The 288,358-nt window shown below is 38.0% G+C and overlaps 1 non-coding gene across 1 annotated transcript; it reads left to right on the top strand.

Annotated features, from left to right (window-relative positions):
* Window positions 1-247,926: 247,926 nt before the first annotated feature.
* LOC118580988 lies at window positions 247,927-248,089 on the top strand. The gene has a single exon (XR_004944636.1). It is a non-coding gene; the product is annotated as a U1 spliceosomal RNA (small nuclear RNA).
* The last annotated feature ends 40,269 nt before the right edge of the window (window positions 248,090-288,358 follow it).

Below are 288,358 nucleotides of genomic sequence, written 5' to 3'. Positions count from 1 at the left end.
GAGAGAGAGGAAGAGAAAAGAGAGAGAGAGGAAGAGAAAAGAGAGAGAGAGGAAGAGGGAAGAGAGAGAGAGGAAGAGGGAAGAGAGAGAGGTTACATACAACTACTGGCTTTAAATTTTTACTATACTCATCAATTTTGTGCTGTATATTGTAACTGTTCCTCAAGAGTTCACATGTTTAAAAGGCCCTCTTACCTAACCAGATCCTAGGAGGTCTGATTTCATCAATGGCTCATTGTAAGTTAATGGGGCTGAGGGAGGTAAAGCAAACATTAGAAGGTGGGATTTACACGGTTTGAGGAAGCAGGGCATTGGTGACTGTAACCAACAATGGTCTTCACTTCATAATGAGACAATTGGAGATACAGAATAAAGAAAGCTAGGCAGTTTAAGTTAGAACTTTACAAGGTCAGGAGCCACCTAGAATGGCTATGTGCACTAAGGACAGAGAACAGTGTTTAAATTCTCATGCATGATGCTTGCCATTTTAATAATCAGAATTTTACATGCCATCTCATTTTTCCTTGTGTCTCATCTTTTACTCTGTCACTATGCTTCTCTTGGGCATGGAGCTTTCCTACATTTTATATTTGTCCTATTTCAGAGCTTATCAGATGCATGACCTCATAGGCAAGCTTGGCTGTTAGTAATTTTCTACTCTAAATTTCTAGTTGAGTGTGGGGGGTAGGGGTGTTGTGTAGCAGTGCTTGTGGGTGAGTGATAACTAGACCAACAGACACTACCATGTGTTTGGTGTTTCCTCCTCATCTGTAGTGGGAATAGTCATGTGAATTTTGCTTCTTGTTTCTTCTCTGTTCTTGCTTTTTGGTTGTCATGGGGTAAACAGCTTTGCTCAACCATATGCTTCTTGCTATATAAAAGAGGCAGAGACAGATGATCACAAATGGAAACTTCTGAAACCTTGAGCAAAAATTAATCTTTCTTCTTTTTAAGTTGTTTTGGGGGATAGTTTACTTACAACCCCAATCTCTTGGGAATACAAAGAAAATATCTAAATGATTAGTATCTTCAAAAAGTTCATGATTTGACTTTTAAAAAATGGTAAACCACTGACCTTGAATAAAAACGGAGGCATATTTAGATAGGGTTTCTACTACTGTGATGAAACACCACGACCAAAAGCAATTTGGGGAGGAAAGGGTTTATTTGGCTTACACTTCTATAGTACAGTCTATCATTGAAGAAAGCCAGGACAGGAACTTGGAGGCAGGAGCTGATGCAGAGGCCATGGAGGGGTGCTGCTTCCAGGATTCTCCTCATGGTTTGCTCAGACTGCTTTCTTATAGAGCTTAGGTTCACCAGCCGTGGATGGCACCAACTACAATCTGCTCACCTTTCCCACATCAGTCACTAACTAAGAAAATGGCCTATAGACTTGCATATAGTCCCATCTCATGGAGGTATTTTCATAAATGAGGTTCCCCTCCTCTCAAATAACCTTAGCTTGTGTCAAATAGACATAAAGTTATCCAGCACAGAGGGCTTTATTTTAATCTACCAAAATTCCATTTACCCAATAATAGTAAGTTGAGGCTCACAGCAAGAAGAGCTGACAGAAATAACACTGATCCTAGACCCACAGCGCAAAAGGAAGGAACACCTTTATAGGGTCCACAGAGGGAGAGCTCCTATCCAGTGATGGAAAGGTAGAACCACAGGGAAAAGCATAGTACCAAAAAAAAGAAGAGCATGCAGATTTTCCTCAACTCTCTTCCAGTCATTTTATCTGGCACTGCTTCCAGTTAACTGACTAACTAGTTGAATGTGGATCCTGGACAGAGTTAAAGAGACAGCAGAGAGAGAAGCCAACACAGCTCCCATCCCAGGTCCCATAGAAAGGGGCCTTGGTTACTAAAATACTACCAATTTTTCCCTTTGGTTTCAGAAAAATTAATCCTCCCTGTGATCTTGCCCCCAGAATGCAAACTCTCTCCCTCATAGGCCACTGCAGACTTCCCTTTATGAAGCTATATGGCTCCCAACCTGAACAGCCCAATAGTTTGTTGATAGAAGTTAATTTGCTTCATTCAAGGAATCCCAGAGCCAAAATACCAGTTCATTTGTCTCAGCAAGTGCACTATTTTAAATTATAGGATAAAAATAGAATTATGAGTTCAACTTTAAAGAACTCTTCCTACAGGAGTGAATTAAGAGGAATTACTATCTCCCAATGTGTTAAAACTGTCCTACACATGAGGGTTTACCAAATGCCCACTTTACATAATGGTAAACAATTGAACTTTCCACATGAGATGAGATACTTGTATGGTAGAGTGTGTGGACAAAAAGAAAAAAAAAAAGGACACATCCTCTGCACACTCCCGAAAATTGTTACAAAGTAAAAGTACTCCATGTAAATGTGTTACCCCGAGAGTTTTGCTAGACTGCTCTTGAGCAATTAGCGTTTCCTGCCGAGTCTGGATCAATCCAGCACTTCGTATTCTGTGTTGATCAATTAGCTTCGTCAAGTAACTTGAAAAGTGAATAAGTTTAAAAATTGAGGAACTTAAAACTATTTTCCTTCTCTGTATTCTTTATTAAAAATCTAGTCAGAAGTGAGACATCACAATTTAACTGTAATTGGCATATGGGATCAACGTATTGAATTTCAAATCAGAAGAGAGCTGATGGAGATGCCAGGACTAGCACCCCCCCCCCAAAAAAAAGTGAAGATCTAGTGACCTTAACAGCAGAAAGACTTTCATTTCCTAACATATACTTAAGAGTTAAAATAATATGTCATGAGTTCTCTAACTATATGAAAAACATTTTTCTTCTCCTAAAATGTACCTTACTACTTCAGATGCTCTCCTTTCATTAAGAAAAAGCTTTTGCTACTAATATGTTTATACGTGATTTATAAATGAGAGCATGCACAGCTATCATTTGCTGATACCCCAAGGTATCACATCGATTTAGGTTGCCAGTCATCATACATTGATTCTAGTGACTTTGAATTTACATATAAAACAATATGTCCTGTCAATTTTATTTGGGGGTGGAAGTGCAAATGAGTCAAAGCTTAGAAAATTACAATTATTCTCATCTTAATAAGAAGTTAACCAAAAGTTCAAACCACAATTGAATATGTGAGTTGACTTCTTATCATTTTTGTCACTTAATGCCTCTTGCAGTATAATTATCATTCAAGCCTTTATTTCTTTGAGATAAAATTTTTAAGCCACTGGACTGTATCAGGGAAGGTTAATTTACTTAAAATGATACAAGTGATTACATGAGTCGACTTAATCAGACATGCATTAGACTTTAGGTTGTAGTGAAGCCCTGTGAAGTCATTAGAAATATGAATTAGAAATACTAAACCATTCCTTCTAGGAGAAGTTCTGAGTTAGGATGTCATATTTTCATCAACCAGTCAAGGTATAACTGTGTTTTAAATGTGTTTCTGTTTAAATAAATCTTATTTGAATATATATATATTATGGATTCATCAATAGTTATCTCACGACCAAACCACTCTATCTGAGGAAATATCTAACATACATCTTTTCTCTATAAATCTCCTCAAAGCCTTCTTGCACTTAGAAAGACTGACTTCTCATTGGGTGGTATTTGAAAAAAAATCACAATCACCAAAAGTTGGCTTATATTTGAAATCCTCAAAATTTTAACTTGTCCAAATAAACAATGATTTCTTGTTAGAGGCTAAGAGGAACTAACAGGGAATAGGAAATGTTGATCAAATAGGATGAGTATCAGTCAGTCAGAAAGAACAGCTTTGGTATTCTCTTACTGGGCATGATGACTATAATATAAAAAAGTATTCATATTATTACTGTGATGCATATCTGCTAAAAAAGAATTGATTTTAAATCTTTTCATCTCCAAAAACAGTCTGTAAAGTGATAAATGTTGATTATCTTGATTTCACTATTACATATCTGGATGTCTGTTGCAGGTATCTGGAAAATACTAGAAAATTCTCCTTTAATTGTGTGTGTGTGTGGAGACAGCCTTTCTTTGATGAAACTCTTCTACCAGAGACAGAATTGATGTGTAAGCTTGCATATTTTATCCTCTTGCCTTAGTGCTTATAGATAGTGTCTCTCAAATGAAAATATCCTGAATATACATGGTTAGGATAAATTGCAGAGTCTCCCTATTAAGGCTTAGAGGAATATATGGAAAGCTTGGCCTCAGACTCTGAATGCCAACTTCCATAACAAATTCAATTTGAAGAATTAAACAAAGGCGTGTGCATTCTACAATAAACAGACTGCAAAAACACTTCCTTAAAGCATGGAGAAGATTAAAACAAGAAGGCGGAGCGTTGCTTCATTTAACCTCATCTGGCAAAGTATGCAACTGGCAACTAAAATATTTTGCCATTCTGCACATGTATGCAAGTATCTGTAAGCACTAGGAGCTTGGATTTGGGGGTGTCCTATAGAGAAGACTCTGAAACAGAAGATTCTCAAACAGAATGTAATTTTACTTCAGTTTAAAACCCTCTACATTTCTCTGTGTCCTGTTTCAACATGCCACATAAAGAAAGGCCCTTTATAAAGTTTAGACTTTACAAAGTTCTCTTTTCTACCACCCTTATGAAACATGGATACCAACATTTTATACTTCATGTCTATTGTGTTACTGAGGAAAGATAAATTCTGTAGAATGGAGAGTGACAAAGGGAAAGTGTCTAGAGATGCAATGGATTTCATGTAAGTTCATTTTTATATGAAGAATAAGGTTGGTTTCCCATATTTCAAAGAGGAGGATTTTTGGGAGTGATTGGAATAGTATTTTCAAGAATTGATGATACAAGGTGATATACTGGTCAAAGAACGATACCCTGGAGCAGAGTTCTGCAGAGAAGTTTCTGTCATAAACAGAGCCAGGAGACACAAATACCAAAGCAATGGGGGGGGCTGTTTTGGCCTGTTTTGTTTATTCCTGGTGAAACTTGGCTATATTTGAATACTTCCAAAGACAAGCTATTTGGAAGTGCCTGATGTTTAAACTTAGGAATGAGCATCAGCCTTCTGGGCTGACAAGGAGGCCTGGAAAGCTTCCATAATCTTCACTTAGATTAGTAGGAAATAAAGCAAAAGGGGGAAAAACAGTAAGCAAATGATAAATACTGGTTTTCATAATTCATCCCTCATACAATCCTCTGGGGACAATCCATAATAAATTAGCAAGAATTTAAAGCTGATAACTTCTGACAGCCACTGCAGTGGGATTTCATGCTACCATAATTTGTTCCTTAATACCATTTGGTATATGTGTAAGAAACAGAGGAGGTGTCTTGCTATGTGTGATTCAGCAGACTTAGGATATAAACAAGTCTATCAAAGAGAACCTTTTTTGTTAAACACTGAGGAATACCCTTTGATGGATGCTAGGATGAACAGTATTTTTATGGATACAATTAGGCCAACACTTATTATTTCAACAAAAAGAGAGCTATTGGCTGACAGGGGTACACACTAAAAAGAAAATGTTGCAGATCAAAGCTTTGAAGTTCTACCAATGCCTCGGTGTGTCAAACTACAAGGTATTGACAGCAATGAATTTTTAAAACAGGAAACAAAGAAAGTAATTGTTTATGAGGGGAAGAACATGAAGAGAGTATTCTGAACAAAGATGGAAGTGCATGATCCAGGGAGTGATGGAGAAAGGAAGCAGGATTTGAGTGAAGAAAGCAGGGTAGCTCTTTAGGGTGACACCAGTGGTTACAAGGGACCAAAGACAATTGGTGTTTGTGGGAGGATGGTGTGAACAGACAGAAGTGATGGAGCAGGGCACAGGCAGGGGCCACACACAGCTGTGCAACGTGTGCTTGAGGCAGCTGGACATCATTCACTGTGCAGTGACTCCCAGTGGTTCAAAAACTGGTCAGTAGCAATCAGATGGAGGGGTTAAGAGGTTACCATAGGCAACTTTGTGACTTCAGTCTTCAGTGAGAGACCTTCAGTGAACGTGATCAACACTGGAAAGCACTGTTGTCAGAAGCATATTCGGCCTCAGTCTATTTTGCTTAGGGACTTCACATCAGCAGCCCTCTAAGTGAACTAAGGAACAAAGCCAAGGAAACATCAAGGATTAACAAACAGTCACAATTAAATTCCCAAGGTGACTGAGCACTGTGGTGGGGTCACATGTGAATACATTTTCTTGATAGATTACTTCAGGAGAACTTTTTTTTTCATTCTCACAGCTGCATGATGCCAAGTTTTGCAAATTTCCATTACATGACCCTGATCAAAAGTTATGTCCTTGAGACTTAAATGATGCAGAATATGCAAACTTTTACAATATATCAGCCTTAAATGGATCTTAAAAGAAGAACAGTAAGGGGACTCTAATTATAGAGAGGGAGGGAAATAAAGAAAAATGAAGAAGGAATGTAAAACATCAGTAAGGGTGTCTGAAAAAGCCATAAGGATTCCTACTACTGACTATCTGCCTAAAAATACCTGAAGTACATGTAAGTTAATGTATAAATATTCATATACAGTTTAAATGAGATTATCTCATCTGGACTGACAATGCTCTACCCCAGGGCCAAAGACCATCTAACAGAAACCCCAACACCAGGCACAAGAAGCTCTCTTTTGAGTTGTTGGTCAGAGTTGTCCAAGAGACTCCCAAACAGTATAGGTAATTGCTATTATCCCTTTGCTTTCCTCCAGAAGTGGAAGGTAATCTCCATTCCTGAAGAAACTATGCACTGGGCCCAGGGAACCCTGAGCTGGAACTGATCTGAAAGCTACCTCCTAAGAAGTAGCTTTCATAGTACAAGAAGCCATCATGCAGGATTACAAAGAAGGGAAGCAACCACAAATCCTGTGTAGCTATGATTCCTATGAATCATAACAATGACCACCATGGAATGATAAGCCTAAGGGTGTGGTAATGCCACACATATCTTAGCAGTAACCAACAATACTGTAATTGTACTTAATAACAGTTCAATAAGATAAAAATCATGCCAGGTACTGAAACCTAGACAACTACTTAAGAGGTCAATGATCTTGGACGGGAAACTACAACTTCTACTAAACCAGTATATTTCATAACTACATTTAAATATTTGTCCTTATATCCACAGATAAATTTAGTCTTCACCCCTCATCAAGGAAACTTCTCTTTGCAACAGACAGTGACCATTACAGAAAACCACAATCAATCAAACTGCGGAGTTGTGGAGCCCAGTCTCAACTAATCCATCTACAATACAACTCCTGCACCCAAGACTCAGGGATCATTGCAGAAGAGAAAATGGAAAGATTGTAAGAACCAGAAAACCAGGGAGTTTGCTGTTAGATTTTGTCTCCTAAAAAGTCAGAAGCCACACCCATAAAGTCTCACCAACATGACTGCTTAAACATGAGGTGAGCAAGGAAAACAGCAACAGGCATGCTAACATGGATGGGGTAAAGAACTACATGCAACTAAGGAATGCCAAGAGTAGGAGAAATAGTCTTCTACAGGGAAGAGCACTTCAGTTGGTTATCCTATACCAAAGGGTAAGCCCTGAAAATATACATAAAGTACATTATGCAGCTTGAGCAGATTATATTTATGTACTTAGGAATGTGAAGACACACATATGTATGCTACAACAATTAATGGGAAAAAAAGCCATGTACTGAGAGACTTCAAGGAGAGGTGTATGAGATGCTTTGGATGGAGGAAGGGGGAAGAGGAAATTATGTATTTATACTATAATTTCAAAAAATAAAGCAAATATTTCTAAAAAGAATTACTAAAGTTCTCTTTCTGAGTTAGTTTGGAGTTTTCTAATCCTAGGACACTGTGTGTCAAGTAGTTTCAGAAATATTATTAATATGGGTCTCCATGTCCTTATTTGTTTCCTAATACTTATGATCTGAAAAAGTGTATGGACAGCTCATATGCATTTGCATACCTGCTGGAATTTCTCTTAATTTCAAATTCATCTATCCATGCAATCTTCCTGCAGAAAATTAAACTGAAGATCATGTTATTTAGGGAACTAGATATGGGCAGTGTAAGTTTAGCATTCCTTCTCTGCATTTATATTGCAGTTTTTACCCTGGCACCCTCTTTTGCTCATCTCTTTCTTACTTTGCAGAGTCACAATCAAAAAACTAACAAAGGTTTGGAATCAGGGTGTCTCTATCGTGTCCAGTTGAAATGAGTTGACTGGGCTCCAGTTAGTTGTTTTTGTATTTCCAGCCTGAAGGTTGAGAATCAGATATTCAGATATGCATGTAACTAATACTGTTCCCTCATTTCTCAGTTCTCATCAGTGAAGTTTCTTTTCTGTGTAAATGGTGATTAATACAGAGATTCACAATTGATTGACATGCAGAGAATAAGGGACTGTGGGGTGCTGAGATGTAAATGGACAACTATAGCATACCCTGTTGGAGAATATTATTTTAAGATGTGTTACATTTGTTTATGCTGTGGAAATTTTTTTAGTGATGCAAAGATGTGTCACATTCTTTTATGTTGTATTTGTTTAACTCTGTGAAGCTGTGATGCTTTGCCTGTCTAAAATATTCGATGGTCTAATAAAGAACTGAACAGTCAATAGCTAGGCAGGAGAAAGGATAGATGGGGCTGGCAGGCAGAGGGAATAAATAGAAGGAGATTGAGGAGCAGGAAGAAGACTCCAGGGGCCTGCCACCCAGCTTCATAGCAGACATGGACTAAGAAGGAAAGAAAAGATATACAGAAATAGAGAAAGGTAAAAGCCCAGAAGCAAAAGGTAGATGGGATAATTTTGTTATTTAAATTACTCGAATTGCTAAATGGAATTTTAATAAAAACCAGGAGCCATATATTGGGGTAAATGCTGAAAGATCAGAGAGACAAAAGAACAAGTCATAGCCACCTCTCACCACGCAAACTCCACAAAACCTCTAACTGAATTCTTCTGAGTCCTCAGCCAAAAGCTCACTAGTTCCTGCCTCCTCACATCTTATATGCCTTTCTCTGCCCAACCATATTACTTCCTTCTTAGTGCTGGGATCAAAGGCTTGTGACTTCCCAAGCAAAGGCATGAGATCTCAAGTGCTGGGATTAAAGGTGTGTGCCACCACTGCCTGGCTCTGTTTCTGTCCTAGACTGAATCAGTCTCACCTAATCCAATATAGCTTTGAACTCAGAGATCCAGAAGGATCTCAACCTCCCAAGTACTAGGATTAAAGGTGTGTGCCACCACTACCTGGCCTCTATGTTTAATCTAGTGGTTTGTTATGTTCTCCAATCTTCAGGTAAATTTTATTAGGCTACACAATTTATCACCACATAATTTAAGTTAAGAAAAGCTGGATAGAAATAAGCCAAGCTAGGCCAGTCATCATTCATAAGTAAGAATAAGACTCCATGTGTGATTTTTTTTTTTCTGTTCCAATGTGGGACTACAATAAAAATTTAAAACAAACAAACAAACAAACAAACAAACAAAAAAAAACAAAACCAACTGCAATACTCCCTCCCCACAAGATTTGGAGACCATCACATAAGAAGGAGAGGGAAAGCTGTGGAAAACTGTAAAAGCAAGAAGCAACACACATCAACAGTAAAATTGTATTTGCTGGGGAGGACAGGTCTGTACTTCAGGTCACACACATGAACTCACAGTGCTGGTGACTACACTTACATCCTGCGCAAGATCAAGCAGGCAAAATCCCAGCTCAGAGCCCCCACTGTCTGAGGAGCTACCAGCCATAGCTGGTTTTCTTTAGGGATGCAGCCTCCAAGAGGCTGCCCATGCTCCTGTAGATGGTCTTATGCCGATGCACGCAAGCCGAGAGAATGTAAGGTGGATTTGATCAAAACACATTGTTAAGTGTGTATGGAATGCTGAAACAACAAAGCACAACATCTTAGCAATTTCCAAAGGCCATGCTCTGTGTCTGTGATGGCATGGATCTTCGCGTACTTACTTCTTCAGTATTCTGTTTATATAGACTGTAGATTGTTTCCTGTTTTCCTATATTAACATCTAAGTCTGATTTTGGCAATTTTCATGTTTTTAATTGACATTTAATTTTGCTTTTAGGACAGAAAAATTTTAGTTAAATCTATTACATAAAGGGAGATCAGCTTAATGGCACTTCAGCTGCAATAACTATTCTATTTCCCTTAGTAGATATAAGCAATATCTTAAAATGGTCCCCTTTGTCTTAAAGAAGTAGATAAAAGGCTTCTATATATGTAATAAAATATAAATAACCTCTATGGAGACACACTTCTGCTACATACCAGTTTGTGTTTTAATTGAAGAAAACAGCTGACAAACTAAATTGTTGCCAAAAACAATAATGAGAGTAGTGATTTTTCATGAAACTTCATCCGTGTGTGTGTGTGTGTGTGTGTGTGTGTGTGTGTTTGTGTGTCCTTTAGTGTGCTCACCTTCTCCTACTGATATATTCCTCCTGTTCTTCCATAAGATATGAGTGAAGTCCCATATATATCAAATTGGAGTAATAATAGTTACCACTGATTCAATGTTAACAGGTGAGGATCTAATCACCAAATTAGCAAAGGAATTTAAAAACCTTTTCACAACCTACAGTATTGTCTGACATCCTCACTTTATGATATATGTCTCATCAAGGACACCTTTACCTAAATAGCTGAAAGTAAGAGGTTAAGGGTAAAAGTAACACCTTATCCCTAAATTCTCAGAAACCTTATTAGCCTTAGCAGATAATGGCCACCACACTATTGTGACAAGTCTGTTTTAGAATTTTTAAGTTATCTATTTGAAAAGTTAGTAATGATGTGATTCATTTCCAAATTTGCTTATTGTTTCTTGTTTCCAGCCATGATATAATCGCCACTGCACATCACTGCACCACATTGTAGTGGTCTACACATAAAATGACTGGACAATCCTAGGGGTATTGCCAAGATCATTTGTTTCTCCAATTCCTATAAACAGTCTCCAAACAGTAAGGTCTTATTGGACATCCAGTAGAAAGGTGATCTTACAGAAGTACTCTAAAGCTAGATCTTTAACTTCTCTAACTTGCCAGTCAGTGTCCCATTTAAAAACAAATATTTTGTTATATATGTGTGTGTAAATTTTATATATATATATATATATATATATATATATATAATTGTCGATCCTGATCTATATTCAGTCTTGGCAACAGAAAGGGGCTTGAACATTTGTCTATACAATTTTGATCTGGAGCAATTTGTGACCCTTGTAGCTCTCGGGTATTCTGTTCTCTACTAAAGTATAAGCAGTGATGGGGCTTACTAGACTTAGAGAATAAACCTAGGGGAAAGGAAATTGATAAGGTGCATACACATGCTACTATGCTTCCATGTCTCTGGATTTAAACAATATAGTTTAGTTATTTACCAATTTCCAAACATTGTTTACTCAAAGAACTAGATCCTCTTCCTTCTGAACTTCACATCTTTCTTTCCCTAATACTTAATGCATAGACCATGAGCATCTTCAAAAGCAAACAGAACTTGATAAGTACAATGTGACAGGATCAGGATTCAGAATGACTCACTAATATGATACTTAATTCTATGGATTAAGAGCATAATGAATGGCATTTGAATAATATGTATTGAGTTACTTTAAAGTTTATCTATGTCCAAGGAAAACAGAACTGGATGGTAGTTAAGGATTCTATTCAGGAAATATTGCACTATGAGGATATAGAGTGCTATATAGAACTGTTCTTCATTCCAAATACAGCAGGGACAGGTGAAGATGTACAGTTAGAGAACAGAGTAGATGTCACTATATAGAAAATTACTGAGAGAAAAAACATTCTCTCAGTATGTTTGGGGTTAGGATTAATCCAATTTTTCAGAGTTTTAGCTAAGGGCAAATAAGTTAAAATAATAAATCATATATCTTATGAATAAGTAGCTATTATAAACAGGTCTGCAATGAACTCCTATAATACCAAAAGCCAATAAAGATATTGTATTCCTCAAAAAAATGTATTTCTATAACCTCACTGCTACTCACCACCCCTGGGCCCTTATCTAGGGCACTGAATGCTATTCAGCACACTGTCCTGGTCACAAGTTCCAGGGAAGGAGATATTTACCTCTTATTTTTAGGATGACACCAAAGCTAGTTTATTTTGGTTGCCTTTTCTCAGAGCTCAGCATTGTTATGGGATTTGTACACTGTCTGAAGATCTATTGCTGTGACTGGTGTAATAAAACACTGAACAGCCAATAGCTAGGCAGGAGGTATAGGTGGGATTTCCAGGGCGAGAAAGGAAAAGGAAGAGAATCTAAGCACACAAGAGATGCAAGGAGACATGGAGAGGAAATACCACGTGATAGATTATAGCTTAATATAAATGGGTTAACTAAAGTTATAAAACCTAGTTAGGAAGGACAATATGCTATAGGCTGGACTTTCATAATTAACAAGTCCCCACATCATTATTTGTGAGCTGAAATCCCAAAGAAAAATTTTACTATATAGCATACAGAAGAAAAGGCAACTCTTAAAACATCAGACATCCAACTCTTCCTTCTCCAGTGTGCAAGAATTGCTATACATAGATAAATACATATGATCTATATTCAGTCATGGCAACAGAAAGCAGCTTGAAAAGAAAGGGGAAAGATTATAAATTAATGCTGTTTAGGGGTAGGACTAAAGGTACTAAAAATGACACTATTGGGAATGGAATTTCTTTTCAGAGTGATTAAAATTTCTATAATTACATAATGATCTGGTTATACAACATTGTGGCTATAATAAAGGTCACTGAATTGTTTACATCAAAAAGTAAATTATGAATAAAACATTGAAATATACATATATATATACAAATACAATTAAGCTTTAATGTAAACAGCAATGTGCCAGTTAACAGCAGATCTAGGAAATTAGAATGGGTGGCACACTGTGCTTGTATATCTCACAGAACCTCTGGATGAAGGAAGTCTTCCCCAAGATTGACACACTGAGTAGTCTGTGCATTATAACACATCCTTGCAACTTTAAAATCTACTGTCACAAGAAGGGGTGGGAACGTGTGAAAAGTGTATGGCCTTCCAGAGCTGAGCCACTCTGGACCATTCTCCTATGCATGGCCTACACAATATCATTTTTTTGCTTCTAATTCTAAATTCTACTCATACAGGGAAACATTATTTTCTTGCCTTAAGAAAACAATTTTTCTCAAATTGTAAAATATTATCATGAATAGTGTTTGGTTAGATTTATGTTTTCAATTATTTTCTTTTACTTTCTTGTTTTAATTAATTAGTTAATTAATAAATTTTACAGCACTGAGGATTGAACCTAATTGGCAGCCAGAATATTAAAGGGAAACTAATGATATCCTAAGAATATAGAATAATAATAATTCAATTATTTACAATCTTCTCTATGAGAATTATTTACTTCTCTTTAAGAAAAACTATGTGGATTTATAATTTTATGACAGATGAGCTGCCACAACATTGTATCTTCTCCCTATTAGCTTTAATGCACATACACTTACCTAAATTTACAAAACTTTTCAATAAAAGATACAAAAGAAAAGTGAAAAATACTCTTATTCTTATTCTTTTGCCAATTAGTTATCCATGCTCAACGCAAAAGGCTTTTCAGATAATTGCTTAAGAATGCAATAATTTTCAATTTCAGACTAGGCTTTAGAAATCTTAATAAGCATGTGTTTTGGGTTATCCATGAGGTATTGATTCCTAGATCTCCTATAGACATAAAAAAGCCAGAAGATGCTAAATCTATTATGCAAAACTGCATAGTGTATGTACACTAATTGCAGTTGTTAGTATGTACCTATCATGTTATATTATTAAGGTAAGGGACTAATAATATAAAAAGATCTCTACACATTTATACAGATTAAATTTTGTTTTCAAATATTTCTAACCTAGAAGTGGCGAAGCTGCAAATACAGAACCTGTGAATATCAAGAATTGAGTCTACAAAATCCTATGAAAGAGGCTTCTAAAAAAGGAGCTGACTGATAGAAGAATAAAAAGATAGTTTGGGGACTTTATTATTTACTGTAAATATATATGATTTGCCCAGAGAGGAGAGCCATTAAGAAACTGTTAACATTTCCTTGGGTAGCCAAGTGGATTTTGATGCTGGCAAAAGATCCCGGACCCTGTAATTTTGTCAATAGTGCTGCTTTTGGCTTGGAAACTCACTGGACTGAGATGAGATATTCATCTCCATTTTCAGGACTCTTTACTTTAAAGATTATCAAACGCCAAAACCTTTCCTTTGCTTCGTTTAAAAATCAGAGTCCTTAAATATCCAACTGGGTAGTTACGAAAAAGTTAGAGGTTCCCAAACCTTAGTTGCATTTTGCGCTGGACTATACTTTGAGATTAAATAGAGGATTCAAACATTTGGTGTCAGCAGTCCCTAAAAATCACTGATGGGGCTTGTTGAAATATGAGGTCTTAGTTTTTCTGCAAAATTGAAATACAAATTATCATCTTAAACTGATAAGAGCTCCCTGTTTAAAGCATCCTTGGTGTTTTCATTTCTTTAGGCTTATTCCTTTTATTTCATTTGAGGCAGGGTCTCCTTCTATATCCCTAGATGGCCTGGAACTTGCTATGTAAACCAGGTTGTCTGGAATTAAAAAAGATCCACCTGCTTCTGCCTCCTGAGAAGTAGGAATAGAGGCAAAAGGCATGTGTGTATAAACAGACAGACAGGTGTGTGTGTGTGTGTGTGTGTGTGTGTGTGTGTGTGTGTGTGTGTGTGTAATCATGATAATCAAAGAAAGAGAAGCTATCAACTTTGGATGAAGGGCTCAGAGTGGATTACAGGTAGAGGCTGGAGCAAAGAAAGGGAGGGGAAAATGTGATATAATTCTATTTCAGCAATTTTAAAAGAATCCTTAGTGTTATAGTTTGAAGAGTTTACAATAATTATACCACTCAGTTATTTTTAAATAGGAACATTTTCATTTTTTACCTTAAATGTTATTGTATGACTGGATAATAATATATACACATATCCCATTTTAAATGAGAATAATCTAATGTCTGTTAGACTATACAATGGCATATGGAAATTAATTTACTAGATGTTATATTGCTTAAATGTTACTATATGTTATACCCTTCCCCTGTAATAAGAGAAGTCTCTTCTTATAGTACATGGTAATTAACAACTAGACAATGTGAGGACTGTGAGAGATCTTGAGGTACTCAATGCTAAACAGGATGTATATATGACACTCCTCCCTTCAAGACTCAGAAGTCTATGCAGAAGAGTTGTTAGAAAGATTGTAAGCACCAGAGGTGATAGATGACTCCAAGGAAATGTTGTCTTCTAGATACAACAAGGGCGATGCACATATGAACTCACACAGACTATGAAAACATGCACAATCCACATAAATTCTAATCAGGCAAAATGTAGAAGTAGGCACAAAGTCCCATTCCTAAACAGGAAGCTATGCAGTTGATAACTGCTGGGAGAGGGGAAGTTAGTTTCCTCCAAAGGAGTAACACTGGGCATATCAGCCATACTCCATGTGAGGCCTCAAGCTCAGAAGTAGCTGGTCAACACAAAACAGACTCTGTGTTTGTTGTGTAGTTTTGTCCATTATTATTGAGTAATTTTTGTCTTTTTGTTTTGTTGTTTTCTGGGAAAGAAAGGAGGGGGGAGGAGTGAGAGAGAGAACATGAAGTTGTATAGGTATGGAGATAGCAGAGATCTGGGAGGACTTGTGGAAGCAGAAAGAATATGATCAAAATATATCATATGATTTTTTTAAAATAAATGAATGTGTTAATATGTATATAATCACTGTATTCCTCTCAAATAAATTGTACATGCCCTTCAGTTATGTATTCCATGTCTGGGTAGACTCAATGAATAAAGAAAACAATAGGAGAAAAAAATAATCACTCCTAGAGAGATGTCATATCAAAATCAGTAGTCTAGATCTAAGGCCAAAGAACTCTGTAATACACATAGGTAGAGGGACATTGGTGATCACTTCATTTTATGCATAGGGTAGGGCACTCAATTCAAGGAAACTAACACACTCAAGGTCAATAAAATATTTTGTGATTAAACTTGATTATTTAAATAAACAATTTAACCAAATTTAACAAAGCCATTATATATGTCCCAAGGTTTTTATGTTGTATATACACATTGATGTCTGTGGTTATTTTGATTCTACATGTCATTTTCCCTTCTTCCATTTTTAATGAAAATATATACATTTTCAAAGTATGCTTCAGTTAAATAAAACTGTGTTAATATCACAGGGAAATTTATCCAGTTCCTTTGAAGATTTCACTCAATCTGGAATACTGTCTGGGATACAGCAAATACAAGTAAATTCACTGAATAAAGACGCCATATTGTAAGAAATTAAATTGCTCTGACTCTGATAATAAACTACTTCCCATATCTTGAGTGTAATTGAAGAAATTCAATTTAATAATCAATTCTATATAATTATTTTCATTAGTTTAATAAGATTGTCACAGCAGAACAAATCTCTATTTTCAGCCATTTCTAAAGCTACAATTCCATGTGGATATCGTGTTAAAAGACTACACAATTTTAAACTCAGTATGGCTGTGCCAAAGGGATCAGCAACAGAAAAGGATAGTTTTTCTGCAGTCTGCTTCATTAGAGGCAGTTTATAAAGAGTGTACTGTGGAAGTGCCAGTGCCCCAAAGTTCGATTTTCTGTGCATGCCTGAGGGACATGGGATGTGGGAAAAACAGAACTTGGACTTTGGACTTTGCTTTCTCTCCACTCTTTCTGGAGTCAGGTTGTAGTTTGGACAGAGGTTACAACATGTAAATGGTATTTCTTTAAGTAACAAGATGTTTCTTCACTAAAATTACAGGATGTTTGCTAAATTAAAGGAGAGCTATATGAAACTAGTTGCTCATTAAAAGGTCACAAACCTCCTTTGTTGAAGTCACATTCTGCAGGATGGTTTCTGAACATCCCTTAGTTTCCACAGAAAGGAAAGGAAAAGCTACTTTGAGAAATTTCAAGCACTGTGACTAAAACCTATAAAGTTACCAAAATTGTATGTTTTCTAGTGTCTTTTGACAAGGACATTTCTGTTTCACAGTCACACTAGACTACAGAAGTCAGTCATGGAAAACCCAGCAGTGACTTCATTTACATAGGCATTTGCATCTTGATTCATTAGATTCATGAGTCACATCTCAGGGAGCAAGATGGCCTCCCCTGGGGAGCAAGGCCCCTAGAGGATTCTTTAGTCAGATGCCTCTACAAGTTACACCATGGCAGCAAGTCTCCCAAGCCACTAGGCAAACATTATAGCATTAAATTGGAAGTCCCTGTCTGTCAGACAGCTTACAAACACTCCAGACCCACATCTCAGGGAACAGCACAGCAATGACAATGAGACAGAAAATGTCAGTAAAGTAATTTATTTCAGATATTAAGAGGTGAATATCCCGGCTTTTTTCTTTCTTAGGTAGTTGATTATACTAGAACAGGGCAAGACTGGTTAAAAGCAATCATCTCTCATTGCTTTGACTAGTGCAACTGGCTCTACTTCTTTCTCTGTTTCTTAAAAATTCACCTACTTAGGGTGGGGAGAAAAAAAATTCACCTACTTACCTAATAGTTTGCAGATGTTTATTTTTACATAATACAGAAATCTCTGCCTGATGATTTATATTTAAGTGATTACTTTCTTCACTTACTTAGAAGAGACTTTATAATTGAGAGTAGGAAGTGTATTGTCTCTAATAATTATCATGTTGTGTATATAGTATGTTGAACCACCTCTCTAGCCTCCAGTATTTACCTTTTTATTAAAATACTCCATGACTTAAAACTCTTTCTAAAAATCTATTTCAATTTACTACAACTTTGAACAGTGTTATACCTGCTTTATAGCCTTGTTTTTGTCTTAGTTTTATGCTTGGGATGTCTTTCTATAGGCTGTGAATATGTGTGGCTCCCATTGCATAATAAATAAAGCTGTTTTGGTCTATGGCAAGAAAGCCTACAGCCAGGCAGGAAATCCAATCAGAGATACGGAGAGAAGAAAGGTGGAGTCAGGAGAGACGCCAGCCACTGCCCAAGTAACAAGATGCCAACAGACCACTAACACCACGGACATGTGGCAATACATAGATTAATAGGAATGGGTTAATTCAAGCTAAAAGAGCTACCTAGAAAGGAGCTGAAACCATAGGCCCTACAGTTTATAATTAATACAAGGCTCTGAGTGATTGTTTTGGAAGCAGCTGAAGGACCACGGGTGGCAGAGATTCATCCCGACCGTGAAGCTGAGCAGAACAGAGAAACTTTACCCTACAATTTTATCTTACACTTCTACCTTAATAAACTGGGTGATTACTACCAATCATTCTGTTTAATTTTTCCACTGAAATTTCAATAAGCAGAACCTATTTCTCCCTAGTAGCTTGAAATAAACAGAATACCTATAGTATTGCCTGATTATCTGTAGTTACTATATTTTATGAAGCCTTAACATCTTAAGGCTATCTTGACTAAAAATAATCTTTAATTGATTTTATTTCCTTTAATTTCTTAAGTTTCAATATTATGCCTAACAGTAATAGTGAATCATCTTAAACTGAGATATTTTACCAACTATGAACTGAGTCAAGTGAAAGCTACTTCCTGATGAATGCTAAGAGAAAACCTGAGAATTCTGGGCCAGAGATGAAGGCCGTCATTCCACATGACCCAAAAAGTACAAGCAGCAGTCAATTTCATCTCTTCTTCTTGTCCCCAAGACCCACTAGAATAAAGTAAGTAGGCCCAGATGAATGACAAGTCAGAGTAGCTTAGAGTAAATAGTAAAGATACCTTATCTGTGCTTCTAGTGAAAGGTACTAGCTCCATATCTTTATTGATTGAGAATTTCATACATTCATATTCTTTGATAAAATCTACTTCCCCATTCTCTCCTCTCCAAATCCTCATATATCCTTACCATCACTTTTTCCTCCCAAATTAATGTGCCCTCATTTTTGTAACCATGTTACAAAATGTTATGTGCTGATGTTATGTGCCCGAGTATAAGACTACCTAGTGCAGCTTCTTGGGTTAATTCCATAGTGTAAGGCTATTCAATGTACAAAATCCTGACAAAGGCAGTCTGGAAAAATGACAGTTCCTCCCCTGGACAGACATACAGAAGCAAACACAAGGGATCCATGGATGGTTATCTCTCAGTTATGTTGATTTATGTTCTTACCTACTTTTGTTTGTGTCAGGACTCTTCAGAAAGGTCATTGGTGTCAGATTTCTTACATAGTCATCCATAAGAGCTACAACTTCCCAGTATAGCTGAAAGAATAGTTTTCACAAAAAGAGCTCACCAGAGTGATAAAGCTCCTCTCCCACTGTAACATTTAAGAATATTTTCCTGATTTCCCATCTTCCAATGTTATACCACTTGGGGAAATGTCTGGTACACCAAACAGAAAGTACATAACCATGAGAGTTAGAGGTTACTCAGAACTTCTCTTTACTCACTTTCCTGGGTACTCAATACATGCTCAAGACATACCTCACTATGATAAACCAGTAATCCTAGGTCTGGGATTCAGATGACAGGGTGTTTAAAAGCAACTCAGGTTCAATGTTCAACAAGAGTTGATACTGAGTTGCAACCCAACTACCCTGACAAGCAAACTTAAAGACCTTTAAAACACAATATTGTTGTAGAATATTATTTTAAGATGTGTTACATTTGTTTGTGATGTGGAACATTTTTTTTAATAATGCAAAGATGTGTTGCATTCTTTTATGTTACATTTGTTTAACGCTATGGAGGTGTGTTTCTGTGTCTGTCTAAAACACCTGATGGTCTAATAAGTAGCTGAACAGCCAATAGTGAAGCAGGAGAAAGAATAGGCAGGGGGGGGGGGCAGGCAGATAGAATAAATATAGTGAGAAATCTGGGAGGATGGATTAAGAAGCAAGAGAAAGAGGAGAGGAGGATGATAGGGGCCAGCCACCCAGCCACACAGCTAGCCATAGAGGAAGAGTGAAAGTAAGATATACAGAAGGAAAGGAAAAAGCACAGAGGCAAAAGGTAGATGGGATAATTTAAGTTAAAGAAAGCTGGCAAGAAACAAGCCAAGCTAAGGCTGGGCATTTATAAGTAATAAGATTCCATGTTATCTGGGGAGTGATGGTGCACGCCTTTAATCCCAGCACTCAGGAGGCAGAGCCAGGCAGATCTCTGTGAGTTCGAGGCCAGCCTGGTCTACAAAGTGAGTTCCAGGAAAGGAACAAAGCTACACAGAGAAACCCTGTCTCAAACAACAAAACAAAACAAAAAGAAAGATTCCATGTTTAATTTATTAGGTAGCTAGATGGCAAGCCCCCAAAGAGCAAAGAACAAAGAGTGAAAGAGTGAAAAGCAAAAACAACCAAATACACGACACTTATTTTAGGAAAAAAGTTTAATATCTTTTTTTCTCCTCAATATTGAATACTTACCTCAAATGTGTAATGAAAACTGGAGAACAGAAGAATAATTATTTTCTTATCTAAGATATTTTCAGATATCATAGCCAAATCCTTCAGTAGTTTAGCTGGCAGCAGAGATAACAGCATTTAAATGTTCAAAACCAAAATTTTGTGTAGGTGGGGAATAAAGAGATATTTTAAACTCGAAATGAGTATGATTTGTCCTGAAATCCATAGCTATTGCAGAGCACTTAAAATTGTTTCAGACAGTTAATCTATCAGATCACTCGGATGGCTAAACATTCTTCACACTATTATTTTGGGGAAAAGTGGGTATTGCAAAATAGAAAAGTCACAGTGCTTTGCTTTTAGCTCCAAATGAAGAGTTACATTGTTCCCTTTATAAAGAAGAATATTGTTGTTTTCGTATGCTTAAAGCATATCTGACAAGACACTAGCCAAGTCACTTTGGCAGAGATACATGCAGCTAAAATTGCTTCCCTTCTTGCTAATACTTTATAATCAGCATTTTCCTGGTAGGCATCGTCCAGGAAGAAGTGCTTAGATACATAGAGAGCAATTCTGTGAATAAAATATTTAGCGTCCTCAGTGCTTTCAAACAGAGCCTTGACTTACTGACTCTGAAGCTGCTGACTCCCCACAGTTCAAGCCAGTAGGCTTCCCAGATGGCTTTACCTTTAATGATAGTAAAGCACTTAGCTACCCCTAGAAGACCATTACAAACTTCCATAAAAATGTATAAAATGCCTGAGAGGAAGCATAAGCAACTGCTGCAGTACTCACTGAAGAAGTATATCCAGGCAACCAAATTCATTTAAAAGGGCATCAGCAAGGTTGTGAGATGCTTACTCAATGAATGCACAGTGCCATGTCTGGATTGGTGTATTAAGCAGTGTACAAGGTTAACTTAGAAGGCAGAAAGTGAAAAGAAGCTTGTGTTGTATTATATGCCATCCATTCAAACAATTTTTAAACAATTTTTATTTTTAAGATTGTGTCTTAATTACAAAATTTCTATCTTCCATTTTTCCCCACCAAGCCTACCCTGGTCCCTCCACACTCATGGCATCTTTTCCATCAATTGTTTTTGCATGCATATGTAATTGGTATAGACATAAATATTCCCAAATATAACATATCCATAGGAATATCAGAAACTATACTCATAAAGTCTTATCAATGTGGCAACCCAACTGTGAGCTAAATGAGGAGGACACCAATGAGCATGCCAAACTGGATGTGTCCCTATACAAAGAATTCAAAACATCTCACCACACCTTATGAAACCAGGGAAGGGTACATCATTATCAACCTGATATCTAGAGAAAAGTGGTCACAGGAGAGTGATGAATGGTTCCCATGTACTTATACCTAGAGCCATCGAATCAGGTAACTGATTTAACACTGAAGACAAGTAATTTGAAAGAGACTAAATGTAGCATACACAGATTTGTCAGCCAAAACCTGAATGCACATCACCATTGGCATACATGAAAAACATCAGTTAAAAGAAGCTAATAATTCTTTGAACTTTTTATTAGTCCTACTATATGTTCTTACTTGTTGTTAGATTAAGAAAGATCACAAGCAACTACTCAGAAATGGGCTATTATGGAGCAATACTTTGCCTTTATCATTTCTCTGATAGTGCAGACATTTCTGGAACAATGTCTCCATCCCCCCAACTCCATGGATTGCTTCCATCTCAGTGTCCAGCCTGTACACATGTTCTCTAAGTCAGCCTTCATTCTAATGGAATGTACTGATTCATTTCAGGCAAATGCCCAGATTAAACACTGTAAAGCATAAAGAAGCTGCTGTAGGATAATGCTTTTGTACACTGGTTTAATAAAATGCTGATTTTCCAGTAGCCAGATAGGAAGTATAAATGGCATAAGCAGACAAGGAAAATTCTGGGAAGAAGGCTGAGTCAAGAGATACCAGCCTACTGTCTGGGAGCAGCATGTAATGGCACACAGATAAAGCCACAGAAAACATGGTGACATATTGATTAACAAAAATGGGCTGAGTTTAAGTTCAGAGCTAGTCAGTAGTTAGCCTGAGCTAATGGCCAAGCAATGTTAATTAATATAAGCCTCTATGTGTTTACTTGGGTCTGAGTGGCTGTAGACTGGGCAGGGCACATGAAAACTCCAGCTACAAATGGCACCAAAACGTGGGGCAGATGTTTCTATCTAAAACCTGAGAAAACTTACAAAAAAAAAAAAAAAGATTCTAAAACAGAGCTAAAAATAGCTTCCTAGTTGTATCTCTCAGGACACCCATGAGCTATAGTAGGGCAGGTTCGCAGTGGTGTGTGGGCTTGACCTGTGGCATGATGTAGTCCTGTGATACACAGATGTGTCTCCAAGCTGCACATTATGCTGTGTAACGGATTTAGTCTTTGCTAGTATAGAAAAAAAAAAAGGTTTCTGGGCTACATGCTTCTGGATGAAAGCATAGACCCACTGCTTCCCAGAGTTGGCAGTGAGCATGGTTCCCAGAGCTGACAGTAAATGCAGTTTCACCATATTGGGAAGCTGAGGTAGGCAGAGCCAGCAGCCAAAGCTGCCATTTTAGTCCTAGTAATACTGCAGTCTAAAGGAACAGATTCACAATAAGACAAATTCAGATGGAATAATTTACAATGTAAAAAATGTATGTAGGCTTGGAAGAGAGAGTAAAAGGAATATATGTAGTTATATAAAGAAATAGATTTAAAAATAAATTATTTAAAGAGATAGTAAAGGTAATATAAAAATAAGCCATGTAAAGATGGTTATTACACAGAGAGTCTGGATTATATAGTCTTTGGGATTTTTAACTGCAGAAAGACATTTGATTGTAAAGGTTGCTCAGTTAAAACAATATGTATATTTTAAAGGTATCTTGACTTCAAAACTTATGTTTAAGGATATGTTGCTTTGGAAAAGATGTTCTGCTTTTGTTTCCACAGAAGATGAGAACCTGTGGATTGCTTCCAGGCTAATATGGTTTGACTAGCCAAGACACCCTGAAAGATCTCCGATGACACCATAGCCCAGATGATCCAACATCCAGAATGGTTCCAAGGCAATTGGCTCAAACAATGCAGACTCACAGACTACTCTAGTCAGGACTTGACCATAATTCTTAATTTTCTCAGGATCCCTGTAAGATTAACAGTACCCACAACCATCAAGAAGTAGTATGAGAAGCTATGCCCAAATTTCCCAAATATTGTTTATAAATGTTTCTTTTTATTTAAAGGGGGTTGATTATAAAGGCAATCTCTTTCTAAAGAAGAAAAGGGGATAGTATAAATATGATAGGATGAAATGGTAGATTAATGAATCTACTTTTAGAGAGTAACAACTTGTTTGAAATGTTTTACAGTGCTATGGATTTTAGTTTATTAATACAAATTTAAAGTTAATTTTGTTGTACTGTATGTATATTACTACTCTTGTTTAAGATACTATGTTTGTACATAGTTGAGAAATACAGATTAATAATTAGTCATCTATGATAGTCAAACTTATAGTCATGCTAAGTTTTTTAGTTATATAAAGGTATATTTCAGTTAGGTAGGTAATCTTCAAACACTTCAAAGACTTAAAGAATACAGTATTTAAAATGTTTTAAAAACTTAGATTTTCTGGACAGTGAGACATGTCTGCTCCTGGCAGCACCAATCTACTTCAGAGAAGATAATGGACATTTAATGAACTCATTATAGAGTTTGCTTTCTTTGTGGCAAAAGTCAGCCACTGGGCAAAAAAGTGCCATCACATAGACTGCTTGATAATATGTTGTATAATCTGCACATGCAAGACCCACATGAAGGTGACCACTGAACTTTGTAAGACGAGATGGTCCTTTAGGTTCCTGCTTTGTAGAAGAAACTGCCAGACATTTACAGGACATGGGGAAAAAGTGACTGAGAGACTAGTCCTATGGGCTGAAGATAGATACCCCAACACTGCAGAGGAACCTTGGGTGACCGTCCAAGCAGACAGCTGCCCCTGTCATTTCCAGCATTTTAGAAGTTGCTTACAATCTTCTTCCTGATTACTTAAGTAATAATATATTCTTCTGGGGTATTTGATGTAGTTGAAGACTAGTTATAATTATGATTTTCCTTGGTTATGATAAGAGATAAGGTAGATATAAAAACTTAGACTCACAAATATAGGATAAATAAAATATTTTCATTTAATTTGGCAAATATAAAGAGACTAGATATTATAACTGTAATTCTTGCTTGATACTGTTTTGTTTATATATAATTTTACTATGTTAAAGTTAAAACTTTCCTTTTTAATTAAACAAAAAGGGGAAATGCTGTGGGATAATGCTTTTGAACACTGGTTTAATAAAATGGTGATTGGCCAGTATCCAAGCAGGAAGTATAAGCAGAATAAGCAGACAAGAATTCTGGGAAGAGGAAGGCTGAGTCAGGAGATGCCAGACTGCCATCTAGAGAGCAGCATGTAATAGCACACAGGTAAAGCCACAGAACATGTGGCGACATATAGATTAACAAAAATGGCTTGAGTTTAAGTGTAAGAGCTAATCAGTAGTTAGCCTGAGCTAATGGCCAAGCAATGTTAATTAATATAAGCCTCTGTGTGTCCATTTGGGTCTGAGCAGTTGCAGACTGGACAGGACACAGGGAAACTTCAGCTACAAGAAGCAAAAATATTTACTTTATAACACATTAAAATATTTACTATTTTTCTATTAATCAATATGATTTTTATGAGAAATTATTTATATTTCCATTATTTTATATAATAAAATATTAATGCAAATTATTAATTAAATAGAAATAAACTAATATCTGTTCAAGTAAATAGTAGATGTTGAATATTCTTCAAGATTTTATTCCTTTTATTGGGAAGAATAAGGTAAGGTCATACTCCTCATTCTTGCTGGACTAGAATTTGCTATGTAGACTAGGTTGGCCTCAAACCTGTCATGATCCTCCTGTCTCTGCCTCTTGATGTTGAGATTATAAGCATGTGCTAACATGCCTAGCTTTTTAATCTTCCTTTATAAATCATTCTTATGTATTTATTTCACAGAAAATTTTAAATATTTAATAAAAATTTCTTCATGATTTGATATAGGGTTTCATGAAATATCTGTCTATAAGCATACTTGATAACTCTGCAACACTGAGTCACCTCGACTGTGTAGATGTTTACTTGCACCCTATGTCTTTTCCATATATACCACTATTACAAGAATGAGAACTCTTTGTGGGAAAGAATCAAATATCTGGACTAATGATGCATTTTGTAGAACTTTAGTAAATATATTCTGAATGGATAAATTAAACTGTTGTCAAACAGGGTTTTAGAAATTTCACACTTGAAAATATTCAAGGTTGGGGATTTAGCTCAGTGGTAGTGCGCTTGCCTAGCAAGGGTAAGGACCTGGGTTTGATCCTCAGCTCAAAACAAAAAACAAAAGAGAGAGAGAGAAAATATTCAGCTGAGGAGACTACATTAGAATTGATGATACTGGTCCACTGGTTAAGCCATCAAGACAGAGAAGAAAATTAAGATAAATTGAGGTCAAAAGAGTAGGATCCAAATTTAGTAATCTTAGAAGACATGTTTCCAACAACATTTTTCTCTGTACTCTAGAGAGAAAAGATTATTAAACCCAATTCTAGTTCCAATTTCAGCTTTATAATATACATGGCTCAGAAGTTATAAAGTACCTACACACGAAGATGCTCCTAGGGTAAACCAAGAACCAAGCTCCTCTGAGTTCCCTGCTTAATTAACATGTAATCCACCTGACTCCAAACTGGATTTTTCTCAGTTTTGTTATTCAGGCACTAGAACACTGTGATGATATATGTGTACCCTAATAAACTTGCCTGAGATTCAGAGGACAGATCCAGCCACTAGATTAGACATAGAGGTTAGGCAGTGGTGGCACACACCTTTAGTTGTATCATTCAGGAGGCAGAGAACCAGCTGGATCTCAGTGAGTTCAAGGCCACAGTGGGCTACATGAGATTGATCCAATATAGGAGAGAAACAAGCCAAGCAATGGTGGCACATACCTTTAATCCCAGCACTTGAGATCTCATGGCTTTGCTTGGGAAGCACATATGCCTTTAATCCCAGGAAGTAATATGGCAGGGCAGAGAAAGGTATATAAGGCATGAAGAAACAGGAACTCACTTTCTTTAGACTGGAGATTTTGTAGAGGTAAGTATTAGTGGCTGTCCATTCTGCTTCTCTGATCTTTCAGCTTTCACCCTGATATCTGGCTCTGGGTTTTATTAAAAGACCATCTAAGATTCGAACAACAGAACACAGGAAAAGGCACAGCTTGAGAAGAAATTTAGTGTTGCAATCTGTTCAAGAAAGTCTTAAAAACCACTAACTAACACTTCCTTGTTGGATAAGAAATAAGTGACCAGCTTATGAATTTGAAAGAGGCTAGGAACTGTAAATTTACTCTGTGTTGTTTTATGCCTTTATAAACAGAAGTTGATACTACCTCAGAGCAATTGCAGAGTGCACATCGTGGAACAAAGCAATACTATTACAAAAGATATATGGGTCACGTTTACAATCACTTAGTGTCTTCAACAAGAAGAAATACAGTGAGAACAGCAGAAACATGGAGAATAAAAATAAATTGCAAGTGGAAGTGAGTATATTAAATAGAGATAATCATTCAGAAAGCAGTTGTAAATCTTATGTATAATTCATATATCATAGAAGTTTGTGAATATGAAAAACTGTTAGAATAAACTTATGAAAATTAATTTATTACTAGTTTTAACCCAATGACAGACAATTGAACTCAGTAAAGCTATAGCTTTGTAAGAAACAAATGAAGATTGTGAGAATGGCAACATGGTTAACATCATCTGTTGAGTCTGAGGAACATCCTGTATTGGTACTTTGTGATGGAAAACCAATACAGACTTGGGGCAGAGAAGGATTGGCAGAGAAGGAAACAACTTGGAAATCAACCCTGCAACCATCATCATACTTTTGCATTATTCTTCCTGAATTGTCACACAGTTAAAAACACGCTAGGAATGTGAGAACACAGAGCATAATTCCTAGATATCATTCTTGCAGGAGACAGACAATTCTGCAAGAACACTACCAAAGCAATTACACTGCCAGCATGGAGCACCCCAAACCATTTGCAAACCCATTTGCACTGGCCTTACTCTCCTCAGGGACACACAGGGGGCAGAAATGACTTCTTCATCTCTTATTTTCAAGATTGTCGATATGATGATGATTAAAAGCTGAATTGTCCCAAGCTGAATTGTCATTCCATTATACAATTGGAAAAATGTGGACAGCAGGAATATTAAAAATCCTATCTGCATTTACAATCTAATTTCCTGTGAGTAATCTTCCAGATTTGGCTGAAAAGTCTAACACAATGAGCATCACATCTGGTGGATGCAGTACATCAAGTCTCCACCCCCTCTGCACAGGGCTCCTCTGCCAAACACCAGAGTCTCTTATGGCAGAAACAATGAAGAAAACTGTATTCTATTGTTTTATAAACTCACTGGGCAAGGAAATGACAGTCAAGCTGGTTCTACTCTCATCACATCTGATAGCACGGGGCAGGTGATTCATAAGATAATGGCACCTTAGAAATTGATTTCATGGTGATGCAAAATTATAATTTTAATGGTAAATTACATTATGCTACTGTGTCATTTCTTCTTCCTCTTGGATAATGGCATTTTTCAGCCCTCCTATTCTAATTGGGAAGTCAATGCAGTGTAAATAACTGTACTTATTATTATCACCAAGTCCACAGAAGCGAGGATGACTAGACACAATTCTGTCATTTTTGAGTTAATGTGGCACAAGGGTATTTTAGTGTCTGGTAAGTGTCAAAGAAATAAATAAAAGCACCAAATGTATGCCTATTTATTTAGATTTGCTGCTTTTTGAGTAGTATGCAAAAGTTTATGTAAAGTATATCCAATATAGTTTACTAAATATATTATAGGTAATCACTCTGGCTTAGTCTAATAGGAGTATATTCCAAATCAGTCAATTCTACTTGATTGTATTATAAGATATAGTCTCTCTCTCTCTCTCTCTCTCTCTCTCTCTCTCTCTCTCTCTCTCTCTCTCTCCTCCCTTCCTCCTCTCTCTCTTTATTTTCTATAAACAGAGAAAATTTCAGATTTAGTGCTCCCAAATTGCAGAAATAACCTGAGAATCAGTTTCAATATTTGCAATAGGTTTAGGTTTATGTTTCAGTATGATTTGTCAGTATAAATAAAGCATATCCAAATATTATACTCAAAAATAATATTAAGAATTATTTCAAGGGGTCTTTTCACAAACAAGCATGAAGAGTCCCATTAGCTTACTAAGAGATTATTTCTTTTGTTTGTTTGCTTGTTTTGTTTTGTTTGTTTGCCAGTATTTTATTGAGTATTTTTACATCAATGTTCATGAGGGAGATAGGTCTGTAGTTCTCTTTCTTTGTTGCATCTTTGTTTGGTTTAGGAATCGGGGTAATTGTAGCCTCATAGAAGGTGTTTGGTAATATTCCTTCTGCTTCTATTGTGTGGAACAATTTAAAGAGTATTGGTATTAAGTCTTCTTTGAAGATCTGGTAGAATTCTGCAGTGAAACCACCTGGTCCTGGGCTTTTAATGACTGACTCTATTCCACAAAACTGGAAAATCTAAAAGAAATGGATAATTTTCTGGATAGGTACCACATACCTAAGTTAAATCAAGACCAGATAAACTATTTAAATAGTCCAATAACCCCTAAGGAAATAGAATCAGTCATTAAAAGAGATTATTTCTTAATGTTTAAAATATAGGACCAATAACTGGATATGGAAATAGTGATGCATTCCTCTTTAGAGAGCAGAAGGAAAGGGACATCATTTTTAGAAAGCTTTGCAATACTCTCATGAGACTAGTTTGGGATTTATTAAAAGTCTTTGTCACACAAAACTTCTCTTGGTATAATTAGTTAGGGCAAGAATAAATAATATTTCTAAGTTATCATGATTTCCTTTTATTATTATAATAACAGATATGTTCTCATAGGTGATGTGTGAGAAATGGTGACTTATTTTCCTGATAGAAGAAATAGTGTCATATGTCTTAATTTGATTTATGGTCTATAAGAACTATTTACTGCATTTTCATATTATCAATGCATATTATATAATATATAAACATGTATATGATAATCAGCAATATATTTTTAAGAGGTTATTGGTTTATATTAGCTATATACAAAATACTGAGTTCCATTTTGACATTTCAGTTATTGGACTACTTTAGATTTTATTTGACAATGCTTTCTATTTATTTGTAAGATAAACCTAATAGAATAGTTTGAAATTATATTATTCTACTCAGAGAACAGAGATATTTGCTACATGAAACCGTTTAAAGATAGCAAAAGGGGTTTTTTAATTACTATATGTTACAATCCACAATAAAGGTTTGAGTATAGAAAATTAACAAGAGACAAATCTGCCAGTGTATGCACTAATTAAAGCTTTGAAAGAGAAAATCTGATGTTCTTCAACATGCATTTGGGATCTATGCTAGGGAATTGTGTGTTGTTAGAGGAAAAGACAAGATGGTCTGGAAACAGATATCTAGAAAAGACTGAGCTCTATCCTGTGGTCAATAATATCCCTCCAAGATCCCAACAAGTGGCAGTATCTCCATGGGTCTATCTAAATCGATTCAGATGTCTATGTAAGCACATGGGCTTAAGAATGAAATAAGCTTGGGCTTTATTAACTTTTATCAAACAAGGGGCTATAGTTCAGTGGAAGTTATTTCATGGCATGAGGTCTGTGTTTATATCTAAGTTCAAGTGAAAGTGAAAATAAGTTTGCTCTTAACTTCTATTTCCCATGACAATCCCCTGACAGATTCTCACTCTGCTTGCAAAAGTCAAGAGCTCAAGACAAGCCTATGCAAAAGCCCAACACATAAAATATTTACAGGAGTAAGATAAGAGTGGTGAATCTTCATGTTTTGTAGCACAGAAATGGGGCTAAATTAACAGGAACTTGTTGTTACTTCAAGGTAGCTAAAAGAGAGTACCTTAAATGTTCCTAACACAAAATAATAATAAACTTTTGAAGTAGTAACTATATCAAATATTTTGATATGATGGTTACATTTTAATACATTTATCAAAATGCCACAGTATATCTTACAAACATATATGACAATTATGTCAACTAAAGTTTAAACATTTATATAAGAATATATTAATAATAATAATGTTATAAAAATTAATAAAGCATAAGGTACATAAACTAAATGTTTTTCCATTCTGTTTTTGTCACCAATATTATTAAGCTAAATGAATGATTATTAAGCACTTTATCTGTGTAATTATGTGAACTCTGGGAAGAGTCAAACAATATAAAGATAAATGCAGCATAATATAACTTATACCAAGGAAAAGCTGCAGGCAAAGAAAGCTAGCCTAAGATGTACTGTTGTTCTCATTCCTAGAGATTGACTCCACACTAGTGAAGCTGAACTACTGGTACATGAGCTCTGTGCAAGGGAGTGAATGTGAAGACCAGGGGAACTGCTGCTGTCACAGAACAGAACCTGCTGAGTTATGTTTCAATCCATAGCACATTTCCAGATACATGAACAGAGCTCATCTCAAATAGTCTTCTAATTGAATAGAAAATCTTTAGTTCATAGATATGGCTGCACTACACCAATAATAAAAAATTGGTCTCTAAGGCATAACTTTCATTCATTAGAGTCAGTTTTGGAACCAGGTCCATGTAATACAACTTGCAGTAGCCAAGAAGAGGCCAGAGAACTGGTTGACCTAAGCTCAGAGATGGGATGGAGAGGACTCAGGAAATGTGTATCAACTCTGGGAAGGGCAGTCATGGATGACTTTGATAATATTCTACAATGTTTTTCCATGATAGTTCCTGAAAGAAGCAATTTATGAGAGGAAGAATTTATTTGACTTCATAGTTTAAGGTAATATGGACCATTGCATCTGGGAAACCATGGCATCAAAGCCTGCTCATACCAAGGTAGATGAGACAATGGAAGCAAGGCCAAGCTAGTAACTGAAATACTCACCCAGTCTTGACCAACTTCCTCCATGTTCACCTCATTTCCTAAAGGTTCTACAACCAGGAGCAGCACCACCATCTATTTAACAATGATCCAACCTCATGAGACTGTGGGGGACACTTTGCATTCAAATAATTACATGTTCATCTTATTGCATGAAACCCATTTACATATACTTGTTATATATGAAAATACTGCTTCTGCAATTGGAGAGAGATTATGTCCAATGATGATGTATAAGCAGATTAAGCTAGTCCTAGAAATACAATTTTTTTAAAGAAACATGAAATATTGCTTCTAGGATGATTATAAGAAGGGACACTTTGGGATTTAAATGTGTTACATCTGTACTATATCTAACCAAAGTACTATATGGTAACAAAGTTGAGCGTATATACATGAGGGAATCCATAATAAACTGTGCATACCTAACAGAGCAAGATGCCCTCCCCACAAAAGATAGTAAAACATTACATGATGGTTTCAGTTAAAAATGACCCCATAGGTGGGAACTCCATGGGACTGGACTAGGCCCTCTGTATAGGTGAGACATTTGTGTAGCTTGACTGCTTAAGGGCCCCCTTAGTAATGGGATCAGGATCTGTCCCTGGTACATGAGCTGGCTTTTTGGAGCCCAGTGCCTATGTTGGACACTTGCACAGCCTTGATGCAGGGGGGAGGGGCTTGGACATGCCTCAACTGAATGTACCAGGCTCTGCTGACTCCCCATGGGAGGCCTTGCCTTGGAAGAGGTGGAAATGGTGGGTAGGTTGGGGAGGGAAGACTGGGGGATGGGAAGAGGGAGGAGAAGGAGATCTGTGGTTAGTATATAAAATGAATAGAAAATTTCTTAATAATTAAAATAAATGACCCCATAGGCTTATTTGAATATTTGGTCCCCAGTTGGTAGAATTGTTTGGGAAGGATTAGGAAGTGTGGCCTTGTTAGAGAAGGTAGGTCACTAAGGGTGGGCTTTAAGGTTTCCCTGTCAATTCTCTTTCTATCTTCTGATTGTTTTTCAAGGTATACGCTCTCAGCTACTATTTTAAGTGCCACACCTGCCTGCCTATTGCCATGCTCCTTTCCATGATGGTCATGGACTCACTGTCAAAAAATGTAAGCCACTAAACCATAAATCAATTGTTGTCTTTTGTAAGTTGCAATTGTCGTAAAATTTGATCACAGCAACAAAAAAATAAGCAAGACACACTACATTTATAGATTTGTTTTACCTTGTTCAATGATAAGGGTTGTCTTGCAGTCTGTTCCCTAAAGGATTTCTTAAGAATTTCATAAAACACCTTGAGATCATTGACCATGATAAATACCATGAGAAGGTTAGGTATAACTGAATCATCCCATTTTCCAAGTGAAAAGATTTGTAACAGGATATTCTTAATCTAAGAGTCCTAAGGAAAAATTGAGAGATGGATAGTTTGAAAGAAGATTGTGTTGTAAGATATTCATCTAGACCACTAGAAAAGCCAGAAGTCTCCGCCCCCATCCATTTTCCAGTCCTTTATTGCATAGTTTACTGTCAGTGAACCACATTAGTTCTACCGCAGTTACTAAACCACACTGGTAACTGAATTGATGCCATGGTCAGCAGCACTGCTGATCTTAATGAACAAACCGGCTAAAAATGAAATAATGTCCAGCTCTCAGTTTCTTAGACAATACCAAGTTTAAAGCCAACAAAGATATTAATTTACTTTCAGAACTACAAAATATCAGAATGGCTTGGAATTTTGAGTCAACCATAGCAAGATAAATACAATAAAGTTACCTCCAAAGGCCCTGTATCAAACTAGAAAAGAAACCGTCAGCACAATACATTGTAGACTTGTCAATGAAGAACAGTTCCCAAGTGATAAAGAAGTAACAATAAAAATCTGACCATCTGAAGTGAAAACTTTGATGAAGCACTCAAAATACCTAATAATACAAAGAGCTCATTGGGATTCTTTCCTCCCCAATAATCAACAGGAGAAAACCCTTACAGCTTTATCTAAGATTGTGGAAATTATAGTTGGAATCCACAGCCTCAGCACATGTCACAGGCATTGGTTAGGAGCATCCAATAATCATCCACAACGTTGTTGGCACCTTTGTTCCCACAGTAAAATCAGGAAATTCTGAAACAAGAAGTGCACCCAGGAAATAGTGGTTACATATGGACACTAAAAGCACTGCAAAGAAGGGGAACCCTCCTCCAAAGACTCCCAGAATAGCAGAGGTGAAAAATAAGAAATGCCAATTGACATTATCTACAGTTCTTAGGAGCCACAGTTGACTAGCCTCCTGTTGTAGCAACTCCTAGCTAATAAGTGTGGTAGAAAATAGCATCCCATCTCAAGACTATATCAAATAATTAAATTTTAATGTAAGTTTGTATAGATTATTTATTTAATGTTGTAATTTCACCAACCCTTTTATGGTTTAGTGACCATTCACCATCCCTTGATTATAGAGACTCTGTAACATTTTAGTCAGAGAAAGAGAGAGAGGACTAAACACAGGTCTACCAATGCAACTTCATGTACAAGTAAGTGCTCTATGGCTATTTCAAGAATTCTCTACATATCTGGAAAATCAGAAGTTCAATTAAAAAAATATCTATACTTAATTTTAATGAGAAAAAGTTTAAACTCCCATAACAATAAAAATGAGCCTGACCTCTTAGTACGAGTCTATGCAATCACCCATGATTTTATTGGGACTAAACATTTTTCCATGATGATATTAGTTCTGAGATACAAACCCAATGGGAAAAGAAACCTACTCAACAGGGAAACCAGAAAGGTTGAGAGTATTCAAGGTGAAGAAAATAGAGATGACCGAGCTACCTTGACTCCTTGAGTATACTGTGCATTCCTGCCCAGATGGCTGCTGCACACGCTGCTTATTCTTTCAACTGACTCATCTGTGTTGGTATGTAAGACTTGGCTTCCTCATCATTTCTGTCACCCTATTTCCAGACAATGGCAACTTGTCAGGTCAGTATTTTATACCACTTTCATCCTGGCATCTCAGAGACCCTTATGTCCTGCCTGGCCTAGTATTAGTCTTCCTGCATCAATTTTCTGTTTGCTTTTCTCTATCATTCCCCAATCTACAGGATATCAGAACACAAGAACTGTGCCTATTACCTTCATAATTATGTCCCAGCATTTGATACATAGGACAAGCTAAGGCAATAATGTGTGAATGAATATAATTGACATTTATTCACTATCTACATTGAAGATACAGACTGTATAGGGAAAGGAAACTCCAAGATGTCAAATTTCTTTGATACAGTTACTATGGAGCACTTAGAAAAAGAAATTACAAGGTGATTTGTAGATATTTTATCATACCCATTTTTATTGCTTGATAATTCCTCCATAATTAATATCGAGGAGCTAGCTTTCTCCCTTGAACATATATATCAACTGTGCATATATAAATTTAATCTTGCTTCTCTTCATTAGAAAGAAATGACAGATTTATTTGTGGTATGAAGTTTTATTATTAATTCAGTATTTATTGTCACATAATAGTTATAATTCCAAGATCAATGATAATTTAGAGACATTACTAAAATATTTGATTCAGTACTTGTATCATATTGCAAGTATATTTATATTTTTATTTGTAATATATCACTTTTTAAATTGGCTTTCATACTTTATTGGAAATTTCATGATTAAATGGAAGACATTAATATTTAAGTTATAAGAAAAAAATTCTTTAATTATCACATTCCTACTCAGAAGCAGCCCTGAGTGATGTTGATTATAAGTCAGCAATATCAAGTCTCTGTGAGTCACTTTGTAACACTGACAGAATTATTAGTTAAAATTAGACCTTTTATTTTCATATCAGGGGAAACATCAACATTATTTTCTGTATTAAATATAACAGTTATTCCTACATTCTAGGACAAGACAAAGTTTTTTTAAATAGATTTAAGGTGAGAGATGCAGGATTGTCTGAACATTTGCTTAATAGAAATTATTATTATCAGCCAAATTATACTTTTAAAGGTAATCATTTCATCACTGTAACACAAGAACACATTCTCAGCACTATGTAAATTTACTGTGTATATAAAACTATTTTATTGTACTTTTTGTAGTTCTACTGAGTTCCACATTGCTACCTGTCAATTGGCAACCACATCATAATTCAAACTGCTGTAATAATAAAACTACATCTTCTCTTGGTAATCAAAAAACCACACAGCTATCCATGCTGCAGCATGTACACATAGAAACATGAGTGAGAGCAGTTTGTTTACCATCGAAATATGGGATCAGAGGAGAGCAGAGCATTAACAAGAAACCATTTTTACTTCCACTTATAGGCTTTCTAAAGAATATTTGTCTATGGACAAATCCATGGATTTATGGCTGAAGGGATATTTTATTTTCATCATGTAATAGAGAAGCTGGCTGAAGAAGAGCAGAATCATATCCTAAAAAAGCTCCCTCTTTCAGGCTGTTCTGTTCACAGCAGATGTCTGCTCTTTCTCAGGAACTGCATGAACTGATGCCGTCTTCAGTCACCTCACCAAGCATGAGGAGTTACTAACTGCTATCCAGTACAGAGCAATGACAAAAATATCAGAGAACAACTCAAAGGAAGAAAAGATTTTTATTTTTCATTTTGATTCTATAGGTGCCAGGCCTCAGGGTGGTGAGGACATGCTAGAGAGAGTTGTACAAGTCAATTCATACTGGAAGCAGAGATATGTGAATACATGTAGGGTCTTAGGGCAAGAGGAAAGAGCAGGGCACATTCCCAGGGACATACTTCCTCTAGTTCAACAATACCTCCTCCCTTTATCATTTCTCAATAATGTATCTATTATGAATCCATGAAGGAAGCGATTTATTAAGTAGGAAGAAATGCCATCACAAGAATCCCCAGGAGTGTGTTTTTAAAATCTCTTCAGCACTTCTCAATCCAACCAGTTTGACAATACAGACTAACCATCATACCCATTTTTGGAATATGGATTAAGAATCTCTGGCTTAAAAGTGTTGTGACTTTGAAATGAAAGGCAAATATTTTACAAAGGATAGAACAGCAAGAAATCCTTATATCTCCATTGTAGAATCTTTTTGAAGATCAATAGGTCTATTAGGAAGTCTGAATATCAGGGTTGGGGATTTAGCTCAGTGGTAGAGCACTTGCCTAGCAATCGCAAGGCCCTGGGTTCGGTCCTCAACTCTGGCAGGGGAAAACATTCTGAATATCAAGGAAGTTTAGTAGCTACAAAGGAGAGTCTGAGAACATGGATACCCTTATTTAAGGCACCATTCCATCAATTCACACACATATAACTATGAAAAGTTACTTAATTTCTCTTTCTTAGTCTCTCAATCTTTATAGTAGAGATTGTAATGGATCCTATCTCTTCATGTTACTATAAGAACTGAATGTTTTAAAATGCTATTAGAGGAACATTCAGAAAATATTAGATCTTACCTGTGATACATGAACACATTGCTGTTAATTTTTATCACAGATAATACCAAGATACAGAAAACTGCAGGAAAAGAAGAAAATAGTTTTTATTTTTCCTAAGGCATTTGAGAAAAAATTAGCATCCTTATTTCCTCTAATGATCAATACCTAGGTTCCTCAGTATATTTTTACATACCAAATTTTTATTTTAAACAAAACCTAGTTTATCTTCTAGTTTCTGTGTGTCTGCGTTCCTTGAAGAACAAAAGGACAACTTGTGAGAGTCAAGTCTCTCCTATGATGTGGACGCTGACACTTTACTGAAAGTACAGATAATTTCTAGAAGTTTTCTCATGGAATTCTGGGAGCCTCTTATATATAATATCCTATCAGCAGCAAATAGGGATAATTTGGCTTCTTTTCTGTTTCTCTCTCTTTAATTTTCTTCTTTTGGCATCTTGCTCTAGCTAGCACTTTAAACACTGTATTTGAAAATACGTGCAGATAGCACACAGCCCTGTCTCATTAGGTTCTAGCACAAAAACAGGTATGCTGATCAAGGAAACCAAATAGAAGCCCTACATGTGAATGAGCATAGCTACAGCCATCTGATATTTGACAGATGTGTTAAGACAGCAAATATGTCCTTGGGAAACAGGATGTCCAGACTTAGAAGAATGAAATTAGAACAATATCTACTACCGTGAACAAAATTCAACTACAAATGAATCAAAGACCTTAATTAAATGTTATGACTGCTAAGAGAAAACATAGGCAGTATACTACTAGATATAAGCAGAGAAAAGGACTTTCTGAATAGAACTCCAGTCTGCCAGGAATTAGGCCACCTCTTGAGAAATGGGACCTCATAAAACTCAAAACCTTCTGCATGGCAAAGCAAAAGTTAAGCAAATGACTAGAAAGCCCACAAAGTGGGAAAGAATGTTTGACAACTATACATCTGATGGACAACTAATTTCCAGAATATATAAAAGCTCAAGGAACAAATAACCCAATCAATAATTGGATTATGAATCTGAACAGAGAATTCTCAAAAGAAGAAATGCCAGCAGCTAAGAAACACTTTTAAAGTGTTCAGCATCCCTAGAAATCAGGGAAATATAAATTAAAACTACTTTGAGATTTCGTCTAACACCAGTAAGAATGCCAAAGATCAAGACCTCAGCTGACAGCAAATGTGGTGATGATGTGGGAAGAGACACTCGACTGTTGGTGGGATTGCAAGCTGGTCCAGCCACTATGGAAATCAGCATGGAGAAATCTCTAAATGCTAAAATCAGATCTACCATATAACACAACTTTGCCACTCCTTGAAATAAGAACAAAAGTTTTGATATCCTACCCTACAGATAGTTTTCAAACATATCACTGTTGCTCTGTTCACAATAGTTAGGAAATGAAAACAACATAAATGTGGTTTCAATAATGAATGGATAATGAAAATGTGGTAAATATACTAGAGAAAATGAAACCATGAAATTTACAGGAAAATCAATGGAACTAGAAAATATCACTGAGTGGAGTAACCTAGACTCAGAAAGACAAATATGGAATGTAAATAACTTAGATTAGCCACAGAAACCAGGAAAATAAAAAGGAGCTGTGTTGGAGCTGGGTGTAGCTATAGGGGAAGGATAATAGGACATAGTACTATGAAGGCTGAAATAAGAAAAACAAGAGAGAGAAATATATTTTAAAATCTCAAAATTGAAACATATGTCAAAAGGTATGCTTTTGTATGAGTGAAAGTAGGAAAATATCAACAAATAACAGTTAGTTATAATTGACAATGTCTGAATATCTCTTAATTTTTTAATGAATTATTGTTATTGAATCAATAATAAAACATGAGGTATAGTTGCTTATAAATTATGATAATAGATTTCTTCTCTAAAATTTGTATTTCTTTCATTTCAGTAGAATCATTAAGTGAAATATGGTATAACTTATATTTTTAGACATCCTTGGCTTTTTTTGTAGATTATGTCGGTTAGACACACTTCTGCAGCTACTATAATTCTAATATATTTTTCAAGAATGGTAATTTGCAGTCATATCTCAATGCTTAAGAAATACAAACTAAGGCCATAAATAGAATTAATACCAAATAAAGTAGTAATATATAATAAATTTACATACATTATTAAAGTAATACATAGGACTATGGATGATAAATTATAACAATGTTAAAATTATTATGAAGTGTTTTAATTTGATTGCATAATCAGCTATCCAAGAATGATTTTTATTTTGTGCTACTGGCATTAAAACCATGGCCTTGAGCATTCTAAGCAAATGCTCTAGCACAGTATTATCAGCCCCAGAATGTTTTGCAACTTCTTTTAAATTAATATCTTTATCCATAACAGTATCTTTAAACTCTTTCTTCAAGTTTATCAATGCTGGACCATACAGAGAAAACCCAAACACACCTACCAGATTGCTGTATCATTTGTTCAAAGTCTTATCTAAGTCATATCATGATCTAGAATAAGCAGAAATGATCTCAGTGGCATTTAGTTTCTGGTTTATTTGTTCAAAATGTTTGTTGTTACTACTTCACTTGATACTACATTTCTCTTAGACCTACTCTAAATTAAGTATAATAATAACATTCTAACCAAGCACCCAAAAGAGAGTATCATGTCAAATCTGTTACATGATTTGTCAAGACATTCAGTCTTTGAGTTTCAAGGTCGATGTTATCTTTTACTTGGTCCAAAACAGAATATCATTTTTGACCTAATTGAGTCCACATTTTATGAGAATAAATTTACACAGCATTGCCAAACAAGCTCCAATAGTTTTGCAAGTATCTTGACCAAAATTAATGTTTTCCTGACCATCATTATTATAAAATTTGTCTTCATCACCTTTGAGGTCAATGATTAGTAGACAGAATTACTTTTGTAATTGTCTTCTCAAGTCAAAATTTGTACTTTATATAAATGATGCATAAACAATTTAGTAATTACTTTTATTTCTTTGTTTTATTGATAATGAAGCCATGTGCACAATTAAAGTTACACACTAGCAGAGATTGTTTGTTGTATATAGTCTCATGGATGAAATATGTACTTCATGGGTATCGTATCGTTAGTATCTTTCCTCACCTGATTCCCCTACATTAACCGTTTCATTCTGAGTTTTTCACTCTCAATGAGTTTTTATTATGTTTTTAATCCACCTTACACGTTTGCCCTCCTTAGCTTCATATTTTGAAATCACATTTTCTATATCAATTTTTCATTCATTTATGGCTTTAAAAAGATCACTACTCTCAGATAACTATTATATGCACACTTACATCTCAGGAACTTGTTCTAAATGTCCTTTATCAGTGTTCACTGGTCCTTAAGTAATAGTTATTATTTGCTCTTTATTTAATTTTTTCACTGTATAGAAAGGATTCTGCTCCAGATATTTTCTATACATACAGACAACATAGGTGGGTAAACTGACACAAGTCATTTTAGTGACATTATATTTTAAATAAGAATATTAAACTTCAATTTGTTTTGCTAGAAGAGAAACAAGATCTGTGATATATTCTTTTTAAAAATAAATTATGCATATTTAAGATATGATTGTAAAACATGCTTACTACTATAGTGAAAGAAATCCTCATACCTATTACTCAACTCCCCCTCCCATGGAAGGAACAGATATTGTGTACTCTAGCAAAAATCATGACTGCAGTAACTACTCCTGATTAAATTCCTCATGCTATACATAGATCTCTCTTTATAAGTTTTACTTTTTTTTCAAATTCCACAATACATAAAATTATGCAAAATTTTTCTTTCTAGCGATGAGTACATATTGTGGCAAATGTCAGGGACTTTTCCTTTTCAAAGGCTAACTAATATTTTATTGTATTTATCAACAATATTTGTACAACATCTTACATTCAGGATTTATATTTTTAAAATCTCATATAACTCAATGGCAGAACAATACATAATACAATTTTAAAAATTGGAAAAGAACTTGAAAACTTCTCTCTAATAGTGACACAAAATTTTCTACAAGGGAGTGGGTAAATAATTTTACCACCATCTTTGGTAACCTGATTTAGAACCACAAAAGTCATATGTTAGAAGTAGAGAACCTACTATGGAAAGTTATCCTCTGGCCTCCACAGATGTGCTGTGAAATAAGGCCCCAACCCTAAAAAAATAAATAAATGTGAAAAATACTCCTTTTAATTTCTAGTAGACCCATCAAAAGAGACTCAGCATCATTAATCACCAAGGGAACCCAAGTAAAAATAACTGAGGTACTTCACTTCTGCCTTCAAAAAGACAAGACATAATAATTGCTGAGAGAGTATGGCAAATAGAAGTCCTTGCACCCTGGAATACACCATACTATTAAAATTTAAATAGTGCTGTCACAAGACCCACTAAAATCTTTTCTCCAAATATAACCAAAGAAATCTTTGAGGAGATGTCTAGCACGGGAGGGAGATCACGGAAGTCAATAACATAGCAAATTTCAGACAGATAGAAGGAAAGGAAAGATTTTGAAGGATTCACAGTAAAGAAATAATCAGTGTTTTGGAGACAGATGTTTACATGGGATTCCATTACTAAATTTAATTATATATTATATGTATTAAATAAATAACATAAAAAAAAAACATAAGTAAGTATTAACTTGACTCAAGCTATAGTCTTGCAAAAATATGCTCATGCTACAAGAAATTTTAACATCCATTTCCCAGGATCATCTTCCAAGAACCATGTCCATCTAAAAACCTTTAATGAGTAGAACACATACAAATTAGAGTAGTTTTATCTGATTTGCATAAATTATAGGTTTGAATCTAATGAGTTTCATTTCGCTCATTTTCATTGTTTTGATCAGCAATTAACATTCAAAGAGTAGCAGGTCTGGGTTGTTATAATTGCAAATTTTATGTGCTTTAGGCACACCAGCACAAAATCTTCACTTTATTGATTCTAGATTTTAATAAATTACATTAAATTGACTCCTTAAAAATTGGTGGTGCATGCCTTTAATCCCAGCACTCAGGAGGCAGAGGCAGGAGGATTTTTGTGAGTTCGAGACCAGCCTGGTCTCCAAAGTGAGTTCCAGGGAAGGCGCAAAGCTACACAGAGAAACCCTGTCTCAAAAAAAAAAAAAAAAAAAGAAAAAAGAAAAGAAAAGAAAATTTGGTCTTCTTCCTTTCAACTTTATTTCTTTCCTTAATTCTAATTTGCTTTGTTCTTATTAGGTTAATTTATTTGTTCTTTATGAAAGAATTAAAAATTAAGTGCTGTAATGTTCATAGTAAAAAGAATGGTATATTTTTCCCCTAAATATTCACAACAAAAATATACACTCATTTAAAAATCAATAATGTAAATGTAGACAATCATATGAAAATTTCTAGGTATAAAATATCATTTTGCTTTTAAAACATTTAAAATTAAATACTAATATTAAACATACTATAAATTATAATTGAATTTAAATGAAAATTATTTAAATGAAACTAGCACTTAAATTTAGGTTCTAAAATTTTTTAACTAATCTCATTATTTTCAGAAAATATTTTCAATGCTGCAATTTAAAACCCATCTATTGGTCAAAATAAAAAAATCAGTACTGGCTTCTGTCTGCCCCAGAACTCCCATCTGGACCAGAGACCAGAGGAACTCCAATCTGGACAAAAGGAGCTCCCATCTGGAGAAAATAAGGAGACATCAGGGACTTCCCAAGACTCAGAGTCCAGCCCCCCAGCTCCTATCCAGCCAGCACTCTCATCTGGACCAGCACTCCCATCTGGCCCAGAGCTCCCATCTGGACCAGAGATAGGCTCCCTAAATCTGTCAACTCTCTCTGGACCAAGTACACTGATAAGACCAAGAACGAACCCACAAGGAGATGGGCAGATGTCAAGGCAGAAGTACATACAACAAAATAAAGAGCAATACAGCATCACCAGAACCTAGCCCTTCTCCAACAGCTAGACATGAACATCACGGAATGGAAGAAGAAGAAGGAAACAACCTTATAAGTAACATCATGAAGAGGCTAGAGCCTTATATATAAGAAATTAAAAATAAAGTAGAGGAACAGACAAACAAAAAATGGGAAGAACACTATAAAAAACTAGAGGAAATGACAATTAAAGCAGAAGAAAACAATGAATCCTTGAATGAATATCATGAAAAAGCAAGGGAGACAATCCAAGACATGAAGAGGGAAATAGAAAAAATGAAGAAGACAATAGCAGAAGGAATGCTGGAAATAAAAAATCTGAGAAAACAAACAGGAACTTCAGAGGCAAGTATAACGAACAGAATGCAAGAGATGGAAGAGAGGATCTCTGGTGTTGAAGATACGGTATAAGAAATAGATTCATCAATCAAAGAAAGCACTAGAACCAACAAAGTCATGACCCAAAATGTCCAAGAAATTTGGGACACCATGAAAAGACCAAACCTACAAATAAGAGGGATAGAGGAAGGAGAAGAATTCAAACTCAAAGGCACAGAAAATATATTTAACAAGATCATAGAAGAAAACTTTCCCAACTTAAAGAAGGAAATGCCTATGAAGATACAAGAAGCCTATAGAACACCAAACAGACTAGAACCCCCAAAAAAGTCCCCTCGCCACATAATAATTAAACAACTAAATGTACGGAATAAAGAAAGATTATTAAGGGCAGCAAAGGAAAAAGGCCAAGTGACTTATAAAGGGAAACCCATCAGAATAACACCCGATTTCTCGATGGAGACTTTGAAAGCCAGAAGGTCCTGGACAGATATAATGCAGACACTAAGAGACCATGGATGCCAACCTAGACTAATATACCCAGCAAAACTTTCAATCATCATAGATGGAGTGAACAAGACCTTCCAAGGCAAAACCAGATTTAAACAATACTTATCCACAAACCCAGCCCTACAGAAAGCACTAGAAGGAAAATTCCAAACTAAGGAAGGCAGATACACCCATGAAAAAACAGGCAATAGATAACACCACAGCAGTAAACAACAAAGAAGAGAAGTATACACACACTACCACCAAAAAATAACAATAATAACAGGAACGAACAATCACTCGTCATTAATATCCCTTAATATCAATGGACTTAATTCACCTATAAAAAGACACAGACTGACAGAAGGGATATGAAAACAGGACCCATCTTTCTGCTGCATACAAGAAACACATCTCAAATTCAAAGACAGACACCTCCTAAGAATAAAAGGCTGGGAAAAGACTTTCCAATCAAATGGTCTTAAGAAGCAAGCAGGTGTAGCCATCCTAATATCCAGCAAAATAGACTTCAAACTAAAATCAATCAAACGAGATGATGAAGGACATTACATACTCATCACAGGAAGATCCACCAAGATGAAGTTTCAATTCTGAAACATTTATGCCCCAAACACAAGGGCACACACATATGTAAAAGAAACATTACTAAAGCTTAAATCACATATAAAACCCCACACATTAATACTGGGAGACTTCAACACCCCACTTTCACCTCTGGACAGATCGGCCAAATTGAAACTTAACAGAGACATAATGGACTTAACTGATGTTATGGCACAAATGGATTTAATCGATATCTACAGAACATTCCACCCAAACAAAAAAGAATATACCTTCTTCTCAGCACCCCAGGGAACCTCCTCTAAAATCGACCACACACTTGGCCACAAAGCAAATCTCAACAGATACAAAACAATTGGAATAACCCACTGTGTTCTATCAGACCACCATGGTTTAAAGTTAGACTTCAACAACAACAACAAAAAAAAAAAACTACAGAAATCCAACAATTTCATGGAAACTGAACAATGCTAAACTGAATCACCAATGGGTTAAGGAAGAAATTAAAGACTTCCTAGAGATCAATGAAAATGAATACACCACATACCCAAACTTATGGGATACTATGAAAGCAGTGTTAACAGGGAAATTCATAGCACTGAATGCCCACATAAAAAAGCTGGAGAAATCTCACACTAGTTACTTGACAGCACACCTGAAAGCCCTTGAACAGCAAGAAGCAAAGTCTCCCAGGAGTAACAGATGCCAGGAAATTCTCAAATTGAGAGCTGAAATCAATAACATAGAAATAAAGAGAACAATACAAAGGATTAATGAAACAAAGAGTTGGTTCTTTGAGAAGATCAACAAGATAGACAAGCCCTTATCCAAACTAACCAAAAGACAGAGAGAGCGCATCCAAATTAACAAAATCAGAAATGAAAAGGGGGACATAACAACAGACAATGAGGAAATCCAGAGAATCATCATGTCATACTTCAAAAACCTCTACTCCAAAAAACTGGAAAATCTAAAAGAAATGGATAATTTTCTGGATAGATACCACATACCTAAGTTAAATCAAGACCAGATAAACCATTTAAATAGTCCAATAACACCTAAGGAAATAGAATCAGTCATTAAAAGTCTCCCAAACAAAAAAAAAGCCCTGGACCTGATGGTTTCACTGCAGAATTCTACCAGATCTTCAAAGAAGACTTAATACCAATACTCTTTAAATTATTCCACACAATAGAAGAAGAAGGCATATTACCAAACTCCTTCTATGAGGCTACAATTGCCCTGATTGCCAAACCAAACAAAGATGCAACAAAGAAAGAGAACTACAGACCGATCTCATGAACATTGATGCAAAAATACTCAATAAAATTCTGGCAAACAGACTCCAAGTACACATCAAAACAATTATCAACCATGATCAAGTAGGCTTCATCCCAGGGATGCAAGGGTGGTTCAACATACGAAAGTCCGGCAATGTAATGCACCATATGAACAAACTCAAGGAAAAAAACCACATGATCATCTCACTAGATGCAGAAAAGGCATTTGACAAAATCCAACACCCCTTCATGATAAAGGTCTTGGAGCAATCAGGAATACAGGGAACATACCTAAACATAATAAAGGCAACCTACAGCAAGCCAACAGCCAACATCAAATTAAATGGAGAGAAACTCAAAGCAATACCACTAAAATTAGGAACAAGGCAAGGCTGTCCCCTCTCCCCCTACTTATTCAATATAGTACTTGAAGTTCTAGACAGAGCTATAAGACAACATAAAGAGATTAAGGGGATACAAATTGGAAAGGAAGAAGTCAAGCTCTCCCTATTTGCAGATGACATGTTAGTATACATGAGTGACCCCAAAAATTCAACCAAGGAACTGACACAGCTAATAAAAACCTTCAGCAACATTGCAGGATATAAGATCAACTCAAAAAAATCAGAAGCCCTTCTATATACAGTAGACAAACAGGCTGAGAAGGAAATCAGAGATACATCAACCTTTACAATAGCCACAAATTTTATAAAATACCTTGCGGTTACTCTAACTAAGCATGTGAAGGAACTATATGACAAGAACTTTAAGTCCCTGAAAAAAAAATTGAAGAAGATGTCAGAAAATGGAAAGATCTCCCATGCTCATGGATAGGCAGGATTAACATACTAAAAATGGTGATCTTATCAAAAGCAATCTACAGATTCAACACAATTCCCATCAAATTACCAACACAATTCTTCACAGATCTGGAAAGAATAATACTCAACTTCATATGGAAAAACAAAAAACCCAGGATAGCCAAAAGAATCCTGTACAATAAAACAACCTCTGGAGGCATCACAATCCCCGACCTCAAGCTCTACTATAGAGCTACTGTAATAAACACAGCTTGGTACTGGCATAAAAACCGACATGTGGACCAATGGAATCAAATTGAAGACCCTGACATTAACCCGCACACCTATGAACACATAATTTTTGACAAACAAGCCAAAAATGTACAATGGAAAAAAGAAAGCATCTTCAACAAATGGTGCTGGCATAACTGGATGTCAATGTGTAGAAGGCTGCAAATACATCCTTATCTGTCACTGTGCACAAAACTTAAATCCAAGTGGATCAAAGACCTCAACATAAATCCATCTACTCTGAACCTGATAGTAGAGAAAGTAGGAAGTATTCTTGAATGCATTGGCACCAGAGATCATTTTCTAAATATAATACCAGTAGCACAGACACTGAGAGAAACAATCTATCAATGGGACCTGTTGAAACTGAGAAGCTTCTGTGGAGCAAAGGACATGGTCAACAAGACAAAGAGACAGCCTACAGAATGGGAAAAGGTCTTCACCAACCCCACATCTGACAGAGGGCTGATATCCAGAATATATAAAGAACTCAAGAAATTAGACATCAAAATGCCCATCAGTCCAATTAAGAAATGGGCTATAGAACTAAACAGAAAATTCTCCACAGAGGAAGTTCAAATGGCTGAAAGACATTTAAGGAATTGCTCAACATCCCTAATTATCCAGGAAATGCAAATCAAAACAACTCTGAGATACCACCTTACACCTGTCAGAATGGCTAAGATCAAAAGCACAGAAGACAGCTTATGCTGGAGAGGATGTGGAGCAAGGGGAACTCTCCTGCATTACTGGTGGGAATGCAAGCTTGTACAGCCACTTTGGAAATCAATATGGTGCTTCCTTAGAAAACTGGGAATCTATCTCCCCCAAGACCCAGCTATAGCACTCTTGGGCATATACCCAAGGTATGCTCAATCATACCACAGGGGCATTTGCTCAGCTATATTCATATCAGCTTTGTTTGTAATAGCCAGAACCTGGAAACAACCTAGATGCCCTTCAACTGAAGAATGGATAAAGAAACTATGGTACATATACACAATGGAGTACTACTCAGCAGAGAAAAACAATGACATCATGAGGTTTGCAGGCAAATGGATGGATCTAGAAAAAATCATCCTGAGTGAGGTAACCCAGACTCAGAAGGACAAGCACGGTATGTACTCACTCATAGGAGGATACTAGATGTAAAACAAAGATGACTAGACGGCTACACAACTCCAGGGAGGCTACCTAGAAAACGGGACCCTAGGAAAGACCCAAGGATCACCCAATGACAGAGAAATGGATGAGATCTGCATGAACAATCTGATTTACAGTGAGAGTAATGAAGGGCAAGATTTGAGGGAAAGAAAGCTTAGGGGATCAGAAGATCGCAGCTGGATCAAGAACAGAAAGGGAGAATGAGGAATAACAGACCATGATAAATGAAGACCTCATGAGAACAGGAATACGCAGAGTGCTCGAGAGGTCCCCAGAAATCCACAATGATATATCCTCTGTAATCTGCTGGCAATGGTCTAGAGAAAGCCTGATCTGACCTAGTCTGGTGATCAGATGGCCAAACACCCTAACAGTCATCTTGGAACTCTCATCCAATAACTGATGGAAGTGGATGCGGAGATCCTCGGCCAGGCCCCAGGTGGATCTCCAGGTGTCCAACTGTCGAGAAAGAGGAGTGTGCAAGAGTGTGAATTGTTGAATCCAAGATTGCAAAAAGCACAGGGACAAATAGCCAATCGAAGGGAAGCACATGAACTATGAACCAAAGGCTGTGGAGCCCCCAGCTGGATCAGGCCCTCTGGATAAGTGAGACCATTGAATAGCTTGATCTGTTTGGCAGGCATCTAGTGTGTGGGACCAGGATCTGTCCTTAGTGCATGAGCTGGCTGTTTGAAACCTTGGGCTTACACAGGGACACTTTGCTCAGTCTGGAAGAAGGTGACAGGACCTGCCTGTACTGAATCTACCAGGTTTAAATGAATCCCCAGGGGTGCCTTGATCCTGGAGGAGATGGGAATGGAGGGGAGGGGATGGGGGAAATGCGGGGGTGGGGGCGGGAGTGGGAAGGATAGGGGAACCCATGGCTGATGTATAAAATTTAAAACACATAATAATAAAGAAAAAAATTATTTAAAAAAAATCAGTACTTAGATTTTGTATTAGAGATTAATATCCCAAAATATTATCTAAGCACCAGAGAACACGAATGTAATTATCATATTCATTTACCCTTATTTTTTATTGCAACAGAAAAACCAATGAAAGAAAAACATAAAGTGTGCACTCAGCACTATTAGAAATATTTATTTCCGAAAAAAAAAATCTATTATATTTAAGTGAGGATAACAATTAGATATTTACCCAGGATTTGATAGAGGTAGTCATGAAATAATCTCTTGATAACCCTAAATACCTGGCCCAGAATGATGAGCGGTCTTAATTTTCTTTAAATAAATAAATAAATAAATAAATAAAGAAAGAAAGAAAGAAAGAAAGAAAGAAAGAAAGAAAGAAAGAAAGAAAGAAAGAAAAAAAACATGTATTTGGGGTTGTGAAATGTCCATTCAGGGAAGGAGCCCTTTTTCTCTCTAAGGAAAACATAATTCAGTAATATAGGTGATGTAAACAACAGCTAAAAATATCTACTAACACAGAAAGATGATGATAATTTTGTGATCCCTGAGAAAATATATTTGCGAAATATATGTTTAGTGTTGTTTATATGTAAATGGCAGTTTCCCTCTGTCTCTCCCTGTCCCATAGTTGTTTCCAAATAATCGCTCAGAGGCTTATATTAATTATAAATGTTTGGCCCATGGCTCAGGCTTATTACTAATCAGCTCTCACATTTAAGTTAACCCAATTCTATTAATCTTTGTATCACCACATGGCCTGTGGCTTAGCAGTGCTCTGTCATCTTGCTCCTTTAGCAGCTGCTAGTATCTGCCCCAACTCCACTGTTCTTCATCTCCATCTTCAGTTTGATAGTACCACCTAACTTTATTCTGACTCACCATTGGCTAAACAGTTTTATTTATCAACCAATGAGAGCAGCAACACATATTCACAGCATACAGAAACACCATCCCACAGCATTTATACCTAATTTTAGAAAGTGTGTTTGAATATAAGACATAGAGTGACGAACACATGTGAGAAATAAAGATTACCTCTAGTGGGGGTAAGGAAAACTGGTTGGCAACAATAAAAAAAAAAATTGACCTGTATATATAATATATAAGTTTGTATAAGGAGAATGCATTATTCAGTGAAATAATTAACATTCAAAAATTTCTCTTCAAAATAAAATGTGTTATGAAAACCTATGACTTGTAAGTTTGACAATATAAATGTTACCACATGCATAGGTGTGATTTAAACTTTTAGTTGGCAGCCCTTCACACTTCTTTTTGCATTGTTGTCACAACATGATTCACAAAATCAACTTAGGGAAATTGTGACTCAACATTTCAGGAGATGCAGACATCACATGCAAACAGAGCATCACAGAGGAAGGTCGCTGCTACAGCAGGAACGGGAGGCAGCTGTCACTTTATGTCTCCAGTCAGGGAGGGGAAAGAAGTAATGCTGCTGTTGCTCAGCTTCCTTCAACCTCTCTTCCCCAAAGGGCATAAAATACTCAGTCTAGAACCCCAGAACACAGGATGGTGCTATCCAGAGGAATGTCTTCTAGAGGATTCCAAATCCATCCAAGCTGACATGAATGATCACAATACCTGATATTACCTGATATCTAGTTGTCCTTTTAAATTTAGAAACATTCTATAATGATTCTTAATTATGATGTGAGAAAGAGACTTTAAAAGTTATCTGATCATCTTTTTATAATGCATAAATCTATTTTCTCAGAAGAAACATTTTCACAAGCATCCATGCTATGCACCAATGGTTATATTAAATTTTTCTAATTGTTGGTTTCATTTTAGACTGCAGGAAACGTGACTTTTAAAAATGAGTGCACTAGGGATCAAAGAGGGTTACAAACATCAGAAAAAGGACTAGGATAGAAAATGTAAAAGCCGAAGAGCTGAAAAAATCAAGAGTTAATAAAAGAGAATACATTTGAATTGGCAAATGTAAAATCAGGTAACACACAGAGCAAGAGTCCGACAAACTAGCACTGAATTGGGCTGGTTTGAGGAAGACAAAAGCAAGAGGGTAATACTTCTCCACAATGTTTTGGTTGAGCTGGATTCACTCTTCAGGAAAAAACTGAACAAATGTATATTTTATGCACTAACCTAAGTGCTTTCCAAGTTTAACAGAAAATCGTCGCAGATAAGGGTAGCCTTTAAAGAGGAGTAGAGAAAAAAGGCAACATTTCATGCAAGAGAAACAGAGAGGTACATTTGATAAATATTTCACACCTTCTGTGTGGCCAGGAAAAACAACTTTTTGTTGTAGTAGTTGATGTAGCTGTTGCCGCACACACAGCACACCTGGTGTGTAGACCCCACCCTTCCAGCCTCTGTGGATAGGAGCCCCTGGCCACCCACTTTAGCAAAATGCTAGCAGCTTACAGATAAGCTAATAACATGATTCAACATAGCTTCTCAAGTCTCAGAAAACCTTGTTATAATTACAAATAATTCATACAAAAGATATAATCCAAAACTAGTATTTAACTAAGGTCAAAATTTATAGAACATTTCCAATTATTCTAAGAAGTTTCCTAATTACCTAATTCTTACTCACTGGAGTACTTTAGCTTATCTCCCTGCAGAAATGGCTGCTTCTTCCTCATTTCAGTGTCTTTGTCTATATTTCCAGAAACAGTGTGTTATGAATTTGCATGGGGATGGGGGGAGACACCAGCAGGTATTCCATGCCTGCAGGGAAACAGGGCAGACATGCTGGGCAGATGCAGTGGCGGGCAGAACACACCATGCAGTCATGGTGGCGGCAGTGGTGTTGGACATTCATTCACAACCCAGATGCTGCATCTGCGTAGAAATGGCTTATTATAATAGAAAGACAAAGAGAAACATAGGAAAGAGGGACAGAAGAGAGAGAAAAAGAGGGGGCGTTGAGAGTGCACACCTCGTGGGAGGGTTTTTCCTTAAAATTAGGCTTTTATGTGAGGATGCAGGGCTGCACCAAGGGGCAGGTCAGAATACTAATACTGGTTCCCAAGGGGCAGGCCAGAATATTAACTCAGTGTACTGTATCTTTCTTGCTCACTTCAAAGACTGATTTCAAGGTTACTGCAACATCTCTTGTCAGCAATGTGAATTGCAAGCAGCAGCTTTTAGATGCAGTGAAAACAGTAACAAACCTCAAAGAGATGGATGTGAAAAGTGGCCTGAATGCCTTCTAAAAATTGCCACCGTGGATAGCTCTGTGCCAAGTTTTAGAGAGAATTCATAATATATAAACAAATGTTCTCTACATCCCACCACCAATATGATCATAAAAAATGATCCTGTCCCCATGTACGAAGTGAAGTGGAATCAATCTGGGCAAAAAAGAATAGACCACTTGGAAGGGAGAAAGATGGATCATAAGAAATCACTAAACAGATGTTTGAGTAGCTTTGAAGCCTGCAGAGACAGAAAAGCTCAAAAGAAAAAAGGATAGAAGCAGTCTTCCTGCTTCCCAGCAGAGGTCTGGAAGCCAAGACTGATCTACAGGATAAGCCATGTGGCTCAGGTAAAAAGGAGACTACCAGTCGTAGAAACAGACCCTCAAGTGCCTGGGAGGTGTGGTGTGAGGATGGTGACAGGTTACCTCTGAAAAGAAATCTACTTTGTCATTCTCCATATTTAGGGGAGATAGACATAAGCCCTGTGTGAACAAAATGAATGTCTAAGACTATGTCCTCAAAATATTGTTTCTGGCTAACCCAGAGAGTTGAAAAAAGGGAAGAGTCCCAAGCCAGGCAGTCCCAAGTAAGGGTGTGTTTCCATGATCTCTGAGCCAAGGGCAATCTAGAATGCAGTGGCAAAGAGAAGAGCAGATGCCAAAGCCGAGGTTCAGGAGGGCAGGGCGTCAGTTGCTCCACTTTCTGTGACAAGGAAGATCATCTAAGGGTAAAAGCTAATATCAGTGAGCAGTCAGATCTCCAGGGCTCAGGTTGGATTAAAAATAATACCTAATTAATTATTTGTGTCTACAAGAGACAAGTTGGCCAAGACACACATAGGCTGAAAGTAAAATGATGGAGATGGATATACCAAGTCTGTAAACATGGACTTCAAGCCAAACATCAAGGCTAAACATCAAGACAAAATTAGTCAGAAGGAACAGAGATGGTCACTACATGAGGGCATCCCTGCAGGTGTCAGACACGGAAGTAAATTGTGTGAGAATGAAAACCAGTACAGATCGACTTTTTCGATCTGGATCAGACTTCATGGAATCTAATGCCTGGTGGTTCGTTGTAAGCATATTTAAAACACACTACAATTTGGGGAAAAGTTTCCAGGCAACAATCAGTCCAATTCCAGGTGCACAATAAAGCTTAAGGCGTGAGTACATAGAGACTCTTTGACAAAGTACATGTGACTACAAGGTGGGTTCTATGGCTAAAGGGCCTGGAATCTAGTGGGGTCTGACCAATAGCATAGAGGTCAGTAGACCGTAAAGTACTTGTGACATCTACCCTAAGGACCATTACCCTAAGTAATGGTCTGGGGAGGGAGGAGTCTGAGATAGTCATTCTGGGGAATTAGGATGAGGTCTGTCCCTACAGACAACAAAGAGGTCACGAAGTCATTAACAACCTCCACTCTCAGCTTTCTGTATGGAATGCAAGTATTTGATTTTATCTCCTCCTCTGCATGATTAACATTCCTGGTTCTCTTAGTGCTTGTTTATGAGTACAAGGTCCTCAGACCCTCTACAACTGCATATTAATGCATACTCATTGGTTCATGCACTTTAAAAAAAATTATTTATTTATTTATTTATTTATTTATTTATTTATTTATTTAGGTTTTTTGAGATAAGGTTTCTCTGGGTAGCTTTGCGCCTTTCCTGGAATTCACTCTGTACCCCAGGCTGGCCTCGAACTCACAGAGATCCGCCTAGCTCTGCCTCCCAGGTACTGGGATTAAAAGTAGTACATGCACTTTTATAAAACAAACACTACTGGACAAAAAGAAACAGATACATGTAGATACATTAATAGTGATTGAGTTCAACATCCCACTCTTATCAATAGATATATATTGCAGACAAAATTCAACAAAGGAGTTCAGAGTTAAACTGCACCACAGATAAAATAAAGTTAACAGAAATATATCAAATAGTCTATACAGAAATACAGCTGTTTTGTCTACAGATGTTCTTAGTAGCAGTGTACAGAATCTTCATCAAAACAGATCACATTCTATTCCATTTTCTTAGTTAGGGTTTCTATTGCTATGACAAAACAACATGACCAAAAAGCAGTTGGGAAGGAAATGGTTTATTTGGCTTACATACAGCCATCTATCATTGAAGGAAGGTAGGGCAGGAACCCAAACAGAGCAATCATCTGGAGACAGGAGCAGATGCTTAGGCCATTGAGGGCAACTGCTTACTGGCTTGTTCAGTCTGCTTTTTTATAGAACCCAGGACCACCATCCCAGGAATGGTACCATACAAAATGGGCTGGGCCCTCTTCCATCAATCAGTCAGTTCTTTGGGGAGCATTTTCTCAGTTGAGGTTCCCTCCTTTCAGATAACTTTAGTTTGTATGTCAAGTTGACATAAGTCTAGACAGCACAGCCATAAAGTGAGTCTTAACAAAAATAATAACCAGACTTAATTTCTCATATATTATCAGATGATGGTGCATCTGATAAAGCAAACAAGCAATAACAAGGAAATCTGTAAAAATATGCATAGATTTGACACTTTTGATTTTTTTTTGAGCCATTAAAAAATCAAGGATGTTATAAGATGGCTTGAATCAAAGAAAAAATGAAGACATGACCTATCAGAACCTGGAAATACAGCAAAGGTAGTTCTAAGAAGACAGCATATAGCACTAAGTGATTAAATACAATAATTACAAAATCTCAAAAGCATCATTACTTAAGAAAAACCTGAAAAGTTCCAACAGCAGTTGACATTCCTATATAGATGGGGGAAAATCTCATGGAGTCCCACCCCTAAATGAGAGGAATAAGTGATTATGAACTGTTAAGAGTGGGAGAATTGGTCTTCTCCACAATAAGCACCCAGTTTGTTATCCAGTATGGAGTGGTTAGCTATGGAAACATATACATGAAGGTAAAATTGAAGGGACTCAGCAATTGTAGTTATATGTTGATTAGTTTATATGTATATATAATAACAAGGTTAAGAAGAGGAGGTCATAAACTTGGGAGGTTGAGGTGGGATATGGGAAAGGTAAGAGTGATGAGCAGAGGGGAGAATTTCTGTGATTATATTTTGATTAAATAGAAACAAATAGAGAGCATTCCAATAAGAAGCATATAAGATACCACAAGGTCTTAGAAACCCAAGAACATTCCAACCCCAAAATAAGTAAATTGAAGAATATAACAAATGTAAGATAAAAATAAATCAAAACAAAATAAATAAAATTTTTAAAATGACAAGGGGACTTATTAATAGAATGGGGACTAAAATAGTGATGCAAAGAAGTAATGGAACAAACAGTAGGTTTTCAAAAAGATAAGCAAGACAAACTATCCACATCCAAACTCAGCAAAGGGAAGAGAGATGACCTAATTAATAAAAGTGGAGATAGAAAGTGGATATTGCAACAGATTATAGTGAAATGTGGAAATCATTAGCAAATGATTTGGAAAAGTTGTATTTGAAATATCTAGACAATCTAAAAGATCTTAGATACATATGGTTGACAAAAATTAAATCAAGAATATATAAATATGGGACTAAAAGTGTAGAGCAGCTGACAGAGTGTTTGTCTAAATTCAGAAATCCCTAGGTTTGATGCCCATAACAACATAAACCAAAGATGATGTTGCACACCTATAATCCCAGCATTGAGGAAGTAGAGGCTGAAGGATCAGTAGGTGTTCAACATTATCCTCAGCTACACAGGGAATCCAAGCTAGCCTGGGCTACACGAGACCCTGTCTAGAGAAAAAAATGATAGAAAGAAAAGAGAAGAGAACAACTTAAGTAGATCCAAAACAAATCAGAAGGTTGAAACAGTGGTAATTTTTTTCCACTAATAAAGCTTAGAACAAGATAGATTTGTATTCTACACAATTGTATTCTATAAACATTTAAGGAAGAGCTAACACCAGGACTCTTCAAACTAGTCCACAAATTGAAAGAAACACTACCAAACTCATTCTATGATGTCATTTTTACCCTGATATCAAAACTAGGTAAGGATACAGCTTAACAAATGAATGGTGATGAAAAATTCTTAATAAAATACTTTCAAACTACATCCAATAGCACATTAAAAAGATCATAAAGTATGAGCACATTGGTTTCACTCTAGGGATGCAAGAATGGTTTAACATGAACATATCAGCAAGTATAATTCAACCTATAAGTAGACTCAAGGAGAGAAATTACATGATAATCTGAGTCTGTGAAGAAAAGATTTTCAACAAAATTAAATGTCTTCTTTATGAGTTTCCAGAGTCATGGTGTCTGTTCACAGCAATAAAAACCCTAACTAAGATATCCTGAGACAAAGAATCTGCAGAAATGCCATTGAGTTCTTTTTTCTATCGGCCATCTTCTGCTGGGCATGGGGCTTGCCCTTAAGAGTGATTTGTATCCCTGATGAGAGTCTGTTGGAAAAAATTAATTTTTCATTTGCAAGTGGTTATCAATTGGAGATAGCTTTTGAGTAAGGGATGGGGGCCTATGTTGGCTTCTCCTCCCAGTGCTGGTGAAGACCTAGGCAGGCCCTGTATGATATGCCTTCTCTTCTGCACAGCTCCCTAACCCCTGAGGGAGGGGCTTGATGAAAATATCCCATTTAGGACTGAGTGTTTCAAGGTCTCTCACATTGTCTATTGTGGTTCTCTGCATTAGTTCCTATCTCTTGCAGAAGGAACCTTCTCTGGTGATGGCTGAGTGAGACACTGATCCATATGTATAGCAGAATATCATTAGGAGTCATTTTATTGCTATAATCCTATAACAGAAAAAAATGTGTTTGGTTTTCCCCTAGGTCCATGGCCTATCTAGTGCCAGGTTTGTGGCCATCAGGCAGTGTTAGGCCTGGGATCCGTCTCATGTAGAGGGCTTCAAATCCAAAAAGATATTGGTTGGTTATTCCTGACAACATTTGTGCCACTATTTCACAAGAGTATCAGGTCGGCTGGTGCCGCTTTTTGGTTTGTAGCTGCCTTGATTGTTTCGTTTCTTCTCTCATGGCATGTAGAGTACCATCCACTACCATGAACACAAGTCAAGAGGTGTGAACACTATAGTCAGGCTTTTCCATGTTCAATAATACATGTAATTATTGTCTTCAGCCATAGAGCCTTACTATCAGATTCCATAGAGCAAGCAATAGCCATGGAAACAGGCTGATTTGTTTGTGGTTTCCATGGGACCACTTTGATTCTTGAGCAAGGTTTCAAAAACATTGTTTGGACAAACAAAGGTCTTCTCAACAAATGGTACTAAGCAAAATGAAGATAAGTACATGTAGACAAATAGAAGAATCCCATCTATCCACCTATAAAATAATCAATTTAAAATGGACCAAAGGTTTTAATAAATGATGTGAAATCTTGAAACAGCTAGGAGAAAATATTTTAAAATACAGGCACAGACAAGGACTCTCTGAAAAAAGATCCCACCAATTGTGGAAGTAGCAAGAATTAACAAAGGAAATTGCATGAAATTTAAAAGCTTCTTCACAGGAATATAATTTAAACACATATTAAAGCAGACATTAAATCAGAAGGGAGAATATTTGGAGACAGGAAAGACTAACAGGAAGGGGAAGAAGATAGAAGAACCCTGGGAAAAAGTGACACACACATGCATATATATAAGAGAGAAAGAAGCATTAAAATATATGTATGTATAACATGCATACAGAAGTAGGATTATTTGGAGGAATGAAGGAGACTAATGGGGGTGGGAGAGGGATGAATGAATATGAACAAAGTAAAACGATGTATATCAATAAAAATATAATAGAGACATCATCTTAAATGCTAATTTTTAAAAATAATTTATAAAAGATGCAATCCTATATAGTCTTCACATCCACATGATACTTCACTTCTGAAGTCTAGAGACCATGCCTGCTAGAAATTCATACCAACAAAACTGGGTGTTGTGCCTGAGTCCGCCCATGCTGAAGCATAGCTCAGGCAGCAGAACACCATGATGGCAATCAAAAGCAGAGTGGATAGCATCCAGACAATGGTTCAGGCTTTAAAATCAATCAATGATTTATTTAGGACACACAGACTCTAATTCCATTATAAATATAACAAATTCTAAAAAACAAATGAAAATCATCATAGAATATATCTAACGAGTTAGTTTGGATTCAATTTTATCAGATTGCTCTGGGTCATAAATATGATCACAGCTTTCTTATTTTCTTTCATAGAAAATCTTTATAAGAATGCTCCATTATGCCTGTTCAGATAGTTATAAATCTTTAGAAAATTATTTTGGGCACATTTATAACATTTATTAAAGTTTAAAATATTAATGTCTATTTAACTAGTCCTTTGAACTATCTTCCCATAATCCATATTTGGTTCTCCCAGAATTTTAGCCAGAAACAGCTAAGCCTTCATGAGCATATGGCCCAAAAACATAATAAAAGGACAATGTTTGCCATCCATGGATTTCTCACTAGTGATTAGAGCTTGAGCTTACAAGCAAAATCTCCTTTTCACTATATTAAATAGAGCCATTAGTATAATCTGTGTAAAATCAAGCATCATTTATTTAGAGCATCAATCAAATTCACAGGAAAACTCTACCAGTACCATCCTTAAAATGAAAAAGCATTTAAGCACCTAATCATTCATGAAGCTCTCAGTGCTGAGAAAATTAATCGCATAGCTCTAGGCTATTGACCTATAGTAGTTGTACAACTTGAAACAGGATGGAAAAGACCCATGTCCATGTATGTCTAGTGCTCAACAGAAAGGTGATGATAAATGTTAAGATGTTGCTGTTTACATGCAGTGATTTCAGGAAGAAATATTTAGAAGAAGCAACCTAATCTGAGTTATCTTGTTTTCTCGTTCAAGAATGAAGTCATCCTGGTATCAACTGGTTTTACATAGTGAAAACTCTCATTAAGAGCCGGGCGGTGGTGGCACACGCCTTTAATCCCAGCACTCGGGAGGCAGAGCCAGGTGGATCTCTGTGAGTTCGAGGCCAGTCTGGGCTCCCAAGTGAGTTCCAGGAAAGGTACAAAGCTACACAGAGAAACCCTGTCTCCAAAAACAAAACAAAACAAAACAAAACAAAACAAAAAAAAACCCTCTCATTAAATAAGAAAAAAAAAGCTAATAGAAGAAATTACTGAATTAGATGATATTTGATTTTTTTCCTCCAGTGCTCAAAAATCACTTCAAATAGCTGCCTATCTTTTTTTGTTTCCTCAAAAATAATTTCTTCTATCTTGTCTTCAGTAGCTGAGATTCTCTCTCCTATCTCTTGTATTCTGTTGGCCTCTGAGATTCCTGTTTGACATCCTAAATTTTTCATTTCCAGATTTCCCTTAGTTTGGATTTTTAATTCTTTTTCCACTTTCAGGTCTTGAGCTGTTTTATTTATTTCCTTCCACTGTGTGTTTCCACGGATTTCTTTAAGGGTTTTTTTTACTTCCTGCTTAAAGACCTCTATCATCTTCAAAATGGCTATTTTAAGGTCCTTGTGTTGTGCTTAATCTATGTTACATTCCTTGTGAGCAGCTGTGGTAGGGTTGCTGGGCTCTATATCTTAGCTGTTATTGTGTTTTTATGCTGGCACCTAGGCATCTGTGTTTAAGGTATTATAATTCTAGGTGCTGATATCTGGTCTTTTTTTTTTTTTTTTTTTTTTTTTTTTGGTGGGTGTTTTGTGTCTTGGTTTCTGTTGGCCTCTGTGGTACTTAGGAGAGTGTGATGTCTGTGTGTTACCTGGTAGGAAGTGTGTTAATCTCACCAAATAAAAGTACAACTACCAACCAAAATTTTTTGCTCAAATTAAGCAAGGATTGTTTTCTGTCAGACAGGGCCATCTCCCTAAAGCAGGATTTGAGAAAACAGCATTGAACCCAGGAGAAAGTGGAATTCATAAGCTCCAGAACTGCAAGGTGAGGGGGTTGTCAAGCACTGGGGGATTTCAGAGGAATTTTGACTATATAGGAACTTGGAAGAACATCTCAAAATTATTTAGCAGAATGTCTCATCAGGGTAGAGATCAGGTATAGGCTGTGGGACATGTCAAATTCCAGAAAATGGGTCAAGACCTGGTCAAATACAAGTTTTACAGAAAACAGTAATGAAATTATTTTGGCCTTGTAACAAGATGGCTTTAATCCTAAAATGAAGTCATGCTGGTCCATCAAATGCGGTCTGGGATCCTGCCAGGCGTGGCCACTGGGGCTTCCACGTCCAGTTCATTGTGTTTGAGGTATTAGGAACTGACACTTAAGAATGGGGATGAACTACAAGGAGCAGGGTGAAGGAATCCACATGAGGGCAAAAAGCGGAGTGTTTACCATCCTCTGCTTAGTGCCCTGGGAGTGGTGTCAGAAAGTGAGGAGAAGCCGCCTACAGCAGGTTGTCTGCTGAGGAGCTGGTGGTGAGACTAAGACATTGGATTTGGAGAGGAGGAGGGAGAGGGGAAGTCTAAAGTTCACCTACCTCCATATCTGACCTCCTTGCTTCTCTGGCAGGCTTGGCTGGCAGGGGTCGGGATAGGAGTGCTCACAGGGAATTCCTGCTGGAGTTTGGGATAGGACAAAGGAGGAAGGCTGAAGGAGATCTTCAGGAGAGGCTGGACATGAAGGCAGAGAGCAGGGGGAGGCAACAGCAGGCGGTTTGCTACAGAGCTAGAGATGAGACTGGGGACTGGATTTGGAGTCAAGGCGGGAAAGTGAGTATCTGCAGTTGGCCTACCTGCTTCGCTGGCCCGTGCACACTCTGGTCTTGAATAGCCAGCACTTTATTCCCTATTGTAACAGTTGTGACTACAGATAATTTCTTTAACCTTTGTTCGCTTCAGTCTCCTTATCCATATGAGTGAAATAAGCATGTTATCTCACATGGCTGTTTTTAGGCATCTGTACTGGCCTGCCCTTAGGGTCCTGACAGAATATGTCTATCTGTAGGTTCAGCCACTAAGAGCACCCACTGAGTACAATTGCTTACAAAAGCCAGGCTTTGCCCGCCTCCTGTGTCTTTCTCTTTCTCTTCTTTCACTCCCATCCCCAAGGACTGGTCTCTGCCCCCTTCTCTCCCCTCCCTTCAATAAACCTCCCATGTGGGCCCTGTTGTATAGATGGACTCCTTCCTGCCGGTTTTTTGAAATACAACCCCGCGATAAGATTTGAACTGATGACTCACTGGGGACAAACCAACTAAGCAGGACAGGGAACCCTCCACCTCTCCCTCCTCCCCTCCAAGTTCAGTCCTCCAGTCTCACCCCTCGCTGTTGTAGAACACAGCACCAGCTGCAGCCTTCCTCCTGCCTGCCCATATGTCCTGTTCACCCCACACAAACTATCTCACCTCCCCCTCTTTGCTTTACTCCATCTCCCAAACCCAGCAGGCATCCCCTGCTGACCCACAGGCCGCGCCTGCCAATACACCAGGTAGACTGCATGCAGATCCTCTCTTCTCCTTCTGTTCCCTAAACTCCAATCCCTCAGTCTCATCCCCAGCTCTGCAGCAGACCACCCACTGCAGTCTCGTTTCATCTCTGACCCCACCCCCAACTCATACCATTATCCCAGCCTCCAACACCAGCAGGATTCCCTGTGAACACATCAGCTGTGCAGCCCACGGAAACAGCCACCACACTCTCCAGAAAATCCAGAGAGGAAACAGAAACCAAGGAAGAAAACACCCACTCAAAAAAGAGAAACCCAGAAATCAACACCTAGACCCAGAAGTTAGATGCCAGTGTAAAATCACAATCAGTAACAGCCATGGCAACATGTCTCCACTAGAACCCAGCTATCATAGCATAGCAGGGCCTGAATATTCTCACATAGCTGAAGAGCAACAACAATAAAAAGACCTTAAAAACCAACTATGTGAAGATGACAGATCCTTAAAGAGGAAATGAATAAATCCCTTAAGGAAACTCAAGAAAAAAAACAAACAAACAATGGAAGGAAATGAATAAAACTGTTCAAAACCTGTAAGTTCAGTATGGACTCTTTTTTACATTCCTTTAGTGTGTGTGTGTGTGTGTGTGTGTGTGTGTGTGTGTGTGTGTCACAGCACACATACAGAGGTCAGGAGACAAGTTGCAAGGGTCAGTTCTCTCCTTTGACTATAAGGATCACTATGTGGATTCCAGGAATTGAATTCAGATTATCAAATGTGTAAGAACTACTTTATCCAGTAAGTCATTATGCCAGCCCGTGTGTATATTTATGCAAGGAGATTGTTATGATATGTTTTGGAATATTAGTTGAAGATGTGTTACATTTATTTATGCTGTGGAACATTTGTTTAATGATGCAAAGATGTGTTGCATTCTTTTATGTTTCATTTGTTTAACTCTGTAAAGATGTGTTGCTTTGCCTGTCTAAAACACCTGATTGGTCTCATAAAAAGCTTAACGACCAACAGCTAAGCAGAAGAAAGGATATGTGGGGCTGGTAGACATAGAGATAAATAGCAGGAGAAGAGAAGATCAAGGAGTGGGAGAAGGAGGAGAGAAGATATCAGGAGCCAGCCATCCAGCTGCACAGCAAGCCATAGATTAAGAAGTAAAGATGGTATAGAGAAAGATAAAAGCCCAGAGGCAAAAAGTAGATGGGATAATTTAAGTTAAGAAAATCTGGCTAGAAATAAGCCAAGCTAAGGCTGGGCATTTATAAGAAAGAATAAGACTCTGTGTATTTATTTGGGAGCTAAGTGGTGGGGCCCCTCAAAGAGTAAAAATAAAAACTCTAACTACAATTATGTCTAAATTATAACCTGAATTCTCTAACTTTATTATTTCATGCATTCAAGTGTCATTCTTAATCTATGGAGTCAAAATTGGATGTTTATGTATGTGTGTAAATATGTCTATACTAATAATATACATATATAAATTTGACAATTTTTTGAAGTGGATTTTGTTTTATTTTTAGTTATAAGTGCTAATGATTATGTCCTGCTAAATATATAAATGAATAAAATGTTTTATGTTCATTCCATGTAATTCAGAAATTTAACTTCAAATAGCATAAACTAAGAAAATAACTTATAAAAGCTAAAGCAATATGCACGTTAATATTGCCAGCTCAACACTATTTATGAGCATAAAAGGAGTGCAAAAAAGATGTTCAGTCATAAAGGAATGGCTTCATGTTCATGACGGACAAACAGCAAACAGAGCACTGGCAGCGATGACAATCGACCTGGAAAAGCAATAAACCAGCACGCCAGACACATCATGCCCTAACAAGAGAACCAACTAGAGTGAGACACTCTACACTTGATAAGAGATCTATATATCAAAGACAGAGATAATGCAGCAAGTTTAATAATAAAAAGGGAGGGGTTTTATTCACTTTGCCATTTTCAATCTGTTTAGCTTTTCTGACTAAAACATCTTTTATTTCAGCACAGCACAAAGATGAAGGCTTTTTTGTTGTTGTTGTTGAACTTAGAATTTCTCTAACCTAAATACCACTTGAAATTATTGAATGAATATGGTTTTTAAAATTCAAATAGCATTTCATTGCAATAAATTGTCTTGTAAGAAGTTTTACCTTTTCAAATGACAAGTACATTTGTACACATGTATAATCATTTTTTTAATGATTTTGTTCTGTGTGATTTCACACTGAATAGCCACAAATTACAAGCTTTTTAAAAAAAAGATTGATTAATTTATTATGTATACTATGTTCTGTCTGCATGTGTTCCTGCAGGCCAGAAGAAGGTACTAGATCTCATTACAGGTGGTTGTGAGCCAACATGTGGTTGCTGGGAATTGAAATAAGAACCTCTGGAAGAGCAGCCAGTGCTTTTAACCACTAAGCCATCTCTCTAGCCCCACAAACTTTTATTATTTGTTATATCAAGTAGATACTGCCAACATTGAATAATTGTTAAATAAACAGTATCATTGATTGTATGTTATAGGCAAAAAGTGATGAAATGAGATTGTGAAGATCTGACTAGATTTACATTTATATTAGGCCAAAAATACTGTCATATTTTGAATTATTAAACAAATTTACAAAATTAACATTTTCCTTATGATTTTCATATTTCTTCTGAGACAAATACTTTGGTGTGTTTAGATTTTGTAATCTATGGTTTGTTTTTCTTGTGTGATTCAACTTATCAAATCTATTCAGTTTTGTTAGTACAAACACAAGAATCCTGACAGAGACACAATCTTTCCCCTTACTTTTCTTCCATTAAGACAATCCTACTACCATATACCTGTGGTAGTGGAATTCATAACATTGGGTGATTTGTTTTCATGTATTTAACTGGATATAGATCATATTGAGGAAAGTATTTATTCTTTAATTTGCTTTATTTAAATTAATTTATTTTTAATAATCATGTATGTACAAGTATCTGCATGCATGAATGTGTACCATATGCATGCCTGGTGCCCCAGGGGGCCAGAAAATGTTGTCAGATCTAGAACAGGAGTTAAGATGATTGTGAGCTGTGATAGCACACTAGAAACTGAACTTATGCTCTCTGGAAGAGCAGCAAGTGCTCATAACAGGGGAGCCATCTTTCCAGCCACACCCATTTACTTCTTATAGGGCCCTGTGGCTAGACATAGCCTCTTGTCAGTGAATATCAACTCAGTTTTTCTTCCTAAGACACTGGCACAGCTCTCACAAAAGAAAAGTAAAGGAATAAACTTTTCACAAATCTGAGTGAATGTTGATTAAGCAAATAAGTTCATGCATAAAAATATCTGAGGTTTTTATCAATCATATACCAAACTATTATTATCAATACCATAAAGACAGAATTGCCATTGTAACATTGTTTTATAGAAGCAATAAATTGGAAATAGTTTAAATTGCCATCATAATAAAATGATACTAAAAATTATGGGATGCCCTTACTATGGAATATTAAGTGTGCAATAAAAAAGGATGAGTAGCTACACTCTATCGACCTGGAAAGATGTCCATGGTGTATCATTTTTTAAAAGAGTAACCACAAGCCTATATTGTCTGTAAGAGTACATACTAATTAAAATTTTCAAAGAGGAGGCCAGCAATTTGAATGAGATAAATGGCAAAGTAGTATATGGGAGGTCTAGGAGGGAGAAAAAGGAATGAGGAATTGATTTAATTATATTATAATCTCAAAAAATAAAAACTTAAAATTTTTTCATTATATAATATATATACATAGCTGTTATGACAGTGGTGAAATTTGAAAATATTTAATTTCTAGTGTTTAAAATTTTTCAGCACAGTGGACTTACTGACAATTTTTTTTTAATTATATGAATTTTTCTAAAGTAAAATACAGTGTTCACATGGTGAAATAAATATATATTAGGAAAACCTTTAAAATATACAAAAATAAAAATCACATTTCTCTTAAAATAATAACAAAAGTGTACTATAGTGAATAATTTAGTTCACTATTTTCCAATTTCTCTCTCTCTCTCTCTCTCTCTCTCTCTCTCTCTCTCTCTCTCTCTCTCAAAACCATAAGACAAAAAATTCTAAAACAAAACAAAAAGCACCCTCCACAAAAAAAAAAAAAAAAAACATGAATTTTGTGTTAGCCAGTTCCTTCTGTGCCTGTGACTTTGCCTGCAGAATGGTTTAAATACCCCAGGCACTCCATTGAAGAAAAACTGGTTTTTTTCTTTCCCAAAAGGAATCAAATTGCAAATAACTTCTTGCTTAGTGGTGGGACTCTACATCCCACCCCCCATCAATGCTGGGACCTTGTCTAACTGTACATGCATAGAACCTATGCTTGCTGCCACAGTCTCTATGAGTTCATGCACCAATCCTATTATATCTGAAAGGCATTATTTCACTGGAGGCATCCACCATTCTTGCTGATACAGCCTTTTGAGGAGATCCCTGAGCCTGGAAGGGAGGAGTTACACAAAGACATGGCATTTCAGTCTCAGTGCTCCAAAGTGTCTCACTTTCTACACATGGTTCAGTTTTGAATCTCTGTAGTGATTCCCATCTACTGCAAGAAGAGCCCTCTCTGATAGGGTTGAGTGAGACACAGATACGTGCATAGAAACACATCATTTGGAGTCATTTTATGGCTATGCTCCCCTAGCAGAACTATAGTAGTAAGTTTGGGGGAACCACACTTTGAAAGCTGCTATTCGGCACATAAGGAATGTTCTGAATTTTACATTGTGTATCTACTTATCTTAAATCATGATAACACATACACATTATAAATATTTCTTTGTGGCATTAAATTTTGAAACATTTCCCCTTCTCATAAACCCACTTTGAGGAAGTAGAGAATACAACCATTTAGCAGAATCTGGGAAGAGTGGGGAGATGGAAATATGGAAAGACAATGGCAGTGATATTTTGTTTGTGCTCTAACAGATTGCCTGGGGGTCACAGTGCAGAGCTGGCCACTAGAGGCCAGGCAGTGGTGGCGCACACCTTTAATCCCAGCACTTGGGATCTCATGCCTTTGATCCCAGTTCTTGGAAGGAGGAAACAGGAAGTGATATGGATGGGCAGAGAGAGGAAGTGATAAGGCAGGGTGGAGACAGGAGCTCTGTCCCTTTCAGTCTGAGGATTTGGCAGAGGTAAGAAGTCTCACAGTGGCTGGCTGCACGGCTTTTCTGATCTTTCAGCTTTCACCCTGATATCTGACTCCAGGTTTTTAATTATTAAGATCAATTAGAATTGGTGTTACAAGTGTGTGTATACAAGACTTCTGATATCTTGTAGCATAACTACAATTGTAGTGTAACTGTAGTCTAGGAAATTCTGAAGGTTTCCAACACAAAGTAGTGATTACACATGATTATTGTTATACATTATAACGTGTATTGAAATGTTACACCATACCCCATACACACTGTGCACATATATATAATTACTACAATGTCATTTAAAATAAATTACTTTTCATACAATTAAACAGAAATCCAACTTTTTAATTATGTTATTCAAGTTTCCTTTCTATTGCTATGATAAAACACTCTAACGAAAAGAAACTGGGGAAGAGGGGTTTATGACGTGCACTTTCAGATCACAATCCATGATGGAGAAAAGTCAGAGAAGGAGCTCAAGGTTGAATCATATAGGTAGGAGTTGTGATGAAATACCACTTACCAGCTTTCTGATGATGCCACCTGTATGGATTAAACACATTAGTGATTAACTCCAGTTCACCAATAATATATCCACATCATATTAAGGAAAGAACTTATGTGTGACCCTGTGTGTGGCTACCTTTATTGAACTGCACAGAAAATATCACATGGGGAAGTATGAAGGATACTTTAAAGAAATCTGAGTTTTACAAAAGTTTAAGTTACTGATTCTAGCTGACCCCAACTGACCCAGATAACAAACAGTGCTACAAACATCATTGTTTATCAAGCAATATCCGTATGTTGTGTTCAACATTTACAGTGGATATTAACTTAATAAGATTGCTTTTAACTTCTATTTTTGCTGCTTTCAACAAATGATTATTAGAACATTCAAGCATTACTCTGGGTTTTGGTGATAGAAGATTATATAATTTAAGATTATAGCTATGCATTAGCCTAGATTGTAAAAGTTAATTACATGGGAAGCCCAAAGCAAGTAAGATTGTTTATTACACTGTTCTCTCAAGACAGGTTAAACAAACAGGCTGAATACACAGTAAGCTAGCAGCCTTAGGTTTTTAATTGACCTTGGGATATATTATTTACTCTGGCTGTGAGATCCAGCAAAACTTCCAGCCACTTTGAATGTGTGATATATTTATTGCACTGCCCAAACCACCAAGGCACTTCTCAAGAAGATCTGGACATTCCTGAATCAGTCAACGTCAACTATCAAGATATTCCCCCACAGTCATGCTCACAGGTCAATATGATCTAGGTAGTTTCCCAGTTGAGCATTTCCCCTCAGATGACTCTAAGCTGTGTCAAGTTGGCAACCAAGGAAAACCACAACAAATGTATTTCACCTATCTTAATTGTCCCAAATAATTCTGAAGTCACAACCAACATTTCTAATTCTTAAGGTAATTTCAGAAAGCCGAAGTTACTACATCATAGAATATGAATAGTTTTAGGCTCTTGGGGGACAGTGGCTTTCTACCCATCAACAACAGAACTAAATAAGACCATTCACTATCCCACAACCTCACTTGAAGCATCATATATTTTAACTAAAAAAATTCCTAAATTTAAAACATCCAACCCAACAATAGAAATCAAAAGGAATTGGTATCAATTTATGAATGGCTTGTGCTATACTTATCTGGTCTACAAATGAGACATGATCAATATTAATTGTATCAAAGATTAAAGTTACAATAAGTCCTTTTAGGCTGTTGTTACAGAGCTCAAAGAAAGAAAAAGAGCTCATTTGGTACTTGAGAGAAAATATATTACAGAAAATAGAGGAAGCCAGATGTGGTGATGTATGCCTTTTATTATGTCAGCTCCTATTAAGCAAAGGCAGGCAGATCTCTGTGAGTTCAAGGCCAGCCTGGTGTACAGAGTGAGTTTCAGACCTGCAATGGCATCATAATGAGACTTTGTCTCAAAATTAAAAGTAAATAAAATAAAACAAGAAAGCAGAAAAAGCAATCTATAGAGTATGGGAAAAATAAATCTCATTAACATGTTCAGTCTTTCTTTTTCCCTTCCCTATAATTACCACAGTTGAAGGTGATCTTGAAGTGTAGAAAAGTAAACATTGAAAATTTGAACAAATATCACCAAGAATACATCGTTCTGAGACATGCTATATGACTCTAGATACTAAGAGGTTCTCCACTTCTTCTGATTTATATAGATTTTTTTCTGTTTGGGGCTTCTTACAAAGGTTAAGGACCACTTTGGTACATTTCATAAGGTAGGAGTCGCTTAAACATTGTTCATTTGAAACGATTTTAAAAGTACATCACAGTTTTGATCCTGGGTCTCCCTTTATTATCTGACAAATTGGAACAAATCACTATTCACTTCAGTTTCTCAAGGAAAGGTGTGATACTATGTCTTATACCAACTTTTTTTGTCAGAAATGAATAAAGTAACCTGATTAATACAATTACACACTACACATAGTAAGCATCTAACAAATTAAAGGTATATTCTCTTCCATCCACCAGCACTTGTAATATAGTAGGATTTGGTGAATGAATGAATGAATGAATGAATGAATGAATGAATGACATAGGGATGGATTAAGATTAATAACTAAAACAAAACAATCAAAGTTTTAGGACTGCTTCCAAGCACCTCAACTAAGAAAATACACTATGAGACATTTTTTCCCTTGTTGCACACTTACTTGAAATGTTTCTGCTTCTGTCTTTTTCACAGGATACAACAAAACTATCCTGCAAACAGAATCTGGGAAATGAGAAAAAGGTTCCAAAGTGTCAGGGATGAGATCTCCATCAGAAATGCCACCATATTTTCATCAGTCTTTTTTGGGACTCATAGGGTACTTTGTCTTCGTGCCTTTTGATGTGAATTCTGGTATTTCTCTCATAAGTGGCATTTCAGAGATGACAGCGCCAGCTGTCCACTTGTCCTTCTCCAGTGATTTATGCCCAGCAGATGGTGCAAATAGCTTGGCATGTATTCACTGGATCAGTATTGGTGAGAGGCCATGCCAGATGTCTGATGACTCCTTTGAAGTTGTCCATTCTGGTGACAGTGAACAGCTATAGCATGGCCTTGGCCAAACATAAGGATAAGGAGCTGAAGCTTGAACAAATCTAGTATATAGAGCTTCATGTCTTTAATAGTTCCTGAAATTAGTTTTAGCAAAATCTCTTTCATTAATCATACTATTTGTTGGAGGTACATGTCATTTTCTCATTTGAGACTTCTACTGCCTGGAATTAAAGTAAGCCCATTAATACAGCATAAACATCATCAGAATGAATGCAGGGATAGACATCAGTGCATTTTCATTATAATTCCAATTTTGCCTACATTTTTCCAGGAATTATGGACAAAGAATTTCACAAGTAGTGACTTTTAAATCATGAAACTTTTCAGTAAAGATGAAAATATCCTTCTTGCCAATGTCACAGTGATTTTAAAAAACATAAAATAAAAATTCATAAAAGTTATAAAGCAGGTAAGTGTAGTTCAGTAACATAGTACTTGTCTGATGTGTAAGAGGCCGGAAAATTCATAAATATATTATGGGCACCACATTTTGCATATTCCTAAGCTAGCATGGGTTTATATATGTCACCCTCTGGATGACTATGTGAGATCTAGGCCAGGCCTGAAGGACAAACATCTACTTGAACCCAGGACTCTCACAGCTCATATTTACCAACTCTCCATATTTCCTTAAAACTATATTAATTCCACAACCCTAAAAGATTATTTAGTTTTTTTAATCAAAGAAAATTTATATTTTGCAAGTTTTTAATTAGATAGTATTTTTATTCTTTGATAATTTCATGCATATGTATAATAAATTTGGGTCATTTTCACACACCATTATCCCTCACCTGCCACCTCTCCTGCATATCTCTCTCTCTGTCTGTGTGTCTCTGTGTGTGTCTGTGTCTCTCTCTGTCTCTTGTTTTGTTTGTTTGTTTGTTTGTTTGTTCATTTGTTTTTGGAGACAGGGTTTCTCTGTGTAGCTTTGTGCCTTTCCTGCAAATCACTCAGTAGCTCAGGCTGAACTCAAACTCACAGAGATCCACCTGCCTCTGCCTCCCGAGTGCTGGGATTAAAGGCGTGCGCCACCACCGCCCCGACAAAATCTCTGTCTTCATTTCACGTCAATGTGTGTGTGTATGACCCTCTGAGTTTGATTAATGTTGGTTGCACGAGCATGGGTAGAGTTACATGCTGGAGCTTGGTAAAGTTGTCTGTGGCTACATCACAGAAGGAAATGACACTTCTCACCCCAGCAACAATTAGCTGCCAGTGGCCACCAGTGGTTGTCTGGCCTCATGGACCTTTCTTCTATGCACAATGGGATGTAGACAGAGCAGAATTTTGTTCATATCTTCTTCAGGTGAACATAGATGCTTCAAATTCTTCCTTAAATTCTTCAGTGTGAGATAACATCAAATCATAACATCAAGTAATAAATCCTAAACATAATTTCATAAATATTATCCTGGAATCTATTCAGTTAGTTAACACAATCAAAGTCACTAGAAGATTGTTACTCTAACACTGGAGATTTTGACCAATATCAAAGTGTAACTTCAACTCTGGTATAACTTTAGCCTGAAGTGACCAGCTATTGCATAAGGATGTCCAACCCAGAATAATCAATATGGGTAGTCTTATATAAACCAACTTCTAATCGTCCCTGATGGTTTGAGATGCATAGTTCCTGAAATCATTTGTTTTATATTTATCCTAGAAGTTCATCTATACACTTCATTGTAGTATTTAAATTTACAGGATCCAAAAGTGCTTGACTATTTCCCTCTTTTTAAAAAGTCTTAAATCTCTGTTCCTCATGTTTATCAAAATAAGTTCATCAAATAAATTGTACTATATATTTTTATAAAGAATAAGTTGCAGAGTCATAGAATGTCAAAGTCAAATGTCTTATTAACATTTTGCTAATTTTTTTCAGTAATTTAACTCATCCACCCTTTGACTTTTATTTCCATGTGCAAGATAGTGGGGTAAAAACCATCAGTTCAAAGCTGCATTTGTTGAATTCCCTTTCTCTTTAGTATGAATTTCTGTAGTCATACCAAGCTTAGTTGTAGTTTGCATTAGGTAGGTAAAAACAGGCCAAGAGGGCTGGCAAAGCTGGTAAATCTTGCCATGAAATATATGAAATTCCCCAGCAGCAATCTAAAAACCCAGGCACAGCTATGCTCACCTATAACTGAACACCGAGGCAATGGAGAGAGAATTCCTGGAGTTTGGGGACCAGAAAGTCTAGCTGAAACAAAGAATTCAAGGAGAGACCCTATCTCAAAAACATGATGGAAAGCAACTGAGGAAGAGACCAAAATCTGACTTTGGACCTCCTCACAAATGTTCAAATAAATAAATAAACATTATAATGGCTGATTTATTAGGCAGCTATTTGAACTATGAAGACAGCCTTCTAAGTTTGATCAGAAAGATGAGTGGCATGGCAGACATTATTTCAGTCTTTAAGAATATCCAGATTTGGGTATTAGTGTTAAAAGGCCGCCAGGAGTAGTTTTCTTTGTGTGCCTCAGTGTTAGGTACCAAGATTTCAGGAACCAAACATGAACCATGGAAAGTACTAGCTAAACCAGAGAACAAGTCATAAACCCTTCCCCATAGCAGTAACACCTGTTTACTAACCGGAGGCTCCCAAAGATAAGAACATTCCACAGTCAGGTACCATGGCAACTGAATGTAAAGAGCATGTAAAAAACAGAACAAATGGCCCCTAACCAGTGACCTCAGAAGACATCTTGCAGTTGCACGATCTGCACATCTCCCACATCTTGCATGCCTTCCACATCTCTTCCCCTTCCCCGCTACCTGTCCCCTCCCCTCTTATGCTATATAAGCCATGCAGAGGAAAATAAAGATTGGCAGCTTGATCAGAATACTGTCTTGCTGTCAGTCTCTCATGTCCCCTGTCTCTCATTCTCTCCCACAGGTGGGTCACCCCTGTTGAAACCCGGCTGGCCAGGGAATCTGGTGCCCAACGTTGGGGCTCAACCCTCGCCTCATCGAGAGTTGAACATCCTTCTCCAGGAAAGTCTAGACATCTGGTGGAGATTTGAAGTGATGGCCCATGAGACTGCCCGACTCGGCATCCTGGTGAACCCAGGGGAGAGCAGGAAGGACGAGGTGAGTCTGAGCTATAGACTTCACCATGGGACAGGGAACTTCTCAGGACTAGTTCCTAAAGGGCGTTAAAGATGTCCTCCAGACACAAGGGATAAGGGTTTGTAAAAAAAAGGACTTCATAAAATTCTTTAGTCACTTAGAGGACTGTTGTAACTGGTTTCCCCAAGAAGGGAAGATTGATGAAAAATGCTGGAAAAAAGGGAGGGCAGCCAGCAGCTCTGGCAGGGTGTGTGTGTGTGTGTGTGTGTGTGTGTGTGTGTGTGCACATGGTGAGAGGCAGAGGGCAGAGGGAGCTGGGAGGGCAGAGGAATAAGAGCGTGTGGTGCCTCTCTGTGGCTCCTTTACCTGGGCATAAAGAGCCAAGCCTGCCTGAGCACTCCATTAAAACGGTGTGGTGACAGCAGCGGTGGCCGCGTCTGCTCGGTGGTGAAGTGACTCTGCTGAACTCACCCCCTTCTGTTTTTATGTCTGCCCTGGTCATCATCGGCCTCACAAGTTTTTCAACAAATGTGGGGGAACCGGAGAGCTTTTTTGCAAGTCCTGAGAGGCGCTATCATTCTCCCGGTTTATCAACCACTTTGCAATGTCACAGACAACCTAAGTACTTCCCTTAAGTCTGGATATCTTCTTCCTGCCAATGATACTTGGTGGGCCTGTACTGATGGCCTAACACCATGCATTTCTCTTCATTTAAATAATCCCTCTGCCCCCTTATTTTGCATATTGGTTCAGCTTATCCCTAGGCTAACCTATTATTCTCCAGATCAGTTCTCCAGAAGATGGGAAGAGAAGACTCTGGCAGAGACGACTGCCCTCACACTCCCCCATTGCTCAAAAAGGGAGCCTGTGACTGCAGTCACTTTAGCCATCCTCCTGGGGGTGGGGGCTGCAGGAGCCAGTACAGGCATAGCCTCCCTGGTCTTATCTAAGCAACATTATTCAGAGCTGAGAATTTCCATAGATGAAGATGTAGCACAGCTCCAGTGGGGCATTTCTGCCCTTGAATCCTCCCTCACCTCCCTTTCAGAGGTGGTCCTCCAAAACAACCGAGGGCTAGACCTCCTCTTTTTACAGCAAGGAGGCCTCTGTGCTGCTCTTAAGGAAGAGTGTTGCTTCTATACTGATCACACAGGAGTAGCAAGAGATAGCATGACTAAGGTCCATGAAGGCTTAGAGAAGCGCAAAAAGGAAAGGGATCAAGAGCTACGCTAGTTCCAAAATTGGTTCGCCACATCTCCCTGGCTAATCACCCTCCTGCCATCCCTCCTGGGACCCTTGGTTGGCCTCATTCTTGTCTTGACATTCGGCCCTTAGGCTTTGTCTCGACTAACTCAATTTGTCCTCAGTCAGCTGGCTGAACTTCAGGCAAAACAAATTCAGGTTCATTACCATCGCCTAGACCTCCATGAACATGGTCTTGATGAACCAGATACAGACTCCATATCAGCACAGACCCCTCTGCCCAGGGGAGGATGCACCTGTGCCTGGGAGCTGGAGCCCAGTGCTTACGGGATTGAGGGTGCAGCCAGGACTGCAGAAGGCAGGGAGACTAAAAGTGCTCCACCATCCTGGGTGCCTTGGATGACATGCTGTATTGCATGGCGGTTATGCAGACCCTATACTCTTCCCTCCCAGATTAAAACCCGCCCCCTGTAAAAAACTGCATCGTTCCATCTTCCTTCGGGACATGTGGAGACGCCTACATGAACTGACCAATTAACAATGGAACAGAACTTATCAGGGATGGAGCCTCTGTCACCCCTCCCCCATCAAGCAAAAAATTTGGGCCTCTTTTCTTTGTTTTGCTGTATGTCTAGAAGGGGGAGATGTTAGGGACCAAGATTTCAGGAACCAAACATGAACCATGGAAAGTACTAGCTAAGCCAGAGAACAAGTCATAAGCCCATCAACCTTCCCCAGAGCAGTAACACCTGTTTACTAACCCAAGGCTCCCAAAGATAAGGACATTCCACAGTCAGGTGCCATGGCAACTGAATGTAAAGAGCATTCCATGGTCAGGTAGCCTAGCAACAGAACTAATGGCCCCTGACCAGTGACCTTAGAAGACATCTTGCAGTTGCACAACCTGCACGTCTCCCACATCTTGCATGCCTTCCACATCTCTTCCCCTTCCCCCTTCCTGCCCCCTCCCCTCCTATGCTATATAAGCCTTGCAAAGAGAAATAAATATTGCAGCTTGATCAGAATCTTGTCTTGCTGTCAGTCTCTCATGTGCCCTGTCTCTCATTCTCTCCCACAGGTGGGTTACCCCTGTTGAAACCCGGCTGGCTGGGGCACCTCAGCACAGGATGCTGGGAAAGATGCCCCTGCATTGCAGCCTTTCATCCTCCTGTGTTGAAGAGCTTGGTGGCTCAGTGCAGCTCTTCTCCATTTTGCATCTTCATGACAGGCTCAAATTAACAGAATGTAATCAGAATCCTACAAGCCATGGAATGTGGGAACTCCAGTCTTCAGGCCACACTAGGGCCCCTGAAGGTCATGAAATAGAAGATTCCCCTGTCACGTCTTGTCTCCATCAAACCAAAGGAACCTAATGAAAGGCACAGTCAGGTCTGCAGTGAAGGATGATGGACACTGTCTTCTCAGTCACTGGAACCCTTGCAAGAGACTCTGCCAGGGAAGAGTTCCTGAAGGGAAGGTTTATTACCACCAGTAGCAGATGTTAATGCCTGCCCTGCAAGAACCGACAGCATAGTTCCTTCACCAGAGCCTGTGACACTGTGGTAGTCTGAATGTAATTGGCCTTAATAAGCTCATAGAAAATGGCATTATTAGGAGGTGTGGCCTTGTTAGAGTAGGTGTAGCCTTGTTGGAGAAAGTGTGTCACTGTGGGGATGGGTTTTGAGGTCTTCTATGCTCAAGCTCTGCCTACGCTGGTTCATTTCTTTTTGCCTCCAGATCAAGATGTAGAACTCTCAGCTCCTTCTCCAGCACCATGCCTACCTTCATGCCACCATGTTTCCTGCCATGGTGACAGTGGACTAAACCTCTAAAACTCTAAGCCTTCCCATTAAATGTTTTTTCTTTACAAAAGTTGCTGTAGTCATAGTGTCTCTTCATAGCAATTGAAACTCTAAGACAGACACCTTTCTCAGGAACACAGGCTTTCACACATTTTTTAAAATATTGTGATAATTCTGCTAGAGACTTTGCTAAAGATTACTCAAATAAGCCACCATTTTTCTGCTGTATTTATTGTTTACTCTGTTTAACAGCGACTGCAGTTGATATTCAGAGCAACAAAGAGGAAATTGCCCAAATTCTGTAGCTCCCTGCTTCTGTGTATCCTCATTGACTCTAATTCTAGAGCGTGTGCTCCTTCTGCCACACAAATGTGATATGAGGTCGGAGGGTGAAGTTATCCTGAAGAAAATATGGATTAGGGGGTAGGAAGATATCTTGGTAGGTAAAGTATGTAGCAGGAATCTTAACAGATCTTATTAATAAAATCAAACCTAAAGCAGGTATTAGGGTGAAGGTTGGAAGATCAGAGAAGCAAAACAAGCCACAGCCACCTCACCTTGCCAATTCCTCAGCTGATCCTGTTTCCTCAGAATGGAAGCTTCTGAGTTCTCATCCAAATGGATCTCAGCTGAACTGCTTCTCAAAAGCCTGAAGGTTTAACCAGCTTAGTTCCTGATCCTCACACCTTATATACCTTTTTGCTTTCTGCCATCATTTCCTGGGATTAAAGGCATGAGTCACCTTGCCTGGCTGTTTCCAGTGTAGCTTTAAACTCCCAAATGATAGGATTAAAGATGTGTGTGCCAACATTTTCTGGCCTCTGTATCTAGTGGCTTTTCTGTTCTCTGACCCCAGATAAGTTTATTGGAGTGCACAATATTTCAGGGAACCCAATACCACCACAAAAGTACTTTTTAAACAGGAATGAGGATCTGATTTCAAATCCATGGCACTTAAGACAAAAACTTGGGCACAGTGGTATAGGCTGTAAGTCCAGCTCTGGGAGGTGGAAACAAGAAGCCCATGACAGGGCCTTGCTGTCCAGCCAGACCAGGCATCAGTGGGTCCAGGTTCAGGGAGAGACTCACTCTGTCTTGAACAATGCAAGGAGAACAATAGGGGAAGACACCTGAAGTCAGCCTCTGGCATCCGTAAGAGTGAGGGCATGTGCACATGCACCCATAAAGAAGAGGAAGAGGAGGACAAGGAAGAGGAGGAAGAACAGTAAGAACAAGAAAATAACTGCTGAAAGAGGTTAAGACAATGAGCCAAAGGAAATTTCTATTGAATGATCATAATTCCAAACTCTTGTTACAAAAGGGATTAATTCCTCCTCAGATTTTAACTATGGACTTCTGTAGCACAGATTGTTTATGATGTCATCTGGACAAAACAAAGTGGACAATCCAGCATCTTAAAGATTTTCTTTACTGGGGAGAATACTGAAGATATTATTTAATATATATTAAATAGGAAGTTAAAGGTAAAGCAATTCTATCCCAAAGTTTGCCAAATCTTTGAAAGAAGAGATTTTTGAATTTATTTCTAGAAGATTAAAAAGAGGTAACACTGAATTAGTAACTTCAGTGTAATGAATAACATCACTAGGATTCTCTCCCTATACTGTAGGACATTGAACATAAGTCATAAAACACATTCAACCATTTGAAAAATCTTGGACCTAAAATTGAAGCAACATAAGGCCCTTGAAATTATTATCACAAATACTCCTCAACTGGAGATTTTATCTGTCTAAATAGCACACTAGGCTAGCATGGCACTGGAGATAGAGAACAAGATTGAAGTGAAAGAACTTGATTTTAACCAATAAAGGTGCCTTTTCTGGATGACTGAAGTACACAATAACACATAGCATACTCCACTCCTGAAATGATTATTTGTGGGATTTGTGTGTCAGAACTGAATGGTTTCTATATCTCTGATTTTGCTGAAGACTACCAAAATAAAGTTATTTTTGATGTTGATATTTAATTAGTCCATATGTTAGAGAGTTTTTTAATGCAGCTTTGTTTTAAAAATGTTGTTAACTTGGCTAAAATTTAGTCATACTTTCATTTAAATTTGTAACAGTGTGGCTTTATTTTCTTCTTTCCATAGAAACATATGCTTCAGGGACTTTAATACCACCCTTAGGACCAGATGGCATTGGTAAAGAATGCTCTTTCCCTCCTGTCTCAGGTCCAGAACTGATGAAAATTAAAGTACAGGAAATAGATGGAGGTTTAAACGGCAGCTTTATCACTGAAGGCAAAGCAGATGAGCAGATGTGGAGTTAAACCTTCATCCAGAGGCTTTTAGTCACTCCATTCTTCAATCAGATACGAACACACAGTGCAGGCAGAATGTGGGCTTTTCCAACATTCAAGAACCTATCTGAATGCTTGAGAGCAAAGAACGAGGTGAAGGAAGCAGCCTGTGCAAACAAAGGAGAATGAATAGGCTGGTTTTCTCCAAGACCCGTGTTCAGGGTGAAGTAAGTTGATGGGTCAGATAAAAGAGGGAGTGTTACAATGCCAGGAGAAACCCTCCACAGGATAAGGTGCACCAATCTATTCACATTGAGATATGGAATCAATGAGGGCTCAAGTTCTCCTTTTGGTCAGTATTTTTCATCTTTCTTTGTTTATTCATAAGTATGTAAAATGGTAGATAGGCAGACATCATATAAAATAATATGAGTGCTACCTAAATCTGTCCTTATATAGGCAAACACATCCACATACACAAAAATGCATGCATATATTTATACTGGATTTCAAGAGAGGGACTATTACATTTGGCCTAATATTCTTTGGGATATAAAATAACCAAGAAGGCACTTTTTAACAGATACTAACAAAATCAGTAATCAAGTAACTGTACATCCCAATTGTCATGGAAATTTGCACTCTCTCTATTTTTTATGCATTGGGACATATAGCCTTGAAAGCAGACAGTAGTTTTCCAGAACTTGGCAGCTGTGATTCCCTTTGTCTCATCTGATGATGCATTTTTATTGTTATAATTGTGAATAATTGGGCTCACATGAATCTGATATCATAGGAATTTGAGAGTTTTGCATATGTAAACATCTAAAATAGTCATGATTGAATATTTGAAAGAAATTGAACGTAATTTTAAATAACCATTATTGTGATGGGGACAAGTATCTATTTTACCAGTTTTAAGAAATACAAGATGAGTTATACAACATATTATGTATAGCATTTTAAGATGCAAAATTAAATTTTAAATGATTATTCACTAACATAAATATTCATTATAAAATCACTACTTAATCATTGTGCATAGTCATCTAACCCATTTCAGTTCAAATAGATATTAGAAGAAAGGACAAGTCTTGCATTTTAGATTATTATATTCTTCAATGGGCCCCAGGCCATATGTGTTCCCATAAAATTATCAAAGGAAATATAATTGATACTACCATTTCCCCTTTATTTTCCTTAATATTCCTTTTTATATAGAGTACAGACTACCTTTCTCTCTCTTCTTAATGCTGACTTTCCTTTCATGTAGAATTACATGAAATGGCATGTATTATAATTCATTGATACCTTACTCTTAGTAACTGACATCCAGATCCATCACGATTAACAAGAGTAGGTTAGAGCCAGCTGTGGCAGCAAATACCAGGGGGTTCCAGCATTTACTTGGAAGGCTGAGGCGTGAGAGTTAGCAAGAATTCCAGATTATTGTGGGTTACATGGTATATTAAACCAACTAAATAAACAACAACAAAAAAAAACCTACTGAATTACATTATATCCTATCTTTTGAGAGCACTTTACCACTGGCTTAGAAAGTAACATATTTGTGACTATTCCATAAAGTATCACAAGTCCCTTATAACTGTAGACAAATTTCTAAATGGTCTTATTAAATAAAAAACATGGAGCTAAATATAGGGGTGAAACCATAGAAAGGTCAAAGAAATAGGGAGAGCCACCAGCCAACCTTACCTCACCAACTCTGCAGCTTCCAAATGCAAGTTACTTCCTGTCTAACCTGTGCCTTTATTGCCTTGCTGTTCTGATCTCTCATTGGCTCTTAGCGCAGCTACCTCATTTCCTTGCCACTGACTGTCTGTACAGACCTCCAGGTCTTTATGGTTGGTACTGGGATTAAAGGCGTGTGTCACCACACTTGGCTCTGTTCCCTAGTATGGCCTTGAACACACAGAGACCCTGCCTTCTATGTGACTGGATTAAGGGCATGTGCTGCCTGAATTTTTTTACTTAAAATGGCTGGCCTTTTCCCCTAATCTCCAGTCAAGCTTTATTTATCAAAGCACAAATAAAATATCACCATATTTCAGTACAAATAAATTATAATCACATTTCCCCATTTTTGTCTAGTAAAAATTTTAAAAAAAATTAGTTATAATTAATATAAGAAAAACTATATACAATAAGCACAATAACTATATACAATATAAACAAGCAATAAATATATCAAAAATGTCTAGTCCATTTGCATTTGACAAATTCAGAGAAACTATTCCATTATCTATTCTATTTTGGTAAGTCCAAAATGTACCTAATTTACTTTCTACGTTAACTTATATTACCAACCAAAAAGACTATCTTATGATGTCACCTAATACCTTTTAGTTTCTTGTCTGAATTTCTTAACAAAAAAAATTATAACTGCAATTACCTAATCTTTAACTCCCTTAGATATCCGAGAAGGAAATAACATTACCTAGTAAAACAGGAAGTGCAAACAAGTAACTTCCAAAAAAATGTGAGTTGACAGAAACAGCCAGCTGCCTGAACAGACACCCAAGGTTTCTCTGCACATTGGGGCATCATCTTTGGCCTACAGGCTTAGTGGTTCTGACAGCCTAATTTGTTAAGTAGGATGTACACAAGGTCAACAGTTCAATCTCACACTTGCTGAGTATTCCATGTACCAGATGAACTTGAATTCCACCAGTGTCCTGTCATGATTCTGGAAATTGCTGGTGTTTTTGGAATTCAGCTGCCCATTCTTCTAGGCTTGTGTGTGGCTTCATCTCCTGTATTAAATGCCAGTCTACCATTGAGAGGTTAGACTCCACCAACCTAGTTACTCCTTCAAGAATAACTGGTTCAGTTACAGTTCTACTGCACAAGAGAAGGCATCAGTATACTGCCTCTTCATCTGCCTTCAAAGAAAGAGGCACGGTACCTTTGCTGGATGGCAAAGCCACTTCAGCAATGGTGCCATATTGTCCTGGCCTCAGAGAACACCTGTTGCCAAAGCTGCAACCACACTTGTCTTGGTAAGGATCGGTAGTCCTTTGTTTTGTGTCCTGTTTGTCCATTTTGGATAGCATACTGTCAGCATTCTATGTGAGGGCACTTTTTTGCCCAGTGGCTAACTTTTGCCACAATGAAAGTTAACTCCATATGCATTTTCTTCAATGCCCATATCTTCTCTGAAATAGATTGGTGCTGCCAGGAGCTGACATGTCTCATAGTCATAAAAAAAGAAAGAAAAATCTATGTTATTAAAACATTTTAAATGCCATATTCTATAGATCTCTGAAGGGTTTGAAGATGACCTGTCTAGCTAAAATACATCCCTGCTTGACCTTGAAAACATACATAATATGATTACAAGTTTGATTGTAATGTCTAACTACTAACTTTAATTTCTTTATTTCCTAATAATTAGTAATAATAACATTCAAGGATTAGAACATTGCATTACATTGTTAAATGAACTGTATAGGTACAATATCCTGAACAAGATTATAAATATACATATGGCACTTTCTAACAATAGCAATCTCAATATATGTAATTTGTATACAATATATAAAATCCATTCCAATGTATTTAAAACTAGTAGTTGTCCTTTAAATGTAGATTCAATAATCTACCTTTTTATCTATATCTTATCTATGTCCTCTCTTTTTTTCTTTTCAGAGTAGATTTAATAATCTACTCTCTATTCTATCACTTCTATATTTTTTCAGAGTAGATTCAATAATCTACCTATTTACTATATCCTCTATTTACTTAATCAAGCAAGAACCTTAAATCTAATCTCTTTTGTTTAGCCCTTTTCCTGACCATTAACAACTTGCAACCAACCTTCCTAAACAATGACAACTAAACCAAACTCGAAACCCACTGAAAGACCAAAAACCACCCACCCCTGCTCTTGGGAATATGGGTGTCATGTTCTTACAATTACTTCTTGCTGTTTGTGGACAAAGGCATTTTTAGGGGATTCTGAAAAGAAAAATTTTGGGTTAATTGTCAAGTTCTGGAGTGGTAGCTACATCATTTGTTGTCCAGTCTCTGCATAATGAAAAAATGGAGGGCTTATCTCAAGTCCTCGCTAGAAAAGTCTGTGAGGCTGGATCTTCTCAGCTAGCCATCTTGAAATTGTCCTGAGCAGTTTGTAGTCCAAAGCTGATCTTGGTAATGTTTGTCAGCTTAGATAGTGGGATTATTATTGTCCACATGGAATTGTCGTTGTGGGGTCCCATCAAGTTGCTGGAAATTTCAATTTTGCTGTTAGGCCTGGTCATGATTACCTGCAGAAAACTGATAGAGATTCCTACACAAAAAACATATATAGGCAGCTAAATGGAGACTTTTTTCTAGTATTAGAGAGTACTCTCTATGACCATTAATAAGACAAAAGTTTAAAATATATGTATTAATCTTATAAATTTTGATATAAAATTCATACTTTAAGGAAAGTTTAAAGAATCAAAATAGAACCAAAGAATTGAGATTAGTGGCAATAGAATAGTCCCTTAATTTTTTAAATTTCTTCTGTCCCATATTAGAAGATGGTTCTTTCTTCTGACATGATACAGAGATTTTGCATTTCCCTTTTAACAGCATGCTTAGGTTTAGAGAAAGAGAGAGCCATTCTCCAACTTCGAAGCCAGCTTTAATTTTTAGTTGAACTGGGACTACAAAAAGACCATTTGTGTTAAATGTTTGTAGAGAAGAGCAGCAACAAACACTTAGGAAGACTTATGAAATTTTATATGTGATATGCCAATAGGCCAATTTACTCTTTTTCTTATGACATTTTTTTCTAGATGATTTGTCCTTTTTCTTCAGATGTCTCATTTGTCCAGTGTTCTTCAGATTCCTTAGCCTTCATTCTTCTGAAAGACAAAAGCAAAAACCCTTCCCCAAGCCTAACTTTGGGGAGGTTCCGTTTTGGCAAGTTATATCTGATTAAATGAATAGCATTTGTTAGTGGTATAAATTAGTTTAAATTGGATGGTCATGTTGGTTGATGAACTATCACCTCTTCTAATTAAGAGGTCTCTCTTGTTCAAATCAAACCTTTATCAATTTTGATGGTATCCACAGCTTATTTTCTTCTGTAAAAACAAAAGTAAAACCTTGCCCCCAATGTAACACATATCCTGGTTTCCATTCTGAGGTCAGCACATCCTTAAAGTATATAGGCTGATTTAATTCTGTAGTTTTTTCTATTATCCTATGTCTCTCTGCAGCTGGTGTTCCTTTCTCATTAGCACTGAGAAAATTCAAAGTTAATAGAGCATTATGTAATCTATTTCTTGAGATTTTTGTTATCCCTTTCTGTTTATTTAGCATATCCTTTAGAGTTCTGTTTGATCTTTCTATAACTACTTCGCCTGTAGGATTATGTGGTATATCTGTAATATGATTTATATTGTAATAAACAAAAAATTGTTTCATTTTACCAGAGACATATGCTGGAGTATTGTTAGTTTTAATTTGTGCAGGTATACCCATGATGGCCATAACTTCTAGAAAAACTGTAATTACAGAATCAGCTTTTTCAGAACCCAAAGCAGTTGTCCATTAAAATCCTGAATAAGTATCAATGGTATGGTGTACATATTTCAGTTTTCCAAATTCTGCAAAGTAAAAAACATCCATTTGCCAGATTTCATTCCTCTGAGTACCCTTTGGGTTACATCTTGCTGGTAGTGGAGTCTGATTGTAGAAGGAACAAGTAGGACATTTCCTTACAATTTCCTTGGCTTGTTGCCAGGTTATGGAAAAATCCTTTTTTAAACCTTTACTATTGACATGATGTTTCTTATGAAATTCTGAGGTCTCCAGCACATTTCCTATCCATAGATTATTGATCCCATTATTATTTTGTGCTAGAGGGCCTGGTAGACCGGTATGGGATCAGATGTGAGTTAAATACGAAGGAAGATTTCTGTTCCTGATTATGTCTTATAACTGAATAAATAAGAAAGTTAATACTGACTCATCAGGGATATATTCTGCAGTCTCAATATGTAATACCACTCTTTGAGCGTACCAAGAGTCAGTAACTGTGTTGAGAGCTTCAGAAAAATCCATTAATACCAATAGAATAGCATACAATTCTGATTTTTTAACCAAATTATAAGGACTTTGGACCACTTTACTTAAATTTTCTGATTTGTAACCTGCCTTTCCTTATTTGTTTGCATCTGTATAAAATATATGGGCTCCAGATATGGGTGTTTCCCATGCAATGTGAGACAGAATCCAATCATCGCTCTTTATAAGTTGAATTCTATCACTTTTGGGATATTTGCTGTTAATCTCTCCCCAAAAATTACTGCAAGCTTTTTGCCATGGTTCACTTTCTGCCCATAATTTGTCAACGTCATCTTTAGTTAAAGATATGACAATTTCTGCTGTGTCTATTCCTGCTAATTGATGAAGTCTCAATTTTCCTTTTAAAATCAAGTCAGAAATCTTTTCCACATAAGATTTTGAATTTTTTACCCTGTTTATTTGGTAGAAATATCCATTCCAATATAATATCTTCCCTATGCATTAAAATTTCTGTAGGAGAATGCTTAGAGGTTAAAATTACCAAAATGCAATCAAGCTTTGGATCCACATGATCCACATATCCTTTCTTTTCCACCAAGGCCAATTCTCTCTCAGCTTTAGCTGATTCTCTTGGGCTATTTAAGTCCTTGTCACCTTCTAAGTTTTTGAACAAATTACTCAGTTCATCATTCTTTTTATCCCAACAACAGTTCATAGATGGGAAATGTCTCTGAATAATCTTTGAAAGTCATTGAGAGTCCATAATTGATCTCTCCTAATTTGCAGCTTTTGGAGTCTAATTTTTGTAAACTTGTTTTATATCCTAAATAATTAATAGAATCTCTTCTTTGTATCTTTTCAGGAGCTATTTGTAATCCCCAACAAGGTAACATTTTCTTTACTTCCTCAAACACTATTTCCAAATTATCTGCATTTGAATCAGATAGTAAACTATCATCCATGTAATGATAAATTATAGATTTAGAAAATAGTTTATGTATTACTCCAATGGCTGTTGTACAAAGTATTGGCACAGGGTTGGGCTATTAAACATTCCCTGTGGGAGAACCCTCCATTGATATCTCTTAACTGGCTGAGAATTATTATAAGTAGGCACCATGAAAGCAAATCTTTCTCTGTCCTTTTCTTATAAGGGCATTGAAAAGAAACAGTCTTTTAAATCAATAACTATAAGAGGCCATCGTTTAGGTAACAGTGTAGGCAAAGGAATTCCAGATTGTAGAAAGCTCATTGGCTTGAGTTACTTTTTTAATTGCTCTTAGGTCTGTTACCATTCTCCATTTACCAGATTTCTTTTTAATAACAAATACAGGAGAATTGCAAGGGATAGTTGATTCTTCAATATGCTGAGCATTTAACTGCTCTTGTACCGGCTCTTCTAAAGCCTTCAGGTTCTCTGTTGTTAAAGGCCATTGCTGAACTCACACAAGCTTGTCTGTTAACCATTTTAAAGTTAGAACTGTTGGTGTCTTTGGAAGATCATCAGTTTTTGTGCCCTGTTCTTGTATAATCTGGATAGCTGGTTACTGACTGCTCTTTAGAATAATACCTCCTAATATTTCTCTCAGAAACATGTGTTAGTTTATGGTTTGTTTCTGAGATTAGAGGAATGTTAATCTGGGTATTCCATTATTGTAATAGATCATGGCCCCATAAATGCATAGCTATATTAGCCACATAAGGCTTTAATTTTCCTCTCTGTCCTTCTGGACATATACATTTGAGCCATCTTGTGCTCTGTTTTACTTGAGATAATGTTCCAATCCCTAATAGCTGAACATTTACCTTCTGAAAAGGCCAATTTGGATGCCAAAATTCTGGTGCAATTATTGTAACATCCACACCTGTGTCTAATAAACCTTCTAAGAGAATGTCATTTATTTGTATTTTTAATTTTGGTCTTTGTTCATTTATATAAGTTTGCCAAAAAATTTTCTTTATTGTTTCTCCTGAATTCTCTATTCTCTCTGCTACAGCTCTTCTATCACCCTGAGCAGCCTGGTTTATTCCAATGGGCATTTGGTTATTTAATTGCTCTGAGAAGGGGTTACTTTTATGATGGCAGGAAAGATCTGAAGTGAATTTGCTGTGGAGGACTGTATGAGGCCCCTCTGGGAGTTTCCCGAAGTCAGAGGCAAAGGATTATCTTTTCTGTCCCTTGTTGACCTAAATTCTTTGGTCCAATATTTACCCTTACCACACCTTCTGCATAATCCAGAAATGAAGGGCATTCTGTTGCCATTGTTCCTGGAATAAACATTCTTTCTAGGAATGACCTTTTTACACTCCCTTTTCAAATGACCTTGTTTACCACAACCAAAACATCTGACATTATTTTTCCTCAAAACTTTTGAAATGACCTCTCCTGTCCACATCTCATCATGGTCATGAGACTCAATATTAATTGTGTCCCTGATCCAATCCTCCAAGGATACTGATCTTGCCTTTAATGGCCTGATTATTCTTTTGCATGCTGCATTCCTGTTCTCAAAAGTTAAAGATTCAATTATTATCTGTCTAGCTTCTGAATTTGGTATCATTCTATTTACTGCTAAAGACAGCCTTTGTAAGAAATCCGTGAAGGATTCTCTGGGTCCCTGTAACACTTTTGTAAATTATTCAATTTTCTTTCCTGATTCCTCAATTCTGTCACATGCATTCATAGCTGCCATGCAGCATAGAATTAAGGTTTGGTTTTCATGTAAACATTGTCTTTTTATATTAGCATATTCTTCTTCTCCAAGAAGCTGATCTTGGGAAATTTCCACACCTCTAGTCCTACATGGTTGCTCTATTACTTTAGCCTCCTCTTTGAACCATTTACTCCATTGTAACTGTGCCCTGGCTTCTAGGACAGCTATAACTAATTCTTTCCAGTCCTGAGGGTCAATTCTATTACAAGTTGACCACAAGTTTAACATCTACTTTACATTTGAGAATGCATACCATATGAGACTATAGCTTCTTTAAATCTCTTTAAATATAATATTTCCCCTGGAATTCAATTAGCTTGTACATGCCATTGAGTAGTGCCTTTAAGGTTATTGGATAGATTAAGTTCAGTTGTTTGAAAACAGGCTGTCTCTTTATAACTGTACAATTAAATCCTGAAATAATTTTACCTTTAAATTCTTCTGTATGGGTCTGAATTTCTGTATAAGTCATTTTAAACTGGTTTTTGTAAAGTCAATCATGAGTTAGGTTCACCTGTAAATTCTCCTGTCTGGGTCTGAATTTTTCTATGATTCATTCTAACAAGTTTTTCTAAAGCTTGTATCTTGGCTCTTAAGTTGACCAACCTTTTTAATACTGAAATAAAAATGATTAAATAAATAATATTCATAATTGATGTTACATATATCCTATCAACATTAATTATTCTCTCATTTAATTGTTCCATTTTCAGACTGCCCAATGTCTAATAAACAGAGACAAAATTCCTTCCCTTATAAAAATATTTCCTATTTTTTAACATGGGAAAAAATACTCTTTTAATTAATTTCACCCTTTGAGATATTTTAATTGACTTAATCTGTCAACTGCATAGAACAGTAGAAGTCCAAGTGAATTTCAAAGCAACTCCCTAGTGTGGTGGTAATCTGAGATGGAAATCCAGAGAGAGCAAGGGGGGAGCCCACCACCCAACAGGAAAGAGAATGCTAAAGAGATTCAGGCCACATGTTCCAGCCTGAGTCATGCAACCAGGCCTGGGGCCAGGGGCTCTGTAAGCCCACAAGCAGTCCAGCTGTGTGTAGCTCCAGTTACATGCAGCTTCAGCCACTTGCATGCTGCATTCAGCTCCAGTGGAGCTGGGGCCCACAAGGTCACTGGCAAGTGGCTTTTTTTGTGATTTCCTGCCCCACAGTTGGACATCAAAATGTAGACAAATTTCTGAATGGCCTTATTAAATAAAAAAACATGGAGCCAAATTTAGGGATGAATGCCTTAGAAAGATAAGGGAAATAGGGAAAGCCACCAACCAACCTTACCTCATCAACTCTGCAGCTTCCAAATGTGAGCCACTTCCTGATTACCCATGCCTTTTATTGCCTTGCTTTTCTGCCATCTCTTTGGCTCTTAGAGCAGCTACCTTATTTCCTTGTCACTGTCTGTCTGTACAGACCTCCAAGTCTCTATGGTTGGTACTGGGATTAAAAGCATGTGTCACCACACTTGGCTCTGTCCCCTAGTATGGCCTTGAACAAACAGAAACCCTGCCTGCTAAGTGATTGGTTTAAGGGTGTGTGCTGCCTGACATTGTTTACTTAAAAGGGCTGGCCTTTTCCCCCTGATCTCCAGGCAAGCTTTATTTATTAAAGCACAAATAAAATATCACCACATATATTATCTTTCAAAAAAGTCATACTGGATTTACAGCACCTTGAAGGGATTTTCCAATGGAGCATGGAGAATATGAAACCCCTTCCTAGAAGAATGACTGAAAGATAGATAGATAGATAGATAGATAGATAGATATACTAAACAGGAAAATATAGTTATTACCAAAATTTCATCAAAAAAGCAAAAGCATTCTCAAGAAACAACCATGTGAAGCCAGGGGGAAGCAGAATATCAACATTAGAAAGCAATATATAGTGTGAAGTCACATAGTAATAGACAAGATTGTGAGATCCTATGCCAGTAGATTGTGTAAACTGGAAGAAACATTTTTAATTTAATATTTTTATCTCTGAAATTAAAATATAATTATATCATTCTCTATGTACTTCCCATGTACTCTCTGCCCACTTGATCTTTCCCAAAGTCAAATCATGGTTTCTATTTCTTTAGTTGTTTATATATGTATAACCTAAATATGTAACTACAATTTGCTCACTCCATATAATATGTATTGTATGTATGTAATTTTAGGCCTAGATTCATACTAGATAATCCATTGAGTGGCTCTTCCCTGGGGAAAACTGAAGCTGTATCTGACCTGAAAGCCACCTTTCTGGTACCAGAAGGGGCCATGTAAGTATACAAGGAAGGTGTGATAGCTTGAAAGAGAATGGCCCTCCAAGAGAGTGGCACTATTAGGAGGTGTAGCCTTGCTGGAATAGGTATGATCTTTTGGGAAGAACTATGTCAATGTAGAGGTGGGCTTTGAGGTCTCATATATGCTCAAGATACCACCCAGTGTCTCAGACCACTTCCTGCTATGCAAGTCAAGATATAGGACATGTGGCTACTTCTCTGTATGCTACCATGCCACCATGTCACACCATAATGATAATGGACTAAACCCCTGAAAATGTAAGCCACCCCAATTAAATGGGTTTTGTTTCCTTTATAAGAGTTGTCATGGCCATGGTGTCTCTTCTCAGCAATAGAAACCCTAAACAATACAGAAGGTGGTACCAGGAGTAATGTATTACTATGATAGACTTGACCATGCTTTTATTTGAATGAATATTGACCTTGGGACTGTGGATTACAAAAGCCATTGAATGCTTCATGTGCTGTTTAATGGGCCAAATTAATAGAAGCATGGAAAACAGTTGTGCTGGGTGTGACTTGAACTGTGGAGGACTGGCTCAAGAAGTTTCAAGGGAGAAGAATTTTAGTATGATGCCTAGTTATCATTTTTGTGACATCTTAAAGAAGAATGTGGCTTCTATTTTGCCTTTGTCCAAAGAATCTGCATAGGGCTAAAGTGAAAGACATTTGGATTAATTCCATTGTCAGAGGAAAACTCAAAACAGCCTAGCATAGACTATTAGTGCTAACTTTAATAAAGATTTATAATGAAAGAAGGAAGCTGAGCAAGGAGATAAACAGATTAAGAAATGAGATAAAAGGAGTAGTGACCTCAGGGTAGAATCCCACCAAGGTAAATTTCCAATTTGTGGAAAGGATTTAAAGAAAAGCTTAGAGCTGGGTGTGGTGGTGCATACCTTTAATCCCAGAACTCAGAAAGAATTGACTGTCAGATCTCTGAGTTTGAGACCAGCCTGATATATAGAGCAAGTTCCAGAACAGCCAAGCTTAGGCAGTGAAGGAAACCATGAAAAACAGAAAAGCTCATGAAAATGTAATTAAACAAGGGGGCCATGTTCCAGTACCAGCAAGCAGCAGAACTTGGCAGCTTTAGCCATGTAGTTCTGGCTTTAGAGTTAAGGATAGCAGAAACAGGTTATGGAATTTACCTGACTGACTGAAAAAAAAGCCACTGAGGCCAGGCATGTGTGAGAGGTGTCCCAGAATGGAGGTTTATAGAGGTCATTGCATGAAGCTGTGAAGCAGAAAACTGGATTGCCTTGGAGACATCAAGATTTTGGAGATACCAAAGCCATGGGATACATGCCAAAGAAAGCCACTAATGGGAAGTGCAACCAGCCCAAGAGAAAGAAGTGTGTTGTAGTCAACAAAGTTGAAATGATTTTGAGATCTGAAGAGCATTTTGACATCAAACATGAAGACGTAGAGTTTGGAGTTTGCCCAGCTGATTTTAGTCTTGCTTTGGTCCAATATTTCTTCAATATGCTCCCTTCTCTATGTTTTGGAGTGGTGATGTACATCCTGTGCTATTATATGTTGAAAGTTTATGATATGCTTTTTTATTTTTATTTTATAGGGGATTACAGTTAAGAGATTGCATTAATCTCAGAAGAGACTTTGAACTTTTAGTCTATTAAATAAGTTTGAGACTATTATAGACTATGGGGACTTTTGAAGTTGGAATGAATGCATTTTTGCATTATGCTATGGCTACAAGCCTTTGGGGCCAAAGAGTAGAATGTGGAGATTTGAAAGAAAATGGTCCCCAAAGAGGCTTGCAGTATTAGGGGATGTGGCCTTGTTGCAGTAGGTATGGTCTTACTGGAGGAAATGTGCCAATGTAGATGTATACTTTGAAGTCTCATATATGCTCAAGATACTGCTCAATGTCTCAGATCACTTCCTCTTGCCTAAAACAAGATGTAGGACATTTGACTACTTAACCAGCACTATGTCAGTCTGCATACCACCATGTCACACAATGATGATAATGTACTAAACATCTGAAAATGTAAGCCACCTCAATGTAACAAGTCTTTCTCTGTCCCACCTGCCAGCTCCCAAGTAATTACACAGAGACTTCTTATCAATTGTGAATGCTCAAAAATCAAGCTTAGGCTTGATCCTAACTAACTTTCAAAAGTTAAATTAACCCACTTATATTAATCTACATTCTATCATGTAGTGTTACATCTCTTCTATGCACCTCATGTTTCCTCTCTGAGTCTCCTAGCATCTCTTATGTACCTAGATTCTCCTCCTCTATCTTTCTATCCTTGGAAGTCCCATCTATAACTCCTGCCTAGCTATTGGTTATTAAGCTTTTTATTATACCAATCATAGCAATATGTAATTGGAGAGCTTCTCTCCAGGTGCCACCAAGCCCTGTTAGTCCAACAACCTATTTGTAAAATAAACACACAGACATTTATATTATTTAAACTGCTTGGCCATTAGCTCAGGCCTACCATTGTCTAGCTCTTACTCTTGTATTTAGCCCATTTCTATTAACCTATACTTTGCTCATGGCTCATGGCTTACCAGTACCTTATCTCTTTCTTGTCACAGCGGCAGCCGTGGTATCTCCCTGACTCAGCCCTCACTTTCCAGAATTCTCCTCCTCCCAGTCCTGCCTACCCTATCCTTTCTGCCTGGCTACTGGCCAATCAGCACCTTATTTATTTTAACCAATCAGATCAACACACCTGACATACAGAACATCCCACAGCAGCAATACACCTTCACACAGTGTACAAATATCCCACAACACTCTAATTAAATGTTTTTCCTTTATAAGAGTTTCTGTGTAGTGGTGGTTTAAAAGAAAATGGCTCCCAAAGGGAATGGCAGTATTAGAAGATGTGTTCTTGCTGGAGGAAGTGTCTCACTGTGGAGTAAGGCTTTGAGGTTACATATGCACAGGATACAGCCCAGTGAGTCAGTCAACTTTCTGCTGCCTTCTGGTCAAGATTTATTCAGCTCCATGTCTGCCTGCATGCTGGCATTCTCCCCATCATGATGATAATGGACTGGACCTCTGAAACTGAAAGCCACCACCTTAATTAAATGTTTTCTTTATAAGAGTTGCCATGGCCATGGTGTCTTTTCATAGCAGGAAAATCCCTAAAACAGAAGTTGGTACCAGGGACTAGGGTATTGCTGTGATAGACCTGACCATGTTCTTGTATGGAGGAATTTATACTCTGGATACTAGCAGTAACTCTAATGAAGATTTATAATTAAAAAGATCAACCTGAGTGGGTAAACTACAAGAAGTAAATTTTGAGAAGAAAAAGAGCCCCAGGATAAGAAATAAATCTAAATTATGTGTTTAAGGAGATAAACAGATTAAGAACTGGAATAAAGGGAGTGGTGACCTCAGGGCAAGATCCCACCCAGCTAAATTTCTAACTTATGGAAAGGAATTAAAAGTTTAGAGCCAAGTGTCCCTGTGTAAACCCAAGGTTCCAAACAGCCAGCTCATGCACTAAGGACAGGTCCAGGTCCCATTGCCTGGGTGCCTCCCAAACAGTTCAAGCTATTCAATTGTCTCACTTATCCAGAGGGTCTGATCCAGTTGGGGGCTCCACAGCTTTTGGTTCATAATTCATGTGTTTCCATTAGTTTGGATATTTGTCCCTGTGCTTTTCCAATCTTGGTCTCAGCAATTCACACTTTTACAGTTCGCTCAGCCTGGAAGGAGGGGACTGGACCTGCCTGTACTGAATCTACCATGTTGAGCTGAATCCCCAGAGGAGTCTTGGCCCTGGAGGAGATGGGAATGGAGGGGAGGGACTGTGGGGAAGGTGGGGACAGGGAGGGAGGGGGGAGGACAGGGGAACCCATGGCTGATATGTATAATTAAAACACACATATAATAAAATAATAATAATAATGAAAAAAGAAAGAAAAAGTTTAGAGACAGGTGTGGTGGTATATGTCTTTAATCCCAGCACTGAGAAGGCAGAGGATGGCAGATTTGAGTTGGAGGCTAGCCTGGTCTACATATCAAATTCAAGAACAGCCAAGCTTAAAGCAGTAAAGGAATACAGAAAGTTGCTAAAGATATAATTAACCAACAGGGCCATGGTCTATCACCAGGAAAAAAAAAGTGGTTCTGGCTTTAGAGTTAAAAATAGAAGAAATGTGTTATAGGAGTTGCCCCCATGCTTAAGGACAGCCATTGAGACCAGGCATTGGTCAGAGGTGTCCCTGAATAGAGGCCTGAGGTATTGCCACTCTGTAAACCTTAGAAGTTGCAGCTTGGATTGCCTTGGAGAATCCAAGATGTTAGGAATGCCAGAGTGTAGGATACCTAGAGGAGAGCTGCTAACAGAGAGTAGAACCAGCCCAAAAGAAAGAAGTATGTTACAGTCAACAAAGTTGAGTGGGATTAATGATATGGAAGAGTGTTTTGAAATCAGATATAAAGATGCAGAGTTTGGAGTTTGTCCAGCTAGTTTTCAGTCTTGCTTTGATCCAGCATTTCCTCATTATGCTCACTTCCCTGTGTTTTGGAATGGTAATGTATATCTTTTGCCATTATATGTTGGAAGTATGTGATCTGCTTTTTTATTTTGATTTTTTACAGAGGAATTACAGTTAAGAGACTGAATCTACCATGTTTAAATGAATCCCCAGGGGTGCCTTGATCCTGGAGGACATGGCAATGGAGGGGAGGGGCTGGGAGGGAGGTGGGGATGGGGGTGGGAGGGGGGAGGGCAGGGGAACCCATGGCTGATGTATAAAATTTAAAACACATAATAATAAAGAAAAAAAATATATATATATATATACCTTGTTAGAGTTAGAGGTATACCTATGTGGTAGAGTGCATACATAATATGAACAAAGCTTTATATTCAATCCCTAGCACCAGAAAAGTAAAGAAGATAAAAATAAAACAACATTAAATAAAAAAAAAGAGATTGTCATGCATCTCAGAAGAGACTTAGAATTTTGGACTTTTAAATACTGTTGAGGATGTAATAGACTATAGGGACTTTTGAAGTTGGACTAAATGCACTTTGCATTATGATATGGCTATAAGCCTTTGGGGGCCAGGGAGTGGAACATGTTGGTTTGAAAAAAATGACCCCCAAGAGGTCATCAAGAGGTATGTCCTTCTTGGAGGAAGTGTGTCACTGTGGAGGTGGGCTTTGAGGTTTCATATGTTCAGTATACTGCCCAGTGAGACATTTGACTTCCTACTGCCTTCTGGTCAAGATATAGCCAGCTCCATGTCTGCCTGCATGCTGCCATGCTCCCTGTCTTGATGATAATGGACTGAACCTCTAAAACTGTAAGTCACCACCTCAATAAATATTTTCCTTGTAAGAGCTGTCATGCCTATAGGGAAAAGGGGCTGGATAAAGAAACCCACTCTGACCCTGGGCCCCAGAATTTGGGAAAGATGGCTCAGATAAAGCCAGTGAGAGAAACATAGTTTAGCTCAGATCAGAGCCATTTCTGCCCCTGTCCAACTGACTTGTGAAACCAACCAGTCACAGAGCAGGACAGAAGAATCCTGGCCATAGGGCTCAGGACCAGGGAAAGAAACACAGCCTGTGTTTGGGACGTGAGCCAGAGAAAAGAATACTTTATCCCCAAACTCAGAACCCAGGAAATATGCCCTGACTTTGAAACTGGTACCAAAATAACACTCTTGGCCATTAGAATCAGAGTCAGTGAAAGAAATGTACCCTGACCTTAGAGGTAGTGTCAAAAAACTAAGCAAGGCCAGTAAAAGAAATACAGTTTGGCACTGAAATCAGGGCCATCTCTGCCCCTTGCCCACAAAACTGGTCAATCCCTGGGCAGAAGATAAACTAACCAATCACAGTTGACTCTGCCCCTTAAATATCCTATATAAACCACCCTGCCAAGTCAGTTGTGAGCTGTTCTCTCCACTCTGGTAGAGGCAGCTGCTCTCCCGGACTCCTCCTTCCCATATAAACCTCTTTTTCAAAGGAGTTTTTGGTGAAGACTTTCATTCACTGGTGAACAGAAGAACCTTGCTGGGATGTCCCATAGTGGACTGAGCAAGGGGAAGATGAACAGAAGAACCTTGTTAAGATGTCCCATAGTGGACTGAGCAAGGAGGGAGCTGAACAGAAGAACCTTGTTGGGACATCCCATAGTGGACTGAGCAAGGGGGAGTTGAACAGAAGAACCTTGTTAAGACGTCCCATAGTGGACTGAGCAAGAGAGAGCTGGTAACACTGTGCCAGAGATTGTAGCTCTCCAAGAGAGGAGCAGGATTGCTGTGTCCTGCAGGGAGACCATCCCCCATAACACAAGATATATCCTGACTTTCTTGAAGAGTCAGGATACCCCTCCTTGCTGAAGCAATTCCAGGCCTGACTCTCCTGAGAAGTCAGAAAACCTCCCTTTCCAAGGTTGGGCTGTTTCTTTGCAGTCCCATCAGAGCTGTGCTAAACAGCTTCAGGTGTTCAGGACACCTTCAGGGCAGAGCTCTTGCTCTGAGTAGCTCGAGGTGTCCATAGTACCTCACCCTCTAGGGCTGAACTGTCTCCTTGCAGTTTCAGCCATCAATTTACTAACATTTTGGTGCTTAAGCCTGGGACACCAAACCCAGAGTTTTTGCAGCTTACTTACAATGCCCATAGTGTCTTATCACAGCAATAAAAACCCTACATAAGACATTGTGATCATAGAGTCACCTAATAGCAATAGAAACCCTAACTAGGACAGGAGGAAAGCAGTGAAGAGTGCTACCCAGATATGGTGCCTATGAGCTACAACTGGCATGGCAAAATTATCCTAAATATGAAGTAGTGGCACACATATTTTGGTGGTAACCAACAGATCTATTTGGACTTAAGGTATGCTGAAGAGGAGGGAAATCATGTGTGATACTGAAAACCCATCCAACTATCTGGAGCTAGTGAGGTCATGGAACTTGGAAAAGGACACATAATTTCCACTTTACTAAACCAGCATAATTTATAACTGTGTTCTAAATCTTAATCCTTATACAAAAAGACAAATGTATTTCTCACCCCTCAACAAAGAAACTTGTCATTGCAGCTGACAGAGACTGTTACAGAAAGAGCCACAATCAAAATGCAGATAACAAGTGACCATGAGATGCCCAGCTCTAACTGATACATCTACAAAGCAACATCTATGCCTACAGCTCAAGGAATATGACAGAAGATAGGGCAGAAAAAGCATTAGAGCCAAAGGAAAAGGAAGTCTTCTGTGAGTCTGCATTTCCTAGAAACACCAGGACAGCTACACTCATGAATTCTCATCATTATGACTGCCCATCCAAAACTTGAACAAGTACAATACCAGCACACATGTTAATGTGGAAGGAAGAAATCTCATGAGGCTCCAGTCCTTGAAAAAAAAACAAAAACAAACAAAGAAAAACTACAAGCATGTAAGGAACAATGGGAGTGGAGTAAATTTCTTAATTTCTCCAGATTTCAATTTTGTCTCCTGAAAATCCAGCAGTAAAAGCTGCATGAGTGTGGTAACCAAAATCCTCCACTTCTTGATGCATTGTGACAGAAATGTCAAAATTCCTTTGGAAACACTCCTGCTACTGTGTTGTTTCTGTCATGTAGTTGTTTCTAAGCATGCATATAGAAATGAATCAGCTTCTGTTTCTTAAATAGCAACATGATAACTCTGCAGCCTTGCAAGTCAACATAATGAAGGATAAAGAAGACAATAACCTACCAAAATGTTAGAGATGGGAATGTGCTCAAATTCTCACACTCATGTTGTGCTCTACCTACTGTCTAATCCTGAATTGTTCTCCTTTAAAGATAGTCTGTTTCTTGTAGGCTTTATATGGTCACCTCTTAAGGTAAGGAGCACTTCATCATTAACATAGTTTATAATTTCCCATCTATGGTAACTTTTAAAACTTGGAGAATAAACTGGCTTTTAGTCACTCTAAGATCCACATAGACTGTACGCTCCTTTGTTACCCATGTTAACTAGAAGATTCCTTCACCTTTCCTGTCCTTCAATCCACCACTGCTCATCATGAGTCCCAGAGAACACAAGCTACTACCCAATGTCACATGTTCTTGTTTTTATTTCATATCATGACACTGTTTTCATATCATTTCCCTTTTAATTTTTTTAATTATGTGCTCAAATATGGTCCCTACATAATTTTCCTTTAAAATCTAAATGGACACAAAATCTACTCACCTTCAAGGGTCTTCCATAAAAAGTAGCAACAAGTCAAGTGTATATACAAGTCTATAACTCGGCAGGGTTGTTATTACTACTCTTTCTGCCATTTTATCAATATTTCTAGTCTGTGTCTCTATCTTTATAGAGTCTGTTGACATTTTTTAATGAAGAAAATATTTATTTGTAATATAAAAACAGAATAGAGCTCTATTTTGATTCCTAACTCTTCCCAAAAGAGAGATACATGAATACATAGGTGATAGAGATAAAGGTTACATAGGTAGATTGATAGATAGTAAATAGCTAGCTAGATGATAGATAGATAGATAGATAGATAGATAGATAGATAAGTAGGTGGGTAGATAGATAAATAGATAATACACACACAGACAGACAGACAGATGATAGAGAGAGTTATAGATATATTGATATCTAAAGGCAACTAGGAGAGTAATGTTTTTATCTCATCTTACACTTTATAGTCCATCAGGAGGGAAGGCCAAGGCAGTAACTCAAGTGATGAACTTTGAGGTTGAAACTGAAGGAGAGACCATGGACAGCTCCTTTTAGTGTCTTGATTTCATGGCTTGCTCATCTACCTTTCTTATACAGTCCAGGCCCACATCCCCAGATATGGCATTGCCCACAGTGGACTAGGAGCTCCCACATCAATTAGTAATCAAGAAAATACCCAAGAGATGTAGTGGATTTTTTTCTTTAGGTTGCCAGTAGAAAAATAATGACATGGAGACTTATTATTAATTATGAAAGCTTGGCTTTAACTTAGGCTTGTTCTCAACTAGCTCTTATGATTTTAATTAAAACACTTGTAGGTGGAATTTTCTGTCCTACCAGCCAATTCCCAAATAACCACACAGAGACTTCTTACTTATTATAAAAGCTCAGCCAATAGCTTGGACTTGTTACTAAATAGCTCTTACAACTTAAATCAACCCATTTTTATCAATCTATATGCTACCACATACTCATAGCATTTACTTGTCCTCTTGTATGTCTTGCTTTCTCTCTATTTTGCTGGAAACTGCTCTTCTTCTTCCCAGAGTTCTCTCTGGCTGGCTTTCCCCCAAATACCTCTTCCTGCAAATCTTATAAGCCATCTACCTCTTTATTAAACCAATAAGAGCAACACAACTTAACAATAAAAAATATTGTTACAAAACATATTTATGTTAATCTACATTCTGCCACATGGCTCGTTACCTCATCTCCACAATGCTAATCATTCTTCCACTAAGTCTTGCTAGTGACTTCGCCTTTCTTCTTCACCCCAAGTCCTCTCTGTCCTGAGAAGTCCTGCCTAACCTCTTCCTGCCTGGCTATTGGCCTTTCAGCTCTATATTATATTGGTAAGAAGGCCCTTTGGTGAAGACACAATTTCATAGTATAAACAAATATTCTGAAACACAGAGAAATGTCCACAAATTGGTCTGATGGGAGCAATTCTTCAGTTACTGTTCCTTCTTCCTAGGTGACTCTAGTTTGAATAAAGATGAGAAAAACTACCCAGCATAATTAGTAATATCTTTCTGCCTCCCACCATATCCATACAGTCATTCTCCAATAAAACTATAGGAAGTAAGAGCTTTCATTCATTATATTATTTAATAATCTATGTTAATAGGACTGGAGAAATGGCCCACTATTATTGGTGCATAACACTCTTACAGAGGGTGTAAATTTGGTTCCCAGCACTCAAGTAGGGTGTCTCACAACCATGTGTAAGTCCAGATCTAGGGCAATCAGATGAACTCTACAGGAACCTGCACTCATGTGCAAGTGCATACACACACACACACACACACACACACACACACACACACACATATATACACACACACACAAACACATAGAAAAATAAACAATAAATTTTTAAAATCAAAAAGCTTGCCCTCTGTCTACCTCCTAAGAAAGCAAACTGGTAAGACTAGAACACTGGTGCATTCTCCACTTCTACCACACACAAGGTACCCTTCCATGCCTAAACATAAGATACAGAGTTAAGCTTGAATAAGAAGTTTTCCCGGGCAAACATTTTGCTTTTATCAAAAAAGATATTACTCAATCGTTTTTCCCTTCATCTTTTTGGCCACTGAGAAACCCCATAGCAACCAATTTCGAGCCAAGTAATAAGTTTTATAATAGATATTAACACTTTCCAGAACTGCATTCCCTTTAATAATTGTGCTATAAAACAGATCAAACCTTAACTGGTGTAACATGTAAACCATAAGATGAAGTTTACAATTTAAGGTTTAAAAGGTTGAAAATGTGTTTGCTTCAACAGAAACACCTTCCTACAAATGACTCTATCCATATGTTCTTTTCAGAAAAGCATGCATGTATACCACATATTTCTGCTCAGAGCAGGCTCGCGGTATATCAAAGATTATTTATTTAGTGGAAACAGAACGTAGATTTAATAAAATTTAGATGAGAAATTTTAGTCATAAATAAATGTGAAAAGTCTGATAAGGTCATTTGCAATGCTCATTTTAAACTCAATTTAAAGTCTGCTAATGGCTTAACTAACTGAAGTCTCTACAGGGGCTGAGGAAATGGCTCATTGGATAAAGCACTCGCTGTACATGTTTGATGATTATAGTGCAGATACCTAGAACCCACATAAAGGCTGGACAGGAATGGTGGCTATGTGTAACCCCAGTACTTAGAAGGTAGAGTCAGAGGATACCCTGAGTAATCAGGCAGTCTAAACTACCCTGTGACAGAGCTCTGGGTTCAACTGAGAGGACCTGCCCTAGTAAATCAAGTGAAGAGGGATCTAGGGAGACACACAACAGCAGCTTCAAGACTCCACACACATGTGTGCACATGTGAGAACATTACACACACATACAATATGAAAATAAAATTAATGGTTCTACAGTAATAATAAAAATACAATATAATAATACAACCACCAAATGATTAAATATTGAAATCCCACAAGTAAAAATGTTTCTTTAAACTGTTAAAAGATAAAGCTCAAAGGAATGGGAATAAAACATTTTTGGAAGCATCAGTAAAAGATGTTCTTACTAGAAAGTACAGCTATTTACTTAGGAGATTCCTAGAGACAGACTCTGTGCCTACAAATCCAGAATGTCAGGCAAACTACCTGACCAGGAGGAGAGGGAGCACTAGAGAGGCCATATATAATTTGAAATAATGTCTCTTCCAGGTAAGTAATTTGGATGCAATCCAGACTAATGGTGATGGAAAATCATTATCGCTGAATGGTGGATTCTTTACACCAGTACAGGTGAGATAAAGATAGTTCAGGCCTGGACTTGGTAGCTAATGTTTTCATCCCATAGATGCTCATGCTCCATCCAAAGCTGCCAGAACAAACAGTTTCATCTCATTTCAATTACCTTTACTGATGGTTTGTTTGTTTTTTTTAAATAGAAGACAATCATCTTCTTCATTTGAAATAAAATGTGAGTGTCTAAAGGAAACTAAATTAGCATGATAAGCATTAGAATTCAAATTTTTCCTAGATAATAAAATTTTTTTGGCATTTCAGTAGATTGTTAGGCAAGAGCAAATTCTCTAATGCAAACTTTATGTATGCTCTTGGTTGATTCTCTATGAAAAGAATTCATCAGAAAGAATGATTAATCCTCTCAACATCACTGGTACCGTAGATTACTAATCACCAGCTTTTCCTAGCTGTATTTAGGCTAATTAACAAACTTGTTATGTTTATGATACTATTTTCTCAGCTAAATTCTAATAAGATTCCACAACTCAGGAAATGAGGCCAACAATTGACAATGAGAACTCACAAAATCAAAAAGCTTCTGCACAGTAAAGCAAACAGTTAACTAAGTGAAGGGACAGTCTACACAATGGGAGGAAAATCATGGCCAGCTACTGATAAAGGAGTGATATCTAGAATATACAAAGAGCTCAAAAAAAGTAAATAAGAATTCAACACAGTCAAATAATGGAACTCAGAAGTTGTTCTCAAAAGAGATACAAATGGCCAATAAATTTACTTTTAAATTGTTCAACATCCTTAGCCACCAGGGAAATGCAAATTAAAACTTTTTTTTTAATTCTTCATACCCCAATCAAAATGACGACCATCCTGAAAATATATGACAAACAATGCTGGTGAAAATGTGAGAAATAAACAATCTTTTTCTCTGTTAGTAGGCACATAAATTAGTCTACCCACTAGGAAAATCATTTTGGAAGTTTCCCAAAAGACTGAATATAGAATTACCATAAGATCCTTCTAAGCAACTCCTGAGCACACACCCAAAAGACTCCACACCCTATCACACAATTACTTGGATATTCATGTTTATTGCTGCTGGTAAAAATCAGTCTAGATATACATCAATTTATGAATGGATAAGGAAAACATTGTATATTTACAATATGGAATTATACTTATAGAAAATGGAAATTGTAAAATTTTCAAAAAATGAGATGAATTGGAAAATATTAAGTGAGGTAACCTTAGCTCAGAAAGACAAACACCACATTTTCTCTTTCATATATAGGTCCCAGATTCTAATTTTTGTGCATATACTCAGCCACAAAGCAAGTCTCAAAACATACAAGAAAATTTAAATAGCCCCCTGTATCTTATCAGACCACAATGAATTAAAGCTGGATTTTGAAAACAACATAAAGCTTACAAACTCATGGAAACTGAACAACTCTCTACTGAGTTACTTCTAGGTCAAGGAAGAAGCAAAGACAGAAGTTTAAAACTTCCTAGAATTCAATGAAAAGGAATACACAACATACCCAAAGTTATGGGACACAATGAAAGTGGTTCTAAGAGGAAACTTTACAACACTAAGTGCCTACATGAAGAATTTGGAGAGATCTCATACTACCAACTTAACACAACATCTGAAAACTCTAGAACAAAAAGAAAAAGACACAATAAAAAGCAGTAGATGGCAGGAAATAATCAAACAGAGGGCTGAAATCAATAAAATACAAACGAAGAGAACAATAAAAAAAATCAATGAAGCAAAGACTTGGTTCTTGGAGAAAATCTACAAGATAAACAAATCCTTATCCAAACTAAATAAAAGGCAGAGGGAGAATATCCAAATTAATAAAATCAGAGATGAAAAGGGGGACATAACAATAGACTCTGAAGAAATACAGAAAATTATTAGTTCAAACTTCAAAAACATGTATTACACAAAATTGGAAAATCTAAAAGAAATGAACAAATTTCTTGATAGATTCCACTTACCAAAGTTGAATCAAGGTTGGATAGACAATTTGAATATACTGATAACCCCTAATGAAATACAATCAGTAATCAAAATCTCCCAAGCAAAAAAAAAATGCCCAGAACCAGATGATTTTAACACATAATTCTAACAGACTTTCAAAGAAGAGCTAACACCAATTATCTTCAAATTATTCTACAATATAGAAACAGAAGGACATTGCTAAATTGTTTTTATGAGGCCATAATCATCCTGATACACAAAACACACAAAGACTTCACAAAGAAAGAAAATTACAGACCAATTTCCCTCATGAACATTGATGCAAAAATACTCAACAAACTGGCAAACTGAATTCAAGAACACATCAAAAAGATTATCCACCATGACCAAGTAGGCTTCATCCCAGAGATGAAGGGATGGTTCAACATATGAAAATCTGTCAACATAATCCACCATATAAACAAAATGAAAGAAAAAAAGCACCACATGATTCTCTCATTAGATGCTGAAAAAGCCTTTGCAAAATCCAACACTTCTTCATGATAAATGTCTTGGAGAGATCAAGGATATGAGAGACATACCTAAACACAATAAAAGCAATATACAGCATGCCAATTGCCAACAGCAAATTAAATGAAGAGAAACTCAAAGCAATTCTACTAAAATCAGGAACAAGGCAAGGCTGTCCACTCTCTCCATATCTATTCAATATAGTTCTAGCTAGAGCAATAAAACAACATAAGGAAATCAAGGGAAAACAAATTGGAAATGAAGAAGTCAAAGTATCATTATTCATAAATTATGATAGTATACATAAATGACCCTAAAAACTACCAGGCAACTCCTTCAGATGATAAACACTTAGTCAAGTGTATGGATACAAGATTAACTCAAAAAAAGTCAGTAGACCTCCTATATATAAATAAATGGACTGAGAAAGAAATCAGATAATCAACACCCTTTACAATAGCCTGAAATAATATAAAATATCTTGGTGTAACTTTAACCAAGCAAGTGAAAGACCTGTATTATAATAACTTCAAGTCTTTGAAAAAAGAAATTGAAGAGGATATCAAAAGATGGAAAGATCTTCCATGTTCATGGCTTGACGTAGTAAAAATGGCAATCTTACCAAAAGCTATATACAGATTCAATGAAATCCTCATTAAAATCCCAAAACAATTCTTTACAAACCTTGAAAGAACAATATGCAACTTCATATGGAAAAGGAAAAAAAAGGATAACAAAAACAATCCTGTACAATAAAAGGACTTCCAGAGGTATTGCCATCCCTGATTTCAAGTTGTACTACAGAGCCATACTAATAAAAACCACATGGTATTGGCATAAAAAGAGACAGGTGGATAAATGGAATTGAATCAAAGACACAGACATAAATCCATATACCTATGGACACCTGTTTTGGACAAGGAAACCTAAATTATACAATGGAAAAAAAGAAAGCATCTTCAACAAATGGTTCTGATCTAACTGAATTTTGGCATGTATAAGAATGTAAATAAATCCATATCTAACACCCTGCATAAAACTCAAGTCCAAGTGAATAAAAAACCTCAATATAAATCCAGATACACTGAACTTGACTGAAGAGAAAATGGGAAATGTTCTTGAATGCATTAGCACAGGAGACAACTTCCTGAACAGGACACCAATAGTACAGGCACTAAGACTGACAATTGATAAATGGGATCTCATGAAGTTGAAAAGCCTGTAAGGCAAAGGACACTGTCAATAAGACAACAGCAGCCTGCAGAGTGGAAAAGAACTTCACCAATCCCTCATACAACAGAGGGCTGATTGTGGGAGTCCAGCTACAACTTGCTCCCACCTTCTGAAGTGTTCCTGGGTTGAGGAGAGAGGAATGAGGAAATATTAAGTAGAACAGTAGCCCTAGATGATGAGAGACACGGGATAGCTTTGGGAGGGCCTGGGTCAATATCCAGCTGTAGCCCGGAGCTTTATTCAAAAGGGCTTTTTATAATATGCTAAGGGGAGAGGCAAAAGACCTTCCCCTTGCAAGATCAAAGCATACTGTACAGTCAAGTATAGACTCTTTCCAAACACCTGGTAAACATGCCCATGGCCAAATCATCCCTTTATGCAGCCTTTCTGGGTAAAGCAAGTCAGATTCTCTGACCCTGAGTCATTTGGACTTCCACAGCTGATTTCCAAAATACATAAAGAACTCAAGACACTAGATATCAACAAAACAAGAAATTCAATTTAAAAAATTGGGTACAGATCTAAACAGAGAATTCTCAACAGAAGAAGCTTAAATGGCTCAGAAACATTTAAGGAGATGTTCAACATCCTTAGCCATCAGAAAAGTAAAGATCAAAATGACTCTGAGATTTCATCTTGCACCTGTCAGAGTGGATAAGATAAAAAACACAAGTGACAGCTCTCATGCTAGAGAGGATGTGGATCAAGGTGAACACTCCTCCATTGCTGGTAGGAGTGCAAACTTGCACAACCACTTTGGAAGTCAGTGTGGTGGTTTCTCAGAAAACTAGGAATCAATCTACCATGAGATCCAGCTATACTACTCTTGAGCATATACCCAAAGGATGGTCAATCATACCACAAAGACACTTGATCAACTACCTTCATAGCATCTTTATTTGTAATAGCCATGACCTGGAAAAAAACTTAGATGTCCCTCAACAAAGGAATGGATAAAGAAAATGTGGTATGTTTACACAATGGAGTATTACTCAGATGTAATCAAGCTCAATAAGGAAACTAGGAAATTTGAATGCAAACGAATGGAAGTAGAAAAAAAATCATCCTAAGTAAGGTAACCCAGGCCCAGAAAGAAAAACATGGTATGTACTCACCCATAAATGGATATTAAGTGTAAAATAAAAGGTAATTATGATATACAGTCCATAGATCCAGAGAGACCAGGTAATAAGGAGGGTCCATGGGAGGACGCCAGGATCTTCCTGGGAAGGGAGTACAGATTTGTGAGTGGCAAGAGGAAAGGTGGGCATGAGAACATGAGCAATCAGTTTGGAGGGAGGCAGAAAGGGAGAGTACTGAAAAACACTCCTGAAAAGGAGGTACATTTCAGGATCAGGAAAAATCCTGGTGCAAGGGAATCTCTCAGGAATCTACAAGGATGACCCCCACCTAATAATCCTAGCAATAGCAGATATGTAGCCTGAACTGGCTGTCTCCTGTGACCAGATTGTTGCTCAGCCCAATAGTCATCAGTGAGGCATCATCCAGCAACTGATGGAAACAGATGCAAACCCATAGCCAAACATTAGGCGGAATTCAGGAATCCTGCAGAAGAGGAGGAAAAAAGATTGTAGGAGCCAGAGGGGTCAAGGACACAAGAAAATTCACAGAATCAACTAACCTGGGCTCATAGCAGCTCACAGAGACTGAACCAACAATCAGGGAGTTTGCATGGGACTGACCTAGGCCCTCAGCACATATGTTGCAGTTGTGTAGCTTGGTCCTCTTGTGGAACTCCTAACAGTGGGATCAGGGGCTGTCTCTGACTCTTTTACTGGATTTTGGGACCTACCCCTCATATTGGCTTGTCCAGCTTTAATATGTGGGGAGGTGATTAGTTTTACTGAAACTTGGTAGGCCATGTTTTATTGATACTCATGGGAGACCTGTCCTTTCCTAACCAAAAAGGAGGAGGAATGGATTGGGGGATAGGGACAAAGGGTGAGAGGGAGACGTGGGCTGGAAGGAAAGGAGGAAGGGAAAACTTCCACTGGGATGTAAAATAAATAAATAAATTTATTTTTAAAAAGAAATTTTTTTTAGAATTGAAAATGAAAAGAGAGCATACCCAAACTATAGTACACAAGAAAGACAGTTCTAAAGGGCAAGGCCATAGCACTAAGTGCCTACAGCAAGATATTGGGAAGATTTCACATTACTGAGGGACAAACTAACTAAACGCTCTAGAAAAACAAGAAGAAATAATATCCAAAAGAGTAAATGGCAAGAAATAATCAAAATTAGGGTTGAAATCAATTAAATAGAAACAAATAAAAACAATACAATGAATCAATGAAATGAAGAATTGTTTGTTAAAAAAAAATTCAACAAGATTGATAAACTCTTATCTAAATTAACCAGAAGATGAAGGAAGGTGATGCAAATTATTAAAATTAAAAGAAAAAAAAAGACATCATAATAGAGACTGGAAAAATTCTGAGAATCATAAGAACATACTATTAAAAAAATCCCTATTCCACCAAACTAGAAAACCTAAAATAAATGTGTCGATTTCTTGATATAAATGATGCACCATAAATAAATGAAAATGAAATAAACAATGTAAACAGACATATAACCCCTAATGAAATAGAAACAGTAATTAAAAATTTCTCAACCTAAAGAACAGAAAGATCCAACAAAAAGAGAAAATTATAAAACAATAGCTCTTATGAACGTAGGGGGTAAAAATGCTAATAAAATTTTTACAAACTGAATTCAACAGCAAAACTAAAAGATAATTTATCATGACAAAATAAGCCTCATTCCAGAGGTCCAATCAGAGATGGTTCAACATATGTAAACCAATAAACATCATCTACCATATAAATAAACTGAAAGGCAAAAATGCAAGTTCATCTCAGTAAATACAGAAAAGGCCTTTGACAGAATTCAAAACTCCTTAATGACAAGAGTTATGGAGAAGTTGTAGATACAAGGAACATACTTCAGTATAATAAAAGCAATCTACAGACTCAATGCAATCCTCATCAAAATTCCAACACAATTCTTTACAGAAATTAAAAAAAAATAACCTTCAACTTCATATGTAAACACAATAAATGGGACAGGTTAAAAATTCTTATAAATAAAAGAACTGCTGGGGTTATCACCATGCTAGATTTCAAACTATATTACAGAGCAATAGTAACAAAAGCAGGGTGATATTGGCATAAAACAGATACATGGATCAATGGAATCAAACTAAAGTCCTAGACATAGTTCCACACACCTACAGACACCCAATTTTTTACAAAGCACCTACAGGAAAACAGAAAAGAAACACACACACACACACACACACACACACACACACACACACACACACAACACATGCACTTATTGAAGCATCTTCAAATAATGGTGCCAGTCAAACTGGATAGCTGTATATAAAAAATAAAAGAAGATCCATATGTCAGCTCCAAATGGATAAAGAATCTCAACATAAGACCAGATACCCTGAATCTGATAGAAGAGAGAATAGGGAATATGCTTGAATTCATCAACATGGGAAGGGATTTTCTGAAAGACAACAACAGCACAGGTATTAAGACCAACAATTAAAAAATGGGACCTCGGGATACTAAAAATTTCCTCTACAGCAGAGAACAATATTGTTCAGGCAAATCAGAAGGTTACAGAATGGGAAAAGATTTTTACTAATATATATCAGATAAAGGATTAATATGTGGAATATATAAGGGACTGGACCTGCTTGTACTGAATCCACCAGGTTTAAATGAATCCCCAGGGGAGTCTTAGCCCTGGAGGAGATGTGAATGGAGGGAAGGGGATGGGGGGTAGGTGGGGGTGGAGGCAGGGGCGGGAGGGGGGAGGACAGGGGAACCCATGGCTGATGTGTAAAATTATAACACAAATATAATAATAATAATAATAATAATAATAATAATGAAGATTTTTAAAAGAACTAAAACAATGAGCATCAAAGAAATTAATGGTCCAACTAAAATTAGGGTATAGAACTACACAGAGAGTTCTCAAAAGAGGAAACACAAATAGCTAAGAATCACTTTTTTAAATGTTCAACACCCTTAGCTATCAGGAAAATGTAAACTAAAACTATTTTAAGATTTATATTTTACCCTTGTCAGAATGACCAAAATCAATAAAACAAATAGCAGCACATGTTGATGGGGTGCTGGTGGGAGTGCAAATTGGTGAAACCACTGTGGAAATCAGTGTGGCAGTTATTTCAAAAGTTGAAAATTGATCTACCTCAAGCTCCAGCTATACCACTCCTGAGCATATACCCAAAGGACTCTACACCTTGGTATGGAGATATTTTCATTGCCGCACTATTCATAATAACTAGAATTTGGAAACAACCCACATGTCCATCAACTGGTGAATGAATAATGAAAATGTGGTGCATTTACACCATGAAATCTTATTCAGCTCTTATGAATAATGAAACTGTGAAATTTGCAGACAAATGGATAAAACTAGAAAATTTTCAGACACTGCCAATGAGCAGGTAAGTTTCGATGGCCTCTTAGGAAAATTTGGCGTTACGTGGTAAAGTGGAATGTATGCAAAATCTGCAATTCAGAAATGCTACTTTCATATAAAAGTAAAGAATATCAACATAGCTCTGTTCCCAGAACACTGAAATTAACAAGTGACAGAGTTAGCTTCATGCACTATGCAACTAGGTTGTCAAGGCAAATATCATGCGTTACATTTTTTTTTTAATCTCACCAATTTAATAGCATTTTATGCTCCAGTTTCCTTATCTACAAGTTGGTAATAACAATAATACCTACCACACAGTCTTGTATTCATACCCAAGTGAGTCAAAACATACTACCTAATATATAAAAAAATTATACACATGCATACATCATGCTTAGAATAGTGCCTAGTATGTAAGCATTCTAGATTTAGCTCATTTAGTTTATTTGTATTATTATTTACAAAAGTAATTTTAACCATATAACAAACATGGAAGTGTAGATATTTCTTGCTGGTATGTGTGTATATGAAACAATGAGAATATATACAAATGTATATTCACATTTGACACCCATAACCATGATGGGATATTATACCAGGCAAAAAAAAAAAACAGGTTACATAATTAACCAGAGTCAACAAAATTAATGCACAGAGAGATACATACACTGTAATTTTACTTCTGTGATTTGTTTAGAGGCAAAATAAATGCAATGTTTAAGGAGATATTCCACTTGATAAAGCTAAAGAAGAAAGAAAGTATTATTAACATATTTGATGACTACACACAAAAAAATGGAGGATGGAAGCTTGGAGAGTCACTCAGGCAGTGTTCTGTGGTGCTAAAATCATGTTTCCTCTTATAGTTCAAAGGGAAAATGGGCATCTGTTTGCTTTCCAAGCTGTACATAGTTTATGCTTTATATTCTCTCAACACCATTATTGTATAAAGAACTCCATCAACTTGAAGCATAAATGCAGTTGCTTTACTTTCAAGTTTAAATTAATTACTTGAGTAATTTCCGGCCTCACTAATAAAAATAAACACCTCCACTACCCTCTCGAACATCACTTCCCTTACAAATTTCCCCAGACATCAGTTTCTCCCAGACATAAGGAAGATTCAGGAGTCCTGAAAATTGTCTCTCACATTCCCACCGCTTCTCCAATTGGACAGTAATGTTAGAAACTGAAACGATGATGATGCACTCAACCTTGTCCAGATAGTTCCTATGCCAAACATCTCTTCTTATCAATGGCGATTTTTAAGATGAGGCTGTTGTACAAAGGCAGAAAAAAGAAAGAATGAAAGTATGATGATTAGATAAAGATTTATTCTCATGTAAAACTGAGACAAGCAAAACCTTCCATGAATCATAAAATATTAAGAAAATAAACCATAGTTCCTATGACAAAAAAATGAGCCCTGGTAACACAGAGACTTAAGTATTTATTGGGGATTTGCTATTTTCTTCATGTGGTGCTCTATGTCTCATCTGGGAGGGAGCCACCTGCACACGGCTGCTTAGGATCAAAGTAAGTCACTGGACCAGGAGTTTCTAACAGAGAGAATCAGAATAAAAATGAGGGGAAAATAGGAGAATGACATCTTTGAAATGCTTATTAGATATAGCATAAAAGATGTATTCCAAAGCCAACATTACAAAGATTCTACTCATAATTCCAAAATGAAAAATGTTAAGCATGGCTACACAAAAATGATAAGGCACTGATTTATGTATGGAGTTGGGAAAACAATTTTTGTTAGACTGTTCTATAATACATTATAAAATGACTTTTCCCTTTACTGTTTATTTCAACAAATCTTCTTGTCTATTAATCTGTAAATTACTAGTTCAAACTACAGACCATGATTTCCTCACTGAAATGAAGTTTATGGGAAGCAATATGAAGCAAAAATCCTATATCAAGCACACAATCTTCCTGTCTTCTACAGGCCTAATGGGGGAAGATTTGACTATTTAATTACCAATATATGCTAGAGATATTTCCATTCATGTTTAAAGGATTTACAGCCTCCCTTGGATCCCAACATCTTTTAAAATACTTTTGTTTTGTTTTGTTTTGTTTTGTTTTGTTTTGTTTTGTTTTGTTTTGTTTTGTTTTTAACTGTAAAAGTTTTTATTTGTACCAGCAGTGGAAGAATGTTCCCCTTGCTCCACATCCTTGTCAACTTGAAATGTCGCTTGTGTGTGTATGTGTGTGTGTGTTTTGTTTTGTTTTGTTTTTTAATTTTTTTCTTTATTATTATGTGTTTTAAATTTTATACATCAGCCATGGGTTCCCCTGTCCTCCCTCCTCCCGCACCCACCCCCACCTTCCCCCCAGCCCCTCCCCTCCATTCTCATGTCCTCCAGGATCAAGGAACCCCTGGGGATTCATTTAAACCTGGTGGATTCAGTACAGGCAGCTCCAGTCCCCTCCTTCCAGACTGAGCAAAGTGTCCCTGTGTAAACCCAAGGTTTCAAACAGCCAGCTCATGCACTAAGGACAGATTCTGGTCCCACAGACTGGGTGCTTCCCAAACAGATCAAGCTATTCAATTGTCTCACTTATCCAGAGGGCCTGATCCAGCTGAGGGCTCCACAGCCTTTGGTTCATAATTCATGTGCTTCCATTCATTTGGCTATTTGTCCCTGTGCTTTTTGCAATCTTGGATTCAACAATTCACGCTCTTGCAGACCCTCCACTTTCTCGACAGTTGGACACCTGGAGCTCCACCTGGGGCTTGGCTGAGGATCTCTGCATCCACTTCCATCAGTTATTGGATGAGAGTTCCAAGACGACTGTTAGGGTGTTTAGTCATCTGATCACCAGACTAGGTCAGATCAGGCTTTCTCTTGACCATTGCCAGCAGACTACAAAGGATATATCATTGTGGATTTCTGGAGACCTCTCGAGCACTCTGCCTATTCCTGTTCTCATGTGGTCTTCATTTATCATGGTCTGTTATTCCTCATTCTTCCTTTCTGTTCATGATCCAGCTGGTCCTGCTCCCCTAAGCTTTCTTTCCCTCAAATCTTGTCCTTCATTACTCCCACACTGTCATCCAGGTTGTTCATATAGATCTCATCCATTTCTCTGTCAATGGGTGATCCTTGGGTCTTGTATAAGAGTGTGTGTGTTTGTGTGTGTGTGTGTGTGTGTGTGTGTGTGTGTGTGTGTGTGTGTGTGTGCAAATGGGTATAGGTGCCCACTGAGTCCAGTAGAGGGTATTCAGCTGCAGATGTGTGTGCTGGGACCAGAACTCTGATCCTCTGCAGAAAATTATGTGCTCTTGACCACAGACCCATACCTCTAAATCCTTCAAAATCTTTTAAATAGTGTTCATATTTCAACTAGTTATCGTCCAAATAAGGAAAAATCTAAGAAGAATGAGAAAATTAAATATTAAAAATAAATTGGGGTTGGGGATTTAGCTCAGTGGTAGAGTGCTTGCCTTGCAAGCACAAGGTCCTGGGTTCGGTTGTCAGCTCCAGAAAATAAAAATTAAAAATAAAAATAAATTGTCCAGATTTATATTATCATGATAAATATTGCTCTATTTTATGTTTCAAGAGAGAACAATGAATATTCACTAAATAGTAAGTGATGAAGAAAGGTTGGAATAATGTGTTCTAATGTTCAAAATTCACAATGGTTGCCACACCAATAAGAAAGCAGACTATTTTGAAACAAATCCTTCCAAAGCAAGAAATAAGAGATTAATATTAAAGTAATACCTTTAAGAGTCAAAAATTTGTAGATCTCTGAAGGGTTTGAAGATGACCTGTCTATCTAAAATATATCTGTTTGATCTTGAAAACACACCTAATATGACTACAAGTTCAATTGTAATGTCTAACCACTAACTTTCATTTCTATGTATCCTAATAGTTGGTAATACTAACATTCAAGGATTAGCAAATTGCATTACATTGTTAAATGAATGGTATAAATACAATATCTCGAGCAAGTTTAGAAATATGTGTATGACATATTTTAACAATCTCAATCTCAATAATAATAATAATTGTATACAATATAAAACAATCCAATCCAATATAAAGTATTTAAAACTAGTAATTGTCTTTTTCTTTTTTATTTTTTTTAAACAAGCACCTTTTGCCTAGCCCTTTTCCTAACCCTTAACAGCAACTTGTAACCAACCCTCCTAAACAATGAAAACTATCCCAGATCCACAACCCATAAAAGGACCAAAAAACTACCCACCCCACACCACCCCTTTGGCAATGTGGGCATCGTATTCTTAAAATTGCTTCCTGCTGGGTATGGGCGAAGTTATCTTTATTCTGAAAAGAAAAATTTTGGGTTAATTGACAAATTCTAGGAAAGGTAACTCTATTCTTTGTTATCCATAATGTCAAAGTTCAGGGTTTATCTCAAGTACTTATTCAAGTAGTCTTTGAAACTGGATCATCTCAGCTACAGAATATGGCATTTAAAATGTTTTAATAACTTAGAAATTTTTCTTTTTTGCTATGACTATGAGACATGACGGCTCCTGGCAGTACCAATCTACTTCAGAGAAAATATGGTCATTGAAGAAACTGCATATGGAGTTAACTTTCATTGTGGCAAACATTAGCCACTGAACAACAAAGTATCCTCGAATCAACTGCTGACAAACAGGACAGACAGGACATGAAACAAAGGACCACCAATTCTTGACAAAACAAGTGTGCTTGTGGCTTTAACAAAATGCATCTTCTGAAGTCAGGACAATAGGGCACCATCCCTGAAGTGAGTGGCCTTTGCAATCTGTAAAAGGTAATGTGCCCTTTTCTTCGAAGGCAGCTGAACAGGGAGTGGGCCAATGGCTTCTGATGTGCAATGGAACAGCAGAGGAAACAGTTATTCTTGAAGAATAACTAAGCTCACCTCTCTCAATAGTAGACTGGCATTTAATAGAGGGATGTAGAGAAGAACGGGATGCTGAGATGAAGCCACCTATACACAGCCAAGAAAAATGGACAGCTGAATTGAAGAAAAAACATCAATAATTTCCAGAATTTAAAATCCTGAATCATGACATGACACTAACGGTCAGGTGTTTCTGGTACATGGATTGCTCTCACCAAGTGTGAGGTCAAACTGTTGACCTTGTATACATCCTAGTTCACAAAAGAGTCTGTCAGATACGCTAAGCCTATAGGCTGAAGATGATGCCCCAAAACTGTGGAGAAACCTCAGGTGACTGTCCAGACAGCTGGCTGTTTCTGTCAACTCACATTTTTTTTTTTTTTTTGGAAGCTGCTTGCATGCACTTCCTGTTTTTATTTTTTATTAGGTAGTATTATTTCCTTCTTGGGTCTCTGAGGGAGTTGAAGATCAGTTAGTTATAGTTATAATTATCTTTGTTAAGGATTTCAGAAAAACTCATTAAGAGCTGTAAGTGTATAAATTTGAAAGACATGGATTAGCATTATAAGTTAGGATAGAAAGTGAATCAGATACATTTTGGACTTACCAAAATAGGATAGATAATGGAATTATTTTCTCTGAATTTGTTAAATGTAAATGGACTAGACATTGTTTAGGTATTTATTGTTTGTATATATGGTATATATAGTTATTGTACTTTTGTAAAAATAAATAAATAAATAAAATTTTTAAAAAAGAGTCAAAAATTTGAAATTATCAACCTCAGCACTTACAACTATATATACTAATGTTAAAAGAGTGAACTTGGGCAGATGTGAGGGTGATCCAGCTGAGGCATCTGTTGCCCCCGTTGATAGCCAGGGTTGATTTGGGTGATCTGGCTGGCAAGGCAGGTGTCCCCTTCCCCTATCACTACTCCATGTGCGTCCCTCCCAAGGCTGTGCACTTGGTGGAAGAGGACAAACTTCCCCCAACAGAGGAGGACAGGTCTTCCATCAAGGGTACATAATTAGCTAGACACCTCTGTTCGATCCTGCAAACAAGCTCTCAAGAATCAAACTGGTGTCCCATCATAGGTAGTGGGCTCCAAAAAGCCCACTCATGCACCCGGTATGGATTCTGATCCTCCTGCCAGAGGGCTCGTCATGCAGAGGACCCAGTCTAGTCCCATGCAGGCTCCACAGCCATTGATTCAACTGTCATGAGTTCCCACTAGTTTGGTTTGGTCTTTTCTGCAGGTTTCCCCATCATGATCCTGATGAACTTGCTCATGGAAACCCTCTTTTCTCTCTTTGACTGGACTCCTGGAGCTTGGCCTGGTGTTTGGCTGTGGATCTCTGCAAATGCTTCCAACAGTCATTGGAGAATAGCTCATGCAGCCTTGAGTCAGGGGGAAGGGTTTGAACTTGCCTCTACTGGATGTGCCTCCCCAAGAAGTTGTTGGGGGGGGTGGAGGTGGGTTGGAAAGGGGAGGCTGGGGGGAGCAAGGGAGGAGGGAAGAGGATGATCTTTGATTGGTATGTAAAATGAATGAAAAAAATTCTTAATTGAAATAATAATCAAATTGAACAATGACAAAGATAAGCTAAATTTAAGAAACTATTAGGGATACATTTTTAAAAATTGAAAACAAATGATGAAATCAGTGTCTAGAAGTACAGGAAAGATACAGTAAAAATTAGAATTGGTAAGCTAAATGATACACAAAATCAGCATACTCAAATGAAACAAGAGATAAAGAAAAATATGAAAACTAGAAGACACATTTCATAGGGTTGTTGTTGAAGTTTTGTGCAATTTTTCTTTTAGTAAAAATAATTTTTTCATACAATATATGCTGACCATGGTTTCCATTCCCTTAATTCCTCTGAAATCCTCCCATAACCCCTCCCATCTGAATCTACATCCTGTCTCTCTTTAACAATCTTAATATTTTATAAAATTAATATACATGGAAAACCATGAAAGTAAATCATTTAGAATGTTGGATCAGTTTTTTCCAAAAACAATCCAGTAGGGAATACTAAAAAAAGGGAGGGTATGCAAAAGTCAGTGTTGGGGGAAAAAGAGCAACAAGAAAAATTACAAACAAAAACAAAGAGATAGCGGGAGACAGGTGGCACATACCTTTAATCCCAGCACTTGGGAGGCATAGGCAAGCCAAGCAAATCTCTATGAGTCCCAGGCAAGCTTGGCCTACAGAGCAAGTTCCAGGACAGGCTCCAACACTACAAAGAGAAAACTTGTCTTGAAACCACTCCCCACCCCACTCCCCAAAAAATCAAAAACACAAAGAGATAGAAATAAGTTACATAGTAAAAACAAGTCAAAATATATCAAAGCCCATATAAATGTAAATGGACTGAACTCTGTATTGGTAGAACTTGTCAGAATACCCTGAATACATTAATTCATATCAGTTTATTACTTAGTTTTCTCACTGGCTGTCTAAAACCTTCTCATGTTCAACCAAGAGCCTCTTCAGTGCAGTCCTGAATTTCTGACATTGCCACTAAAACCCTTGCTAGCTTTCTTATTCTGTTTTTTCATCTTTCCAGGGTGTTTTGATCTGTCTTTCGGGCAGATAAGACAGGGAAATGTGTCTTCTTTCTTCATTCCTTTTCTTCCTTTCTTTCTAAGGAAGAAACTAGAGTTTACCAAGAAAAGGACAGTAGTCCACACCAAACGGATGAGTGTGGGCCTTTGAAGAGAGAGTCTCATTGCTAGGTTTTTGTATGGTACATTTTATGGGCAAACCTTAATGAAAGGAAGGAGTACTCACATGTGTACCTAAGAGTTTTTGAATCAACTAGACACAAGCTGGATTCATTTGAGAGGAGAGAACCTCAATTTAGAAAATGGCTCTATAAGATCTGGCTGTAGGGCAGCCTGTTAGACATTTTCTTCACAAGTGATTTATATGGGAGTGACCAGCCCATTGTGAGTGGAGACACCCTGGGCTGGTAGTCCTGGGTTCTATAAGGACGCAGATAGAGCACACCATGAAAAGCAAGCCAGTAAGCAGCACTCCTCCATGGCCTCTGCATCGCTCCTGCCTCCAGGTTCCTGTGAGTTTGAGTTCCTGCCTTGGCTTCAGTAAATGGACTGTGATTAAGGATATGTAAGATATGTAAGCAATATTAACCCTTTCCTCCCCGGGTTGCCTTTGGTCATGTTGTTCCATTACAGCAGTAGAGATCCTAACTAAAATACCATGTAAGGGGAGATGGGTAGAAAAACAGTTTCAAGGAATATGTCAGAGTTTCCCAGATTGTCATCTACTCACTGTTGTTGTGCTTATATAAAGTTTTCTAAGTGTTATTCATCAGAATGAAGTAGACAAAAATTTACAAGGTGATGATATGCAAGTGGCAATACAATGAACCAAAGGACAATTAATAGTGATATCTGTATATATTGTTGGTTCTGGCTGTTTGGGGTAATGTTGCTATAGTTGCTCTACACTGCATAGCCACTTAAGTTTGGCTCTTTTCCATAGACCTAGAGTCAACCTATATATTTTGAAAATATCTTGACTTCAAAATTTAAGTCAAAAGATATGTCACTTTGGAGGAGAGGTTTTGTTTTTATTTTCACAGAAAATGAGAGGCTGTGGATTCATCCCAGGTTAAAGAAAATCAGGTTTGATCGAGGAAGATCCCCAGAAAAATCTCCAATGGGAACAGATGGCCCAGATGATCCAGTGTCTCAGAGCATCTCTGTTGCAGTTTCTTTCAAGTTCTGCATCCAGAACAGCTTCAAAGCTGCTGGCTGAGATGATCCAGCCTCATAGACTACTCCAGTCAGGACTTGACCATAATTCTAAATTTTCTTTGGGTCCCTGTAAGATTACCAACATCCCCATCAGCAAGAAGTAGTCTAGAGAACTACACCCATATCCAAAAAAACAGATTATGGGTATTTGTCTTTGTTTATGTGGTAGCTACAAGTTGTAATGGATAATGGTCAGGAAAAAAGCTAAACAAAAGAGTTAAATTCAAATATCTTTTTCTAAAAGAAAAGAAATGGGGATATGATATAGAAATTATGAGAAAAAAGATAGATTATTGAATCTACTTTGATCCAAAAAACAACCATTGATCTCAAAATCTTTACATTGATATGGATTTGGTTTATGCATACAAATTTAAGGTCAATTTTGTTATATTGTATGTATATTTCTACTCTTATTTAAGGTATTATTTTTATGGAACTCATTTAAAATTATAATGTATAATTGAGAAATAAAGATTAATAATTAGTCATCTATGATAAATTTATAGTCATGTTAGTTAAGTTTTCTAGCTATACCAAGATATTTTAATTAGGTAGTTAATCTTCAAATGCTTCAAAGACCTATAGAACATAGAATTTTAAATGTTTTAATAACTTTTCTGGACAGTGAGAGTCATTTGCTCCTGGCAGAACCAATTACTTCAAAAAGGATGATGGGCATCGAAGAATCTCATTATGGAGTTTGCTTACAATGTGGAAAAGGCTAGCCATTTGGTGCTAGAAACTGCTCTTGCCTGGACTGCTTGACAATATGTTGTATAAACTGGACATGAAGGACCCATAGGAAGGTGACCCCCAAACTTTGCCAAAACAAGGTGAGATGGTCCTTCAGGTTCCTATTTCACAGAAGAAACTGCCAGACATTCTGCAGGACACAGAGAAAAGTGACTGATGAACTTTTCCATTAGGCAAAACAGTCCTTCAAATTTCCTGCTTCACTGAAAAGTCTGCCAGATACTCTAAGCCTACAGACTGAAGATTGATGCCCCACAATTAGAAAAAACATTGGGTAACTGTCCCAGAAGCCAACTGTCTCTATCATTTCTTGCATTTTTTGGAAGTTGCTTACAATGCACTTCCTGTTTACTTAGGCAATATTATATACTTTTGGGGTCTTTGATGGAGTTGAAGACTAGATAGTTATAGTTTTCCTTAGTTATGATAAAAGGTATATTTCAATATAAAACTTTAGACTCCCAAAAATAAGATAGATGATAGAGTATTTTCTTTTAATTTGCCGAATACAAATGGACTAGATACTGTAACTGTAATTCTTGATTGATAACTGTTTTGTTATATGTAATTTTACTATATTAAAATGAAAACCTTCCTTTTTGACTAGACAGAAAAGGGGAAGTGCTGTGGGATGGTCTTTCTGTATGCCGTGAATATATGCTGCTACCACTGTTTAATAAGAAGCTGCTATGGCCTATGGCAAGGTAGAATAGAGCTAGGTGGGAATTCTAAGCAAAGATACAGGCAGAAGGAAAGCAGAATTGGATGAGACGCTTAGCGCTGCCAGAGGAGTGAGATGTGATGGAACACAGGTAATACCATGAAGCCATGTGGCAACACATAGATTAATAGAAATGGGTTAAATTAAGTTGTAAGAACTAGTTTGTGATAAGCCTGATCCATAATCCAAACAGTTTGTAATTAATATAAACCTCTGTGTGTTTACTTGGGACCAAGTGGCTCATGGGGCACAGAAAACTTCTGGCTACACCTATCTATCTTCCTCATTATCTTACTCAGTGATTTCCAACCATAATGTTACAGTGTTGAAAAAGGGTGAAGTTCATGGAAAATATATTTCCTAAGAAAGAAAACACATAGTAAGGCAAGAGTCTGTATCAACAATTTCTTTTCAATTTTAAGTTCTTTTCATCTTTGGCATGCTGAGATAAATTTTGGTCCCCATTGATATCAAGATAAATCTTAGCTCTTTTATATTTCTACTGAGAATAGCAACAACATTACAATTACAATATTATTTTGAAAATTTAAGTATATGATTTTATCTTTAAAGAATAACTCACTAGGTATTTGGGGCAGATTTACTGTAATTTAAAGTCACCATTTATCATATATAACAGAGATAAATTAAAGCTAAACTCTCCATCTACACTTACATGTGTTAATTCCTAACTTTGTGTTTGTTGTACTAACTTTTAAATATATAGAAACATAAATTTCATAGTTCAAAATTTAGTATATTCATGGCAATTTGGCTTTTACTTATATCCCCTATGTATTAATTACATTCTCATGAATAACCTCATGTATTCAACCTATTATCATATAAATATATTCATATATAATTAGATATTTAAAAACAGTGGTATTCTGGAATATTTTCCTTGACTGATGATTTGACACTGTGGCAATACATAATTTCCTCATTCTGTCATGGAACAGAATTGGATTTTGTAAATATTATGATCTTTACATAGTCCCAAATACAACTACCCTGAAATGAAAAGTCCTATATAAATAGCTTTTTTTATAGTTTTCCTAAAATCACTTGAAACAGACTTCTATCAAGGGAATACCTGGGTCAAAACAATAAAGACAGAGATGAATAATTTTCTAGAATGTGTAAAGAATCCCTTCATAACATTTTCCTCATTGTGTATTCCCACTAGTAACATATGATTGCACCTGCTTCCCCTCAGGCTTGACCAAAGAGAATGCTGTTGAATCAGAATGCTTGCCAATCTAACAGAAATGAAATCTCAGTGTAGCATCAATTTACATTTTACTTATTGAGAACAAAATTGAGAAACATTTCATATAGTTCAGGTCATTTGCTACTTCTCTGTCTGTGGCTTGCTCTCAGTTCCCTAAAGTTTTAATTTCTCTTTGCTATTTTTAGTATTACTGTATCATATAACCATTTATAAAATGAATTATAACTATTTTTCTGTCTTATCATTTGGCCTGACTTTGTGCTTCTTTCCCCATTCAACAAGTTATAGTGGTCAAATGTATTAGTCACAGCAGCATGTGACAGCATGCCTGTGCATCCATGGCTCAGGAGGTAAGGTTTGAAGTCATATGGTCTGCAGATTGAGTTCCAGACCAGCTAAGGCTATGTAGCAGGACCTTTCCCAAATCCAAATGCTGTCCTGAATGCCTCCTTATTTCAATTATGGCTAGTTTCCTCTGCACACAGGTGTGACACATTCAGCTTTCTTTTTAGTACTTGTACTTTCCTTTTTACATTTTTTATTCATTTACAATTTGTTTTCACAATGATATAAGCATTGATGTAATTTTATTTATAAATTGACCTTTCCCTAGCAAGTTATTCCAAGATTACTTAGTTTTCAAACTGCTTTATTTAGCCATGAGTGACTTGTAAAATCTAAAGACATTTAGTATATACACATATGAATGATTTTGAGGATAAATATGTACCTGTGAAGCTATCACACCACCAAGGTCATGAATACACCCCTCATCTCTCAATGCTTCCTCCCATCTTTATAGTAGTAGTAGTAGCAGTAGTAGTAGTAGTAGTAGTAGTAGTAGTAGTAGTAGTAGTTGGAGTAGTTGGAGTAGTAGTAGTAGTATAACAACAGACTTGCTCACAGCCAGTTAAAGAATCACTAACAGGGAAAGATTGCAATTCCACTGATACAGCATTAGGCCTATTTACTAATTTAAAATATTAACATATAAAGCTGGGATGGTAGCTCAGTCACAAAAGTGCTTGCTTCACAAGCATGAGGACTTAAATTCAGACCTTCAGCACCACATAAAAAGCTGAACATGGTGATACATGCTTCAGTCTTAGCTCTAGGGAGGTAGATACAGTGGGGTTCCTAGAATTAGGAGGCAAGCTAGTCTCACTGAATCAGTGAGTTCTGGGTTCAGAACTTATCTCAAAAAATTAAGTGAGCAATACCCAATGTTTACTTCTTTACTCCACAGGCAAGTTCACACACAACATGTACATGTAAGTACAAACAGATATCCACATTTACACCACACTCATGAAGAAAATATTAACATCTATACAATACGAATTCTTTCTATGAAAGAACATGGTAGATTAAACACACAACAGAAACCAATCTAGAAGGTGTAAGGAAAGAGAAATTGCCCAGTTATGATACTTGGTGTTTATATACAACCTTATGACAAAATCTGTAAGAGGCTCACCAGGGACATAGGAGCAGAGCATGCTGTCCTCAGGGACACAGAGGGAAAGACATGCTGTACTATTGCATATATGATTCAGTATCATATCAATGGCCACCACTGCCTAGATATATACTAGACCTTCATGTTTCTAGTCTGTGTGTACACACACACACACACACACACACACACACACACACACACGCACGCACATGCACATTCTAGAATTTCAAGTTTCTAGTCTGAATGTTAGAACCAGGCAATGTAAACTCCTCAACAACTTTGCTAATAAACATTGGAGTGATTTGAGGAAAGAGCATGAATCCTGCTTATCATCTGAAATCTTTCATTTGACATTTTCTAAAAATAATGTGAAAACATCAATGTCAAAACTGAGTGGGCATCAAAGGCTTGAAAGAACATCCGAGAACCTACAGTAGAGCACCCTTTAAAGAAATGCCAGATCATTAACACTACTGACAATGCAGACTGGGGTGTTTTTATGAGACAGACAGACATCAAAAACCTGACTCTAAAGAACTGAACTCTATACAGAAAGACTAATTTAAAATACCTCAACACAGAAGTATTAAAGGATCAAAAAATCTTCTGAAGATTTGTAAATTCAGAACTTGTTTGTTGCTGTTGTCGTTGTGGTTGTTGTTATTGCTGCTGTTGCTTGGTGGTATGGGGGGCGCAATGTGAGGCGGACATATGTAGTATATGTTAGTGTTAGCATGGGAGTGTAGAGTGTGAATATGGCTGTATGTGTATGTATGTGTATATGCATGCTTATGGAAGTCAGAGAATGATGCTGTGTGTCTGAGCCACAATCTTCGAATGAGCCTGAAGCTTGGTGAGTCAACTAAACCAATGGCTAATGAGTTTCAGGAATCCATATTCCTCCACCACACTACCTCTGCCCCCAGACACCGTGTTACAGGCTTGACTCTTTATGTATAGCGTTTTGTCTTAATATGGGCTCTGGGGATCTGAACTCAGGTCCTCATGCTTACATGGCAGCACTTTAATGATGGAACCTGCTCCCTAGCCCCAAAACACGTTTTTTCAAATGTGTTCTTTGCATTCTTTCATGAGCTTGACATTAGACAATTGATTCAAGAACATTTGTGAGTACAATTGCTGGCACATTAAGCATAGCAGATGGGGACCATTAACCATTCTATATAGAGTACAGAAAAACAAAAGTAAAGACAAAATTCAGTTAAGATATTCTTGATGAAGCAGTGGGAATTATTAATATTAAATTTGAGTTTGTTAGGAACAAAGGATTCCATATAATTAAACAGACGCTACAGTGCTTTGCTATTTACCAGAAGAGAATTCTGACCAGAGCAGACATGAATGCAATTTTGAACATGAATAATATTTTCACTTGAAAGAGGGACAAACAAGCAAATCAGATTCATTCCAAGTTTGGTATACGGTGGGAAACACCCTAATGATGAGCATAGGAAGTCTGCCACTCCAAGAGAAAGGATCGGCTAGATTTGTACACCGCATAAAGGTAGAACTTCAAGACAAAAGTAGGGATTTTGAAATTTTTTCGTCTGGCACATTCATTTCCCCAGTGTTTTAGTCTCTTCTTATGAATTTATGTTGTCATTAGTTAAAATTCTGATACTCATGAGCAAAATGTGATAATATTTGGAAGATCTCCATACTATGTTGGGTCAAGACATTCTAAATAACAACTCATAATGTTAGAAAATTTTTCATAAGGAAAGAACCCACCCAGAATACAAAATAAAATAACAAGTTCTAATATAATTCAGAGAAATAAGAGCATCACTAGATGCAATGCGTTGATTAGTACTTGTAAATGACATGTCCAAGTCTGAAATCCAGAGCACGAGCATGGATTAACCTAACATGATGGGGGGGGGGGGTATATCACAGCAACAACAATTAAAAAATGTGATTAAGAATTTGAGGGACTGGAGTTTAAAGGGTAAAAATGATAGCTGCAAAGTCTAACCACCAAGATCCATCTCTAGAACCCACTCTGAAATCTAGAAGCTGTGGTGACTCCAGTAATCCTAGAACTCACAACGAAATGGCAGGCCAGCCGTACAGGCTACATACTGAGACTGTATCGCATACCGAGAAGGAGAAGGAGGGGGAAGAGGAAGAGTTTATTATTATTGTTATTTGAAGGTGGGGCAGATAGCTCAGTAAGTTAAAAAATGCATGCTACATATCTATAATACCAGAGTTTTAGTGGTGGAGACAGGAGGATTACTGGGGTTTGCTGGTCAGCAGTTTAGCTTTAGGTTCAATGAAAGACCATGTCCCAGGGAACAAGAGAAAGAACAATAGAGCAGAAAACCCAGGTCCTCCTCTGGTCTCTATATCGCAGAAGTGTATGCACTTACATAGATGGGGGAGGGGGAAGGAAGAGTTGAGAATTTGAAAGGAAATTTTGAGATTTCTAAAAGTACCCTTAGAAAACATTAAATTTGTTTTCAGTTACATTCAGTAAAAGTCAAGAGCTTCTTAACAGAAAGAATAAGATCCTTTCACAGGCAGGAAACAGGGAGAAGGAAACAGGAAAAGACAGGAGAGGATGCAGAACTTAGGGGAAAACATCTTTCTAGACACAGGTGTGCTCATTTATTCCAACTCCTAAAAATTTTCTACTTACAAAGACAGCTATATCTTCCTTCTTGCCTAGTGTCCTCCAAAACTTCTTCCCAGAATGACAATCTCTCTAGTTTTACGACTCTTTCCTGTCCTCTAGGTTCTTCATCTCAAATTAAAGCTCAGAGTATACTTCGTTGAACCATCCTCAAAAACTGGAAGAAGAAAAGAAATTCAATGGCAAAATCATAATCAAATTTTAAAAGTGAACATAATGTGACAAGGAGACTCTTTAAATATTAATGAGCTATGGGTAACTGAAGAAAGCTGGAAACCAGAGAGGTGGTCTTCCCCAGGGAGGAACACACCAATTTGGTGTCCAGTGCAAAGTGATCAGCACCAAAAATATGCATACAAGTAACATTATATGGACTTAGTAGGTTACATTAGAAATATATATATGTATATACAGATACATATGTATGCAATAAAAAATAGTTTAAAAAAAGAGTCCATGGATTTTAAGGAGGGTGTTACAAGGTTGATTGGTAAAGATTTGAAGGAAGATAAGGAAAGAGAGAACAGAGAGATGTTGTAATTATATTATCTCAAATTTTTTAAAAAAATTAATTACTCTTGTCTGTTGCCTGGGCTACTTTACTTAATCATTGCATTATAAGTAGTGATTTTCTTTCAAATGTTGTTATCAATTGTATTTTCAAAACATAAATCCTATTTGTAATAATTTCTTGTATTATATATTTACAATGTAAAGAAAATTACTTAAACAAAAATTCAATTGAAAATAGATTAAAGACTTAATGATAAGTCAACTCGTAGAAGAAAAGAGTGGAGAAGATCCTTGACTTGTTGCTGACAAGGATTTTCTGACTAGCATACCAGAAGCCCAAGGACCAGGAACAAAATCAACAAGCAGTGCTGCATTAAATATAAAATATTCTGCACAGCAAAGGAAATGATCAAGAAAACGTAAAGACAGTGCAGGGAATGGGAAAGAAAATCTGCAAATCATGTGTTAGAAAAAGTAAGGCAAAAATAAGTCAGATGACAACAGCATAATAATAATGAAGGTGATGCTGCAGATACTCACAAACCAATTAGAAAGGATAAAGGATCTGAACAGGTATTTTTCCAAAAACAGCAGAAAAATAACCAACATTTATATGGGAAAAAATTACTTGTCACTAATTACCTTGGAAATGCAAATCACACCACCATTGAGATATTATTCCAGGCAAAATAACAAACATTAGAATGATACAGAACCACAGCATCCCCAAATGCTGATTGTATAATGCTGTGGGCACACAGCCACTAAAAATTATGGACGGTTCTCAAAAAGTGAAAATAAAATTATTTTGTGATTAAGCAACCCCTTCTCTGGACATATAAGTGAATTAAATCAATAGTTTTTAGAGAAATATATACATTAATATTCACTACATCATCATTCATAATAGTTAAGATGTAAAAATAACCTGTGTCCACAAATTGATGAATGGTTAAAAAATTGTGGCACTAATATTTATATGGACATATATTTACATATATTCACTTAATTATGTATGTATATATATATATATATATATACATACACACACAAACCCATAGAAACATACGTAAAATAAACACTATTCATAAAATGAAGGCAACCTCATCATTTGTAACAACACAGATACACTTTGAGGACCCTATGCTATGTGAAGCAAGTCAAAAAGAAAGGAAAATTTAGCAGAAAATTAAATATTCAGTAATGAACAGTAGGCTTGTGGTTACCAGATCTCTTGTTTAGAGGATCAAGGGAGCTTCTGGTCAACCAGTACAAAGTTACAGTTGGATGTTGCAGTTGGGTAAGATGTAGAAACCAAATAAATGTACAACATGGAGACTAGAGTTAGTGTAGTTAAATACTAAAAGTTTGTAAAGAGCTGCATTCAAATGTTATTATCATGAAAGAAAAAGGTAATTAAATTATATATATATACATGTTTTAATTGATTATGATAATCATTTTAGCTATGTCTATGTATATCAAATCACATATACTTTGAATGTAAACTACAAAAATTAGTAGAGTATACATGGAAGACTAATCAAGCTATTATAAAGGAACTAGACAAAAATCAAGACAATTGTTACTTAATTCTGAGATGAAATATAGTAAAATCATGGCATACAATGGAGACTTGATTCGTCTTAGGCACTGTTCTGTTGCTGTGAAGAGACATCATGAGCAAGGCAACTCTTATAATAGAAAGCATTTAATTGGGGCAGACTTACAGTTTCAGAAATTTAGTCCATTATAGTCATGGCAGGGAGCATGGTGGCATGCTGGCAGACATGGTGCTGGAGAGGTAGCTGAGAATTCTATATCCTGATCCACTGGAAGCAAGAAAAGAGAAACTGGGCTTGGCTTGAGCTTCTGAAACCTCAAAGACCACCCCTAGTGACACACGTCCTCCAATAAGGCTGCATCCCCTAATGCTTCTAGTCATTTCAAAAGTTCTACTCCCTGGTGACTGAGCATTCAAATATATGAGCCTATGGAGACGTTCTTATTCAACCACCACAGGGTTAAACAATTAGATATGTAGATCCCTGGAATGATGGGCCAGCTCTCTTTGCAATCTGATCAGGTATTACCATGAGCATGTGAAAGGACATGCCGAAGCCACAACATTCTGATGACCTAGTCTCCTAAGTCACACCATGGTTTTTAAATATAATATTTATATCACAAATCAACGTAATTCCATGTGAAATAAAATCATATACTTGAGGTATGAATTCAGGAGACAAATATCAATGGCACCAATTCAGAGGCCAATTGTAACCTTGTTAATTTATTCCTGTCCATCTATTCTACTTATTAGCAAATATCCTTCTCTGGTTTTGATACCAAGCTCTTTAATTATTTGAGCTACAATTTTCATCTCCAATTCCTTATAATCTCATTTACCATCTACTACAGGGCATATTACTCCATATGCATTATTTTTGAAGGATACAAATGATCTGCTCCTGATAAATTCATGGCTTTGAACTTCCTCCAGGCTTATTCTTCCTCATGTATACAGTCTGCTACTATGAGCTACCTCCTCATGCCATCCTTTTATCCTTTAGCATGCTCAGCATCTTTCTAACACCATTTCTCCCCATCTCCACTATTGTCCTAATTGTAAGGTATTCTTTGAGTTAACCACTCTGTCTTTCTTACTATAGTGTGAATGGTTGACGTGTATTCTCTGCTTCAGCTCCAACATGTGTCATCTCACCACCAATGAGTCTGTGTTCTTTTCTATCAACCAGAGTACTTCTTTTTCTGGGTTCCTATGGAGAGATATAACCATTCTCTAATCTCTAAGCAAGTCTCGGTTGCTTTTTTCTTCAATGCCTTTTGGAAGAATTTACCTTATCTCATTCATTTCAAATATCATATCCCTGCTCTAAGCCCTTCCTGCTTCCCAACTAGCTTTTAAATCCATTTATCTCCAACATGGCTCTTGCTTCTTTGATCCAACTGTCTTGTATTTTCATGTTACATATTACTCAGAGATTTCTTTTATCTTTTAATTTCCAGAACAGATCAACTGTTATCATCTGCCACTTTCAAATATGAACTCTTTCACATTTGCTTTCGGGATATTTGATGTTTTGCTATTTGGCTGCCATGCTAAAGTTCTTATATTCTTTATTTTCCGTGCCTTGTTTTCCGTTCAAGAGGGGTAAGTGCCTCAGTGTCATCAAATTCACACAGAAAATTCAATATTTACCTTTATAAATATTAATTTCCCCATAAACATGTCCCCATTTATCTTTACTGTTTTGTCAGTTTAGTAGGCCAAATTCCACAACCCCTCGGAAGCCTTTTCCAACAATCACAGTTCTCACTAAGCTTTCAGTTGTTGAGTTCCTAATGTTTAATTAGGCATCTGCAGCCTGGATTCTACATATGCTACACTTCCTTCCACAATAACACTTCAAAGTAAGTTTTAAACATTTTAATTTTAATTGTATGAGTGTTTTGCCTGCATGCATACTTGTGCACCCCTTGCCTGCCTGGTACCCGCCCACAAAGGCCAAAAGCAGATGTCAGGCCCCCTAAGAACTGGAATTAAGGATGGTTTTAAGTTGCTTTGTGGATGCTGGGAATTGAACCTCTCACTCTGGAACAGCAGCCAATACTCCTAATTGCCGAGCCCTCCCTCCAGCCCCAGCATTAATATTTCTTATTTTGTGTCTTTTAAAACATCTAAAATGTCTGCAGATAACATGCCAGGCATATAATAGACCATGAATAAATATTTATTGGTTAACTAAGGAAAATAATTAGAAATTTTCCATTTAGTAGAATGACTACAGGCAAAGAACTCCTGAAAATATATTATTTAAAAGTGCCTTTTGTCTACATGTCAAGGAAGAAAAAAGACTGTCTCCTAGCATAGCCACATTTAACTCTTAAGACATAGGTAACATCCAAAAGACAGAGCTTCTAAGGTATAGTATTTAAATAAAACAACAGACATACAAAGTAATTGCTTCATTTAGCAAGCTCAGAAAAAAAAAAAAAATCACATCGCATTCCAAAAGTAATTTGATAATTTCAACAGCTGGAACACAATTGCAGGAAAAAATTAAGCAATAAACTGTGCTGGCAGTTATTAAAAGGAAGAAATTCTTTCAAACCAGAAATGTAGGAGAAAAACTTACAGGATATGTGAATAATAGGAAAAAATCAGTGTGGGTAATTGTACCACTGAAATAACATGGTTTTCCTAATCCAAGTATATTAAAGATTAGCATGACTATGAATAGCTCTGACTGTCTTAGGGAGAGGACACCTGTGGTCCCCCAAAGCCTCACAGCTTGAGGAACCCTACTTAGAGGTAGTATTATGTCTTGAAACAGCAAGAAGTACCACAGTGGGAGTTGCATTCTGACTGAGTGACCTTAGGCAAGGGGCTAACCTCAGGAAATTTACCAACCTCATGGGGCTACGGCACAAATTAAATGAGATTACAGAACCTAAAGAGCCTGGCTTGAAATCTGGTGCCTGCTGGCCCATACATCTCAGTCTCTTTCCATTCTGCCTGGAAGGATCAAGGGAGACTAAGGAGGGGAATGAAAGGGTTGGCCAGAGGAGCTAGCAATGACTGCTGCTGCTTGGGGACTGTTTACACTAGGCAAGCTGAGAGATAGTTTCCCTTACCCTTTTCTCCTCCCCCCCCCACCCCCATGTCACTTTGCTGGTAAAATTCCTGAGTAATATCAGCAGCCAGAGAAGTATAGTTTTTGGTTATTATTTATCTGTGATTAAAATGTAATTCCATAATTGTCCCCTTCCCTTTCCTCCCTCTGACTCCCACGCACACGCCCTTCCCTGCCCCCGTGTCCTGATTGGATTTTTGTCAGCTACACCTAAACCAGAGCTATCAGGGAAGAGCAACTTCAGTTGAGTAACGCTTCTGTTAGATTGCAGCATTTCCTTGATTAATGATTGATGTGGGAGGTCCTAGCCACTGGATATGCAGTCCTAAATTCTTTAAGAAAACAAGCTGAGTAAGCCATGAGGAGCAAGCCAGTAAGTAGCACTCCTACATGACTTTCCCTTCAGTCCCCACCTCCAGTTCCTGCTTTGATTTCCTTCAGAGGAAATAAACCTCCCAAGTTGTTTTTGTTCATGTTTATCACAGCAAGAGAAACCGAAGACACTGTCTCGCTTCTTGTCAAAATCATGGCCTTTTTTTTTTAGTTGTTATTGTTATGCATATACACATGTGCACACATACATGCATGTGTGTCCACACGTTGTATATATGATGTCATTTCTTTGGTTATCAATGCTATAGTGACTTCATGGAGGTTTTTTTTTCTTCTTTTCAAATTTTAGGAAAAAAAGTAGGAAATATTCCTGGATTTATAATTGTCGAATCACTCCTTCACAGTAATGTATCCAATTTTTATATGGTAACAAAATATTCATTTATGGTAGATGTACAATCTTTATTTTGGGTGTTACTGGTAAATTATGGGAAGCCTTTTGGCATCAATATCCTCCTAAACCACCTACAAAGACAGTATGATGCACTCAGAGCAGGGCAAAGACATGTGTTTGGGAGTGTAATTACCACCATTTTTTTTTTAAGTGAAACAAACATTAGCCTGTTATGCTTTCTAGAGTGCTGTTTCTAGAACAGAACACTCCATTACTATAAGAATTTCCTCTGAATCCTGGCAGCTCCAGAACTCATAGGAGAGAGCTCCAAAGACAGGGCAGTGTCCAGTCCACAAAGCCATGACAACACCTTGTGCTTTTTTTCCAGGTTCTGAAAAGGATTTCAAAAATTTGTTAAAAGCTATATAAAACTTCTGCTGTGGGATATTCTGTATGTCAAATGTGCTGCTCTGATTGGTTAATAAATAAAACACTGATTGGCCAGTAGCCAGGCAGGAAGTATAGGCAGGACAAGCAGAGAAGAGAATTCAAGGAACTGGAGAGAGACCTGCCAGCCGCCGTCATGACAAGCAAGATGTAAGGTACAGGTAAGCCATGAGCCATGTGGCAAGTTACAGATTAAAAGAAATGGGTTAATTTAAGATAGAAAAAGTAGATAACAAGAAGCCTGCCACAGCCATATAGTTTATAAGTAATATAAGCATCTGAGTAATTATTTTATATGTGGGTTGTGGGACTGTGGGGGCTTGGTGGGACCTGGAGATAAGCTCTCCAGCTACAAACTTCCATTCCAAGGTGATCTGATTAAAATGAACATAGAACCACAAATTATATATTTACAGGCTTTGCAGCTAGCCTAGAAGAGATAGCGCATCTTTTAGTCAGGCTTACGAATGAACTAACTTGACCACAATCTGAAATCTTACTGGCTGCCCTCATAGCTGCCACTTCTCATTTCACCACTTGGTGAAATGCAATAAGGTACATCAGGGATAAAAATTATTCCAAATCATTTGAACGATCATGTCCTTAGAACAGGCTGGCAACTAAGAATACACACAGTTTGAAGGCAGCCAATGTACAGCTATTCAAAAAACAGGAAGGAAATAAAGTTCTAAGGTAGGAGAAGACACTATTATTTATCAACCCATTATAGAAAATTTACAGGCCCAGGGAATTGTGTCGCAGTAAATAGAGGCCTTACTTCTATAAAATTTTACTGTGTGTCCGCTCCAGTACCCTTCATCCAACCTCACTGAAGTCTATCATACACCCCCCTGCCTCCTAAGTATCCCCACATATATTCTGGTCACGCATTTGGCAAAATAAACTGCCAAATAATAAAAGCATGGTGAAATTGTGTTGTGAGGAATTACTTTGTGATGAAAATCTAAGACACATAAAATGTTAACTTACAGCGAAGTTTGTATTATTTACAACAGAGAAAACAGCAATGCTGGTCTATTTAGATACACGAAATTGGCCACACTAGTGACTAGACTACACTGGGGATTAGGGACAGTTTGGGATGGCTATGCTCAGGCAGTGTGACACTTTTCAAGACAAAAAAGGTTTTGGCTAGAAAATGATTCAATTTTTCCAGCAAATAAGCAGAGCAAATGATTATTTTTATGTTCTTTCTGTATTTGAACATCAAAATTCTTTTTCTGGATACTCTGTGATTTCCTTTAACTCAATGATTTGACACTTCTGTGTCTATTGAATTTTCAGTTTTGATTTTTTTATATATAATAAACAAAATGCAAAATGTTAAATGTTCAGCTTGATGATTGGGGGTGATTACATACTATTTTCTGGCTGATATTCAAAGAAAACTATACACGGTGGAGTTACCATTCAAGCACGTTTACAGAACACAAATGAGCTGTTAATTCTAGTTGGTCCACCTTCCCCACAGTTACTCCCAAACTCCGGTCACCTTTGCCTGTAGTTCAATTTCATTGGATAATCTCACAGCATTGATTCTTGTGTGTATAATGTCTCTGACTTAATATGATATAAATTACTGCCTGTTATTCTATATACCAGTAGTTTTTAAATTGCTAAGTAACATTCTGCAATTTGTTTACCAATTCTAGCATCATACTTTTGGGTTATTTCTGTTTTAATTATTATGATAATTCTTGATGAATACCTTGCTACAAGTCATAGTAAGTCTCTGTTAGAATAAATTTTATTTTGTAAGAAACTGTCAATAACTTTTCCTTAGGATTTTTCTTATCACTGGATTAGCAATGTATGAGAGTTCCTCTCACTCCATGTCCTTAACAACATTGCATGTTTTCAGTCCTTTTTACATCAGTCATTGCAGTGGTCATTTGGTGGCATCTCCTTGTTTTAATTTGCACAGGCTTACAATGATGAGTGGAACTTTCTGCAGTGCTTACTGTTCATTCACAAATAATCTTTTATAAATGTGAAATGTACACATTGCACTCTTTATTTCTTGAGAAAGCCTTTTGCTCTAAAGCACAGATTGCCTCTGATTCACAACCCTCCTGCCTCAGCCTCTTGGGTGTTTCAATTATAAGTGTGTGGGACCATACCCAGGGTTTTGCATATATTTCAAATGGGTTGCCATTTCATAATTTATTTTACTTTACTCTGCATAATTTATTTTATTTTACTGTACATGAAAGTCTATTTTAGATATTTGTAGATGAATTGCTAAATGGTCTTATTAAATAAAAAACATGGAGCCAGATATAAGGGTAAAAAACTGAGAGATCAGGGAAATAGGAAAAGCCACAAGCTAACCTTACCTCACCGACACCTCAGTCTCCAAAGAGAACTACTTCCTGTCTACCCACACCAATATGCCTTTCTGTTCTATTCTCTAATTGGCTCCCTCAGTCCAGCTACATCACTTCCTCTTCCTGCCCAGCTCTGTCACTTCCTGTCTGTCTATACAGACCTACAGACCTCTATTGTTAGTGCTGGGTTTAAAGGTTTATGTCACTACACTTCTGGTCCCTATTGTGGCCTTGAACTCACTCACAGAGATCCAGACAGATCCCTGCCTCCCAACTGATAGGATTAAAGGTGTGTGCTACCATTGCCTGACTTCTACATAGTGGCTGGCTTTTTCCTTTGATCTCTAAGAAAGTTTTATTGGGGGACAACAATACCTCACCACAGATATTGTAGAAGATTTTACTACACACTTTGTGGCTTATTTATTCATTTGAATGGGAACTTGATGAATAGAATTTTAAATTTTGCCTAAATCCCACAATTAATTTTATATATTTATTGCTGGATGACTTCTGTGTCCTGTATAATAAATCTTTTCCTATTCTGAGGTCATGAATTTATGTTTATATTTTGTTCTAGAACATTTATGAGTCTGTTTCTGCTTTTGTGCCCATGACCCAGCCAAATTCGTGTCTTATAAGCAGAAGAGCCATGTCATAATATCTACCTGATATGTATCCAGTTGTGTCAAAACAGTTTTTGAAAAGACTTCCCTAAAGAAGTATGCTGTGGCCACTCAAATGAAACTCTTTTGACTAGATATATGTGGGTCTGCTATGGTTTCATCATTGTGTTTGCCTACATTTGTGTCTGTTTCACAGTGCTCAGATTATTATATAATGATGTAAATTTTGAAATCAAATAGTCTATATTCTCTAATCTTGTCCTTCTTAGTTCTATATATGTCATTTACTTTAAACTTCGAACAATGCTCCAAAGTAGGTGCATCTTCATTTTATAGACAAATAAAGTGAAATGGGAGATTTTTAACTGATTAATTTTTTTCTATAAAGCACAATATTAGGTAGACTTGGGATTTGCACTAAAAATATTTCATTTCATTTTTAATGTATTTACTATTGTTAGTGTGTGTGTGTGTGTGTGTGTGTGTGTGTGTGTGTGTGTGTGTTCGAGATGAGTGTGAGTGATTGCAGATGTATACATACCACAGTGTGGGTACCAGAGTGCCTGTGCAGAAGTCAGAGGACAACCTCTGAAAGTCAGTTCCCTCCCTCAGTCATGGGTTACAGGACAAACGCAGGTCATCAGGCTTACTATATCTCCATCATTATCAGAGTAATTGTGGTCCCCGATGTACCTGGTATTTTGACCTAACAGTATACGTAGTTTGCTAAGCACTCACATTGAATGAGATGCTATGTGATAGTAGTTTTGCATATGGAATTAACAAACAATACAGAGATTCTTAAAGATAATGACATTATCCTTATTCTACTGGACAGGTCAATGACCCCAAAAAACAATAAGAATTTCATTTGCTTATACAGCTAGTGAATGAGTGAATACATGCTTACCTATCTTGAGTCCCAAATTTATGCTCATTTTAGCACTGCATGAATCTTTCAAGAATGACTGTCCATGTGTTATCCCAAAGTCATTATCATCACCTTCTGTCTTCACTTGTTCTTAGCTGCTCTAATGAGAGGCTTTCTTTTATTTTTATTTTATAAGTTAATTTAATTTTACATATCAGCCATGGATTCCCCTGTCCTCCCCCATCCCACCCTCCCTCACCTTCCCCCCAGGTCACCTCCCATCCCCATCTCCTCCAGGACAAAGACTCCTCTGGGGATTCAGCTCAACCTGGTAGATTCAGTCCAGGCAGGTCCAGTCCTCTCCTTCCAGGCTGAGCAAAGTGTCCCCACATAAGCCCCAGGTTCCAAACAGCCAGCTCATGCACTAAGGACAGGTCCCAGTCCCACAGCCTGGATGTCTCCCAAACAGTTCAAGCTAATCAACTGTCTCACTTATCCAGAGGGCCTGATCCAGCTGGGGGCTCCTCAGCTATTGGTTCACAGTTCATGTGTTTCCATTAGTTTGGCTATTTGTCCCTGTGCTTTTTCCAATCTTGGTCTCAACAATTCTCACTCATACAATCTCTCCTCTTTCCTGCCAATTGGACTCCTGGAGCTCCACTTGGGGCCTGGCTGTGTGGATCTTTGCATCTGCTTCCCTCAGTCATTGGATGAGATTTCTAGCATGACAGTTAGGGTGTTTGGCCATCTGATCACAGAGTAGGTCAGTTTGGGCTTTCTCTCGACCACTGCCAGTAGTCTATTGTGGAGGTATCTTTCTGGATTTCTGGGGAGAGAGGCTTTCTTAAAAGTAGTGTTTTGTATAATGCGATTACTTCATTTTTCCTTTTGATATTATAAATCCATCTATTTGAAGTTAAAGTCTCTGAGGTGAAACTGGAGTCTCCTTTCTTGGCTATTTAAGAAATTAGACAAAGAGTATCTTACAGAAATAATCATTGGTGGAAAAGAATAAAAGAAGTTGATCAAGCAAGCAACATTTCTGATGTGAGCAGTGGGTGAGGCCAAGGGTCTCAAGCTGAACCTACTTCTCTCCTCTGGGAACTGTGAGAAACAATGCAAAATCCACTGGTATCCAAGAAGATATGAGTTCATTAGCATAACCATCTCCTTTGAAGTAACTCCTCTTACTTACCCTTTATCTACTTCAAAATACAATATGCCATTAGTACCTATTTTAATTTGAATGCCACAGAAGAAGGACCCCATACTCCTCAGAATTGACTCTGAAACTCACACTACACTGCTATTCCTGTCAGGGAAAAAATTCCTATTTTAGCTTTAGAAATCAAAAAGTGTGATGCATCATTTCCATAGTTATTTCTTGGATCATTTAAATGAGATCAGCAAAAGTATATAATAAATGCCATCAGTCAAAGGACTGCCCCTTGATCTGCTCATGCTCATTTTAGAGTAGGTCTTACATGAAAAAAATCTGTAATCCATGATTTCAAGCCATTTCTAAAATTAAATGGCACTTTAAAAAATTCAAGGAGGCTGAATACTTGTCTTCACACTCAATACAAAAACTCTTCAGAGAAAAGCCTAGGCTTGTCCCTTAGGACTGAATCTCATTTCAGATCCATGTTCCTCTCCAGAGCCCATGTGTAATTATTTAAATGTCATGAAATCCTCCAAATGTGTGTGAAAAAGTAATTGAAATTAATTCGGGTAATTTATTTTACTTTCCATGATGGAAATGTGTGAACATAAACGCAACTGCAGAGCTAAACCCTAGTGAGTGGCAGTTGAATTTTCTTTCTGAAGGTTTCTAGACAGGCGACATTTTACCTTACAAATGTAAATTTTCTCTCTTTCAGCACATGTGTGGAAGGAGACACTGATGAGTTCTTCTCATGAATAAGAGATTCTCTCATTCAAACCTCCAGCTCCAGAGTTCAGGCCAGGTCCACACAGAGGTGAAGTTCCTGATTGAATGTGATCCTTACAATGCTTTCACTGAGCCCTGTACAAATGCTTCTTTCATACCAAGGCTGCAGGAGCAAAGACAGCACCGTTAGGAAACTGATTTTTGTCTTCCTGGAAAATATGCGGGACGTGGTCACCTGTGGTGCACTCGTGCTGCCATAGGCAAAATGAGGCGGCATCTCACCCAAAATAGTTTGTGCACAATTCTGTGCTCCAAGAGCTCACTTCACACATTTCTCTACAGATTCATCCAGGAGAATCCAATATGCCCTGCTGCCTACCTCCTGAATTACTGGCAGAAAGTTGAATGATCCAAAGCATGTGTGTTACTTAATTAAGGAGATACTTCTATAAGAGCGTATTACATGTGATTTGAGACACCACCAGAGCAAGCAAAGATTAAATTCTTCAGTGCACACTTGGAATAAAACATTGGATAAGATGCAGAGGACAATAATCCAGGATTGATCCAGACAAAGATTTCTCTAAAACTGATTAGACAGCAGTGTTAATGGAATACTCCTGGAAAGACTTAAAGAAGAAAGGGTGTGAACTATTTCTGCAGTGTACTACTAGGATTTTAAAAAGAAAGGGTGTGAACTATTTCTGCAGTGTACTACTAGGATTTAGAAAAGAAAGGGTGTGAACTATTTCTGCAGTGTACTACCAGGATTTAGAAAAGAAAGGGTGTGAACTATTTCTGCAGTGTACTACTAGGATTTAGAAAAGAAAGGGTGTGAACTATTCCTTTAGTGTACTACTAGGATTTTAAAAAGAAAGGGTGTGAACTATTCCTTTAGTGTACTACTAGGATTTAGAAAAGAAAGGGTGTGAACTATTTCTGCAGTGCACTACTAGGATTTTAAAAAGAAAGGGTGTGAACTATTTCTATAATGTACTACTAGGATTTAGAAAAGAAAGGGTGTGAACTATTTCTGCAGTGTACAACTAGGAGGAAAGTCATTTTTCTTCTGATTTCAGAATCATTGGCAGTGAATCTGACTAATTACTTTTGGTTACTTGGCTTGTCTATTTAGTTTTGAAGAAAAATGACTCGTCCATCAAATTGAATATGAAGATACTTAATTCTACTGCTTCCTATTCTTACCAAAGGAATTGATTTTTGTAATATCACAAATCTAAAAACATCTCAATGGATTAATATCTAAACCAGAAAAAATCTAAATTAGGAAAAACATAAATGAAAACCCACATTTACTCAAAAATATTAAAAAAAAACAACACGTGTTTGGAGATATAATGATAGCAACTGGGTAAACTTCTCTAAGGATTGCCTCCCCTAAAGAAATGCCAATTTAAACAGCTATTTACATTGCAAAGATCCACTGAAGAAGATACAGGAAGGTTGGAAGAATGAACTATTTGTCTCATTCCCTCCCCCACCTCCAAAAAGCCCAGTGGAGGGAAAGTCCTCCAGCTTTGAAGAGGGAGAAAAAAATAGTCCAGGGTTTTTGCATGAAATCCAGCACCAAAACCTTTTGCATGAAACCCAGGCTTTGGAAAAGTCTCAAGACCCTTGTCTTAAGTTAACAACAATAGGCTGAGCTGCTGGCATTGTGTTCACAAGTAGCCAAGGTACCAACCTCAGAGTGTGGAGCAGGAGGCAAGGCTCTACTCTCCAGGGAGCAGAGCCCCAAATCTATCATAAGACTTTGCTCCTGGAACTCAGTGTGGCATCTATCACTGTGAGGTCTAAAACAAAAAGAGTACGAAGGACCCTTTACCTAAGCCAGAGCACAGAAATGGAGCCTATTGACAAACCTCAGCAAGGAGTGTGGGAACAGCTCAGGTTGTAACCTATGTCACTGACATCCAAAATTATACAGTTCTCTAATGACATTAAACTCAACTATAACCCAGTGAGCATCAGTCTCAGTAGCCAAGGCACTGCCTTCATAAACCATTACTTAGTCTCTGGCAGAATTATTTATAGAGCAGGCCTCACAGGTAGAGCCCTAAATCTTACCAGTGTCAGGCAAAGGACTTTATCATGGCAGAATGGTTTTATGTTTCTACTGTATCACTGCCAGCTACACCATAAGTCTGTTACCCCTCAGAATATTCATGTCTATTTGTCCATGGGCATACCCCACCACCACCACCAGACCATCCCAATCTCTTACTGGTATTCTGAAACAATTTCCTCTAAACAAAGCATTCTCTCCTAGAGGAAAGTGTGAGGATCATATGATTCCAGAAGAAAGTGAACCTTACAAATCTCAGAAAGCTATAACATAAATTTGTGAGGTCTCTCCCCAAGATTATACATGCAGTAAACACTTGCTGGTGAGAATAGATTCCCATGGTCAGTCATGCAGAGACCCTCAGGATGGCAGCTTTCATGAGTTGTCACCCATGCTGGAGTGGCTTTTCAGCGAGCATTACCCTGATATCAAAACAGGCATAGAAACTAAACCATAGGCCATAACTTCTACGGATGTAGATTTAAAAGTCTTCAATAAAATACTAGCAAACCAAATCCAAAAATGCATTAAAACTATTGTTAATATCATAAAAAAAAGTGGCGTTCATTCTAGCAAGGCAAGGATAGCTTAACATATGGAAATAGATAAACATGATACAGCACATAAACAGGATAAATCACAGATACTATATGATCATGTTAATGGATACAGAATAACCATTTAACAAAATGAAATATCCCTTCATAAGAAAAATCCTGCAAAAAATGGTCCAAAAGAAATGTATCTTAGCATAATCATGGCCATGGATAATTACAGAGTGGGTAAAGCTGAAAGTTTCCTCTCCAATGTCTGAAAAATATTTTCAAAAGTCCAGTTTCACCACTTTTATTCCACATAGCATAGGAAGTCCTAACCAGAGCATTCAGGCAAAAGAAAGAAATGAATGGCATCCAAACTGAAAAGGAGAAAGTCAAACTACAGATGTATGCAGGGGACATTATCTTATTCACAAAAAAAACTTAAATATGGTGTTGTGGAACATTAGTTTAAGCTGTGTTACATTCATTTATGTTATGGAATATTTGTTTAATGATTCAGAGATGTGTTCCATTCTTTTATGTTGCATTTGTTTAACTCTGTAAAGCTGTGTTACATTGTCTACCTATAAAAAACTGATTGATCTAATAAGGGCTGAACAGCCAATAGCTAGGCAGGAGAGAGAAATAGGTCAGAATGGCATGCAAAGAAAAAAGTAGAAGGAGAAATCTAGAAGAGAGAATAGGGGAGAGGAGTGAGAAAAGGAGGAGAAGAGGACACCAGAAGCCAGTCACACAGCCACATAGCCAGGCATGAAGTATGAAAGACAGAAAGATATATAGAATAAAGAAAGGCAAAAAGCCCAGAGGCAAAATGTATTTAAAAAGAAATAGGATAGTTTAAGTTAGAAAGCTAGCTAGAAACAAGCCAAGCTAAGGCCAGGCATTCAAATGTAAGAATAAGTCTCTGTATTTCTTTGGGAGCTGGGTAGCAGACCCCAAAGAGAAAAAGCTTTAAAAACAACAACAACTATAATCTGGCACAGAGAAACTATTGAAACAATGAATTCAGCAAAGTTGCACAAAATAACTGATACACATGGGAAAAGATCATTACTAACCCCACATCTGACAGAGGGCTGATATCCAGAATATATAAAGAACTCAAGAAATTAGACATCAAAATAACCAACAGTCCAAATAAAAAATGGCTATACAGAGAATTCTCAATGGAGGAAGCTCAAATGGCTTAAAGACATTTAAGACCCTGAGATACCATCTTATACCCCTAAGAATGGCTAAGATCAAAAACACTGAAGACAGCTTATGTTGGAGAGGATGTGGAGCACGGGGAGCACTCCTACACTGTTAGTGGGAATGCAAACTTGTACAGCCACTTTGGAAATCAATATGGTGCTTTCTTAGAAAATTGGTAATCAACCTCCCTCAAGACCCAGCTATACCACTCTTGGGTATATACCCAAGGAATGCTCAAACATACCACAAGGACACATGCTCAACTATGTTCATAGCAGCATTATTTGTAATAGCCAGAACCTGGAAACAACCTAGATGCCCTTCAGCTGAAGAATGGATAAAGAAAATGTGGTACATATACACAATGGAGTACTACTCAGCAGAGAAAAACAATGACATCATGAAGTTTGCAGGCAAATGGATGGAACTAGAAAATATCATTCTAGTGAGGTAACCCAGACTCAGAAAGACAAACATGATATGTACTCACTCATAAGTGCATACTAGATGTAAAGCAAAGGACAACCAGACTGCTACTCACAACTCCAGGGAGCCTACCTAGTAAAGAGGACCCTAAGAAAGACACAGGGATTGCCCAATGACCGAGAAATGGATAAGATCTACATGAGTAAAGTATGGTTGGGGGTGTGTGATGGAAGGCAAGGGTTGGGGGAAAGAGAGCTTAGGGGAGCAGGAGATCACAGCTGGATCAGGAACAGAGTGGGAGAACAAGGAAAGAGATAGCATGATAAATGAAGACTCCATGGGAATAGGAAGAAGCAGAGTGCTACAGAGGTCCCCAGAAATCCACAAAGATGACTCCACAATAGACTACTGGCAATGGTCAAGAGAGTGCCTGAGCTGACCTACTCTGGTGATCAGATGGCTGAACACCCTAACTGTCATGATAGAACTCTCATCCAGTGACTAATGGAAGCAGATGCAGAGATCCATGGCCAAGCCCCAGGTGGAGTTCCTGGAGTCCAATTGGCAAGAGAGAGGAGGGATTATATAAGCAAGAGATATTGAGACCATGATTGGAAAAAGCACAGGGACAAATAGCCAAACTAGTGGAAACACATGAACTGTGAACCAATAGCTGAGGAAACCCCATGGAACTGGGCCAGGCCCTCTGTATAAGTGAGACAGTTGATTAGGTTGAACTGTTTAGGAGGCCCCCAGGCAGTGGGACTGGGACCTGTCCTTGGTGCATGATCTGGCTTTTTGGAACCCAGGGCCTATGCTGAGACATTTTGCTCAGGCTTGGTGTAGGGAGGAAGGGACTGGATCTGCCTCAAATGAATCTACCAGGCTGAGCTGAATCCCCAAGGGAGACCTTGCCTTGGAGGAGGTGGGAATGGGGGGTGAAGTCGGAGGGTGGGAGGAGGGAAGACAGGCAAACACATGGCTGATATATAAAATTAAATTAATTATAAAATAAAAATATATAAAAATAATAATAACTGATACACAAACTCAGTAGCATTGCTTTGTACCAACAGTGGGTTATATGAAATAGAATCCAAAAGGAAAATCCCATTTATAAAAAGTCTAAAAATAAAATGCCTTGGAATAAATTTCACTGAATAAATGAATGAGAATAAACCTTACAATGTAAGCTATAAAATATCAGTGAAATAAACTGAAGAGAAAAAGTGGAAAGATAGCTCATGTTTACGGATCAGAAAAATCAACACTATTAAACTGTCTACACTACCAAATGTGTTCTAAAAATTCAATACAATTTGTACAGGATCACAAAAAGGGAGGCCTGAATAGCCAAAGTTATTTTGAGTAAAAAGAAAAAAGTAAGAGGCATTATACTATGTGACATTAAAATATGCTACAAGGAAGTAATTTTCAAAACAGCGTAGTGTGGCACATACTTAGAATGTAGCGAAATGGAAGACTCGCATGGACTGGTGCATTCATAAATGCTGGAAGGTGCTCACTACCAGAGGAGAAAAGTAATCATTCATCTCACTTCACTGTGAACACTGCAAACTATGATGACCTACATATCAGATATGCCTCCTGGTGCAGCAGTGGCACAAATGTCAGGTGTAGTGGGTAGCCATCCCAGCATTGGCCTGGAAGTTCCAACCCCCATTGAGGCTTTGGTAATGGTCACGCCCACAAGGCAGGGCGGAGGAGGAAGCAGAAGACCAAGGATCGAGAGGAGGTCTCTCTCTTGGTTCCAGGACCCTGGACGCTGGAGGTAGGCCTAGCAGAGTTCTCCAGAGAACACCGCCGGACTGCGCTATACCTTTGCCAGACCCTGCAACCTACCCCTTCATTTGTAAGTTACCCCACAAAATAAACCTCCCTTTTAACTACCTGGAGTGGCCTTAATAATTTCACCAATATCTGGCACTCATGTGGGTCAAATTCCAAAGACCTAGGCGGCTCCCTCCCTCAGCCTCCTCCCCGGCTGGTGGGTACCTAAATCTGCCTGCAAAGTTCCATTTAACCAGAGGACGCCTACATGGTTCCATTCCCGAAAAAGGGAGCAGCTAGTCCGGTCTCAGTTACCTAGTTTAGCCGCTGTGAGTGAGGCGTTCCCACTCCTCCCTGTGTGCCAGCTCCCCGCCATCTTGGCTCCTGCCTTCAGCTGCTACCAGCCAAGGTCACCAGCAGGCCTTGCTTTGGAGCTATACCAACGCCTCCTGCTGGCTGAAAAGTGCTACTGCACCACCCAAAACCACGGAAAGGTAAGCTTCTTTCAAGTAAAAGTACTTAATAATTTTACACCTTAAAACTGACTAAAAAATTTTGAGTAATTCTTGTAATATGGCTGACAACATTACCTCACAAGAATTTAAAAACCTTTTTGCCTGTATGATGAATGACATTTTCCTGGAAATATACGACCTCCCTAAGACATATCTGGCCTGTACCATTTTGACATTCATTGTAATAATTCACACAGTGTTCAAACACTGGTTTAATAATAAGAACAAAGATGAGTCATTATTGGGACTGATACAGACTTTAAAAGATAGCAATGAAGGCTTACAGAAATAGATTCTGTCTATGGAATCTGCTGACCAGGACTTACATAAAAAGATTCTCTTTCTGGAATCTACTAACCAGGAATTACAGGTTTTAAAAGATAGCAATGAAGGCTTAAATAAAAAGATTCTCTCTCTGGAATCTGCTAACCAGGAATTACAGGTTTTAAAAGATAGCAATGAAGGCTTAAATAAAAAGATTCCCTCTCTGGAATCTGCTAACCAGGATTTACAGGTTTTAAGAGATAGCAATGAAGGCTTACAGAAAAAGATTCTTTCTCTGGAATCTGCTGGCCAGGACTTACATAAAAAGATTCTCTCTCTAGAATCTGCTAACCAGAATTTACAAAACAAGCTTGTACCCAAAATTGCTTTTATTGATAATAAATATGAGTATTTAATGGATAGAACACTAACTCTCCAGAGTGAAGTTGTAGCTACTCAGACAATATATAAGGAAGAAAAATTATCATTACTTGATAAGATAAGGTCCATGGAATCATGTGTTTCAGAAGAACATAAAAACTTCCATGATTCCATGAAAAATCTGGAATCCCTTACAAGAGAGGAGGTTTACTCCCTGGAACAGAACCTAGGTGCTCGTTTACAAGCCCTGGAGGAAACTCTCAATAAACATGACAAGGGACCTAATAAGCAGAAGGGCAAGACCATACAGGTTGTAACATCTCCAAATGGCTCTCATACAATGGCTTATCCTGTTATCATCCATGAGAAGCCAGCAGATGACACACACCCTGAGCCATATACAACATATACATTACAACCAATTTCAACAAGGGACTTTAAAAATATAAAGGAAGCTGTATGGGATACACTCCACATATGTAAAACAGATGTTAAATTCGTGGTCTACCTCACATAGAATCATTCCAGATGACTGGCATCAGTTAATTTCAGCTGTTCTAGAATATAGCCAGCAGTTACAGTGGAAAAGCTGGTTGAGAGAAGAGGCAAGAAATTTAGAACAACAAGGTAAAGTCAGAGGTTTTGAGATCTCCCAAGATCAAATATTTGGTGAGGGATATTTCACTGACAGGAATGTACAAGCCATTTATAATGAGCATACAATATCCCTATGCCATACAGCAGCTCTAAATGCTTGGGAAAAAATTCCAGAACCTGGAAAAGCAACTGAGGTATACACAAAGATATTTCAGGGACCACATGAACCCTTCACTGATTTTTTACAAAGGCTGAACACAGCTATAACAAAAGCTGTATCAGATAAAGAATTAAGAAAAGTATTAACTGAGTCCTTGGCATTCGACAATGCTAATGCAGAATGCAAAAGGAGATGTAGTGGATAGCCATCCCAGCATTGGCCTGGAAGTTCCAACCTCCATTGAGGCTTCGGTAATGGTCACGCCCACAAGGCAGGGCAGAGGAAGAAGCAGAAGACCAAGGATCGGGAAGAGGTCTCTCTCTTGGTTCCCGGACTCTGGATGCTGGAGGTAGACCAAGCAGAGTTCTCCAGAGAAAACCGCTGGACTGCGCTATACCTTTGCCAGACCCTGCAACCTACCCCTTCATTTGTAAGTTACCCCACAAAATAAACCTCCCTTTTAACTACCTGGAGTGGCCTTAATAATTTCACCAATATCTGGTGCTCATGTGGGGCAAATTCCAAAGGCCTAGGCGGCTCCCTCCCTCAGCCTCCTCCCTGGCTGTTGGGTACCTAAACCTGCCTGCAAAGTTCCATTTAACCAGGGGATGCCATATTCTCTAGGTCCATGAAGTGTTTGAAGATTACCTGTCCATCTGACCTATGTGTTTATAAATCTGGATAACCTAACTAACATAATTATAGAAATGACAAGCATAGGTGACAATAACTATGTAAGTCTTATCTACCTAAACAACCTAAGGACTAAGCCTCCTATAAATAAGGCAAACAGTCTGTAAGCAAATGTACAGTAAAAGGACAATGACTTTAAATTGTGACAATACACAAAATATCTTTAACGAATGTTAGGTGTAGTGGATAGCCATCCCAGCATTGGCCTGGAAGTTCCAACCCCCATTGAGGCTTCAGTAATGGTCACGCCCACAAGGCAGGGTAGAGGAGGAAGCAGAAGACCAAGGATCGAGAGGAGGTCTCTCTCTTGGTTCCAGGACCCTGGACGCTGGAGGTAGACCGAGCAGAGTTCTCCAGAGAACACCGCCGGACTGCGCTATACCTTTTCCAGACCCTGCAACCTACCCCTTCATTTATAAGTTACCCCACAAAACAAACCTCCCTTTTAACTACGTGGAGTGGCCTTAATAATTTCACCAATAGTTAGGATATCAACCAACTGCTTTCCTATTGGACTTCAGTCCTGCTCTACAAGATGGATCCCGTACTGACAGTTGATGAGTCCAAGAACATGAAACTAGAGGTCATTTTCCTAGGGGAAAATATACTACCATTATTTTGCTAAATGAGCATACCAATAAAGTTACTCCTAATGACATTGCTATACCCACAGGTCAGAACACCCCTCAAACCTGGTTAGAGAAACTTCTTCTTGCAGTAGATGATGATTAGCACTTAGATTCAAAAGAGAATGTGCAGAGAGTGAGAGATACCCAGTCCTACATGGGATGTCTAGCCATATTCCTCCCACCAAGGCTCAGGAATCTATGCAAAAAAAAAAAAAAAAGTGGGGGAGATCATAAGAGACAAAAGTGGTGAATGACTTCAAGGAAAGTACATTTTCCTTAAAGCACAACAAGGCAGATGCACATTGGAACTCTCAGAGACTAAGACAATATGCTGGGACTTGTACTACCCCAAGCCAGACAAAAATCCCAGCACAGAGGATAAAAATAAGATACAAATTTCTACCCTTGGACAGGAAGCTATTTGAAATTGATGGTTTATGGGAGAGGGAATCAATTTTCTCAATGGAGAGACACTGGGTATATCAACCACACTCCAGGACAGGTCCCTCAATCAGGAGAAGCTGTTTAAGACAAATTGGACTCCATGTTTTATTGTGTTGATTTTAAGACAGGGAAAGAATAAGAAGTTAGATGAATAGGGAGGTTGGGAAGACCTGGAAGAAGTTGAGGGATGGGAAAGAACATGATAAAAATGTATTAAGGAACAATAAAAACATTTAAAAAACCAGTATATTTATGCACAATGCCAGATATGCAGCACTGCTAGAGGGGAAAGAACCAAGAGGTAGAGTCAGCCAACAGCAGCCAACTCATTTTCTACATCAATACTGTGAGTATATATTTCAAAGCAACAGTTTTTTTAAAAAATAGTTTTGGAGAACTTAGATATTAAGATGCCCAATAATAAAGTTACAAATTCCAAATGGATTAAAAAAATTAAATGTAAGAATAGGAGAGACATAGATAAGCAGCTAAGATCATTGAGTACTCTTCCAGGGAACCTGGATTTAATTCCTACCAACATCATGCCAGCCTACAATTTTCCATAACTCTAGTTCCAGAGGTTTCCAATGCCCTCTTCTTGATACCAGGGCATCATGCACACTAAAGATACATGAACATATATGCAGACAAACACCCATACTCATAATATAAAATTAAAACATGTAACAATAATTGTAACTGTTAAAGCACTATTGATAGGACAAAATGTCTGGAAAACAGCTGAAAATACTGGAATGAATCAGACTTTTTTGGATAAGATCTCAAAAGCATAGAAGGCAAAAATGAAAGCTACACATTTGGTATTAAATCCAACTAAAAAGTTCTGTTCAGCAAAATAAAAACTCAGCATGTAAAGAATAATAAAGAGTGGAAAAACTTGAGAGTTTACAAACCTGGCTAACTGTGTGTGAATTTTGACATTGCATTGCCCAGTAGAATGTCTGTAGATAGTAACAGCGTAGTTCACTTTGAACTTCAGACTAGAGTTACTTAACCTTTAAAGCAATAAGTAAGAAGACAAATGCTGACAATGATTTGAGATTCATTTTAGTCAGACTATTTAGATAGGAGAGCCACTGGGCTGCAGTGGGACCTCAAACATCTACTCTTTTCTCTCCATATAGGGAAGGTAAGGAACCTGAGAAACAAAGAATCCAAGAAGTTGAAACTTCAGAATTAACTAAGAGGTCCCTATCAATGGATGAAGCTTGTGTGTTCCATCTTGGAACTGGAACACACACGTAAAATCTAAGTAAGATACCTCAGACTCTATGACTCCAAAGGAAATTGGTGGGAGAGCACTAAATCCATGGGCCACATGTCTGCTTTGTGAAAACCTAAGCATTCCAAGAATTTCTAACTACATTCTTGTCTACATGTACTTCATTACATGTTCATATTCATCAAGGCAAGAGAATAATATATATTTTATAATTATTTTTTCCAGTTTGATTTATAGATTTTAAATAGTTAGCTGTATAGTATACTAGTTAGTATTTTAATTGCTAGGGTGAGGACTTCCAAATGAAAGTCAGCATCAGACTTACCTCTGAATAAAGACCTGTTTCTCTAAACATAACTTTATATTTCATCTTCACTACAGACTGACTAGATCATAGTCTCTAAAAGCATAAATGAAACTAACTGCTTATACATAATACATCAAGAGAGCCACAATATGCATGCAAAAAGTAAACATGCCGCATACATACATTATCAGATAAAATACAGCAAAGAACATAAATGTATTATTCATGACAAGAAATTCAATGATTAATGTCTCCAAAACCACATTGTTTCTTACCCACGGACATGAAATGATTAATTTTTTTAAAATACACGGAGTGTGACTTTATAAGCTTTACTAAATAAATTTTAAATACTTCAACAAAATCCATGAAAAACAACAGACTATAAAATAAAACAGTTTTCTCAATTAAAAAATAATCATGTTTTTCTATCTGCTTATTACAAATGTTACAAATTCAAATGATATATAGAGAAAAGTGACATATGAATGTAACTCCGGGAAGCATGCTGAAAGAAAAGAAGTTTGTCATTTATGTCTTTGTCACAGTACGCTTCTCTCAAAATGCAAAGAAATTCAAATGGACTATGGTAGACTAATAACACAGGCAGTAGCTGTTTGTATTAATGCATAAAATGTATCAAGAGCCTAAATTGTTACTTTGTAAGCATGGCTGCATGAGATTTCACATCTACAAAAATTTGCTTTAATTCAAACGACTGAGAAACACAATGTTGATGAAAATTAAACATTCTTTTTAGTTTGTATCCAAAGTACTAGGCCCAAAAGGCTCACTAAAGTAACACGAGAATAATAATTTAAAATAGAATACTTGGTGAGTTAGAGAAGCCATTAAAATTTTGTTGGGCTTGAATTTTATAGTAATGAAAAGTAATTTTGCTTCAAACAACATAATTCAGCATATTCCACATATTTTTATTATTTCTAAAAGAATCAAATAACCAAAGTTAATAAAAATCCTCTTTCCCTAATATGAAGAATTATTTTTGAGCAATGTCCATCTCTGAACATACTTCTGTACCTTGTAAAGAGGGCAGAATACAACGTTCCAGTTGGTTAAGCCTGAGTCATGTACACATGCTAGGGCTGCAGGAGGTCAATAGCCTCCATCTGAATCGTAAGAAGTGTTTCTCATTAAGATATTGTTGCCATAAAATTAAGAAAAGGTCTAGGAAGCAAGAGAGTTCATGATATAAATTCCACAGATGTACAAACCATGTGTTTTTAAATTGCCCCATTATGGTAATCTATTGAACTATCATATAATCATTTGAAACCACTGAAATTTTAAAAATAATTTGTGCAAAACCTATAGACCTATATTGTTAACTTTTATGATGATCATTTAACTAGAATGAACAAAATTTACATAAACTGACATTAATTGTCTTAAATTTCTAAAATTGGTGCATTGATACTAATTAATGAAAATCACAATGAGTTTTCTCTGAATGATTTCTTCTTATATTTTTATTTTATAAGATGCTTGTTAATACAAAAACAGAATATTGATAATGTAGAATTTGCTAGTATAGCCATACTTTTCAAGAAAAGCACACAAATACTCAAGGTATACTTCCAATAAGAGAATTATGACCAATACTCAACAATGATTTTGCAAAGCCTACATTAATGGCAAAACATATTCTTTGTATAATTTAAACATTTCTCTGTGACATATTTTGTTATCTGTATAAATAACATAAGAAATCAAATTAAAAACTATGAGGAATAAAATAACAATAAAAAATAAAATAATATCCAATTGAAACCAGAATGAAAGAATGTAGGGGATATGAAAAATCAGATTCCAATGTAAGAAGATGTAATTATAATAAGAAATAAAATAATATCCAAATAAAACCAGAGTGAAAGAATGTAGGATATATGGGAAAGGATTTGGTGAAGAATTTTCAAATTCCTTGAAATTTATCTAAGAGATTGAAAAGACAGTGTCTACTAGAGTCAAGTATGCTCTGCATTCTACTGACATGGTAACATTGGGAAGAATTTTAGCTGCAGAAAAATAGTTTACCTTAGATCATACCTTGAGGAACAACTAGAACACAGAAGCCTTGGAAGGAGAAGATTATGAACATTATTCCACGAATTTTTGCTTTGAATACATTTCTAACTTCCTTTTCTGATTCTGTAGATGATCCATTCTGACTTAAGGTGAACCTTATGTAGTCATTAAAAGTTAGCAGCATACACTACACACTGTCAAGTTAGGATGCATTACTTTACTAACACAGACACTATTACACAATCATTTACTAGACAATTCATCATCATTTCACTTTAACTCTGGATTAATTTTCCTTCCTGATGGGATGTTTTATAAAGAGCCAGTGTACTGTTTCAAGGATAACTACACAGATTTTCCTTTTCATCCATCACTCAAATGATAGAGAATATTTTACTCATATTGAAAAAGAACTAGCTGAAATCCCCAAATATAAAGTGTTGTTGATTTCATTTTTTCTTGGAATTTCTTTTCAGCAAGATTGTTTCATTATTGCTTAGAGAGTCTTTATTTGGCAAACACACAGGAAGTGCACAAGACAAATGCCATAAAGGGAAATCATCTAAAACTAATGATACATACTAAAATAAAAAGGGAAAATATTCTCATTTTACTAATTCTATTCCTGGGTGTCAACTGTGCTTGTGTAAGTAGTTTAGTGCTGTGGGATGTTCTGTTTGTCAAATGTGTTGCTCTGATTGGTTAAAATAAATAAAATACTTATTGGCCAGTAGCCAGGCAGGAAGGATAGGGTAGGCAGGACAAGGAGGAGGAGAATTGTGGGAAGCAGAAGGCTGGGAGAGAGACTGCCAGCCGCCACCATGACTAGGAAGATGTAAGTGGGCTGCAGGACTGCAGGGTTTTTTCAGGACCCGGAGAGAAACCCTTCAGCTACAAATGGCGCCCAACGTGTTGGCAAGAGTTTCCACCTAAAACCTGAGAAAAAAGATTCTAAGACGGAGCTAAAAACAGCTTCCTAGTTGTCTCTCTCAAGTTAGCGGCAGCCTGCCAGTTTGAGCTACTATGGAGGGTTCCTGGCATGTGTGCCTGACCTGCAGTGTGGCAGGAATGAGGCATTAGCAAGCAGCACATTACTCTGCGTGGTAGATTTAGCCTTTGCTAGTAAAAAAAAAAAAAAAAAAAAAAAAAAAAAAAAAAAAAAAAAAAAAAAAAAAAACTTTCTGGGCTATAGGCTATGCACTGCTTTGATAGAACTGCTTCTGATAGTTGATGGTACACATGGCTCTAGTCCCAGAGCTGGTGGTAAACTGTACCACCACCATGTTGGGAAGCTGAGGTGGGCAGAGCCAGCAGCCACAGTGGCGTTTCAGTCTTACAAAATGGATATTACACAGAGAATCTGGTTTATGTTGTCTTTGGGATTTTTAACTACAGAAAAAGATTTGATTGTAAAAGCTGCTGAGTTAAAGAAATATGTAAACTTTAAAGGTAACTTGACTTCAAAATTTGGATATAAGGATATGTTGCTTTGGAAAAGAGTCTCTGCTTTTGTTTCCACAGAAAGCCAGAGGCTGTGGATTTGTTCCAGATTAAGATACATCAGGTTTGACCAGCCAAGACCACCTGAAAGGTCTCCAATGACACAATGGCACAGAAGATCCAACATCCAGAATGGTTTCAAGGCAACTGGTTCAGAGGTTCACCCTCACAGACTACTCCAAAATCCAAAAATTTTCTTTGTGTCCCCATAAGATACAGCGCCCCCCTCCAGCAGGAAGTAGTAAGAGAAACTACACCCACATTCCCAAAATTATCAAGCTGGCTTTGGAGATGGAATTGGCTCACTCCTTCTCTAAACCCAGACATATTGCTAAAAGAAAAGGTTAAGAGATTTTTGTGTCCCAAATCAGAAGAGCCCTCTGGTGTGGGACAGAGAAAAACCAACATTTTTATTTAAAACAGGTTGATTATAAATGTGATCTCTTTCTAAAGAAAAAAAGGGGATATGATATAGATATAATAGGACGAAAGGATAGATTAATGAACTTACTTCAAAGAGCAACAACTCATTTAAAATGTTTTACATTGGTATAGATTTTAGTCTATTGATACAAACTTAAAGTTAATTTTGTTATACTGTGTGTATATTTCTACTCTTGTTTAAGGTATTATGTTTGTATAGCTCATTTTAAATTGTAATAGATAATTTAAAATAGATTAATTTAGTCATCTATGATAATCATACTCATAGCCATGTTAGTTTAAGTCTTCTAGGTCTAAACAGAGATACTTCAGATAGATAGGTAATCTTCAAATACTTCAAAGACCTACAGAATATGGCATTTAAAATACTTTTAAAATTTAGACTTTCTGGACAGTGAGACATGCCTGCTCCTGGCAGCACCAATTTACTTCAGAGAGGAAGATGGGCATTGAAGACACTTCATATGGAATTTATCTTCACCTTGGCAAAAATAGCCATTTGGGCAAAAAACTGTTCTTGCCTGGACTGCTTGATCGACTGGATGTGCAGGACCCATAGAAAGGTGACCACTAAACTTTGCTTGACAAAATGGTCCTTCAGGTTCCTGCTTTACAGAGGAAACTGCCAGACATTCTACAGGACACTGAGAGAAGTGACTGAGAGACTCTAGCCCTGTGGGCTGAAGACAAATGCCCCAACTTTACAAAGGAACATTAGGTGACTGTCCAGGCTGCCAGCTGTCTCTGTCTACCTTATAAGACTCCCAAAACTGCATCCTTCTCCCAGTTCTCAGGTAATAATATATCCTTCTGAGGTCTTTGATGTGGTTGAAGACTAGATAGTATAATTTCCTCAGTTATGATAAAAGATAATTTAGATATAAAACCTTAGACTCACAAATATAAGACAGATAGGATATCTTCTTTAATATTGTAATTAATTCTTGCTTGATAATTGTTTTGTTATCTAAAATTTTACTATATAAAAGTTAAAACCTTACTTTTTGAAAAAAAGAGAAGGGGAAGTGCTGTGGGATGTTCTGTTTGTCAAATGTGTTGCTCTGATTGGTTAAAATAAATAAAGTGCTGATTGGCCAGTAGCCAAGCAGGAAGGATAGGGTAGGTGGGACAAGGAAGAGGAGAATTGTGGGAAGCAGAAGGCTGGGAGAGAGACTGCCAGCCACCACCATGACTAGGAAGATGTAAGTGGACTGCAGGACTGCAGGGGTTTTTCGGGCCCTGGAGAGAAACCCTTCAGCTACAGTTTAGATATGTATTATCTAGACTCATAAATCAAGCAAATGTACAAGAAGCAGAAAAGAGCATTAACTACACAGCCTGGTAGCAGTTATGTAAGCATATTACTTGCAGGTATCTAGAGAACTGTTTAAAGAGAATTGTTTAGTGGTTATCTGCAGGATTGAGAAGATGGGCAAAAACTCGACCATAAAAGTATCCTTGAAGGGAAGGAAGCTAGAAAGTACATTTATTGAGGACCACACAAGCCAAACACAATAAAACTAAACCATCTCGTGTTGTACTCAGATTCATTTTTGTGTTGCAGATATTTTGCATGTGTTTGTATATGTATGACTTACTTGTATTAGGGATGATAGAAGGCTTGCCAAAGTGGAGAAAATGAGTTCTCCTTTGTTTCACTACTTTGCCAAGTGTCTTCATCAGTGTTCTATTGCTATGAAGAGACACCATGACCACAGCAACTTTTACCAAAGTAAGCATGTAATTGGGACTTGCTTGCAGTTTCAGAGAGTCTGTTATTGTAGTGACAGGGAGTACAGTGGCTGGAAAAGCAACTGAGAGTTCTACATCATGGACAGCATGAAGGGAAAGCTACTGGGTGGCCTTTTGAAGTCTCAGAGCTACTCTCAGTGACATATTTCCTCCAAGAACACACCTAGTCCAACAAGGCCACACCTGTGAATCCCTCCCAAGTTACGGCACTCCCTGGTACCTAAGCATTCACACATAGGACCCTATGGGGCCTTCTTATTCTAGCTATCACATCAAGGAATGTACAACTGTACCACTCAAAATGTAACTTAAATGATAAATTTTTATGAGAAAACATTGAGGAAATAGACATTTTTCACATATTGTTACTTTCTCCCTATAAAATTTATCCTTAATAACATTGAAACGATTAAACTAAGAATCATTTTTCTTAGTTTATTCCCTCCTCAGTTTGCTCTTAACTGTGAAACTCTGGCTTTATACAATGCTTTTGCTTGATTTTCAGATCGCTCAGGTGTAGAACTATTACATTAAGCATCTATTACATTACATATCCCTCAGGGATGCAGCCAATATGTCCTTGCTGATGCTCCCACGTGACCCTGTGCAGGTGTGAGTATAGATTTAAGTTGTCTTTTGTCTTTCCCTTGGCAACGTAATTCTATCCTCCATTGCTTTACATTAATGCAGGTTGCAGATTATTTATTTTTGTTGCTGCTTGTAGCACCACTGTGGGAAAGAATTGTGTATCAAACCATCTTTTCGTCTTCTTCTATCTGTATCTCACTTTGTAGGCATTTCTGTGCTGTCATTTGGTACCACCTCTACTTTACTGTTACTGCGTGTGACTGTAGCAATAGCCTTTTAAAGGGAAATTAGAGTAATGAATGTCTATATCTAGAAACAGCGTCTCAGGTACTAGGAGTGAAAGTGGGTCCACAGTTATGGTAAGTGAAATGGACCAAGTACATTTCTAAATATAAATGAAACAACATATGTTTGGGCTATTTAAAAAAAAAAAAGAATAACAAAGTTACTTAGTTGTGGATCTCTGCATTTGCTTCCATCAGCTACTGGAAGGAGGCTCTATGATGACAGTTAGGATATTCACCAATCTGATTCCAGGTAGGCCAGTTCAGGCATTCTCACCACTATGGCTAGTAGTCTAATCCTGGGTCATCTTTGTGGATTCCTGGAAATTTCCCTAGCACCAGGCTTCTCCCTTACCCCAAGCAGAGCTCCAGGAGTCCAGTAGAAGAGAGGGAAGAGAGATTACATGAGGGGGGGCAAGATCATGATGGGGATATCTACAGAGACAACTGAACTAAGCTCATAGGAACTCATGAACTTCAGACGGACAGCTGTGGACCCTCTGCATATGGGAGACAGTTGTGTAGCTGGGTCTGTTTGAGGGTCCCCTGGCAATGTGATCAGGATCTATCCCAGGTGCATGAGCTGGTTTTCTGGATCCCATTAAGTTTGGTCAGACACCTTGCTCACTCTTGAGGCAGCAGAGAGGGGCTGGGACCTACCTCAACTGAATGTACTAGGCTTTGCTGTCCTCGCATGGGAGAACTTACCCTTTTGGAGGAAGGGATGAGGTATGGGTCAGGCAGAGGGGGCCAGTTAGGCAGGGGAGAGGGAGTGGGGGAGGTATTAGAGGGGATCTGTGGTTGGTATGCAAAATGAATTTTTAAAATTTAAATAAAAAAAGAATAACCAAGTTAGAGAAATCTTCAGCAAGTTTAAGTGAAAACCTGGTGAGACCATTTGCTGAGAAGTGCCATTTCAGTGCAGCCAGCCTGGGGAAGCCATTCAACCTGGAGGCCGAAGGAGCCAGAAATTGGCAGGATGGATATATGCTGCACCTACAAATGGAAGAAAAGTGCTGTGGTCATTGTTCCTGCGCACAGACTGAATCAAATGCTAGCTAGCCCCTGCCAACATTTGTGAATATTAAAAGGAACTGGTTCTGACTCATAAAGTCTACAAACTGCTAAATTGCTGTTCTGAAAAACTGGCAAAGGATGGAAGATTTCATTTAAGATGCTGTTGAAAGTACATCACTTATATGCCATTTCAAGGGGCAAAGAAACTATTTGAAGATATACACTAGTAAACCAGAACATGACTAAAATAACCCATAAATGACAAATCTGCTATTGACCATTTATATATTCAATATTAAGTGTATTATATAGCAAGTACTGTACTGATTTGGAGAAATCTAAGTACAGAATATAAATTATAGAGATGCAAGAAAGTGGAAGATTTCTAAGTCTTCAAAGAAGTCGATAGTGATTTAAACTTGAACACAGTAAATCAGAATCTAGGAAGTTTTTAAATTCTTAAAATCAATCTCTAGTAATTTGATGGTATCATAGATTACAAAAGGGAAAATATCAAAGAAACTTGAGCCACAAAAGAAAACAAAGCACAGAGATAAGGGGTATAAAAAGCAGGTGTAGTATCAGTAAGAGACTAATTTGAATTTAAGGTAAAAGCTTCAAAGGAGCAAAGAATGCTTCTTTTGTGGATAAAAGGATGCTGTTCAAAGGCTGTAACTGTCATCAACTCGTAAGAATCAAATAAAGTATAAAACACGAAATAAAAGAGGGTGGAAATAAAACTTGACATTAGCAGAAATATAATAACACAGGAAGAGCTCAATGAACAGACTCTGTCTATTAATTGACAATGTCTATTCCTCTTGAAAATATACTGACGGACTCAAAGTCATTTAAGCAGTAACCATTAATGGATGTCTCTTTCACACCTATGGAGTTGTACACTTACCAGCATGTTATTTTTTCATAACTTATTCCAATATTATATTTGTGATCCATCTATTATACTTGAGATCTATATGTTAGATAACTTATCACATCCTAAAAATATGTACATGCAAAAAGTTGATTCTTAATTAAAACTAAAGCAAACACTTTTTAAAGCCTCAATGTAACTCATTAAAAAGAAATGTCTGAGCTTTTTAGCCTCAGACCTGGCCATTCACTTCTCTTTTTTAATAAAAGCTTCCCATTTCTATCACAAGAAAAGAATCATTATGAATTACATGTAGTTAAGACAAATGTGGAGTATCAGGAGATGAAACATTAACTCTTAGAATTTAATTTTGTTAATCCACACTCAGATAACTTTGCGTGTCATTGAATTTTTACTCCACTTTATAAATCTATAATCAAATAAAACAATCTTTTCATAAAGCAAGTGCTATAAGTCCGACAAAGGTAGAATTCTGGTTCTGGATGCCATACTGAAGAAGGCTTTGCTCCTGCATCAAGGATAACCACATAAATAAACACTCATATAGTTTAAGCCAAAATAAAGTTTTCACCACCTCTACATTATTCTATTCATCCTTTGCCTTAACAAATATTATTAATTGGTTAATTCAGTGCAGTTTTAACATGTTAGAAAAAAGGACTTCTAATGGTGGGAAGTTTTTAACACTCAGTGTTGACAAGTTGATTGCTCAAAGATAAATGGTGTGGAGATCATAACTAATAGTAAATAGTATATTTAATACTACTTGTTTCAGAGCTGAATACCTAAAGCTATTCCATACAAAGAGATAATATCATGCTCTAAATGACTCTGAACCATTTATAAAGCTGGACACATGTTAAAAATTGTTATAAAAACTTACTTGCATTAGTAAATAATATCAACTGTGGTATGAAAATCATAAATTTGATGTACAGCTTCTCTATTTGAGGCACAAGGGCTTGGAATGACTGATGTGGGATGGCCTTGTCGGCCAAATGAGGATTTAGGCTTGAATTTTAGAGCACATGACAATCTGGCAGATTCGCAGGTAATAGGAGAAAAGAGTCAGGAAGGTAAATAATAGCACTAGTTGGGAGGCTGTTGTGCAAATAAGAACTGATATGAACCCTGAACCCGTATTGGGGAGGAGTCTATTTGAAATTCCTGGCTTTGATAGGCAGTTATTAGTCATGGTAGGCCATGACATTCTCTAGAATCTAGATGTTGTTGAAAGAGAAAAGGTGTGTTCAAGAATAAAATTTATATTAAAGTAACAAAGAAAAAGGTAGTGTTAATTTTTAAGGTAGAATGACTGAAGGGTGTGAGCAGACTATTTCATTGAGACCATTGGTCAGCTCTGTTCCAGCAGCAACTCCCAAATAACCACATGGAGACTTCTTATTAATTATGAAAGACCAGACAATTGCTTAGGTTTTTTTTTTTAAAATAGATCTTATAACTTAAATTAACTGACTTCTATTAACCTATGTGCTGCCTCCAGGCTCATTTACCTCATGTATGTATTTTCCATCCTGCTAACTCTGCATCTCATGGAGTCTCGTTGTGACTCCTCCAACTCCATCCTTCTTCCCAACATCCTCCTAGTCTGGGTCTCCTACTCAAACTCTTCCTGACTAACTACAGGCCATTCAGCCCTTTGTTAACCAATGTAAGTAATACGTATTTACAGTATATAAAAATATTGTTCCATAGCAGAAGAGATTCAGGTTGAGACATAATTCTAAACTTTCTGTAAAACATATAAATCATGAACTGGTATTTTGATGTATGATTATGGAGAAAAGTAAAAGTTCCTAGTTCAAGATATACAGTTGAAGGCTGTTAGTTAAATGGTATTTAAAGCATGAGGTAAGATAATATTACTAAGTGATTGTGGATGGATATCAATCATATTGGCTCTAGGGTTTAAAAAGTTTGGGGAGATTAAGAGGAAACAGAAAATTATTTAAAAACAACAGCTATAAAGAGAACAAAGTCATCACGCTTTGGGTACAATAATAATCTTGATGAAAATAGTTACTATATCAAAGTCTATATTTATCCCTACTGGATAAGGTGTGAGTAAAAACAGCTACCAGATTAACCAACGTGGACATTATTTGGCAGCCATTCTCTTCCTGCAGACACTCCAAAGTATGCTGGATATAAAACCTAATCATAGTGGGGTTTGTCCTGAAAGAAAAAAGAATGGGAGTTCCTACACTCAGTCAAATGCTTCTGAATAGTATTGCTATAAAAGAAAATGGAGAAAAACAAGAAAAGGGTAGATATAGTTTGGCAGATTTAGTTTTTGAAGGAAAAATTATTCATGCTAATGCAAATGTTTAATGGAGAAGAACTAATAGAATTTCAATAGTGAAGAGAAAGGAACAGAGAATAAGACTTGTGTACAAATAGGGGGGTTTCCTTTCCAAAGAGTTTAGAGAATTCATCCATAAAGAAATGAATACATGATGTGGATATTTATGTGTTCTTGGTTACTCAGGCAGGTAGAGAGCTAATGCCAAATACATAGGTGAATTCTTTTATGACTTCTTTAATCTTAACATCAGCAACAGGGAATGAAAATAAAATAGGAGGTGATAGAAATTTTTGATCACAGGAAAGAGGTCTGAAAATTTATCTAAAGATTGAATGCAGTAGGTAAGTGTAATATGGGCCACACTTTAGATGAGCCATCACAATTTCAAAGTTTGCCCAGTCATCATTTTTCCAGACATGTTCATCTTAGTATGCATAGACACAGGGTACACAGACATGTAGATTTAATTAAGTTGTGATTGGATTTCTAGACAATTTAATAAAATGAAAGAGAGAAAACTAAATTGTAGTTTTGTTGTAAAGGAGTGAGTATAAGAAGAGCATGGAATTTTCACTGAATAGTAACAATGTCATCATGTGCTGACAAAGGAGAAGGAAAGGGTAGATGGTTGAATCTCAGGTCATTGTGTGTCAAAGGATCTCTGGAGTTGAAGTGTTGGCAGAAGTCATCTGGAAGGACAGGAAGCACTATCTGGAGAATGGGAAGCTAGGAAGAAAAATTATAGAAAGAATACAGTTAACTCTCAATAACAAAGTCTAGGTTACAAATGAGTTAGTAGAAGAAATTGGATCTATATAATTGAGGATAAAAGATCAATAGAGAGTACTGGGTAGATAGCCCAGAGTTAAGAGCACTGGATGCTCTTCAGAGGACCCAGGTTTAAGTCCCCGCACCCATGTGGAAGCTCACAACAATCTGTAACTCTAATTCCAAGTTGTCTATCTGATGCCCTCTTTTGGCCTCCTCAGGTACAAGGTACACACAGGGTCCACAGACATACATGCAAACGAAGCACCCATATACATAAAATCAATGAATTAAATAATTAATTAAATGTCAATGAAGTTAAGAGTTTGAGATATTGAATGGGATCCCTGGTAGGCCATGACGTTCTCTAGATGTGTGACACTAATAGTGCTTTGGAAATAATGATACAAGAGCTAGGTTTTCAGGAAATGAAGATAAATAAAACACAGGCAAAGGAAGACTACAATTCATAGTAGTGGGTGGAAGAGTGTGCAAATAGGACATTCCAAACTCAGGATTTCTTTCTTTCATGTAAAAGGGGAAAACAGACTTTCATCAAGAAGAAGCTAAAGAAAGTAGTACTAGCCCATTCTCAGTAGTCTGAGAAGTTTTTCCCCCAATTGGACTTTGACACTTGGGGAGAAGCCTTACAATCTAGTATTTCAGAGGGAAATCAGTGGTATAGAGGACTGGGAAGAGGGAAGCTATCACAGCAAAGTTCTCATACGCCCTATGGAGGGTTACTATGCAAGGTAATTAAGGGGGTGGTATAACTGAGGGTTACTGTCTAAGGCAGGCTTAAGAGCAAAAGGAAAACACAGACCTTAGTGACAGCCATTTTACTTGACAGAGCTAAGGGGTTGAGGCAAGAGTACCTAGGAAGTCTTGTCCAAGACAAGAGACTACATGTTCTTTGGCACCAACATACACCAGAAAGAGCTAATGAACCAGGCTATGACAGGATAATAACAATAATACATTGTGTCAGAACTCATTTGGGATCCAAGGAGCATCACAAGGACCCAGAAAGCCAAAAACCCTTCTCTGAAGCCAGGGAGACACTTAACTCTACTGAACACGCAGACTCCATCTCAAGAAGACAGATAGGAAGGGGTAGAGTTCCAGAAATTTAGCATGTTGCTAAGAGGAAATTCTTAGTCCAGGCCATGGTTTATGACAAAGATTTGATCATCTGTAAGAAAGAATAACCCATTTTACATGTTCTCAAATACAGTGACCCCGGAAATAAACACCTTGTGAGGTAAGCAGAAACAAAAGTGAAAAGGTCTATCTTTTCAGATAGTTATCCAATCTTCTATAGATGGATAGGTTAGCCTCAATGAGTGATAAAATCAGTACAAAATCATGGATTTTATAAAAACTGAGTTCTGACTGTACAATGTTTTGAAGAAAATGTAAGTCATAGGTATGAAACAGACTAAATCACTCACAGTAATGAAGACAGAACATGAAGTGGTCACAGGGACCACTTGGCACCACTTGAAATGGCAAGATTATAGTGGCAAGGTCCCTTCTTCTTTCTGGAACTTAGGTTCAGGATGAGCCAAGTGTCCAGGCTCTCACAGGTTTAACACAAAACTCAGCTTGAACCTTGCACAGGGACAGAGCAAGTGCATTGCCCCATATCCCAATGCATCCTACAAACCCCGGGTCCCACAGACTAATCCTTCCTAAACAGGTTGACAGAACGAACAGATAATCCTTTTTCACATGCAGGTATCTTACTATCCCTGAACATAAGCTTTAATGTGGCATGGAAAAAAAAAAGAGCCATACTTGTGTATGAAAAGAAGAAAATCAAGACTAAGAATAACCATTCAATCTTTCTGAGATGTTTATGGGATAAAGTGGAAAACTGATGCAATTTCAATCAACCCATCTTAGAATTAGTAAATATTTTATCATATTTTAAAGCAAGTTCTGACTTAGCCAGTCTTTTTTATCTTTTAATTTTTTATTTATTTTTAATTTATGTTACGTATGAGTGTTTGCATGTGTGAAGTACACCACATACATGCCTGGTATCCATAAAAATCAGAAAAGGGCATCAGATTCCCTGCTACTGGAGTTACAGATGGTTGTCAGTCACCATGCAAGTGCTAGTAACTGAACCGCCATCATCTGCAATAGCAGCAAACACTCTTGCCCACTGGGCCATCTCTCTGGCCCCTTTATTCCTTTTCTGTTTTCTTTGCTAATACAACTAATGACCCTAACTATTAACAGTATAGCTAATGTCTATTTGTGCTTAACACTTTATAGCACTTAGCTACAACATGTGCATATGCTATGTTCTGCAGTTCTTACTATGACCCGGTTGGGAAGGCATGAGTCTTCTAAGCCACATACTCAATGGACTTGAGTAGTGTGCAGAAAGACACACTCTGAAACTTCAACCCAAGAGTCTTCACTTCAGTGTTTGAATCACAAGTGATCATTGTCTGTGTGGTTATTACCTGCACAGACTCTAAGTTTACAAGCATGCAAACATCACCTCATTATGGCTGAAAACAAGTCTGAGAATTATGGAATAGGATTTTTTTCTCAGTTTTTCAGGGTAGACAATGAAGGTACAATGAAGAACTACACTCAAAGTTTATTTTTAGCTATAAAACAATGGGACATAAAGTTTGGAGAGAAAATATGTTGGTATGAGGACACTCATGTTTTATTAAGGATTTTTTGTGTATAATTTTACTGAACAAAAAGTAACAAATTTATGGAACTAGTAATTAAATCAACCTCCAAACATAGTCAAATTCTCATCTCATATAGTTATGGCACAGATTCTTTCTCTTCAAATGAGTAAGTCAGTATCTGAACACACATGTTATTTAGATAGTGTATGGGTGGTGGGTGTCTAACTGGCCATAAAATCTGTCTTCCAAGGGTGTTGTTGGTAAACTGGAATAGTCTGTTTAAAGACCATCCCCAGTTACCCAGAAAGGCGGCTTTTAGTATCAAGTAGCTCAGAGGCTCTAGAGAAAGAAGAAAGAAGATATGTTTCATGGGATGAATAATACAATTAATTGCTCAGATATAGCACAGTTTAAATTTTCCAGCCTAGTGGTCTGACCTAGTTTCTTCAAGGTAAGAGTATGGTAATCCTAAAGCAGAGAGAGATTACCTATAGGTAGAATTCCCACTTGGGAATATTGTTAGCCACATCCTTATCGGCTTCTTAGAAAGGGTTAATTTTTTTTTTTAAATAAGAGCAGCTGGGCGGTGGTGGCGCACACCTTTAATCCCAGCACCCAGGAGGCAGAGCCAGGCAGATCTCTGTGAGTTCGAGGCCAACCTGGGCTACCAAGTGAACTCCAGAAAAGGTGCAAAGCTACACAGAGAAACCCTGTCTCGAAAAAAAAAAAGAGCAAAGTGCTTTCTACTATTTTTCAATTCTATGTGAAAAGGAAAATCCATTTACTTATTCCTTTAAAAACACACTACCTGCTAAGTCAATGTTAACTAAGCTACAATCTGTAGAACCAAGGAGTTTAGGTATAGAGTAAGGGACAAGAAAAGTGAAATAGAATAGATAGTTATGGATGGATGGAGGTGAAGGGACTGGAATGGGAAGATCAAGTAGAGAAGGGAAGACAAGCAGAGGATGCAGAAGGGAATATGGGGAGAGACAGCTAAAATTAAGGGTCAGTTAGGGGATAGCCTCCTAAAATATGTACATATATGAAGAATATCTAGATGATGGGAGAAGACAAATAATGGGACAAATAATGAGAGAAGACACAGTCCTAACTGGACATCTCTTGTCATCAACAAGTGAAGCTTCCAGTCCTGGGATTTGGTTACACATCTGAGTTCTTGGCTAAAAGGAAACCCCCAAGCAACCCAGGCTGCTGCCAAGACTGTGGGTTGCTTTCCACAAACTGACAGCAGAAGAAAACACCTGTACAACTCATTGAACATGGGGAAGCTGATACGATGCCTACACAGAGCCTTCCCTCCTCTGTGATAATGTCCTTGGTATAGGAAAGTACTCCGCACAATTCTAAAGGAGAAATGAACACCAAGCCACCTACATACCCCTCAACCTATAATGCTGTCCTACCTATAAGACACACTAGCGCAGTGGTAGCACCAAGTCTGTGTGAATAATCAACCAATACTTGATTTGAGATAAAGCGTACTCTGTAAGATGGAACCCATACTCAACACTGCTTGAGTGACTAGCAACCTGAGGCTAGCTATCCCAGGGACCTTGGGTAAAACCAAATACTACTGTTCTACTAAAAGAATATAGCAATAAATATCCTAATACTATCCTAACATAAACCTCATAAACCGGTGGCTTGTTCAGCCATCATCAGAGAGGCTTCTTCCTGCAACAGATGGGAACAAACACAGACATACAGGCAGAGAACATGCAGATAGTGAGAGTCCTTCGAACATTCAGCCCTAAGTAGGGTGTCTCATCAGATCCTTCCTCTCAGGGCTCTGAGAACTCTGTGGAAGAGGAGGACAAAAGAGTCAGAAGGGATGGAGGACACCAGAAAAACAAATCAACAGGATCAGTGCATCTATGGTCTCACCAAGACTGAGGCAGCATGCACAGGGTCAACACGAGTCTGTATCAAATAGGGTCTTAGAGCTGAAAGGAGAGGTGGACATGTGCCCATCCCGAACCTAGAAGTCATCTCCAACTATAACCACTTGCAAATGAAATTTAGTTTTCTCCGAAGGGGTCTCAACAGGGAATCATGCTATTCTCAAGGGTAGGCTGCATGCCCAGCAGTAGATGGTCAACAGAAAATGAACTCAGCATCTTTGGAGGTTCCTTGTCACATAGTGCCAAGTCAGAGCTTTTAACTTTTTTATTTTATCTTATTTATATTTTCTCTCTCTTTTTACCCTACAGGTCCTTTGAGTACATATTATGGCACACAATTTAGAGTTTTTAATGGGTTTCCTAAGTGTGCAAATGAGTGTGTCTCTGCAACCATATCTGCTTCTTATGCCTTTTCTTGGGCTCTTTTCCTTTTGTTTTTTTCCTATTCCAATGTGTTAGTTTTTGTTTCGCTGTTTACTTATTTTATTTTATTACTATCCCTTAGAAGCCCCTTTGTTTCCCAATGAGAAACAGAAAGGGGTGCATCCATATGAGAGGGGGATTGGGAGAATTAGAAGGAGTTGAATTGGGAGGATGGGAACATGTAATCAGGATATATTATGTGAGAAAAAATATTTTCAATAAAAGAAAAACAAAAATTAAAATAACAAAAAACCCACTGCCTATCCTAAAAAGTATGTGTTGATGTGGAAGGCAGTTGTAATCTTCTATTTCTCATTTGATTCAGGTGGCCTACAGAGGCCTGCACCAGGATACTAGAGCAGGTACAGAGAGAAAGCATGGTAGAAGCTATATCATTGCAGGATGTAGCCCTCATTGCTGGTGCTTTCCAAATCCTTCTCTCTTCTCTATGATGTTGCATTGGTTCAAAGCAAAAATCAGAACTGTACAGATGAGCATGACTTTTACTGAAGAAATTTAGAATTCACTCTGTCTAATGTACACTGAATATGCAGAAGATGTGATACTGAATTCTCAAAATGCTTTGTTTCCTTCTTTTTAAACTTTAAATGATTATAAATGATTCATGTAGAATGGATTTTTGGATTTTTAAAACTTCTGTTCATCCTTCCCCTGTGACACCTGGTAGATTATAGGAAAGATAAAATGCTCATTTTTACTGATTTATTGTCAGAGTTGGAGGTTTTTGCCTTTATTCTCAATAAATATATGCAAAGTCTTCATTAAATGGGAGTAAGAACTTTTTTTGAAGCTGGTGACATGCAGCAGGGTGACAACAAGAGAGTAATTTTCCAAGTTTTTCATCTCAAAATTCAGTATTTGAAGTGATAAATGTGTTAATTAGCTTGATTCATTATTTCACATCTTAATACCACTTGTTGACCCATTAAATATGTCCAAGTTTGAAGAAACTCATGGCACAGGTGTTCTAGCGAATTGTCCCCATACCATACATAGGAAGCTAACGGAAACGGGGTCACTGCTGGAGTGCATGATTTTGTTTTGCAGTGGTAAAAATGTGGAATATTTCCAGACTGGGTTTATGCACTGAAAAACAATGAATGGATTTTTTGATGAATTATGTGATATGTGGATTATATATAGTACAGCTTTCATTTTCTAGAAAGCTATCAGAATAATTAGTATACTATGGTAGGTTAGAGGAAGCTACACAGGTCTTACTCTTACTAGATAAAGTCTATTTCCCTCACTCACGTGATTGAGAGAGCTTATCAATATTTTGACTATTACAGTGAGCATAAGGGATACTATACCAAGCCTTTTTCTGACAGTGTCTGTAAGAAAGCCAGCTGTTATTGTCTTCATCACTTGGTGATATCAGCAGCTGTCTAAGAACTCAATCACCATTAACCACTCTAGTCTATAGAAGACCAATTTAACCATGTACAGATGTTGTGGGATGTTCTGTACGTGTTGCTCTGATTGGTTAAAATAAACAAAGTGCTGATTGGCCAGTAGCTAGGCAGGAAGGATAGGGTAGGCGGGACAAGGAAAAGAGAATTCTGGGAAGTGAAGGCTGGGGCAGGGGAGACTGCCAGCCACTGCCATAACAAGATGCAAGGTGCTGGTAAGCCACGAGGCACGTGGCAAAGTATAGATTAATAGAAATGGGCTAAATATAAGAGTAAGAGCTAGACAATGGTAGGCCTGAGCTAATGGCCAAGCAGTTTAAATAACGTAAGTGTCCGTATGATTATTTTATACATGGGTTGTGGGACCATGGGGGCTTGGTGGCACCTGGAGAGAAGCTCTCCAACTACATACAGATTTTAAAAAAATAAATAAAAAGATAACCCCTCATATGCTCCATCTGTCAATCATTTAAGATTTTTCATCTGGAGTTTCAACATTATAAAATGGAGACAAGACACCCAGATTACTCCATATACAAACATACAACTTCATGAGACAATAATGTATTATTTCAAGTCAATATATTCAGGGTATATTTGTTAAACTTCAATAAACAGAACACACTGATAAATAAGCACATAGGTCCCCGTAGAAGAACAAGTGAATTTGGAACAGAGACAGTAGCAAGATCTCAGGAAGAATAGCAGTTATTCAGGAATAAGTAAAGGGAAAGCAAAGAAAGATCTAACAGATTCTAAAAGGCAAGAAACCCAGCAGTTACCAAGATGTATATATTCCTGAAAAAGATGGATGAGATTCAAAAGGCCAAACTACAGACAGGCACCGCTGCTGCGCAGCTTCCCAGGTTCTAGGGTATAGATAGGGGCAAGTGGATTGGGAAAGGTCTGAGGGTGGTGAGGCACGCTGGACTCTCTGTAGTATCAAAATACACAAAGCTCCAAATTGAAGAGAAATAGCTCAAAATAGAACGCCCCTCTAGCAGTGTTAAAAATCTCAGACATCAAAGAGAAAGGCAGTTTAGATCCTAGTGAAAGAGAACATGGGAGATGGGTCTCAGAAACCATCCAGTACAGAGACAGCCAAAACTCTCTTATTTTCTCAAAAATCACAGTGAGACCTACAAAGTGTGGAGTTGGTAAGCTAGACAACAATTTAACTTTCATCTCTGCTCATCAGGCAATGTCTCCTTAGGCACAGGAGACTTGGACTTTAAAATGAACAATTCTTCAGGGAAATTGATCTATAGTTTTCTGGGGGTTTTGTATTTTTCTGGTTTGGGATTTAGAATAGTATTAGCTTCATACAATTAACTGAGAACTATTCCTTCAAATACAAATGAAAAGTCTACAGTAAAAAATAAGCACATGTGATTCAGCAATATATGAACTATGGAATTATCAGATGCTGAAGGTCTTCTTAGCAATGGAAAAGAACCAACTATAGAAACCAACCCCCAGCTCTCATCAGGCCTAGAGGTGAGTGACTCTGTTCATACCCAGTGAGTCCTGCCCCTAGGACCCATCCCTGGGTCCCAGGCATTCCCCTGGGATATCCACCCAACTCGGCCCCATTTGCCAGCCAGGAGGTAGGGCTCCTGCAGGAAGGCACCTCACTCACCAAGCCCCCCCCAGCAGACCCTGCAATCTACACACCCTCCCCCCGTACCCATCCACCTGAGACCCCAGCCACTTCCAAGGCTTGGAAACCAACCCCCAGCTATCATCAGGCCTAGAGAGAGAGCTCTCATTGGACAAAGAGCTGTCATTGGACCAAGACTAACCTCAGGAGACAGGGAATCTGCTAGCCCTCATTAGACCAGGAGTGACTTTCTGAGAAATAGAATATGGTACCTCTCATTGGACAAAGAGAGGCTTCCTGAAACACAGAGTCTGTCAGCTCTGACTAGACCAAGAGCCCTGGTAAGACCAAGAGCAGATCAGTGAGTCACAGAATCAACTAGCTTGGGTTGCCCAAGAGCAGCTCCCTGAGACACAGAAGCTGCCTGCTCCAATTAGACCAAGAGGACTCAGATAGGACTCAGACCAGCCCTCTGAGACACAGACACAACAAGCACAGAGTGGACCAACAGCAACTTGCTCAGACACAGGCACCCCTTATACCCATTAGATGAGGAGATGGGCAGATGTCAAGGCAGAGTACATACAACAACATAAAGAGCAATACAGCATCACCAGAACCTATCCTTTCTCCAACAGCAAGACCTGAACATCACAAGGTAGAGGAAGAAGAAGAAAGTGACCTTAAGAATAGCATCGTGAAGATGCTAGAGGCCTTTCAATAAAAATAAAAAAGGAAATTGAGGGAAAAGTTGAACAAAAAAGTGGAGGAAATCAATAAAGAAATTCAGAAAAAGACAAACAAAAATTTGGAAGAAATCTATAAAGAGAGGAAAAGACAAATAAAAAATTGGAATAAATCAATAAATCCCTTAAAGAAAATAATGAAAAAGCAATTAAACAGGTGAGGGAAATAGCTCAAGACCTGAAAAGAGAAATAGAAGCAATGAAGAAGACACAAACAGAGGGAATGCTCAAAATAGAAAATCTGAGTAAATTAACAGGAAACACAGATGCAAGCATAACCAACAGAATACAAGAGATGGAAAAGAGAATCTCGGGTGTAGAGGATACAGTAGAGGAAATAGATTCATCAGTCAAAAATAAAAATACCAAAGGCAAAAAAGTCATAACACAAAATGTCCAAGAAATCTGGGACACCATAAAAATACCAAACCTATGAATAATAGGGATAAGGGAAGGAGAAGAATACCAACTCAAATGCACAGAAAATATATTTAACAAGATCATAGAAGAAAACTTTCCCAATGTAAGGTAGGAAGTGCCTATGAAGATATAAGAAGCCTATAGAACACCAAAAGACTAGACCACCCCAAAAAAGTCTCCTCACCACATAATTAAATAACAAAACCTACAGAATAAAGAAAGCATATTAAGAACAGTAAAGGAAAAAGGTCAAGTGACTTATAAAGGCAAACCCATCAAAATAACACTGATTTCTCAATGGAGACTTTGAAAGCCAGAAAGACCTGGACAGATGTAATGCAGACTCTAAGAGATCATGGATGCCAGCCTAGACTAATATACCCAGCAAAACTTTCAAGCATCATACATGAAGTGAACAAAACATTTCAAGACAAAACCAGATTTAAACAATACCTAACCACAAATCCAGCCCTACTGAAAGCACTAGAAGGAAAATTCCAACCTAAGGAAGTCAGATACACCCTCAAAAACACAGGCAATAGATAACTCCACAGAAGTAAACCCCAAAGAAGAGAAGTACACACATACTACCACCAAAAGATAACAGGAACTAACAATCACTGGTCATTAATATCCCTTAATATCAATGGAGTTAATCCACCTATTAAAAAGACACAGGCTAACAGAATGAATATGAAAGCAGGACCCATCTTTCTTCTGCATACAAGAAACACACCTCAAATTCAAAGGTAGGCACTATCTCAGAATAAAAGGCTAGGTAAAGTCTTTCCAATCGAATGGTCTTAAGAAGCAATCTGCTGTCTAAGTTCTTGAGTTCTTTATATGTTCTGGATATCAACCCTCTGTCAGATGTGGGGTTGGTGAAGATCTTCTCCTATACTATAGGCTGTCATTTTGTCTTGTTGACTATGTCCTTTGCCCTACAAAAGCTTCTTAGTTTCAATAGGTCCAATTTATTAATTGTTTCTCTCAGTGTCTGTGCTACTGGTGTTATATTTAGGAAGTGATCTTCAGTGCCATGCATTCAAGACTACTTCCTACTTTCTCTTCTATCAGGTTTAGAGTAACTGGATTTATGTTGAGGCCTTTGATCCACATGGACTTAAGTTTTGTGCACGGTGACAGATATGGACCTATCTGCAGTCTTCTCATATGTTCATAGGTGTGTAGATTAATGTCAAGGTTGGGGGGGGTAATGGAGGGCAAGGGTTGGGGGAAAGAGAGCTTAGGGGAGCAGGAGGTCACAGCTGGATCAGGAACAGAGTGGGAGAACAAGGAAAGAGATACCATGATAAATGAAGACCACATGAGAATAGGAAGAAGCAGAGTGCTAGAGAGGTCCCCAGAAATCCACAATGATACCTCCACAATAGACTACTGGCAATGGTCAACAGAGTGCCTGAGCTGACCTACTCTGGTGATGAGATGGCCAAACACCCTAAACTGCTGTGATAGAACTCTCATCCAGTGACTGATGGAAGCAGATGCAGAGATCCACGGCCAAGCTCCAGGAGTCCAAATGGTGAGAGAGAAGAGGAATTATATGAGCAAGAGATATTGAGACCATGTTTGGAAAAGCACAGGGACAAATAGCCAAACTAGTAGAAACACATGAACTGTGAACCAATAGCTGAGGAGCTCCCATGGAACTGGATCAGGCCCTCTGGATAAGTGAGACAGTCAATTAGCTTGAATTGTTTAAAAGACCCCCAGGCAATAGGACTGGGACCTGTCCTTGGTGCATGAGCTGACATTTTGGAACCTAGGGCCTATGCTGGGACCCTTTGCTCAGCCTTGGTGTAGGGAGGAGGGCTGGACCTACCTCAACTGAATCTACCAGGCTGGGTTGACTCCCCAGAGAGACCTTGCCTTGGAGGAGGTGGGTATGGGAGGTAGGTTGGGGGGGAAGACTGGAGGGTGAGAGGAGGGAGGACAGGGGAATCTGTGGCTGATATGTAAAGTTAAATTAATTATAAAATAAAAATATTTATAAAAAAAGATTTAAAAAAAGAAAAGAAAGAATCAACTATAGAAACATGCAACTGTCTGGTGACTCACTAGAGACCCTATTAACAAAATACATTCTCAAAATATTACATTATTGAAATATTTCATTTCTGCAGTATTTCTAAATGACAAACATAGAGTACAATTATTGATTTCTAGTAGGTAAGAAGATGGTGTGGGACAGGGAGGAAACACGGGTGTGACTGTAAAAGGACATCTGGGACATGCTTGTGAAGCAGGAAATATTCAAATTCAAAGTCTGGATCATGTTGTACTCTTTCTTTTACTAGATGCTCCCACTGGAAGGAACTGACTAAAGATTATACGATAGAACTGGAAAGAAGGCACAGCAGTTAAGAATATGTATTGTTCCTTGAATCAGAACACAATTCAGTTCAGGAACGTACATCAGGGGCTTGCAGTTGCCAGTAACTCCAGTTCTAGAGGATACCTCTGACCTCCTCAGGCCCGGGCACCCCCCCCCACGCCCCCACACACACAGGTACACTAAACAAATAATAGCAAAAATATTTTAAAAGAACACACAAAAATCACTAAAAATAGGCCGGGTGGTGGTGGTGGTGGCAGCGGCGGCGGTTTAATTCTATACTTCTATTTTTCTTTAATATTAGAATTATAGGTATTTTACTGTGAAACAGTTGTAAAAATTAAGTCACATGTGATGGTATTAATATAACTAAGAACCATAATTTTTAGTTATAACATAAAAAAAGCTAAATAGAAACTATAATCTTTCTATTGTCAATATTAGCATGACCTGACAGTTTATTTTCTTTTAATGGCGTGTAGTTCCTATCTCTACCCGCCAGCAGGAACCAGAAGCAAGTCTATCCCATGTCTCAAACCCTGATTCTCATCTTGGAAGAGTGGAGTTTCTTAGAGAAATGAGTGGCTCTAGGTTTGGGGCAAGAGATGAACATGACAATCCTGCTATCTTGCTGTACTTTAAAGCAAGAAGTCTAGACAACATTTCTCAAAACATATCAAAAGGCTGACAGGCTCTGTGAGTGGTCGGACAGACCAAACCTGGAGATGTTTGAATATCAGAAAGAACACTGATTGCAATTGAGCAAAACATGTCAAGCTGCTGATTAAAACAATCACCTTGAAATAATACTAGATCAACAATATAGGAGGCATATAGGCCTTTGTGTTACAGATACCCACCAGGGAAAACAGGAATGTTAAACACACAGGGTTGTATCTTCAAAAGCAGAGATATACAGCCTGTTTTATTCTCTAGAGCCTGGGAGCAAATGTGGTTAATAGTCCGATAACCTCTGTACTATCTGTATGGCCAGGCCACACTGGATCCATAGGCCCTTATTATGAGTGTTGTTTGCCTTGAGACAGCTTTCTCAAACAATCTATAGAACCTACCTATCTGTTTTTGTTTGTTTTTCGAGACAGGGTTTCTTTGTAGCTTTGCACCTTTTTCCTGGATCTCACTCTGTAGACCAGGCTGGCCTCGAACTCACAGAGATCCGCCTGGCTCTGCCTCCCGAGTGCTGGGATTAAAGGTGTGTGTCACCACCGCCTGGCTAGAACCTACCTATCTTAATGGAAGACATCACTTGTACTTTAAAGAGTTTCAATGTAATCATGTCTTAAGCTTTGTTTTGTACATGGGACCGAATTAATTATCACAAGAAAACTTTTTTTTCCAAATTGTGCTATGCTTAAATATGCCTAAAATAAATTACCCAGACTCTCAAAGTTTGAACCAACACTAGCTACTGTGTTGAATTGAATTTCTTTCTTGACTCCTTTGGATCAATACTCCATTGGATATGGTGTTTACAGAAACCCCACATACACCAAGCCATCACATTAAACCTTTACAAAGAGAAGAATAAGCTGTTTATCCTTTCTTTTATGAAGTATACTCAGAGGTAACTAAATAGTTAAAAGATTCTTCATACAAATAAAATCACTGCTAATATGTGCCCAAAAAGTGGAATGAGGAAAAAAAATCACTATTTTATAACTCCTGGAGAAAGGATGACTCAAGACAAAGGTCATAAAAATATTACACAAGAGGCTCTTGAAAAGATTTGAAAATGTCTAAATGAGGTTTAAACACCTTAAAGTTCACTGATAAACCTTATCAAAGAGAATAGTCAGACATTCCATTCCTACTTAAACAATGTGTTTGGAAGTATATACTAGAGTTTGTAGTTTCTCATTGGAAAAATTTAATCAACCTCTAAAGCAACTTTAATGAAACAAAAGAAGTTGAGCATTTTGAAAAATAGCATAAAATTCAAACCACCCATATTCCTAAATTATAGGAAATTTTATTTAAAATGACTTACCTTATAAAAATAATAATCAATGGTAAAGAAGATATGCCATTTAAAATTAAAAGTTTTGAGACAAACTTTTATGAGAGGACATTAATATACATAATTTAATAACTCAAAGAGCTTATGGAAACAACTGAAATCATTTAAAAATATAATGGATCTTTGATAATAGAAATAAATTTTATTCACTGTCATTGTGTTTAAAATAATGCCTTTTAGAAGAATATATACTAATACATTTATGAATCAAAATGTAATATCTGATATTTGTTTAAAATACTATATGAAAGGGCTGAGAAAATAAAATCACTTTGTAAATGTGGTAGCCTTGAAAGTATAAGGCCTGAGTCCATCCCCAGGACTCACGTAAAGCAGTTGGAGTTGGTGTATGGGCTTGTTATCTCAGTGATGGAGAGGAGGAGACAAGTAGATACTTTGTGTTTGTTGATCAGTTAGCCTAGCCTAATTGCTAGTCAGTTCCAGACCAGTGAGATACCATCTCAACATACATGCATCTAACAACAATTAACAAAAAAAGAGGCTAGAGATACAAAAGAACAAGAAGGGCTAAATGAAAGGGTTGGAGGAAGGAAAGGGAAAGTGATGTAATTACAGTATTATCTAAAATAAATAATCTTTTAAATGACAGACAATTTCTTGAGGAATAATACTTGAGGTTGTCCTCAGGCATCCATATGTACACACACACACACACACACACACACACACACACACACACACACAAACATGTATAAACAAAAATACACTATCAAAAACACAAGAATTAGAGTATGGAACTTCATTCACAGTGTATGGTAATTCCTTGCATTAGCACCTCTAGTTTTATACATATTTGAAACTTTCTATGGTAAAAGCCTTTTCACAGTTCATATAAGTCTGTACATTATTCATTCATTCATTTACTCAACAAATTAAGTGTCTACTATGCATAGAACAAAATATATAAAATTAAATTCTCTTTTCAAATAAACTCATAGTCTAATAGTGGGGAGAAAGAAAGTTTCACAAAGTCTTATATATGCTCCATTAAATGCTATGTTGGAAGCACATGCAATGGAAAAAGCTCGTGGGGATGTGAGTCAAAGACTCTAAACAGAGGGCAATAGTAAACCTGTCTTTAAGAATGTATAGAAGCTCATTCCACTAACACAGAAGCAAAGCATCCTGAGTGACAGTGTGGATCATGTCTATATAGCACTTCCTATGCTTCAGACACACTTACAATCACTTGCTATTATCCTCAAAATAAACATGTGAATTAAAAATTCTTCATAGTAAATATCCCCACTCACATGAAAATCAACTGAGCCATAGGATAGTTAAATAATATGGACAGTATTACATATTTTACACATATTACATATATTACTGACACCAAGTTTAGGTATCAAACTAAATCACCTAAACAGACTGTGTCACTAGTGATAGACCTGTGAGTACAGAGATAGAGTATATAATAACTAATGCTTACAACATCTAGTGTAAAGTAAAATAATACCAGGAGTGTATGACAGGAAACACAGGAAGATGGATGGATAGTATGCAGGCAAATTATGAAAAAATGCAACTAAGGGAATTTACACCATCTCTATAAGTACAAATTAGCCAAGGGTTTTAATTAATGACGTGACATGTATTGATTAATTCACTACACAAATAACCTGCACATGGTGAGCTAAACAGACAGGCAGAGAATCAATGTAGGAGGAGGAAATATTGGGTTTAGAAGAAAGTGTACTGGTCTAAGAAAGAGACTGTGCACATCAGAGGGACAGAGCTATTGACAGATATATTGATGAAAGACCACAGCTTCAAAGGAGATTGAGGAGGAAGAGCCTCCAGAGTGTGGAAATTGTCCTAAATGACCTAGTATTCACTTTCACCCAGAATTTCCTTCTGTCTTCTCTGGCCCTGCCCTAAGCACACCATGAATAAAAGAAAGGAAGTGGATGGTCTATAATGGAGAGAATGAGTTCTCATTTTCCCAAATGGCACTGTGAACATACTGATGGTCACTGAATGACCTTGAGTCACAAGAGAACAAAAATCTCAGAAACAGATGGGATTTACCCAAGAACTCTGTGAACTGTAATGGGCAAAAGTAAAACAAAAGACCAGTGTTGTCTTTTCTCCTTTGTTATTATTTTATTTTTTGATAGTTACCATTTATTTTATTACTGGGAATTTTACACACACATGTGTTTTGGTCAAATCCACATCCCATTCTGTCTCCTACATTCCCTCCTTTACGGCCATCACGACTTTTCCCTCCCAACTTTATGTGCTGGGTTTTTTTGCTTGTTTGTTTTTTAAACTACTGGATCTCTTAGTGCTGTCTATATATGTATTAATTTAGAGCCATATTATGGGGCATAAGTAACTTCTTGTGGCTTCATTTCTGAAGAAAACTGACTCTTCTTCCCCAGGCAGTCATCAACTACCATATCTCCACGGCTAGGGGTAGGGTTTCATGAGCCCACCTCCCCTCCGTGTTGGCTTGATCCTGCACAGTTTCTGTGCATGCTATCCCTTCCACTCTGAGCTCATATATATCTGGCAACCAACGTTTATTGTAGTCATCATCCACCACCTGTGGTTCTCAACAATCTTTCTGGCCCCTCTTTCACAATGATCCCTGAGCCTTGGGATGAGGGAATATGGTATAATGTACCATTACAGCTGGTCACTCCACAGTCTCAGCGTGTCTCTGTATTAACGACCAACTACTGCAAAAAAATAAAGAGTAGAAATAAAAACAAAACTCTCTGATAAGAAATATAGTGATATTTTATTTGTATTGAAATGTGATTTTATTTGTATGTCAATAAAGTTGCCTTGAGGTCAGAGCAAGCCAGTGCAGAAGCCGAGCAGTAGTGGGGCACACCTTTAATCCCAGCACTTGGGAGGCAGAGCTAGGTGGATCTCTGTGTGTTCAAGGACACAGCCAGCATGGCAGACACACGCCTTTAATCTCAATACCAACCATAGACGACCTGGAGGTCTGTACAAACAGGCAGTGACGAGGAGATCATGTGGCTGGTTTACAACCAATGAGAAAACAGAACAGAAAGTCTTTAAATAGACAGGACGCACAGAAGTAGGTCTCTGGCGGAGAGGAAGAACAGCAGAAGCAGTGAAGGGTAAGGTTTTCCGCTTTTGCTCTGACCTTGTGGTTTTTAACTCTGCAATCGGTTCTGTGTTTCTTATTTAACAAGCTGGTTACATCTACAAAGAAACACACAAACTGAGGCATCTATCAAGGAAAGGTGAGATGGATCCAAGTCCAAAAGGAGCCACATGTACTAAGGTGTCAAAAACTGAAGAGGCAAAGCTTTCAAGCTCATTTGAGCCCATATGATGCTATTCCAAGGCTGACCCCAGACAGAAAGAGAGAACCCTTTCTGTTGTTTTTGGTGGTGGTGGTGGTGGTGGCTGTGGCGGTGGTATTGTGGGCTCACTGTTAAGTGACTGCAAAAGTTTGGGGTGGAAAATGAGCTTTGAACTTTTGAATGGTGTTCAAACTATTAAGGGACTCCTATGAACTAAATTCATTTGCAGTATGAGAGGTCCATAAGCCGAGGGCCGTGCACTGAATATTGTGATTTATTTAAAATGAGGGTTTGGGTGTCAAGATAAGAAGTGGATTTGTAGTGGTTAATTTTCAATATTTAATGTACCAGATTTGAAATCACATAAAGGACACACTTCTGAGTTTGTCTATGAGGATGTTTCCACACAGGTTTAACTAAGTTGGGAAGACCCACACTAAATGTGGTAGCAACATTCCATGGACTGTTATCTCTGGCTGACTGAAGATGGAAACATGAAGTTAGCATTTTCTCCCTGTTTCTTAACTGTAGGTACAGTGTGAGTGTTCACTCCGTGTTTCCACCACGAGGACTCCTAAACTCACCTTTTCTTACACTGATTGCTTTGACAGGTATTTTATCACAACAATGAGACGTGTAATTAAAATGGGCTTCCAATCATAAGTCAGAAGCCTGGTCAGCATAAGGCAAAGTAAGAGGCTACAGATGTGGTGATACATGCCTTTAATTGCAATATTGGGAGGCAAAGACAAAGAATCAGGACCAGCTATACAGCAAGACTCTTACTCAAAGAAAAAGAAAGACAAGATTTAGTAGTGGTAGATAATGAAAAGTTTTAAATAAATAAAATTGAATAAAATTGAAGTCTTGACTTACTGTGATTCCACACAACTCTGAATTATATTTGGATAAAAAGTGTCAACCCTATATTATTAAAATCATTACATAGACTCTGCAATGAGTAAGTACTTACATAAAATATACTATCACCATTTATTGATTCTTTACTATTCCAAAAGATGATAGATTGTCTTCCATTGTAACAGCTCTGTATACCTAACTCACTTAGCATGGTGGAAATGAGTGATTTCTATTTGTAAAGTGTAATCAACATATAATACTTGGAAAAAATTTATTTATCAAATCTAGAGGGCTTCATTTGCATGTTTTTCTTCTCTGGTAAAATGATATTTTTCAACTTTTCCTCATTGTCAAATCCGTCAAAACTTATGTATCATGTGTTAAGTTTCCCAAATATATACAATTTCCCTTCAACTGTATTTCCAAAACTCCCTTAGGAATAGTGCTATGTGTAGCATATAAAGAGAGTTATAACTTTTTAGAAACCACAGTTTTCATCCTAAATAGACCTCAGTATTTTTAAACTTGACTCTAAACAACAAGATCTTCAAGTTAACAATATAAGACGGACAACCAATGGACAGGAATAGAGAAGCTATAATTCTACAAAAACTGAGTCTTCTAAATGTCTAAACTTACATTTCAGGCTTGAAGCACAAACTTAGAAAATTACTTTCATAAAGATGAGTACTGTACACAGTCAACAGGGAATAACAATTTTTGTTCCACCTTACTCTAGCAAGGCTAAGAGTAGAGACAGCATTTGCACTCAAGTGAAAATACAATGTTGACTCCAATACACAGCAGGATTTCTGAAAACTTGAGAGACAAATACATTTCATAGCATTTTTTTCAGAGTAAAGACAAGAGAAAAGAGTACAAATTTAGTGTGTTTCTGGGTGATAAAGATTATAGGAATACAGGGTCCACTACTCTCCAGAGTAGTTATTTAAAAATAGTTGTCAGAACGCAAAGGAAAGGAGCAGGGAGCGATTCATTCCAAACTTTGACATGTAGCTACCTGTGTGTTATTTCCCCACTGCTGCCTCTCATGTAATGAATTCATTTTCAATGCTTTCTTCACTCTGTGTGTACGTGCACATGCACACACCCTAACTAGTACACATATGGAGATTAGGCAACAACTTAGAGGAGTCAGGTCTCTCTTCCCACTGTGTAGATCATAGAAATCAAGTTCAGGTCAACAGGTTCAACAATTAGTTCCTTTACCCACTGAGCCATCTCACCAGACCCTGCTAATAAACTCAATTATGGCCCATAGATCAAAGGCAGTTTGTTGTCTGCATTTGTAAGTAGCATTTTATTTAATAAACCCCCCTCATACATTTATGTTGTAGAGTTTGATCACTGCAACAGAGAGACCACAGTCTCCAAAGCCTGGTCCAGCTGGTGCTCTAAAACATTACCCAGTCTCATTCCCTACAATTTTTTTTATGACTTTCTTTAGTACTATAACTATAGTCCAGCATTTTCTCACCAACAGAGAAGTATGTATTATTCTCGAGGTACTATCACAGTGAGTTATAGACTTAGATGTGAATTAGTGATTTGTCTTCTCCTTGGACTTAAGCTTTTGAAGAATGGATATCCCATTGTCTGTGATTAGACAATACCTAGGGAATTCTTTCATGAATTAAGTGCCCATGTTACATGATAAGAATCTTGGCAGCAGGAAAACATTAATTCCTTCAAGCTCTACTCTGACCTCCACATGTGCTTCTACTGTGTCAGGTGTATGCACATGTGTACATGCACACACACACAGATATACATGTGTGCACACACACACACACACAAATAAGGAAAGAAAGAAGTGTAAAAATAAAACTGAAAAACTAAAATAAGAAATATATACAACTGTCCCAAATACATCAAGAATCATCTCACCTGTTCCAAACTCTTAATAATTTGCCATTTTCCTGATCTGACCTAGTCTGGTGATCAGATGACTAAACACCCTAACAGTCGTCTTGGAACTCTCATCCAATAACTGATGGAAGTGGATGCAGAGATCCTCAGCCAGGCCCCAGGTGGATCTCAAGGTGTCCAACTGTAGAGAAAGAGGAGGGACTTTAAGAGCATGAATTGTTGAATCCAAGATCTCAAAAAGCACAGGGACAAATAGCCAATCGAATGGAAGCACATGAATTATGAACCAATGGCTGAGGAGCCCCCAGCTAGATCAGGCCCTCTGGATAAGTGAGACAATTGAATAGCTTGATCTGTTTGGGAGGCACCCAGTCTGTGGGACTGGGACCTGTCCTTAGTGCATGAGCTGGCTGTTTGGAACCTTGGGCTTACACAGGGACACTTTGCTCAGTCTGGAAGGAGGGACAGGACCTGCCTGTACTAAATCCACCAGGTTTAAATGAATCCCCAGGGGTGTCTTGGTCCTGGAGGACATGGGAATGGAGGGGAGGGGCTAGGGGGAAGGTGGGAGTGGAGGCGGGATGGGGGAGGACAGGGGAACCCATGGCTGATGTATAAAATTAAAACACATAATAATAATAAAATAAATTTTAAAAAATAATAATTTGCCATTTTCCTTCAGATTTCTGATTATTAGGTGTTGGCTTCCTTTGCCAGCAAGAGAATTTTTAAATATGTAAAGAATACTGCAAAAAAAAAGAAAAGAAGAGGAAAAACCATCACATACATTTAAATACACAAATAAATATATAATAAAAGGATATAAGCTAAGCACAAAAAGAAAAATAAGAAACTAGGAAAAGTAGTTACATGCCAAATCAAATTCTATATAAATGACTAATTCACTTAATAATAAAGCATGTGAGGTGAACAAGGATGGCAGCGAGGTGGCCAGTGAAAGTGGTTGGTATGTATTGTATACACATAACTAAAAAAGAAATAATTAAATTATTGGTATAGCAGAACATCATTAGGAGTCATTTTATTGTGATTGTCCTTTGTCAAAACAATAGTATTTGGTTACTTCCCAGGCCAATAGCCTGTCTAATCTCAAGTGCTTGGCTCGCAGAGCAGTGTCAGACATGGGCTCCATCTCATGGAGTGGTTCCTAAATCCAGAAAATGGTCACTCCCACAATTTTTGTGCCACTGTTATATCACTGTATCTACAAGCAGGTCACCATTGTAGATCCAAGGGTTTGTGCCTGAGTTGGTTACCTCTCTCCTCTGGTAACATGCATACTACCTCCTAGTATCATGAACACTAGTCAGTATGGATAAAGTCTCTAGTTGAGCACCAGCTCAACTTCTCTGTGTTCAAGGAGATATATAAGTGCTGTCTTCAGTAATAATACCTCACCCTCAGTTAGTGTAAAGCACCCAACAGTCTTGGTAATAGCCAAAACGTCTGGGAATTTCCATGTGGCCCCTTTGGCCAATAACTCAAGGAGATATAACTCATTCCTGGAACTATGATGCTTCACTTGGTGGTGAAAGATGTCTAAGTGGGCATTAATAAAAAATAATCATTATCTTCTTTTAAAAATTCAGGCTATTTCCAACATTAAATAAAAGATATTTCTGTGTTCTGGTGAGTCATCCTCAGACTGTGGATGAAAAATGTCCTCAGAACTAGTTGGCATGACATTCCCTTCTAATCCTCTTCGACAAGTGGCTGTCCCAGTCTGGCTTCCAGAAGCATACTTGGAGGAGAGTTCAGTGTACAGAAAGTATAGGGGAGTGTTTCAGGTAAATATCACCTGTGACAGAATGAGGACAGCAGCCCAAGAGGATGGCTTGCAATACAATTGCCACAAAGGCCTCAACCAGTTCCATACACAATTTCAGAGCTCAGATGCTCTTCAGAGTTTTCCAGGACCGAGGCAAAAGAATGAGCCTTTGTATCCCCTCTTAGGTCACTGAACTAGTGCCTTGAGAAAGACTAATGTGATGGAAGCAGTTCCCTCTGCTGAGGTGGTCAAGGACAACTATCTTAGAGAGGAACCCAGCTGGGATCTCTCTGTGTCTATCACTCTGCAGATGACCACGCTGTCTCAAGAAGACATTTCAACAGCCACAACAGCAGCCAAAACCATAAAGTAGAGGTGCTCAGCAGCCCCAAAATTTAGAGTCTATGGAAATACTATACAAACAAACCTGAATCTCTAGCTCTGATATTTCTACTATAGGCTAAGCATCCCAAAAGCATTGGCAAAGTCTAAGTCTATTTAATCCAGTCCCCATCCTCCATGGCTACCAGTCTGTCATAGTCTGTCACTTCAGTCACTTAAAATAAAATTACTACAGACAAGGAAAATTGCCATTGAACTATGGGAAACCATAATCAGTCTCATAGGCCAAATTGTGAGATTTCTTAAAACTAGCAGAGCCTAAAGCTGATTGGTCCAGTTAGATTAGGAGGCATAGCAGAAATGATCAAAAAGTATCTATTCAGAAAGTTCGCAGACTCTGCCATGTGGTCGGATCTGATAATTAAACAGTCAAGGAAACTCCTGCTGGAGACTCCTCAGGGACAATTCTGCTGAGGCTGACACTTAGCATTTGTAACTTCAGTGGAGGAATAAGAATGATGTATGACAGGCACTGTGTGCCAGGTACCCTCACACCATGCTCTTCTCCAGCTACTCCCCTCTCATACCAGAGAACTAGAGAGACACGGCAATATGTTAATGCCCCTCAATGAGAAAGAGCACGGAAGACACAAGCCTTTAGGAAAATAAAGACAAGGAGCAAATGCAGCAGCAACATGGTTGCATTCAACAGTGGTCAACAGTCTCCTCTCTCCAGCTAAGAACATCAACATCATTTTTCAAACATCCCAGACACTTTCCTGCATGCAAGAGTTTCTAACCCACTTTTCCAATTAAGCACACCCCTGAAACTTGGATCCTCTTTCACTTTGCTTTGAAAGAGTGTCAGCAGTTTTAATATGTGCCACATTTTAAACACCATAGGTTTGGGATCCCCACAGAACCAAACTACAAATATAAGCTAAAGAGAATTAAGAAAGAGAAAGCATACTCTGCTAGGGTGTTAACTTCACAGATGTAGGCTTGGAGGGAGAGAAAGGCTGCTGAAGAGATCATTGCTTAGAGAAAAAAAAAATCAATGAGACTCACCAAGGAATCCCAACCATAATTCAGACAAGAGCTTCAAGTCCCACATCCTTTATTAGATACAACTGGAAGACATCTATCACCCTACACTAATGACAGCATCCAGGGAGCAGGGTGTGGAGGAGCCTCCCTGGGTTTTTCTTGTCATAGCAGATTTTACCTAAGACATTAAGGATGGACTACTAGCAAGATCACCTGTGGAACAGGTGGATTTGACAGATCTTAGGTGAAAACCTGCATCATAGACAGTATTCACGGTCTCCCTATTGAAAGTTACCCAGTGAGAGCTGAGCAACCAGGGTCCAGAAAGAATCGGCCACTTACAGCTCTCTTCCTAAACTTGGCTCCTGATTGGAAGACCCCTCAGGTGTAATTTTAGGAGTCTGGCTGCAGCAAGCCATCAGCAGCAGAGCTGTGGAGTTTTTAAATTAAATCCTCTTTACCCCATGTATTTGTTTAATATGTCTTTTCTTTGTTATCATGCTAATAACTTATTCTACAGACGAAGTTTATCATGTATGTGACAGCCCTGACTTAAGCCAGTGGTTCTCAATTAGGTGGTGATTCTGTACCCAGGACATGTTTTACATTAGATAGCATAACTGGTACACTGGTGTGAACTTGGCATAAAAGGCTTCATTAAGTAGAGACCAAGGATGCTGCTAGCCACCCAATAATACATAAGTCACACATTCATGGGAAACTGGCAAACTCCCCCAAACCTTCCTTGAGGTTCAGAGGGATGGCAAAGCCTTCCTCTGGTCTGAGTATGAAGGCTGAGAGTGTATATGAAAAACACCCACCATAGTTTTCTCCCCTTAGATATATAGGCAGAAGACTACTCAGCAGAAAGCTCCTACCAAGGTTAACTAAGCCAGTTTCTTATTCAGCTATACACAATAGCCCTGGTTCCCTGCTCAACTCTATATAATAAACATACTGAGCTTCCAGGGTGCTGTGACTTTTCCATCTGTCGAGACCACGCAATCCTTGCTCTTCTGTGTCTGTGAGTGTCCTTTTTTCACTCCCTCATCACCCCAGTCAGGGTTTCAGGCCCAAGTTTATGAGTGGGGTTTGTGTGTGTGTGTGTGTGTGTGTGTGTGTGTGTGTGTGTGTGTGTGGAGAGGGGGGATAGGGAGAAAGAGAGAGACTGTGGGAAGAGACAGAAAGTGGTGTAAAGGTGGAGAGCAATTATAATTCTGTCTGTCCACAGGCTCAGGGATTGCCAGGACCCATCAGAAACTAGGAGTGAGGCAAGGGAGGATTTATTTTCAGAGTCTCAGACAAAAACAAACCTTCCAAAAATCTTGGTAGGGAACTTCTTTCAGCCATTTTTAGCCATCTAGTGTGTGGAATGTTCTACAGCATCTTTAAGAAACTATTACACCTGTCTGTGAGAAGCTATATCGTGTGGTCTTCCAGCTTCAGGGAGCATAACCGTCCAAAGATTCCAGCCAGTATGCTCTGGTATCCACAGCAGGACTTGTAGGAAGCACAGCTTAGAGTAAGAATTGGAGAAAGCAGGATTGTCAGTCACATGGGTCTATTTTCTTCAAAGGAAGGAAATGAATGATCCCTGGTTAATCTGGAACGTCAGAGTAAAAGGATCCTTTGCTATTTATTAGGAGCCAGCCTTTACATGAATCCCCCCGCCCCATGTAACATGGATCTTAGAAGTTCTTATTAATAAAACAAACCTGGAGCCAGGTATTGGAGTGAATGCTGGAAGATCAGAGAAGCAGAACAAGCCATAGCTACCTCACCTAGCCTGTTTCCTCAGGCTGGAAGCCTCTGAGTCCTCATCCAAATGAATCTCAGCTAAACTGCTTCTCAAAAGCCTGAAAGCTTAATCAGCCAAATGCTTCTAGTTTCTTGGCTTCAAGCCTTATATACCTTTCTGCTTTCTACCATCACTCCCTGGGATTAAAGGCTCACTTTCTGGGATTAAAGGCGTGAGTCTCCATGCTTGCCTGTATCCTTGAACAGATGGATTTCTGCCTCTGGAATGCTAGGATTAAAGGCGTGTGCTACCACTGCCTATCCTCTATGTTTAATATTGTGGCTGTTCTGTCTTTGACCCCAGATAAGTTTATTAGGATGCACAATATTTGGAGAAACACAATACTACCACACCCCCAATATCACGAACATTGTTTAAGCCCTAATTCTAAGCTTTGTCTCTCAGTGAATAGAACCCATTTCTATGAAAGAGGCCTTATGTACTTTGCATCCTCCACCAATAGAACCTATCCTTATGCTTTTCACTGATCCTTCCTCTAGGCCAGTGGTTGTCAACCTTCCTAATACTGTGTATGACTCTTTAACACAGTTGCTCATGTTGTGGTGACCCCCAACCATAAAATTATTTTTGTTGCTACCTCATTAAATAACAGCTGTTACTTCATAACTGTGATTTTGCTACTGTTATGAATCATAATATAAATTCTGTGTTTTCCAATGGTCTTGAGCAACTCCTGTGAAAGGGTCCTTTGACCTCCAAAAGGTCACAATCCAAAGGTTGAGAACCACTGATATGGAGGATTGTTTCTTCCCCTGCTCAACTAATAAATGTTTAGAGTGCTTAACTTTCATGGTAAGAGCAAAATTTTAAATTTTGGGTCATATCATTGGGTATGCTTTCATCTACTTATCACTACTAGGGATTTGGCTCTGTTCTTTAAGTTGCTTTCTGAAAATTCTCAGTTAAATTCTGTGGAAATGTAACACCTAAAACAAAGCAAGTTATTAGCTTATTAGATAATGCTGCTGCAAAGGCTGTAACTCATAGAAATAATCCCTTACTGATAAAGAGCCTAAAAAAATTACTATTCCACTAAATAAGATGCAGCTTGATTATTTGTTCTACACTGTTAATAACTGACAGATTACATTAGCATGTTACTCAAGATCTATAAATAATCACTATCCAAAAGATCTTTCAGATTTCTTAAAATATCCCATGGGTGTTGCCTAAAGTTACAACTTAAAATCCTATAACAATTGCTTTTAATGCTTTTATAGATGGCTCTTCTAAAGGAAAAGGAACATATATTTTATATACAAGTTCCACATGCTCACAAAAAAAGATTTCACCTATCCTGGGTTGTAGAGCTCAAAAGTCTAAGCTCACTACAACCAATTAGCATTCATTAGCTATTTCTCATGTAACAAATGGCTGCTTTTTGTATCAATATATAGGTAATTTTAATTTCCTACAATATACTACACATGTGATTCAACTCTTGTTTAGAAAAATAGGTCTACTACATCATACTGTATTACATAGATGTTTCTAATGGCAGCCACGTGGCTTGCTTCAGTCTTGGCTGATACCTCATCAGGATGAGTAGGACCATGTGGTGGCAGCCATCTTTACTCAGGTTAAAAAGTACATGCTATGCAACTCCATACTATCTTTGTCAAAAATGATGCATGGCATAAAGCCTTCTGGTTATTATTACATCTTCTTTTTAGACTAGAGAGGGCACAACAGATCTCCAAGATATTTGAATTAGGATGGACTTTTACATGATGATAAATTCCTAAGGTTATAAAAGTATAGTCAGGTTAACAAAAGCTGACATAGAGATATTATGTCTAACTACTTTTATCTTTGCTAACACCAGGATTCTAGAATATTTTAAATAAGTAACAGCATATGTTTAATAAATAAGGTCTACATTCCTAAGGTCCATCCATACAAATGAAAACTAACTTAAAGATATATATATATATAAAACCTCTTTGCGTTTGTGACTGTATTTTTGCTTTAAAGTTTTATTTTAAGTTAATTTATTTAATTAAATTGAAGATTTTAATTTTAAGGCTCAAAACTAATAGGGATAAAAGTATAAAATCCTAATCTTACAAAAGCTAATAATCTGTTGTAAACTGTCAAAACTAATTCAGGCATACAAGCTAGTGATCAAATGATCAAACTCTTTAATGTGCTCAAAACTATGTTTATAATCATAATAAGTACAAGATTTTTTTTAACCTTCTGTATATCTTTTCAAGGTAATACCTAAAGCAAGTAACTAAAAACCAGTAAAATTTGTTTAAAATTGGGTATACTTAATAGATGGTCCTCAAACTATTCAGTGATCTACTGAAAACATTTAAAATGTTTAACAAAAGGTTTCCTGTACCATTTGGAGTACACTTTCTGCTTTAGTCTGTCCTTCTCAGATATCTGATGATTTTAATGGCTAACTGCAACTCTTATCAGCTTAACAGCAACATTAACACAATTTTATCACCTCTTTTGTTACTAAAACTTCATTATTTAATGTATGTTTTTATACAGCATAACAAATAATTTTAAAAAATAAATATTTCTTCCAAGTAATGTGATGGCTAAAAAATACAAACATAATTACATGTTTCTGAAATTTCTTTGGAGACCAAAAAGGTTAAGCCAAAACTACACTCACTAAATCTAAATTATTTAAAAGTTTTCACCCAAAATTATATTTGGTACAGCCTAAAAAAATCTGTTGCATCAAACTGTGTTGTCTACAAAATAATAAAAATTAAAGCCTTCCAACAAGTTTTTCCTCTAAGGGACTGTTATACTTTGATATTGTTCACATTTTTGATTCATTTACTTTATTGGCTGAATATAAACTTTCATGCTTCCATGGAAAAACTAAACTGTTTTATCCTTCAGGATTTTCTATGATTATTTCCCAGATACTTTCAAGTATCCTTTAACCTAAAAGATCTTCTTGAATTCAAAATTAAAATTGTCCTAAATATTAAAGACCCCAAATCTTAAATTAATAAAACTTTAGTTTTAAAGGATACCCCACAGGAATGACCCTGAAATCATGTTTCCCATAAGAGTACTCTTAGCCTCTGACCCCCTTCAGCAGGCAGACAAGGCTGACCAACTTTGACTTAAAGACTTTTAACCACAAAACAGTACTGTCCTTAAACTGAACACCATGAGAAATACTGACATCCAACTTTTTCCCACCTCCTCTGGGGTTTTTTTGAGACAGGGTTTCTCTTGTAACAACTCTGGCTGTCCTGGAACTTACTTTATAAACCAGGTTGGCCTTGAAGACAGAGATCTGCCTGCCTCTGCCTCCCAAGTTCTGGGATTAAAGGCCTGCATCACAGCCGCCTGACCCATCTCCCCTTTTGACATTAGCCTTATGTTCTTGTCTGATGATCTGCTATGTGCTCGATTCTTCTCCTAAGTATTTCCCTATAAATTCCATACACATTTAAATATACATTGACATTTACCTCTTAGAGTAATGAAGAAAAAGAGTAATAGCATTTATGATATTCAATTTACAGATGCTCAATACAATCTCAATACTTAAGTTTTACATGTAAAACAACAGAAATAAATGCTTATAACAATTACCCTGGTAATTTATCACTTAATAAAAGAAATATTTCTTAAGAAAATGTTACACATTTCAAATCTATATGAAATCTACAAGCATGAGTTCATAAGTTAAAATTAACAGCCAAGTCTGTGTGGTCAGCATTTGTATACAAGAACACTTGGAATGACACAGGGCTGCCATTTGGAAGCAACCCCAGAGCAAGGAAGCATCAGGCATCACCTATGACCATGAACTCTGCTTCCATTCTCCTGATGTACCTGCTGTCCTTTGGTAGTATGAGGACCCATCCAAAGCTACATTTCCCTGACACACAAATGTCTTGGGTGTGGTTATTTACTGTAATCAAGTGTTTATGCACACAGAAGATAACACAAAAACACACTGGCCATGGACAAGAGGACATGCATATCAAAGAGAGGAAAAATAAAACAGAACATGCTGGGATATAAATACCTGTCTTAATAGTAATACCAAGGAGAGCAGAGCTTTCTGGCCAAGGTTTAAGATGGCAGTGGGGGCCATCTACACATGGCAGAAGAGTAAATCTTCAGGATATGCAAAAGGTCCATTCTTGTTTTCAGTATGTGTAATAAGGGAGGAGGTTTCCACTCTCTGGACCCCCAGGTGCAATTGAGCTGTCAACAGTCAGAATAATACACCATCTGACCCTGAAAGCGCCCTGCTCTCTGTACCCTGAGCAGGCATTTTTCAAAGTATAAATTATTTACAATGGTCTCCAAAGCCTCTGGAATGTTAGTGTATATCCTTACTAAGAAAATAAAAGAAATTCTGAAATAAATATTATAGAAAACAGAGACTGAGCAGAGGCATATCATGAATAGTAAAGGTTGTCCTGATTAGAAGATACACACATATACATGTGTTCTTACCAGGACCAAATTAAATATCAGATTCTAATTATTCAGTTATTTATTCCTCTCTTGTCCCTCTCAAGACATGAATACTGTAACAGGACACCAGACTTAGTAAGACCCAGACCTCAGCACGACTGACTCCATGATGAAAGTAACATTCAGGCTGTAAAACTCAGCAGTAGACAGCACCACCTAAACTAAAACGAAGACCTAATCTATCGAAGTCTGTAGTTAGGGGAAAGTCTTTGAATATACTAACCAGGCTTTTTAGCTTCTATAGTTCTGATTCTGGGCTTCAGTTCTTGTTAACTGAAGCATGTCAACCCAGGACGTGATTTTTATGCTTAAAAGCTTACCCTGAGAAAGGCTCGGGGCTACACTAGGATCCCAACTAATAGATGTTCTATTGGCTTAAACCCATATCTGAGAAGTCTTCTCTGGTGAATGCCCCATAAAAAATAACAACATTTATGTGTAAGCACCAAAGAGGCAGTGACTTAAGGCACCATCATCCAAAAGTATGTCAGAGAGTGATAACAGATACCTAAGAAATGCATTTGAGGATGACTTCATATGGATTCTGTCTTCTAAGGAATTAAAAACACTAAAACATGTTAGTAGATAAGAATATTGCCACTTAAACTCTTCAGTGAATCTCCAGCATGAAACTGCACCCTGGCAATACTGACATCTGGTTTATGGGAGAAAGAAAAAGATTTAAGAAAACTAATAATCTGTATTAGCACTGGATCAATAGCCACACTGCTTTACACAGCAAGGAACAAAATTCCTGATCATTTGGGGCAGAAGTGATAACTTTCTTCCATTTCCTCATGTGACAGAAATTTAAAGTCACAGTACTAGCTAGAGTCAGTTTAGGAGTGCAACTGGGCCATTCCTGCAGGTCTGTGAGACACTTGCTTAGTTGTCTCTTGCCTCAAGCCCTGTGATCCACTAAAAGCAGAGTAAGCACTTTGGAAACAACAGTTTCCAAAGCAAAGAACAGAAAACACCTTCTGTCTGTCTTAATGAAAGGGCAATTATCTTCTGAATACCTTCCCAAGGCTTCCCATTTGTGAAACTCCAATCACAGGCACACACAGTGTCAACTAATCAATGGTGGAGGGCTGGGATTGCACTCCTGAATTAGATAAACCGGTTTCTCATCCTGGGGCTGGGTAGTTGAGCTAAGAATGAAAGCAGAATATCATTAACAAAGAAGGAAAAATCTTTGTAGGCAACAAAAAGGGTGTACTACAACTATACTTCTTACACTAGAGGGCAAAACATTTGGCTCTATTGGAACATTGCCCAAAAAGTAACTTCTGTTTCCTGCCCAAGTAATGCAGTTTCGATTGTACAAATGTGAACCGAGACTCACTGGCTGACCTTGATGCTGGCACAATAAAGCTCAGGGAGATCGCTGCCTGTGCACTTTCAAGGTGTTCAGAGCCTGAGTCATGAAACTCTGCAGACTGCTGCCAGCATTGTGGATGAACTTCCCCCACAAGGGAATAAGCCTTTACTTCCGTCTCCAGAACTGAGTTATGGTAGAAAATACAGCTAAATGGAGTAAATGCGTATTACAGGTTCCCACTTGGAAGCAGCTTTCCAGCACTAAGCACAATTCATTGCACTAATTTCATCAAAAGGCTAGCTGTAAAGAATTTCTAGGCAGGCAAGTTAAACATTGATTGCTCCCAAAAATAGATTGGCCAGTTTAGATTATATCAAAAAACTAATAAACATCATCTTGAGTTTAAAACTAATGGGGAAATAACTCAGCCTAGATTGAAGCAATTTACTTTGCCTTTGGTTTCCTTCTACTTTCTTAGAATTTCCCTTGGATGGTTACTATAAATAGTATTATTAGAATCCAGGGTTATTTCCAGTCCATCTTGAAGTTGTAAATCTGTAAGCAGAATTCTTTTGCTTCTATATTGTGAGCTAATTATCCATAGTTCTTGACCCAGAGCCAAACATTCTAAGTACCTAAAACAAGAAATAAATGAAAGGGTCTTCACAGCCTGTAGGGAACACAGAATTGTACCCAATGACAAGGGTATGTAGAGAAGGAAGCAGCTTGGAAAGAAAATACGCAGTACAGTGTGACAGAAAGCTGCAGCATGTGCCTGCACAGGCTCTGGCAACAGACAGGGGGATGCAGAAATGGCCAGGGCCACCTTCGAGCTATGAAAGAGATGACTCCGCTTTACTTCTCAAAGACACACACACACACACACACACACACACACACACACACACACACACTCACACGCACGCACACACGCACACATACACACATACACACACACAAAAAGGTGGTTTTGACTACCAGGGATACATCTGAGGACTTGAAGAAAATAAAAGCTGTGAAGGGTGTAGCACAGTCCCCCACAGAGAAGTAAATGTTCTTTCCTGTCACTTTTTTGTTCCCTCCCCAGGGTGAGATGACGTCACATTTGCCATAAAGGGCAGAAAGCTGCAGAATGGATGCTGTGGACTTAGACTCAACTGCCAGAGGCCTCTGCTTCAATTTTCCTTAAGTAAATTCAACTAATATCAAAAGAAAGAGGTGGGGATATGCAGCTCCTCCTTTACTCTTGTCTTCATAATTACTACATTCATGTATAATTGGATTACAGTCTTAATTAAGGTATCAATATACAAGGAGCTAAACTGCATGCAATTTACATACATCATCTCTCAGGTTTGGGCATATGCAAGCATCTATGATGTCATTAACAGGCAAGGAATTGATAGAGCTACCTCTCCCAATGTATCTTTTGTCCCATTTTTGTGTATTTGAGTGGTGAGGAGATGTTTGTTTTTTTATAAGAACATTTAATATGAAATCTGTCCCTTAACAAGATTTGAAAGTCCAGCATGGTGGTGCATGCCTTTAATCCCAGCACTCAGGAGGCAGAGGCAGATGAATCTCTCCAGCCTGGTCTCCAAAGCAAGTTCCAGGACAACCTGGGGTGTTACACAGAGAAATCCTGTCTTGAAAGACCAAAAAAATAAATAAATAAATAAATAAATAAATAAATAAGCAAAAAGCAACAACAAAAAAATAAAAAAATACTTGAAGTGAACAAAACCATATTTGCTTAATCTAAGCACCGTTGTATAGCAGAACTTTAGAACTTAGTTATCTGGTATACCTGAAATTTTACAGCCATTTCTCCTACCCTCTAACCTGAGGGAAATATCACTATATTTTCTACTTCTATGAGTTTATTTTTAATACCATATGTAAGTAGAATTATGCAGTATTTATCTTTGTGAAAATGAGGGGTCTTTTGTTTTTGTTTTTTTGTTTGTTTGTTTGTTTTTTGTTTAAAATGTTTAGTAAAATAACCTCCAGGTTTCACAACAACCATGTTTCCAGGAATGCCAAGGTTTTTTATGAGGCTGATTAGTATTCCATTGTATATGTTTAACATATCTTTTTTTATTCATCTTTTGATCAGCACTCAGGTTGTATATAGGTCTTAAATATAAATAATAGTACTGGAATAAACAAGAGATTATATGTATACTTGAGATCCTAATTCCAATTTTTTGGATACAAACTCACAAGAACTATCACAACAGAAGTTCCATGTTAACTTGAAGAATCTCCATACTATTTTCTATACCACAGTGCTATTTAATGTTCCCATCCGTGAGGTCCACGGTTTTGACTTTTCTATATCTCACCAACACTTGCCTCTTATTTCTTCATTTTATTTTTATTATACCCTTATAGATACAAGGTTGTGTTTCTTTAGAGTTTTAGTTTGTTTCACTGGTGACCAGTGAGTTTGTATATTTTTTAATATGTTTTGAGTCATTTGTATTTTTTCTTTGGAGAAATCTATTAGCAAGTCATTGGTCCATTATTTAACCATGCTATGTGAAGTGCTTGCTATTGAATTATAGGTGTTTATTTTGGAAATTAATTTATTATCAGATAGACACCAGGTTTATGAATACTTTCTCCCATTCTATAATTGCCTTTTTGTTCTGATGTTTCCTTTGAACTGCTCCCCTCCCTATCATTGCCTTTGTTGTAAATAAAATAATAATAATAATAATAGTAATAATAATAGTAATATAATTAAGAAAGAAAGGGGAAAAATAAACAAGAAAATTTTCCTCTACATTGTCTTCTGAAGTTTACCATTCCAGCAAGTCTTATGTTTAAAACTAAGTAATTAATATACTTTGAGTTAATATTGTAGAAGAGGTAAACTTGAGTCCATGACCTGGTCACATGTACATTTCCAACTTTCCAAACATCATTTGAGAAAGTATATATGTTCAGTTATGTGTTCTTAAAATCCTTTTCAGAAATTGACTGACTATATGTTTATATTCATACCAATATTATTTTAATATTTTATTTATTTTGCATCCTGATCACAGTTTCCATTCCCTCCTCTCCTGCTACCTCCCCTCTGCACCCCCATCCACTCTTCTGTTTCTGTCCAGAAAGGGGCAGGCCTCCTACAGAGAACAACAAAGCATGGCATATCAAGTTGCAGTAGGACTAAGCTCCTCCCCTTGAATTAAGGTGGGACAAGGCAACCCAGCATGAGAATAGTGCCCCAAAAGCCAGCCCAAACATTAGGGATAGTCCCTGTTCCCATTGTCAGGAGTCCCACAAGTAGACCAAGCTACTCAACTGTCACATATATGTAGAGGCCTTAGGTCAGTCCCATGAAGGCTCCCTGGTTGTCTGTTCAGACTCTATGAGCCCCTATGAGCCCGGGTTAGTTGATGCTGTGAGTTTTCTTGTGATGTCCTTGACCCTTCTGACCTGTACAGCCCTTCCTCCCTCTCTTCAGCAGGATTCCCCAAGCTCAGTCTAATGTTTGTTTGGCTATGGGTCTCTGCATCTGTTTCCATCAGTTAATGGATGAAGTAATGACTGATTGAATGGGGTATGCACCAATCAATGAGTATAGCAGAATATCATTAGACATCATTATGTTGACATTTTTTTTTAATCTCCAATAGTTTTTGGTTTTATCCTAGGGCTCTGGGCCATCCAGCCTCTGGGTCCTGACCCTCCACACAGTGTCAGGGATGGGCTCACTCTAGTGGTATGGGACTCAGGCTGGACCAGTCTTTAGTTGGTCACTACCACAATATCAGTTCCATCCTTACCCCCAGAACATCCCATAGGCAGGAAAGACAGTAGGTTGAAGGTTATGTGGCTGGGTTGATGTCCAACCCCTCCATTGAAAGTCTTGCCTGGTTACAGGAAATGGCCAGTTCAAGTTAATTATCTGCTATTGCCAGGAGTCCTAGCTAGGGTAATCTTTGTAGATTCCTGAAAGTTTTCCTTGTACCAGGATTCTACCTGACCTCTAGATGCACACCTTTCAAGTCATCTCTTTCAGTACTCTCCCCATTCATCCAGTGCCCAACCTGATCCCTCATATTTTCACCCACACCCACTCCCAGGCCACCCACGAGATATCTTCTTTTTTCCCTTCCCAGAGAGATCCAAACATCCTGCCTTGATCCCTACTTGTTACTTAGCCTCTCTGGGTCTATGGATTGTAGCATGGTTATTTTTTACTTTATACTAATATCTACTTATAAGTGAGTACATACCATATGTGTCTTTCTGAGTCTGAGTTACCTCACTTGGGATGATCTTTTCTAGTTCCATCCATTTGCCCACAAATTTCATGATGTCCCTGTTTTTAACAGCTGAGCCATACTTCATTGTGTAAATGTACCACATTTTCTTTATTCATTCTTCAGTTGAGGGGCATATAGGCCATTTCTAGGTTCTGACTATTACAAATAAAACTGCTATGAGCATAGTTGAGCAAATATCCTTGTGATATGATGGAGTACCCTTTCAGTATATGCCCAAGAGTGGTAATGCTGGGTCTTGAGGTAGATTGACTTCATCTAGATTTCCAAAATGACTGTACAAATTTGTACTCCCACCAGCAATGGAGGAGTGTTCCCCTTGCTCTACATCCTCTCTAGCATGAGCTGTCACTTGTGTTTTTGATCTTATCCATTCTGATATGTGTAAGATAGAATCTCAGAGTTGTTTTGATTTGCATTTTCTTAATGGCTAAGGATGTTGAATATCTTTAAGTGTTTTTCAGCCATTTGAGATTCTTCTATTAAGAATACTCTATTTAGATCTGTACCCCCATCTTTTAATTGGATTATTTAGTTTTTGGTGTCTACTTTCTTAAGTTATTAGTATATTTTGGTATTCAACCTCCTTTTAGATGTGGGGTTGGTGAAGATATTTTCCCATTCTGTAGGCTGCTGTTTTGTCCTATTGATGGTGTTCTTTGCCTTACAGGAGCTTTTCAGTTTCATGAGGTGCTCTTTAATTATTGATCTTAGTGTCTGGGCTACTGATGTTCTATTCAGGAAGTGATATCTTCCAATGTATTCAGTGCTATTTCCTACTTTCTCTTCCATTTCATTCAAAGTAACTGGATTTATGTTGAGGTCTTTTATCAACTTGGACTTGAGTTTTGTGCAGAGTGACAAGTATAGATCTATTTACATTCTTCTACATGCCAACATAGTTATGCCAGCACCATTTGTTCACGATGCTTTCTTTTTTCCATTGTATAATTTTGGTTTCTTTATCAAAAACATGGTGTCCATAGGTGTGTGGATTTATGTATGAATTTTCCATTTAATTCCATTGATCCACTTGTTATTTTTATGTCAATATCATGCAGCTTTTTATTACTATAACTCTGTAGTACAGCTTAAAATTAGGGATGGTGATACCTCTGGCAGTTATTTTATGGTACAAGATTATACTGGGTTAATTTTTTTTCCTTAACAAGTTGAGTATTGTTCTTTCAAGATCTTTTAAGAGTTGTGTTAGGATTTTAATGAGGATTGTGTTGAATCTGTAGATTGCTTTTGGTTAAGTTGGCCATTTTTACTATGTTAATCATACCTATCCATGAGCATGGGAGATCTTTCCATCTTCTGATATCTTCTCCAATTTCTTTGTTCAAAGACTTGAAGTTCTTATCATACAGGACTTTCACTTGCTTGATTATAGTTACCTTAAGATATTTTATATTACTTGTTACTATTGTGAAGGTTGTTGTTTCCCTAATTTCTTTATCAATTGTATATAAGAGGGATACTGATTTTTGTTTCTTTAATCTTGTATCCAGGCAGATTACTGAAGGTGACTATCAGCTGAAGGAGTTCTCTGATCCTTTGACTTCTTTCCTATCTGTATCCCCTTGATCTCCTTTAGTTGTCTTCTTGCTCTAGCTACAACTTCAAGTACTATATTAAATACATATGGAGAGAGTGGACAGCCTTGTTTTGTACTTGATTTTAGTAGAATTGCTTTGAGTTTCTCTCCAGTTAATTTGATGTTGGCTGTTGGCTGTTGGCTTGCTGTATATTGCTTTTATTATGTTTAGGTATGTTCCTTGCAGCCTTGATATTTCCAAGACTTATATCATGGAGGGGTATTAAATTTTGTCAAAGGCTTTTTCAACATCTAATGAGATGATCATGTATTTTTGTTTTTGTTTATTTTTCTTTCATTTTGTTTATATGATGGATTACATAGACAGATTTTTGTATGTTGAACCATACCTGAATCTCTGGGATGAAGCCTAATTGATCATGCTGGATGATTTTTCCTTCTGTGTTATTGAATTGTGTTTGCCAGTATTTTGTTGGGTATTTTTGCATCAATGTTCATGAGGGAAATTGGTCTGTAATACCCTTTCTTCACGGAAATTTTGCGTGGTTTGGGTGTCAAGGTGACTGTGGCCTTGTAAAAAGAATTTGGCCGTGTCCCTTCTGTTTCTATTGTGTGGAATAATGTTGGGAGCATTGGTGTTAGCTCTTCTGTGAAAGTCTGGTAGACTTCTGCAATAAAACCATCTGGCCCTGGGCTTTTTTTTCATTGGGAGACTTTAAGTGATTGCTTCTATTTCCTTTGGAACTATAGGTCTATTTATCTGGTCTTGATTTAATTTTGTCATACCAATATATTTCCTTCTGCAATTTCATAATATATTTTGAAGTAAGAATGTATAATGCTTCTACTTTCCTTAAAGTCACTTTGGCTATTTCTGGGTCCTTTGTAGATAGATCCATGTGAATTTTAGTCACATGACCTTTAATGCTTTTCCTACTGATATCAAATTCAAATAGATTATCACCATAACTGGAGTCCCATCCACTTTCAGCTTTAAACTTAATAAAGAATTGACAGCTGGTTTTTCTCCACTTTCAAAGCCCTATTCTTTAATTAACTGAAAAAATAGCATACAGTCTGAAATTCAGTCTTTATATTATGCTGAAGTTTTCACATTAGTTGTTTATTTTTTCATCAACTTCATAGTAGTGTGTTTGCCAGAAAATAAAGTGCTCTTATTTGAAAAGTGTAGAGTAATGGGGTTTGCAAGACTTACATAGATCAGTGTAACTGGTGCAACTATGGAGCAATGAAGCTTTTCATTACCCCTAATGATTCCCTAATGCTTTTCTCCTCCACCCTCAACCTCACCCCAAGCACGAACAGATCTGACTGTTATCCATATACATTAATTTTATCTCTTCCAGAACAGCATGTAAATGGAATCATTACATACTTAGGTGTTTTGTGCTGACACTTCATTGAGCTTAATGTCATTGAGACTCATTTGTGTTATCTATTATCAATAATTCATGTCTTCTTGGTGCTGGGCAGTTTTCTATGCATGGATATTACAGTTTGTCAAATCACCTCATAAGAGACATTTGGGTTGTTTGTAGTTCAGGGGACTATGAATAAATTTCTCTGGGAATTTTTATATAACTTCTTACATAAGCATTTGTTCTCAGACCACTTTATAACTAGAACTTCTAAATGATCTGATGAAATTTATATAACTTTAAACTGCTTACATAGTTCTCCAAAGTGTCTGCAACATATATTCCCACTAGTAATGCATACAATATCCAGTAGCTTTCTCTCTTAACCAGAACTTGGTGCTTATTTTTAGGGATTTATGTGTTTGATGCTTGCCATTTTTGTGGGAATTAGTTCTTATTACTGTTTTAAATTTTATTCCTTGATAAATTGGTAAACATCTTTTTAAATATGTATTGGCTATTTTTATTATCTTTGGCAAAGTGTCTTATAGTGTTGTCTTCTAAAGATGGACAGTAAAATATCTGTTTTCTCTATAGAAATCTGTGGTCAAATATTTGTATTGGTAACACTGTCTTCCTAGTAGTGACTTTTCTTTTATTTCATTATTTTATTTCAAGGTTTACCTTTTAATCTTCTCAATAGCTTATAGTGTTGAGGCAAATATTGGGCTGGACATTTGAGACAGTAAAGATGACTTTCTTTAAGAGTATTATATATATATATATATATATATATATATATATATATATATATATATATGACAGAAAATCAAATATAATCTGAAGGCAGCCCTGCTGAAATCAAGATTTTTAAAGCTAATGAGAAAACCACGAGCCATCTGTGTTTGCTAATTGGTCTTATCCTAGTGAAAAGTAAGTGTTCTCATCATACATTTGGGACAAGAGGTGGTTTTGCAATAAAGTCAGTCCCCATGCCACCCCTACTCTGATGCAGAGAATGGCAAACATGTGACTACTACCTTAATGATTACACTTGAAGAGATGAATCCCAGGTTCCTAAGACTGCCCTCCATTGTAAAACTGAAATGGGTGTTTTTAAGAGTTTTCATCCCAAAGGTAGAGAATTTGGAGGGGAAAAGAGGAAGGGTAGAAATGATGAAACATAATCCTCATTCATGAAAGTCTCAAAAAACTGATTTAGTTTTTAAAAGAATTTGACACAAAATGCAATCTAAAGCAAATGCTCTACAGAAAAGAAGGGGAGGCCACTACTTGCAGACCTTCAGAATTCAGTCAGGGTCAGGAAGAAAGGCCATGAGCTGGGGAGGAAGAAGCCCCTGGGAAGTTTCAAGCTGAGGAAAGCATTAAGTCCCCTCTCTTGGCTATCAAAAGGCAGAGTTGTTTGATTTTCATGAATTCAGAGTTATCAATAATAATTCTTCATGCATTCTGTATTGTCAAATACACAGAAACAAAAAACTTTATACTACAGAGCTTACAGTTAAAACTTTTTATAGGCAGACGGTAGTGGCGCACACCTTTAATCCCAGCACTCAGGAAGCAGAGGCACGCAAATCTGTGAGTTCAAGGCCAGCCTGGGCTACAGAGGGAGTTCCAGGAAAGGCTCAAAAAAAGAAAACTTTTTATATTTTTCTCTAATCTATTTGTAGTTTTTTTTTAATTAATTACATGGATAAAAGTTAAATTATCTGGCCATCCTAATGTGTCCAGGTGATTTATTAAAAACTACCTTTCCCATTCAACTACAATTTTTAACAATAGATCAATTGTCCACATACTTTCTACTATTACCATCATTACTCTATTCCATTAATAATAAGAAGCTACTTCAATTGTCATAAACTTAAATATACTAAATTTGTTTTGTACATAAATAATGTCATATACTATAGTTGTACCATTGTTTTTTCTGTCCTTAAAAGCATGCTATTGTTATATTATATTTCTGATATTTCAGCATAAGTTTATTGATTTCTACAAATAAGAAAACTGATTCTTTAAACCTTTTTAAATATTTATTTATTTTTATGTGTATGGGTGCTTTGCATGTATGCATATATGTATATGCACTACATGCATGCCTGATGTCCTTGGAGGTCAGAAGAGGGTGTCAGATCCCTGGGACTCAAGTTATAGATGGTTGTGATCAGTGATATGGGGGCTGGGAAAAGAACTTGAGTCCTCTGGAAAGGTAATCTGTTCTTTTAACCGGTGAGCCATCACTCCAGCCCCCAACTGTTAGAAATTTTATTGGGATGAAATTGAATCTACAAAATTGGAGGCAAGTTGATATCTTACAAAATTTTAATTTTCCAATCAAAGAGCATGGTATATCTTTCCATCTACTTACACCTCCTTTAACTTCTCTCAGGAAAGGTTAATAAATTCTGATTTACGTATTTGATATTGAATTAAGGTTATAATCTTCCAATTGTTTTTTATTAGCAAATGCTGCTATAGTTAGACCTTCATAATGGCCACTTTGGGTTGCATAGTATCTTTTAAAAAACTTTTTTACCGCACAACTTTGGAAGATGACTTACTTGGAATGGGAGCTTTTACAGATAAGATCAATAGGAACTTTTCTTGGATGTGAGATGGGCCCTGAATATAAAATCTGGTGTCCTGTAAGGAAACAAGGACACAGAAAGATGCTCATAGTCCATGAGAAGACAGAAATTGAGAGTAATGTGATGCCCAAGGCCAATGGATATGCACTAGTTATGAGTTTATTGCCTCCTACCTCCAAATCCACATCTGTTTGTCCTACATTTTAAACAAAACTGGAGCTTATCAACATTTCTCTTTTGTTAACTGCACAATTCTGGGCTTTAGCAATAGTAATGTCATCTCAATCCATACGGCAAGAAAGATGTACCTTATACCCAGGGTGGCTGTGTTAGATCAAGCATCCATATACATAATCAGCAATGCTTCAGAAGAAAGAACATCACTTCAGAGTCTTTGGTGTGTTTAACCCCAAATTCACTGCAACCTGTGATCCATCAAGAACTTGAATGGAAAACAATATTTATGGTAAGCATCTCCAAACATGAGGCATCTGTTCTCTCCTCTAGGAGTTTTAAAATTTATCACTGAGTTAAAGTGGGCCATCCAAGGGTGCAGTCTGCCTATACAACATCACTGTGGCCTCTACAAATTGATGAGACAGAATTGCTTTTAGAGACCTATAGGTTACACAGGTGATAAGAAAAAACATCAATGAAACTCAGTGATTTTGTCAAGAGCATTGCTCACTTTGGCACACAGTGTCTTTCTTCTTTCTCAACATAATATGCAGTGTGCCTCCCTGGTCAACATTCATGACCAGAAAGCAAGACTGACCTTATTGTTATATATTTTTCATTCAGTGCTAGAGATATTAAAGACAAGCCTAGTGCAGCATCAGCCACGGTGTGCTTAGGGTTTAAGAGCGGTTCTGACTCTGGTCATGCATGGGCCACCCTACTGCAAGTCACTTCATTTATTCCTTTGCTCTCACACATCACATTTGCCTGACTCTCATTAACTCAATCAATCATGCTGCTTTATACTATACCATTTCAGAAAACCTAAAGTATAAATAAATTCAAAGTCTGCACATCTGTGTATCAGTGATTGGCTTCACTGTAAGCTAAATACAGAAAAGGTAAGCTTTGTGCTCTAGCTGGGCAGTTAAATATTAAGAAGACAGGAAAGAATACAAGTGACAGCTGCTTTTGGATACACTTTAATATCTCTCAAGAGAATTGCTAACAAATTCATCAACTTCAAAAATAAATACAGGTATTTTCATTAAAGTCTTTCTGTTAATCCAGGGTAAAACCAACTTGGTGGTTATTCTTTCTGTCAAAAGTAGAAGTAGAAACTCACTGATACATGATGAGTCAGTGAAAGAAAATAAAGTGGAAAGATATCGTGGAACACACAGGAAACAGTTTAGTAACTTTTCTATTAGTTTGAAATTTTCTGTAAGACAGCACTAACTTACTACAAACATATAATACAAAAACCAGGTAGATGGGAAAGTTGTGTCTTCTCATTGACATTTCTTTTCTAATAGCATACCTCTGAATACAGATAGACATTCTGAACATACAGCATGCTATACCCCTTGTTATGGCCAGCAGGACTAAAACAAACAAAACACATTGTATCACTATTATCCCATGTTTTGTACATCCTTGTATGTAGTAGCAATGTCATAACAATGCTAAGATTTGCTCTCCAACTTATGTTTTAGTTAGTCTGAAAGCTCTCTTGGAGCTTATTAGTGACACCATCATTAAGTACTTTCATTTGATTAAAAATTGTAGCAAACCTACAAACCATTCTAAATAAGCCAAAACAAGAATCAGTAATCTAAACAATCATGATAAAGTATTTTTCTTAACACATTTCAAACCACTCATGAGTTTTCTTGTGTTTTGCATGCCAAGACACACTTAAAGAATTGTTTGAATCCTTAGCCATCAGGGAAATGCAAATCAACATGACTCTATTTTACTCCTGTCAGAATGGCTAAGATCAAAAATACTAATGACACCTTATGTTGGAGAGGACGTGAAGTAAGGGCAACACTCCTCCACTGCAAACTTGTCGGAGTGCAAACGTGTACAGCCACTTTGGAAGTTGCTATGGTTGTTTCTCAGAAAACTGGGAATCAATCTACCTCAAGACCGAGCTATACCACTCTTGGGCATATACCCGAAGGATGCTCAACCATACCACAGGATAACTGCTGAATTATGTTCATAAGAGTGTTATTTGTAATATCCAGGGTCTGAAAACAACCTAGATGACCCTTAACTGAAGAATGGATAAAGAAAATGTGGTACATTTACACAATGGAGTATTACCCAGTTGTAAAACACACACACACACACACACACACACACACTGACATCATGAAATTTGCTGGCAAATAGATGGAACTAGAAAAATTCATTCCGAGTGAGATAATCCAGACCTAGAAAGACAAACATGGTATGTATTCACTCATAACTGGATATTATCTGTAAAGTAAAGGATAACCAGGTTACAATCTAGAGCCCCAGAGAGGCTAGGTAATAAAGAGGGCCAAAAGAGGAATTCATGGATTTCCCTGGGAAGAGGAAATAGAAGAGATCTCCTGTGTTAACAGTGCAGGGGAGATGAGAACATGAAGGATTAGGTTTGGTGGGTTGGAGGTAGAACAGAGGGGGAGAGTAATGAAAGAGATGTCTTGATGGGGGCTGCTTTTGGGGGGTCAGAGAAATACCAGGGTGTAGTTAGAGTTTTCCTGCCTGGCCCACAATCAGGACAAATCTCTCTCACCAGCCAGGCCCATAGATGCTCAGAACCAACCAAGTAAACACACAGAAACTTATATTGTTTAGAAACTGTATGGCTGTGGCAGACTTCTTGTTATCTAATTCTTCTATCTTAAATTAATCCATTTCTATTAGTCTATACTTTGCCATGGGGCTTGTGGCTTACCTGTACCTCACATTTTCCTTGTCATGGCCATGGCTGGCAGCATCTCTCTCCAGCTTTCCACTTACTCCAATTCTCTTCCTCCTTGTCCCGCCTACCCTATCCTTCCTGCCTGGCTACTGGCCAATCAGCACTTTATTTGTTTTAACCAATCAGAGCAACACATTTGACATACAGAACATCCCACAGCACTTCCCCTTTTCTTTTTTTTTCAAAAAGCAAGGTTTTAACTTTTATATACTAAAATTATAGACAACATAACAATTATCAAGCAAGAATTACAGTTACAATATTAAAGAACATATCTCATCTATCTTATATTTGTGAGTCTAAGGTTTTATAACTAACTTATTTTTTATTATAACTGAGGAAATTATAACTATCTAGTCTTCAACCACATCTGTAGCTAGAGTTTTCCTGCCTGGCCCAGTCAGGACAAATCTCTCTTACCCGCCAGTCCCACAGTCGCTCAGACCCAACCAAGAAAGCACACAGAAACTTACATGGTTTACAAATTGTATGGCTGTGGCAGGCTTCTTGTTATCTACTATTTCTATCTTAAATTAACCCATTTATGCTTATCTATACTTTGCCACATGGCTTGTGGCTTACCAGTGTGTTTACATGTTGCTTCTCATGGCGGCGGCTGGCAGTGTCTCCCTCCAGTCTTCTTCTCAGAATTCTCTTCTCTCTTGTCCCGCCTATACTTCCTGCCTGGCCACTGGCCAATCAGAACTTTATTTGCACAGAGCAATATCCACAGCACTTCCCCTTTTCTTTTTTTTTTTTAAGGAAGGTTTTAACTTTTATATAGTACAATTACATATAACAAAACAATTATCAAGCAAGAATTACAGTTACATTATTAAAGAAGATATCCTATCTATCTTATATTTGTGAGTCTAAGGTTTTATATATAACTTATCTTTTATCATAACTGAGGAAATTATAACTATCTAGTCTTCAACCACATCAAAGACCTCAGAAGGATATAATATTACCTGAGAAGTGGGAGAAGGATATAAGCATTTTTCGGGAGTCTTGCAAGAGTAGACAGAGACAGCTGGCAGCCTGGACAGTCACCTAATGTTCCTTTGTAAAGTTGGGGCATTTGTCTTCAGCCCACAGGGCTAGAGTCTCTCGATCACTTTTCTCAGTGTCCTGTAGAATGTCTGGCAGTTTCCTCTGCGAAGCAGGAACCTGAAGGACCATTTTGTCAAGCAAAGTTTAGTGGTCACCTTTCTATGGGTCCTGCATGTCCAGTCGATCAAGCAGTCCAGGCAAGAACAGTTTCTTGCCCAAATGGCTATTTTTGCAAAGGTGAAGATAAGATATGAAGTGTCTTCAATGCCCATCCTCCTCTCTGAAGTAAATTGGTCACTGTCCAGAAAGTCTAAATTTTAAAAGTATTTTAAATGCCATATTCTGTAGACCTCTGAAGTGTTTGAAGAGTACCTGTCTATCTGAAATATCTCTGTGTATACCTAGAAGACTTAACTAACATGGCTCTGAGTATGATTATCACAGATGACCAGTTATTAATCTATTTTTAATTATCCATTACAATTTTAAATGAGCTATATAAACATAATACCTTAAACAAGAGTAGAAATATACACACAATATAACAAAATTAACTAAGTTTGTATCAATAGACTAAAATCTAAACCAATGTAAAACATTTTAAACAAGTTGTTGCTCTTTAGAAGTTCCCTAATCTATCTTTTCATCCTATTATATCTATATCATATTCACCTTTCTTCTTTAGAAAGAGATCTCATTTATAATCAATCTGCTTTAAAGAAAATATTGTTTTTTTCTCTGTCCCACACCAGAGGGCCCTTCTGATTTGGGACACAAGAATCTCTTAACCTTTTTTTTTAGCAATATATCTGGGTTTAGAGAAGGAGTGAGCCAATTCCATCTCCAAAGCCAGCTTGATAATTTTGGGAATGTGGGCATAGTTTTTCTTACTACTTCTTGCTGGAGGGGGGCGCTGTATCTTATGGGGACATAAAGAAAAATTTAGGATTATGGAGTAGTCCATTAGGGTGAACCTCTGAGCCAGTTGCCTTGAAAGCATTCTGGATGTTGGATCATCTGGGCCATGGTGTCATCAGAGACCTTTCAGGTGGTCTTGGCTGGTCAAACCTGATGTATCTTAATCTGGAACAAATCCATAGCCTCTGGCTTTCTGTGGAAACAAAAGCAGAGACTCTTTTTCAAAGCAACATATCCTTATATCCAAATTTTGAAGTCAAGGTACCTTTAAAATTTACATATTTGTTTAACTCAACAGCCTTTATGATCAAATCTTTTTCTGTAGTTAAAAGTACCAAAGACAAGACAAACGAGATTCTCTCTGTAATATCCATCTTTGTAAGACTGAAATGCCACTGTGGCTGCTGGCTCCACCCACCTCAGTTTCCCAACATGGCGGTGGTACAGTTTACCGCCAGCTCTGGGTCTGGAGCCATGTGTACCATCAACTATCAGAAGCAGTTCTATCAAAGCAGTGCATAGCCCAGAAACTTTTTTTTTTTATATTAGCAAAGGCTAAATCTACCCCGCAGCAGAGTAAAGTGCCGCTTGTAGATTCCTCATTCCCGCCACACTGCAGGTCAGACGCACATGCCAGGAACCCGCCATAATAGCTCAAACCAGCAGGCTGCCGCTAACTTGAGAGAAACAATTAGGAAGCTGTTTTTAGCTACGTCTTAGAATCTTTTTTTTTTTAGGTTTTAGGTGGAAATTTTTGCCCCACGTTGGGTGCCATTTGTAGCTAGAGTTTTCCTGCCTGGCCCAGTCAGGACAAATCTCTCTTACCCGCCAGTCCCACAGTCGCTCAGACCCAACCAAGAAAGCACACAGAAACTTACATTGTTTACAAACTGTATGGCTGTGGCAGGCTTCTTGTTATCTACTTTTTCTATCTTAAATTAACCCATTTATGCTTATCTATACTTTGCCACATGGCTTGTGGCTTACCAGTGTGTTTACATGTTGCTTCTCATGGCGGCGGCTGGCAGTGTCTCCCTCCAGTCTTCTTCTCAGAATTCTCTTCTCTCTTGTCCCACCTATACTTCCTGCCTGGCCACTGGCCAATCAGAACTTTATTTGCACAGAGCGATATCCACAGCACACATCAAAGACCTCAGAAGGATATATTGTTACCTGAGAACTGGGAGAAGGATGCAAGCAACTTTCGGGAGTCTTGCAGGGTAGACAGAGACAGCTGGCAGCATGGACAGTCACCTAGTGTTCCTTTGTAAAGTTGGGGCATTTGTCTTCAGCCCACAGGGCTAGAGTCTCTTGGTCACTTTTCTCAATGTCCTGTAGAATGTCTGGCAGTTTCCTCTGCAAAGCAAGAACCTGAAGGACCATTTTGTCAAGCAAAGTTTAGTGGTCACCTTTCTATGGGTCCTGCATGTCCAGTCAATCAAGCAGTCCAGGCAAGAACAGTTTCTTGCCCAAATGGCTATTTTTGCCAAGGTGAAGATAAACTCTATATGAAGTGTCTTCAATGCCCATCCTCCTCTCTGAAGTAAATTGGTGCTGCCAGGAGCAGACATGTCTCACTGTCCAGAAAGTCTAAATTTTAAAAATATTTTAAATGCCATATTCTGTAGACCTTTGAAGTGCTTGAATATTACCTGTCTATCTGAAATATCTCTGTGTATACCTAGAAGACCTAACTAACATGGCTATGAGTATGATTATCATAGATGATGAGTTATTAATCTATTTTAAATTATCCATTACAATTTTAAATGAGCTGAACAAACATAATATCTTAAACAAGACTAGAAATATACACACAGCATAACAAAATTAACTTTAAGTTTGTATCAATAGACTAAAATCTATACCAATGTAAAACATTTTAAACAAGTTGTTGCTCTTTAGAAGTTCATTAATCTATCCTTTCATCCTATCATATCTATATCATATCCCCTTTTTATCTTTAGAAAGAGATTGTACTTATAATCAACCTGTTTTAAATAAAATAGTGGTTTTTCTCTGTCCCACACCAGAGGGCTCTTCTGATTTGGGACACAAGATTCTCTTAACCTTTTCTTTTAACAATATGCTTGGGTTTAGAGAAGGAGTGATCCAATTCCATCTCCAAAGCCAGCTTGATAATTTTGGGAACTTGGGCGTAGTTTTTCTTACTACTTCTTGCTGGAGGGGAGGCGCTGTATATTATGGGGACACAAAGAAAATTTTAGGATTATGGAGTAGTCCATGAGTGTAAACCTCTGAGCCAGTTGCCTTGAAACCATTCTAGATGTTGGATCATCTGGGCCATGGTGTCATCAGAGACCTTTCAGGTGGTCTTGGCTGATCAAACCTGATGTATCTTAATCTGGAACAAATCCATAGCTTCTGGCTTTCTGTGGAAACAAAAGCAGAGACTCTTTTCCAAAGCAACATACCCTTATATCCAAATTTTGAAGTCAAGGTTGTAGTATGAATCTTAAAGAGTCTTATTAATGAAACTCAACCCGAGGCCAGTTATTGGGGTGATTGCTGGAAGATCAGAGACACAGAACAAGCCACAGCTATCTCACCTTGCTAGTTCCTCAGGTGATCCTTTTTCCTCAGGCTGGAAGCTTCTGAGTCCTCATCCCAATGGCTCTCAACTGAACTGTGTTGCTCCAAAGCCTGAACACTTAACCAACCAAATGCTTAACTAACTACATGCTTTTTTTCTTTAGTTCCTGGCCCTCACGCCTTATATACCTTTCTCTTTCTGCCCCCCACTCCCTGGGGTTAAAGGTTATGTTTCTGGGATTAAAGGCTTGAGTCACCATGCTTAGCTGTTTCTAAAGTGGCCTTGAACTCAGAGATCCAGCTAGCTCTGCCTCCCAAGTGCTGGGATTAAAGGTGTGTACCACCACTGCCCAACTTCTGTGATGGTTTACTCTTCCCATTTTCTAGCCACCATTTCTGGCTCTGTTCTAGTGGCTGTCTGTTCTCTGACCCCAGATATGTTTATTTCGGGGAACACACAATATTTCAGGGAACACAATACCCACCACACAAGGTACCTTTAAAATTTACATATGTGTTTAACTCAACAGCTTTTACGACCAAATCTTTTTCTGTAGTTAAAAATCCCAAAGATAACACAATACAGATTCTCTGTGTAATATCCATCTTTGTAAGACTGAAAAACTGCTGTGCCTGCTGGCTCCGCCCACCTCAGCTTCCCAACATGGTGGTGGTACAGTTTACCACCAGCTCTGGGTCTGGAGCCATGTGTACCATCAACTATCAGAAGCAGTTCTATCAAAGTAGTGCATAGCCCAGAAACTTTTTTTTTAACTACCAAAGGCTAAATCTACCATGCAGCAGAGTAAAGTGCTGCTTGTAGACTCCTCATTCCCGCCGCACTACAGGTCAGATGCACACACCAGGAACCCGCCATAGTAGCTCAAACTGGCAGGCTGCTGCTAACTTGAGAGAGACAACTAGGAAGCTGTTTTTAGCTCCTTTTTAGAATCTTTTTTTCTCAGGTTTTAGGTGGAAACTCTTGCAAAAACTTTGGGTGCCATATGTAGTTAGAGTTTTCCTGCCTGGCCCACAGTGAGGACAAATCTCTCTCACCAGCCAGGCCCATAGACACTCAGACCCAACCAAGTAAACACACAGAAACTTATATTGTTTAGAAACTCTATGGCTGTGGCAGGCTTCTTGTTATCTAGTTCTTCTATCTTAAATTAATCCATTTCTATTAGTCTATACTTTGCCACGTGGCTCATGGCTTACCTGTACCTCACATTTTCCTTGTCATGGCCATGGCTGGCAGCATCTCTCTCCAGCCTTCCACTTCCTCCAGTTCTCCTCCTCCTTGTCCCACCTACCCTATCCTTCCTGCCTGGCTACTAGCCAATCAGCACTTTATTTATTTTAGCCAATCAGAGCAACACAATTGACATTCAGGACATCCCACAGCACCAGGGAAACTCCCAGGAAACCACAAATGATGCCGGCTATATCTGCAATATGAAGATACACACTGCTGAAGGAAAGAAACTGTTCTTCAGTCCTTGGACCCTATCCTGACACATGGCACCATATTTACCAGAATAATTATTACAATGTTACATCTACTGCTGAATTCCTGCTATAGAACAAAATTAGCGTCTGTGGGACTAGTAGGAACAGCAGAGGTTATCGCCAAATCTGAAAATGAAAACATTAAGAATGAAGAAAGTTGACATAATATTTACCAGAAAAGGAAAATATCGTCTTCTCCTAGCATGTAAAGACAAGCAGGTTGTCCCAGTGATATCAACAATCCATGACACTTCTGTTTCACCAACAGGAAAAAATAATAGAAAAACAGGAGAGACTATTGTAACCCTACCTGCATCAAGGAATACAGTGCCCACATGAAAGGCGTTGGCTGAGTGGATGAATTCCTGTCATGTTGTTCTGTTCTAAGGAAAATGATGAAATGGACAAAAAACATGGTGCTGTACCTTATAAGCCGTGAACTTTTCAGTTCATTTAGAGTGTACGTCTTCAGTTCACAAGCAAAAGTGAAGAATGAACAGTTTGTGCTATTGGTGGTGAGAGACTAATAACAGAGGCCAATAATGAAGGGTCTCCGGAACCAGAGACAATCTGTCCAGCCTTCCCCTGGGGCTGCAAGGAGAGCACCTCATAAAGATCCACCCAAAGGGCTGTCAGGGCATACGAAGCAGCATGAACCTATGTTATTGCAGAGTGTGGAAAGAAAACATTTCCTGAGAGCCTGCAGTTCGTGCTGCCCGGGAAGAGGGGTGAGTCTAGATACCCATGTAAATCGTTTGGTCCTCCTCATAGAGGAAAACGTTCTATGCAGTCCTATATATTAAAAAAATACTAGGGCCGCACAGCGGTGGCACACACTATTTCCCAGCACTCAAAAGGCAGAGGCAGGCAGATCTCTGTGAGTTCGAGACCAGCATGGTCTACAGAGCAAGAGCCAGGACAGGTGCCAAAACTACACAGAGAAACCCTGTCTTGGGGGAAAAATGTACTAGGAACTTTAATTGTTTCATTAGTTCTTTAATTGGTTTTTTTTAATAAAAATGTTACAATTATTGAAAAACAACACCTAAAGTGTATTATGATCTGTAATTATGATGATTTAAATAACCTGCAGTGTGCCCAAAAAACGTGTGGTTCCTGGCATATGTCTTAGAGATTTCTATGTGGTACCAAATGTGTTAATTTAGTATAGAAAAAGTCTTTCTTACTCCTTTTGTATACGTGATTTTTATTTTTTTCATGAAGAGAAGCCATCTTTATTATATATGCTATGTAAGCATGGTGTATGTATGTGTGGTGTATGTGCACATATGTGTGCATGTGAGTCCATGTGAGTGGGACAGAAGAGGATGCTGAATGCCCTGCTCTAACCTTTCCCACTGTATTCCTTTGGGACAGAGTCTCTCCCTTATTGGTGAAATTATTAAGGCCACTCCACATAGTTAAAAGGGAGGTTTATTTTGTGGGGTAACTTACAAATGAAGGGATAGGTTGTAGGGTCTGGCAAAGGTATGGCCAGTCTAGCGGTGTTTTCTGGAGAACTCTGCTCAGTCTACCTCCAGCATCCAGTGTCCCAGAACAAGAGAGAGACCTCTGCTCTAGATCCTGGGTCTTCCGCTTTCTCCTCCATCCACCTTGTGGGTGTGACCATTACTGAAGCCTCAATGGGGGTTGGAACTTCCAAGCCAATGCTGGGATGGCTATCCACTACACTCCCTAAACATGGAGTTGAGCTGACAGTCAGGAAGGCCCTGCAAGCTTCCTGTCTCCACCTTCCACAGCACCAGGGTCACAGGTGCATGTGTGGCTGTGAGTTCTGGGATCTGAATGCAGGCTTTTGTGTTCCTGTATCAAGCACTTTAAAACTCTCAGTCCCCAACCCATGAAACACAGTGTCTAACATAACTTATTATTGCAAAACACACTACAAACCATATACTAACACCCAATTTTACCTATATCATTGAACCTTGACCCACAAGCGGCATTTGAACTCTAACATCATAAACAGCTCCCACTGGTATCCTTTTATATTTCCAGAATACTTGTGTAGATTCTTAACAGTTCATTTTTGAATCCATAGATGGACTTCTTTACACCTTGAAGTTATTTGAATCTTAAAGAGGATGCAATAAACTCATACTATATCAGATCCATACTATCTCGGATTTAATTTTATTATATTCAGGAAAACCACTATCAGTGGAGAGTCTTAAGACTTCTTTTAAAAAAAAGTGGGGAGGGGACTGTGGGTGTAGGTGTGAGTGTGTGTATGTACACAGCACACACATGTATATGAAACAAAGAAAAACCATGTGTAAAACAGCTGTTACAATAAATTGGCTTATTTTTAAAGAGAGAGAAAGTAACTTTTGGAATACTAATGCAACTTAAAAGAATACAAACATTAGAACTGAAGTGGAGAGAAAAGGTAACTTTAGTTTTCCATTCATCGTTTCTGAAAGCCTAGCACAGAGCTATGTTTTCACGGTCCTATAGATCCTAGATATGATAAAGCCCTTCATCTGCAATTTAAAAAATGGTATTTACCAGATTAATGAAATGCATTTTATCACAAAACTTCTTTTTTATATTTCCAGCAATGTATAACCTTACCCTTCCCCATAAAGGCTTCATTCTACCCAGAACACCCTGACAGCCAGCCAAAAGGACACAATGGGCTGCCTGACTGATTATACCCTGGGAATATTTATGTAACTTGTGATGGCAGCAAAATACTTAAAATAGGATACAGAAGATAAAGTAATGGAAGGCAGCCTGCCTTAAGCCACGTGCAATCCTTGGCATCTCCTAAATCATAGGGTAAGATTAGTCAGTGATAAAAATTCTTCAGCCGTTGGCAGCTGTCTGAAGACTGCATTATCCTCTTAAGTGAACTGTCAAATTTAGAAACTTTACGGCTTGACCTATCAAATATATTATATTTAAGTCCTTCACCACTTAATAAACATCAGTGACCACTATTATGGTTTTATTTTATGTTTATTGTTCTCAGCTGAGTTACATGTCAGACAGGTGCTCATGGTAAATGGTTAATTGAAAGCAACATTAAATGATAGGTTCAGCATCTCAAGCCAAAGTTCAAGCAAGCAATGCCCCTCTCCCATCCTTCTGTCTTTTGATTGGCTCCAATTTCAAATGTGAAAAGAACACATTTTCCTTTTGGAAAAAATAAAGCAATTTCTGACTTCTTAAGAATGGTCTCCATTTTATCTTTAAAGAAACAAGTAATTCTCCGTGTTTGTCTGTATATTAAGACTATATTACAAAAAAACCTGACACAACATGAAACTTTCTTTAATTTTACATTTCAGATGAACAGGAAAGGTCCACATGCATAGTCAGAGAGCATAGAGCATCTGTGCAAATGCATTATCATAATACTCATTTCAACACAACGTTGGTCCTCATCAGGATCCCAGCATTGAAACATTTACTTGGTACCTTCTGTGTAGCTCATTCTTGTATTGCAGAGTAATGCACAGGCACTAATCTTAAGTCCGAAATCAATTCTGCTATCATGAATCTTCCTGGAAGTCTCCTTCCAGATCCCAATTGGTACTTTTTCATTAAATTTCTTCCAAGATGTGTGACCAAGTAGAGAGCGTTACTCACTAGCAAATGTAATAATCCTGGAATGTGACACTGTAAACCTACCATAGGAAAACTGTACAGAAACTCTCCCTCTTCATTTTTATCTCTAATGTGTGGTCCATAGCCTAACAAAGATACTATGCTGTAGGCATAATGAAAATACACATAATGAAAGTTCTCAGAAGCATAACTAAAGTTTAAAATGTTAGTAGCAGTTCAAATACAAAACTCGCCACAACAGAGCTGGCATTTTCTCCCCAAAAGCCTGAAGTATCAGACTGTTAGTGTCAATCCTCAAAAAACATGCACAGAAGATACGGTTTCACCCAAAAGTCAGCAGCATGGCTAAAAAAAGAAAATTACGGCCACAGCTGAAGAAGAGTTAGAGAGAAAAAGCCTATTTCTGTTTTGAATTTTGTTCAGGATTGTGCTTTGGCTTAGCAGATAAGGAATGAAAATAGTAACAAGCCAAGCTAAGTCTCTTGGTAATAAATGCTGAATGTTTTATTGGCCCAAGGATATTTTGCTCAATTTAAACCAATATTTTGACATAACACTTAAAATATGTTTAAATTTTTCTTTATTTTTGAAATTTTCATACATGCATACAATGAAATGTGATCATATCTATTACCATTTTTTCCCTCCAACTCTCCCCATATTCTCCCATCATACCTCCTCCCTGTAACATGCCTTTTAAAAAACCTAACCTACTACATCTAGTTAGTGTTGACCATACGTGCATGGGCATCATTCTTTAGGGCATGAGAAACCTACCAGCTGCCATATCCTCAATAGAGAACAATCCTCCTCCAGAAGCTGCCTGCTGCCAATAGCTGCTCAGTATATGATGGACCTAGAGATCATCTACCCATCTATGCCAGGATTTGGTAACCCCAGCTGCTGTGGCTTCATGACTGTGACAGTCATACCATATTGGAGGACAGCATTGCTCCTTCCCATTTTCCGACTCTTACATTCTTTTCACTTCATTATTCTGATGTTCCCTGAGACTTTGTGAGGCAGAGTAGTTAATATAGGTACCCTGTTTAGTGCTAGCACCCATTCTCAACACTTAGACTAAATATTCACCTCTCTATTGACTGCTTTTCACTGCAAAAAGAAGTTTCTTTGACCAAGGTGAGAGTAGCCTGGCTCTGTGGGTACAAAAATCATGTGTGAAGAAGATTTGGCAGCATGTCCATTTCACAAAATAACCATACCAGGTTCTACATAGGATCTCATGACCTCACAGCCATGGACTTTCGCCCAGAACTTTCTCCTGTGAAGTAGCCCTAAAATCCAGTCAGCAAGTAGTTTCTCCATAACACTTGCATGCCAGTTAAGGCATTAAGCATGTCTTGCCTGGAAAGTCAGTATAGCAGCATATCATTTCAGACTTCAGATAGAGAAAAATCTAAAAAGTAAGTGACCCTGACATTATAGAAATGTCCGTATTAATGTAAAGGGACTTGTTTAACTTTCCCTATCAGCCACATTGCATTCACATATCCACCACAAAATTTAAAATAAAAAAGTATAACAGAGTTGAGACTAAGGGGGAAAATATAACAGTTAATAATTAAGATGAGCAGTATTTGAAGAGCCAGAAATTGCTATTGATTAAGACATTTATGTTAGCAAGAAAACTTTGCCCACTGTGTGAGACAACAGAGTAGTGAAGTCTAAAAGAAAAGACTTTAAAAATTGGATCCATCAAATAAGAAAGAGCCCGACAAGGAAATCTATTGACGGCGATTGACTCCTCATCTGTAAGTCCAATGCCACTGTGAGTCAGTCAGTGGGGCCCATGATGTGGAGAAGAAAAGCTCAATAGAGAAAGAGGTGGAACAAGACAAACTGGAACCTGCAAAGTTAAATCAATGTGACACTGAAATATCCAACTGTCATCACACTAGTGACCTGCAGGTAAAGCTACCCCACCCCCACATCACAGAACTGCATGCTGTCCTGGCTTGGGACTCAGAAGCTTTTTAAAAGGCAATCTACACAAGCCAACAAGCTCATGTGGTCTTCCTTCCTTCTGTGATGCTCTATAGCATAAATTAGGTAGCAAAAGAATGGAAGAAGGAATGGGAAATAATTTATATATGTGATTAAATTCATATCAAAATAAGAAATTAGGGTATGGGCTACATCAAAGGTGCCACCAACTACTGCTACCACCATTGAGGCACAACCACTGTGGCAACCTTGCTGATCAGCATTAACTGTCTGTCCAAGTGAATAGCCATTACCAAAGTGTGTAAGAGAAATGTGGACTTCTGACACTCAGCCAGAGAAAATGATTCCCCAAACTTTGCCTCTTGGGGGACAAGATACAAGCTATTTTTTGTTACACAGGAGCTCCTGGAAGTGTGCTGGGGAACCCAGTGCAGTGCTCATTGGGAACACAGCCCTACGCACAGGGGTGTGAATCTTCCCTATCACTCCATTCCTTGAGTTATAGAAGAACCTGTCTCTGAGAAAGTTCAATTCCTAATTCACTAGGGGCAATACTGTAACTTGTGTGGAGAGGGAGAGCAGGGAAGGTTCTGAATGGTTAGTTGGGACAGAAAATAATCTAAACTCACAGAAATCTTTCTCATTCAAAGGGAACACTGACTTAACTTGTCTAAAGTATCCAGACTAGCAGTCCGCTGGGCACCTGTGGAGACTGATAAAAATGATAACACAAGAGGAGATAGAAATGACATCACCCCAGGAAGGAAGGGAGGTAGGACTAAGAGCAAACTAACACTTTCTATTTTGTGCTATTGCTTATTTTATTAAATACTTTAGTTGTTTTTCTGTATTTTTAATTTTTGATTATTGAACTTTTACTTCAATAGTTAAGCTGCTGTGTTTTACACTTTTATCTGACCATGGAGTCCCTTCTTTTCTACACCTACAAATACTTCTTTTCTATATTTCTACATTTACCACAGTCTCCACTGCCTCTTACATCTCCAGTTGTATAGTTTCCTTCTCATACATCTCTGGCCCTTCTTACACCTTCTCCATTCCTTCCTCAATTTTACATTTAAATATCAATGCCTTAGCTCTTAAAAATGTTAAAAGTACACTTTCCCCATTCAGTATCCCAACACAACTATCTCTGAAACTTACCAGGACAGTGCATTTCACACACATCTTTGACCAAGTCAATGCTGAAACTGCTGGGATGAGTCACTGGGGCAGGCGGCATGAAACGGCCTTCTCTAAATAGTAGTAGAAAACACAAGCCTCACAAACACAATCCTCCAAGTGGATTCATAAAACAAAACAAAGGTGAGTAACTGGAAGACATAGCCATCTCCACAGATGCACAGAACACAATGCAGTAATGGAAAGAATACAATGCAACCTGCCATGACATGGTCACAAACACACAACTTCCTGGCAACAGAAACTTAATACACTAAAGTGGCTGAAAGGTTAGAGAAAAAATTCAGAGTTATACTTTTAAAAAGGATAAATAATCATGTAGAGGACTCAAAAGAAGATGGATGAGTTAAGACATCAATTCAGGACCTAGACTAGAAAGTTATCAAACTGAATATAATAGTCAGTAATTTAGAGAAGAAATGAAAAACTTGGAGAAAAACTTCAGTAAGGAAATTGAGACAATAAAAAATAACCAAATAGAAATTTTGAAAATGAAAGTAGTCGGGTCCACACTCTACTCTTATTCAGTATGGTGCTCAAAGTCATATTGAGAGCAAGACAAGAAAAATACATAAAAGGGGTACAGATAGAAAAAAAAGAAGAGGTCAAATCATCCCTATTTGCAGACAACACGGTTTTATACTTTATATGGACACCACCAGAAAACTTTTAGCTTTGATAAGCATTTTCAGTAACACAAAAATCAGTAGCTTTTATACATACCAATAACAAACTTGCTGAGAAAGAAATTGGGGAAATATCTCATCCTAATAGCTCCAAAAATTACCCAGGAATAACCCTAAGCAAGGAGGTAAGAGGATCTCTACAAAGAAAAGCTTAAACTCTATAAAAAGAAACTGAAGAGGACAACAGACATTGACATGAACTCCTGTGCTGCTGAACTGGCAGAATTAATGTTGTGACTGAGGGGTCACAATGGCTTTTAAGCGTCAATTACGAGACTGCTTTCCAATAATTTTGCTAAAACACTGTTTCTATTTTTTAAATTTACTATTCTGCTAAAACATGAATAGATTCCTTTGAAGGATGCCAAGATTTTTAGGATAAAATACTAGCTGTGTTAAGGTCTTTCTTCAAGGGAATAAGGTCTCACATTCATACAAGGGACTCTAGGTCTAGACACCAACTCTAGTTTGGCAATTTAGAGGACATAACTTCATTGTGATGATTCAAATAAGATTCTTGTTCTAAGACCTAGAGATGTCTACTTAAAAGGAAGTATGACTACAAAAGGCAGAATAAATATTTCAGTCTTACACATTCCATAATGATCAAGGATCTCTTTCTACAGGTCAAAATCTGATGACTGCTTTGCTCCACTGTCCAGTAAGAGAAATACATTCATCTTATTCCTGTCAATTAACTGACACCTTTGGTCCCTGCAGCCCTGGGATCATGTCATCCCTTCCTCTGAATTTAAGATTGTCCAATTTGATGGCAGCTTTACAACCCTGACCTATAAGGAAGAACTTCCAGGCCTCTGCAAGATTCGGGACTCATTTATAACATTTCTTGCAGCTTCAGTAAGGGAGTGTTCTCATTTCCTACAACTTTGGGGAAGAATTTCTAGTCCCTTCTGGGAGATAAAGTTCAGTATTGCACACACAAATTTTACATCACAAATCTACCCTTACATTCAATCTCCCCTAGCCATCAGATACTACCTTTTTCTGCTGAACATCTAAGATTTCTGCTTCAGTTACTGTACATCATTTGAGGACCCAAGTTTTAATAAACTCAGAGACATTCTAGCTGATATAGTAAACCATTGGATCCAGAATCCCTGCTTAGTCCAATTGCATCAAGCACAACCTAGTGTTTCACTTTCCCTACACTGTTCCAATTATTTTAAGGATCCATTTCTATAGATTGTGCTCCAGGATTCTGTCAATATAAATTGAACAAAAAATACAGCTATCTTACAATGTGCAGGACAGTTTTATGTGTTATGTTTGCTACCTGGCCTGCATGCATAGCTCATGGATTTTAGTCTAGTTATGTATCTGAAAAATAATAGATGAAGATGGATGCCAAGCAACCATGTAGTTCCTTGTGAGGCTTTTCTCTTAGAATGGGTTTGATAGTCTTCAGATACAAGGAGACTAAGCCTAGAGATAATAAGGAAGTGCTTACTCTGATAGACAGTCAGCAAAGCTTTTAAAGTCCAATGTCCCAAGTTCTGTCAGGGTCTTTCTACAAGGTCCATATCAATTGGTTTTAGTTTCTACTATGTCTAAATCTATGGGACGCTTTTAACACATGAAACTCTGCAAAGCTGTAAATTTAGTTTGCTTTAAAATAAAAATTAATTTAGGACTTAGATATAGTTTTCAGAAATCTACTGACCTTGTGAGCTCAGTACAAAAGTTATTAGGGGGCAGCCAAAGGAGTCTAGATCATTCCCTGCATCCTGAGACTTGAAGTCATAATGTTCATATCTTTACTTCTTCTGTTTGAAAGAAGAACACTGTGCAAAAGGATTATATCCAGTGTTACAACAAGGGTAGCAAGATTTTTTTCAATGATAGCAAGAATTTGGCCACCCAAATCCTTGTTTTTTCATGGACACTTAATATAATTATCCAAAGATGATCATTAGACTTACTATATTGTGACAAATGTCAGACTGTATGGGCTGCCAGTATACACTCTTACCATTGGAAACTCTGTTATTGATGCTTCTAAATTTCATAAGATCACAAACTAACTTCAAGATTATCCCAAACACAGAGGTTCTATTCTCCAAGTTCTGTTCCTATAGAAAAAAACAAACAAACAAACAAATAATCCTGCTTTTGGTTACATTTTATATAAATTAAAGCAAAACATCCTGCATTTGTTTTTAATTCATTTAGAATCCTCTATATAACTGGCAAGGTAAAGGGTTAATGAATTCAAAACTTTTAAAATTCAAAATTATAGATACAAATCACATTCCTAGAGCCTACCAAATCCTATTCAAATAAACGAAATATAAACAGTCCTCAAAAGCCTACATTGTTCTCTATATTTGCATTTCACTATTAAAAAAAACAAAAAATTAACAGTATTTTTTAATATATTAAATGTTAGTGTTACTAATTAGCCTGGGTGCCTAGAATAAATCCTAGAAAGAAAGTGAAAAATGGCAACACTAACTTTGTTAGGGAAAACAATTTCAACAAGGGTAATGCATTTGATTAAGCAGAGCATATGGTCTAGAAGGCAATTAATACAAGCCCTGTGGTATAATTCTTGCCTAAATGTGTGTGGCAAAACATCTTTGTTAACAATGTCCAGTTACAGTAAGATGCATTTGTGAGCCTAGAAAAGACAGTGATTGGGATCTTTGTACCCATTGAGTGGAAAGAGGTCTCCACACATTCCTTTCTCTCAAGCTTTTGGGGACAATCTGTTGCGGAGGAAGACAACAGAAAAGTAATCCTGTCTAAGACTGCTCTTCAGTTCATTAGCTGACACTTAATAATTTGATAATCATAGAGCATTAGAAGGTAAGTAGAGGTCCTAAACACCTCTACATTCAAAAACAACATTTAAATTATTTAAATTGAAAAAAGAGCTGAATCTATTTATCTAAAAGATGTCTTCCTTAGCATCACAGACATTATTAGCATCCCACTTGCCCCTCCAAGTATCCTTTTCTGAATGCCAAGCAAATGTTGGCAGGCCCTGCAAAGTGTGCTCTTTCTAGGTATAGATCAATGAAATAGTGGCAATACACTCACTGAGACTTGGTTCCTTAGAATTGCTATCTTTAAATGCATTACATTTTTTAACAAATGAATGTTACAGTGAGTCACTCATGTCTGGTAAGTCAACTCCTTTCTACAAGGTATGAATCTTATGTATCATTTTTGTTTGTAAGTGTAAACCTTACCTTAGTCTACACACAGACACAAATAACAATAATAATTTCAAAAAAGTCCATCATACTAGTGGATTCTAAAAGGTATTCCAATTCCTGGTTGAGTTTTCAGGTCTATCGGTCTTCTCAAATATTAACTTTCACTGAACTCCCTCCCTGGCACTACAGACTCACATTTTAAGACTTCAGGGTTAGTAGAGTGTAAGATCACATTATGAGGTCTATAATAAAGACTGAAAAGATCACCAAATCGCTGATTCATCTCCTCTTTTAGTGACTTTATACTTGTCCCCTTCTTCCTTCTTACCAAGTATGATAGTTTAAATGAGAATGGCTCCCATAGGCTAACGTGTTTGAATGTTTGATTCTCAGTTGGTGGACAGTTTAGGAAGAAATAGGAGGTGTGGCCTTTTGGAAGAGATGTGTCACCAGTGGTGGGCTTTGAGATTTCAAAAGCCCAAGCCAGAACCCAGTTGAGATCTCTCTGCCTACCACTTGTGGATCAGATGTGAGAGCTCTCAACTACTGCTCCAGCACCTTGTCTATCTGCTGCCTTACTCCCCACCACGATGATCATGAACTAACCCTCTGAAACTGTTAAGCAAACCCTAGTCAAATGCTTCCTTTTATAAATTACCTTGGTCATGTTGTGTCTTCACAGCAATAGTGACTAAGACACCAAGTGAAAGGTCTACTTCACTTGCATAAGGACCTCAACCCCATTATGTCCAACACTAACATGGAGAAATTGACATTTGTTTCAGTTTTTACAAGTTCATCTTTATGGTGGAGATCAACAAAGGTCTTTGTTGATACAAACAGATGGAGCTCTTGGGGGCTGGAAAGCCATAAGATATAAATGCCCCAATCACCTGCACCATCTGGCAACTAGTGAATAAGAGACACGAGTCAGCAAGGCACCTGAAGTTTTAAGTACTTTTAGTCTATTTCACTCGGGAGTGGGTGTTTATCTAGTTAATGTTGAAATATAAATTGCAAACTGACAAGTGATGATGTCATGAATATATGCCTTTATGGAGCCTTGCAGCTTTTAAAACTCTATTGTCACCTGTAACAAAAGAGGACATTACAAGAATCTTTCACTGTTTACTATTTCCCCTTATTTTAAACCACCACAACTATGTTAATGATCAAGGAGTCTGGACAGAGTAGTTCACATGCCTGGCTGGTGAGTTATATAACCAGCTTATTTCAGAGAAGCATGCAGAACAGGGTATGTAACCTATTCATCACAGAGTATAAAATACACCCAGCTAGTTCTATCCCTCTTGCTGGCCTAGATGGCTATCATTTTTGCCTAGAGTTTTGCCACTACTGTAACTTCTGCTCTTTTCCCTCTTCAGAAAATCCACTGAGTATTAGCTAGAGGGAACTTTTTAAAATGAGCATCCCATTATACTGTTTAAAGCATATATTTCTACTACTTACAGTGGGGTCTCAATATGGCTGCCTATGATGTCTTCCAAAAACACCAGTGACTGGGGATACCCATCATTTAGTAACCTGGGGAATGCCTTAAGCTCTGTAGGTGAATCAATATATAGCTCTCCATTACCTCAAGACCCAACACAGACCATGTTACCACTGACTTCATCTCTTGCAGTGAATCCTCATGCATACTACCCCAAATGCACTGGCATGTTCTGTGTTCCTTGAAGACAATAGTCAAAGCCCCACTTCTTGGTCATTATACTACCTGTTCTATTTCCTTTGATAGCTGCTCTTGACATACCTACTGTTTGGCTTATTTTTCTTATAACAAAACAAACGAGGAAAAAAAAAAGAAGAAGAACCTTACAAAGGCTTAGCCTAAGAAAGAAAAGGTCTACTCAGACTCACAAATGAAAGGCTATAGTCTATCATGGTGAGAAGAAATGGTGGCATAATTAGGAGTCAACTGATCATATTGACTCTGTGTTCAGGAAGCAGAGAGAGACAAATGCTGGTATTCAGCTCACTTTCTCCTTTTTATTCAGTCAGCAACCCCCCATGGAATGGTACCGCTCATATGTAGAGTGAGTCTTTCCACGCCATTGGAATCTCTCTAGAAATACCCTTAAAGACATACACAGAGTTTTATCTTCTAAATGAGTATAATCTTGTCAACTGGTGAAGCCATCTGCTTAACTTTCTTTGCTTCTTTACTATAAAACCTGTGTTTCAGTTAGTGTCCACCTGACATTTTATACCTGTTCTTCCCAATTTGTATATCTTTTTCTCTTTTGTTCCAGGAGTTCAGGCCTTCTGTCTTAAAAAAAAAATTTATATCTATCATTTATTAGTAAAATTTATTTATTCTATGTGTTTTTTAATCTTAATTTCTTGATCCCATTCATCTTCTGTCCCTTTGCCTCTGCCCTCTACCCCTTGCATGTCCCCACAATAAAACAAAATTCAAGAGAAAAAAATGAGAAAACTAGAAAAAGGGAAAGAATTAAAAATCTTGTCATGGAAGCTACAGTGCAACCCAACAAGTCATGCTGTATACACCTAGGTCCATACATCTCTACTTTCAAGTGTTCATTGCAAAGAATCATTGGTCTGGTTCAAGGCCCCTGGTCTCCACTACACATTTAATGCTAGGCCCCAACCAGGACTCTTCCTGAACATCCTGCTGCTGCTCTGTGTTGTGGAGATCCTGCAGCTTTGGATCTATGGGTCAGGTCCCTTCACATGTTCCAGCAGATCATAGATGGAGTGGATGTTGGAGCTGGGCAAGTCATAACCCTGGGTCTGGGCCTGGGCAGCTGTATTATTGGTCTTCCAGATGGGAAATGGGAGCAGCTCTCCCATGGTCACAATTTCGAAGCTGGCTCACCTACACCAGCACTAACCATGTTGGCGCTACTGTACTGCCCTGGCAAGGTGCAGGGCCTGTTCTCCTGAGTGTTGTAGCTGGTGGAGGTCAGGGATGGCTCTCCCACTCTTATGACCATGGGCCTTCTATATTTTTATTTAATGCAAAGCCCTCAGCACAGATAAGTACCTGTCATGTAGCCAGAGCTCATGTTTATTAAAAGAACAGATGACTTTAACAAGCAATGAAAACCCATTTAAGGAGTTTGGAGTATCTATAAGCTGATAATGAGACATCAGTTGTAATCACAAGTATTATGCACATTCAAACCAAAAGTTGCTTTATGAAACAACTCAGAGAAGTTATAATTTACAGCAAAACAGCAATAGGCTATCTATGCTTCAAGCCTCAGGAAAAGGAACTCCTTGGAGAAGAGGCTATGTCTTTGTATACAGAACATTGAGAACTGCCAGCTATCTAAAAGCCTCCAGGATTTTTAAAGAAAGAAATGAGAAATGGGGAACAGATTGTCTTTAACCTCTCTTGCATATATATCTTTTCATATTCTCTTTGCAATTCACTCATCTTGAGTCCTAGAAATTGCTTTAGACATCATTATTGAGTTGCACTCATTTCCTGTGATTGCTTTTAAGCTCATGACATGGCATCTGCCCCTACTCTCATCCATTCTCCACATTCCCAGACATCTCAAAAGACTTCCCTGATGAAAGTAACACTCCCTACAAGTCTTTTATTTTTTTCTCCCAAGACATACATCTTGAAATAAAAGTTGCTGAACTTTCTTTGTCTAAACTTTTAGGCTAAAGTATTTTTTGAAGAACCAAGCTGATCAGAGGACAGAGGGAAAAAAAGAAAGACTCTCACCACAGATAAAGCATGGGTCAGCAAATCCAGGACTATGTCCAGCTGTACCTGTAAGTAGTGCTAATGAAAACTAAACCATGGCTCACTGGGCTGAAGCCTTCTATGCTAACAGGAACTAACCCACTGTGTGCTGCCCCTCCCTCTGAGATGGTGAGCTTCCTGTGGCTTATAGTTGGTAAAAAATAATAATAATAATAATAATAATAATAATAATAATAATAATTATAAGACTTCCTTGGTACTTCTCTTTCTTTATTGCTCTAACTCTTCATAATGCAAATCAAACTTTGATCCTTTGTGCCTCTGATGTCCAAACTGATATTCAATCCATTTATTTGAATATTATAGAATTCCTTGGAGTTTTGAAAATATTTGATAAGTAATTAAATGCCCATACCTCTGAATTCTTTTCTGCTTCCTGCCCATTCAACACCATAGGAGAATTTCTGATTAAAGAAATAGTAGAAGAAGAAGCTCCTAAAACTCAGATTTATATTTAAGTTCTGTTCTGGTGACATTCCATTCTGCTATGCTATAAACCAAGAAGATAAACCAGACAATTCATTTTGCTTTATTTTTCTCTTTTCATGCTTCCATCTGTAGAACTAAAATAACACCCAAGGCAACAACAGTAAACCCTATTTTCTAGCATTCATCCAGTTAAACTTAGCTAATAAATAATATTTATTTTTTATCAGACTAACAGACTAGAAGGCATAGAAAAAGAATCAAATATTTGTCAATAAACCAGAAAGCTAGTTTTCTCATTAAAAAAAATTAGCTCAATACTATTTACTTTACTCATGTTTCTGGTTAAAAAAAAACAAATACATACAAATCCCTGACTTTATACAGATTTCCATGTAAAGAAGAGAAATAGTTATGACATAAACATATCTATCTGTTATGCTTACACTGTAGACTAGAAGGCAGTAAAATATTCAGCAAAATGTTCATGATCAATAGTGTCTAATGAGGAAGATAAACACTAAACAAAGTCATCTACATGGTAAGTTTCATATTACTAACAAGGATGCATAACAGAGAAGAAAACTTTCTCAGGAAGCAATGGGTCAGAGGGTCTTTAAAATGTGATGGGTTGAGCCAAGAATAGTCTAAGAACACAGGAATATTTGTGCAAAGGCCCAGGGCTACTTTCCAGTTTGAAAAACACTGTAAAGTAAGTATTAATGATAGAGGAATATTTAAAATAACACAAGTATAAATTAGATCATAATTGATACAACACATTTTAAGAATATACAATTTCATCAAAACTATTAAATATGATATATAGCAGAAATTTATGCTTAATTCATTAATGCACTACTTCATAAAATGTCTTGTATGGACCATCATTTTCATTTTAAACAGTTGCATAGCCTAGTGCATGTTAAATAACAGCAAAAACTGAATTAAACCACTTACTTATATAGAGAACTTATCATATACAATGTTCAATTATAAATATTCATACATTTAAAAAGAGGTGTGATTTAACTAACATTACTTATGGTACTCTTCTGCAAATGATTTCAGTTGACTATTGGGTGAAGAGAGAATGCATTTAGATTATAATGTAATAAACCATATTCACTCAAAAAGTAGTCATTGAGGATTTACCACAGTGCAATTGCTTTTCTTATTTCTAAAAACATGCTGACATTACAAAGAGTACTGTCCTAAAGAAGCAGAATAAATGGTAAAGAAGAAATATAGTCAGAAACCATACAACTGGACTTGTAAATACTTAGATACATCAATACAAAGAAGGGACATCTACTACATTGTCAGTTTAAGGCACATGTCACATGTAGTTCCCATTCTAACCAATAGGCTTGAGAAACAGGAGAGGCAACTTTTCTTCTTAGCAGCCAGAATGCCAAAGGCAAAGGAGAGCCTGAGGCTTGAAGTGAGGCTGGAATCCAGATACAGCATAAGCAGTTGGGCAGAAGGGCATCTCCCATACCAAATGCAGGCTTCATCACTATGTTCTAGTTGGGTCTTTAACTATTTAGAGGAGGCATGCCTAAATTAGATAAGGCAATCTGCTTTACTCTGTCACTTTGAATGTGAATCTCTTCCAAAACACTCTTACAGACCTGTGCAGAATATTTGCCCAAGTGTTAGAGAGCCCTATGGCTGAGTCAAGCTGACACAAATGTACCCTCACATGCCCACCCTCTTCTTCACTTGGGACCCATAAACATTTTCTTAAACCATACCTAATCTCCCAATGAAGAAAATGAAAAACTTGTAACACATGAACCTTTCCTCAAAGATGATAGAAATCCTTAAATGATACTTATTTTTCTACTGCTCCCATAAAGGACATGCCATGGTGTAAAATAAACAGAACTTAAAATCTGTGACCTAAAGCCATTGTATTTTATGATAAATGATAAATGCATAGGCGTAAAAGCAAACAAAGATTTACAAACAAATAATTAAATCAAGTAGGAAATATTCATGACAATTCAAGTGCTGTTTTTTTAAAAATAATAAAGTGTGTCCACTTTATGTTACTTTAACAAAATACTTGAAGCCATGTATCATTTTTAATATATTTATTTTATTTTTATGTGAATATTTGTGTTTTAATTTTACATATCAGCCATGGGTTCCCCTGTCCTCCCCCCTCCTACCCCACCACACTCCTCCCCCCCTCATTCCCATCTCCTTCAGGGCAAAGACTCCCCTGGGGATTCAGCTCAACCTGGTAGATTCAGTACAGGCAGACCCAGTCCCCTCCAACCAGGCTGAGCAAAGAGCCAGGTACCGAACAGGCAACACATGCACTAAGAAGAGGTCCAGGTCTCAATGCCTGGGTGCCAAACAGTTCAAGTTATTCAATTGTCTCACTTTATCCAGAGGGCCTGATCCAGCTGGGGGCTCCACAGCCTTTGGTTCATAATTCATGTGCTTCCATTCATTTAGCTATTTGTCCCTGTGCTTTTTCCAATCTTGGATTCAACAATTCACACTCTTACAGTCCCTCCTCTTTCTACACAATTGGACTCCTGGAGCTCCACCTGGGGCCAGGCAGAGGATCTCTGCATCTACTTCCATTGGATGAGATTCTAGCACGACAGTTAGGGTGTTTGGCCATCAGATCAACAGACTAGGTCAGTTCGGGCTTTGTCTCGACCATTGCCAGTAGTCTACAGTGGAGGTATCATGGTGGGTTTCTAAGGACCTCTCTAGCACTCTATTTCTTCCTGTTCTCATGTGGTCTTTATTTATCATGGTCTGTTATTCCTTGTTCTCCCTTTCTGTTCTTGATCCAGCAGGGATCTCCTACTCCCCTAAGCTCTCCGTCCCTCAAACCTTGCCCTTCATTACTCCCACTGTCATCCAGGTTGTTCATGTAGATCTCATCCATTTCTCTGTCATTGGGTGATCCTTGTGTCTTTCTTAAGGTCCTGTTTTCTAGGTAGCCTCCCTGGAGCTGTGAGTAGCAGTCTAGTCATCTTTGCTTTACATCTAGTATCCTACTGTGAATGAGTACATACCATGTTTGTCCTTCTGAGTCTGGGTTACCTCACTCAGGATGATTCTTTTCTAGATCCATCCATTTGCCTGCAAACCTCATGATGTCATTGTTTTTCTCTGCTGAGTAGTACTCCATTGTGTATATGTACCACATTTTCTTTATCCATTCTTCAGTTGAAGGGAATCTAGGTGGTTTCCAGGTTCTGGCTATTACAAGCAATGCTAATATGAACATAGCTGAGCAAATGCCCTTGTGGTATGATTGAGCATTCCTTGGGTGCTACAGCTGGGTCTTGGGGAGATTTATTCTCAATTTTCTAAGGAAGCACCATATTGATTTGCAAAGTGGCTGTACAAGCTTTCATTCCCACCAGCAGTGAAGGAGAGTTCCCCTTGCATCACATCCTCTCCAGCATAAGCTGTCTTCTGTGTTTTTGATCTTAGCCATTCTGACAGGTGTAAGGTGGTATCTCAGAGTCATTTTGATTTGCATTTCCCAGATAATTAGGTATGTTGGGCAATTCCTTAAATGTCTTTCAGCCATTTGAGCTTCAACTATTTAGAATTCTCTGTTTAGTTCTATAGCCCATTTCTTAATTGGACTGTTGGGCATTTTGATGTCTAATTTCTTGAGTTCTTTATATATTATGGATATCAGCCCTCTCTCAGATGTGGGGTTGGTGAAGACCTTTTCCCATTCTGTAGGCTGTTGCTTTGTCTTGTTGACCATGTTCTTTGCTCTACAAAAGCTGCTAAGTTTCAACAGGTGCCATTGATTGATTGTTTCTCTCAGTGTCTGTGCAACTGATGTTATATTTAGAAAGTGATCTCCAGTGCCAATGCATTCAAGACTACTTCCTACTTTCTCTTCTATCAGGTTCAGAGTAACTGGATTTATGTTGAGGTCTTTGATCCACTTGGAATTAAGTTTTGTGCACGGTGACAGATATGAATCTATTTGCAGCCTTCTACACATTGACAACCAGTTATGCCAGCACCATTTGTTGAAGATGCTTTCTTTTTTGCATTGTACATTTTTGGCTTCTTTGTCAAAAATTATATGTTCATAGGTGTGCAGATTAATGTCAGGGTCTTTAATTCATTTCCATTGGTCCACATGTAGGTTTTTATGCCAGTTCCAAGCTGTTTTTATTACTGTAGCTCTATAGTAGAGCTTGAGGTCGGGGATTGTGATGCCTCCAGAGGTTGTTTTATTGTACAGGATTCTTTTGGCTTTCCTGGGTTTTTTGTTTTTCTATATGAAGTTGCGTATTATTCTTTCCAGGTCTGCAAAGAATTGTGTTGGTATTTTGATGGGGATTGCACTGAATCTGTAGATTCCTTTTGGTAAAATTGTCATTTTTACTATGTTAATCCTGCCTATCCATGAGCATGGGAGACCTTTCCATTTTCTGACATCTTCTTCAATTTCTTTTTTCAGGGACTTAAAGTTCTTGTCATATAGGTCCTTCACATGCTTAGTTAGAGTAACCCCAAGGTATTTTATGTCATTTGTGGCTATTGTAAAGGGTGATGTATCTCTGATTTCCTTCTCAGCCTGTTTGTCTATTGTATATAGGAGGGCTACTGATTTTTTTTTTTGAGTTGATCTTGTATCCTGCTATGTTGCTGAAGGTGTTTATTAGCTGTATCAGTTTCTTGGTTGAATTTTTGGGGTCACTCATGTATACTATCATGTCATCTGCAAATAGGGAGAGCTTGACTTCTTCCTTTCCAATTTGTATCCCCTTAATCTCTTTATGTTGTCTTATAGCTCTGGCTAGAACTTCAAGTACTATATTGAATAAGTATGGGGAGAGGGGACAGCCTTGCCTTGTTCCTGATTTTAGTGGTATTGCTTTGAGTTTCTCTCCATTTAATTTGATGTTGGCTGTTGGCTTGCTGTAGATTGCCTTTATTATGTTTAGGTATGTTCCCTGTATTCCTGATCACTCTAAGACCTTTATCATGAAGGGGTGTTGGATTTTGTCAAATGGCTTTTCTGAGTCTAGTGAGATGATCATGTGGTTTTTTGTTTGAGTTTGTTTATATGGTGTATTACATTGATGGACTTTCGTATGTTGAACCACCCTTGCATCCCTGGGATGAAGCCTACTTGATCATGGTGGATAATTGTTTTGATGTGTTCTTGGAGTCTGTTTGCCAGAATTTCATTGAGTATTTTTGCATCAATGTTCATGAGGGAGATCAGTCTGTAGTTCTCTTTCTTTGTTGCATTTTTGTTTGATTTAGGAATCAGGGTAATTATAGCCTCATAGAAGGAGTTTGGTAATATTCCTTCTGCTTCTATTGTGTGGAACAATTTAAAGAGTATTGGTATTAAGTCTTCTTTGAAGATCTGGTAGAATTCTGCACTGAAACCATCTGGTTTTTTTGGTTTTGAGACTTTTAATGACTGATTCTATTTTTCCTTAGCGGTTATTGGACTATTTAAATGGTTTATCTGGTCTTGATTTAACTGAGGTATGTGGTACCTATCCAGAAAATTATCCATTTCTTTTAGATTTTCCAGTTTTGTGGAGTAGAGGCTTTTGAAGTATGACCTGATGATTCTCTGGATTTCCTCATTGTCTATTGTTATGTCCCCCTTTCATTTCTGATTTTGTTAATTTGGATGCTCTCTCTCTGTCTTTTGGTTAGTTTGGATAAGGGCTTGTCTATCTTGTTGATTTTCTCAAAGAACCAACTCTCTGTTTCATTAATTTTTTTGTATTGTTCTCTTTGATTCTATTTTATTGATTTCAGCTCTCAATTTGATAATTTCCTGGCATCTGTTCTTCCTGGGAGACTTTGCTTTTTCTTTTCTAGAGCTTTCAGGTATGCTGTTAAGTCACTAGTGTGAGATTTCTCCAACTTCTTTATGTGGGCATTTGGTGCTATGAATTTCCCTCTTAGCACTGCTTTCATAGTGTCCCATAAGTTTGGGTATGTGGTGTATTCATTGTCATTGATCTCTAGGAAGTCTTTCATTTATTTCTTTATTTCTTCCTTAACCCATTGGTGATTCAGTTAAGCATTATTCAGCTTCCATGAGATTGTAAGTTTTCTGTAGTTTTATTTTTGTTGAAATCTAATTTTAAACCATGGTGGTCTCTTAGAAAGCAGGAGGTTATTCCAATTGTTTTGTATCTGTTGAGATTTGCTTTGTGGCCAAGTATGTGGTCGATTTTAGACAAGGTTCCATGGGGTACTGAGAAGAAGGTATATTCTTTTTTGTTTGGATGAAATGTTCAGTAGATATGGATTAAGTCCATTTGAGTCATAACATCAGTTGAGTCCTTTATTTCTCTGTTAAGTTTCAATTTGGCCAATCTGTCCAGAGGTGAAAGTGGGGTGTTGAAGTTTCCCACTATTAATGTGTGGAGTTTTATATGTGATTTAAGCTTTAGTAATATTTCTTTTACATATGTGGGTGCCCTTGTGTCTGGGGCATAAATGTTCAGAACTGAGACTTCATCTTGGTAGATCTTTCCTGTGATGGGTATGTAATGTCCTTCATCATCTCTTCTGATTGATTTTAGTTTGAAGTCTATTTTGCTGGATATTAGGATGGCTACACCAGCTTGCTTCTTAAGACCATTTCATTTGAAATTTTTTTTCCTAGCCTTTTATTCTTAGGAAGTGTCTATCTTTGGATTTGAGGTGTGTTTCTTGTATGCAGCAGAAAGATGGGTCGTGCTTTTGTATCCATTCTGTTAGTCTGTGTCTTTTTATAGGTGAATTAAGTCCATTGATATTAAGGGATATTAATGACCAGTGATTGTTCGTTCCTGTTATTACTTTTATTTTTTGGTGATAGTGTGTGTATACTTCTCTTCTTTGGGGTTTACTGCTATGGTATTATCTATTGTCTGTGTTTTCAAGGGTATATCTGACTTCCTTAGGTTGGAATTTTCCTTCTAGTGCTTTCTGTAGGGCTGGGTTTGTGGATAAGTATTGTTTAAATCTGGTTTTGTCTTGGAATGTCTTGTTCACTCCATCTATGATGATTGAAAGTTTTGCTGGGTATATTAGTCTAGGCTGGCATACATGGTCTCTTAGTGTCTGCATTATATCTGTCCAGGTCCTTCTGGCTTTCAAAGTCTCCATTGAAAAATCGGGTGTTTTTCTGATGGGTTTGCCTTTATAAGTCACTAGGCCTTTTTCCTTTGCTGCCCTTAATATTCTTTCTTTATTCTGTACATTTAGTTTTTAATTATTATGTGGCAAGGGTACTTTTTTGGGGGGGCCAGGGGGATCTAGTCTATTTGGTGTTCTATAGGCTTCTTGTATCTTCATAGGTATTTCCTTCTTTAAGTTGGGAAAGTGTTCTTCTATGATGTTGTTAAATATATTTTCTGAGCCTTTGAGTTGGTATTCTTCTCCTTCCTCTATCCCTATTATTCATAGGTTTGGTCTTTTCATGGTGTCCCAAATTTCTTGGACATTTTGGGTCATGACTTTGTTGGTTTTAGTGTTTTCTGTGACTGATGAATCTATTTCTTCTACCGTATCTTCAACACTAGAGATCCTCTCTTCCATCTCTTGCATTCTTTTGGTTATACTTGCATCTGAAGTTGCTGTTCATTTACTCAGATTTTCTATATCCAGCATTCCTTCTGCTAGTGTCTTCTTCATTTTTTCTATTTCCCTCTTCAGGTCTTGGACTGTTTCCCTCATCTGTTTCATTGCTTTTTCATGATTTTCTTTCAGTGACTTGTTGTTTTCTTCTGCTTTATTTGTCCTTTCCTCTAGTTTTTTATAACGTTCTTCCCATTTTTTTTGTTTGTCTGCTCCTCTACTTTATTTTTGATTTCTTCTATATAAGGCTCTAGCCTCTTCATGATGTTATTTATAAGGTTGTTTTCCTCTGCTTCTTCCATTCTGTGTTGTTCAGGTCTAGCTGTTGGAGGAGGGCTAGGTTCTGGTGATGTTGTATTGCTTTTTATTTTATTGTATGTACTTCTGCCTTGGTGTCTGCCCATCTCCATGTGGATTCGTTTTTGATCTTTTCAGTGCACTTGGTCCAGACAGAGCACACAGATTTAGGGAGCCTCTCTCTGGTCCAGATGGAAGCTCTGGCCTGGATAGGAGCTGAGAGCTGCTCTCTGAGTCTCAAGAAGTGGCTGGGGTCTCCCACTGATGGGTGTGGGGGTAGGGTGTGGAGATTACAGGGTCTGCCTGCAGTCTTGGAAAAGGGGAACCTTTCCTCAGGGCCTGCAGAATGGCCAGAAACTGGGGCCAAGTTTGTCAGGTCTTCCCAGGATGGCTGGTGCCCAGGGGTGGGACCTAGAAGTGGGGCCTCTCTAGCTATGACCCCAGGCACTCACCTCTGGTCCAGATGGAAGTTCCTGGGCAGGATGAAGCTGGGGACTGGTTTCTAAGTCTCAGGAAGTGGCTGTGGTCTCCAGCTGATGGGTGTGGAGATAGGGCATGGAGATTTTAAGGTTTGCCTGGGGTCTTGGAGAAGGGGAACCTTCCTGGTAGGGTTGGGGGTTCCTGCCCTATGGCCGGAACCTGGGCAGGTCTTTCCTGGAATGGCTGGTGTCCAGAGCTGGGACCTAGGTGCGGCGACCTCTCTGGGTATGATCCCAGGCACTCACCTCTGGTCCAGATGGGAGTTCCAGGCCAGGCCATGTATCTTAAGGAGAACACTATGTATTTGTTTGGTTGTTTAGGTTTTCAGGCTAAAATTCTAAGAGTGGGCAATCTTGTATGTTTGGCCTCTGTTGGAGGGCACTGGCTGAATAATAACTTGACAAAGGATCAGAAAGGGAAATGGCCATGTGCAGTAGATTCCAGGCATATGGGTTTGCCTTGCTTTACAACCACTCTTGTAAGACCAAACTGGTATGGATTCACAACATGCCCCAAGGTTGGCATGGTCCTGCATGCCCAGCGGGACCTAGTCACTTCCACCTAGTCATATCTGGGTCAAAATGTCTCATGTGACCAGGACCCCATGGCTTTGCATGGTTGTGTAAGTATGCAGCAGGACTGTGTGATCTACGCACATGTGTGGAATAGCCACATGGGCCTGTGTGCACAGGCACGACCTAGCCTTGTTAAGCTGGCACCATTATTCCTGGTCCCACTTCACTCACGTGTCTTTCCACAGGCCTGTGAACATCTGTCCCTCTCCCTTATCTTAATAAAACTCTTATTAGTGGATTCTGTTGCTTTTTGTGACGTTTCCTCACAGGGTAAGAGTGCCGCAAAAAAACAACACAAACTCATTCAACAGGCTCAGTGTTGATCATTTATGGAGATGACAGCTCAGTGACCTGTTAAGCTCCCGTGAGGCTTGATTTCTTAAAGTGCCGTCTTCCTTCAACATTACCACACTGGCAGAGCTTCAAATTCTGAGATGCCTTAAATGATGTATTGTATCCCATAACATGGTCTTCATTACCTTCCTTGTTGAATAGAATTCAACTTCATTTTGATATTCAGGAACAACTACCCAGCCAGTGAGCTTGACATTCTTGTTTACTGACTCAGTTATAATGAAGTATTTTGGTGGCTGTGTTAACATTAGGTCTAGTAGAGCAACTTGCATATCTCTGGTAGAAGCATTCTTTTGTTTAAAACCAAGATGTCTAGGCCAAAAAAGAGTAAAAGATCCTAGGAACGAACTTTTGTTGGTAGGTTACTAATGCTGAGTAGTAACTTTTCCGTTCATATCCCTGGAGTCCTGGTCCTATGAATTCTAAATACAGGAGAGATAGCATCACACATTGAAGATGAATTCAGTGAATGCTCAGCCTTATAGAGAATGCACCCTAATGTTTCAAGATATTGTCACTTACATGTCATTGTAACTACAACTTAAAAATGTCATTCCATTTGTCTATCAAACTAGCTACCTCTGGAGAGCAGTGATCATGATATGGTGATTGAATTCCATGAGAACTGTCTCACTGCTCTGCTTTTTTTCTTATAAAGTGAGATTTCTGGTCAGATGTAATGTCTTATATATGATGCTTATATATGATGTCTTATATATAAAGCATTCTGTAAGTCTGTGGGTGGTAGTCTTGATAAAAAAAAAAGGACTATGTAAAGAAAAGACAAGTATGTATCCAGAATAAGTGTCTAATATAATAAGGACAAAATATTTCAATTTCTGTGATGAAACTGATCCAATCTTGTCAATCTGCCACCATGTAGGCAGCTGGCTGAACTCTCTGGAGAACGATGCTTTAGTAGAGATTCTGTGCTTACACTGCTAGCAGATAAGTCACTCACTCAGTGGTAGCTGGAGCTATACTGGCTATGGTAAGTTGAGTCCTCTATAACCTCCATCCCTGGTAATGTATCCGTTTCGCAAAATCCCCAGAGACCACCAAGGAGCCAGTTTCCGAATCAAGTACATAAGGGTCCTTTCATTCAGGTTCAACCTGGGCTGCCACATGGCAGATGGAAGGAAATGTGGTGGTGGCCACGAGCCCAGGTGTAGAGAGTTTTTATAGGGAAAAACTACAAGCCAGGAATTGGCAACTTGGAATTGGGTAGAAGGGCAAGGTGATTTTTTTGAAACTATTGGTCTAGACTTTTGTCATGGAACCACAACCTGCTAAACAGGATTATCTGGACTGCTCAGCAGGATTATCTAGATATCTCCAAGGGCCATAGGGCCATAAACCACAGATAGGATTCTGTTAAGCTTTCCTTTCCTGTATTAACAGCAGACAGGATGTCTGCAGAAGTATCTGGATCCTGCTAGGCTTTCCTTTAAACAGCAGACAGGATATCTACCCGAGGATACTGCTCTGTATCCATTCGAGTTATCCTGGCATATTCCTGAGCCTGTAAAGTTAAGTCTAGGCCTTCACAGTACCATGATCACATTGTTCATGAACACACTGGGTAGTGGTAAGGTAGCTGTGGAAAGAAGCTGACTTGAATCTACAAAATTGGTTACCCTCTCCAGATCACTATTAAGCTACCTTTCTGCTAAGAGCACCATTTGGTAAGCATTCATGTGAGACACAAATATGTTTGTAGTTTTGTTCACCCAAGCAGATCTACCCATAAATCTCTTCTCCCATTTTCCTTGTCACAAATTTTCAAATAATTTTACCCCAAAGTTTCTGATTATCAAGCCAAATGATTTGCTACAGTCCATGAACTACTAGATAATCACATATCTTATCCTTCCTCTTTACAAGCACAGTGGATGACCAGGATCACTGCTTAAAGCTCTGCTCATTAGAAGATTTTTCTGTGTCACTGACCTTCAGGGACATCCCTAAAGATAACAGAATTTTCCCAAAGCCATCCTTGAGAAAATTCCTCCCAGAGTCCTGGGAAAAATGCTATGTCCAGCGTGGGGTTATCTGAGGGAAAGGAACCTACTTACACCATGCTTTTTTGTCTGTTTACATTATTCCTCTATGACAATATATAGCTTCAGTTCCATCCTCACATCCAGTTCCTCTCTGTGCCCACTTTTCCTGTCCTCATAGTTTTAGTAAGTTACTATGCTTCTGAGCTCATCTTCATCCTCTGTCCCTGCATCCTCCATCTCACTATCCTAGCTCCTTACTCCTGGCTCTCAGAAAACTCTCCTATAGAGCTACTTTACTCTCTACAAAATCTCTGTCTTCCTCTCTTCTCTCTGACCACATGGTTCTGTGTCTGTCTCTGGAATTCCACTCCAGTTCTTACTGCACCTTGTTATACAAAAAGCCCTATTATCTTCAGTCAATCTCTCTGGAAGCCGTAGGCCTAAAGGAAGGGGATGGTCTGAGCTTCATTTGCACAAGAAACAAAGCTATGCATCTACAGCCTGCTTGTCTCCTAAGCTGGGGGGTTGGGGAAGAGGTTAGTTACCTAGAGGTCAGTAGATCTGAGAAGCTGAACTGTTTGCCAAATGGTCTAGTAATATATGGGCCCACAAGAAATTCATAGCAAGGTGCAGCTGAATATTTAGGCTGTATAACACCAAATATTCCATGATAAATGGCTTCCCATTTGATGGACCCTTGGTCAGTCAAAGTGTAGTTTTAATACACAGCTGAATCTCTATAATATGTTCTTGTAACCCACAAAAATTCCCCAAGGCTGAAGAGCTTCTGCTGTTCACTTTAAGGTGGTGCCTTTATATCTTGCAAAACACTATAAACCAAGTTCAAGTCTTCTCCTTCTCTGTCAACTTCTTTTGCAGGCATGGTGGAGAGTGGGACAGAGAAGGCAATGTAGCCACAGTGGTGACCATGGACCACTTTCTCATGTAGCTCATCTGAACATTTAAGACCTGCTCCAACATGATCTTGTGTGCACTGCTTTTGCACTTGATATTATTCCTGCCATTCATGCCAATTTTATGGTATGGCGGTTTTCTTCACTACTATAAATGAAGTCATTAGCATCTTTAAATATAATTAGACTAGAGATCTCATTAGAATCCCAGAACCAATTCAGGAAACATATCCTTAAATTCCTTGAGAGTAACTCTCAGTACCCAGATCTGAAGATTAGCAAGGGATTTCCAGAGAAATAAAGCCAACAGTACGTGTGTGTGTTTACACTATGTGTACATGTCTCTCTCTCTCTCTCTCTCTCTCTCTCTCTCTCTCTCTCTCTCTCTCTCTGTGTGTGTGTGTGTGTGTGTGTGTGTGTGTGTGTGTGTAAGTACTGACTTATGATTACAGAGCTAAGACTCAAGATACTCAGCTAGCAAGCTAGAGAGCCAGGTGAGTCAACAGCAAAGTTTCAATCTGTCTAAAGCCTGAGAATCAAGGCAGCTGATGGTATACATTCTAGTCAGAAAGTTAATGAGCTCAAAACAGAAGAGAAATTTTCAGCAAAGTTGGAATGAAGGAAAAGTGATGCCTGAGCTCACACAGACAGGCAGGAGACATTTTCTTATTTAGGAGTAAAGCTTTCTTTTCTCCTTCAGGTCTTTGGCTAGCTGGATGAGGCCTACTCACTTTAAGGGATGCAATTACATAATCAATTGATCTAAAAATTAATAATTTCCAGAGATACATTCAGAGATGCAGCCAAAATAACGTTTGACCAAATGGTTGGGTACTTCATAGCCTACTCAAGTAGTATTAACAATTGACAGGTAGCATTACCCATCACTTCACTTTAAGTGATGGAGTTGAACCATTCACACCAGAACCGAAATTCTCCGTGCAGCTGAGGAGTGATAATAAATTTAGGAGCCTTTTGTTTCTATGTATATATTACCAAATTCAATAAATATTTGCACTGGCATTTCCTAATTTGTAAAGAAAGAAGATATAGAAAGATGGTGGGTTTGTAGAAAAAGAAAATACTATTACTGCATCAAATAATTGCTTAATTTGGGCATAGTAGAAAGGAGTTTTGATGTTATATAAGCCCAAATTCAAAGCCTGCCTATATTGGAAAAGGAAGTTTGTAGCAGGAATCTTAAAAGATCTTATTAGTAAAATCAAACCTGAGGCCAGTTATTGGGGTAAATGCTGGAAGATCAGAGAGACAGAATAAGCCACAGCTTCCTCACCTCGCCAGTTCCTCAGCTGGTCTTATTTCCTTAGACTGCAAGCTTCTGAGTCCTCATCTACATGAATCTCAGCTGAACTGTGCTGCTCCAAAGTCTGAATGCTTAACCAGGCAAATGCTGCTAGTTTCTGGTCTTCACGCCTTATACATCTTTCTCTTTCTACTGTCACTCCCTGGGATTAAAGGCATGTGTCTCCATGCTGGCTGTATCCTTGAACACACAGAGATCCGCCTAGCTCTGCCTCCCAAGTGCTAGGATTAAAGGCATGCACCACCACCGCCCAGCTTCTGCTATGGCTTGCTCTGACCCATTTTCTAGCCACCATTTTTGGCTCTGTATCTAGTGGCTGGCTATTCTCTGACCCCAGATGAATATATTAGGGTGCACAATATTTTGGGAACACAATACCACCACAGAAGTTGATTATCAAACATCCTTAAAAACTAAATGAACACAAGAAACTATAAGAAGATATCTGCTTAACTAGTCAACAGACAGAAAATAATTTACATTTTGTAAAGACCTGCTATTACCCTTAGATACATGGAAACCACAGTATCTGTATTTCAGAGTTTTATGCCTCCCTTTAAAGGCTAATTCTTTTTTAAATATGCCTTTTTCCTTATTTATTTTATCTTGTGTATCTGAACATTTTGCCTACATGTATGCCTGTACACCACATACATCCCTAGTGACCACAGTGTCAGGACACAATGACTACCACCTACAGAATTCAAATAAGACATGGCTGGAAGGTGTATACCTCTAGACGTACTCTATAAAGTTTTAAAAGATAAATTTAGCATGACTAAAAAATATATTGTGTGTGATTCATATTTTCCTGCACACAGGTCATTATTATGGAAGCACAGAAACAGTCATTAGCATCTTGGGAAGCCAGCATTCATTGAGAAATGATGAGTGACACAGCATCATGAGCAATGGTGTAACCAAAGTCAAATAAATGACAATAGGAAACAGCAGAGGCGATAAGACCTACAATGTTTCAATGCAAACAGCCATGAGACTGTGAGCAGATACAGCTTTGCTACCTGTGTGTCCCATTGAGATATGAAATCACCAAGGAACATTGCATTCTACCTGAAGAGACAGTTTGGAAAATATTTGCCTAGTTTATTAATCATCTCCTTGCATCACCACAACAAAATATCACACTGTGTGTTGTAATCAACTGAAGTTTATTTCTCCTTGTCCTGGAGTCTAGAGACCAAGATCAAGATACCTGAAAAGATATTGCGAGCACCTCTTTGCTTAGTTTTTAGATGGCTGCCTTCTAGCTGTACTCTTACATCCCATACAGGCCTCGTATGGCTCATCCCTTAATAAAATACATGAGTCATAATGGATTAGGACATTACTCACATGACTCTTTAACCTTAATTATACCTTTATAAGCTAATCTGCAATGACAGCCACACTGGAGGTTAGGTCCTCAGCATGAATTGAGAGATAAAACAATTCAGTCTATAATACTTATGATTGGAACTGAAAATTTAAAACAAAATTACAGGGAAATGAAGGGAAGGAGTGAAAAGAAATTGTCTTTGGGTAGTTTCTTAAAATGTTGTAACATGTTTTTATACATCTTAAACATTTTTAAATTAGTAATAAAAAGACACATGAGCCCAAATATAAAAATAAAAACAATAGGCTAGGCATTGGCAGTGCACACCTTTAATCCCAGCACTTGGGCGGCAGAAGCAGATCTTTGTGAGTTTGAGGCCAGCTTGGTCTACAAAGCAAATTATAACACAGCCAGGACTACACAGAGAAACCCTGTCTTGAAAAACCAAAATAAATAAAAATGAATACATAGGATCCTTGCTAGCACCTAAATTCTCTATAAATTTGTGCTTGTAATATTGGTTAATCTATTTTTTTCTGTATCATTGGATCACTACATCTTGAAAGACTCTATTCAACATGAAATTTGTAGACTACAAGAAGATTGGTCAGATTAAGAATTTTATAAGGGATGTTGAGCAATTCCTTAAATGTCTTTCAGCCATTTGAACTTCCTCTGTGGAGAATTCTCTGTTTAGTTCTATAGCCCATTTCTTAATTGGACTGTTGGGCATTTTGATGTCTAATTTCTTGAGTTCTTTATATATTATGGATATCAGCCCTCTCTCAGATGTGGGGTTGGTGAAGACCTTTTCCCATTCTGTAGGCTGTCACTTTGTCTTGTTGACCGTGTCCTTTGCTCTACAAAAGCTTCTCAGTTTCAACAGGACCCATTGATTGATTGTTTCTCTCAGTGTCTGGTTACTGGTGTTATATTTAGAAAGTGATCTCCAGTGCCAATGCATTCAAGAGTACTTCCTACTTTCTCTTCTATCAGGTTCAGAGTAACTGGATTTATGTTGAGGTCTTTGATCCATCTGAGATACCACCTTACCCCTGTCTGAGTGGCTAAGATCAAAAACACAGAAGACAGCTTATGCTGGAGAGGATGTGGAGCAAGGGGAACTCTCCTCCACTGCTGGTGGGAATGAAAGCTTGTACAGCCACTTTGGAAATCAATATGGTGCCTCCTTAGAAAATTGGGAATCCATCTCCCCCAAGACCCAGCTATAGCACTCTTGGGCATATACACAAAGAATGTTCAATCATACCACAAGGGCATTTGCTCAGCTATGTTCATATTAGCATTGTTTGTAATAGCCAGAACCTGGAAACAACCTAGATGCCCTTCAACTGAAGAATGGATAAAGAAAATATGGTACATATACACAATGGAGTACTACTCAGCAGAGAAAAACAATGACATCATGAGGTTTGCAAGCAAATGGATGGATCTAGAAAAAATCATCCTGACTGAGGGAACCCAGACTCAGAAGGACAAACATGGTATGTACTCATTCACAGTAGGATACTAGATGTAAAGCAAAGATGACTAGACTGCTACACAACTCCAGGGATGCTACCTAGAAAATGGGACCCTAGGAAAGACCCAGGGATCACCTAATGACAGAGAAATGGATGAGATCTACATGAACAACCTGGACGACAGTGGGAGTAATGAAGGGTAAGGTTCGAGGGAAAGAGAGCTTAGGGGAGCAGGATATCCCAGCTAGATCAAAAACAGAAAGGGAGAATGAGGAATAACAGACCATGATAAATGAAGACCACATGAGAACAGGAATAGGCAGAGTGCTCGAGAGGTCCCCAGATATCCGCAATGATACATCCTCTGTAGACTGCTGGCAATTGTCGAGAGAAAGCCTGATCTGACCTAGTCTGGTGATCAGATGACTAAATACACTAACAGTCGTCTTGGAACTCTCATCCAATAACTAATGGAAGTGGATGCAGAGATCCTAGGCCACGCCCCAGGCAGAGCTCCAGGAGTCCAACTGTAGAGAAGGAGGAGGGACTGCAAGAGCGTGAATTGTTGAATCCAAGATCTCAAAAAGTACAGGGACAAATAGCTAAATGAATGGAAGCACATGAATTATGAACCAAAGGCTGTGGAGCCCCCAGCTGGATCAGGCCCTCTGGATAAGTGAGACAATTGAATAGCTTGAACTGTTTGGGAGGCATCCAGGCAGTGGGACTGGGACCTGTCCTTAGTGCATGAGCTGGCTGTTTGGAACCTTGGGCTTACACAGGGACACTTTGCTCAGCCTGGAAGGAGGGGACTGGACCTGCCTGTACTGAATCCACTAGGTTTAAATGAATCCTCAGGGATGTCTTGGTCCTGGAGGACATGGGAATGGAGGGGAGGGCATGGAGGGAAGGTTAGGGTGGGGCAGGGGGGGAGAACAGGGGAACCCATGGCTGATGTATAAAATTAAAACACGTAATAATTTTTTAAAAAAGGGAAAAAAAGAATTTTATGAAGTTATTATTGATCGAAAAAGTTTTATATTAAAGCTGATCTTCAGACTTCTGGTTTGTCAAACTATCTATTATTCACTGAATAATATCTTTATTTCCTGATAAATTCTATTACAAATTATTTATAGAAAATATTAAAATTACTATAAAACCACAACTGGTCAAAAATAAAATTAAGAAAGACACTGTATCCAATTTCCACTGCTGTTATAAAATACAGTAGAAAAACCATTTAAAGAAGAACATTCTTTGGCTTATGCTCTCAGTGGTCTTAGTCTGCTGTCAGTTAGTTCTCCTGGGTTCTGACCTGTGGTGAGGAGTATCATCACAGAGGGAGCACACAACAGAGGGGTCTGCTCAACTCACGGAAGCCAGAAAGCAAAACAGAAGCAAGGGATGGGTAAGATTCCAATATCCTTTGAAGGGCATGGTTCCAATGATCTACTTTCTAAGTAGGTCTCATCTCCTAAATGTCCATAGCACAAAGCCTCGCAACCAAACCTTTAGCAGGTGAGTTTTGGGGACATTCTGCATCTACACCATAGAAACAACATTACATAACTCGTGGATATCTGGTCAAAAGAAGACATGATGTGCTTTACCATGAGTGTTGAATATTTACCATGATCCTTAAGGTGAATAATGCGTTATAGATTATAAAAAAGAAACATGGTTTTTATCCAAATAATTATCTAGTTGTTTATCTGAAGAAATCATATACAATGAGACACACTGAGCAGGTCAGTAGGATAGTTAAGTCTTATGACCATAACACATAGTTATCTTTGCATTTTCAAATAAATAAATGAAAGTTCAATTTGAAAATGTAAGCAACTACTATAATTTAATGCAGACCACTGAAAACATATGCCAAAAAATGCATCTATAAAGTAGATTATATTCTAGCTCTGTTTCCATGGATACCTCTCATCTCCTGTCCTCTGTTCCTAAAAAGAACAAAACCTTTATGAGTACTGCACTTTTTATTTTTTATTAATTATTATCTTAATTCTACATATAGGATGTCATGTGATAATTATATGTAAAAACAAATCAGATACTTATAATTTCTCCTTGATCCTTATTTTAATTTTTTAATATATAGCAATGTACATATTCATTAAATACAGTGTAATGTCTTCCTTTTTCTTCTTTGCTTTCTCCTTTCTTTTCTGCTTTTTAAATTTTTCTTTCCCTTTGGTTGAGTTAAGGTCTCATTTATTCCAGGTTTGACTCACCATGTTATTTAGTTGAGGATGACTTTGAATTTCTCATATTTGGTTAATTTTTTAGACTTATTTACTTTATGTGTATGTTTTGTCTGCATATACATATGTGTTCCTTGTGCCTGTGAAGATCAGAGAAAGGCACTGGATCCCCTGGAAATTGAGGTACAGATGGTTGTAAGCTACCATGTAAGTTCTATGAAGTGAACCTATGTCCTCTGCAAGAGCAGCAAGTGCTCTTAATTGCTGAGTCTTCTCTCCAGCCAAACCTTGAATTTCTGATCCTCCTGATTCCATCTCCCTAGTACTAGAATTAAAGGTATGTGCCATCATGCCCAATTTATATTATGCCAGATATTAAACCAAGGGCCTCATGAATGCTTGGCAAGCATTCTCACAATTGAGCTACATCCCTAACCCATAACGTGATATTTTCAATACTTAGTATTCATTTCACATCTGTGTAAGTTAAGATTCTCCAGTGAAATAAAGCCAATAGAAACAAAGAAATGGGTAGGGAGGGAGGTAGCTAGATGAGCTTTAGATGAGTCCCCACTTAAAGAAGTGCTTCACTGGGGGAGATACCATAAAGATTAAGGCCCGGCCTGACTTCATCTGACCTCTCTGCTTCTTGATCTGTCAAGAGCAAGATATGAGCAAGCTTCCATCACTATGGGTTTACCTGTCATGCCATCAATTGTAAGGTAAAGAGAAGCATATGGAGGAGACATTGATTATTGGTAATTGACCCATATGGTGGTGTGGCCTGCAAAATAACACATTCTACAGCTGGCCAGCTGGAGAACGAGGGCAATCAGTGGGTAGTGCAGCATAAAGCCACCAGGTTGAGATTCACAGACACTGAAGTCTAGTTCTTCTGAAGAAAGGAAAGAGTGGCAGCTCAGCTCAAGTAGCCAAGTGAAGGAGCTCCTTTGCACTCAGCCTCCGCATGACGTAGGACTTGAGTTCATTAGATGAGGCTCCCATTGGCCAGATACCAACATTACTCTCATCAAAAAGTCCCCCTCAAAAGCACACCCAGAATGTTGCTATCCAAACACCAGCCCAGTGAGATTGACAGTTAATACTGACCATCTAGTATCTTCCCATGTACTTATATATGACATTTTAATTTTAGGGAACACACCGTCTCAATATTTTTCTTGTGTTAGAAAGGCATAAAAACAAGGTCAATTTTGTAATTAATGGAGAGAGTATAGGAATATAGCACTAAGAAAAAAATTTTGGAAAAATAAACCTTTAAATCTTATATTCAGCAACAATTTATTTTTATAGTAAAGTTAGTTGATGAAAGAGAGGCTATTTTGAAAGAATAAAGCAAACAAACTGTCTTGCAATTCTTTGTCCAAAAGGAATCAAGGCCAAGAGCAGCTAAGAATGCTATGAACTTGCAAAAATAGAACAGTAAATAATCTAGCTAAGACCAAAGTCCCTTTTGAAATGATGTTATCTAAGACCTGAAGTATTTCAATTTAAGCCCAATAATTATCTATCAAGAAGATAATTTTTAATTTCCTTTTACCATTAAAATCATATTTTATTCTTAAAATTGTACCTATGGCTAGCATGGTGACACATGTCTTCAATCCCAGCACCAAAATGCACAGAGGTATGAGGATCTCTGTAAGTTTGAGATCAGCCTGGGCTACATACTAAGTTCAAGGACAGTCAGGGCTAAGCAGGAAGACCCTGTATCAAATAAAAAGCCTAACTATTTTTAATCAAATTTCTAGTATATTTAGTACTGTTAACCATGGTCGCACTGTTGTATACTGTATTTCCATTTTGCTCTCTGTCTCCACAAAATTATATTTTAAATTCCATATTTAAGTGAACACATATCTGGCAGATGTTCCTCAGCATAATTCACTGCAGACTGATCTAAGAACTTGTGAACTTATTTTTAAATGCTCGATGATATTCCAGGGTATTTGTTTGTGTGTGTGTGTGTGTGTGCGTGTCTTCATTAATCTTTATCCATCCATCCACCACAGGCAATTAGGCTGTCTGTTATAGCTGTTGTTGTCAGTGCTGAAATGAACAGGAGAGTCCAGGTATCTTCCTGAGATTCCGATTTTGTTTGTAGACGTACACTCTCAGAGGTGGGACTGGTAAGTCACTTAACAGTTCTAGTTACGATTGTTTTCAGAAACGTTCATTGTATCCTCCAAGAATTCACAGTGGGAGAAGAACAGTTTCATCAATAAATGGTGTTAGAGAAATCACCTCATCCTCTACAGGAGAATAAAATTAGGACCTTAACTCAAGCCCTGCACGAAAATCAATTCAAAATGGATTAAAGAAAGACCTGAACTCACCGGTCTACAAAGGGAAAGCAGGGGTGTTTTTTGACACTAGTTTGGGCAATGATTGTTTGACTATGACACAAAAAGCACAAGAAACAGCAGTGAAAACAGATGCCAGTGGGGTTGCACTGAGCTGAAATGCTTCTGCACAGCGAGGAAATATCAACGGAGTGGAGACACTCCAGAGAAGGAAGGAAGTGTTTGCAAGCCGCCCTGCATCTCATAGGGAATCACCACAATAGTTAAGTGGCCAGAGGATTTCAATAGACATTTCTCTAAAAAGACTTCAGAAAGCCAACAGTTTTAAACCAGTTGTCGACATCGTTAGCATTAGATCAATGCACTTGAAACCTACAATGAGATATCAGCAACCTGTTCCCAAAGAGACAAGACATAAGGAGTGCTAGCTAGGGTTGAAGACAAAAATCTTGATCCATTATTGGTAAGAATGGAAATTTGACAAACTTTCTGCTACTTTCTTGTTTAGGGTCTTCATTCACTCCTCAAGGCACCTGTTTCAAATATTTCCATTATCTTCAGACTCCCTCTGCTCCTCCATAAGCCGGTAAATTGCTTTCATTACATATCTAGAGAAAAATATACCCTTCCAATGGACACAACTCACAGTTTGAAACCCTGCCTATTTTTTCTTTTCTTCCTGTCACAGGAAAAGCTGTCAGAATCCCAATACTCATGCCTCCCTCAGTTCTGGGATACCATCCACAACTGCCTCCTTTGCCCCCCCCCCCCCCCCCCCCCACGCTGCTTATCCATTCTCTGTTTTCTCCTGTTAGCTTTATTTTCTTCTGTTATACTCTTCATCCAAGGGAAATTCAAATGTGCAGAGACTATCTCAAAATGAAAATGGCCCCATCTCTCCTTCATGGGTGTTTTATATCTCATTCACTTACGTGACTAAGCATGTGCTCCACAGAAGCAGACTGTCCATTTTTCTATGTCTAGTTTCTCACTTGCCACTCTTAAGTGCACATTTATCCAGGTTGCCACCTTTAGTTGACCAATGCAGCTTTAGCTGGAAGACATGATGTCCTCCAGTTTGCTAAATCCTGTAGATTCTGCACTTCTGATCCTAGTTAGCATCTGTGTGGCTGCAGCAGGAAAGGAACACTGTCCTAATGACTGACCACTCTTCTGTGCAGTTCCGATTGCCTGAGATAAAGGCAGGGCCACAGTTTTTGATAGCTTCAGCCAGTCCTTACTAAGAGAATGGGCCTCTTCTGTTTAGGTTTAAAAGATACCATCTTAACCTTTTCTCTTTCAGAGTATAAATTCCTCCCTAAACAATTTACTTATTTCTATGGCCTCAATCACCATCACTAGGTGACTATCTTCTTGGATTTCAGGAAAATATACACAGCTTTAAGATAATTAAGCCCGCAAATAGGTCACTTGTAATTTGTAGGGAAATAACCAATAGATTCTCCCACAAATGTGTTCCTTTTCTGTGTTTCCTATCCCTGTGAAAAGCAGCAAATTTTGACTTGTAAATCTCTTCAGTGTTCCCCATCTGAGCAAGAAGCACCAAAAGTCTTATAATGCTCCTGTTTGCCAACACAGAAATTCCTTCTAGCTGATCAGGCTAAAACCTTGACACTTCCATCAGCCTGTGTTGCTCCCTGCCCATCCAGATGCCATCATCTTCTTTGGTGGTCACTCCAACAGCCTCCTGAATGATCACTCCACTGTCTGACTTCACTTCACTTCCACACTCAGCCTAGTGACCTTTGAAAAGTATGTATCCAATTACATCAGCCTCTTGTTTGAAATCTCTCACAGCTGATCACTGGTCCTTGAAAAGTGTCAAACGCCACTGAACGGGTAAAAAGAACTGAGAAATTTACACAGATGAAGAATTTTCCAATTGCAATCCTGTAGGTTGGTTTTAAGAAATATTTAGGAATATAAAACTTGAAATTATTTTATTTGTCTGCAAATAAGAATATTAAACATTTGCATATAACTTTTACTAATAAATCATGATAGTTCTATTATTTTCATTCATGACTTCCAAATTTCAAGTCTTAAAGTAAGAATTGTTTCCCCCATTTTATTAATAAGAAAATAGAGAATGAATATAAGGATAAGTGACTAACCAAGCCCAATTATCCACTAAGTTCTATGATTGATACTCAAATTTAATCAAAACTAAATCATCCCATAAACTGAAATTAAGAGATTAAAGTTGAAATCAGAACAGTCTCATGTTAAATTTTATAAAATAGGAAAAAAAAGTGTGACAGAAGATAGATGGGTAGATAACAGACAGGTAGATGATATATAGATAGATGATAGATAGATAGATGATAGATAGATAGATGATTGATAGATAGATAGATAGATAGATAAGATGGAATTTTCATACAACTATCTCAGTGCAAAATTAAATAACTTTAAAGATAGATATTATATTTAGAGAAAATGTTATTCTCAAAAAGAATAGTACCATTTATGTTTTCAAAAACTACATATAATACTAAATTTATTGTATGTAAATAAACCCAGATAATATAGGGATTTAACTAGTTACAATTATATCTTATTTATTTCAATACCAGAGTTCACTTTCAAAAAAAAAAAAAAAGCCAAACAACACTCCCACCATAAAATGATGTAATTGCCACTAAATAAATGTGAAACATTTGTCAGCCTGAAGTGAAGGGTATCTGAAGGGTAGCTGAGCAGATAAAGAGGTAGAGTTGGCATTGTCATCACAGAAGATTCAGGCACTCAACCACAACTCCACATGGGGAACTCAGCCAAGAACAAAATGAATGCCTACCATCAGCACATACTGACAGGGCCATCCGGGAGCCAGTGTGAATAAAAGACAGAGAACAGGGCCAATTCAGGTCAACCAGGCGTAATGAAGCCTAGATGAACCAGGAGATAGATGCAGACCAAGTGCAAATGCCTGTCCAGATAACAGCTAGTGAGAGAGAGAGTCCACCAAAACTAAGGAGGAGAGAAAGCTGCTTTCAGAGGCCAACCCTCCCAGTGATTACAGTGCAAACGCCCTCCTTGAAAGAGCCTGCTCCAAATGTAGAAAATCCAAATGAAACTTTCACTGTACCACAATATGTAGAGACAAAAGCAACTCTGAAATTCAATTTGGTTTAAGAGGAAATCTCTTTATACTCCACTGGTTCCTGAATTTAATGAAAATTTTGTGGAGGAATAGCCACGATGAGAATTACTGTTTTTTTTCCAATAATTAAATAAAACATGCAAATACAATAAAAAATAGTAATAAAAGTCAAAGGCAAGAAAGCACCCAGGAGAAACAGAAGAACAGCATCAGGACTGTGAGACCATTCAGAATCCGACCTCCACTGCAGAAAGATGCAATCAACAGAGCCCAGTTTGAGAACACAGTATGCCGAACTGGAAATAACAAGTAAAACACAGGTTAAAATGGGTATTTGTGACACCTTTTTTATTTCATAGCTTTGGCAAGTAGCTTTTTTCTGATTGTGCAAAACATTGGCAAGAAAAGACCAGAAAACATATAAAGTATTAATAGCTACAGTAATCCATTATTTCTTTTACAGAAGATGTCTGAGGAAAATAATGAAGAAAAATAAATAATTAAAAATCATAACAGATACTAACCTGCCAAGGGAGATGACATCATCAGAAAGGTAGTTTTCCCAGGGCAAGGCTTATCAACTCTTCTCTGAATGTGTTGGCCCCTGCAATTTCCTCAAACGTGGGAAATGCCACTCCATAACTTGTGACAGTGAGAAACTGAGTTCACACTTTCCTCTGGAAGAAAAATCATAACAACCATCAGGAAACCTTTGCCTGAGACTAACCAAAGGCAAGTAGGGTCTGTCTGGCGGTTCCGAGTAGGCAAATTGCCATGAGCCACTAAATCTAGCTAACTCAAGTTCATATACATTACTTAACTGATCTCAAGGATAAACTGTTTAATTCAGGCTTCAAATCCTCTAGGCAGTCTAAATTCCCATGTAAATAAAGGATAAAAGTAATATTATTTTCATTTCCAATCATTTACTTTGTTATAAAAGTTTTTCCAAGCAGATCACCCTGGCCCAAGATTGTTACCATAAATAATGAGAAACTAATTGTGGGCCAAAAGCTGCTTTGGGTTTTAAAAGTGTGAGGAAGGGGTTACTGTGGGACAATACTGAAGCAGTGATTGTAAACAGGATTATAAACTTGGACTAATCTATCACACAACAAATTGTTAAATTATCTACATTTCAAAGCCCCCCACCTTTGACCTAGCAATTCAGTCTCTGGGTATTTATTTAATGCATATCCTCGATAAATTTTTATGTGGATATTTGAGGCAACATTATTTATAGTCACAGAAATAAAATCACATTACACTTCAACAAAGACAGTGATAAATTTTGATCCATTCATACAATGAAAATATAGACAGTCATTGAAAAGACTGAACTAGAGCTGTGTTCTTACTAAGAAAACCTTCCAATCAAACTGAATTTAAAATCAATGTTCTATCCTGTGATAGTTCCTTTCATGAGTAATTTTTAGATCATATCTTCCTGTTGATACATAAGGATATCTTCATATGCATAAGTTCATACATACAATGTTTTATATAGCAAGTAAAATTTTAAAGGCTAAACTCCAGCTGTAGATGAAACTATGAGCAGAAGATTATTTCTTTAATTTTCATTGCACATCTAACTTACCACACACCTATTCTAACTATGAACATTACACAATAGTTTCCAAAGTTTCTGTGGGACTTACTTATCATCTCAGGTGAGACTTGAGGCCACTTTAATTGGCTTTGTTTAATTTCTTGATCAAAGTTGTTTCTTTAAAGCAGTAGAAACTAAGTGTGGGAGGGTCAGGTTAGCCATGGCTGGATATCCTTTGCCTACCCACCCTGAGCATAAACAACTGCTTATAATTGACCCATACTATATTTACAGCAATGGCTCATGTGATCTTATACTTGTCTTCCCTCCAGAGCAAGTAGGTTCAATGAGGCACTAGTGTTTAATTAAGTACAATTTTAAAAAGCTGGATCAGGCCTCACTAGACATATAAATGCAATATACTTTGTACCATAAAGTTGGCTAATAATACACATCCATAAGGTAAAATGACTCTTATAGCAGAATATTAAGTTAGCCAGAATCCATTTTGTGAAAAAATCCTGTATACTCTCATTGGTGAGCAATAATGCATTTCAGTTTCATCCTGACACAAAAATCTCTCAGGTTCCTTTATGTTCTTTTATGTAAGTACCATAAACCATTAATAGAAGTGCTCTCCTAGGTCTCAATTCAAATGTGGCTTGATTTGTAGATTTCATTAGCAAATATCAAGAATATTTTCTTTTGCTGGTAATACAAAGTGGGACAAAGCTGCTAATGCTTGCTTTGTGAAAACTTGCATAATGGTGTATAAAAGCTACTTTGTCTGGGGACCTTGTCAAAATTAGAAATAATCCTGTCTCAGGATAGGGAGACTTTGATTATTTTTAATGCACAATTGATGGATATTTCTGCACAACAGGAAATATAAATTAGGCAAAGGAATACTCTGCTCTGCTATCATTTCTTCCCCCGGGGACAATGCTTTCAAAATTCCAACTGTGATACATCTCACAGTGCATTTCAATCCTCTGCTGATAAGAGAAAATTTTGAGCTTTCTAGGACCTTCCATTCCTAACCCCTGAGCTGAAATGCCTCTTAGCCTTGACAGTGGAAACTTGGGAGGCATTCCTACAACCTGAATCTCCTCTGAGTATAAAAGCAAAACACTTCCCAGGAGGAAGAGACCTGTGATCACTTTATTGCACACTCCATAGCAGAACTAGGAACAATAGCAATAACCAGCCAAAACTCATCTGCTCACCAAGGCAGGTGCAGGGGACAAGCCTTCCTCTTCTAATAGAAATATTAAACAACAAAAAAGGCCTACCTTCCCGAAAACACTTCTCACAAAAATGCATAAGCACTGTTTATATATTTTTCATATGATGACTGCTGTACCTGGAGAAAAATGAACACTGAGAACTGTTTGGTTATGAGACTTGATTATGAACAACTGAAACATGTTCCAATCCAATAACATAATTCTCTGTTTACTTAGTTTGGGCAGGTTTGCGGTCAATGAAATGCAATTTGAGTAAGTGTCTCTCAGAACAACACAACTGGAGTCACTGTGGAATATGTCACCATTGTCTCTGGACAGAAATTCAGATCCTCACATGTCACATTGACCTTTTAATCAGTCAGCCTCTAGAAAATGTCAACTGTTTGAGGAGCAGCTCTCAAATTACATGACAAATGGCTGGCAGTTCTTTATTCTGAAGCCCTGAGAAATGGTAGTGATCAAAAAAGAATGGTACATACACTGCACAAAATCTTGTACTTCTATGATATATCATGGCTGATTAATAGACATATCATTTATCAGTTGTTTATCAAAAAAATATTTAGACACCGTACGCTGTCTACAGACAAGGTATTTTGTCAATGTTCTAAAAGCTCCTTCAGCTTTTATATAATATGAATTCTGTATGCTTTGTGGTACATATTCATAAACATTATTTCTTGTGAGATCACAAACAGTCACATAGTATAGCATTTAATATAGAAAAGAGCCTCAGAAAGATTAATTTATTACAATTGTGTATAAGTTCAAAACTGCTGTGGGATGTTCTGTATGTCAAATGTGTTGCTCTGATTGGGTAAAATAAATAAAGTGCTGATTGGCCAGTAGCCAGGCAGGAAGGATAGGGTAGGCGGGACAAGGAGGAGGAGAATTCTGGGAAGTGAAGGCTGGGGCAGGGAGATACTGCCAGCCGCCGCCATGACAAGGAAGATGTAAGGTACTAGTAAGCCACGAGCCATGTGGCAACTTATACACTAATAGAAATGGGTTAATTTAAGATAGAAGAAGTAGATAACAAGAAGCCTGTCGCAGCCATACAGTTTATAAATAATATAAGCATCTGAATGACTACTTTATATGTGGGTTATGGTACTGTGGGGGCTTGGTGGCACCTGGAGGGAAGCTCTCCAACTACACAAAACTAGAATCACACAGTATATTCTTCCCCTGAGTCCTGTGGCTTTGTAAAGTACCTTATTTATATTCACTTTACAGAAGTATTAGAAATGCCATGGTTGCTATATGTGTGTATACATATATACATATGCACATAATTGAGCTATAAATACAATATATACATTATATATAAAGATATATACTACGTACACTAGTCAATTATCTAAAACTGTCTTTAAAGATCAATGTGACAATTCCAGTGCCAGGTATGGTAGCATCCACTTGCATTTCTAGCTAAGGCAGGATTATTGTGAGTTCAAGACCAGCCAGTGCTACCCAGTGAGATCTCTATAAAAACAAAGGACAGTTCCAGTTACTAACAGTTGCTAAGAAAATTTATTACAATACTGTAGCACACTTGCAGAGTGGCTGCTTTACGAAGGGAAAGTCAGAGAAGACTTGTCTGGAAAAAGTGCCATTTGCAGAGAGATTCATAATTGAAGGAAAGTAAATATCCCTGTCTACAGCTGAGTTGGAGGTGAGCTCAAGCAGAGGAGTACCAAGGTTCTCATTTTCTGAACTTATGAGTAGAAAGATTAGCAGAGGATTATATAAGGCCTGATCATATAACTTTGACAACTAAGCTGTATGCCTTATACATGAGGCACACTGATATGAACCGGTTGGGATAGAAGCTGGTTCCACAGAAACAATAAAGAACCCTGTCTCCTTCAACTTATGGAATATCTTTAATACATAGCCTCCAACATCACCTCACAACACAAAAGGAGACCAGGAAAAAACTTCATGAGCCAGGACTACAGTGATGGCTGCCATTTCCACCTACATCCCTTTGCTCCAATCAAGGTTGAAGTAGGGGCACAGGGTATGTTTACCTATGTAATGAGGAAGAAAGGAAAAGAAGTTGTTGAGAAATGTTAGCATTCAAGGAAGAAAAGAAAAGAGATTATTGAGAAATGTTAGCATTCTTCACAACAGGCCTTTTAAAGGGGCCTTTTGTGTACAATGAGAAGTCACTGGGGTTCCAAGCAGAAGAGAAATGGGGTTGGCTATTATTTAGAATGATTATTTTGCCTAATGTAGAAGCCCAAATGTCATGGGTGAGAGCACAGTTGGAGTCTACGGTAGAACCTGGGCAAAATTATGTCTGGACTGGTTTGAAATAAAGAAAATAAAAAGTGGTCAGATTTGCAAAAAATAGTTTTGGTGCAAGGGCAAGAACTTGTTGACAGATGAAACACTTAGAGTCAAAATAACGTCTTGATCTCTTTTCTCATTTTGACTAGCTGGTGAAATTTATTGAGATATAGCGGCTTGGAAGAGGTTATATTTGGGATTGGGTAGAGAACAGTTTATCGTTATATTTAGGAGTCTTAAGTTTAAAATGTCTATTATGCCTTCAAAGAATAAATTGATGTATGAATCTGGAGTCCAAGAGAGTAATTTAGTTTGGAGATAAAATTTGATATCATTGAATAGATAGAACACAAGAGGTTAGAAATGTCATTTCATGATATGTACAAGGGACTAGAGACAATGTTTAAGCACAAATATATCTTTTGGGCATATTTATAAAAGAGAAAAATAAGTGAAAATCCTTCACTTTCAAGGAAATCATTATTTTGGAAAGTAAAAAATTAAATGCTATAAATTTACATTGTGATATGAATAAAAATTCTTATTTGCAAATAATGCAACATGGTGCTTCCAGCTGTATGGATAAGATAGCTTTTCTCTACCTCTTAAACAGAGGTAGATGGCATTGCACAGGCACACAATCTGTCTTTGGATTTTAGCTCAGAAACAAAAACAGCCATGGCTCAAAATTTAAAATGACATAAATAAAAGTAGACTTTGATACTGGCATAAATATTAGGCATCAATAGAACCAGGCCTGGATAAAGTAGAAAGAGTGTTTGATCGCCATGTCATGACATTTACTCCAAATGGGAAGTTTGATTATGAATGAATTCTACTGAATCAAGTGTGTGTGTGTGTGTGTGTGTGTGTGTGTGTGTGTGTGTGTGTGTGTTTCGGTTTGTAAGGGCCCCCTTGCATGTTTCTACATGTTTTCTTCTGTGTAAGTAATTGTAAAGGGTTCAGAATCTAACAGCTTTTTTAAAACTGCATCAAAATATTTCCAGAGTATATTTCCAGTGCGAATTCAATGTAGCTCAAAACCGTTCACATCCTGTGGACTGCCTACTCCTCCCCTCACACTGGGCCTTGCCAGAGTCTTGGATTCATGCTGAGTTGTATTACTAGTTCCCAAGTGAACCTAAAGCCAAGAGAATTGTGCTTTTGTTTCTTTTCTAGAAAGAATTTAATCCTTCCTTCCTCACAGAAGACAAAAGGCAAAAATGGAGAATGAAAGTGGAAAAGAAACAGAAGGCCTCTTTGATTTTTAAATATCAGTTTTTCTTGTGAGAGGTTATATAGTCCATTATACCTAGGTTAGGCCCTCGTGTCAATCTAGTAGCTGATTTTCATGATTTGTTTTAAAGAATAAGTCTTTAAAGTGATTAGTTGGCCAATAAAAAACTTTAGCGCACGCACGCGTGTGTGTGTGTGTGTGTGTGTGTGTGTGTGTGTGTGTGTAATAAAACTAGTGCAAAATCATCTTTCAAATATATTAAAAATTATAAAACTCTTTCCTATGAAGTCAAATTGTGTAATCAATAATTCTGAACTATCTCCTTTGTAAATATACAAACTCTCTCCAATTAAAATCTCAGAAAGAGATCTTTACAGCACAGCTGAACTCTTCTCTAAAGACTGATTTTCAGGGTGGACATTTCAAACAGAAACAGGGCTTTGAATTAAATGAACATCAAGGTAACCCACTCTCTCCACTGAGGAGCATATGAGCAGATGCTCCCTGGGACTTCATCCTCAAAAGCAACTTAATCAACATCAGCCTCTTATGTAGGAAGCCTACACTCTGATTCCAACTTTCCCTCACTAAGTTCATAATTGCATTGAATCCTTGCATTACTGAATTATTGCACTGCTCTTCACAATCAAACCAAGTCTCTCATTGTGGGAAATCATCTTTAGGGTGTCATCTTTGGCTTCAAAGGCCATCCTTGATGTCTACTGCCTATCTCTACTTATCCCCTACACACTCACTGAACATAGTTTGTAGCAATTCTTCTTCCCCAGCTATGGCTTTTTCTGCATCTTATTCCAATACTTAATAGTTTCCAAATTTTACACACACTAAGAAGATATATTTTCACAGTCACTAATGGTCTCAAGGTTGTACAAGGCTTTTAAAGCATGTCTTACTATAATGAGGTTTCTTATGAAGGTCCTAGAAAATTGTAGATTTATTGCTAGAAATGGAACAAGGCCATGCTTAGGCCTTAAGTATGATTCATTGTTATTTTGACATTCTTATTTGAAACACCTCTATAAAAATAGAGTAATTTTTCCATGTACCAAATTTCAACACATGTTAATTGTCTTGGAAGTCTTGACTCTCATCTGGTGAGATACCTCAGTCAGATGTGTTGCCTTTATTGTTCTATAATGCTCTTTCTACCATCCAAGACCATCCTGTCCCACTTGACTCAAAAGTGTTGAGAGATAGATTGAAAAGTTTAGCTTAATGATGAAGGCAGAGATATGGATCACAAGAAAATGACACTTAAACACCTATTACTAAGAAAAGAAACTAAAGAGAACATGAGCTCAAATTAAAAGTGTTGTCATGGAGAAATCTATACTCCTTGGTATATATGGTTTTGTAGCACAGTCAAGGTACTGACATTCATAATAATGATCCCTCATAAACAATAGCTCCAAGCATGTTCTGAATTCTTCATTTAATTAGGCAGATATGCTCACATAACTAGACAGAAGTATTTTATAAAAAAAAATAATAAGAAGAAGAATAAAAGGTTCCAATGCATTCATTATGGGAAAGTTTACTCATAAGAAAAATCATCTGTAATAACAATATAAATAATGTTGTACTAATTAAAACATCTTACATAATTTTCTGCAAATGTCTATGCACTTAAAGAGAGTTCAGACACTCCTGGGGTTGTCAGAGAAGATTTCCAAAGCTGCTGGTGATTAAATTCTTCTTGGAAGAAATGAAAAGATGAAAACAGTATTTCTGGACAAACATTATATCTGGGAAGGGATGGATTTACAGGGCATGTTCATAAAACAATAAGAGATCACACAGAAGAAAAAGTGTTAGAAAGCTAACAATGTAGCTAGACTATAGACAGGCTTAGAGTCAACCTGAGAAATGTATCCATAACAGAATGTGAAAGGAAGCCACAAAAGCTCCCAGTTAATGTTGGGGATTTAGCTCAGTGGTAGAGCGCTTGCCTAGCAAGCACAAGGCCCTGGGTTCAATCCTCAGCTCAAAAACAACAACAAAAACAGAAAAACAAAAAAGCTCCCAGTTAGAAGCCATCTGATGAAACACAGCTGTGTTTGCTGCTTTTGATTCTGTGTTGTCTGTTTGTTCTTAAGGAAAAGATATATTAGTGACACTAGAGGCCAGTAAGCTAGCAGTCCGAGCTCTTGAGGCAACCATCCATCAAGCTTTAGAGGAGACCATAGGAAAAGTACCTTTCCTTCCTTCAAGTCTGCATCAATACATGACACATGCCTCTGATGAGAATGTTCTCATAGAACTCCGGAGGCAGAGGCAGGGGAATCTCTGAATTTGACTCCAGCCTGGTCTACAAAGTGAGTTCCAGGACAGCAAAGGCTACACAGAGAAACCCTGTCTTGAAAATCAACAACAAAAGAATATTCTCATCTGGACAGCATTATATATGAAGGCACAAAATAAGTACTGTTATGTCAGTGTTCCAGCCCGTCACTCCTCTGTTTCCTGAAGAGAATTCTAGAACAATCCATCCTGTGCCTTTCATATCCACCAAAATGGCTTGGAAGGATTCATTTAGGACTTTTCAAATGGAAAACAAATAGAATTTTAAGTCCAAGCCCTGCAGCAAAGAGGCTACTGTGGGTTAAAAGAAGGTAAATTTAATAAAGCATAGGAGTCGATGCAGAAAATGGATCGAACACAGCCTGACATGTAAAGACATCTTCACTCCCAATGTCCTCTAAAAGGAGGTGAGTTTTGTTTCATCCTGAGTTCAAGGCTGCTGCAACAAATCCAGAAGAGTTCTCAGAACTAGGGGTCTGGAAAGCGTCTTAGACCATACCATGTATTTTCCAATTCACCTCAACCCAAGTAACCTTCCTGTGTCTCCACAGCTGGAGATGATAGAACAACTTAAGATGGTGTCCACCAGTCAGGCTCCTACCTTCCCACAAACCTGGAACAGAAGGCATTCCTCTTTGAGGAGTGTCTATCAAAGGGAGGACCCCAGTTCCCAGAGAAGAACATCCCGAACTATAAATCCAGGAGGAAGCATTTTTAAAAGACACCTGAAAGAAGCAGAAAAATAGCATATACTTACAAAGGTTTTGTTGATGGTGTTGTTTTAAGTAAATGCTTTAGAATTCAAGGTCCAAGACCTAATGGTCTGAAGAAGTCTATTTAATCATTTGGTCAAGGTGAGGGAGAGACTAAGGTTGGCTTGTTCTGAAGCAATTACTTTACATAAGAAAAAAAAGTTATGACCAGGAACACAATAATTGCCCTTCATGGTATCTGAGAAATACTTGAGGAAAGACATGAGTTTGAAAATATTCTTTGGTTATAGTATTTTGTTCCAAATACTATGAGCCTAAATTTTAAGGATTTTTATTCAGTAGTATACAATAGTATTAACTTAAGTTCCCTGAAGTAATCCTAACCAAAAGCCACTTTATTTATTTATTTTATATACAGGCCACAGTTTCCCCTTCCTCCTCTTTTCCCAGTCCCTCCCTGACATCACTCCCTGCTCCCACCCCCCTAATCCACTCCGTTTGTGGTCAGAAAAGGGCAGGTCTCCCATGGATATCAACAAAGTATGGCATATCAAGTTTCCGTAAAACTAAGCGCCTCCCAACTTATTAAGGCTGGACAAGGAGACCCAGTATGAGGAGTAGGGTCCCAAAAGCCAGCAAAAGAGTCAGACAGCCCCTGTTCCCACTGTTAGGAGTCCAAAAAGAGGACCAAGCTGCACAACTGTAACCTATGTGCAGAGTGTCTAGGTCAGTCCCATGCAGGCTCCCTGGTTGTCCGTTTAGTCTCTGTGAACCCCTATGAGGCCAGGTGAGTTGATTTTGTAGGTTTTCCTGTGGTGTCCTTGATCTCTATGTCTTTTCTCCCCCTCTTCTACAGGATTCCCCTAATATTTGGCTATGGATAACTCTAGATTTTTCTCTTCTCAGAATTTCCCCTAACTCTGCCTAATGTTTGACTATGGATCTGAATGTTTCCATCAGTTGATGGATGAAACCTCTCTGATGACAGTTGGGCTAGGCACCAATCTAGGAGTATAGCAAAATATCATTAGGCATCATTACATTGACAATTTTTTCCTCCAGGCAAATTTGGCTCTATCCTAGGTCTCTGGGTCATCCAGCCTGTGGATCTTGGTGCTCCAGGCAGGGTTAGGGGTAGGCTCACTCTCCTGGCATGGGTTTTAGTCAAGACCAGTCATTGGTTGGCTACTCCCTCAATCTGTAGGCCACCCTTACCCCAGCACATCCCATAGGCAGGACAGAGTATAAGTCAAAGGTTATGTGGCTGGGTTTGTGGTTTTCCCATTCCCTCTACTTAAAGTCTTACCTAGTCATAGGAGACATGGCCAGTTCAGGCTACATGTCCGCTATTGCTAGGAGTCTTAGTGGGGTCATCCTTGAAGATTCCTATGAGCCAGGTTTTTACCTGACCACAAAATGACCCCCAGACCCAGAAAGACAAATATGGTATATACTCACTCATAAGTGGATATTAGCTGTAAAGTAAAGGATAATCATGCTACAATCATAGACCCAGAGAGATTAGGTAACAAGGAGGGCTCAAGTTGGGACTACATGGATCATCTCCCTGAGAAAGGGGAAATAAAAGAGATTTCTTGAGAGCTGTGGTGGGGTGGGAGGGATTACTTAAAAAGACTACTAAAAAGCTACTTTCTAAAGAAAGAAAAATGACCTGATCTGAGATATCTTGGCAAAGAAGTAACAAACTGAGATTTTCTGTAACACAAATTCCTAAATTGTCTTAATAAAGAACCCAGAACCTGATATTGGGGTAAATCCTGAAAGATCAGAGAGACAAAGGAACAAGCCGCTGCCATGTCTCACCTCTAGGACTCCTCAGCCTGGAAAGCCTCAGCCGACAGACCTCTAGCCAAATGAGTTTTCTCAGTCAAAAAAGCTTCAGTCAAAAAAGCCTCTAGCTGAAAAGGATGCTTCTGCCAAAAAGCCTTTAGATCTTGTCTCCTCAAGCCTTATATACCTTTCTCCACCCATACATCACTTCCTGAGATAAAGGCGCGTGCTTCCTAGTACTGGGATTAAATAAAAATAGATAGAATATTTTCTTTAATTTTGCCAAATACAAATAGACTAGATATAATAACTGTAATTCTTTCTAGATAATTGTTTTATTATATGTAATTTTACCATGCTGAAGTTAAAAACCTTCCTTTTAAATAGAAAGAAAGTGGGAAATGATGGGTGATGCTATTCTGTATGCTGTGAAAATGTGTTGCTCTGATTGGTTGATAAATAAAACTGTTTGGCCAATGGTGATGCAGAATAAGGTTAGGTGGGACATTTGAACTAGAGAGAGAGGATGAAGAAAGACAGAGCAGGCAGACACTGCTATGAGAAACAAGATGTAAAGGTAAGCCACACGCCACGTGGCAAAGTATAGATTTATAGAAATAGGTTAATTTAAGATGTAAGGACTAGCTAATGAGAAGCCTGAGACATCAGGCCATATCATTTGTAAACAATATAAGCTGCCGTGTGTTTACTTGGGGTTGCAGGACCAAGTGGGACACAGGAATTTTATAAGTGACTATGGTGCTGGGTGAGCAAAGGAAAACTTCTAGCTATGTATCTTGATTGCTGTCCTTTTTTTTAAAGTAAGAATTTTAGACAGTGAGCATGAAGATAAGCCTTTTAACACATTTATTTCCTCCTTCTAGTGCATCAATCCCTCCACCCCACCCCCATACACACATGCAGACACACACACACACACACACACACACACACACACACACACACACACACTCCCCTCAGAGGAAACTGACTGACATGAGAACCTACAGCAGGCTGCACAGCATGTGATAATCTAGCCTCTGCACTGCTTCCTCTGATGCTCCTGTCAAGGTCGCTGATGTGCTAAAGTATGGGGAAGGGAGGAGTCTGTGGGAAGAGGTGCCCTGAAGCCCTGGAGCATCTAAAGTCTCTGTAAGACCCTCCCCTGTAAACCACATCTCCCTCAACAGAGTCACTGACCATCTTCTGGTGTGACGGGCTACCACTGAAAACTAGCTTATCTTAATTGCACCTCTGTGTACTGTTTTTCAGGAAAAACAAATAGCAAACTGATTCTCCGATTTACCAATTTCCCCACTGATGCTTTCCTAAGCAACTCTTCATTAAACCTCAGACACTGGCTTGTCAAATCAATAACACAGAATAAATGTCCTAACTTCCCTATTTCCCTAACTCCTACTTTCTACTGTAATTTAGGTCACTAGAAAACACGGGGATTCTTCTAAAACCAATTACACAAACTGAAAAAAATTCCTTGAAGTTGCTCCCCCACAATATCAAAAGGAAAATAAACCCAGGGATCTTTGTCTTTTTCCTCACAATAAAAAAGGAATGTAAAAGAGGAGGGCTGTTTCATCTCCCCTTTTAAGGAGGGATCTTAGAAAAAAATCAGAGCAAAATGTATTTATGCTAATGGTGCTGACATTATAATCTCCCCCACTTTGAGAAGAACCAAAAGGCTCCATCTATCCACTCAATTTGATTTGTCAAATATTCATGAGTGTCTGGAATGATTTAAATAATCGGACACTGACATATTTGCTTCTGTCCTAATTGTAGAAATGAGGCATGTTTACAAATGATTTTATTTCAAGATTGAATGTGTAATGAAAGTCATCTAAAAAGCCTGATGGCCTGAATTCCACCTTTGGCTCTCACCTCATGGAAGGAGAGAATAATACATATAAGTTGTCCTTTGATCTCTCTATATATGCTATGGGACTTGAATACACACACACACACACACACACACACACACACACACACACAAAGGGGATTTATTAGAATGATTTACAGGCTGTGATCCAGCAAATCCAACAATGGCTATCTACCAAAGGATGTCCCAGGAATCCAGTAGTTGTTTAGTCCACAAGGCTGGATGTCTCAACTGGTCTTCAGCATGTGCCAGAATCTTGAAGAAGTAGGCTTTAATGCCAGTGAAGGACTGGACTTTGCTAGTAAGATCGAGAGTGAGTAGGCAGAGAGAAAGAGCAAGCTTCCTTGTTCCATGCCCTTATATAGGCTGACAGAAGAAGGTATGGCCTAGATTAAAGGTGGACCTTCCCATTTCAAAGGATCTATATTAAAGGTGCATCTTCTTACCTCAAAGATCCAGATTAGAAGTGGGTATCCCCACTCTAAATGATTCATTTAAGAAAAAGCCCTCATGGATAAACCTAGTCACTTGAGTTTTAGTTACCTTCAGATGTAGTCAAGTTGTCAACCAAGAATAGCCATCACATCATATCGCTGCAATTCTGTAATCAGACATATGACTTCAGACCAGCATCTTTAAATAGAAACATCAGTTTCAAAAAGAAGTGCATATGGATTGTTAGTGGTCAGTTTATCAGTTGGAAGCAAATTGAGAAGCTGAATCAAATAGTAGGCAAGTTTTCATACTGCTATAAATGGAAAAAATTTAATATACAAAGGAATTTAAAGTGATCATAGTAAGCCTTGAATAAGGTGGGGTTTGGAAGATTGAAACTGGGCCTTACCCAGAATCTCACCAAGAAGTGAGGAAGTCACAAGAAAAGAAAAGGCTAGAGAAATCTTGGATAGCCTGGGTTACCCATGGGTCTTTTTTTTACTATGCAAGTACCTGCCTTGGTCAAGCTTTAGCATATCACCTCAAAATGTTGATTGGAATAGTGCTGCTGACATAAAGGAAGTACTTGTCATAAAACATCTGTTTTATATTTGAGGATTTTCATTGTTGGTGTGATATTTTCCAGGAATTCATGCCTCATGAAGTTATACATTCCCAAGTCCTTTAACATAAGCAGACCAGCAGCATATACCACAAGCAACCCAATATACAAGAATTTTCCCAGTGACCAGCAGGTGATCATCCCATAGAACACTGACAAGATTCTAGGATAGATCTTTCCTTCCCCAGCACAATCCTGAAGGAAGAATGATGTGTAACTATATAGCTAACATTTCTTTTCCATTCTCCACTCTGATATTGGCTGATACCTATTTAATATACATATTCCAAGAATAATTTTCATTACTTGTCTTTTCAACATTTTATTTTTTATTTTTTTTATTTTATTTTATTTATTTATTTATTTATTTTGGTTTTTCGAGACAGGGTTTCTCTGTGTAGCTTTGTGCCTCTCCTAGGACTCACTTGGTAGCCCAGGCTGGCCTCAAACTCACAGAGATCCGCCTGGCTCTGCCTCCCGAGTGCTGGGATTAAAGGCGTGTGCCACCACCGCCCAGCTTCAACATTTTATATAAAACATTAAGTCTACAAATATCCTGATAGTGGTTGTAATTTGAAATACCCAATTGGGACAATGCATTTATTCTAAATAAAACATGTTGATTGCAACCATGTCCTCTTTGAGGGTCTCTTTGATATTTGCTTACAGTTTATTGCTCTTTTTCTCTACCACCTATGTTTGTATGAACCTTCAGAGGTTGAATGTGTGTGTTCAATCTTTCCAGATTAATCCTGGTATTCTTCCTTTTCCTCCTTCAAGTATGTGACACACTACAACAAATCATTTAGTAGACAGGCATATGTCCCCCATGGGTAGTTATAGATGGAAGTTTCTCTGTGTCCTGCCTGGCCCTGTGGCCACTTGGTCCCAAATAAACACACAAAGGCTGATATTAATTACATACTACATGGCCTATGGCTCAAGCTCATCATTAACTAGCTCTTATAATTTACTTCAACCCATTTCTATTAGTCTATGTTTTGCCATGTGGCTTCATGGCATTACCTGTTCTTTGACATGTTGCTTCTCCTGGCAGTGGTTCACAGCTTCTGCCTCACTCCACCCTTCTTCATCTCCATCTTCAATTCAGTTTGAATGTACCACCTAACCTTATTGTGCCTCACCATTGGCCAAGCAGCTTTATTTATCAACCAATGAGAGCAACATATATTCACAGTGTACAGAAAGATATCACACAGCAGGTAGGAAAACAGAAGAATAAAATATTGGACAGAATTGTCCAGGAACACAAAACTTGACACTGATAAAACTGGGTAAGAAAAAGAGTTCTGGACATTCAGAGTGATCTGGTTTTCTCTCTCCAGTGGTATAGTAGAGACATCTCCAGAGAATCACACCAATTAGGGTATCTACCTGTCTACCTATCTTCTATCTGTCTAGATTTGGACCATTTATATGTGTTAAAGAAAACATTTAATTGTTTAATTATTTCTAAAACTAGGCCAAAACCATTCTTATTTCTGGCTACTTAGCTTCTGTACGTTTCATTTGTGATCTTCAAATTAAGCTCCCTAAATATTCTCTAATCATGATCTAATTCTGTCAACTAATAAGCCATTTGTTCATTTACATAGCTGTGACAGAAAGATTAAAGTAACACTTAACACACCATAAAATTAGTTAAAATTATGGTGACATCCTTCATTCCTCCTCAACAGAAATGACATTTTTGCCCCAAGTGCTACATATGTCCAATTATGTAGATGTTACCATTTAGGAATTTATAGGTTCCTTCTGGTTTTTCATATATGGCTATATCTCAGCTACAGTATACATGCATTTACAGCTACATATTTCTATGTATCATATCATCCCTCCTATCTTCCATAGGCATGACATGGTGTGTTCTTTATCTGTTCTATTCAGACAATTTTACTCTATATCAATAGAACCTAACTCACTAGAAAACAGTGATATAAGCTTCACTATCCAGAGATAGCCAATCAGAATTTAGAATTAGCATAGTATATCTTCCCAGTCTGGTTTTGAATGCTCTTAGCCACTGGCCTTTGAAAACACCAGATTCAGCAGCAATTAGAATATCTGACAACCTTTGCTAGATGAGAGTACAATATCTCTCCAGAATTGCCAGTAATTATAGTGTTCTCATAGAATGACTATCCAATTAATTAATCTACTTATAGATTTATTAGGCTCACAGTGGTTTCAGAAGCCAGTTGTCTGTGGGGAAAAAACCACCCTCTAGTCCAAATGAGGGCTAATGATCCTTTCCCTCATGACCAGAGGATATTTTATACTGACTCAAGAACAAAATGTGATCTCTGAAAGTTTCCATAGAGCATCTGGTATGGAAGTGCCATTGCAAATAAAGCTACCACGTGCATTGAACATGTTTAATAAGCATGGCATGTGAAAAAATAGTCTGCAATGAAAACCACCATGTGCTCCATGACATTGTCAACTGGGTATAGTGTACTTTTAGGTGCATCTGAGTAAACCATAATTATTACCCAGAAAAAATTCTTGAGGACCTCAAAACAGGACCTACTGGTAATATTGAATGACTGGGTTCCATATCAGCTTTTAAAGCAATGTGTCATCTCCATGATCATATTTGATGTACTTAACAGGTTGTAATACTCTTAGGAATGGCAATGGTCTTTTCCCTCAGTCCCTGGTGTCAACCCTTAAAATCTCTCCTAATCAGTGGAAATTACTTGTCACAAATAATTCATCTTAACTAGCATGCTCAAGGCCCGAGGGTCAATCTCACACACACCAAAGAATGCATTTTAAGAGTCCACAATAACAATAGACAAGCTAAAGTGGAAGTGAGAAAGCCTACTAGGCCTCAGCCCTACACAAAAAACTATGGGTAACTAAGGAATGCTGGCAGCAGAAGAAGTGTCTTCCCCAAGGAAGAGCACATCAATTAGTTACCCAATACCAAGTGGTCAGCCCTGAAAACACACATACAAGTAACATTATTCAAACTGAGCACGGTGTATTTATGTATTTAGGAGTCTATATGTATGCATATGTATGTTACATATGTGTGTGTGTGTGTGTGTGTATTGTGTAACAACAATTAATAAAGAAGAGGACATGAATTTAAAAGAAAGCAAAGGGAGTATTATGTAGGAAGGTTTGAAGGGAGGAAAAAAAGAAGGGAAGTGATGTAATAATATTATAATCTCAAAAATTAAGAGAAGCATTTCAAATTTAAAAAAGGATCATAACAATAACAGGTGTGTTACAGGTGGCTGTTTACACTTCCCTCAAACTGTCTAAGAGAAGTTAAATGGGACCAAAAGGACAGTGACTGAAACAAGAGCGAGAAGAGCAGATAGAAGTTCTAGGTTTCCACCTGTCTCAGTTTTACTCAGAGTCAAACTCAATTAAAATAATGTCTCAATGAATTTTGCTCAACATTTATAAACTGTCTTTTCTTAAATGACTTTTCATTGATGGTTTAATAAGTATTTTCATTTAAAGAAGTAAAGATAAAAGAAATGATCTTTCCTAATGTTAGAGAGCAGATGTGTGTACTCTCCAAGAATATGAAGTTAGAATCATAAACCCTTCCTGTGCATGTGCACACCACAGCTCCCTCGACTTCTCCCAGCTCCCTATTCCAACATTTGATTCATTTTGTTTAACTAGCCTTTTGTCTAAAACATCTTTATTTTCACAATCTAATATTCTACACAGAAATTCCTAGAGGCTAGTCAAAGCCTGTTCATCAGGGGTTGCTGCAGACCTCAGAAATATATCATAAGAACTCAGCTGATTATGGCAAAGCCACTACCTGGAGGGATCAGGGAATTCCTCCACAGGAAGCCAAATTCCAAGGAACTTTTGGTGTTACTTGGCTTGTTATATATCAGCTGTATTCTGTTATGAAAATCACGTGTGCCTTCATACTTTTCCCTATTGACTTTTCCCTAGACTGATCACTTTCTAGACATACATATTCCAGGTATTTGGAGAACAGCATTAGGAAAGGCTTCCTCTGGAATCAGATATCGCCCTTAGCAACTTTCAAGGACTAGCAGTAGTAACAGTCCACATGCAAGTCTCCCGATTCAAGGTAAATTCCACAAGGAGACACCGCCTAGGTCAGGTGGCCCTTAAGTAATAGCTTTACACAATTTAGCTCAGACCCTCCTTTCTTACAGCCTTACTAACTTTACAGACCTCTAACTCCTTACCTAATCACTTCTAGGAATATTTAGATAACTTTCTGTGCTGACAGCTATGCTCAGCCAAAACCCCAGTTCAAGCCTCCCTGTAATTATCATCATTGGAAGCATCCGGCCAGGTCCATCCCCAGAAGGAGGAAAGCACCTTATCAGAGACACCTCTGTACCTTCTAAGAACAGTCTTAAGCATCCAGGCTACCTGTTTGAGAAGGCCTGGCGGATGTTCCAATTAAGCTTTACTTCCTCGTTTCCCAAATCTTACCTCTAGTTCCAGATCTCCCTTTAACTATCACCAGAGGCATCTAGCTGTACACAGTTTGCCTAGCAACTGAGCACACTTTTCCCCACCATGCAGAAAATTGGCAGATAGCTTGGACAGATAGGAGCCACGGGGAAAAAAGAAGACAGTTTTATTTTCTCCCATTGACCTAGCAACTCATAGATTCTACATTTTCTACCAATCACGTTTAAGATTATAGTTGAGCACATAAGAGCCCTCTTCTTAGATATTACCCGAATTTAGCCTTTAGTTAATTCATTTCCCCATTGGTCACTTCCCTTTGGGGTAGCAAATGATAATTAATGGTTATTGCCTTTCTATGTGATTCTTATCACCCCTCCATTTGACCCTGGAAGACTGGCTTTACACTGCCAAGGGAATACTGCTTGTAAATACACACACATACATACATACATACATACATACATACACACACACACACACACACACACACACACACACACATATATATATATATATATATATATATATATATATATATCAGGTCTTCCAGGGCATGGGACAGAGATGAGAAAAGAGAATGGAAGAACCAGACGGGTAAGAACTTGAGAGGAACAAACTGAGATGGGGAAGAACTAGATTGAAGGGCTAGAAGAGAGTACTAGAGGGATGAAATGGAAGATGAGGAGGAGCCAGATGGGGAAGAACTAGCTGGGTAAGAACAAGCTGAAAAGGACCTAGATGAGGCAGAATTAAGACAAGAGAATTAAGATAGAACTTCAATGGAGTAATAGATAAAGAAATCAGGCAAGAAAGGAACTAGGCACAAGAACAGAACTGAAGCTGTATATATAGGATGTTATGACAGAGGAATTAAAGCAAGTGGAGAGCTCAGTGTGCTGAGATTCTATTTCCCGAAAATAGTCCTCGCCGTTAGTAGTTCTCTCTCCTGAGCCCCTGGGATGTATAATATTAAGTCTGGTCCCACTAATATTATACAATAAAGGGTCACTCCCCAATCTTCCCAAGAAATCTTCCCATCTCAGTAAGTGCGGCTTCAACCATTGGTGACTACAGGTAAATGTCTTATTCATATTTCACTCTCAAGGCTCAGAAGTGATTGATAAGCAAGTCTCTGTAGTTATCTCTTCCAAAATATACCTCAAATTCTACACTTCTTCCCATGCCAGTTTGGCATACTCATCTCCCACACAGGCTGTCCCCACTGGGCTTCTGTACCTAGCTTTCAATGCGTTAGCCAGTTGCTACTCCTGGAAGATGCAGCCCCATCTCTCATCTCACTGAATTTTCCTCTGCCAGTGCTCAGGCCAGGATGCTCTTCAAATATTTGGAGGAATCAGTCATCTGTTTCAGGTCTTTGCTTTCGTGGTAATTTTCACAGGCATTCCTAAACACACTATTTAAAATTTTGTATTGGATCACGCCATAAAATTCTGTGTCATCTTTCTTGGTTTGTTTCCCACAGCATGCTGGCAGAGTTTGATGTACAATATGGTTTCCAGTTGATCATCCATCTCTTTCCATCAGAATGCAAGCCTCAAAAAGCCAAGAACCTTTGCCAATTTGTTCCATGGCAGTAACTCAGTACCCGGAGCATAACTCAGAAGTAGGTAAGTTTCTCATCTCCTTCTCTGTGTAAATCTGAATCTGCTCTTCCAAATCCTTACTTAACATCTCTAGATTCCAAACCTTCCTTCAGAATTCATCACTTTAAGAAATCCATTAAAATCAAGGAAAAACTAACTCAAACTTGGCATGCTACCCAAGCCTCATTATGGGCTCTTCTTCACTACACAATTAGCCATAAAAATGGTATTAAGCTTTTGGGGCTTTATAATGAGGTTTCTGTATTAAGAGACATAAAAGTGGTTGATTTTAAGTATTTAAATCAATGTGGAAATATATGGTGCATTTTAATGACTCTAAGTAGATGAAACTACTTGTTTATATTTACAAACTTACTATTTGAGGCATAGTCTCTCTCCTATAATCTACAACTGCAACTCTCTTTTTGCTGTTTTTAAGTGAATATTATAAAACAATATTAGTAACATAAAAAGTACTCAATCAAACCAATGGCTCGTTCCCTGTCTGCTGAGGTTACTTTTAAAAGTTTCAGTTAGCAAGAAGGTCACTTTTCTGCTAGCTGGGCGTAGACAGCCACTGGATCTGAATAAAGAGCTATTCACAAGCTAGACGAAGCCTGAAGTAGGCAAATGTAAGTTAACTCTTTTAAGAAGCAGAGTTTTTGCCATGTGCTGAAAAGTCCATTCAGTTAAATAATTTGGTGTCATTAATGGCTCACTCCTTATTACAGGAAATCTCAGTCATTGACCACGATTTCATCCACATTCAATTTACCTTGGCTCCATTCTTCCCTAGCCAACCCATGGGACCCAAGTCTGAAAATAAGTAGGTAAATAAAATTTCCTCTTACAAAACAATGGAACTATAGAAAGTTGCCAAATATCAACATTTGGTTTCTACATTAATATCTCAAGGCCTTTTATTAGTAGAAATTATTAAATATTTATTAAAGATAAAATGAAATGTTAATTCAGAAACCACCATATAAGACTTTATTTAAATAGTTGGTTGAAAGTTGATAGGTAGGTAGGTAGATTCTAGAATTTTCCTGATATTGGGCAATTCGGATTGCTTCAAACATTCCAAAAGTCTTATGGTTTTCACCAAGAAAACAACAAAAGTTCTTGAGAGCTTCACATACATATTGTCCCAATACATAAGAATAATTCCCTGTAGCTGGGCAGTGGTGGCTTATGCTTTTAATTCCAGCACTCAGGAGGCAGAGCCAGGTTGATCTCTGTGAGTTCAAGGCCAGCCTGGGTTACAAAGTGAGTTCTAGAAAAGGCATAAAACTACACAGAGAAACCCTGTCTCTGGAAAAAAAAATAGAAGAAGAAGAATTCTCCATACATTCAAAATAAAACCAGAACATCAATTTAATTAGAGAGAGTCAATTGTACAGTGGGATAAGTTAATACAGTCAATGTTTCTTTCAGAATGCTGTCTGGAACACAACAGGCACTGAATAAAGGTTGGCCACATGGTTTGGGGCAACAAGAGTAGAACTATCAGAAACCAGAGAGAGTACCACACAGAGATTAATACTCTAAAACAAATTTGCAAAGCTACAGGGCAAAGCTTTATGGAACAGAAGTTTTCCTAGCAGCAAATACATAAAATATTTCAAACTATTTATTTAACTATCAATAACCATATACAGTTGAATACATTCAAATGAATATTTGAAGTCAGTGAGCAGCTAAAGAAATTTTCACACTCAGGGGAGAAATCTTTGGACTGGATTTGTGATCCCAGCTTGACTTCTTCCTCATCAGAATATTTTGGAGGTGAAGTCTTTGACAAGAGTGCTTTGTGAAAGAGCCATGTATGCCTTCTCACTTCTGTGCACCAAGTGAACTCCCAACACTTTGTTCTAGCTCATATTTCAAGGGCTAGCATGGTTTCTAACTAACAGAAAGGCCTTCTGGCTTAGACACTGTGAAGCTGAGGTAATTCTTGTACGTATGCTCTCTCCTCATTTCACTTCAAACTTTGTGAGATCAAGACCAATTAATTCCTACTTGGAAACCCCTAAAATGAAGCTGCTTTTTAATACATGATTAATAACAGCACTGGGAAGTACCAAATAGGATGTATTTGCATGTAGATGAGACTATTAGAAAAATGGAAATCAAAATGATGATTCTTGGTTTGTTTAAGAAGTTCCATAGGGATATGCCCACCCTGCAGCAACTGGGAACAGGTAAGGCCCATTCCCCCCTACACACACACACTGGTCAGCCCAGTTCTCTAGCTCCTAGGCCCTGGAGGCACATTCCCATGCCCCTCTTCCAAGCCATTGGAGCCCCAGAGACCAGACAGCAGCTTCCTCTACCCCCCAATCCCTATCCAAGCCAACCACCCCCTGAAGCACCAACAACCACTGGAGCCATATGCCCCCTCCTGGACCAATTGGGAAGAAGAGCAATGACAGGAGCCAGAGGCCCCACCTGCACCAGTTGGAAGAAGAGCCACCTGGAGTTCCACTTGTTCAGATTAAATGGGTAGACAACAGTGTAAGAATACATTAAACAACATAAAGAGCAATACAAGACCATCAGAACCTAGTGATCCCACAAAAAGACCTGAACATCCCAAAGCAGATGATCCAGAAGAAAATGACCTGAAAAACAACTTTATGAAGATGACAGAGGCCCTAAAAGAGGAAATAAAAAATTCACTTAATGCAATGGAGGAAAAGACAAACAAAACATTGGAGAAAATCAAGAAATCTCTTAAAGAAGGTCAAGAAACCCAAGGGGGGAAAAAAAACAATCAAACAGGCATAGAAAACAGTTCAAGACTTAAAAATTGAAATAGAGGCAATAAAGAAAACGCAAATAGAGGGAAATCAGGAAAAGGAAAATCTGAGTAAATGGATAGAAACTACAGGAGCAAGCACAACCAAGAAAATACAAGAAATGGAAGAGAGAATCTCAGGCATTGAGGATACAATAGAGGAAATAGATTCATCAGTCAAAGAAAATGTTAAATCCAGAAGTTTTTTAACACAAAACATCCAGGAAAAGACCAAACCTAAGAATAATAGGGATAGAAGGAGAAGAATTCCAGCTCAAAAGCACAGAAAATATATTCAACAAAATTATAGAAGAAAATTTTCTCATGCTCATGAAGATACAAGAAGCTTACTGAACACCAAATAGACTGGACCACAAAAAAAGTCCTCTCACCACATAAAAGTCAAAACACTAAACATACGGAGTAACGAATGAATGTTAAGAGCAGCAAAGAAAAAGGGTCAAGTAACATATAAGGCAGGACTATCAGAATTACATCCAACTTCTCAATGGAAATTCTTAAAGCCAGAAGGTCCTGGACATTCTACAGATACTAAGAGACCATGGATACCAGACAGACTACTATACCCAGCAAAGCTTTCAATCGCCATAGATGGAGAAAAAAAGATATTCCATGACAAAACCAAATTTAAACATTACATATTCACAAATCCAGCCATACAGAAAGTAACTAGAAGGAAAATTCTAACCCAAGGAAGTTAGCTGCAACTACCAAAACACAGGAAATAGATAACCTCACACCAGCGAATCTCAAAGAAGGGAAACACACACACACTATCACCAAAATAAGACAGTAATTAACTATCACAGGTCATTACTATCCCTTAATATCAATAGACTCAATTTGCCTATAAAATGATACAGGCTAAGAGAATGGATATGAAAACAGGATCCGCCCTTCTGCTGCATACAAGAAACATACCTCAACCTCAGAGATAGACATTACCTCAGAGTAAAGGTTTGGAAAAAACTTTCCAATCAAAGGGACCTAAGAAACAAGCTGGTGTAGCTATCCTAATGTCTAACAAAATGGACTTCAAACTAAAATCAATCAAAAGAGATAAAGAAGGGCATTTCATATTCTTCACAGGAAATATGTATCAAGATGAAGTCTCAATTCTGTACATTTATGCCCCAAATATAAGGGCACCTACAATTGTAAAAGAAATATTACTAATGCTTAAATCACACAGCAGACCCATATACTAATAGTGGAATGCCATGGCCAGTGGGGTATCAACAGGCGGGGCGACCCACCTGCCGGAGAGAATGAAAGGGATGAGAGACACAAAGGAGGACAGCAAGACAGGATTCTGATCAAGCTGCAAATTTTATTTTCCTCAGCAAGGCTTATATAGCACAGGAGGGGGAGGGGGCAGGAAGGGAGGAAGGAGGGAAGGGGGAAGAGACATGCAGAACATGGAAGGGGTGCAGGACATGGGAGATGTGCAAAACATGCAACTGTAGGATGTTGGCTAAGGTCAGGGCCCATTTGTTCTGTTGCTAGGCTACCTGACCTTGGAATGTTCTTTACTTTCAATTGTCATGGCAGCTGGCTATGGAATGTTCTCTTATCTTTGGGGGCCTCTGGTTAATAAACAGGTGTTACTGCTCTGGGAAAGGGCAGTGGGCATATGACTTGTTCTCTGGCCTAGCTAGTACTTTTCCATGGTTCATGTTTAGTCTCTGACATCTGCCCCTTCTATACATATATCAAAACAAAGAAATGCAACCCAAATGTTTTGCTGTGATGGGGGAGGGGTGACAGAGGCTCTATCCCTGATAGGTTCCATTGGTAATCAGTCAGTTCATGTAGGCATCCCCACATGTCCCAAGGGAAGTTGGAATGATGCAGTTTTTTAAAGGAGGCAGGTTTTAATCTGGGATGGAAGAGTATAGGGTCTGCATAACCACCGTGCAATAGAGCATGTTATCCAAGGCACCCAGGATGGTGGAGCACTTTTAGTCTCCCTGCCTTCTGCAATCCCAGTCACACCCTCAATCCCCTATGCAGTGGGCTCCAGCTCCCAGGCACAGGTGCATCCTCCCCTGGGCAGAGGGGTCTGTGCTGATACGGAGTCTTTATCTGGTTCATTGAGACCACGTTCATGGAGGTCGAGGCATTGGTAATGAACCTGAATTTGTTTTGCCTGAAGTTCAGCCAGCTGACCGAGGACAAATTGAGTTAGTTGAGACAAAGCCCAAGGGCCGAATGTCAAGACAAGAATGAGGCCAACCAAGGGTCCCAGGAGGGATGGCAGGAGGGTGGTTAACCAGGGAGATGCAGAGAAACAATTTTGGAACCAGCCTAGCTCTTGATCTCTTTCTTTTTTGTGCTTCTCTAAGCCTTCACAGACCTTGGCTACGCTATACCAGGGAGTTTTAGGTATGGTTGAAGCCATTGAATGTCCTCAAGAAGTTTTCAAAAATCATTAAGGGTGGTAAGGTTATCTGTGTGCAGCTGGATGCGCAGGACCAAGACTTGTATGTAATTCAAGACCCAGATAACTAAAGGGTGTAGAGCACTGGATCTTATCAGGGGTGAGTGAGCTGTAAGCCAGCAGCACAAAGGGCCTGTGACAGAGCTTGAAAGGTTGCTTCTAGGATGGAGGAGGTAGGGGCAGCCAAAAGAAGGTCATCCATGTAATGTAAGATATGAGTAGAGGGCCATTTTTGGCGTATGGGGTCAACCACCTGGGACACGAACTTTTGGCAGAGAGTCAGGCTATTTGCCTTTCCCTGGGGTAAGACGCGCCAATGAAAACAGAACATGGGGCCCTGAAAATTAACCCAAGGGAAGCTAAAGGTAAAATAAGCTTGATCATCAAGGTGTAGGGGAATGGTAAAGAAGCAATCTTTTAAATCAATAACCATTTTATGATAGGCCTCAGGGATTGCAATGGGTGAAGGCATGCCTGGTTGGAGGGCGCCCATGTGCTGCATAACCTTATTAATGGTCTGCAGGTCTTGGAGGAGTCTCCATTTCCAAGATTTTGTCTTTATGACAAAGATGGGAGTATTCCAGAGGGAATTGGATAGCGAGCTGTTCCTGTACCAATATCTCTGCTGCCTGTAGTTTTTCTTGTGGCAGAGGCCACTGGTCTACCCACACAGGTTCTTGGGTAAGCCAAGTGATTTTGTCTGCATAGTGTACAGGGGGAGCAGTGGCCTCAATTAAAAACCCTCAAAGCCAAGACCAAGCCTATCTGTTTTATTAGTGGGAGCGACAGGTTGGGTTTGGCCCTGTTGAAGTTTATCGAGACCCTTTCCTGGGATGAAGCCCATGCATAACATTTGTTGGGTAACCACTTCATTTGGGCTACAGAGGACGACTTTCATTTGGGAGAGAATATCTCGACCCCAAAGGTTGACAGGGAGCCCAGGGACCACAAAGGGGGTGACAATACCCTGGTTACCCTCCTCATCTGACTAGGTCAGAACTTTAGAGGATTGGAGGGTGTTGTTGGATTGACCTATGCCCTTGAGGTCAGTGAGGGAGGGGGTAAGGGGCCAGGAGGCGGACCAATGGTCTTGGGAGATCACAGTGGTGTCAGCGCCAGTATCCAGAATCCTGTGGAATTTTTTACCATCTAGTTTAAGGGTAAGTGTGGGTCGAAAGTGGGAAATAGGCTGAACCCAATAAGCCTTTGATGAGCCAATCTGAGAAGCCCCTCGGGTCTGGGTGGACTGAACGGGGTTGTCATAGGAAAGCATGGGGAGGGCAACCAGCTGGGCAAGGGGGGTGCCTTGGGAGACGTCAGCAAGACCCTGGAGTGCCGAGGCCAAAATCTTAATTTCTCCTGTATAGTCATTATCAATAATTCTGGGGTAGACCTGGACACCTTTTAAGGTGGATGAGGCATGGCCAAGGATAAGGGCATGGGTGTCTGGGGGCAGGGGGGCCCAAATCCTGGTAGGGATGACTTGGGGGCCCTGGGATGGAGCTAGTATTGTGTCAGTGGTGGCACAGAGGTCCAATCCTGCACTACCTGGGGTTGCCAGTTGGAGGGAGCAGGCAGTTGGAGAGCACCCTACGAGGCCCCATGGGGCACTCCCTGAAACAGAGAGGCCAAGGGCTGGCCCTGAAGAAAGTTTCCCAATGGGTGGGGAGGGAGCGGGCAACCATGAGCATGGGTTTTAGATTTACATTCCCTCGCCCAATGAAGACCATGGCCACATCTAGGACATGGGGTGGTTGGTAGTGGCTGAGTGGTGACCCCGGGTTGGGGCACCGTGGCCGTACCCCACGAGGGGGCAGGGATCCTCCTAGGGCATTCCCGCGCAAAATGTCCCAGTTGTTTACAGGAGAAGCAAAGGTGACTTTGTTGGGATCTCAAATCTTGGGTGCCCACCAACTTTAGGGCTACACGATAGCCAAACCTATGGTGTGGGTGGAGCCAACTCCTGCACAAAGGCAGATGTACTCAGAAAGGTAGGCCCTATCTCTGTGGGGGCAGAGAACCTCCTGACAGGCTGGGTTTGCATTTTCAAAGGTGAGATGTTTAACAAATGTACTCTTGCTTTCTCCCAAGCCCAGGAGGTGCTCAGCAGCATCATTGAGACGGGATATAAAATCACTACAGGGCTCATCTGGTCCCTGACGCACTTTGGCCAATGAGGTGATAGTGGTGCCTTTTGGGGGAAGCTGCTTCCAGGCTTGAAGGCCAGCGACCTGAATCTGGGCCAATAAGCTGGGTGGAAAGGTGGCCTGGACCTCATTTTTGTCATAAGGCGTTTTGCCAAGAAGTTTATTAATGGTCCAATGTTTTGAGGAAAGATTATCAGCATTGTGCTGGGCCATCTCACAGCAGTTTCTGAGAAGTCAGTTTTCCATAAGACAAAATCACCCTCAGACAGAGTGGCACAGGCCAAAAAATACCAATCATTTGGCATAAGCCAAGCCTAGCTCTGGTTTTCAAGCAACGCAAGGGTAAAGGGAACAGTGGGGCCATACTGGGTGCAGGCTGATTTAAGGCGCTCAACAAAGCAAAAGCTAAGTTTTTGGTAAGACTGACCATGTGGGGGGCCCTGATCAGCCCCGGAGCCTGTAACCAGGGGCTCCTCCTTGTGGGGGGGGGGTCTCTCTGTCCTCCTCTTCAAGGGGAGGCAACTCCTCCATCTCAGGCAGATTTGGCAGATCCTATCCACCACCTGGCTTCAGGTAATGGGAAAAGCCAAGACTGGCTGTGGCCGAGGTTTTTTTGAGCAAGGGGATGGGGGAAGGCTGAGATTTTGGGGGCGCCCAGGGCAAGGTCAGAGAGCTCCTGATCAAGGGAGCATAGTTCCTTTAGATGGGCCAGGTATTGTCTGAGGGCCTGAAGTGTGCCCTGTAGGCACTGTAACTCTGCTATGAGATTAGGGGAGATTTCTGGATCATCAGATCATTGGAGGTCGGCATTGGGAGTGCTGGTGGTGAACCCACAGGGGCCTCAATGACTGGGGCACAGAAGGGGGCAGTGAGGGGGGCATCATAAGGAGGGGGCTGAGTAAGATTATATGTTATCTTTTTGGGGAGTGGCTTTTGTGAGAGAGGGGTTAAGAGGGCCAAGTTGGTGGCCTCCTCTTCTAGACTGGCCTCATCGCCAGCGTTAAGGGGGGCCAGGTCAAGACCCTGGAAGGAGGGGTAGATAGACTGAGGTGGGGGTGATTGGACTCCTTCTTCCATATTTTTCATCTCCTGTATAGAGGGCACTCATGAAGCAGGTCGGGGGGAGTGGGGAGGATGTGAATCAGCATGAGAGGTGGGGGGTGAGACTGTTCTTTCATAACTTTTTCTCCCTGAGAAATGACTGACTCAATGTCAGGGAAGGGGGAGGTCCTTTGGATCCTGAGAATATCATTAACAAGGTTCCAATAGGAAAAGGTTATGACAGGGACTTTGTCTGGGCCAAAGGCATGATAGTAGTCCTTAAGGCAGTCACCCACCTTTTTCCAACGGTTTTCATCAATTGTTCCTTCTTGGGGAAACAAAGGACAATAGTCCTCTAAGTGACTAAAGAATTTGTTGAGGTCTTTTTTACGAACCCTTATCCCTTGTGTCTGGAGGGCCTCTTTAATGCCCTTTACAAACAAGTCATGAGAAGTTCCCTGTCCCATGGCTAAGTCTATAGTTTAGACTCACCTCATCCTTCCCACTCTCCCCCCCGCCCCCACGCCATCACCGGGTCAAGTCAGGCGGTCTCAACAGGCAATTGCTTAAAATCACCACCAGACATCTGGACTTTCCTGGAGAAGGACATTCAGCTCCCAACGAGGCTAGGGTTGAGCCCCAACATTGGGCACCAGTTGCCCCGGCCAGTGAGGTATCAATAGGGGGGGTGACCCACCTGTGAAAGAGAATGAAAGGGATGAGAGACACAAAGGAGGACAGCAAGACAGGATTCTGATCAAGCTGCAAATTTTATTTTCCTCAGCAAGGCTTATATAGCACAGGAGGGGGAAGGGGCAGGAAGGAGGGAAGGGGGAAGAGATGTGCAGAACATGGAAGGGGTGCAGGACATGGGAGATGTGCAAAACGTGCAACTGTAGGATGTTGACTAAGGTCACTGGTCAGGGCCCATTTGTTCTGTTGCTAGGCTACCTGACCATGGAATGTTCTTTATGTTCAGTTGTCATGGCAGCTGACTGTGGAATGTTCTTTTATCTTTGGGGGCCTATGGTTAGTAAACAGGTGTTACTGCTCTGGGAAAGGGCAGTGGGCATATGACTTGTTCTCTGGCCTAGCTAGTACTTTTCCATGGTTCTTGATTGGTCCCTGACAGTGGAAGACTTCAACACTAGACAGATCTGCCAGACAGAAACTTAACAGAGAAATAAGGAAACTAACAGATGTTATGACTCAAAAGGACCTAACAGACACCTATAGAACATTTCACCCAAACAGAAAAGAATATACATTCTTTTCAGCACTCCATGGAACCTTCTCTAAAAGTGACCACATACTCAGTAACAAAACAAATCTCAACAGATACCAAAAAATTGAATACCTCCCTCTATTCTATCAGACCACCATGGCTTAAAGCCAGAATTCAATAACATAGAATGCAGAAAGCCTACAAACTCATGGAAATTGAATAACGCTGAACTGAAACACCACTGGGTCAAGGAAGAAATAAAGAAAGAAATTAAAGACTTCAATGATAAATGAATGCACAAAGTACTCAAACTTATGGGACACTATGAAAGCAGTGCTAAGAGGAAAGTTCATAGCATTGAGTGCCTACATAAAGAAGTTGGGGAAATCTCACACTAGCGACTTAACAGCACACCTGAAAGCTCTAGAACAAAAAGAAGCAAACTCACCCAGGAGGAGGAGATGCGAGGAAATAATCAAACTGAGGACTAATATTAATACAATAGAAACAAAAAGAACACTATAATCAATGAAACAAAGAGTTGGTTCTTTGAGAAAATCAGTAAGATAGACAAAGTCTTATCCAAACAAACTGAGAAGCCTAGAGAGAATATCCAAATTAACAAAATCAGAAATGAAAAGGGGGACATAATAACAGACACTGAGGAAAAATCCAGAGAATCATTAGGTCATACTCAAAAAACCTGTATGTCACAAAATTGGAAAATCTAAAAGAAATGGACAATTTGGATAGGTACCAAAATTAAATCAAGATCAGATAAACAATTTAAATAGATCTATAACCACTAAGGAAATAGATGCAGTCATCAAAAGTCTCCCGACCAAAAAACCCAATGCAATTTTCATAGATCTTGAAAGAACAATACTCAACTTCATATGGAAAAACAAAAAACCCAGGATAGCCAAAACAATCTTATACAATAAAGGAACTTCAGGAGGCATCACCATCCCTGACTTCAAGCTCTACTATAGAGCTATAAGTATAAAAACAGCTTGGTATTGGCATGAAAACCAACATGTGGACCAATGGAATCAAATAGAAGACTCTGACATTAATCCACACACCTACAAACACCTGATTTTTTTTTTTTTTTTTTACAAAGAAGCCAAAATTATACAATGGAAAAAAGAAAGCATCTTCAACAAATGGTACTGGCATAACTGAATATGTACATGTAGAAGATTGCAAATAGATCCATATTTATTGCCATGCACAAAACACAAGTCCAAATGGATCAAAGAACTCAACATAAATCCATTTACTCTGAACCTCATAGAAGAGAAAGTGGTAAATAACCTTGAATGTGTTGGCACAGGAGACCACTTCCTAAATATAGCACCAGTAGCACAGACACTGAGAGTAACAATTAATAAATGGGACCTCCTGAGAAACTTCTGCAAGATGAAGGACACAGCCAATAAGACAAAATGGCAACCTACAGAATGGGAAAAGACCTTTACCAACCCCACATCTGACAGAGGGCTGATCTCCAAAACATATATGAAACTCAAGAAACTAGACATCAAAATACTGAACAATCCAATTTTAAAAATGGGCTACAGAGCTAAACAGAGAAGTCTCAACAGAAGAGTCTCAAATGGCTAAAAGATATTTAAGGAATTGCTCAACATCCTTAGTCACCAGGGAAATGCAAATCAAAACGATTCTGAGATACCATCTCAAGCCTGTCAGAATGGCTAAGATCAAAAACACAAATGACAGCTTATGTTGGAGAGGATGTGGAGCAAAGGGAACACTCCTCCATTGCTGATGGGAATGCAATCTTGTACAGCCACTCTGGAAATCAGTATTGCGGTATCTCAGAAAATTGGGAATCAATCTACCTCAAGATCCAGCAATACCACTCCTGGGCATATCCCCAGAAAATATTCAACAACACCACAAGGACATTTGCTTCAATATGTTCATAGCAGCATTATTCATAATAGCCAGAATCTAGAACAACCTAGATGCCTTTCAACTGAAGAATGGGTAATTAAAATGTGGTACATTTACACAATGGAATTTACACAGAGGTTAAAAAAAAGTCATAATGAAATTTGTAGGCAAAGGGATGGAACTAGAAAAAAATCATCTTGAGTGAGGTAACCCAAACCCAGAAAGACAAGCACAGTATATACTCACTCATAAGTGAATATTAGATGCAAAGCAAAGGTTAACCAAGCTACAATCCACAACCCCAGAGAAGCTAGGAAAAAGAGGAGGACCCTGAGAGGGATACACATGGATAACCCCAGGAAGGGGAAAGGATAATATCTCCTGGGTGAACTGTTAGTGGGGAATAAAGGGGAGGGTATGGGAGGTAGGAACATGAGGGCTTGAGATGGTTGAGTTGAGGGAGAGATGGGGAGGGACAGCAATGAAAGAGATATCTTGACAGAGTGTACCATTAAGAGAATGGGGAGAAATCTGCAGTTAGGGAAAACCCTAGGAACTCACAAGATTGTCCCCAGCTAAGACTCATAACAATGGTGGAGAGGGTGCTTGAACTAGCCTTCCTTTGCACTCAGCTTAGTGTCTACCCTAACTGTCATTATAGAACCTACATCCAGTGACTGATGGAAGCAGATTCAGAGACCCACAGCCAAACACTTGGCCGAGATCCTTGAGTTCAGTTGAAGAGAGGGAAGAGGGATTATAGCAGCAAGGGGGGGGGGGGTCAGGATCACAATAGAAAAAAACCACAGAAATAGTTGACCCAAGCTAGTGGGAGCTCATGGACCCTGAACTGACAGGTAGGGAGCCTGCATGGGACCAAACTAGGCCCTCTGAATGTTGGTGAAAGTTGTGTGGCTTGATGTGCTGTGGGGGTCCCTTAGCAATGGGACCAGGACTTATCCCAGGTCTAGGAACTGGCTTTTTAGAACCCATTTCCTGTGATGTGATGACTTACTCAGCCTTGATGCAGCTGGGAAGGGCTAGGTCCAGCCTCAACTTAGTATGCCAGCCTGTGTTGACTTCCCAAGGGAGGCCTTACCCTCTATGAGGAGGAGATGGTAGTGGAATGGGGGTAGGTGGGGGGCAGTGGGAGAAGGGGAAGGAGGGGGAACAGGAGTTAGTATGTAAAAGGAAAGAATTTTTTTAAATAAAAAAATTATTTTAAAAAAATGTCCCATAGGATTCAGTGTTTATATCATGATTACAACGGCTCTTCACAATTTACAAGTTGCAATTCAGCTTTGCCTCGCATTTAAACCTGATTAATCTGATGACCTTGTTCTGACAGTGGGTGATTTGGGGTGATTTTGGAAATTACTAATGAAAAAGAAATTTTAACTTTAAAATACCTGTGTATTGCAGAAGTGTAACTTACAGCTGCAGTGTTGTATTCAAAACTGATGTAGTATCTACATTTAGTAGGAAAAAATACTGGAATTTTCACCTCTTGCAGTAAGATTTTTAAAATAAGGCATCAAGTTAACTCCCAAACCTGAAGACATATATCACAGAAGAACAAAAAGTGAAATTAACTTATAAATACCTGATATTTGTACTTACTTATTTACATTTATAATCTGTTCTTTATCCTTTTTATACATATATATATATATACATGCAGAGAAAAGATATAAAAGTTTAACTAAAAGATTAAAGCAATATACATCACATAAATCTAGTAAATAAGCTTCAAGAAGAGAGAAAAGTATCACTATTTTTACTATATTTTCAAGGTCAGGATTTTTTTCAAAAATATGACAGAATAACTTATTTTTAGATGTTTAACACTTCAGCAAAATGCAATTTAGAAGAGATGCAAGGGGTTCTAGGAGCTGGAAATTTTGTTTTCATTTTTGTTTCTTGTGAGATGATTCCATTTATATTTATTGTATATTTTGTATTAAATAATATAATTTAATATTATTATATTACATTTGTACTTGATTCATAAAATTTGATTAAATTGTATGTTTATGTTGTTTCCATGTCTCTGCAGGCACAAATGATTCCATTTCCACTGACTAGGTTAGATGTCAGGATGGAATGGAAGGATACTGGTTCCTCCACTGTTGAGATGATTTTTTTCTTTTGTAATGATAAGACAAGCTGCAGCCTGGTATTTTGCCACCAGGTAACACTCAATTTTTCAGCAGCCCTTAACCTAATGGTTTAGCTTGCCCTGATAATCTTTGCCTGAATCCATTATTTCATTATAGATCACAAAATAAAGTGATTTCTCTAATTGTATTAGCTATTCCATATTGATTAGATGCATTCTTCAGGGGAAAAAAATTGAGACAATTTGTTTATGCTAAAAAAGAATTTCCAACTTAGAATAAAGGAATAAATACTTAATCCTTCCATTTTAATCACCAATGCAGATGTTAAATGCTATAATGGTCAGTTACTCTGGTACAGTTAAAGTTTTAGCTTTGTTGTGTTCTCAGTTGCCCTCCCTGGAGTGAAGAGCATCCAGGAGGCTGATTCCTGGAGGCTGAGGAGGACTTGTGATGTCTGGGAGCTTCTCCACTCCAGAGAGGCTTCATCTTCCTGGCTGGTCTTTGCACTCTGCCTTGTGCACCTGAGGACCGCTGTACCACCAGAATCACTGTGATGAACCCTACAGAGACCAGGATTAATATTCTAAAAGGGCTTGTAGAAAAGAGTGACTTTTCTGTATCTCTTAGAGAAAAGTGTTTTTGTATAAAATTATGAATTCACATGAATGCTTTCATTTCACACTAAATATTACAGTATTTTCAAGTAGATTAATTGATAACATGCATATTCATTTTACCTACATGAAACATAAAATACTACAAATACTACTACAACTAAAACTAAGTAAAATCACAATTAAAAATAGTTTTTGATATTCAAGACATTACACTCCAAAATAACCATTAAACCTTAGTAACATTACTATAGAATTACTAAATATTGATTAATGAAAAAGTAACATATCAAAAATATCTCAAGAGGTATTTGAATCAATTGCTAATTCATCCAGTAAGAAATGTATGTGCATCAAGCCACAGGCTTGTGACAGTTTTATTAAATTCTTCTGTCAAAACATTCATGGAAATAAAATTTATCTTGTTTTAGTACAAAACTCAAACTACATTTTTAAGTGTTTTCAACCTTTAAAAAAGGAATGCCTTCCTAAACAAGATGTGTAAAACTCACATTTTTTTAAAATTTTCCTTTTATTTATTCTTTGTGTCTTTCACAACGTGCATCTCAATCCCATTCATTTCCCCATCCCTTCTCCCATTCTTGTGGATCAATAGTATTGATTGTGTGAAAATGGTTGTCCTACCAAAAGTGATCTACAGAGTCAATGCAATCCTCATCAAAATTCCAACACAATTCTACACTGAAATATATATATATATATATATATATATATATATATATATATATATATGGCAAAATCAAAAAACAACCTTGCATAGGGCCAAGCCTGTCAAAATTCCAGCAAGGAAAAGAGAAATTGGGTAAAGAGCATTCCTCCTAACAAAGACACTATTTGCAATTAATATCTGCTGAGAGAGAGAAAGATCAGTTTCTCTAGCAAAGTGACCCTGGGTATATAAACCATACTCCAGGGTAGGCATCATGCTTGTGTGTAGCTGACCAAGACAAAAAGAACTCCATGTTGTGTTGTTGTTGGGTGTTTGTTTGTTTGTTTGGTTGGTTGGTTGGTTTTCTGTGTGAGTGAGTGAGTGTGTGTGTGTGTGTGTGTGTGTGTGTGTGTGTGTGTGTATGTGTGTGTGTGAACTTTTTTTTTTTGCTTACAATTGGTGGTTTCTGTCCCTTGGTTTTTTGTTTGTTTGTTTTATTTTGTTGGTTTTTATATGGAATTGTTGGGAATTTTTGAGCAATGGAGAGAGAGAAAGGAGGAATAGAAACTTAGATAAGTAGGAATATGGGGAGAATCTTGGAGGACTTGGGAGAAGGAAAAGAACATGACCAAAATATATTGTTTGAAAAACATATTTTAATAAAATAAGGCACTTTCTAGAATAAAATACTAGAGGCTAAAAAAAAATAAATGGTAATGAAATATCATTTTGGCCAAGCAATTTACAAAAATGCTTAAATGTTAAATACTTATTAGGAACAGAAATTTCCAAAGTGTTTCAGCCACTGTGTAACTTGTGTAACTGTGTGGCAGACACTATGCAGGAAAATCAAATGTGAGGCTTTTGGTACAGCATTTCATTTCTAGCCATCTAGTCCTTAGATATACATTAAAAAATAGATACAAACAGAATTATTTTAAAGCATTGCTCATGATAGTGAAATCTTTAAATAACATAATTGTTCATTAATATTTAAGTGATTAAAAATTGCAACACCAAGTAGGCTGCCCCTAGACATTTCTCCCAATCTTTGTTACCTGGCACTGTAACAGAACACCAATGACAGCTTCCCTTCTCCATTCTCCCACACATCAATGGACCCTACAGAACACTGCCCTCTGGCCTTCCCTCCCTGCCTGAGCACTGTGTCCCAGTCTCCACCTGAAGTGGACACCCCTGCTCAATCACAGGCCACGCCTGCCCAAAGACCAGGTAGGCTGCCCACAGACCTTCTGCATTCTTTCTGTTACCCCAGATCCAATTCTCAGAGTCACCCCTAGCACTGAAACAGATCATCTATCTTAGGCCTCACCTTCCCCTAGCTACCAACAAGAGCAAGCATTCTCCATGAACACACCAACCAAGCAGGCCAGTAGAACAGGCAACACACAGCCAACATACTTTCTGAAAATCCAGGGGAGGTGTGACAGAAACCAAGGAACAAAACACCCATCCAAGAAATACAAACTCAGAAATTAGCACTTAGATAGCACTTGCCAAAGTTAAATCAGGATCAGATAACCAACTTAAACAGACCTATAACCTCTAAGGAAATAGAAGCAGTCATTAAAAATCTCCCAACAAAAAGAAGCCCAGGGCCAGATGGTTTTAAAGCAGTATTCTACTAGACTTTCAAAAAAGAGTTAATGCCAAATTATTCTACAAAATAGAAATGGAAGGAACATTGCCAAATACATTTTGTGAGGCCACAGTCATCCTTATATGCAAACCAAACAAAAGCTCAACAAAGAAAGAATTACAGGCCAATTTTCCATATGAACACAGATGGAAAAATACTCAACAAAATACAAACTAAATTCAAGAACACATCCAAAGACCATTGACCATGATCAAGTAGGCTTCATCCCCAGATGCAGGGATGGTTCAACATGAAAATCAGTCAATGTAATCCACTGTAAAAATAAACTGACAGGAAAAAAATCATATGATCATCTCATACAATGCTGAGCCTTTGACAAAATCTAATACCATTTCATGATAAAGGTCCTGAAGAGATCAGGGATATGAGGAACATGCCTAAACATGATAAAGGCTATTTACAGCAATCCTATAACAAACATCAAATTAAATGGAGAGAAACTAAAAGCAATTCCACAAAAATCAGGAAGAAGACAATGCTATCCACTCTCTCCTTATTTATTCAATATGGTACTTGAAGTTCTAGCTAGAGCAATTGAGACAATTAAAGGAGATCAATGGGATACAAATTGGAAAGGAAGAAGCCAAAATATGGTTACTTCAGATGATATGATAGTATATATAAGCAATGCTGAAAATTCTACCAGGAAAGCCCAATGGCTGATAAAACACCTTCAGAGATGTGGCTGGATACAAGTTTAACTAAAACAAAAACAAAAACAAAAACAAAAACAAAAACAAAAACATTAGTAGTCCTCCTATATTCAAATGGCAAACACACTGAGAAAGAAAGCAGTGAAACAACAACTTCACAACAGCCACACACAATGTAAGATGCCTTGTGGTAAACCTAACCAAGCAAGTGAAAGAGTTATATGGTAAAATTTCAAGTCTTCGAAGAAAGAAACTGAAGAAGTTATCAGACGATGGAAAGATCACCCATGTCATGGATCAGTAGGATTAACATACTATAACTTGTCATCCTACCATAAACAATTTACAGATTCAACACAATCCTCATCAAAATTCCAACACAATAATTTACAGACCTTGAAAGGATATTACTAAACTTTATATGGAAAAACACAAAAACTAGGATAGCTAAAACAATCATGAAAAATAAAAGAACCTCTGGAAGCATCACCATCCCTAGTTTTAAGCTCAACTACAAAGCTATAGTAATAAAAACCACATGGTATTGGCATACAAACACACAGGTGGATCAATGGAATGGAATTGAAGACCCAGACATAAAACCGCACACCTATAAACACCTGATTTTTTTTTTTTATGAAGAAGCCAGAAATACACACTGGAAAAAAGAAAACAGCTTCAAGATATTGTTCTGATGTAACTAGATGTCTCCATGCAGAAGAATGGAAATAGATCCATATTTATCACCTTTACAAAACTCAAGTTCTAGTGGATCAGAGACCTCAACATGAAACCAGAAAAACTGAACCTGACAGAAGAGAAAGTGGGGAATAGCTTTGAATGCATTGGCACAGCAGATAACTTCCTGAACAGAACACCAATAGTACAGACACTAAGATTAATAATTAATAAATGGGACTCCATGAAACTGAAAAGCTTTAATAAGGCAAAGGACACCATAAATTGGACAAAGGGGCAACCTACAGAATGAGAAAATATTTTTACCAACTCCACATCTGACACAGTTTTAATATCCAATAATATCAAGAACTCAAGAACATAGATATAAAAAATAATGCAATTAAAAACTGGAGTACAAATCTAAACTGAGAATTCTCAATAGAAGAATCTCAAATGGCTGAGAAACACTTAAAGAAGTGTGCAAATCAAAACTACTTTGAGATTCTATCTTACACCTGTCAGAATGGCTAAAATCAATAACAGCAGCTTGTGCTGGTGAGAATGTAGAGCAAGGGGAACACTCCTCCATTGTTGGTGGGAGTTCAAATGTGCACAGCTGCTATGGAAAAAGATATGGCCATTCCTTAGCTGGGTCTTGAGGTAGATTGATTCTCAACTTTCTGAGGAACTGCCATAAGGCAAATAGAATATATTTTGTGGTTGTACTCTGCTGATAAGGAAGGGAGTGGGAGGGATGAAGTTGAGGGTGGAAGGAAAGAATGCAGGGAGAAAGCTGGAATTTAGGGGCTTTGGGGGGGAGGGGCAGTGTAGAAACCTAAGTGCAGTGGAAACTTCCTGGAATCTATGAGAGTGATCTGAGTGAGGACTCCTAATAATGGAGGATACAGAGTCTGAACTGGCCATCTTTTGTAACCAGGCAAGGTTTCCAGTGGTGGGCCTGGGTTGTGTTTGGTTGTGTTGTGGCTGAGGTGGTCTCAGGGAGATCAGTAAACAACCAAGGCTGATGCTAGGACAGCAGGCTGCTCTCTGAAAACTGAAGGCAGGGGTACCATTGCTGAGGACAACATTCACACAGCTCATTGAACATAGAGAGATCCAGTGGTGCCTGCATGGAGCCTCTACCCCTATGTTCTAGTCTCTTTGATGAGATAGTTTGCAGGATACAGAAAGAAAAACCTAGACACTAACTCCAGACACAAAACCTTCGACCTTCAATCTGTCTTGCCTGCAAGATGTGCTGGGGCAATGCTGGTGCAGAACATGTGGGAGTGGCCAACATTTGATTTAACTTGAGGTCCAGATGTTTGAGGGACCCCACGTCCCACACTGCCTGGACAGCAGGAACCAGAGACTGTACAGCCCAGAGACCTAGGGTAGAACTAAACCCAACTGGGGGAAAAATCAATGAAATGATTCCTAATGATATTATGCTATACTCATAGATCTGTGCCTAATCTAGTCATCCTCAGAAAGGCTTCCTTCTAGCAGTAGATGGGAGAAGGTGCAGAGACCCACAGCCAGACCTCATCACATGGGCTCACAGAAACTGAAACAGCAAGCATGGGGCCTGCATGTGTCTACATCAGGTCCTCTTCATATATGTTATAGCTGTTAGTTCGGTGTTTTTGTGGTATTACTAACAGTAGGAGTGGGTATGTCTCTGACTCTTTTGCCTACTCTTGGGACTGTTTTTCTCCTATTAGGTTGCCTTGTCCAGCCTCAGTACAAGGGCTTTTGCCTTGTCTTTTTGTATCTTGTTTTGTCTTGTCTCTTGGAGGCCTGTTTTTCTTCTGAAGAGGAAACTGAGGAGGAGTAGATCTGGGAGAGAGGGAGATGGGAGAGAGCTGGGAGGAGATTAGGTAGGGAAAACTGTGGTCGGGAAATATTGTATGAGAGAAGAATCTATTTTCAATAAAAATAATTACTTAATGAATCAAAAGTACTTCGTTTATACCATTAAAAAGTTATGTTACATTTGTAATATGAGAAAGATATGTGTATTTCTGAAGATAATTTTGGCACAAAATATAGATGGGAAGATCTCATTGATTCTCAAAATTATTACATTGCATACACAATACATATAGAGAGTTTTGTGATTTATAAATACAGATATCATCCTAGCATCTCTATATGGCATAAACAGCATTGAAGAACTAAATGTAATACCTAACAACAATATTTGTTTCACAGAGAAAGTAGTGTTTGGAAAACTAACCCAACCACTTGAAATAAACAGTAAAACTCAGAGGATGAGTATCAGCTTATACTAAGGTTTCAGAGAATGAAACAAGATCACCATGATGCCCCAGGAAGGTGACGCTTCAGAGTAGGCAGGGTGGTCAAACAATGAAGAATGACAAGGACATTGAGAAGAGGGTCGGGGAAGCGTAACAACACACACTTCAATGGGGATATGGCTAAGACATGCTTCAAATAAAGAAAATCCCTAAAGGGAGTCCTAGAGATGTTTACATAGCCCTCCTCATGACATGCAGCACAGTCCGAAACCTTTAATGCAGCACAGAAGCTCTGTGTGAATTCAATCTGTGCAAAGAAATACGGGAGAGAGTTAGTTCTCCTACGAGTAAGACACAGACGGAGAACAGTCATGGGTGAAGAAGCCCTGGGCATGAAAATGGTAACAAAAAGAGTAAAACAGGAGGTTTTGAGTTCCCCAAAAATCTCTGTGAAAGCTGAGGAGCTGAAGAATACAGAGGAGTTTGCCCTGTGCCATTCCCAGTACTGGGGAG

The sequence above is a fragment of the Onychomys torridus genome, chromosome 3 (assembly GCF_903995425.1).
Source record: "Onychomys torridus chromosome 3, mOncTor1.1, whole genome shotgun sequence".
Lineage (NCBI taxonomy): Eukaryota > Metazoa > Chordata > Mammalia > Rodentia > Cricetidae > Onychomys > Onychomys torridus.
This window is presented reverse-complemented; position numbering and strand designations above follow the sequence as displayed.